The sequence below is a fragment of the Canis aureus genome, chromosome 38 (assembly GCF_053574225.1).
Source record: "Canis aureus isolate CA01 chromosome 38, VMU_Caureus_v.1.0, whole genome shotgun sequence".
In the NCBI taxonomy this organism is placed as follows: Eukaryota; Metazoa; Chordata; class Mammalia; order Carnivora; family Canidae; genus Canis; species Canis aureus.
The window spans coordinates 12,975,130-13,263,487 of NC_135648.1; the positions used below are offsets into that span (position 1 = coordinate 12,975,130).

At 36.9% G+C, this 288,358-nt stretch overlaps 1 protein-coding gene and 3 long non-coding RNA genes across 5 annotated transcripts in view; 2 read left to right on the forward strand and 2 right to left on the reverse strand.

Annotated features, from left to right (window-relative positions):
* Positions 1-1,103, reverse strand: part of KCTD3 (potassium channel tetramerization domain containing 3) — a 54,963-nt gene extending 53,860 nt beyond the window's left edge. The window contains exon 1 of one of the 2 annotated variants that reach the window (XM_077886632.1): positions 963-1,103. In XM_077886632.1, coding sequence (XP_077742758.1) covers positions 963-1,045 — 83 coding nt within the window. In that variant the 5' untranslated portion in view covers positions 1,046-1,103. The remainder of the gene's footprint in view (positions 1-962) is intronic. The other variant, XM_077886631.1, reaches the window with a different exon arrangement.
* Positions 1,104-121,495: 120,392 nt separating this feature from the next.
* LOC144307083 (uncharacterized) lies at positions 121,496-233,501 on the forward strand. Its single transcript, XR_013374058.1, has 7 exons — positions 121,496-121,647; positions 204,319-204,513; positions 211,537-211,757; positions 222,868-223,000; positions 223,306-223,459; positions 229,604-229,701; positions 233,433-233,501. It is a non-coding gene; the product is annotated as an uncharacterized LOC144307083 (long non-coding RNA).
* LOC144307128 (uncharacterized) lies at positions 214,814-219,337 on the reverse strand. Its single transcript, XR_013374074.1, has 3 exons — positions 219,256-219,337; positions 218,606-218,819; positions 214,814-214,955 (listed from the first exon to the last, which is right to left on the reverse strand). It is a non-coding gene; the product is annotated as an uncharacterized LOC144307128 (long non-coding RNA).
* Positions 233,502-236,544: 3,043 nt separating the features above from the next.
* On the forward strand, positions 236,545-238,002 carry LOC144307082 (uncharacterized). Its single transcript, XR_013374057.1, has 2 exons — positions 236,545-236,972; positions 237,838-238,002. It is a non-coding gene; the product is annotated as an uncharacterized LOC144307082 (long non-coding RNA).
* The last annotated feature ends 50,356 nt before the right edge of the window (positions 238,003-288,358 follow it).

Genomic DNA, 288,358 nt, shown 5'->3' on the forward strand with positions numbered 1-288,358 from the left:
CGCGCCCAAGTACGCTCGCTCCCGTGCCCGAGCCTGAGCGCCTGGAACGAGGCGGCGGGGGGCAGGGCTGGCGTCCGAGGAGGGCGGCCCCGGCGCCCCCGCCCCCTCGCCCCTCCCCTCCCGGGGCACCGACCTCCGCTCCGCCCGGCGCCCCCGCCTGCCCCACCCGCTCGCCTCCCACCTACGCTCGTCCCCGTCCCCCCGGACACCCAGTTCCCCCCGACACCCGGTCCCCCCCGACACCGGTTCCCCCCGACACCGGTTCCCCCCCGACACCGGTTCCCCCCAGACACCAGGACCCCCACGACACCCGGTTCCCCCCCCGACATCGGGTCCCCCCCGACACCCGGTCCCCCCGACACCGGTTCCCCCCCGACACCGGGACCCCCACGACACCCGGTTCCCCCCCGACACCCGGTTCCCCCCACGACACCCAGTTCCCCCCCCGACATCGGGTCCCCCCCCGACACCCGGTCCCCCCGACACCGGTTACCCCCGACACCGGGACCCCCACGACACCCGGTTCCCCCCCGACACCGGTTCCCCCCCGACACCGGTTCCCCCCAGACACCAGGACCCCCACGACACCCGGTTCCCCCCCCGACATCGGGTCCCCCCCGACACCCGGTCCCCCCGACACCGGTTCCCCCCAGACACCAGGACCCCCACGACACCCGGTTCCCCCCCCGACATCGGGTCCCCCCCGACACCCGGTCCCCCCGACACCGGTTCCCCCCCGACACCGGTTCCCCCCAGACACCAGGACCCCCACGACAACCGGTCCCCCCCCCGACATCGGGTCCCCCCCAACACCCGGTCCCCCCGACACCGGTTCCCCCCCGACACCGGTTCCCCCCCGACACCGGGACCCCCCCGACACCCGGTTCCCCCCCGACACCGGGTCCCCCCGACAGCCGTCCCCGCCCCCCGCAGCGGCCCCGCGGCCCTCCCCGCCGACTCACCTGGTCCCCCCCACGTTCAGCTGCACGATCTCGGCGCTGCCGGCCGCCGCCGCGGGGAAGCTGCCGCAGTGCCCTCCCGCCATCTCCGGCGGCTCCGGCCGCGCACGCCGCCCGCCCTCCCCGGCCGGGGCCGTGGGGCCCGAGGCGGCGGCGGCGGCGGCGGCGGCGGCGGCGGGAGCCCGAGGCGGCGGCGGGGGCGGCGGCGGCGGGGGCGGGGGCGGGGGCGGCAGGGCCAGCGGGGCGGCGGCGGCGGCCGGAGGGCGGGAGGGGCGCGGGGCCTCCCCCACCTTCGCGGCGGCGGGGCCGAGCTCCCGGGCGGCCGCCTGGTCCCCTCCGCTCCCGCGGCGCCGGGGGGCGGCCCGGCCTCCGCCTCTCCCGGCCTCCAGGCCGCAGGGCCGGCGCGGGCCTGTCCTAGCGCTCGGCAGCCGCCGCCGCCGCCACCGCCACGGCCACCGCCACGGCGGCCGCCGCAGCCGCAGCCTGCGCGGGACGAGGGGTCGCCGCTGGGGACAAAACACCGCCGCGCTCAGCGCTTCGCCCGCGGCGGCGGCAGGAAGGGCGGGGAGGAGCTTCGCGGCCGCGGCGCGCGGGGACGTGGGGAACGAGCTGCGGCCCCCCTGCCCCCTGCCCGCCGCCCCGCGGCCCCCCGGCCCCCCGGCCCCCCGACCCCCTGCCCGCCGCCCTCCTCCAGCGGCCCTCCTGGCCCCACGTGGCTCGGGACGTGGCGGCGCGGTGCCCGGGAGGTGGTGCTCGGTGCCTCCGCCTCCGCCTCCGCCTCCACCTCCACCTCCACCTCCAGAGCCCCGCCGGGCAAAGCCAATGCAACCTGGGGGTTTTGTAACTTTGTTTTTTTTTTTTTTTTTTTACAGCGTTTACCTGAGAGAATTCCTTACCGTGTTACTCCCTCAGCCTCAACCCGGGTCCCCCAAGCAGTTTTGTTCCTTGCTTTGCCAGGCAGGGAAGGGAAGGAAGCCGAGGGCAAGCGAGGAACCCCCCGTAGCCCGTGCAGGGCAGTGCGTTTCTGGGATATAGTAAGCGTTCAAAGTAGGTCACACACCTGAAATATATATATATATATATATAAAATAAATGTCTGCTTTCGGTAGTGTATGTATTGGAACCTGAAAACGTGGAGGCTGCTGAAGCGCGATTTAAAAAATCCTCACACAAGGAGGGGTGCCTGGCGCCATCTGCGGGGTTGGCAGGGTCAAGCCCCACCTTAGGCACAGAGGTTACTTAAAAATTGAACCTTCCCAAAAATAAAACCTTAGGGACGTGGGTGGCTCAGCGGTTAAGCACCTGCCTTCAGCTCAGGACGTGATCCTGGAGGCCCGGGATCGAGACCCACGTGGGGTTCCTTGCAGGGAGCCTGCTTCTCCCTCTGCCTGTGTCTCTGCCTCTCTCTCTCTGTGTCTCATGAATAAATGCATAAAAATCTTAAAAAAAAAAAAAGAATCAGCACTATAATACCTGATGTCAGCTAACAAAGGCGGTGCACCACGTTCCAGAGCTCATTCATCCATAGTACTGACCTGCCTTGAAAAGTAACAGGCCCAACAGGGAGTCGCTTTTGCTAAGCCCCATCAAGACCCAATGCCTACCTTGGGGCGCCGGCTGGCTCAGTGGGAAGAGCCCAGGACTCTTGATCTTGTGGTCCTGAGCTGGAGCCCCAGCTTCAGTGCAGACATTACTTAAAAATAAAATCTTTAAAAAAAAAAAAAAGACTTAATGCCTTACCTAATTGCAGCTCCAGCATCCCCTAGGAGTGGAAATTTAAACCAATTAGTTTGGAATTTCCAGATCAGGGTTAGTGAGGCAACCTGCCAGTCCAGCCCCCTGTCCTCCTCTAAGGGAAGATAACCTTGCCTGAAATAATGTAGTCTTTAAGCCTCCAAGTCCTACCCTCCTTTCGCCTCTAAAAACCTTTTATTTTGTACCACTCTTAGGAGCTGCCCGATTCATGAGCGGTTGAAAAAAGCAAATTAGATCTTCAATTTTGCTCACTTGGATTTTGTTTAGCAATTCTTAGCATGAATTGTTGGTTTTGTATAGTTTTACCAATAAGAATTCAAACTGAAGACGTACATGGTGTTATGACTTTATTTTCATTGTCATAATGTTTAAAAAAAAAAAACACTGCTGAAAAATATACCAGTAACATGACTTTATCCAAATTTGATTAAAAAGAGAATAGCACTACTTGCAAGATAAATGTCATTTACCTCCATTAACGATGATGATAAGAATAATAACTAATTTGTATTGTTTTAAAAAAATTCAACTGAGTAGATTTGAAGATGTAACTGGCTTTATTAAGCGATTCATGAATGGGGAGCATCCCATCTAGCAATAGAAGGGGGCCTCTGAGGATTTTTGCAAAATGGAAGGTTTTTATAGGAAGGAAGGTGGGGCACAGAAATTATTACCAAAAGAAAAGAAAAGATTGTTTCAGGCAAGATCATCTTCCCTTACTACAAGGGACAAGGTGTCTTATCCAACTTACCTCATCGTTTGGGGGCACGGAAAAGGCCCATGTAACAGATTATTTTATTGGTGCTGGTCAGAAAATTCCTGACTGACTGGCTAAAAACTTACATTTCTGGGGAGATTGACACTGCACTCAGATTAGGTATTAAGCCTACCCAGCTGGCATTCAGACTTGGCCTAAGTGATGCCATTTGGGGCCTGTGGTTTTCTTTTTAACAGTATTTATTATGGCTTTATCACATGCTAGAGGGCTTAGGTATTTTTTGTCATTTTTTTTTCCTTCACAACTGTTATTATCATTATTTTTAAAATTAAAAAAAAGAGACTTAAAATGATTAGGAAACTTGCTTAAAATAAAAAAGCTGGCAAGTGGCATAGCAGGAATTTCTAGATGTGCAGTTTATTAATTGCAGGGCCTCTCTGCAGTACCCTAAACTTACACTTTTTACTGAGATGAGTGACAGTTTAGATTAAATTAAGAATCCCTCATACTTTAAACACTGTTAGCTATCTTTGCTGTAACCCATAATGTCTGCTCCTACCAGAATCTAAAACTTTTCTTTCAAATTTGCAGGATAGAATTAGGTGGTAAAAAAAGGCCATTTAATTTTTCCTAGGCCCATACTTTGGAATAATGTAAAAGATGACTTACTAACAGATTGTTGCTTTTAATGAATTCAAGAGGCAACATGTTGTTAAACTAAGGCCTGTGATATGTGATTTATAATAAGATATATGTTTGGTTTTCATCCTTTGTTCTGGGACAGAATTCCTAAAACCATTGTAAATTCCTAAGTGATGAGAGCAATAAATGTTTCTTTTATCATGTTAATGAGGCGACTTTTGGAAAGCACTCAGGTAACCTAAGTTTTAGGTTGTTTGCTAAAGGACCCAAGCCTGTGATTAGTGGGTTGATTAGTGGTTCACCTACCCACCCACTCACCACCCCCAACTTCCACCTTTAGGAAGAATCAATTACCAATGGACAATGATTTAATCAATTCAGCCTTTGTAAAATCCCAAAGGCACAACAGGACTTAGAGAGCCTCCAGGTTGTTGAACATGGAAGATTTAGGGATGGTGGCAATCTTGAGAAGGCATAGAATCTGTACCCTTTTCCCATATCTTGCTCTTTAGATCTCTTCCACCGGATATTCCTGAGATATATCCTTTTGTAATACACCCATGTTCTAGTGAGTTCTGTGAGCTGCTCTAACAGATTAATCAAATCCAAGGAAAGAGTTTTGAGAACCTGTGATTTGTGGCCATTGGTTGAAGCACGGGTAACAATCTGAAGTTGCAACTGCTGTCTGAAGTACAAAGAGTGAGTTGAGGGAACCTCTGCTCTATAGCCGATCAGTCAGAAGCACAGGTAACAACCTATGCTTGTGACTGGCATCTGAAGTAGAGGACACTCTTGTAGGACTGAGCCCATAAGCTATGGAATTTAGGTACATAGTGTCAGAATTGAGTTGAATTGTAGAATCCCCAAATGGTGTCCAGAAAACTGGTTCATGGTGACAGGTAAACCCCTCCTTTTCCCCACAGTGGAATTTTGTGTAGGATCCCTTAGGAGGCATTCAAGTGAGATGTTGAGTAGACTGTTATAGGAGGATTCTTGGAAGAAAGGCAGGGCAAAGGGGCCCTGTCCTGAGAGGTAACTACCCTTAAAAGGAAGAAGACCCCATTCAGTTATTCTACACCACCTTGGAAGGAGCCCTCCACCCTGTCCCACATGAACAACTATCTGATAGGTAAATGAGCACATGAACAAAAACCTGATTGGGTGACAGGCACATGGGAAGTTAATCAGATTAAAGCAACCTGCCAACAAGCCCATAAAAACTCCTAGATTTATTTATTTATTTAAAAAGATTTTATTTATTTATTCATGAGAGACACACAGAGAGAGAAGCAGAGACATAGGCAGAGGGAGAAGCAGGCTACATGCAGGGAGCCCGACGTGGGACTCAATCCCAGGTCTCCAGGGTCACTCCCTGGGCTGAAGGCAGTGCTAAACCGTTGAGCCACCAGGGCTGCCCAAAACTCCTAGATTTAAACACCAAAATGACAACCCTCTCAGGCCCCTTCCCTCTTTGGGAGCTTTGTACAATTACCCAGGAAACTTTGCTTTGCTGCCCACTACTCTTTGGTCTATCTCTTCATTTTTCAAAGCAAGGTAACTAAGAACCACGGGCACTAAAGGAAAATAAATCCTGAAACACAGATGTATATAGATGTTGGGCATTTGGAAGGGAGATTCAAACTGAAAATACTCTTAATATTTGCCAAAATAAAACTTTGGGAATTAGAATTATTGAGATGGCTCTTAGAATCCATAGAACTGACTGAGATCACGGGGCAGAAGAGCATAAAATGAGATAAGAATAAGGATCAGGAAGGAGCTCTTGACTATCCAACATTGGGAGACTAGAAGAAGAAGAAGATCCAGCCAAGGAGAAAGAAATTCTGGCAAGGTGGAGGAAAACCAAGGGATTAGGGGATCCAGTGAGATAATAGGTCAAGTAAAATAACTAAGACTTGACCATCGGATTTAGTAACATGAAGGAAACTGGTGATTTTCTAAGAAAGGATAGTCGATAGTCCTAGTGCAGCTACAGAAGAAACAGTATGATTGGTGGGGTTCCAATGGAAAGAGGAATAAAGAAGTGGACTGTAAATAAGCAGGGGAGGTAAGGTCAAGAGAAGGCTTTGTGAAGATGGTAAAAGAAATAACTATGTACTGATAGAAACCAGTTAGTAGAGAGCAAAAACTGGTAATTCAAGAGAGGAAGAAGATAATTATTAGAGTTATGTCTTTATGTAGATTAAGGAAGACCATATCTACCCAATAAGCAAAGATAAAGAAACTGAGCCACAAGGAGGATAGATAATTTGCCCAGTGTTTGCTGTCGCCATTGTTATTACTGTTACCTTCTGAGCCACTCTAAGTAGAGATACACCCATTATTTGAGTATGTCTCTATTGATATACTCTATGTATCAGGTTTTAAAACCATAGGCTTGAGATTACAAACAATAATAGGGAAAACTTCATCCCACACAACTTTCAATATCGAAAGGCAAGCCACTGAAAAAGGAGAAGGACTCAGGTTCACCGGATCCCATCCCTCAAACCTGAACAAATAAAGCACACTCCTAATCTGATGGCAAACTCATCAACAAAGTTGTGGTTTAAGGGGAAGAGGTAAGGACAATAATCTGGAAAGATTGGTGTATGAACCAAATGACATGTATCCTACAGGCCTGTGGGATGAAGATTATGGGAAAGAAAGTAGCCTACAGTTGAGAAGGAAGCAAGGGAGTCAGTGTCTGCAGAGGAGAGCCTACTTTTAGTTTGTGCCAGGAACATTGAAAAAAAAAGGTGAGGGTAAAGGGAGTTTTCTTTATGAGAGACCATGAATTCCATGGAATTGTGTTTGGGGGGAGAAGAGTGGAGAATGAGAAATGATCTGTAAGTGCTGGATTTTCATACAGAACAATACAAAATGGGAAAATTGGCACAAACAGATTAGTCTTGAGGTTCCCTTAGGCAGATTGTGGTGGTGATTCAGAAAAGTTTTTGTTTAATTTTGGGGTGGGATGACAGCAAAGGCTTTTGCCTAAAGCAAAGAAATTTCAATGAATGCTCCCAGAAAACTATTAAGGCCTAATATGATCTCATACACCACTTATCAGCATTCAGTCTTCCTCTGCTATCTTCTTCCCATGTTCCTTCTTACCTCCCTATTCCATTCCAGGTTCACTGGCCACATTATTATTATTCCAAAATATCAAATATCCTCCAGCTTCAGGGTTTTACACTTTGTTTTTCCCTTTACTTGTTAAGTTTTTCCTTGAGATAGAAAGGGCTCACTTCTTCAGGACTCTGCTCAAATATCACCTTAACAGAGAGAGGTTTTTTTTCTCCTTAGACAACAAGAGAAACAAAATAGAGTCATAAAAAATATATTCGATTAATCCAAAAGAAGGTATAAAAGGAGTAAGGCAAGAATAGATGACACAACTAGAAAACAACTAGCAAGATGACAGATTTTAACCCAGCCATATCAATAATCACATTAAATGTAAATGGTCTAAACACTCCAGTTAAGACAAGGTTTGTCAGACTGGATAAAAAAAGCAAGACCTAACTATGGACCATCTAAAAGATAATGTTTTAAAATATAAAGTCACAAGTTAAAAATAAACCATATGCAATGGACTAAATGTTTGTGTCCCTTACCAAACTCATATGCTAAAGTCCTAACCCCCAATGATGGTATTTGGAGGAGGCCTTTAGGAAGAAACTAGGTCATAAAGATGGAGCCTTCATGAATAGGATTAATACCATTATAAAAGGGACAGCAAAGAGGTCTTTTCCTCTCTTTTGGCCATGTGAGGGTACAATAAGAAGATGGCACTCTGCATCCCAGAGGAGAGCCATCACCAGAACCCAACAATGCTAATACCCTCATCTCATACTTCCAACTTCTAGCACTATGAGAAATTTTTGTTGTTTATAAGCTTCCCAGTCTATGGCAGTCTGTTATAGCAGCCCAAACTAAGATATCATATCAAAACTAGTCAAGAGAAAGCTGGAATAGATATATTAATATCGGACAAAGTAGATTTTAGGACAAAGACCATAATTTACCCAAGATAAAGAAGATCATTTCATAATGATAAAGGAGCTATGTCATTAAGGCAAATAACAAATGAAAACATTTATGTGACTAATAACTGAATGTAAAAATACAGAAAGAAAAAACTGATAGAACTGCAAGGAGATATAGACAACTCCATAATTACAGACAGATGTTTCAGAATTATTATTGCAATAATTGGTTGAATAGTAGATGAAAAATCAGTAAAGACATAGAAGATTTGAACAACACTATCAACTAGCCTAACCATTGATATTAGTAGAACATTCCACTCAACAATAGCAAAATGCATATGCTTTTCAAGTGCTCTCAGAACATTTACCAAAATAGACCATATTCTGGACTATAACACAAGTCTCAGTAAATTTAAAAAGATACAAGTCATACAAATTGTGGTCTCCAGTGACAATGCAGTTATGTAAGAAATAAATAAGAAAGAGAGAAGAGAGATATCTGGAATATCCTCAAATATTTGGAAACTGCATAACACAGTTCTAAATAATATGTGGGTTATAAGGAAATTAAAAATTATTCAAAGTAAGGATGTTTTGGAGCAATATCTAGATGTATGGGATGATGCTGAAGCAATATTTTGAATTATTTGCCATTCAATTTACATATTAGAAAATAATCACTTCAGGGTCAACCTTAAAAACCTAGGAAAAGAATACCAGAGTAAACTCAAAATGGGCCAAAGGAAGGAAATAAAGATCAAAGTAGAAATCAATGAAATAGAAAAGAGGAAAATAAAATAACCAAAATCTGGTTCTTTGAGATCAATTAAACTGATGAACCTCCAGCCAGACTGATTTGGAAAAAAAACAGAGAAGATATAAATGATGAATTTCAGGAGTGAGAGGTGACATCATTACTGATGATACAGATATTAAAGGAAAATAAGGAGATGTTATGAACAACTATGCCAATAAATTTGACAGCTTAGATAAAATGGACAAATTCCTCAAAAAACACAAACTGCCAAGACTCACGAAGAAATAGGTAACCTGGATACCTCTGTTTCTGTTAAAGAATTTGAATTTGTAGTTTAAAATCTTCCCACAAAGAAAACTCAAGGCACAGATGGCTTCACTGGTGAATTCTGCTTATATTTAAAGAGGAAACAATATCAATTTTCTACAACCTTTCAACAAAACTTAAGAATTGAGAAGAATTTCCAACTCACTTTCTGAGGACAGAATTACCCTGATGCCAAAATCAGAAGGAGATTACAAGTAAACTACAGACCAATTTCTTTCATAAATCTAGATGTATCAATGTTTAACAAAATATTAGCAAACTGAATCCAACAAAATGCAAAAAGAGTAATATATCTCCAGTGAGGTGATGTTTTTCCCAGGAATGCAGGTTTTCTCTGTGTGTCAAATCTCCCTTTCATTTCTTTTATAAGGATTCAGTCATTGGATTTATGGCTCACTCTAAATCCAGGATGACCTCATCTCAAGATTCCCTAAATTAATTACATCTGCAAAATTTCTATTTCCAAATAAACTCACATTCACAGGTTCCAGGGATTAGGACTTGGACATATCTTTTGGGGACCATCATTCAATCCACTATTTACATGTTCTTATAAAAACTGTTACACAAAGATTTATGTCGACTTTATTTGTAACAGCCAAAAACTAGAAACAATTCAACTGTTCATCATCAGGGGAAAGGCTAAACAAATTCCATTCCTTATAATGAAACACTACTCAGCAAAAAAGGGAATGAAATACTACAGAGAAAAACCTAAATGAGTGTAAAAATAACTAAATGAATGTAAATATAACTGTAAGAAACCATACAAACAAACAAAAGTAGGTACTGTGTGATTCCATTTATGTAAAATTCTAGAAAATGTATACTAGTTTTTGGTTATCGAAAGTGGACAGATGGGTGTCTGGGCATGAGAGATGAAAAGGTATTTTGGTGGCGAGAATTACCAGAGTGTACAAAGAAACTTTTCAAGTGATGCTTATGGTCATCATTTTGATTGTGGTGATGATTTTCTGGATGTATATGTCTGTCCAAACTTAATAAACTATAACACTTTACTAAGGGTAGTTCATTGTATTTTAACTATACCTCAAATATATTGTCAGGAATAATGTTTCTGTGGATTCGGCAATACCTAATCATCTACGGTAACTCCTAGAAGTAATATTAAGCCACCCTAGCACTCCTATTTTATTTTATTTATTTATTTTATTTTATTTTATTTTATTTTATTTTATTTTATTTTATTTTATTTTATTTTATTATTTTTTGCCTTTTTCTTTATTCCTGTGTGCTTTGGTACACTTAAATTAGGGACTGCATTACCTGGGCTCCCTTGCCCTCTGACTTCCCATTGGTGTTAGCCAAAGGGGGTTCCTGGCAAGGGATTCAGGACACAGGGAGACAGTGGCCCGGGCATTTATTTCCCCCCATTTTTCCATAGTTCTGGAAGTGTCTGTGTTCTTATACGGTCATATTTCATGTAAGCTATCCCTCTTTCAGAGGTCTATCTCTGATTAGGACCTCTTGTAAAATATGTCTTCCCTTAAAAAAGGTAAAGTGGCTTCTGGTAGTTTCTGGTCCTTTACCATCCCTTCCTGGATTCCTGAAATCTGCCCACACTTCTCTAAAGAGTACATTTATTTAACACTCTTTAGTTAATATATTTCTATCTCCCTCCTCACCTCTCTTTCTCTCATACAGCACACACACAAACACACACACACCCCTCCTAAGGTAAAACAAGATGTCCTCAGTGATAATACTCCTAACAATGATAATATAATTTGCTAAAATTTCCCGCATCCACAATGGAAGAATCCACAATTACTAGGTAGAGCTGTTTCAATTCTCCTCTCTTTATCGTCTTATTTCTGGACCACTCATTGGTAAACTATGGCCCAAAGGTCAAATCTGACTCACTACTTTTCTTTGTAAATAAAGTTTTATGGAAACATGGTTTCATTGGGACAGAGTCGTGTCTATGGCAGTTTTTGCACTACAATGGCAGAGGTGAGTAGTCTTCTCAGAGATCATATGGCCTTTGAAACTTACGATACTTGCTATCCAGCCTTTTATAGAGAAAGTTTCTCAACGCAGGCCATGCCCAGTGCCTACCGATGCTTAGTAGATCAGACCCATTATTGTAACTTTCCAAAGACCATAACAATCATCACCTTTAGACAAATAACTAGCAAAAGACTTGAGATTAGCTTTTTTCCCCCCTGCAATCAAATTTTTGGGCGGGACTCTCTTCCCACATTGTCACCATAGGCAGAAGGAGAGCAATATAATAATTTTCTTTCATCTGATCCAGAGGAAATTCCCAGAGCTTTGGTTGTCCTTTCCATTTACCCCTGATGTTATGCAACTTTAAATCAGAAATGTGGGTTAGTTACTGAAATTGAAATATGGGACTTCTCATAAAGTTTGAAACCTAGATACAACCAGATATAAATATGTGATTCTTATTTATACAAAATTGTGTACCAACAGTTCTGTAATGTGTAGGAAGAACTAAAACAGACTACTTCGGCTACACTAACATTTCTATTTTGGAACAATTTCTCTGATGATGATATTGATTAATATGTCCAGTAAAGCACTTTTAAAAACCTTACATTATTAATGAGTAAAAGCTTCTCATAACCATTAGACAATATATATTGAATTTTCATTAAAAGTTAATAAATCATTATATGAAAGTGCTTTGAAAACTATAAATCCAAATCCCATCCCATCATCACAGGTTTGAAAAAAGGGGGAATTAAAAAGAAGAATTCATCATGTGTTCAAATTATAATATTATACCCCATGATTTAGTGTATTCTTACAAAAGCACAAAATACAGAAGCAGCTCCTCTATAATTGATACTACTCCTTGTTTATCATTTAATAGGGCATTAATTCTGCCTCACATTCTTGGAAAAATGTTAACAAGTTGCATTATTTTTAGAGGTACTACATTTTCTTCTTTTATCTCAAAAGTTTGAGAGTCTTAGAGTAGTGAATATCTTAATAAAAAGAAGGCAGAGTAACTTGAGGGACATCATTTCAGTAATATTTTTAACCAAAATTGGTTTCTGTGATGAGGACTATCTAAAAAAAAAAAAAAAAAAAAGTACCACCTTATTGTACTTAATTGTATAATACTGTAGAAAATATATGGACCAAGAATCTATACGATTATACATGAAACATTGAGACAGTGCTTTCTACATCTATGGCTTAAATAAGAAATAGTATCTCTGTAGTTTAAAACTGTCATCTTTTTTTATCAGAAATTTCTTTCATTGAGTTGCAGACTGAGTTTATATAATGAAAAAGAAAAAGTGAGTGACACAGATATCAAATAGAACATCAAAAGTTAACCATAGAATCTGAAAGGTTGGTCTAGGAAAAATTTCATCATATTTTATCATAACCATTATTTTGAGCACCATTGGGTACAGAGAAGGGTATTACTTCAAACCTTTCTCCACCCAGCAATCCTAATTATTCTTTTTTGGTTGATCAAATTGCTCAGGCTTAATATTACTTTACAACAATTTATTAAGGTATGAGAACTAAAGTTCCTCTTTTGAGGCTTCTAAAAGCCATACAAAGCCATTTTGCAAATAATATATAAAGAAACGTTGCCCAAAATTTTCTATGAGTTTTAGCAAGTGGTAGATTTTATTTTATTTATTTATTTTTAAGATTTTTATTTATTTATTCATGAGAGACACAGAGAGAGAGCGAGAGAGACAGAGACACAGGCAGAGAGAGAAGCAGGCTCCATGCAGGGAGCCCGATGTGGGACTTGATCCCAGGTCTCCAGGATCACATGCTGGGCTGAAGGCAGCGCTAAACCTCTGAGCCACCAGGGCTGCCCAAGTAGATTTTAATCTAACTAATAAGGTCTCATCCTGGTGACCATTGTTTACTTATGTAACAATTGTTTATGTAACATTGTTACTTATGTGACTATTAAATGAATTCATTTAATTCAATCAATGAAATAATAATTCTTTGTTTACCATATAGCTTTGGCAGAGATTAAGAACACATTGATCACAGTTTATTTATTTATTTTAGATTTTATTTATTTATTCAAGAGAGACACAGAGAGAGGCAGAGACATAGGCAGAGGGAGAAGTAGACTCCCCAAAGGGAGCCCAATGCGAGACTTGTTCCCAGCACTCTGGAATCATGCCCTGAGCCACCCAGGCATCCCATCAATCACAGTTTAAATTACGCTGTGATTCTCCATTCTTTTTCAACAGAAATGACCTTTCTCATATACTACAATCTCCATTGACCAAGGTAGCGACTAGAGGCCACTATTATCCTGAATTCTGGATCACATATGGTTTGTGGACAGAACCATATGCCAGCTATTGTAGTAAAGACTTTACAGATGCAGGTTCCAGGTGTCATTATGTAATGAGCTTACACCTCAGGGACGATAAATTCTCTTTTGATCTCTGGCAGTTGTTTCATTGGAGAACATCATTAAGGGCCTCACCATCCCGTCACATACCCTGTCATACTTAATGTTCATCGTAGCTTACATACACACTCATTTCTTTACCTTGATTTCTACCAAAACTGGCTACTGACCTTTAAGACAGAAGATTCAATAGTGATTAAAATATCCAACCATTTTCCCCAAGTGAGGGTTAACAAGCTCACTACTAGCATTATTATAGGAAATGGTGCTCCAGCAGAGTCATTATTCAGTTAACTATTCAGAGATTTGTTCTCTTCCCAAGCTGATTTCCAGACACAGCTAACTTCTGGGCAAGTGGTCATAACCTGCTTTCCATCATACCCAGACAGTTGTTTTAGCAACATATCATCCTGATTTATGGTCCCATTGACTGCAGATCTCTGATGTTCAGTATCATCTCCTTTATCTCATACATTGATGGCAATTCTCTCATGCTGCCTGAAAAATAACTAGGTGGGAATCATGGTCTACACACCGTGAATAGAGGAATAGCTATAATTGATTACCTGTAAATTGAGTCATTAGGGTGTTGTATCTTCTTTTCTCCAGGTTATGCCAGTGGTCTCCAGATAGAGTTTGCAGCATACCAGAAATATAATCTTCATTCCCTGGAGAAAATGAATCCCAAGTGTTTTTCAAAATACTGGATATCAGTGAGCCCCAAATCTTCATCGCAAGAAATAAATCTAGATGAGCCAAAGTGATAGCTAATTTACTGATACAAACCATTGTCTCACCATTTCTTGGAATATAATTCTTAGTACAAAATAGAAACAGTTCTCCAGTTCCATGACTCTTCATTTTTAGGAGGGTGAAGTATGAGAATATTGCAGTCACTTTGGTTGAATTACACATGTTCACATACATAGACATATGCATGTACATGTAATACACACAGATCTATACACAAAACCCATCTATTTTATATAATATGATGATATTGTTCCATTACCACCTTCAGCCAAAATAGGAAGATATTTGTAAGAAAACCCCTCTGATACCAGGATTGTATCATTACATTGATTCAACACCTTGAAAAGTAAATAAATTGGACATTTTGAAAAGCTTCAATGTTAAAAAAATAGAATATTGACTTTTATAAACTTAAGTTATTCTCCAATATATAAAATTGTATGGACTTCAGAACAAACTTCACATGGAGGCCAATGTAGCTCAGTGGTAGAAGGGGTAAGCGAGCCAGCCATGGTCCCTGTATGGTACCATCGCCTGGTTCAGGAGTGGCAGGTTTGTTCACTTGTTTTTAAACTTTTTCATTTCCTGCAAGATATGCTGTTTATTTTCTAATATCCGTATCATTTTATTTAAGTAGCAAGAACCTAACTCACAAACATACCTCACTTGACAGTGTGCATGCACGCACACACACACACACACATACACACACACATATCCAAGTTGTTGCCAGGACAGCTTCTAGATGCCAAACGTTGTCAGCTTTTATATCAATGGGTCGTTATCAGAAAAAGTGTCTATGCACTATGTGAGTTTTAAACACACACTTCTCTACAAAAGTTGATACAATCAGGGCCACATTGATCAAAATGAATTCTTGGAAACAATGAATGCTCTTGTGCAGATTATAGTAGCTTTTGTAAATTGCTAAAATCTGCAAACCTGTAGGAAACATTTTCAGTAAATTGATTTTTTGCAGACATTGTCTCAGTAATAAATAAGCTGTCCTGGTGACTAATAAGTGCTCCTTATTTTGATTTTGTTCCCTTGTAATTAAAAAACCTGAAGTCAATTAAAAGAAATCTCAAAACTGCATCTGAGTTTTGAGAAAATATCACAGTAAATCACAGACCGGGGCTGAGGCACCATAATCGTTCTCCATATAATTTCCACTGTTGATACATTTTCTGTTGGAAATGACAGGAGCAGGATTTAGAGAAAAGTAAGCAAATGAAGAAAATTTAGCGCTTGTTGATCTGAATGAACCTAAGTTTGATTGGATCAGAGATAAGTGAAGGAAACCAGAATATGCCACCCCCAAAATACACCTCTTTGACATAAAAATTATTTCAGGTGAAGGCAATTAAGAAGCAGTAAACCCAGGAAAAGCTTCCCCTTTTCTACCTCAAAACAGGAAATAAATTCTCCTTTTACTGGTGACACTTCAATCAGCCCAGAGATCCTCCAGAGGAATCTGCAAATAAAAATTATTCATTCTCTCTGATACGGTTGACAGTTGAACAATGCAGAGGCTTAGGGTACCAAGGTGAGAATTTAGCTTTTGCATCTAACTTTTGACTCCCCCAAAACTTAACTAATGGTCTATTGTTGATGCAAAGCATATTGATATCAAAAACAACACATATTTCATATGTTATACATATTTTATACTGTGTTTCTAACATGAGGTAAGCTAGAGAATAGAAAATGTTACTAAAAACATGAAAAAAGAAAATTGTAAAAAAAGAGAAAATCATAACAGAAATCTAGTACTGTATTTATACATAAAAAACAATCCCCACGTAAGTGGACTTGTACAGTTCAAACCAGTGTTGTTCAAGGGTCACCTGTCTATCTTTTCTGACTTTGCCATCCTTGGAAGACTAAGGCTCTGAACTTTGTTTTGTCATTTCTCTATAACGCATCGTTCTCTGTTGAAGATGCTACATAAACTGGAATCTAAGATGCCATTTTTAAATTTTTTAATTTATTTTTATTTTTTTATTTTTTTAAGATGCCATTTTGAATTAATTTTCCATTAGGTTTCTGTCACCTGGTGTGCACTGCACACATTAATAAATGCCTGTTTTTCTCTTGTCAATCTGTTAGTGTCAACTGAAAACCTAAAAGGCAGAGAGGTAAAGTTTTGTCTCCCTTACATGTGAAACATGCTATCAGTACCTTTCTCTCTATTCATCTTTTGGTTCTTAACTTTTCTTGGAATCTTTCTCACATTTTCCCCCCAGTTGGGGAGCAGCTGACCCCAGATAGCCCTCAGCCTACATGATTCCTGTAACCTGTGGATCCAGAGAAAGACTCTCTTCTAGATTCTACAAATCAACTGTCAGGCCTGTACACTGAAGTAAAGTTATATATCCCCACTTAGGTTATGGGCCAAGGTGGGGTTAGTGTTCTGAGCATCTAAAATATGCCAGGTATTGGGCAGCCCGAGTGGCGCTGCCTTCAGTCCAGGGTGTGATCCTGGAGACCCGGGATCGAGTCCCACATTGGGCTCCCTGCATGGAGCCTGCTTCTCCCTCTGCCTGTGTCTCTGCCTCTCTCTCTCTCTGTGTCTCTCATGAGTAAATAAATAGTTAAAAAAAAAAGAAATAATAAAATAAAATAGTCCAGGTATTTTCTGTCACTGAGGATGCCAAGTGAACAAGAGAAATAAAGCCCTTGCCTTCCTGAGGTTTACATGCTGGTGGGAACAATGGGAAATCAACCAGCCAATCAGCCAGCCAATTTCCAATAACAGTAACAACAACAACAATAACTTGTTTAATCAATGTGCTTTGAAGGGAAACTAAGCAGGTTAAAGGGGTGGAGGATAACGTGGTGCTGTAGTGGTTGGTGGTGTCAGTGATGAATTTTAGATAGGTCATGAAAGGACTTTTTAAAGAGCTAACATCTAAGTAGCAACAGAGTGTGGTTCCATGTATTGTGTTGCGACTTCTGTTTACTCTAGAAAATCCAGAAAAAGGACATTGCCTGGAATATACTTTATAAGGAATCTCCTAGACGTGTAGGGTTGGGTGTGTAAAAAGACAGTGCCATATGTAAGAACTATTTCCTCCTCTGAGAGATGTGGCACCTTGCCCAAGATACTTGGCTTCTCTGGATTGAAGTATATATGATGTCTAAGGTTCCTTTCAGCTCTAAATTCAGTGGTTTTGTATTCATTCTATAAGTAATTCATTTTCATACTTTTTAACATTCAATAATGCCAGAATGAATGAATCAAGAAGGACAAAATTAAATTGTAAGGATGTCATTTACATTAGCCAAATTATAGAAAGGCATTGTAAATAGCCTTACATAAAAAAGACAAAAGTTCTATTTTTTAATGATTCATGTGTCAATAATTGTAACTTCTATTAAATAACTTTAAAAAATGCTTAGTGACACAGAGTCATTATTTATTTTCTAGATTCAGATCAACCTGTGATTGAATTAACATATTTTTTGATCAGTAAGCAGCCTCTAAGTGTTATTGACATAGACTTGGCAGCCAGTAGAACCAATATTTAAAGAAAAAACAGTCCTATATTTCCTATTTTGTGCTTATTAGTACGAGTACTATTTGACTTAATGAAACAAAAAAAATACCTAGAGAAATGTTACCTACGAGAAGCTCTTGTTATTCATCAATCATGCTTACAAAATCAAGATAATAATAATCTCTAATTTCTGTTGTGTTAGGCCATGCCAATAGTGATAGCTATTACTAGTCAAGCAGCTACTATATTTCTGCAGTTTTCCAGATGCCTTACATATTTATTTATTTTAATCCTCTCAGCAACCCTCTGAAATGCTGCTATTATTAACCTACTTTTCTGATGAGGCAACTGAAACTGAGAGAGGAGCCTATCTCAGCTCACGATCCTGGATTGTAGTAGAGCGGGGTTTTAAATCCAGGTGTTTGGGATTGTATTTCAACTTTTTAACCACATATTATACTCCACATGCATTTTCCGTCTGATGAGTGGGAAATGGTATTAATCTGAATGCAAATCTGTTTTAGAAAAATTGGGCAGTAGGTGACATTTCCCTATTGCTATTTTCTCTGTTTTGCTCTATTCATCCCTACCATGTTCCCCACTTCCCATCTCACTCCTGTAGCCACAGGCTCTTTTGCTCTGTTCTATCACGCTCAAAATGTGCAAACTCCAAAAGAAGCCAATATCAGTTGTTCACACTTAGTATCACTTTAAGTCCATGATTTGCCTCTTTCAGTGGGACTTAAACTTAATACTATATATCTCAAGTAGAAATAAATGGCTTTTTTTCTGCTAAAGGGATTTCAAATTTCAAGTGAATGGAAGAGCTATTTGGAGGATCAGATAACTTTGCAAGTGTGGTTTCAGAGTTCAAAAGTCAGTCTTCTACTCTACCTACTTACATTGTTTCCCAGTGCTTGGCACCATAGGAAAGGACATTTGAGCTGATTATATTAAATATGCAAAATTATGAATGGGTGAGGGATGACACCAGGAATTTGAAATCATTCTCCAGGATGATCTTAGACTGTGATACGTATCAAAAAAAGCCTTTGAAAAGAATTGGAAGAAGAACATGAAGTAAAATTCTAAGAGTTCAACTGCCTTCTATTGTAATGAGACCTAAAATGTGTCTCACAAGAAAATAGAGGTATACACCTTGCCTTCTAAATAAGAGTTTCTGGTTGAAGAGATTGCTTGATTGTCAGTCAAATGGGACATATTCCTTTCCCTGAGGAATTGTGTAGGTGCTTTTGATCATCTTACTGCTTTTCACACAGGATGACCAGCCCTACAACAAAGTCAAGTACCCTTCAGTTGTTGAGTTTTTTTAACTCTGGTTTGTGGGGAATCTGCCTAGGTAATTCCTGTTTATTCTGCTTCCTTTATCTTCCAAATGCCATCTGCCCATCTAGGTGACTCTCAGTTTTCTAGCAAGGAAACATTGCCTTGGCTGCTGAACTTTGGGGGAAACAGAACTGGCAAAATTTCCACTCTCTCTCTTGTTACTGTCTCTTTTTCCCTCTTTTATTTTTTCTTTCATTCACGCTCTCCCTCCATTCTTTGTCTCTCTCTTTCCATCCTTTTGCCTTCCTTCCTTTCCAAGTAGAGCTAGAGTTCAAATGTTTCCTCTTGTATTCTGGTTTTTATACCTTCTGACTATGTACTTTGGTGGACAAGTTCTTTTTTTTTTAAATTTTTATTTATTTATGATAGTCAGAGAGAGAGAGAGAAAGAGAGGCAGAGACATAGGCAGAGGGAGTGGTGGACAAGTTCTTGAACTTTCCTCTACACTTCAATACTTACCTCGCTGGGAAGTTTGAAATATTAAAGGAATTCAAAAAGTGTAAAGCACTTCAAATAATATCTGAATAATAAGTATTCACATGTTAACCACTATCATCATCATTGCCATCATCATTCATTTTCATAAACATTTCTGAGGCTTACTTCCCTTTTAAATGCTGTGCTAAATAAGGTGATGAAGGGGATCCCTGGGTGGCTCGGCGGTTTAGTGCCTGCCTTCAGCCCAGGGTGTGATCCTGGGGTCCCAGGATCGAGTCCTACATAAGGCTCCCTGCCTGGAGCCTGCTTCTCCCTCTGCCTGTGTCTCTGCCTCTCTCTCTCTCTCTGTCTCTCATGAATAAATAAATAAAATCCCTAAAAAAGATATTAAGGTGATGAAATAAATATTTCAACTGAAAACTTTCAATTTTAGGAGCCAAACCTCAGAGACACTCAAGCCTAGGAGTATACTTTTCACACTGTCCATTTTTTTAGGGCATTCTTAACTCTTTTCTCTGTGAAATCGTATGTGTTTTATTTTCTCATTCCTTAAAGGATGTTCTTTGCCAAGTGGCAATAGGTGAATATATGCGTATAAAAATGTCACTTTGAATCCTGGAAATGTGCACATGTTTCCAGAAGGCTTTCAAAGAACTAACCATGTGGACTTAGTTTCATGTGTCATGGCTACTTTTAGGACTAAATTTTATTGGTTTTAGCTATTCAGTGATACTCAAATCATACCTCTGTCTATTCATTATTTTGCCTGCACCTTTGGATGGCTCTTTCAACTAATTTTCTCTTGTAATTGATATAAAGTAGACAATATTGAAGACGAAGGTGCTTTTTACTTTTCATGATCTTTTTAACCATAGGAGGCACTCACAATTTTTAAAATACTATCTTTGTTTAGAATTCATGAGGGTTCATTTTAGTTTAGGCTAAATAATAGTTCTTAAAACACCACCATGCTTCAAGACCCCTTTATCAGATTAGGGAAAAAGAAAATTGGTAATACCATGGCCATTTTCTGTGCCTTTTATTTATAATTCCCATGTTAAAAATTACCACATTACTGGCCTTCAGAGAACCATACTATTGATACTTTTCTAGTTCACTTTAGTTTAAGGACTTTCTAAAGAGAAAGAACGTATTCTCATTTTTAGCCTTTCTTTGATTTGTTCATTGATATGCAATGAAGGTCCATGTTATAAATATTAGCCACAGATTGAGTGCATCCCTATCGATGGCATTTAGGCTGGAGGTTTTTTCCCTAACTCTCTTCTACTCATTACACAACAGGTTATCCAATTCTGGTCTCTGTTTTATTCAGTTCACTAGAAGCAGCACTTAGGGAGAATGACTAATGTGGAAGCCATGAGGCTTCTATCTACCAAACAGATGCAACCTCTGAAAGTCAAGGTCAGGATAAGAGAGAGAGAGAGATTACCAAACCTGCTCTAAACATATCTCTTGGTTTGAAGGCTGAAATTTAGGTTATCCTTCTGCCTTTGGGGCTTCTGCCTGCAAACATTTTAAGCAGTTACAAAAAATAAAATATACTGGAAAGTGGGTTACACAGGCAAGTGGATTTACATAAGGGACCCTTTCTCAGCTTCTCATTTTGGGCAAAATGACTTCAGATGCCTCCTGAAGTTGTATGACATTCCATTTCACTCTTTTTTTTTTTTTCATTTTGATTAACAAAATCAGTTTTGAGTAACATGCCAATGAATTAGTAGTCTTAGGATGAGAAGGGTCCTGCCAAGACAAATTACCAATGATATGTTGATAGGGTCATTGTGAGAATTAAAAGATAAAATCTGTAAAACATTTAGAGCAGTGTCTGGCATAATTTTAAATACTCAGTGTTTGTTAGCTATTGATAGTCTTATTATTGCTATTTGGAATTTATCTTGTGGTACTGCCTTGCAATTAAAAGTACAAAAACTAATACAGATGCAAAGTAAGAACCTGATAAAAGTGATGATTTTAATATTGACTCACATTGCTTCTTGGAATATACAGCAAGTTTTATCAATAGCTTTGAGAAATCAACTTGAAATCACTTTGAATTCAGTTGTCACCAAACAGTTTGAGTGACCCTGTCAGGCATTAAGGTAGGCTTATGCTACACATATTATTTCTATATATATGATTATTAATCCCTTTTTACAAGTGAGAAAAACCAAAGCTCAAAGAGGCTTTAAATTTCCCGAGATCACACGGCTAGAAAGTGGTAGAACTGGTTCTACTTTACCACACTGGTTTACAGGAAGTTTCAAAATAAGTTCTTTATGGTGATATTTTGAGCTACAAATTATCTATTAATTTCCCTTTCTCTGTGTTTATATGTGATTTGGCTGTTTTCAACTATTGATGATTTCCATTAAGTACTTCATGGAAATCACGTTGATTTCGGTTTCTCGGAGTTTGGATGGCTTATTGCTTTTCCTGCTGCCTATGGAAATAGTTACCTCAGTGGAAGGTGGAATGATGGCCTCTCAGTGGTATCCAAGATACCTTTGTAGAAATGATTAAATCAAGGAAATTGGTCGGGGGGGCACACCTGTGGGGCTCAGTGGTTGAGTGTCTGCCTTTGGCTCAGGTCATGATCCCGGGGTCCCGGGATGGAGTCTTGCATCAAGCTCCTCACATGGAGCCTGCTTCTCCCTCTGCCTATGTCTCTACCTCTCTCTCTCTCTGTATCTGTCACGAATAAGTAAATAAAAATTTTAAAAATAGTTAAGGAAATTGGGATGAGGAGATTATCCTAGAATCTGGGTGGACCACATGTAACACAAGAATAATACAAGAAGATATGAGGAAAGAAGTAGAAGTACATCAGAGTGATGTAGTTGGTAGCTTTGAAGATGGAAGAAAGAGCCATAAACCAGGTAATGCAGGCCACTTCTAGAAGACGGAAAAGGCAAGTAAACCAGTTCTCTCCTAGAGCCTCTAGAAGAAACACAATTCTGCTGCCACTTTTTTTTTTTTTTTAGTATTTAATTTATTTATTTGAGAGCTAGGGAGTGAGAGGATGAGGGGGGATGGTGGCCAGGGAGGGGCACAGGGACATGGAGAAGCAGACTCCTCATTGAGCAGGGAGCCCACTGCAGGGGATCCAGGCTCAGGTCATGATCCCAGGACCATGGGCAGATGTTTGACTGACCGAGCCACCCAGGTGCCCCAATTCTACTGACATCTTGAGTTTAGCCCCGTGAGACCCATTTCAGACTTCTGATCTCCAGATCCCTAAGACAAGTTTGTGCCATCTTAACCCACTGAGTTTGTACTAATTGGCTATAGCAGCAATAGGAAACTTATACACCCTTTTTGAAGCATTTACATTGTCTCACTTTTTATTTTAATGCTCCCACAAGTTAGAAAAATTGGGTTTCTTTATCCTCTATATCCGAGTTCTGAGTAACTTGCTTTCAGTGATACACATGCATCAGCTTGTTTACTATCAGGAGAGAGGTTTAGGAGGATTGACTCAGTATGGGAATATCGGAGAAAGGATGGGAGATGGGCACATGGCCCACAGGGATTGTGGGAGACCTTAAGAGAGGACATAGCTTTAATTTGAAGATTCCTCAAGCAAATCAGATAAGGCCCAAAGAGGGCCTTGCCTCACCCTGTTGGAAATCGTTGGCCTGATGATAGGACCAGTGACATTGAAGCAATTCATTGCTAACTGGCATTTGAGGAGCTTTACTTATATTGGCTCATTTATTCCTCACAACAGTGCTATGAGGTCCATACCATTGATAATATCTCCATTTTATGACTAAGGAAACTGACAGGTTAGGACACAGATTTTATATTAACTTTTACATAGTAAAACTTTTGCTTATAACACAATTGTTAACACTGAACTGTTTGCCAAACTGTAAAATACATAACTATTTGTGATCACAGGATCATTTTAAATTCAAATTTTAAAAAGCCTTTAAGGTTTTTTTCCCTGCCACTTTGTCTTTAGCTATTCTTACTAGATTGTCATTTAGAATGTAACTGCTAAAATAGGTTAAAAACAACTGTTTTAAACATCTTGTCCATCAAGGTATTAGGCAAGAAGCTAGCTTTGCATAAAATGTCCACTGGGTGGCAGCTTTTCACAAAAAGTACCCTGCATTACATCTATCATTTTCAAAAATTTATAAAGACCAAAAGAATCTTTTGTTTTGGGTTGTTGAGTAGTTAATCTTTGAATTTCTTAAAAAAAAAAGTAAGGGGGAGCTTTACTATATTTAATATCCTTTCAAAATCCAAACAGCCTTAGCAGCTTAACACATTTGTGTTATAATATATATCCCCTTAAACAAGAACTTTGATAGGCGTTTTGCAAATAAACTAATCATAATATACACAGAAGACACTTGAGCACAGAGGTAAACTTGTACAACAGTTTTGAATCTCTAAAATGAAGCTATAGGGGAGCCTGGGTGATTCAGTTGGTTAAGCCTTTGGCTCAAGTTATGATCCCACGGTCCTGGGATAGAGCCCTCATCAGGCTCCCTGCTCAGTGGGAAGTCTGCTTCTCCCTCTGCCCTTTCCCCCTGCTTGTGATCTCTCTCACTCACTCTCTCTCTCAAATAAATAAATACAATCCTAAAAAAAAAAAAAAAAAACAAAACAAAACAGAATCAAGCTACAATTTTAAAAAAGCCTATGTAACTTTATACTAAAAACATTCTGAATCTTTTAGGAATGATCAACAAAATATTTCACACTATGAGTTTATTTACATTTAATCACATGACTTTTTTTCCCTGTGTGCTTAAAATGTTTACATTAATGATAAATTTCCCTCCACTAAATATTTTCAGGGTTACAATTTGTGGCCAGATCAAAGTTATTCACTTGCTTAGTGCTGTAATTTACCAAAAAAATTAAAAAAAAAAAAAAATACAAAAAAAAATAAGGGGGGGGGGTAGGGTGGGTGGGAGGTATTTTGAAAACTACTCAGTGATCATTTAAATCTTGTTTCTGTAAGAATGTGGTTGGCCCCTTTGTCAGCCACACCTAGCCTGTGTCCGGCCTGGAGGGAAGAGCATGGCCATCAGGGGGAGCGTGTAGAAGCCAGTTTTAGACAACAGCCTTGAGGAAGGGAAACTTGATCAAGGCAAAAGACCCATAGCAACCACCTGGCTAAACCCAGGCAGGCTCACCAGGTGACTCACCTCAAAATATCCATAGGCCCTAACTACCCAACGGGCTACTTACAAGTAGGCACAGTTACCCAAAAAAAGGAAAAATCGAATATTTCACCCTACCGCCTTATCTTCCCCCTTTAAAAACAGCCCCCACCCATGTCCTCCTTGCAGACAGCCTCTCCTGTGGTCATGCCTGCCACTCCCTTGCAGTGTATCAGGCCAATTTTTTTCACTACCCACACCATTGGCTTCCACTCTCTTGTGCCCCATGTTTGGGGGCCCCCATCCGATAGGGAGAGACACCACGTTTAGACACCACACACTGTTCCTGACACCAAGAAGTCCCCAAGACCTTTTTTCCACATTCAACTAAGTGCAGCTTATTGACCTACAACTCTCTTCCTTCTCCTTTTCTTCTGCTTTAGTCAGTGTTTCTTTGGGCTGTGCGTCAGATTGTTAGCACATGAGTCTAGGTGTTTCTAAGACATTATAGACTCTTAGAAACGCCCCATCCTTCTGTCTTTGGTAGTGGCTATTAGCTCTGGTTCTCTAACTTTTAACATGTAAATATGCCCATTTGTGAATTAATTTTTTTAAAGATTTTATTTATTCATTCATGAGAGACACAGAGAGAGGCAGAGACACAGACAGAGGGAGAAGCAGGCTCCCCAGTGAGCAGGGAGCCTGAGGTGGGACTTGATCCCAGGACCCCGGGATCACAACCTGAGCCCAAGGCAGACACTCAACCACTGAAACACCCAAGTGCCCCAATTTGTGAGTTTTAAAATGTACTTTAAAGTGATCCGCTCAGTAGTTTGCCCTAATCATGAAACAGTAAAGACTCTGCCACTCTTCCCCAAATTTAAATGTCAGTGACTGACTTCACATTTAATAGCTCTTATTTTATGAACTTTAGGAATTTATGAACTTTAGGAATTAAACTTTTGAGGTACAAATATTCAAGTATAGTTAAACTTTGACCCTATTATAGCACACATAGGAGAAAACAAGTAAGATGAAGCCTATCAGAATATTTTCTACATCATTTAGCTGTTTCACAGCTAAATGATTTACTCCCTAGTGGTTACATATTCAAACCAGTTTTGATGACAGTTTTTAAACATGAAAGTTAAACATCGGCACTTTCTCTTATCTTACACTTGTTGTAAATTTAAGCAGCATCCTAAGTTGAATTGTTATCATTTCTTATTAGAAAAAAAAAATTAAAGGAAAAGAAAACAATGATCAATTACTGAGGATAGTGGAGAAAAAACATCAATCAGTTAATCGGGGGATATTGCGTACCACTCAGTGCTGAAAACATAGTAGAAACTCAACTAATACACCCCTGCTGATTGATTGGCCGATAATGTTTGGTTTTGTCCACTAGCCTCCGTTATTTGTGTTTTTAAAAGAAAAATAGTTCAAGGGAAATATGAGCAAGTATCAATAACTGACTCTTTTGTTTGGTTTGATTTTAGCCAACTATATTGTCTCATTGCCTGGAGTTCTAGCAAATAGAGGTTAGCATTAATGTTAAATGTAACTGTAATGAAACATTTAGTAGAGTGCCGAATGAGTTTTAGCATTGTTGAGTTTCTGCTGAGTTAGTCTAAGAGATTTTTTGTTTTGTTTTTTGGATTTTTAAAAATTGCATGGCCTGTTGGTTACCATCAAATAACTCACAGTTTTTGGCAAAAACAAGACATACTCAAATTGAACATTTGGCTAATGAAAGAGAACATAATACAACCAAGTGTCAAAATGTGTAATGTGGTGCCACTCACAGTGACAAACAACACAATGCAAAGCAAACATCCAGGTAGACAACTTTTGCTCTACAAACTATCTGTCTCTAATTTTCTTTAAATAAAACACTTTTTTTTTCTTTTTTTTAATTCATGAAAGACACACAGAGAGAGGCAGAGACATAGGCAGAGGGAGATGCAGGCTCCATGTGGGAAGCCCAATGTGGGGCTCGATCTCAGGTCCCCACTCTGAGCTGAAAGCAGCTGAGCCAAAAAAAAAAAAAAAAAAAAAAAAAAAAAAAGAAAGCAGCTGAGCCACCCAGGCGTCCCTAAATGAAACACTTATAATGCATCATTATTTTTCCTTTGAATTTTAAACAAACACAAGTTATAAAGTCTTTTCTACTTATAATTTTGAATTACAGAATAATTAACATTTTTCTTTTTTTAATACCTCCAGGGAGAAGTTACCATATCATATAATATATGGACAATATATTTCAGAGAAATCCTCATCAAACTTACTAATATTTAGATTTAATTTTCCCCTGTAGGCTGGTTATAGTAATAATAAAAATCAGCACTGTGGGCCATATTTTATTTTAACAGTTATTCTAACTTTTTTTCTTGCATGATATAACTCTACACCCTAGTTTTATTCATTGTTTTGAACTTTTCTCAACCATTTTGTGGCCTTGGTGTAGGCTGAGGATTGAGAGATCTGGTGGGAGGTAGATATGGGTTGTGCTCTTACATCTCCTCTGGGAGTGCTGTCTCTTGCTCTCAGGATGAGTGGAGAGCTAGGTTCTTGTCTCATGGAGTTGAAGAATGAATCTTGTGGACAAAAGAGAGTGTGAAAAGCAATAGAAGTTTATTAAACAAGGATACAGAAAAAGCTCTCAGGAGTGAGAGGGGACCCGACAGGGTTGCCACTGGGGCTTGTAGGGTTGGTCTTTTATTGAAAGCCAACCAGGGAAACAAAATCCTTTTAACATCTCTATTGCTCTCACCATTGAGTAAGGACTAGTGATTGAACACCTTCAATGGCTTATTTCCTTTTTAGGGTCTGGTAATTCTTTATTGGTCACAAGTAACTGTTATAACAAGACCCCACCTCTGACACCTGGGACAGGATGGCCTGGTTTATTTATCTCCGGTTTCCTTTCATCTCCACATTTTGGGGATTTTTGTGAGCCAGGTTCCATTGCCCCCTACCTATCTCTCCCTACCTAGCCCTGCCTGTCCCTTACTCACAGAGATGGCAATAACATTATGCAGAAATGATTGTCAGAGGCAGGATATGTTTCTTTCCTCATGATTTGCTTTTTAAAAATTTATTTAATTTAGAAAGAGAGAGCAAGGAGAGGAGGGAGGAGCAGAGGGAGATGGACAAACAGACTCCCCACTGAGCACAGAGACCCACTCAGGGCTCCATCTCACAATCCGGAGATCATGACCTGAGCCAAAATCAAGAGTTGAACACTTAACTGACTGGACCACCCAAGCACCCTTCATTCCTCATGATTTAATGGAAAAGATCAGTAAATACTTTGTAATTCTATGGCTCCACAGCTTTGCAACTCCACAGCAAATGACAAAACCAATTTGTGGTCTGCTGACAAACTCTGATATTCCAATACAGAATCAAAAGCATTAAATCAGGGGCACCTGGGTGGCTCTTTGGTTGAACGGCTGCCTTTGGCACCGGTCGTGATCCTGGGGTCCTGGAATTGAGTCCCACATCGGGCTTCCCACAGGAAGCCTGCTTCTCCCTCTGCCTATGTCTCTGCCTCCCTCTCTTTGTCTCTTATGAATAAATAAATAAAATCTTTGAAAAAAAAAAGCATTAAATCAGATGTCCACATCCTTTATTAATCCCAACAATAATGAATGACACATTCTAAGATTGAATTATTTTAACTTCTGTCTAGAATTGCAATGCACTTTCACTGTTGCTCCAAACCCACAACATTTTATCTTCAAATAAGTGTATAAATGTCACGTAACACTGGAAAATAATTTATTATTCTATTTTTACAAGAGTTCAGGTTGAGGTCAAACACTACTGAGGCAAAATCAGTTATGCAAAGAAGAAACTACTGGTTCACGCATCTTATTTACATTGCCTTTCCTTATGTCATTCCCCTCATTCATGCATCTAGCTTTCCAGATACTACAAAGATGTAATTTCTTCAGATACTATACTGAAAACAAATGTTGGAGAAAGACTAATTGTGGTCAAATTCTGCCTCAATCACTTACCTCAGCTATATGATCTTGGGCAAGATGGTTGAATTTTTAACCTCTTTCCTAGTATAAATGGAGATCAATAAAACTTTGAGGGGATCCCTGGGTGGGTCAGTGGTTTAGCACCTGCCTTTGGCCAGGGCGTGATCCTGGAGTCCCAGGATCGAGACCCAGGTCAGGTTCCCAGCATGGAGCCTACTCCTCCCTCTGCCTCTCTCTCTCTCTTTCTCTCTCTCTTTCTGTGTGTCTTTCATGAATAAATAAATAAAAATCTAAAAAATAAAAGAAATTATTTTGAGAATTAAATAAGAGAGTAGATACTAAGTTCCTAATATATGGTTTATCCTCAACACGGCAGTTTTCTCATTTTTATTTTATAGTCAAATCCACTCATGAAGAATGATGATATACATGGAATTATAGGATAAGCAGAGAGTCTTGGAATTGAAATAAACCTTTAATATTATCTAATCCACTTCCATCTCAGTCTTTTTATAACATTATTGAAAGTCTTGTAGGACAGCTGAGTCTGCACAATGAGACCTTGAGACGACCCTGGATGGCATAATGACAATATTTTCAGCTGGAAGATTCAAACTGCCTTAAACAACATAAAACAAGAGATACCACATTATGAAAAGTTCATTGTTCAGGCAGCTTAATTGAAGGACCCATATTTTTCCCACCTCTTTGCTTGGGCATCCTCTGTGGGGATCTTACTTTCTGGCTCACGATCTCAAGATGTTTCAGCTGCGCTCAGCATCACACACAGATAAGACAACAGCCAAAAGGAAAAAGAGATCTTTTCTCAATATCTGTATGATGTGGGGAACAAAGGCAAAAAGAATGTAGATAAAATGAAATTTCCTTATAACCTACAGCCCACTGACAAATACTTGAGACAGGCAGAGTGTAACACTCCTAGGAAACTCCCAATTGCCTTAATGTTAATGTTTTGCTAGAGGGAAAAACCTTAGCTTGACAATAGGTAGGCCTCCAGGATCCTCTGACCCTTCTCCAGCATTGAGAAAGTCCTTCTGGAAACTTCCCTTTGTCTTCACCTCCCTCAACTCCAAAGTATTTAATCAATTGCCCCTCCCAGCCCTGGTGCAGCTCTTTCTACACATGGGTGTTGTCCTGGTGCTTTAATAAAACCATCTTTTTGCACCAGAAACGTCTCAAGAATTCTTTCCTGGCTACGGGCTCTGAACTCCACCACTTCAAACCACATCATATTTACTTATCCATTTACAAACAAGGAATTCATTCTTGGAAATCTCCCCTGCACATTCCCTCTTATTGGTTGAAATGTTCATTTCCAAACCAAATCCTGGCAAAAAGATCAAATGAGGTTGTTGTGACTACTTAGAATTATGTTTGGAGAGAAAGCTTGTTGATGAGTCAAACTTGTTTGTTATTATTATTTTGCTGCTTTTCAAAGCATCTCCCTTTCAATATAAGGTTTATTAGATCTGCTACCTCACTAGTTTACCCTTTGTTCCAGTTAAAAGAAATAAAAGGTTCTTTAGAAATATGGGCTCATGTTGGTGCTGAATGTACGACTAACTCTTTTTTTTTTTTTTTTTTTTAAGTTTCATCCTTGAGCTCTCTCAACTTCAATTTGGATAAAAATAAAGATGGTTGCTGTAGCAAATTTTGAGCTTTATCTTCCCGTTGAACCTTAAAACATTATCCTTAAAATTATCCACACTCATCTTTGGATATCATAATCCCTTTTCTAATGCTTAGGAGGAAAGGCAGTAGGACTTTAGATATTAAAGAGGCAGCTTTCTATTTCAGGTAGACAGTGACAGGCAGCAGTGTGCTCTTGCTGCTCCTTTAAAACCTTCCTCTGGTATAGCCAAATCCTGTTCTATTTCCTGCCAAAGACATCCCTTAATGGAAAAAGGAGAAGCACAGCTTACACTTTAATGAAAGAATTATTGCACTCTTGATGTGAATCTCTGCTCTAGGCTGAGAAACAGAGAGAGGTTCTTTAATCCCCTGAAGGAAGCAAGAAAGGGATTCTAATATTTTTAAACAGGAAAAAAAAAAGGCAGGAAGGAAAAGGAGAATTATCTGAAGAATTACGTGTGAACTATTTTTTATTTACATTTATTTAAAAATAGTATGTAATATTGGTTATTATTATATGCTCATGAAATGAAGGATTCCATTCATAATCGCATAAATGATGGAAAGAAGGACCTAGTTAAAATACTTTCCCTAATATTCATATAGTTTTCAAATGACAATTATTCTCCAGATTCTATTTTTTAAAAATTATTTATTTTATTTTTAGAAAAATATTTTATTTATTTATTTATTTATTTATTTATTTATTTGAGAGAGAGAGATTGAGAGAGAGAGAGAGAGAGAGAGAGAATGAGTTGGGGGGGAGGGCAAAGGAAGAGGGAAAAGCAGGCTCTGGAGCCTGACATGGGGTTCAATCCTAGGACCCTAAGATCATGACCTGAGCCAAAATCAAAGGCTTAATGGACTGAGCCACCCAGGTACCCTCAGAATCTCTTTAAAGATACAGCTACCAAAAACATTTTATTCCTTCCATCACAATGGCTAAAGGTAGATGTGCATGTTTTGCAGGCATCTTCCTCTGAACGTGTGGTGACTGGGTTTCAACCCCTAATTTTCTTACTTAACTCCAAGATGAAATGACCCAGACTCTGGTTAAGTAAAGTGCCTGGGTTTCCTCTCCAATTTTTCCTAGTCATTCTTCTGATTGAAGAGAAGGAAAGAAAGGAGGAAATAAGAGAATGGGCAGTTCTTAGTAAGCATGCCCGTGGCAGTAGCATTTAACAAATGCTTCCCTGACAATATACAGCCTACGCAAAAAGTGTGACTATTGATATCTTTACTATTTACATGCCAGTATTTTCATTTTAGATTTATTTATTTATTTGAGAGAGAACATGGTAGGGGGTGGAGGAAGGAGAGGGAGAAATAATCTCAAGCAGATGCTGAGCAGAGCCCAGAGCCCATCTGGGGGCTTGATCTTACAACCCTGAGATCACTACCTGAGCCAAAACGAAGACTAGGGTGCTTAATCAACTCCACCACCCAAGGGACCCATTATATGCCAATATTTTAAAAATTACATATTTCACAATGGCCAGAAATAGTGCTAAGTGCTTGGATTCACGTTAGGTGTCAAGAACTATGAAAGGCACAGTTCCCCTTCTTACAGTGTGACAAATTGGCCTATCACTATTAACTGGGTGAGAGACAATGGACTTTATTACTAATGTACAGGAGGAAACATGAGCGTAATATTCACTTGGGTTTCCCTTGCCCTCCCATTTCATGGAGGGAGGTGTTATTGAACGGACCCAAGTGGATACTGTGCACATAGTTTGTGTCACATTCAAGAACGCTAAGCTTAGGAAACTCTCAGTGTTTTAAGAGGGCTGCTAACAATTTTGTCCACCTTTTGACCCAAAGGGAGTCTATTTCTTTATTATCCTTATCAGAAGACAAATCTGTCTGTCCTCATTCAAGAGGGAAATGCTACTGCTAATTTTCAAGGCACTTTGCTCTATGTATATTCTTGAAAAAATAGTCTGTCGCAGATGTGTAAAAATTTGGGAGACCCATGGAGAACTGTCTCCTAACACCATATTTCACAGCCAGGTACACAGGATATATGTGTTTCTGTGTGTGTGTGCGCGTGCGTGCATGTGTGTGTGTGTGTATGGCTGCATATGTATACCATTCTCTCAACAATTCTGTGAAGACAGCTCAAAATTCTTATTTTAGTTGTAAAGAAGCAATATCAGCTAAGCATCTTTTTAAAAAAAAGATTTTATTTATTTATTTACTCATGAGAGGCATAGAGAGAGAGAGGCAGAGACAGCCTGTCTGCAGGCTCCCCAAGAGAAGCCCGATGTGGGACTTGATCCCAGGACCCCAGGATCACAATCTGAGCCAAAGGCAGATGCTCAACCATTGAGCCACTCAGGTGCCCCATCAGTCTAATGTCTCAGAGATTATAAGGGACAAATTCAGAAATTCAACCTTTATTCTACTCAAAAGCCCATCATCTTTGTGATCAACCAATACATGAATTGCCATGAAAAAATGGGAGAAATGTATGTACTCTGTGACACTGACCTTTAGAAAAAAGGCCCTTTGACTTTTTATGTTACTTCCACTAGAATCAAAGAAATATCTGTATTGCTGTTCTTCTCATAATTGAACTTGTTACAAATTATATCGTGTGCAATACCATTCAAACAAGTATGTAAAACGATGGTCAATGAAGCAGTATGATTTTTCCCCCTTCAATCAAACCAATTGCTTGGTGTAATTATAATCTTGGAAGATACAGTTAAAAAGATGTTGAATGAAATTGAGCTCTGAAAATTGCTCACCTCATGATTCCTTCTGATTACATCTTGGCATAATTCCACCAAGTTTCAATATGTAATTTAGGGATAATGTATAATTGGTATTGGAACCATCGTGGCTTCTCCACATTTAAATGGGAGTCCAATTTTATTAGTAATAACTATAATAACTCTGCTAAATAGGTTGTCGACTTAGTTGCTCATTAGGAAATTATTTTTCAGCAGGAACATATTACCTTTATATATTTAATTCAAGTTTTCAGTAAGAAATTTATTAGCAATGCAAGTGTTTACAAGGAGATCATTTTTACAGATACTATAGTAGGGTCCTAATCAGACAATTATTTCCCTTGATGCCAAACTCAAAAGCTTATTTTCCATTAAGTTTTATAGTTAGGAAAACTTTATATCCATGGGACACATTTTTAAAATATGCAGTGATTTAGACCCATGCTATCAAAATACCAGAGAAGTAACATGGCTCCCTCCAATTCCATCACACAGTGTTTTGTTGATATGTTTTATGTGGGGAAAAAAAACCATTTTGTATTAAAAATTACTAGACATTGCTATCCATCATATACTAATCTATATAATAACTACTCTCAAAGTAGGGTCCCTAAGGGAAGCAGATTTGGAGAAAGTCTGGATAAGGTAAGTTTTCATAAGAATTAAATTGTCTATTAAATAAAGGTGCTGAGACATCCTGCTTATAAATAAAGTTGTTTTGTCATCATCTTCGAAATTTGTTTGATCACAGACCCCTTTTATGTTGCAGGTCTTCCCATACTTGAGGAAGCCCTAAATACTTTTTAATGATCTTATCCCACTCGAATGACAGGGACCATAATCTTAGTTGTTTTGGGGTTCTCACATATTGACTAAAAAAATTTCTTCATTCAAAAATATGCAACGAGTTCCTCAATTCCCAGGCCTCATGTGGACTTGAAGAGAGACAAGTGAAGAGAGCATTACGGCAGATGGAAGTGATGACCTGAGCGCTGAGGGATTCAGAAAGTGCTAGATTGATAACAGGAATGAGCAGTAGGGATTATTGGTCATCAGCTCTAAGCTTTTATTCACCGTGTCTTGATTTCCTCATTTTTAAAATAAGAATAATACCTTCTTGGTCCGCTTACTGTAAACATGAGCAAACTTGTTTAGGTTGGGATGCTCCATAAACGGGAGTTACTATAATTTTTCAGTACTTCGGCTATCAAAAAGTGACTCTAAAAGTTACATAGCATGGAGTAATTTATTTTTTTTTCCTCTGAAAGTTACCTTCCTCTTAGGATTTCATAACACTTACATAAAGTAGTGTACACAAATCACCCCCCCCACTATATCTGGCATATAGCACAATACATGCTCAGACTTTCATTTCTTTGGAAATTAGCACTGAATTGCATTAAGTTTGCTCAGTTTATTCGAAAATATTTTTGAGTCACCATGTGGCAGACACTTCTCTAATTGCTACAGATACGTCAGCAAACAAAAAGCAAAAACATATTCCTGCTTTCATATAGCTTATATTTTAAATGGTAAGCAAGTTCTTATTCTTATAGGAAAAGCAAAGAGAAAATTACAGAGTATTGGAAAAGCAGATTAACAATAGCATGTGAAAAAGACTTAAACCTATTTGCACTAAAAACAAGCAAGACTTGATGTTTCTTAAAAGAAGCTTGGTTCATTTCTTAAGAGAGATAGTATGGGTTGGACAGATTATGTCTAAGAATGTTGCACAGCTCTGAGCTTCTGGTTTTAGGATGGAACTCTTTTTAGGTTTTCAAGTGGCTATTGCTTATTTTCCACCTAACTTTGCAGATACATTTTAATTTGATCTTTAAATCTCTTCTCAGAAGATAGACTATGGAAGACTAATATATTTTCATAGGTTTGAAAAGCTAGGCTCAGAGAGGAGCCACAGGAGTTAACGGAGATAAGCAGCTCAGTGTGGCAGAGGGAGAACAAGAATTAGATCTGCCTCCTGATTGAGGATGCATACCACTCCCGGTTATGAAAAGAAAGTGATAATAGTGCCCTTAACAGACAATTACAGCCAAGGATGCCTGATTTCCAGCAGGTATAACATCTAAGCTTTCCTCACAGAGCTCATTTTCCCCTGAAAACAGATTATTATATTTAAAGTGAGATCTTGATGGGGTGCCTGTGTGGGTGATGAAGAAAAGCCAGGTAATAGTTGAGATGGTGCTAAGGGTGCAAAGAAAGCAATGGCAAGGCATAGGGGGTGCCAGGAGAGGAGGAAGTGGCTGTTGGGAAAACAAGTTGCTGTTAGGGGTCAGTGTTACAGAAGCAGACATGCAGTTGGGCCTCTTGGCTCCACACAGACAATCCTGCCTGCACGACCCCATTCCTGACTCTTGATTTGGGCTCAGATCCTGATTTCGGTTTTGAGATGGAGCCCCCAGTCAGGCTCTGCACTCAGGGAGGAGTCTGCTTGTCTTTCTGCCCTTCCTCCCTACTCACACTTGCGTGTGTGCATGTGCGTGCTCCTTCCCCCCTTTTAAATAAATAAATAAAATTTTAAAAAATAAATGAGATTTGGGGAATGAGAAACAGGTTAAGGTCATATTGCTTTTGGTCCTATGTTACTAGTTATTCTCAACGTAATTTGGAACTTTACATATTCTGAATGAGCTCTAACAACTTGTTAATTTTTTCCTATGCTGTAAAGGAATGCTACTAGATCCATGGTAAATCATCCACAAATATAGGTAGCTCCGGAACTTAGATTAGTATTCATACAATATGGCAAAGAATTGCTCAGCTAGAATGATAGGAATATATGGCTTGATGACTTATCTAGCTTGGGAAATGCGGCCTCTCTTTGGGAAGCAGAGTGGTTTAAGTCCCTCTTGAGGGACTCAGGACTGGGACCAAATCCTGGCTTTACTACCGGACATTGCTTAACATCTCAAAACCTTGTTCTTCTCAATATGCAATGGAAAAAAGAGCAATGTCTACTTCATGTCCTAATTTTGAGATTTAAATGAGATAATTCATATACCTGACCCTTGGTGATCACTCACTCAAAGGTGAACTATTATTATTTCCCTTTGAAGTTAATTGATCAGACCAAATTACGTTCAACAAAATTATCAATCTATTAAATACCCTGTTAGACACCACAGGTTACTTTTCTCAAAAGTTTACCTTGAAAATGTTTAGTGTTTATGGAAATCTCAAATATTGATAATCTTAAAAAACTAAAAAAAAAAAAAATTGCATAGGAGAGATAAAGATATGCCACATAGCCAGTGAAGTGTAAGTACATTTTGTCCATGGCTTTGTCTAGTTGTCTCATGTTTATAAGTTTGATATCTACATATGCATATGGAATAAGTTCTTGAGTTTGTGTTTTTTGTATATTCTCTCAAAAATTCATACCATCTATTAAATGACAGTTAAACATAGCATTCCTTTGTAGATTCACCTTAACATGACTATCCTAATTTAGTGGATTCCTAGGGAATTAGGAATAGGAAAAAAATAGAGCTAAAATCTGTAGAATATAGCATGATAGGTATAGAGGGGATTATTTTCCAGTGAGATAATAGTGGAATTGCTTATCTAAAGCATGGTGCATCCTCAAGAGGATTTTTTTTTTTAAGATTTTATTTATTTGTTTGAAAGAGAGAGAGCACAGAGGGAGAGGGAGAAGCAGACTTCCTGCTGAGCAGAGCCCAACTCGGGGTTCTATCCCAGGACCCTAAGATCATGACCTGAGCAGAAGGCAGACACTTAACTGACTGAGCCACTTAAGCACCCCAGATTTTTTTTAACTTAACTATATGGAAAGTAATGTAACAGAACTCAACAGAGCATGATGACCTCAGAAGCCAGGTTGCCTGGGTTCATTGCCTGATTCTATCATTTAATAATGGTGTGATTTTTGAGTATATTGCTTAACTTCTATATATTTCAGACTCATTGCCTATAAAATAGAGATAATAGTAATCCTCACTTTATAGGATTTTCTAATTATTAAAAAAGACAGTAAATATGAAGGATTTAGTGTGTAACACATGTGTTCATAACATATATTAACTGTTATTACCTCTACATTGGAAAAGAATGCCTAAAAGAACATTGCCCTTAACAATTTTAAAACTTTTTTAACTCCCTCATTTAACCTTCACAGGTCCTAAGGTAAGAAGTTCAGGTGTGATCCTCCTCCCTCACAACTTAGCAAATTGAGATTCAAAGACATCCAGTGATGTGTTTAAGTCATATGGTCATTAAACAATGGGGCTGATTCCATAATGAAATGTCCACATGAATGAAATAATAGGCTCTCTCCCTATCATCCTCTTTACCAGGTTGTGTCTTTACCATCATTGCAAATGATGATTTTATCACAAGACAAAGGTGATAGATGAGTAATAAAAACAGAAAAAGCTATGAAGACTTCATGGAATAAGAACCACTAGAATTGGGTTCTGATAAAATCTTGGCAAGCACAATAACACCACAGCAACAAGGCTGGTGCATCAATCCAAGCTGAAAATGGATAATGAATCTATCAGTTAAAATGGTAAAATATTTTTTAAAAAAGAAATAATAAAGAATACCATATATTATCTAATGATTAGTTTCCACCTATCCAGAAACATTTAATTCTTGATTTTGTTCTTATCTTTGCAAGTTTAAAGGAAAAGAATCAGGCTTTATTCTAATATTTAAGTTACCCATCACTCAGTATAAATTGCCTGTCTTCAACAATTATGGGAGATATTAGGCACAGCAAGACAGGAAGAAAATTAAGTCAGTTTTGCAAAAGGAAATATTACCTTTCACTAGCTTTTACTAATGTCACTTTGAAAAATCTGGAATATCTGTTTTCCTGTTCAATTATTAAACACAATATGCTCGTGAGACTTAGTCCATTAGTTTTGAATTTTGTTTCATGGTGTTTTGTATAGTGAGATGCTACTGTAATTATCCTGGGCAATAACTTACCCCTTCCATATTTTTCTTTTGACTTGTTACATTCTGCCAATGACTTATAAATATTCAAATATAATTACTGGAATATTTTTTGTATGTTTTAAAATAATTGAAACTGGTAAAGCAATATCAAGAAAACCTGTGATTTAAACATAAAAGCTTTGCATTCCAATTAAAAGTTCTACAAAGATCTAAAACTACAAGCATGTGAATCTTCGGAAAAGGAGAGGCAGTTTATAAACAAAGAATAAAATAGTTGGCTGCTTGCATAATGGTATTTTGGAAGTCTGCATGAAAATGGACATAATGAAGGTTACTGACATTTTGGTTCAATTAAATTTTACTTGGTGATAATACTGATTATTATTATGTAAGAAATCTACCTCAAACCTATTTTTGAGCATAACAGTTATAAGAAAACATATAAAAGTCAAAGTCTCTTTTTTTTAATCTCTAAAATAAAATCAGCATCTTCTATAGAAGAGTTATGATAGTTTCATTACCCACCACCTTTTTGCCACCAGGTATCAGCTACCAGAATGTCAGACATAACATCTCAGGAAGATAAATGCAATGTTAAAGTGAAACATTTCTTTTCTCATTTGTTTATTTATTTAAGGGAGAGAGAGAGAAAGTGGAGGGGGGAGGAGAGACAGAAGGAGAGGAAGAAGAAGAGGGGAAAGAATCCCAAGCAGACCCTTCCTGAGCAGGGAGCCCGATGTGGGGCTGCATCTCATGATCCTGAGATCATAACCTGAGCAGAAACCAAGAGTCAGACACTTAATCCACTGAGCCACCCGGGTGCCTCAAAGAGAATTGCTTCTAACTATACTTAGATTATAAATTCTTTAAGATCTTGATGGGAGCTATGGGTTCTCTTTCTAGAAAAATGCATGTATGCACTGTGGGTCCTAGGTTTACAGGTGAAGTAACTTGTGCCAAAGGAAATTTGCCTCGTGAATTAAATGATTTACTTGAAATATATGTATAGTGGACTGGGTCTGGAAGTTATGGAAGAGATAAGATTTACTTTTTCTAAAAAAAAAAAAAAATTTACTTTTTCTTTTTTTTTTTAAGATTTTTTAAATTTATTCATGAAAAACACAGAGAGGCAGAGACATAGGCAGAGGGAGAAGCAGGCTTCAAGCAAGGAGCCTGATGTGGGACTCGATCCTGAGACCGCGGATCACGCCCTGAGTCAGGGGCAGGTGCTCAACCGCTGAGCCACCCAGGCGTCCCTACTTTTCTTCTTTAAAAAGATTTATTTATTTATTTATTTATTTATTTATTTATTTATTTATTTATTTATTTATTTTAGATTGAGAGAGAGAGAAGGAGGGAGAGAGTGTGCAGGGGAGGGGTGGCAGGAGAGAGAGTCTTAAGAAACTCCATGCTGAGCACTGAGCCAGACATGGGGCTTGATCTCACAATCCTGAGATCAGGACCTGAGTGGAAATCAAGAGTCAGGTGCTTAACCGAATAAGCCACCCAGACACCCCTAAGATTTACATTTTTGTTGGCTAATGTGGCAGGAGAGATAACACAGCCTTTGAGATAATTGAAAAGACTTCCAGAATGGACTATTTGCAAAGGAGAGGGTTACATGGAGAAGGTTAAAGAAACGAATGAAGGATTGGAGAACACTCAGTGACTGGCCATAGCTAAATTCTGTTGCTAAGACTGTGGTAGGCAAGGGAGGGATAGTATCGTGGGCACCAGATGAGAACATCATTTTCAGTGCCTCCCTCTTTTACACATGTATTTGGGGAAAGTCTTCAACTTCAGGGAGGGCTCAAATAAAATAATAGAAAAAAATTAAACACGCAATTCAGGAAAAACAGAGGAAAGCCTAAATAAAGTTCTATAATTTGTCTCATTATCCAGGTGTAAGAGAAGATACTGCATCCATTAAATAAGAGTTGGATGCTATCCACATAAGTAATCAAAGAATAGGAAACAGCCATCCAAAATTAAAACTGCTAATATTTTTTTTAAAAAGTGCAAAGAAAGATGAAGTTGAGTAAATATCCCCAATGAAGAAAGCACAAAAAAGAAAGAAAATTTAAAAAATATTTTACTTATTTATATGAGCTTGGCGGGGAGGGGCAGAGGGAGAGGGACCAGACTTCCACTGGCTGAGCAGGAAGCCTGATACCTCACTGGATCCCAGAACCCTGGGATCATAACCTGAGCCAAAGGTAGATGCTTAACTGATTGAACCACTGAGGCACTCTCAAAAGGAAGACGATTTGAGAAAAAAAAAAAAAAAAAGAAAATTAAAGGACCAATCCCAGAGGTACAGCACTGAAGTCTGAAGACATTGAGAAATACTGTCCTCTCCTGGAAACATAAACCTGTGGTCTCTTAAAGACCACACCAATCATCTTTCATTCTGGTTCCAGAAAAAAAAAAGTCCAAACTTGCTCTTAAGTGATATATTAAATAATATTGAGAACCTAGAAAAATTATAGCAGAGAGATTGATCCTTCACATCTCAGCTCCACTACCTATTTTCTGCTGGACCGGGGAAACTCAAGCAGTTATGAAATAGAAAACAGAATTGTTTGTCATGTGACCCATTGGAAATAATGCAGTTTACCTTTTAGTATACATATGCTCACCCTTGAACGATTTCTGCATTCCTGTACTTTGGAAACAATCTAATATTTCCATAACATAAATATCCAGGAAATGAGACTTTTGTGAGGCTCTTGTTTAGAGTTAATTCTTAAAAGAACAAGTATGCTTTAAGCATTTTTACAAACAATTGTCAAGCTGTCTTCGGAAAAGTTTATATCAATTTACATCCATCTAGCAGTTTCTATGAAGGTACAGTTTCTCACATCTTACCCACACTAGTATTATTATTGTTAAAAATATCTTTTTAATTTCACAGGTGAAAATAGTATACCATGGTAATTTTTTTAAAGATCTTATTTATTTGTTCATGAGAGACACACAGAGAGAGAGAGAGAGGCAGAGACACAGGCAGAGGGAGAAGCAGGCTCCATGCAGGGAGCCCGATGTGGGACTCGATCCTGGGACTCCAGAATCATGCCCTGGGCCGAAGGCAGGCGCTCAACCGCTGAGCCACCCAGGTATCCCCTATGGTGATAATTTTTAATTTGCATGTATTTACTTATTATTAAGGTTCAAAAGACTATTTTAAAGGAAGCCTTATAATTTGTTTTTACCACTCTCATCACTCTCACTTATATCTATTTTCATTTTGATAGCTGTCAATTGAGCATATACTTAACTAAGGTCTTTTGCAAGTATGCTTTTTTCTCTCCTACAAATGTAATATAGATATTTCTTTTTGCCAGGATAGTTTTCAAACATGTATACAAAGGCAGAAATATGTTAAATTTCTTTGGCTCCTTCACTTATAGATTAGGTAACACAAATCAGGGGACAATCAAAATCATCAGTCAACATCTGGCATTTCAAAACATTTCTGCTTTTCAGATGCCTTTTATTTTTCATATAACTGAGTCATCCCAAGTGCACAGAAAAGCTTATGAGCACCACCGGTGACTGCCTCAACGCCTCCAGTCAGGGCAGTATTCTTTCAGTAGATCCCCAGGGCTGATCTGATTGACTATAAATGACCTCCGATAATAAATTTCCTGGCATCATTCTAGCACTGAAGTTCAGGCTTCTTAATTTTTGCTACAAAAATATTAGGGTAATAAAGAGATCAGAACACAAAGTAAATTTTCTTATAGGTGTGTCACAGTACTACCTATTGTAATTTCCTACTCTTATAATCTGTTTAAATTTTCTTGCAAAGGTACATGCAGAGTCATGTATAACCTGCTTACAAAATAATAGTAACGGTATACATATTGATCCACATTTTTCCAGGAGATGTGTATTACTTGGTCAATTTCCTCAACTTTCCTAATCTTGTAAACAGCAATCCAGAACACAAATAAGGATAAATTTTTGTTGATGACATATTTTTTTTAAGTACATTGTTATAGATTGAATGATTTCCTCCCCAAATCCATATGTTGAAGTTTTAACCCCTAGTGTCTCAGAATATGACTTTATTTGGAAATAAGTATTGCAGATATAATTAGTTAAATTAAGATGGGCACCCCTACTCCAATAGGACTGGTGTCCTCATAAAATGGGGGAAATTTGGACACAGACACACATATGGGAAGAATGCAGAATGCCGGGTAAATGTGAAGGTGGAGATCCTGGTGATGCTTCTATAAGCCAAGGAAGGCTGAAGATGGCCACTAAATCACAGGAAGTTAGGGCAGGCACAGAAGTTTACTTCATTTTACTGACATTTACTTCAATGCGAACACTTTGTTTTTACTTATATTTTACAACAGTCTAATTTATTAAGCTCTTTCACTTTTCCAATCAAATATATTAATTTTATTGTTATCAAGTATAATTTTCTGGTCATTATTTCTACCAAGACCACAATCTTGGGATTAAAATGTGAAGATGTATGTTTTTGTTATTCCATGAAAGTTTGATTTGTCCACCACATTTAATCCTGTGCAGTTTTAGCCATATTGGTTCTATTTTCTTAGGGTTATTTCTACCAGTGAGACTCACTATGCCTTTTCATGAATGACTGAAGTCACCTCTGTCACAGGAAAATTGTAAGCGGTATTGTGAAACAGAATCTGGAAGAGAGAGAAGCAAAGACAGAGAGGAAGCCAAGAAAACAGTGAAGATGATCAAGAAATACGTACAGAGACACATGCATGGACGATGTCAGAGAGTCAGCAGCCAAAGTTTTCAAATACCAGCTACAACAAGAACATCCTCAGGATCGAAATGCACCCAGGGTCAAAGGGCTAGGGCCAACCTGAATGCTTCAGGAGTCCTAACTTATGTGTCATACACAGAGCAAAAGAGCTGTGAGTACACAAAAGGTAGAGTAGAAATAGCAAGTTTCTTTTGGAAGATGTGACACTCTTTGTATCTTAGACTAGCTTTAGCCAGGGGGACATTTTATGTGCTTTGAAATTATGAGATGTAGTTCACCATGGGAAGCCAAAGGTTAACTTTTCCCTCCCTCTCACCTCAATAAAAAGTCCTATGGAGGATAAAGGAGATACTTTTTACCAAGAAAATTCTGCCTACATAAGAGCAGATTGTGAGGCTCTTAGAACCGGAATTTCCAGTGATTGCTTACAAATGAGGAGCCTGAGCAAGTTAAGGACGGCTTGGGATGATTTTTGACATACATTTAATAACCACTCAGTTGCGAATGAAGCAAAACACTCAGCTTTTGCTCTATTGCTCTATAATCGATGCCCAGGCCTCTAAAACCTGGTCCCTTAGCTGTGCAACATCTGAGGGAGAAGCGACTTGGCTATTAGCTTGCCAAACCGTGGTTCATTCTAGTCTGACTAAAGGATTTTCTGCCTTCAAAACATTAGAAATTGTTGCTATTGATGTTTGGGTCTCCGATATATACAGTTCATATTGTTCCTTTTAAGCTTCAAAATGTCTTTTTACTAGCCCTTGAGGAAAGATATATTGGTTTTCAATATTGATAAATACACACTCTAAGGGGAAAGCTCTTCACAATCACTAAATTCTGAAACCAATTAACAGAATGGATAGGATATTGGGACAGTAGACACTTTTGGCCTCATGAATGCTTTACGGAGTCTATCTTCTGCTTATTACTTAAGTCTGAAAATCTTTACAATTAAAGAAAAATGAGATACGAAAGAAGCAATAATGAAAGAAACAAGGGCATCTTTCATCTCAGGTTCTAGATTGAAAGCTCCATTTGCCACTGGAGTCTTAAATAGCCAATTTCATGGACAATTCACTTGAACTTAAATTCCATAGCAGAGAAGAGATATTTTTTTACCTGCTTTTTCTGCTGTATATAATATGCTATAGGAGAAGTAAATAGAGTTAGTTATCCAAAGATCTACTGCAGCAGTTTTACAAATGGCTGGGAGGCATTTGGCAATTTTCCCAATTGTGACACCTGCAACTTTTCTTCTCCGTCTTATACAGTTTGGATCTACCAGAAATTCCTCCAATTGGAAGGAGCCAAAGTGATGGTAGCTCAACTAACCTCTCCGTCTACACTCATAAAATCTGCCAAACTCCCAAACCTGAGACACCTCTTTGGGAGACAGAGATATTCTTTCTTCTTCATAATAACTCATCTTCTCTTTTTGGTGAGTCTAGAAAGATATTTTGAAAATATTTTTTTCTGCATTTCTTTCTCTCCAACAAAACAAAACAAGACAAAAACAAAAACCCAACAATACAGAAGCTGTACAGTTCTCTGGTGCTGTAATGGGAAGGTTTTTCTTTTTCTTTATGGGTAGAGTGACTCTTTTATGTAACGAAATCAAGTATGGGTTTGGGGGAAAAACAAACTAGCCTTTTATCCTGGTCTCTGCATGAATTCCTGATGTAACCTCAGGAAATACCTTCTTAGTTTCAGTTTTCTTATTCCATAAAGTAAAAAGGTTGGATGAAATGATTTTTAAAGTACATTTTAGTCAATTAAATTAAATGGTACCAGTTACACTGTTGTTTCTAGCAAAGCAGTCATGAGCTTGGCAGCTATTAACTCAACTGACATGTATTCAATATGCCCTCTAAGGAGACAGGAGAGGAAAGCTGAAACAAACATTTGAGTGGCATGGGCATTCCTTTGCTACCTGCAGTGGTGTGGCCATTGCTACTGGCTACCACTAGTCACTGCCTTTCCCCCCTGGTCCAGTTCTAGTATAAATCTGGGAGGAACACTGGGGATATTCCTCACAATCTCCTTCACAAGCCTCATTATTCATACACAATTAAAATAGCCAATAGTTTCCGAGAGGTTGTCATTTTTTCTTTCAAATAGATTTAACCTGGGACTCTTCTTCTTCTTCTTCTTCTTCTTCTTCTTCTTCTTCTTCTTCTTCTTTTTTACAGATTTTTATTTATTTACTTGAGAGAAAGAGAGAAGGAAATGAGTTGGATGAATTGCGGGGGGTGGGGGCAGTCAGAGGGAGAAGCAGACTCCCTACTGAGCAGGGCTCCATCCCAAGACTCCAGGATTATGACCCAAACTGAAGGCAGATGTTTAACTGAGCCATTCAGGTGCCCTTAACCTAGGACTCTTACATTAGACTATCAGGTCTTTGTCATATTGACGACAGAAAATAAAAAAGAGAAAAGAATGACCTAAATCTTGTCTCAGGTTTCCAGTGCTGATATTTTCATTGTGCTAGAAAACTAGAGCAGAAGGACACACGGTAGCAGCAGGGAACTTCTACAACTGTCTTGACAACTTGCTACTTTGACAGTTTCGATGAGAGTCCCAGCTGTGACCAAGGTAAGTGGGATGGTGTCACTTAGACACTGCAGCTGCCCTGTTGGCAAGTAGAGTTTTGTGTGATCCTTGGGAAGACAAAATATATAACATATCAAAGAAGGGCCACTGTGCTACCAAATCAATATTTACGAGTCTTTAATGAATGGACTGATGAAAATAAAGTCTTAATTCTTCCTTTGGAAGAGCTAGGATCACCAGGTGGCTATGAATTCCTCCTCAGTTTTACCAGAAGCAAAGAGACTAAAACTCAAAGACAGATGTTTGACTAATTAGGTATGTCGGACTATCTCCTTCATTTTTATGCCTTTTCCAAATCCATTCAGAGTTAATGGACAAAGAAGGTGATTTACACTCAACTGCTGAAAGATGTTAGGTCAGAACTTAGCAGTTACTTTAGGCTACTTGGAGAGCATGATAATCTACAATTATCTGGAAGCTATAAATACTGAGGCAGGAGAGGAGGCATTTAATAGAGCATTTCAGAGTACAATAATAAGAATGACATAATGTTTAGAGCCTGGCTATTAGATCAGGGATAACTGCATGACGTTAAAAGCTCCTAAGAAATGGGATCTTTTCATGAGAAACCCCTCTCTTGCCAAGTTTGCCACTGAATTTAGGAAATGGAACAAATAATGGATTAAGTAATATAAGAAAAGCAGATTTGTAGTTGTATCATGGAAAGCACATTATTTATTTGACTATACACTTTGCAAGTAGTGCTTGCTCTTGGAAAATATTTATGTCCTTTTTTTTTTTTTTAGAAGATTTTATTTATTTAAGAGAGAGAGAAAAAACACAGAGAGACAGTGAGAGGGAGAAGCAGATTCTATGCTGAGCTGAGAGCTCGATGTGGGGCTCAACCCCAGGACCCTGAGATCATGACCTAAGCCGAAGGCAGATACTTAACCAACTGAACTATCCGGGCACCCCTTGATTTATGTCTTCTAACCTGTCTATTAAGTATCTTTCTCTCTTTGGGATCATAACAACACGCAGCCCTATTATTCCAAGAATAAACTGCCATGTTAAAGCGGTTGTAAAGAGTTACTTTCTTTTTTGGATTTAAAGATTCACCAAAGAAAAATATGCATATATTGTTACAGGGCAAATAGGAATAGAAGAGCGAACATTATGAACATTGATAAAAACATTAAATATAATAATAGCAGTGGCTAACGGACATAGAATTAAGAAAATACAAGAGGCTTTTAGGATTCATCTATACTTAATAAAACTTTTCAATTTGCTGCAATAGAGAAATTCTGTACAAAGCCAAGGTTTAATTATTTCCAGGGAGATTGACAATAAGTATTCCAGAATTTAAGTTTAACATTTTAGCATCTATTTTACATAATTAACTCTTGTTACCTGAAAAGCACTGGTCAATTTTGAAAATTTTTCCTAAGGGTTTATTAGGTTACTAGGGTAGGAAGTTGCATAAGAGTTGCTCAAGAATCTGTATTCTTGGGGGTGCCTGGATGGCTCAGCGATTTGGTGCCTGCCTTTGGCCCAGAGCATGGTCCTGGAGTCCCAGGATCAAGTCCCACATCAAACTCCCTGCATGGAGCCTGCTTCTCTCTCTGCCTATGTCTTTGCCTCTCTCTCTCTGTGTCTCTCATGAATAAATAAATAAAATCTTTAAAAAAAAAAAAAGAATCTGCACTCTTGGAGAAGGATCCTGCTGTGGGTATAGGTTTGGGGCATAAAGCACTTTAGGTAAGCTTTATCAAAGGAAGAGAATTTGTACTTAGACGTTCCTTCCAGGAGAGGAAAGAGAAGGAGAAGAACAACATTGCATTTATGACTCATTGCCAAGACCTTGCTGTAGTTTCCAGAGGAAGAAACTTTTCCTCTCAATGAGGACATTCGTCCCTCTCTTGGAACTGGTTGACTGGGACCAAAAATGTGAAACATTCTGTTGTATTCTTCTGTCTCTCTTTTTTTTTTTTTTTTTTTTAATATTAGATATTAAACTTTAGAAGGAGCATTTTCCCTTTCTTAAACCCTGTATTAATTTGCTTCACTGCCATGTCAAAAGACTATAGATGGGGTGTCTTAAGCAATATACGTTTATTTTCTCACAGCTCTGGGACTGGAAGTCCAAGATTAGCACGTTGGCAGGTTTCTCCTGAGGTTGGTTTCCCACTCTGTGGTTTGCAGATGAATATATTCTTGCTATGATTTCCCATGACCTTTTCTCTGTGAGTGTGCATTCTTGGTGTCTCGTGTGTCCTAATCTCCTCCTCTTATAAGGACACTAGTCAGACTGGATGGGAGTCAACTGTAATACTCACATTTTAACTTAATTACCTCTTAAAGACCCTATCTCTGAATAGATTGTTACAATCTGTGGTCCTAGGGGTTCAACATATGAATTTTGGGAGCAAGTTAGTCCATACTAGACCCTTTGTTTAGTGACAAAGGGCAAAATAAATATGATTTTAGGCAACGGTAAGTGGAGTTTGGACCTCTGATATATGTCACATTTCGAGGTTAAGACTTTCAGTCAACCTATTAGAAAAGATTAGCTGTTTTGCTCTTCTTTTTTTCTTTCCCATATTAGACTTATTCTGTCTCTCCTAAATTCCCTACAAAGAATAACACTATTTACCCTCAGAAAATATTTGAATAGTAAAGTCTCCCAGACCTAGAAAAACCTGGAGACTTTAATGATTTAATATGAGCCAAACTTTACTCCCCGCCCCCCCCCCCCCCCCGCTTGATAGTGGTTTATTGTAGCATTACAGTCAGTTATTGCTTTTTTTATTTAGTTGAAAGAGAGAGCGAGTGAGCACAAGCAGGGTGAATGGCAGAGGGAGAGGGAGAAGCAGAGTCCCCACGGAGCAGGGAGCCCGATGCAGGACCCTGGGATCCTAGGATCCTGGGATCATGACCTAAGCTGAAGGCAGATGCTCAACTGACTGAACCCCCCAGGTGCCCAGACAGTCAATTATGAAATAGAGATGAGAGAATCGTTTTTTGTCTGTTTGAGGAATAAAGACGTTGTGAGGTCAAAATCTAGAGAAAGAGTAGTGAGACAAGGAGAGGAAACACCAGAAACTCAGGCATTCATCCTGGGGAGAAGGTGGGAGGGTTACTGCATGCACAGACTCTTTCTGCCTCGAAACAGACTGTCTTGGGAAATCTGACAATATATGGTCTCACCAATGCCTAACAAATCTCTGCACAGGCTGACTGTGGTTTAAGCATTATTTACAGTGACAGGAATTAGCATGTAGATCTACTTTTCCTGTCTGCCCTATTTTCAAGTCAGTAAAATATGCCCCATGAGAGAGACTCGGATAGCTTGATACTCTAAATGTGTGGGCCTACTCTCCTTGGAGTTACTATCAATACTCTGAGGCTGCGCCCAGAGTGCTTGTGTGTTACCAGGTGAGTGATTATCTTAGATGGAGCAGAAAAAGAGACAGGAAATAGCCCAACTTGGAGCTATACTATGTGATTAAGGAATAGAATTCCCAGCAATGTGGTTAGGGTGACTCCACAGGCATGAACATATAGTGTGGAACTAGAGGAAATTAGGATGTATAAGATATTATTCTGCCTGCTGTAGTATCCTGGAAAAAATTGGTAAATACCACTCTTTGATCTTAAGGACACTTAATGTTCACTTCAGCTGTCTGAGGAAGGAGAGAAGAAAATTAGAACAAGCCCAGTGCGTGTATGTACAGGTGTGTGTGCATGTGTGTGATATCTTATCTTCCACCTACCTCACCATCTTGTCATATTCTTAGAAGTAGAGTTGAGAGTCAGATGACTTTGAGGCTCTTTCAGTGGTCAACTAGTTGCCATTACGGGGAGGTTCCCAGTCCTGAAACAGAAAGTAGTTGTTTCTGGCATTTCATTTTGGCATCATACAACTGAGAGGCAGGTTCATTATGAGCCAAACTTTCGCAGCGGCTAAATGGATTCCTCTAATTTATTATCTCAATAATAGTTAGGTTCCGTGATGACTTCTGTTTCTTGCTAATCCCAAATTTGAGATGAAGAAGCTACCATAAAATGCAGGTAAAGTCAATGATAACAGTTTTGGTGGCATTTGGTTGATGCTAACAACATGGGGAGTGTTGACTCCATCATTTGTTTTTTTTTTTTTTCTCCGGAAGAATGCCTCCACATGTTTAACCTTTGGTTAAATCTTTCTCATTGTGGGTAAGCTTCACAGAGAAAAAAAGGAAGTCATGAGTTGCTCAACTCCAACTGGCTAATGTAATTCCTAAAGCTAGCAGCTCTGGAATCCCCCCGACTCTCAGCCTGCACTGGGTAAATGGTAATAAAAATGCTTTATGCTGCAAAGTGCATTTCCCAAAATATTGACTCTACCAGTGCTTTCAATAAGAAAAATTACTTCAATCTACTCCCAAACAGTCAGGGCCTGCCAAAGCAGAGAATGAAAGTACATTTTCTGAGCACAAGCTGAGAACTATTAGCTTATCTCAGAAGCTAATGAGGAGTAGATGGAGGAGACTAGGAAGGAGTAAGACACATAGGGAGAAGGTAACTGGAGGAAGTACTTCGGGCTTGCACAATTCAAGGGGGCTCCATTTAATGTCTGCGTGAATGCCACTCTCTGGAACACAGCTCCATGAAATAATACATGTGAATGGTGTTCCTGGAGATATCTCTTAAAGTGTCCTGGGAAGATGGGGCTCCGAGGGGAAGGAAAATTTTCAACAATATATACATATGTACATTCCATGGAGAAATTCATATACTTTTCATTAGGGTTTATTAGGTGTGAAGAGATTCCTCCCATGGAACGTGCTCTGTCGTGGTTTTAACCTCTAGCTATTTTTCTTTCTGTTGTCAGTAATTAAAAAAAAATGCTGTGTTTGAAAAGTAACCTCTCGAGAATTCCTTTGTTGAAATTATCTAACGTTTCAGTCACAGGAAGTGGCCTCTGGTAGTAGAACAAGGCAGAGCTCTCTTGTTTTCATTTACCACAACTACCTTTACATACTGTTGCTCTACTCCTGAGACACAGACATAAGGAAATAAAAATGTACTGAAAGAGAGCTTTGCATTAAAGATTCAATCAGTATGCAAATATTTATTGTCCATATTGTATGAAACTCAATATATAGTAATTGTATAGTACTTTTTTCCAGTTTGCTTCTAAGTATGGAATTTTCACTTGATAACTACAAGGAACCTAGTTAGTATATAGGCCCAAAGCAACAAGAATTGGTCATAAAGAGATATAGAGAGATTGAAAGATTAAATATAGCTCTCTACTCAGTAGAAGCAAGTAGATTTTTCATAGAATTTGGTGTTGAAAAAAGTTATACACATAAACTATGTCAGATGTCAATAGGGGATTGATAGCTATCTCCATTCTCTCCCCCTCCCCACCCCATCCTTCCACCAGGATTGTCTATAGGAAGGAAAATTAGATGTTTCAATGTTGGATACTTGTGTTATTTGGAAATCACGAAAGGATTTGAAATTTCACTTGCAAGTTACGGAAGAGGAGAGCCTAAGTGGGATAGTAAGGTGCTCCAGCAACTACCTCTACAAAATCAACAACCACAAAATTTAATTGGGTTGAAACAACCATTTTATTGTATTCTATGTCTGTTTCAGGAGTTTAGGCATGTTCAGTTGGCTGATTCTTCTATTTTATGGGCATCAATTTATGGAGATTGCTCATTAGTATTCAAGTGGCAGATGGGCCACACTGGAGGGCCCAATATAGCTTAATTCACATGTCCTGAACCTTAATAGGGAGACTGGAAAGCAGGGCTCAGCCGGGATGGTTTTCCAGAACATGGCCTCTCCACCATGGTGGACTCATTTTGGTCTACATTCTTACAAGGTGGTATAGGGCTTTCAGAGATAATATTCCAAAAAAGACAGGAGGAAACTGAAAGGCTATTTCTATCTTAGCCTCAGAAATCTCATCTTTCACTTCCACTTCATTCTAATGGACAAGCTAGTCACTAAAGCCAAGCCAGATTAAAGGAGAGGATATTTGGAACCCATTTTTCCATGAAAGAAATGCCAAAAAAGTTACCTCTATCTTTAATCTGTCACAAAATGCTACCCATAAACAAGAGTACTTCAGTAGGGTTAAGAGATTGAAGGCCAAAATGTCTTTAAAAATATTAATCGTTTTCCCTGTCATCTTTTATTTTCAGAAATCTTTTTCCATAGCTTGTGAAAGAGGATTTTGATCAACCTGACTAGCAACTGTGATGACTACCCATTTTTCCCTGTACTCATTAAATGATAATGAGCAAGGGCATGACCCATAAACCACCAGCACCACTGACAGGTCTGCTTTAGAAATAGACTTAGCCCTCAACTTCAGCAATACATCTTTGAATAGCTTAGGGGCCAGAGCTGTGATCTGAAATTTAAAAAGCATACTTGTGCAAAGTTTAGTTATGATATATTTGAGACTCACTGGGAGTGCTACAGTGCCCCATAGTTACTAAAAGCGTAGTCAGATTTTTGGAAACATATGGTAGAACTGATGATAAGACTATATGGAAATTCATATATTGAAGAATGAGATAAACATTTTTAATAAAAATTATAAAAAAAGAACCAATGGTTAAATACAGAGCTATTTGTGTCCTGGAATGTGACAGGAAGAAGAGAGGGAAAGGCAAAAGCAGAGATACACAGATAAAGACATACATGACATACAGAAAGTTGTGCATGTAGTATAATGCACCTGCCTCAAATCTTCTTATATATAAAATCAATCAATATAATATTGATGCATACAAATAAATTGTTTTACTTAGAAAGACACAGATAAAACTAGAGAAATGTAGATCCAGAAGAACAGAAGTGGATTCATTAAAGAATGTTCATTAAAGAACATCACCTCCATACACACATCCATACAAACCATACATATGAATACAGGACTTACTACTTTAGGCACTTATTTGGGGGATGAAATGGACTTTTAATTAACTAATGAGGAGCTAAAAGTATTCCATGAAGAGAGACATGGCAAGGCTCACAAGGACTCAGAAATTTGGATAAAAATGCATTGAGATACACCTCACAGACAGACCCACCTGCATCATTCCTTCTTACAAAAATACACTGGCTCTGAAGATTTTTGAGGATTTTGCCATTACAGTCATTTAAAGCTATGCTTTGTTTTAGCATTATATGAAAATAATAAACTGTATTACTCATAATAAACTATCTTAAACTCATCAGAGGGTAGATTCAGGTTCAAGAACTAGATAGTCTTTACTTCTGCTTTACTTGTAATGATAATATAATGTCTATTACCATTAGCTTACAATTACTTGAGTAGGTTAATATGCCTTAAAATTGCAAGAGTGGTTATTAAGGTCCTATTTCAATAAGCTGTTAGTGATTATATTAGTAATAAGACATTCACATCATGTAATTACTTTCATTTATTTTTCAGGTACAGCAGATATTTTTAGTAATAAGAGAGAAATGAATCATTCTATCAATAAATTCATCTTTCAGTAAATTTCATCTTTCTTGAAATTATACATTGCTTAAGGACTAATTTTAAATATCACTGCTTTTTTCTTTAAAGTAAATTTTAACTAAAATCTTATTTTTCTACCCTTAATTTTTAAGATGTTAACATTCTTTTTAACATTAAAAGCCCCTGTTAATACACATCTTACTTCATTCCTGAAGTTCATGACAATCTCAAACATGAGAATTAATTTGATCTCTAGGGTATAGGTGATATACTGATATAGGTCACGTATCCTGATCAATGAGAAAAATAGGGGCAGCCCAGGTGGCTCAGCGGTTTAGCACCACCTTTGGCTCAGAGTGTGATTCTGAAGACTTGGGATCAAGTCCCACGTCAGGCTCCCTGCATGGAGCCTGCTTCTCCCTCTGCCTGTGTCTCTGTCTCTGTCTCTCATGAATAAATAAAATCTTAAAAAAAAAATATGAGAAAAATAATCATAGTTATTGTGGATAGAAAAGATTGCATGTTTCTTTTGAGGAGACAAGCCTTTAGAAATGCTTTTAAATTAGAAAAATAAAAAAAAATAAATTTAGAATACTCAGGTCACTGGAAAAAAAATGATCATTTTAAGGTAAATGCCAAAAATGTCAATTGAGATCAAGGCAGATTTTGTTAAAGCGTCACAAATTATTGAAATATATTTTTAAGCTCTATTTTCAACTTGTTACTAGATGACACATTGTCAAATAATGAAATATCTAATGTTAATAAGATATGAAATGTCATATTATGAGTGGTAAAAACTTAAATGAATTATAAAGTACTGCCAAAGACCTAAAATTAATGATTTACTTATTAGGTGAAATTGCATGGTGTGCTCAAGGTACCTGTGGTACAAAACTTCCAAGATGGATCTCAATGGAGTGTCACTTCTTGGCATTCATGCCCTTGTGTACTCCCCTCATATAGTGAATAAAAATGTCTTGTGTCACTAATAGGATATGCAAATAGAATGGAGTATGGCTTTCAAAGCCATTTCATCAATAGGTTGTAGCTTCTATTTTATTTTCTTAGATCATGAGCTCTGGTGCTAAGCCAACTGCCAAATTATGAGGATACTAAAACAGCCTTATGAAAGATCCTCATGACAAGGACCTGAAGCCTTCTGGCAGCAGCCATGTGAGTGAGCTTGGAAGCAGCTCCTCCAGCCCCAATCAAACCTTCAAATGACTATAGCCCTGAACAGCGTCTTGATTACAACTTCATGAAGTGCGGTGTGCCAGAAATAACTAGCTATACCACTCCTGAATTCATGACCCAAAGAAACTATATGACATGTATGAGATTGTACATGTATGTGAGTTTTGTTGTTGTTGCTAAGTTTTGGACTAATTTCTTATACTGTGTTTGAGAACTAATACAGTACAATATTGATTACTAAAGGCCGAAATCTAACACTTAATGGTCAGTTAGCACTATGGAAAATCATTTTATTTTTTATTTTTTTGTTTTTTTAATTTTTATTTATTTATGATAGTCACAGAGAGAGAGAGAGAGGCAGAGACACAGGCAGAGGGAGAAGCAGGCTCCATGCACCGGAAGCCCGACGTGGGATTCGATCCCGCGTCTCCAGGATCGCGCCCTGGGCCAAAGGCAGGCACCAAACCGCTGCACCACCCAGGGATCCCGGAAAATCATTTTATTTTATTTTATTTTATTTTATTTTATTTTATTTTATTTTATTAATTTTATTTATTTATGATAGTCACACAGAGAGAGAGAGAGAGGCAGAGACATAGGCAGAGGGAGAAGCAGGCTCTATGCACCGGGAGCCTGATGTGGGATTCGATCCTGGGTCTCCAGGATCATGCCCTGGGCCAAAGGCAGGTGCCAAACCGCTGTGCCACCCAGGGATCCCGGAAAATCATTTTATTAATTGAGTCTCAGATTCATTATAAGTAACATGGAATAGTATAATTAGATTATATCTAGGATCCCTTTTAGATATAGTATTTATGAATATTTCTGAGTATAAGACTGTGAATGTTGAGTTAATCAAGTCCAACCATATGAATAGTGAAGGAAAACTGCCTAATCATTATAAGCTATTTTCATTTTATATTTAAAGTTACTCAAAAGATAAGGTACTATTTTAAAAAGTAGATGTAGTTAGCAAGCTATCTCATGCTGGAATCATTGTACATTGGCGGGTATGTTGTGGAAGATAAACTGTATAATACATAAGGCATATTGATAAAAGGTAAGGGGAAAACGAGTTAACATAGGACATGAGTTTTAGTGCTGGGTGAACATTTGAGTCACCTGGAGAGATTTTTTAAAATGTACTGATGCTGGGGTCCCTTAGATCAATTAAATTAGTGTTTCTGCTACTGAATGAGGAGATCAGAAAAATTTTTGTACACTCCATAGATAATTCCAATTTTTAGCCAGTATTGAAAACTGCTGAGACACTTGTGGGAAGTTGGTAGTTGCCAGATTAAAGAGAATTTTGAGTGGGTCTATTGTGGATAGAGAATAAAGACACTTCAGCTCTGCTGGAGACCTCCCCATCAGAGGAGGAAACCACTTGCCCTGGTCACTCAGAGCTCATTTACAGAAGGCTGTTCAACTGTCTATACCTGGCTAAGTTAAGTAGCTAATTAGATCTTCTCAACAAGAGTGGAAAAGAAAGCCTCAAGGGTTAGTATTCACCTGGATTATGTAATTATAAATTAAGGATTAGAAATTAAAAGAAGAAAATGCCAGAATTTGAGTATATCAAACGATATATAGCCTGTGTGGGTATGGGATACAGCATTGACTAAGTATTGGGATATTTATTATTAAAATAAAAATAAAATATTTGGGGATCCCTGGGTGGCACAGCAGTTTAGCGCCTGCCTTTGGCCCAGGGCACGATCCTGGAGACCCGGGATCAAATCCCACATCAAGCTCCCGGTGCATGGAGCCTGCTTCTCCCTCTGCCTATGTCTCTGCCTCTCTCTCTCTCTGTGACTATCATAAAAAAAAAAAAAAAAAAAAATTTGTCTACCCCTTATGGAGTGATTTGGAAAATGCCCTTCCTCCTCCTCCTCCTCTTCTTCTTCTTCTTCTTCTTCTTCTTCTTCTTCTTCTTCTTCTTCTTCTTCTTCCTTTTTAAAAAGAGTTTATTTTCTAATCACAACAATATAAATAAAGGTCAGGGTTTTAAATCTGATGGTCCTCACTGTCTCTAAAGAAAATAGTGCCATCTGGCCATCACCCTTAATCCATAGGCCTAAAATCTTAGCAACTCTCCAAATACCATTAGAGTAAGCACTTTGCATTGTCAAAACAAAGCACAACACTGTTTAAAAATTAAAAGAGTAATGATAAATTGGAAAATTTTCACAACATGAAAAATAGCACATAAATCAAAAGGAAAATACATTATACCAATTAAAATATGGGCAACTACCATGAGCTGACCAGAACAATGAAGGCTTGGTCAACAACTGCCAGAGTTTCTATTCTTTTACACCAACCTCCAACTCTGAACCATCCAGAGAAAGTAAAACATGTTCTCCTGACCCATCACATAACATGCCCTGCCTCTAGTTAGCCCACAGCCCCTCTCCACCCTCCTCATGCCAGTCACCCCCATCAGATCACACCTCAAACTTTCTTCTTCCCCGAGTAAGGCATTTCACATCTCTGCCTTTGAATCTCTGCCAAATGCAAGTGATGGTGGTCGAATCCCTTGCTAAGGCAAGCTCTGAATAAATAACCTCTGCTTGGTCTCATTTGGGTAGTCTTCGATAATTTCCACAATAGCGAACTAGTATGTAAATTTTGTGAGTGTTTATGTGAGCAAGATTTGTTTCTGAGTATATGCCTGGGGAAATTCCTGAAAGCAGTTACTAAGATATTAAACTTGGTGATGTCTGGGAGGTAGGATGCAGGGCAATTTTTACTTTATAGTATTTCGCATTTGAGTTTTTTTTAATGAGTACACATAATTTAGGTAAATAGAAATAAGGCCATTGTAAGTCTATAAAGCAGTTTATCATTATGTTTAGTATTATGAAAATCAAGAATTCCATATACATAAAGCATAAATGTTTCTCTCTATATATGGTATATGTGATGATGCTCAGTTGATTGAACTTAGCCTTTTCCCCGTCATTTTTTTTAACTAAAAACATTAAATTTTGTTATTATTTCTTAATCGCCTCAAAAAAACCCCAATTTCCCATATTGACTATCTAAAAAGGTTCATTCTGATAGATATTCTTTAGCTATGAAAAGTAGACTGAGCTGAGAAATATATTTTTAATTATAAAAATGATTAATGAGTGTTAACCATAAGGGGACTCCCTGATTCAATAGTCTCCATTATCCAGCCATAATTCAAATAACTATTATGATTCCGAAGCTAGAAAGAAATCCCCCCTAGCTTAATAAATATAAATCTTTACGGTCATCAATTTTCCCTGATGTTCCTTTAACAAAGGCCAGAAAGATTAGATTGTTGAATGGAGCATTGCTCATTTCTGTCAACATTTGATTATTTATCCGTCTAAATTAAACAAAACCCTGGATCTGACAAAGACCAAACTTTGAATATATCTGCAAACCTAACATACAGCTGATGGGGAAAAGGAAGTGCAACTATAATGCCAACTTCTCTTCGTTGAGGACACTGCTGCTTTTAACTAAGGATAGGCGATAAGCGTCAGTCCCAGGAGGAGATATGCTGAATCCATTTCAAGGCAATGGAGTTTCTGCTCTTGCCTCTAGTCTACCCTCTTTAATTTCCTGGTGGTGTGGCTTCTGACCTTTCATCCATAGCAGGTGAGATAGCAATAAAGGACAGGGCTAGTCACCTGGGAGAGACAGTCATCAAGCACATCAGATCTTGCTCTTTCAAGCCCTGTTCTTTTTATGTTATAGTATTGTTGTGAGGAGTAAGTAAATATATAGGTAAATAAGGGGTAAGTTCAATCAACTGAGCATCATCACATATACCATATATAGAGAAAAATATTTATGCTTTATATATATGGAGTTCTTGATTTTTATAATACTAAACATAATGATGAGCTGTTTTATAGATTTACAATGGCCTTATTTCTATTTACCCAAATTGTGTGTACTCATTAAAAAAAAACAAAACTCAAATGTAAAATACTATGAAGTAAAAATCACCCTACATCCTACCTCCCAGACATCACCAAGTTTAATATCTCAGTGACTAGCTTTCAGAAATTTCCCCAGGCATACATTCAGAAACAGCTATAAAAAATTTAGAAGACAGGCTTGCTTTAGCCAAGCATCATACACACGATAGATACTATTTTATGTTCCAAATTGTTCTGCAATCAACGCTGATACATGTGAAATTATAACCAGTATGTTCTCTTTTCCTGACTTGGAGTATAGGACAAGACCTTATTTCCTTTATGATTATAAAGGAATTTTTAATACCAGAGGGGTTCCCATTGCCCAAATTTCCAAGATCCACAAAGTTTGCCTACTCTGGTCCAAGAATCAGTCTTCTCTGTGGCTTGTCTTCTTGCTTCCACTGGAGAAAGTGGAAGGACTCAGCTGTGCAAACCCACTACATACAAATGCTGATGGAGGGGAGTTCCCCCAGCACCAAGGCCAGGCCTGGTTTCAGAGGCATAGCCAGTCTCTGGGGAATTAGCGCAAGGCTCCATGTGCCTCAGGGATCCTAGCATAGTTGAGGGAGATATCAAGAAAAAATTGCCCATTCCCACACCACCACAAAGGACAAGGGCTTACTTTTGTCCCTATAATTACCCGAAGCCACCCTAATGGCCTTTCCCACATCGAAGGGATTGTGTCTCCAAAAGAAAATGAAAAATCTACTATTGAAGACCAAAAGCAGGGAGTAAATTTCAAATGGTAGTACTGAAGCTGAAAATAAATAAATTAATGATAGAATAATAAATAAATGAAGTGATCAACAGAACAACATCTGAGACCCCCGCCCCAAGAAAAAAACATCTGAGACCCAAATTCATAGGTATAATGGTTGATTAAAAAATATAGGATAAGACTCATCCTCTTCCAATGTGCTCTCTTAAAATATATGCTATAGATATCTGCAAGTCTGGTGAAAGGTGTTACATATATTTATGCTTTTTGACAGAAAAGGAAATGTTTCCAAATTGAAAGCATCCTGAAGATGTCTTGTTCACTGTTAGGAATGACTTGTTACTCTCTCTACCCTGGCATTTTCAAATGCATCCACTGCCCTCGATACTGTCCCTCTCAGCCCCACAGTAGTGTCATGGAATTATTCAACTGACCCATTTTGGAACATTTTGCTCATTTCCTCAAGGATTTTATTCATCTGAAGAGCAGATCTTCACTCATATTTCTCTGCATGTTTCTCAGCTCTTTGAACAGTGTTCATCATCTAATGAGGTTAATTGACTCACACTCTTCAGTATCTGATTCTAGTGTGTGCTCCACATTCACAGTTATGTACCTACAGAACACGCATAATGGTCGTGTCCATTGATAAAATGATGCCAAAAAAATGCACTGGACACACAGCTCTACTTCCAAGTTCACAAGCACATCTAGACAATTGCACCGAGTTCAGTGTGAGCCTCCTGAGAGGTCCGAAGTTCATCTTTGCTAATCTGATCTAGTCTCAGTGTTTGCTCTTCAGGATGAGGAGCCAATGCTTGAATGAACATCATAGAACCTGAGCTCAGTTCTCAATTCTGGAAGTGATTTCTTCCCTCATTTTCTCCTCCGGTAACCTTGTCATATATCCAACTCAGGACCTTCCTTCTCAATGTGGGATCAGTTGTTTTTTTTTTTTTTTGTGGGATCAGTTTTAAGGGGCATCTGGAGGAAAGCAAATGGCCAAAGTGGTACCCCATCTCCTCTGACCCTAATGAGTCCTCTCTACAAGAGGTGAAGGAGGGGACTTCCAATCCATCTTAGTCCTCCAGGCCTGCCGTAGGATGGGGGGGCGGGTGCGGGCGGCGGTAGAGATGGAAGATATGTTATAAGGACCAGAATAATGGGAAACATCTGAGAAGACAGGCATGAGACTGGCAATAGTTATTTATTTTAAAACAATTCTTTCTTTTTTCTTCTTCAATGGCTCAGCTAGTCATTGAAGAAATAGTCTGGGAGGCTGAGATCTCTCCATCCCCTTTCCAGCAAGAAGGCAGACCGCCCCTTTTGTGCTGGCCTGTGTGGGTCTCAGCTACCTAATGAGTTAGTTTACAATCAAAGCTTGTCTTTCTTCACTTTGTTATCTGTTCTCTAGATGAAAGTAACCCTTGGCTAATAATTTGAGTATTTAATAGAAGTGATCTTTTGTTGAACATTTATGTAGCTAAAACAGTTACCATTAATCAGTCCATCAAAGGGCCATGGAGACCTGGCTTTGGTAAGTTCTTTGACATCACTTAAGGACGATGGGGGAAAAAAACCCAACAAAAACAGAAACAGAGTATTCATATGCCTCATATTATCACTTCGAGGAAGAAAGATACAGAATCTAGCAGACATGATTGGAGCACAGACATCAGTGCCCAGATGCCTACCCACTCCTGTGGTATATGGTGTCTTCATGAATGCACCCTCTCTGTTCAAGTATAGAAAAACATGGGTTATATTTTGAGACCAGATGATTTGGTTATCACTTTTGCTGTGGGCATCAAGGAAAGACAATTTGCATTGTTGCAAGGAAGGTTCCACAAACCAGATTCCAGCACTGGGACTTGGAGAGACAACCCGAGGAGAACTGTTATGATCCTCAGCCGTGGACAGGCTGAGGTAAGGAAGGATCTGCTAGCTTCTGTGGCAGATCCAGTAATGGAATTGAAATGCTCTAGATCTCAAGGAAATTAAATAGCACAAACGTAACTAAAAAGAAGACTGAAATAGCTTTCCAAAAATGTAAAACAATAAAACCATTTACATTTTCAAAATATCCTGTCTTTTTCACTGTATATTTGGTTATTGGGTGCTTATTTCATATGGATGCCAAATCTAAAATTATTATTTTTTATAGACTTAGATAGAGGTAGATTATCTTCATTTTTACAAGCTAAGGTTTTTTTTTTTTTTTTTTTTGAACACTCCAAAGACTTCAGGATATCAGGATGGATGAGCTTAAGTATAAGGTATATGAAAATGCCTTAAAAATTCTACTGTTATTCAACCCCTGAGATCATATATTATCCTGTCACCTTTCTCAGTAGATGAAGAGAAAAATGTTTTCTAAAGTTTTCTCTGGTAAAATATTTCAAAAAGATCTCATCCAATACTTGTGAAGTGTTAAGTTGTATTACGGAGATCCCGGAAATCCTTTCCATCCTCCCTCAGTCCTGGTTGTGACTTTTGTCACAAGAGCTTGAGTATTGCTATTGACCTGTTTCTTTAGGTAACTCACTGCTCAGACGTTCCACAGGACAAATCTATTCACTCCGTTTATTCCCAGATAGATGTGGTAAACAAGTGCATTATATCAAAATGACAGTATACCTCTCATGGGCTACATCTTGCTGATATATTTTCTGTGTTAGAAGCTAATATAAGCTCTTCTCTGTTAGACACATGACCCACATGTAAATTAAGCATACATTTAGGGTAAACGTCTTTGAATTATCAGGGAATATTTTTAAAATAAATCAAAACCATTTTACTCTGGAAAAAAATTTCCCGAGTTGTGTCAGAAATTAATGAGGAAAAAACAGGTAACAAACAAATCAAAGTAAAGATAGCAAGGTGATTTTTATAAAATAAAATCTAAAAATAAAGCATAGACAAAGTAGAAATTGTTGGCAAAATATTATTTGTTCTTATATGAGTCAACAGCCATGTGGGAAAAATAAAGCAATTTCTCAAATGAGAGTTTTCACATCAAAGTAATAACTTGCTTATTTTCTCATTAAAAGAAAAACAGATCTCTGAAAACAAAAAGAAAAATAGACCTGCTGTATCTGATAACTATATGCTCTAAAAGGTTGTATTTTGAGATGAATTAAGATGTATTTAGTTACTTTGACGTGTTAAAGAGAATTTTTGGTTTGATTATTAGAAACTTAAGTATTAGCTTTGCATTATGTGTTTCCTTTAATGAGAGATGACATTTAAACAGTTTTTGCAAGCGATGCTGCTGCTGATTCTAAGTCAGGGCTGCAAAAGAAGAGCAAAACTTGACAGTTCCGCCCTGGATTGATGTATGAGAGCATAAAAGCACATTTCCTCTGTGACTCTCCTTTCTCACTGATACAACAGATAGGCACCTCAGTGAATAAACAGGTGTACGAAATTTTTTTTCTGTATAACAACTTAATCCTATTTAGATCTTCCATTCCACCAGGAGTAACAGGATCTTACTATCAATTAGTCTTTTCTCCTATCATATATGTATACTTTATCCTGAGTTGTGTCTAATCTCTGGGAGCCTCTGCAAGAGTCAGGGTTCTTCAAAGGAACAGAACCAATAAGACAATAAGGTGTGTGTGTGTGTATGTGTGTGTGTGTGTCTGTGTGTGTGTGTATGCATATATATATGTATGTATCTGTATATACAGAGATACTTATTTTTGGAAATTGGCTCATGTGATCATAGAGGTGCTAGTTCTAAACCTTGCAGAGTAGGCTGGCGGGATGGAGACCTAAGGCACAGTGCCTAGTCTGGGTCTGAAAGAAGTCTGTTGATAGAATTCCGTCTCTTCTGGGAACTTCAATCTTTCTTTTTTATTAAGGCTTTCAACTGATTGGGTGAGGCCCACCCACGTTATGGACAGTAGTCTGCTTTACCCAAACTAAGGCTACTGACTTAAATGTTAATTTCATCTAAAAAAATGATGAAATGTCCTTCACAGAAATGTCCAGAATAATGTTTAATTAAATATCCGGGTACTGTGACCTAGCCAAGTTGACACATAAAAGTCATCATCTCAGAGTATTTCGTACCACTGTGGTGGGGAGGTAGAAAGGAGGGACCACCTTACCATTGATGTCACCGGTCCATGTTCACATCCCCTGAAATAGCCAAGGTCATTGTTCTGCTTCCCTGTCCTTTCAGGTGCATGGTCTCAAGTGCTTCTGTGAGTACAGGAAAAATCTGCTTCCTTAACTGCTAGTGTGAAAGGATGTCTGCAAAACTCTCTGCAGCTTCATGTGCGGAGACATGTAGGGGGGTCACCCTCTGAGTCTGTTTCCCTGGAAGCTGTGGCAGCAAGGAACCAGTGAACCTGATGAACTTGTCACCCCCATCTCCTCCACTCTCTCTGCATCTCCCAACAACCCGCCCCCTCCAACATGCCCACCAGAGACATGATTCCCTGTCTGGATCTGGATCATATTTTCACATTTTTTTTCCTGGAATCCTCTTTATTTTTATTATAATTTTTAAAGATTTTACTTATTTATTTGAAAGAGCGAGAGAGCAGGGTTGGAGGGTGGGGTGCAGAGGGAGAAGAAGGAGCAGACTGCACGCTGAGCAGGGATCCTGGCAGGGGCTCCATCCCAGGACCCTGAGATGATGACCTGAGCAGATGCATAGCTGACTGAGCCACCCAGGCACCCCCATTCTTTCACATTTTTGTCTGATAACCTCTTTATTGTCATAAGTGTTTGGGCTTTTTGAAACTCAAAACTAGATATTTACAGGGATTTCCTTTTGTTACTATTACTGTTGCTGTTTTGTTCTGTTTTTGTGATTGCAAAGTTGCCCTTTTTTGGCTATCTGTGTCAGTAGTAACAAGAGTAAGGGGGAAGAAAAGGATAAAATACGCTTTTAGTGTATTTATTACATAAATTAGGCATACTAAAGCTTATTATTATCCTCTTCCTGTTTTCTTGAGCTCCCGCACCAAGGGAAGGACCGAGTTGTTTAAACTACTGTTTAACCTGCACTTGCTGCCTGATGCTCCTTGAAGACCCAAGTGATCCTGGAACTTTCCATTATAAACAAATGCAGATTTTTCTTTTTAGGGAACCACCAGATGGCACTGTTGACCAGAGAAATGTGACTAAGCTGCTTCAGCTCTGAAACAAACAAGTGTTAACACTGATTTAATTCCAAAAATAGAAGGGGGAAAATGTCAGGAAAAAGAAACAAGTAGATCTACCAGGTAACCCATTTTAGGTCAAAAGTAACAACTTTTCACTTAGGCGAGAAGGAACAACTCTGCCCTCAGAGGCAAGGAATACTGTCCTTGAGGTGCTTTTACATTTCACTTGTGTTGGACCTCACACAAAGCTCATAGGTAGACTGGGCAGGTGCTTCTGTCAAGTACCTTCGTGTGGCTGGACCACTGGACGCTTGGGCCCTGGGCTGCACCTGAGGCCTTGTGATCAGAACATCTGTGTCCTTGGTCAAGTTCTCTTTTTAAAAAATATTGTATTTAAATTCAATTTGCCGGTAACACCGAGTGCTCATCTCAGTAGGTGCCCTCCTCAGTGCCCATCACCCAGTTACCCCGTCCCCCCACCCACCTCCCCTTCTGCAACTTTTTGTTTCCCAGAGTTAGGAGTCTCTCATGGTTTGTCTCCCTCTCTAATTTTTCCCACTCAGTTCCCCTCCTTTCCCCTAAATCCCTTTCACTATTTCTTATATTCCCTGTATGAGTGAAACCATATGATGATTGTCCTTCTCCAATTGACTTACTTCATTCAGCATCATACCCTTCAGTTCCATCCACGTTGAAGCAAATGGTGGGTATTTGTCTCTTCTGATGGCTGAGGAATATTCCAGTGTATACATAAACCACATCTTCTTTATCCACTCATCTGTCAATGGACACCGAGGCTCCTTCCACAGTTTGGCTATTGTGGACATTGCTGCCATAAACATTGGGGTGCAGACGTCCCAGCATTTCACTACATCTGTATCTTTGGGGTAAATACCCATAGGGTAATTGCTGAGTTATAGGGTAGCTCTGTTTTTAACTTCTTGAGGAATCTCCACACTGTTTTCCAGAGTGGCTGCACCAGCTTGTATTCCCACCAACAGTGCAAGAGGGTTCACCTTTCTCCACATCCTCCCCAACATTTGTTGTTTCCTGTCTTGTTAATTTTCCCCATTCTCACTGGTGTGAGGTGGTATCTCATTGTAGTTTTGATTTGTATTTCCCTGATGGCAAGTGATGCAGAGTATTTTTTCATGTGCTTGTTGGCCATGCGTAGGTTGATCAAGTTGTTTAATCAATCTGGCCTTCAATTTCTTTATCTATAAAATAAGAATTTGAATTTGGAAAATCCTCCCAGTTTGAAAATGTGATCCCTGCTTCACGGATAAATTTCAGAGAAAGGACTTTCTCAAGGTCACAGTTCCTTATCTTCTGAGTATGTACTAGAACTCAAGTCCTCCTTCACTCCTGAATGCAGACCAGGGTCCACCAAGCTGTGAAGCACCCCCTAAGCTGTTCTTTCTGCATGAATGGAAAGACCCACTGGGCAAACTACCTTTTGCAGCCATTTTTCTTCTATACTTCTAACAACTTTTCTTTCTTTATTTTTTTAATAGAGAGAGACATAATGGGGGGTGAAGGTTAGGGGGAAGGGCAGATGGAGAGGAAGAAAGAATGTTCCAGCAGACCCCCTGCTGAGCAGTGAGTTCAGTTTGAGGCTTGATCTCACAACCCTGAGATTATGACATGAGGCCAAATCAAGAGTTGGATGCTCAACTGACTGGGCTCCTCCGGTGGCCCTTAACGACATATCTAGTTTAAAAAATGGAACTAAATAAGATTTATTGGAATATTTTTCTTTTAGCTTTCAGATTTTTGTTTGTTTGGGGAAAAACGGCTCAGGTTCTTTAAATGAATTCTTTTTATAAATCAAAATGTAATGCGTATACAGATATATTTATGAATAATAAAGTGAATACACTTTTACCTACCACTCAACTTCACAAAATAAGACACCCTTCCTATCTTATTCCACAAAGAAATCCAGTCCTTTCTTGTCTATATAAAATCATATCAAGACTGAATTTTACTCCTCCCCTGCCCCATTAAAAATGAGTTTTTCTGCTAACAAAAGGCATTTCCTCCAGGATTTTACCCTTTGTGGCTTTATACTCTTAGTTCATCCATAAGCTTCAGAAGGCAAAGGTTGTCATATGTTCCTTTAGGCTCTCTTCCCTTCATTACCTTCTTCTTAGAGAGAAAAATCAAGTTAATATGTAAACTGCACTTTCTTTCTGCCTGTAATCTTTATATTTAAGTTAGAGTAAATTGTAATTCTCATTAGTGTTAAAATATAAATTATTTACTTCATTTCTGGATGATACTTAGGTGAGAGAGAGAAGAATAGGAAGAAAAGAGGTAGAGCTCATAGTGGCCCCAGAAAGAGAAAGCGCCCATGAAAAATTTTCCAAAGAGGTAGATATTTTCAGGGAAATGTCTGAAGCTGGTGTGTCTACATATAACATGTAAGCTTATCTGCCATGAAGTAACTCCATATAAGTCTTCTGTTGCACAGAAGTTTTCAGTTGAGGCTCACATTCTGTGAAGGTAGTTTTTGACAGGTAAAAAGACTAGGGTGGTATTGGAGCAAGGCCTAGAAGAGAGAGACTGATTCAGACAAAGACGAGAATGAGAGTAGGAAAGGATAAAGAGAACTAAGCTCTCCAGATCTCAGTGTATTTAGGGTGAGTTTGTGAGCTTTGGATTCAGATTTTGCTAAAAAGTTGTCTTCATTATGTGACAAGATCTGGGGGATCCAGAGAGCTGACATCCAAGTTACATGTGGGCAGAAATATAACATGCATTTGTTGGAAATACCAAAGTGTCTTCAGGTTCGCACACCTAAATGGTAAGGTTCACTAATAAATTCCCTTAATTCTCTTGAAAATTCATATTCTTTGAACCTTTTAGCAATTCACTTGTGTTTCTCTCTGTTGAATTTCTTGGCAATCTTGGAAAGTCAGGGCTATTTCTCTGATCGGTTTAAACCTGCAAAGAAGTAAAAGGGCGCATTTTCCTGCTATTGGCCATTTTGGCAGCCTCTAAACCCACCATCTCTGCCACCTTCTCAAAGAGTTAAGAGAAATCATGTGCTGGAAAAGGAACAGGAATTACACACTTCCTGGGAAAATTGCCAGTCATCCCTGGTCTCTGACCTTCTTTCTCTACAAGGTGTCCAGCCTCTCTGCCTTTGAAATTTATATCTTAATCATACTTCACATTTGACAGTGTTTTGGATTTTTCTAAACAAATTTAAATGCTCCCTTTCCCTTGGCTATTATCCCCACTGCAGACCTAGATTGCTAGGGCGGATACTAACAACTGTATGTTGCACATGGAAATCTAGGATAAAAAAAGTGGTAAACCTTCTTGCTCAAGGTCACACAAAGCTCAGAGAAAACCACGTTTTCTTTCTTCAAGGTTAATGAGTGTTCAAATGCAGGAAGCAACTTTCCCGTCTCTAAGCATAACCTCCTCTTCTCTTCATTGTTGATTGTGTAACTCACCCAAACCAAAATGCCTCTACATCTTAAATTAGAGCTATCAGCTGTTTCCCTCTGTATCTATTCTTGCTCTGTCTTTTCTAACTTTCTGCCCTGGGAAATAAACTCCAGGAACTTTAGCATCAAATGATGAATTCGTTGTTGCTACAAAATGAGAAGTGAAATTCGTGATGAGACCTTGAACGCAACTTCCGAGTTTTCCCTTTACGCAGAAGCTCAGGATCAATATTCACAGAGTTGCACAAAGTATCACGAATCCAGGTCCACGTGAAATGGTTTAGTATTTTTCCAAGTGTGGATATTAATGAATGATTTATTTTAAAAATTTCCATGTTCAAATAGGCTGAAGTTCTTTATTAAAGGACCCATACTGACCTCTCATATTTGTGTACTTATGAACAGAGAGGTTGAGGAGTGCAACATTTCCCTATCGTGATGCCCACAGAACTTTTTATAGAACTGTTTCCCCCTCCAGCCCCAGATCATTCTCTGTGGAAAGCTCTATCAGAGAAAGAGTTTTGTGATGATGTCTCTAATACTATTTCTCAGCATTATTCTAAAGAGATTTATATATTTATAGATTTCAGAATAGTATTAAATCAAATGACAGTTGAGTGAAACCTTCAGGTAAGTTTGTATAAAGTGCTTTAAGTTGAAAAGAGATATTACTTTGTCTTGATTCATTTAAAAAATAAAGCTAGGGGACTTACTCTGTACTATATATGTGTGCAAGGTACAAATGACCAAAACTTATTATAAAAGCTGGCCATGTCAGGGCACTTGCACTCCCTGAGGATAAGGAATGTGGTAACAATGGAAAGGGGCAAGCTCATGACAAAAAAAAAAAAAAAAAAAAAAAAAGTAATTTCCTTAAGTGTCCTAAGTAGAGGGTCTGTACCCTGAACAATCAGTAATCGTGATGCACCTGTTTCTCCTCCAGCTTCTCTCTCTGCTGGAGACAACTTCACTATACATTCATGAAGCCAACTGGGAGCTTCTGTTTCCCTCTGCAGCCTGCTTTGCATGGATTCCCTGAACAAATTGAAGATGCCCATTCCCAGATAGAGCATGTCTCGTTGATCTTAAGCTCAGTTGTATCTTTGAAAGAGGATGCCTTACCTTCTACTTCTTCACAACTTTCACAACTGGTGCAGGATGGAAAGAAACAAAATCAAAATTGCTTCACTCACACCATGTTGTTGGGCGTTGTTGATCTTAATGATTAGAAACATTTTTCTGGGACTTTGAAATGGTCATAACACACTCATTTTGAGCTCTCACTTCCACTTCCAGGGGTAATAATCTCTGTTTTATAAGAGATCAAATAACGGTGCAAGAGAAAGTGGATGGTAACTGTTGAGAGGGATGGCATCTATGACTCCATCCCTCCAATTAGTGCTTCCCCCCCCCCCCCATTACATGTACAAACCCACTTCTTCGATGAGGCACCATTTTTAAGACAACATCACAATTAAATATTCTGGTTGTTAGTTTTTTCTGCCACTGAGCTAAGCTCTGACTTTATGTGCGTAGAGCTCTGTTAAGAACTTTATGTAATGCTCAATGAAATATGTACCATTTTTCTTTGTATATTATACATATATAATACTTTTTAAGTTCAGATATTTATATATAATCACCTAATGGATTTGGTTTGATGTATTTTGACAATTGCATATAATCGTGTAATCCTCACCTCAAGCAATATGTAGAATGTATCCATCATTCCAGAAAGTGGCCCTGTGTCCCTTTGTTGTCAGTTTGTACCCTTCACAATTCCAGGAGAGCCATTTTTTTTTTCACATATTTTATTTATTTATTTGAGAGAGAAAGTGAGAGAGCATGAGCATTTATTTTATCTTATTTTATTTTCCTTCCCTTCCCCTGTGTTCATCTGTTTTGTTTCTTAGATTCCACACATGAGTGAAATCATATGGTATTTATCTTTCTCTGACTGACTTATTTTGCTTAGCATAATACCCTTTAGCTCCACCCACGTCATTGCAAATGGCAAAATTGCATTCTTTTTCTTTTTTAAGATTTTATTTATTTATTCATGAGAGACACATAGGAGGAGCGGAGACATAGGCAGAGGGAGAAGCCCGATAGGGAACTCGATCCCAGGACCCCGGGATCACGACCTGAGAGGAAGGCAGATGCTCAACCACTGAGTCACCCAGGTGCCCTAAGATTGCATCCTTTTTGATGGCTGTGTCTGCTTTTCTTTTTTTTTTTTTAATTGATGAGGAATATTCCACTGTATCAATATAGCATACTTTATTACTTTATTTTTCCTGTCTTGAATTGATGAACATTTGGATTCTTTCCATTTTTGGTGACTATGAACAAAGCTCCTTTGAACATTCTAAAATAAAGATTTATTTAGATATATGTTTTCATGTCTCTTCAATAAATATCTGAGTTTGGGATTTCTGGGTCATATGTTTTACCTTCTAAAAAGATCACTTTTTTCCATTTTCCATTTCCACCGAGAGCAACACGTGAGAGTTCTGATTCCTCCATATTCTCACCAAATTTGGTATTGTGATTTGATTTTAGCCATTCTATAGGATGTGAAATGATACCTCGTGAAGTTTTACTTCCACTCCTTGATGACTAATGATGTTGACTAATGATGTTGACTAATGATGTTGACTAATGATGTTTTCAGGTTCAAGTTTCCATTGTTTATCTTGCTTTGAAAAGTGAATGTCTAAGGATTTTGCCTAGTTTTTTTTTTAATTATTGATTCACAATAGTTCTTTATGTGCTCTGTATTTTATCCTTTGTCAGATATGTGTTGTAAATATGTGTTTTTCTAAACTGTGGTTTTCCTGTTCATTTTTAAAATTATTTTTAATTGAAGTATAGCTAACATGCAATATTATATTAGTTTCAGAAGTATAACATAGTGAATTGACATTTATGTACATACAGAATGACCACCACAATACATCTAGTTACATAGGTTACCATACAAAGTAATCACAATAATATTGACTGTATTCCCTATGCTGTACTTTATATCCTTGTGGCATATTTATTTTATAGCTGGAAGTTTGTAATTCTTAATCCTCTTTACCTATTTTGCCCATCCCTCCTATCACCCCTTCTCTCTGGCAACCTCCAGTTTGTTTTCTGTATTTATGATTCTGCCTTTGTTTAGCTTTACTTGTTAATTTGTTTTATTTTTAAATTCCAGGTATAAATAAAATCATATGGTATTTGTTTTTCTCTGACCTACCTATTTCACTTGACATAATATACTCTACGTATGTGTGTATTGCCACAATGGCAAGATTTCATTCTTCTTATTTGCATGTTCATTTTCCTTACGGTGTCTTTTGATGAACAGAAATTTAAAATTTTGGCAAAGTCCAACTTGTCATTTTTTGTGTGTGTGTGTGCTTAGTATCTCTATAATCTTTTGAAACAATATTCTTTGTCTAACTCCAAGTTTATGAAGATATTCTCCTAAGTACTTTGTAGAAGCTTTTTGGTCCTTCTGTTTAATTTAGGTTCATGGTCTAAGTTGAATTGCCTTTTATATTGAATAAAGTAGTGTTGTTTTATTTTTTCATATTATGATATCAATTTATTTCAACTGTTTTTAAAAAATATTTTACTTTCCTTATGGAATTGTTTGCTGCCTTTCTCAAATATTGACTGATGTTATATGTGTGAATCTTTTTATGAACTTCCTGTTCTATTTCATTGATTTATATTAGTTCATATTTCAAAAATTCTAGGCCATTGTGATTACTATTGTATTACAGTAACTCTTAACATCAAGTGGTGGTGTTAGTTCTCCAACTCTGTTCTTTTTCTTCTATTGTAGATCCTTTAAATTTCCACATAAATTTCAAAATGAATTTATTTCTATAAAAAGCATGCTGATATTTTGATTGTTTTAAGTCTATAAACAACTTTGGAAAAGAATAGATATCTTAACAGTATGGTGTTCTCTAACACCTGAGCGTTGAACATCTGTTTATTTAGGTCTTGTCCCATTTGGTTTCCTAGCGTTTATTTTATTTTATTTTTCCTTTTTTTAATAATAATTTTTTTTTATTGGTGTTCAATTTACCAACATACAGAATAACACCCAGTGCTCATCCTGTCAAGTGCCCCCCTCATTGCCCGTCACTCAGTCACCCCCACCCCCCGCCCTCCTCCCCTTCCACCACCCCTAGTTCGTTTCCCAGAGTTAGGAGTCTTTATGTTCTGGTTTCCTAGCGTTTAGTGTAGACATTTTTTGAAATGTTATTGTAAATTGCATGTATTATTGTATTTTCTTTTCTAGTTGTTGCCAGCATATTGAAATATTATTTATATTTTATATAATAGTATTCTATATAGTTATTTATATTTATACAATATGGAATATCTATAATGACTGCTAAGTATAATGCTACCTGTAGGTTTTTCATAGATGCCCTGAAGACATTCCCTTCTATTTTTATTTATAAGAGGTTTTTAAAAATCTTGAGTAGATACTAGTATTAATTTTTAATGCATATCTTGAGATAGTCATATGATTTATATCCTTTATTCTGTTAACACATAACCTATTTTTTTTAAAGATTTTATTTGTTCATGAGAGACACATAGAGAGAGGCAGAGACATAGAGAGAGGGAGAAGCAGGCTCCTCGAGGGGAGCCTGATGCAGGACTTGGTCCCTGAACCCCAGGACAATGCTCTGAGTCGAAGGCAGATGTTCAGCCACTGAGCCACCCAGGTGTCTCAACATTATAACCTATTATTGTTATTTATTAACATGCCACATTAATATCATGAATACTTTAACATGAATGACATACAGTGGCTGATTTCACATGTTAAAGTAACTTTTGCATTTCTGAGATAAACTCCACTTGGGGTTAATTTTGTACATATTGTTGGATGTCATTTGCTAGTTTTCTTAGAGATTTTACTTCTGTGCTCATGAGGGCTAATTAGCTGGTTTTATTTCTTGGTATTATTGTCCTCAGTTTTTATTAACAGAGTTCTGCCCTGCATGGAGAAAGACTCCATGCTCCTGAGGAGGGGCTCTCTTTCAGCTCCCAGGCCTGTCTCACAGGCTCAGTCACTTTCTCTCCTACACTGGGTGAAGCCATAGGGAAGGGCTGGCAAACAGTAAGGACTTGTTCTGTGATTGGGATCCTTGGAATGTTAGTCTTGACCAAGTGGCTTGTATGAAGCTATTAAACATTGTTAGAAGTTTGACCATCTCTGGTAGTTTCCTTTTGCCACGCTGTATGGGATGAAAGCAGCTCAGGTATCTTCTGTCCTGCGTAAGGCTATCACTTTCTGGAATTTAGTTCATTCAGATTTCTTTGCATCCTTACCTCTTGAATGGTTTTTTATTTTTAAATTTTATTTTTCAAAGATTTTATTTAACTTTCTTAGAGAATGGGCATGCTTGTGAATGAGGGGGGGGCAGAGAGAGAGAGAGAGAGAGAGAGAGAGAGAAAGAGGGAATTTCAAGGCGCTGAGCGTAGAGCCTGATGCAGGGCTCGATCTCACTAACCTGAGATCATGATCTGAGCTGAAATCGAGAGTCGGTCACTTAACCTACTGAGTCACTCAGGCGCCCCTTGAATTTTTTTTTTAAAGCTGTGATGTTATAGTATATTTAGCTTGTACTTGTTATTCAAGTGGGAGTGATGATCTCATTGATTGCTTGCTTTCTGTCCAGAAGGCTAATTCAGAATGTATCACTACTATTCCTATTTTATGAATGATGAATCAGAGTTCCAAGGTGCCCCCCAACTTGGAATTGTTCAACTGGCATCTGGAGTTTAGTTCTTCTCTGATTCTATTATGCATGTTCTTAACAGATTACACAGAGTCTATATTCACCACTTTTCATTTACAGAAAAAAAAATAATTTTCTTTCTTTTTTTTTTACAAGCCAGATTTTCACCCTTTTCTGCAGCATAACTTCAATGCCAAGATTTTCTAAATTAGCTTTACTTTGATCTTCATTGAGCTACAAAGAATTTGAAGGAGAATTTACAGATGGATCACTCCTTACTTTCTATTGGATACAAGTGTGGAGAAAAGTCAGCAGGTATTCTATTTTGCACCTCTTAGAATAAATTAAGCTTTTGCTCAAAATGCAATGTGGGGGGGATCCCTGGGTGGCTCAGCGGTTTAGCCCCTGCCTTTGGCCCAGGACACCTGGGATCAAGTCCCGCGTAGGGCTCCTGGCATGGAGCCTGCTTCTCCCTCCTCCTGTGTCTCTGCCATTCTCTCTCTCTCTCTCTCTCTCTCTCTCATGAATAAATAAAAATTTTAAAAAATGCAATGTGGGCCTCTAACCTATTAATTTGGAAGGGAAGAAAATCAGTTTTTATATTCATATAATTAGAAATTTTGTGTCCAAATGTATTACAAATAAAAAGCAATTCTAGCATATTTTATTTTATTATTTTTTAAACTTTATCATATTTTGCATGAACAAAAGAATTAAAAGACCATGTGTTGTAAATAGAAAAAAGATTTATCTTTTTTGCTTTGCTCTGTTGTCTTTAGGCGGAGGTAGGCAAGAGCAAGTTGTTTTCTTCTCATTATAAAGACCCCCAAGTACTTTTGACCAGAATACTGGGACCACTTCCTCCCTTCCTACTGCCCAAGTCACTAATTGTCCTGTGTAGCTCCAGGAAACAGTCTTCCTGACACCTGGTCTCCTGTGTGTTAAGTCTAAGGTAACTATTTTAGTTTTCTGAATTTCAGGGAAAGTTGACTCTAGAAAATGAAACATTTTTCTGGGAGGCTTAGGTTGGAGCCCAGAAGAAATTAGAAAATTCTAGGCAGTTGGAGGAACACAAAGTTTACTTATATGGGAAAGACCTAGAGAGATTTTTAACTTAAAGACAATAAAATCTGGAAAAGTTTGCCTTCTTTACAATTTGTTTTATGGCCAGCCTTGAATTGTGAATAGAGCAAGTATTTAATGTATTTATATTAGCCATAATGTAGAACTTCCTTTAACTTTGAGTGACAAGTCAGATTTAAAAAGAGAAACTATTTCTCTGTTTATTTACACAACAGTTATTCATTACATACCATATGTCACAACTTTTCATCACGGGCCTCAAAACTCATATTGTCTAGTAAGTAAAAAACACACTTAAATATAAAGAAGACAAAATCATATAGATCACATAATTTAGGAGCATAGACGAGACAAGTAAATAGTGATCTTTTCAGAGGAGGGAATTGGAAAAGAATTCAAGGAAGTGAAAATTGAACGGATTTGAAACCATATGTACTTTATAAGGACATAAAAGACAGAGGGAACTTCCAAGTTTACTTGGAGTAGGACTGCCTCTCTGTGGTGCCCAAGTAAAGGGACAGTTGAGGAAAGGTCTTGGTGTTTATAGAGAAATAAATGTAGTTCAGTGTAGTGAAGCGTCGTGGACCTGAGACTAAAATGAGATGAAGAAGCTGGGTAGTGAAAGGATTTCTAAGGTTTAAATCTTGTTCTGAAAAAAAAAAAAAATAAATAAATCTTGTTCTGTAGGCAACAGGGGTAATTGAAAGAACATAAGCCAGGGCAGGAGAAACAGATTCCCCATGTATCATAAAATAGGAAGAAAGACACATATAATTAGAATATCTTGCTTAGGGTAATGAGGATGGCTACCTGGGATGCCAGCCTGATGAACTGGAGACAGATGATAGGATAAGGTTTGTGTGATTCCCTTTTCTTTTGTTTACTGAAATATATTTGACATATAACATTGTATAAATTTAAGGTCACAACATGTTGATTTGATATGTCGCATATTTTGATGTGATTGCCATTGTAGTGACTGTACCTGTATAATGTCATATAATTATCAACTTTTGTGATAGAAATAATTAAGACCTAGTCTCTTACCAAGCTTAATGATTATAATACAATATTGCTGCAAATATTCACTATACTCTGCGGTAGATCCCTTTTCTAAAATTGACACTATCAGCACTTGTATTGCCTTTATTTTCCCAATCTGTCTCTTCTTCCTCTCCCTCTTTCTGCCTCATCTCTCTCTCCCTCTCTGTCTCTCTCTCTTTCATCTTCCTGTTAAGAGAAGGGGCCTTTAAAGGAGGAGGGCCCAGCTTTGCAGGCATGGCCTCAGGTACCATACCTTTCTTGGCAAAGTCTTGCTTTAATGAAATTGTGGTAATTTTGATCATTCAAATTTGGATTCTTTCCTCATGACTTATACAAAAGACAACAGCCACAGATGTGAATAGAACAGAGGGTTTGGATGAAGGCTATTGAATCAATGAAGAAAGGGCATACCAATGAAGAAGATGGGCCTCCCCATCTCTGACTGGCAAACACATCAGAGATTTGGAGCAGTAAACTCAACCTGTTGGGATGGTAGTTTTGATTTACTAACACATAAAAAAAATTGCTTGTGGTTAATTCCAGGTGATTTACAAGGAAACCAAAGATGTTGAGGTTATGTTCTAGCTGGAAAAAGGAAAACAACTTCATTCTTTGACATTGAAAATAAACTAAAGAAAAGGAACACCTGTTCAGACTTTTCTATTACTGACTGGGAACGTCCCCAGGACCCTAAGGGAAAATGAGCAAATATATCCACCTCCTTCACAGAAATAATTCTTATTCATGACTCGTATTCATTGTAGGCTAAGGTCTGCTTCATTTTGGAAACTGATTAATAATTTCTCCACCTTAAAAATATTAAAACATTTTACTAAAATTCAAGGCTTTTAAAAAACATAAACAAAATACTAGCAAGGCTCTGATTTTAGTTGTCTGCTATAAAAGCAGCATGAACTAGACTGAGATTTTACATCACAAGTTGGTTGAACCAAAGTGTTATTTTCCTCTGGGCTTTTATTTGTTTTTATACCCTTCTATTCTTTTTTCTTTTTTTTACTTGTTGCTTTTTTGGAAACTGATTTAGGTTATATATTCTGATATGAACAAGGCCCTTCCAAACCCTTCAGGGACATAAGAGTTGAGCATGTTAGAGTAGGAAAGGCATACCAGCATTAGTCAGTGCTGGAAAAACCGATGCTTTGGTAACACACAAGCAAAACAGTGATAGCAAATAACTTTCTGAAACTGGTTGATAATCTTGGGAAAATAAGCCTAGGAAACCTCATATACCAAAATGCATATTAAAAAAAGCCTCCTCTTTTTTTTAATGTCTCCTTTTTTCTCTCTCCTCTTTCTTCTCCTTGGGCTGCAAAGAACTTACAATTATGTATCTGAAACATGTCAATTAATGTGAACATTATTTGTTTGGTGGGTAGAATATTTGACAAGACATCACTACATATGGATTTTTTATTTAAATGTCAGATTCATGGGACGCCTTAGTGGCTCAGCAGTTGAGCGTCTGCCTTTGGCTCTGGACATGATCCCGCTGCCGGGATCGAGTCCCACATCGGGCTCCCTGTGAAGATCCTGCTTCTCTCTCTGCCTCTATGTGTCTCTCATGGATAAATAAAATATTTTGAAAAGTGTCAGATTCAGTGTATAAATAAGGAATAAAAATATAATGTAGGAAATTCTTACAAACTAATTACTGTGATATTATTTAAAGTGGATCATTATCTGGTTGGTCTATTTTGTCTTTCCATGAGTATCACGTTATAATATTTAATGTTCTCTTTTTTACAATAAGGTTTGAAAAGAGTAGAATTATCAATTAGATCAATAGCACGATTGGTTTTAAAATGGGACAAAGTTGTAAAATAAAGTGAAACAGACATTGTAAAATACAATGAAGAACAAAACACTGTATGATAGTAGGAGATGTCTCAATCCCGATGCAGAAAACCCTAAGGGGGATCCCTGGGTGGCGCAGCAGTTTAGTGCCTGCCTTTGGCCCAGGGCGCGATCCTGGAGATCCGGGATCGAATCCCACATCAGGCTCCCGGTGCATGGAGCCTGCTTCTCCCTCTGCCTGTGTCTCTGCCTCTCTCTCTCACTGTGTGCCTATCATAAATAAAAAAAAAATTTAAAAAAAAATTAAAAAAAAAAAAAAAAAAGAAAACCCTAAGGGAGGAATACGATTAATTGTGTATCTCCAGAATAACAGACACAACAAGCCTGGCAACAGTATTTTGCAGTTGCATATAGTGAGTCTCCTTTCCTAGGGCTCCAAAGATATAGTGCATGGACCACTAAACCTAGTGCAGAGTTTTCAGTATCAGAAAAATGAAGATAAATTAGAAAGGGCTCATGAGCAGAAAGACAGATAAAGGTCTGTGGAGTTTACCCATTAGAAAACATAATTGAGTGAAAAATATGGTTTGACTCACCACTAATGTAAGATATAGCTTTTAAGAATGTGATAAATGTGAGTAACCCAGGCCTATGGAATTTAATGAGTATTAGAGACACTATAGGGTGTTTTTCCCGTCTAAGATGACACAGATGTTCTAACTACACAGCAGTGCTGGTTCTGTATATGTCTTTAGGCTTCTGTGCAGGTGAACAGAGATTTTACGGTTAGATTCTTAGCCTTAGAGGAGAGCCAGTCTCTTGAGGAACACAGGTGCCTCATTGAAGGAGACTCCTGGCAATGCTCAGAGTGCAAGAGACTCTGCATGAGCATATCCATACTGCCTCTGGGACAGCCAAAGGAATCTTTCCAAGGGTATTCTGTTTCCCAGTGTTGGAATTTGTGAATCTGAGGTTTTATTGTCGTGACCAGAGAGTGCAAGATGATATTGTCTGACCTCAGTGGGGGCTGTGTACAAAACCTTGGCATTGAGCCTCCTGTGTCAAATAGTGCTTGAACCAGGCCTTTGTCTTCAAGGAGACAATTTTGTACAACCTACAGGTTATACGTGGATAAGGACAAAAGACTCCTTTACCAGCTATAAGTGATCTCATGAGCAGAAGGTGGTTGCAGAAGCATGTGCTGGTCTGTTATGGGCTGCATTCAAGTACATTAGGATTATATCTTTGTTTCATATCTATGGATATATTTTTTTTTAATTTTTTATTTATTTATGATAGTCACAGAGAGAGAGGGAGAGAGGCAGAGACACAGGCAGAGGGAGAAGCAGGCTCCATGCACTGGGAGCCCGATGTGGGATTCGATCCTGGGTCTCCAGGATCACGCCCTGGGCCAAAGGCAGGCGCCAAACCGCTGCGCCACCCAGGGATCCCTATCTATGGATATATTTTTAACTGTTTAATCTCATTTCATTTTCTCAAACCCAGCAGCCATGTTCTTGTGTAAGAAACTAAATAAGAGGGGCGCCTAGGTGGCTCAGTCAATGAAGCATCTGCCTTCAGCTAAGGTCCTGATCCCAGGATTCTGGGATCGAGCCCTGTGTTGGACTCCCTGCTTAACAGAGAGCCTGCTTCTCCTTCTCCTTACGTGTGCTTTCTCTCTCTCTCTCCCTCTCTCTTTTACACACACATGCTTTCTCTCTCAAATAAATAAATCTTAAAAAAAAAACCAACTTAAATAGGAATATTGACTGCCTTTATATTTTCTCACCTACAATTCCACCTCTATATGTGTGTATGAGTATGTTTGCATATGTGATATAAATAGTAGTCTTTTATACATCTTACTACAGAGTGGTATTTATCACTGCCTTTATGTTCACCTGTAGCTCTAAATTATAGTGTTTGTATATGTGAATCTGTGATTATTGTGTTGTAAGTAGTGGTGATTTTTATAAGGCCGAACAAGGATGTAACTAATGGAAATATACCTTTTATATTAAAAATAAAGCAAATATTTATGCAGTATTTTACAATTTTACATGCTCTGATATTTGCCTATGCACAACCAGGCAGCCCGAAGATGTAGAAATCCTGCTGGGATTTAGTCTATACTACTTAAGTATGTGCCACTACTGTTCCATACTGAGCAGCAAAGAGAAAATATTCTGTTCTTGCAAGTGAAGAAGCTGTTAGACACTCATAGTTAGGAGAAGTTTTTGGAAACTAGTATCAGGTGAATATGGTGGTAATAAGATATTAGGGGCATTCTTTGGGAAACAAAAGATAAGGGAGGGGTTGGAAGCATGAAGGTGATATACTCAACAACTTTTCCCAAAAGCAGAATAGATAAAACGGAATGAAAAGATAAAGCTTGGCTCCTCTCAGATGTGTGGTTCAGCTGATAGAAGTAAAGGATTTTGTTGACGGGTATGAGGCTTAAAGAATACTTATTGGTTCTTGTACCTTCTGTGGAGAATTTCTCTGGAAACAATCTTGAGATCTAAAAACATTTTATGAGAAGAATAAGGGAAAATCTCAAGGTTTTGACAATGTGGCTTCAGAGATTCTGGTTTATAAATAATACTTCAGATGGAGTATTTGAGAGGTTGAAAATAGTGTATTATCAAATTATCCTAATGGATAATGGGAAAAATTGAAACCATTGTAAACTAATACATTTAAAGACAATTTGGCTATTTTAGCTGACCTTAGCAAGGCAATTGCAAGGATAGTTTTAGAGACACCACGCTTCTTTCTGTAAGTTACTTTAGGGAGGGGGGTGAGTTATGAGGGAAGATTCATCTTTGGCTGGAAAGAGATTCACTCTTGGCAATGAACCAGCATCTTCGATCAAAGAAAACTAGATCATGCCAAGGAAAAAGAATTGTGTCCCCTAAAGGGCACAGCAACTTTTTCTTCATAGTTTTATTTATATTACCAACAAAGAAAGATAAAGAAAATATGTTAACATCATTCTGGGGTGATGGAAACATGGAAAAATAATATTTCTTATATAGTTTTTTTTGTACTTTTCTATATTTTCAAATTTTTAAAAATAAAAATATATGGTTGATTAAGACAGAGTTGTGTAGTGAAACTATGAGACTATCATAGGAAACAAACTGAGGGTCACTGGAGGGGAGGTGGTGGGGGATAGTATAATTGGGTGATGGACATTAAGGGGGGCCCGTGATGTGATGAGCACTGGGCGTTATATAAGACTAATGAATCATTGACCTCTGCCTTTGAAACCAATAATACATTATATGCTAATTAATTGAATTTAAATGACATTTTAAAAAAAGGATCACTTATATCTTATATCTTTCAAGGTGCTCGTGTGAATGTAAAAAAAATGACAGAATGAGCAAGTAACAAAAAAAGTCATAGATAAGGACTTAATATAACATTTTAATCATGTTTTCTGCCACTTGAAATGATGCTACACACATTTGTAGTTCCCATGTTTCCTATGTGACCCTTTATACTTATCTTAGCACTTCATTATGAGATGGAAATGAAGCCAGTGAGTGCTCACAGACCATATCCTGCATGCTGGGCCGTATGTGAGCCACTGGGGGTGGGACAGGTTGGAGGCAGATGGCCTTGTGGGTACAGGTGGGGTGCTGGAGCCAGACTGCCTGCCTTTGAAACCTGGCTCAGCTCCCACCTAGCTGTGGTGAGCTGGGGAGGTTGCTTTGTGTTTTATTTTTCAATTTCCCATCTGTACAACATAGAAGGAAAAATGGTAGCTACCTCTTGAATTGTGGAGCTTAAACTGTGGTGAAGGGTTACTTCTTAAGAGTTAATTTAATTGTTGTAAATGTGTTATTACTCATTTCCTACCAAAGAAAGAGCCTGGCTCATAAGAAGCATTCAATAAATGTTCATATTATTATCATCATGGAACAGAAACTCTTGTTCTCAAAGAGATGCATCTAACCTCTCTTATGTTTCATAATCCTTTTTACATAGAAATTCTTTTACATAGAGAATAAATGTACAGTCTTTAAATAAACTATAGAACCTCTGGGGAATCTCTCCTAGATCAGCTCTTTTGAGAGATTCAGAGCATAGTGATTCAAAGTGAAAATCGGAGGTAGGGCGGGGGGAGAGCTTTAGATCATAAAGCAAAGACATTAAAGAACATTAGGAAACATAGTAATCTGATACATGTCAGAAAGTATTAGCATCAGGGGCTAAGGAAAGGACCAAGCTCAGGTAATGGATACTAATTAAACATTTAAAAGAGTTTTATACTCCTCAGGACAGGCATCCACGAGAAAGAACAGGCCATGCTTCTCTTTGGTGCTGTTTGGAAGAAGGAAAGGAAAAAATAATGGAGAAGAGAGAGAAGAAATAAAACATCTGAGTTGGTTTTGATTTAAGGGGGCAAATTGAAAAAAAAAACCCAAACAGACACTATTTAAATGGAATCAGCCACCACCTCCCTTCCTCTAGGTCATGAGACATGCAAGCCGTGGTGTTGATGCACCATTCCTTTGGGATGTGCTCTACCTCGGTATAAATTACTGAATGAATAAATCACATCATTTTTTTTTTTTTTTAATGTACAGAGACCATCTAGTCTTGAAATATATCCCGGTCCTTCCATTCATCAGGCTTCTAATGTTCTCCTGTGGACGGCAGACTCCTCTGGGAAAGGTCCACACGAGGGCGGGAGCTAGAGGTGGGTGCAGGGTGCACGTACCATGTGCTCATTCACTCTCAGAGGGGATGCAGCCCCTTCTGAGTGGTATTTGGGCTAGATAGTCCAGAAAGTAAGAGTTTTATTTAAAAATCTTGTGATTTTAAAGCTTTACTCAGAAAAATGAATGAAACACCATTTTGCTTGATTTTTTTTCTTTTTTCTTGTTTTTATGCTCCAGGGTGACATGACACAATGCATGTGATTTTCCAGATCTGACTCAGGACATCGCAAAGAATGTCTATTTGTATAGACAGTGTAGGCAGACTAAATGGCTTGCTGTTTTCTAAAGATGCCCAGTCCTGTCCTCTCTCCGATGCTTTCCCCCATTACTAAATGTTATGCCACATTCCTTCCCTGAGAGTCTAGATTCCAGCTTGCACATGTGCCATGATCACTTGAAACTTGACGAAATTACTCTCAGTTGGAAGCAACTTTTCTAACTTTAAACCTGCATAGCATTTGATCTATGTCTCTTATGATACCTATACATTTCTACCTTGGGCTGTAAATATTTTCATATAGGCTTTGAGATCGGATTTTGGACATTTTTTTCTGAGTGAAATAATGCTTACATTGCTGCATGCAACATAGATCAGTAACCACTATTTTCATTTGGCCTATTTTCTCCCATTCTTCTCCAAGAAAATATAGCAAAATAATTTATTGAGATCTAACGTGGTTGTACCAATTTAGCTATGCACCAGCAGAGGGAAAAACACAGTGTCGTGAAACTTTGAATTTCTTTTTTTTTTTTTTTAAGATTTTATTTATTTATTCATGAGAGACACACAGAGAGAGGCAGAGACATAGGCAGAGGGAGAAGTAGGCTCCCTGCGGGGAGCCCGATGAGGAACTTGATACCAGGACCCCAGGATCACGACTTGAGCCAAAGGCAGACAATCAACCAAACCACTGAGCCACGCAGAGGTCCCGAGACTTTGAATTTCTTAAAAGAATAAATGTTCAATTTGTTTAGGTTTGGGTAATAAAGTAATAAGCTGAATGGGATATTTATAAAAGGTCATACGGTAATAATAATAATATCAAATATGTATGTACCAAGTATTATCCTAAGCACTGTATAGATTTTAACTCATTCAATCTCTATGAAAATCCTTCGATGTGTGTGCTAGTATGATCCTGATGTTGCAGAAGATGAAACTGAGATATCGAAAGTTTAGGTAGCTCACTCACAACCTCAGAGCTACTAAGAGGCCCAAACAGGATTAACCCCCCCTTTTAATTGCTACCCAGTACCCCTCAACACATTGCCACGGTTGATGCTGTTGGGGGGATACTTTTCAAGCAATGGCCTCCTGTCCCATGTAGGGCACAGGTAGGACCTTCAAAAGCCCAGCTCAGTGATAGTTCCTCCCCAGTTTTCTAGAGAAGTTGTTTATATAAAACTTCCTTGGAAGCATTTTATCAGACGGACATCTTTTATTTCATGCATTAATAAAATAATGTTTGAAAATAGTTTGGGTTTGGAGTTTTGAAGGTTTTAGCCTTGGAACCACAATTAGTGTGGCATTTCACTGACTTCGTGTACCCTTCACAGTAGAACAGAGCCCAAATACCCCCTAAAGGGAGAGTTATAAAGATGAATTCACTTGCAGTGAATAGGATAGACATAACATGGGTGAAGAAGTAGACGGCTCAACAATGTCTTAAAGCCAAGATGGCAGGGATTCCATAGTGCCATTTATTGGAAAACGTCCCTTGTTTGTATATTCCTGAACTTGCCTGGAGACTTTCTGGCTTTGCTCACTGCTTCTTGGGATAAACATCACACTGCTATTCTTAACAGATTTGGAAACACATTTTGTTGAATTATTAAATGCATTCAGTAAAAGCAAGGGAGACACTGGTGAGATTGGAAGATCTCAGGAGGCTGCCTTATAATTCTTTCACCCCCCGCCCCAACATGAAAGGAACAAAAGAGCCATGGTAAGCTGACTCAGAAGAGCTATTCACAAACCAACATCTGTCTCTGTAATAGTGAAAACATTCTATATTTTACCTAGTAACTTCTCCGATAAGTCATCTTTTCCCTTACAGCAGCTCAAATGTGTCATCTTTTATGACATGTGGGTCAGTTATACTCCTCCTTTGTATTCAAGTATCTCATCTTTTATTACCATATGCTCCAGGAGTATACTCTTCTCTCTGCCCCGCCAGGACATCTTTTCTTGTCTATGTGTCTAGTATGTGACAGGCTTTTCCTTTAGTGTGTTTGGGGAGGGACATCTCTTTTCAGCATGCATTCCATTTGTGACATTTCTATGTCCTTGGGGCATCCCTATTTAATTTTTTAATTTTCAAGACTGTGTACGTTTATTGTGAATGTTGTTCTTAACTTCCGTTTGCTGAAACAAAAGTTTGCATGCTATTTTACTGGTGTTAAGTATCATCAATGGACTTTCATTTCACTTTGACACACTGAATGTTGTGTTGCGACAGTAGATACACGTTTAGCTTTGTATTTGGGGGGTATGGGGCTGATGGAGATTGGTGGTGGAAACGGGGTATCTCCTTTTCACATTAGGTAGAGATTTTATGTTCCTATTCATACCAAAAGAATTTTCCCTCGTTGCCTTTCAACACTGCTTCAATATCATTTTCTGGAAAACTATTGCTTAATCTCTCAACAGGAAGAAAAAGTGTGTGTGTGTGTGTGTGTGTGTATGTGTAAGAGTCTGTTCAGTGAAGATTAGAAGAGAGGGAAAAATGAAAGAATTATTTATGTCTAATACGTGATAAATATGCTAGTATGTGCTTCCATATATTAATTCTCATTTAATTTGTCCTCATTGTGATGTAATAGGTAAAAGCACAGACTCTGAAGCTGAAGTCTTTGGATTAGGATCCCAATTTACCGTTTACCAGTTGATAACCTTGAGGACCTCTCTTAACCTCTCTGTGATCTGATTTCCTTATCTGTAAAATGTGACCATTACCATTTGCACAAAGTGTTTGTTGTAGAATGTAAACAAGTTAAAATTAAGCAGTTTGTTTTAAGTTTTGGTCCACTCATGTCTGGCACTTACTCAACAATCTTTAGCTATTATTACTCCTTAAATCTGTGTGAAGTAATAATTGTGTCCATCTTTTTTTTTAGATTTTATTTGTTTATTTGAAGGGGAGGCTAAGGGAGAGCATAGAGGAAAGTGAGAGGGAGAAGGAGACTCCTTGCTGAGCAGAGAACCTAGTGTGAGATTCAATCCCAGGGCCCCGAGATCGTGAACTGAGCCAAAGGCAGACGCTTGGTCTGATATGAGGTCAACACATTGTTTTTTATCTTTGTTTTTGTTTGTTTTTAAGCAAATGATTTAATTGCTTCTTCTTCAGCCCATTGGTGAGAGAGGGATTTCTGTTCTAGGGTTGGGGGGATGACCAAACACACAGACCTGGCACCAGACTGATGAGACTGATGGCAGATTTTAAGTCACGTATACTCATAGTCTGTGGGGGGTGAGTACCACATGGCACATAGGGTCACATTGGGGTTGCACTTAGGAACAGAATGAACAACCAGGGGAAGTGGGAGTCAGGCTTCGCAGCATCAAGAGGACAGTGTACCTCCTGGTCCCAGTGAGAGGATATCATGGCCTTGTTGGGATAATTCTGCTGACTAGCAGGATATTTTTTTTTTTTTCTAAGATTTTATTTTTTAAGTCCTCTCTGTGCCCACTGTGGGGCTAGCAGGGTATTGAAACCCACTATTCAGGGAAGAGCAGGAACTGTGTCTGGTCCTTCAAGAAAGAGTATTGTTTGGCTAGGGCACCTTATCCATAGGAGCAGAGTGGGGAGGGGAACTTGCAGTTAGGCCATTGTAGGCCCTCCCAGTTTACCAAACATCAAAACCATACATAATGTTCAACTTAATTTTAGGTTTCACACCATGACAGTCCGTGATGGGTTTTCCAGGTTGGCTGGCAGTCCATAGAAGTACTTATTATTTATTTATTTTTCTTCTTAATATTACCCTGGGTATAACCTTTTGTCCACCTGTGCTTTATTTCCAGTATTTCTGTACCCAGAAGCCATAAGCCTTGCCTCTGTTTCTTTTTCTACATGATTAAATGCTACTTTCTCTCCAGGTTGAGCAAACAGGGTTTCCTTCCCTTACAAAATCTTTCCAGGCTTCTCCAGGAATTTTACTTTAAACTTCTCTATCCATATTTCTTTTGAATATTCGATAATAATCATCACAAGAAATTTTCTTTCCTTCTCTTTCCTTCTCTTTCTTTCTTTCTTTCTTTCTTTCTTTCTTTCTTTCTTTCTTTCTTCTTTCTCTCTTTCATTTTTTCTTTTTCTTTCTTTCTTTCTCTTTCTTTCTTTCTTTCTTTCTTTCTTTCTTTCTTTCTTTCTTCTTTCTTTCTTTCTTTTCTTTCTTCGTTCATTTGTTCATTTGTTCTTTTAAAGTAGGCTCCATTCCCAGTGTGGAGCCCAATGTGGGGCTTGAACTCACCACCCTGAGATCAAGGCCTGAGCTGAAATCTAGAGTCAGAGGCTTAACTGATCCACTCAAGTGCCTCCAAAACTGTGTTATTTCTTACAATATTTTATTATATAAGTTATTTAGTTCCTCTGTCAATATTCTAGTTTTTCATGTTTACTATACTTAATTTGATCGGAGGTATCTAAAAGATATGCACAGTGACTTGTGCTTAGTTCTGTTTTCCATGGCACTTAGCGATGGCCTTTTAACAGAGGAGGTGGGGATATACAGATTCATATCCACAAATACAGCAATAGCAAACATAGTTGGCTGGTATTTTTTTTAAAGATTTATTTTTTATTTGAGAGAGAGAGAGAGAGAGAGTGCACGAGCAGGGGAGGAGTGGGCAGAGGGAGTGAGAGAAGGAAAGCAGACCTCCTGCTGAACGGGGGAGCCCAATGCAGGCCTCCATCTCAGGACCCTAAGATCATGACCTAAGCCAAAATCAAGAACTGGAAACTTAACTGCCTGAGCCCCCAAGGCACCCCTTAACTGGTATATTTACTGTACACAACTTTGGGGATGTCGTTAAAATGCAATATTATTTTGGTCTCTCCCTCTCAATTTAAATTGTATTCAGCAGTAAATTTTTTCCTCTGTCTAAATAAAAACTGTGGTAGACCTCACAGCCTTTATGACCAATCCTAAGTAATAGAAAAATCTTAAATGTTATTTTTATGCACAAATTTGAAAAAAAAAAAAACCTAGAGTTTCCTGTTCAATGTATTAATCTTCTTCAATGCCCATTGAAGTATGATGTAACTTCTTTGTGTTCCAGTTAATAGTTACAACAGGCTGGCCATCAACCCGGGGAAAGATGAAGGACTAAGTGGCTTCTTCTTTCTTTTTCTCTGGCTACCAAGCCTTTGTCCGCCATCATTGTTTCTCATTTCCTATCTCTACTCAAGGCACCTGATTCTGAGAACTCTTGCATTCAGGTTGAGACTCTATAGGTCTCTTTCTATACACATTAATTGTTTCCTATCTTACTTGCCTAAATTTCATGGTAAATTTCCCTTTATACTTTTTTATTACTTAGTTAGATTTTCATCTCACCAACATGCTCTCAGAACTCTCTTTTGGAAGTTTTACTCCTTTTCTCAGGAAAGTCTTGAGTTTCTTAAGCCTAAAAAGTTTTTCTTTCTTCCTTCCCAGTGGAGGGTGTGTAAGAGTGATATTTTCTTTTTTCTTTTTATATGTCTGGTGTATCACATTTTCTCATACTTTTATCATTGGATTTCTCCCATAGTAGCTAACAATCAAAGTGTTTCCTTTCATATATCTAGTGTTTTCTTTGTTCTGTATACTATATACCTTGCCTTTCTCACATTTTTACCAAAATCATGTATTCCTATTCTTTGAATGAGAACCATAACTTCTTTACTCTTTGTTCCTCTATCTAGGGCCTCATGTAGGCTGTAGGAGGCCAGTTCTTTCTTCCGGGCCATCTTCCCTTTGGCTCCTCAGAAACAGCACCTTTCCCTCCATGAGACCATCTCATAATATCACTAGTATTAGTGTTATGGCCCCACAGGCAAACCCTTCCCTTTATTTTTTCAACATGGGATTCTCGATTAGGTCTATTTAAGTTCAAAAAGTTCTTTGCTATTCTCAGTGTATGAAACCATCACTTTTTCTTCTACCTGTCCCAAGTTATATGGTCTTTTCCCCTTGCTCAGCAGATAGATTGCCATTTCTCTTCTCACGCTAAATAAAATTTATTGTCACTTCTATTATTCATCAATTTCATATTTCATATTATGTCTATGGTTTGGGACTGTTCCTTGAACTTGAGGCTATTGTACTTTTATTCTTGTGTGGTTAAGAGTTTCTAAGCATTTCATTTCTTCTGCTGCCTTATAAAACTTCTCTTATTTGGTACATCAGGTGGAATGTATTATATTCTTCCAAACAGTCAGTAATCACTCTACTATTCTCTATTATCTTGGCAGTATATCACTGTGACTTTTTCCACAACATAGATGTAATATTCTAGCGAGGGTTAATCCATAGCGATATCATTTTCTTACACCCGGTCTTCATGACTTTTGTGTATAATTTTTAGATATCATAGACCTATTAAAACATAGATGGATGACCACTTTGATACAATATTCAAGTTTCATAGGTAATTACTGTATTTTGCTATTTTTTTCCTCAGGACACGTTAACTTCTATAATTTAATTTTCCTTTAATATCTTTTCTCTGTATTATTTTTTTTTCCCTTGGAGTTTTTAGTGCTTCTCCATTTCTCCCAGATTGTTTCTGACCCAATTAATCTGTATTCTGTAGATGCCAAAACAGAGATTTTAAGCTGTCTACACATAGCATTTTACAAAATGTTGAGATTAGAAAGATGCATCAGGAACAGTCTTTGCTCTTACGGAAATCACAATCCAGGAGAGAAGGCATATACTTGAACCAATAATTAAATTCCAGTGTGATATGCACAGTGACAAAATTGCATGAGTGGACAGAGGAGAGGGTTATTGACCCTGAAGATATGAGGGAATGCCTCACAGAGGCAGGTGACCCTAGGTGGCACCATTAAGGAAATAGTAGGTCATCGTATGCACAAGGAAAGAAGAGATTTCCCATAGCTGGAAAGGCATGTGAAAAGTCCTGAGGCGTGGGGCAGCAAGGTCTGTGCTGGCCTGCTAGTAACTCAGTGCCACTGAGTCATTAACTGGATAGGGGTGGGTGAGCTGTGAGCAATGGGGATAGATCGGATGTGTGGAGGTCATGAAATTCTCTTCCCCAAGCACACTCTAGTAGGAGTGTTGGCCTTATTTCTTTATGTCGGAAGAAATTATTAAAAGTGAATAGGCACGGGAATGGTGTAGTCAGATAATATTGATTTGGCCACAGCAGAGGATGGATTTGAGGGTAGCAACACAGAAGTCATCAAGGTAAGTTATGAAGCTATTGTCTGGTGGAGAAACGTGGCGGGAGGTGGTGGTGGTGGTGGTGGTGGCAATACCAAGGGCACTGGTGATAGAAAGGAAGAGGCTTGTTTCCACCTGGGATGTGGAACCAAGCAGGAGAAGAGAGTCTAGGCAGATTTCTGGCTCCAGGGATGAGCTACCAACCAGGCAGGTAATCCTGGAGAAAGAGTGGGACCAGTTCAGCCTTATTTTCTTTGTACTATAAATGCAGAGTTCTAGTATTCTCTCAGAGAGCCTGATCTCCTGAATTTCTTGCCATCACTTTCTGTTTTGTACCCTAACACGGTATTTTCTTTGTGAGAAACACAGCCTCGCATTCCAGAGAGGCAGCCAGGAATCCCAGGGCAGCTGCAAGGGGTGGATGCCAAAACTGCGGTGGCTGGATTCCCAGCGTGCTACAGCTCAGAAAGTGACTGCTGTATGTCGTCTCCTTGGGCCACGACGGACCCACAGAATCAAAATTTTGGTGACCTGGGGAGAGCCTGAGCTGTTACATTTATGCTTCCAAAGTTGAACCCATGCCATTATATGCTAAGCAATTTTATTCACATTCTAGGTACATAATCTGTGTTTCAGATATGCCTAAGCATGTCATGAGGGTAAGTGGCATGTCCCAGCAATATTCCAGAAAACTACTTCCCTGGTGAAGCCCATACCTGAATGCACATGAAAATTTTTCCCCATTCAAAAATCCTTAAGTATAATCTGAAAAAAATCTGGGTTATTGTATCCTAGAGAGCCAGGTAATATTTGTATTTAGTTGGGATGCACCCTCTGTTCACTCTCATAGCTCATGATTTTCTTCTTTTCGTAAGTCCCATGGGTGTCGTTTCTTCTGGACCCTGGAAGTACTTTTTGCGATCTGCCAAAGTTCTCAGGTGTTTTAAACGTTCTTCTAGTGCATTCCAGGGTTTTATTTTCAGATTTTCTTCTTTTCTCCCTAGTAGACTCCACTCCCCCTGCCACGTTCCCCATGGTTATGTTTCTCAAACCGCTCAGCTGGGATGGAGTCCCTATGACACACCTGGCACCAAGTCACAAAGTAGGTCCTCTTTCCTTTGCTTTACAAGGATTATTTCCCTTCTTGTTATAGGTCTTAAGGCTTCGCTTGTAGCAGTGCTTCCCCAACAAGTGTTTACAGCTGTCAGCTAGCATAAAGTATCTCCCTTTCCCCCAGTGAGACCCAAGAATATTTAATTTTCCTTCAGTGTTCCTAAGAGGACTGTTCTTGCTCAGACTACTGATTCCCGGCATCGGTTCCCCTACCTTGTCCTCCCCCGCACCCCCCTCAGCCACATACACCTCTGTGGACCCCAGATGCACCTGCCCCCGCCCCCCATATGTTTCATCTGTTCCCAATGCCATCCAGATGCCTTGTATTTCCTTCCAGGGAAATGCAGGATCTTTATAAGCCATCCCCCGTGAGTCATCTTTCTGCCTCTGTGCCCAGGTCTGTTGGAATTTTCGCCAATGTGCCACAGATGCATATGGCTCTTGCCCTTCCCAGCACAGACATACGATACCGTCACCTTCTGTTCTCTTATGACTGCTGCTCCGTGTGGCCCTGCTGCACCTTTTTGCCTCCCATGCTGCTCGGCTGTGTTATGTTTTCTCATTGCCAGAGTCTATCAATATTTCTTGCTTGAGGAGAGCAAGAGAGCTTTGTCTTCCTCCTAGCTTAGGTATCTCTGACTTTCTTCCATTGCCTAGTGTGTGGATTTTAGGCTCTGGCACTGCAAGCGTGCCTCCTCATCTTCACCATCCCAGTAGCAATAGGTAGTGTTGTGACTTTCTTTTGAAACAGACTCTGGGGTCATTATTTGTCTTTTCATTTATATTCATTACTATGTCAGGTAAACACTAGTTCAGAGCCTGTCAAGAGCAAGGCCTAGTGCCAAGTTCTAGGCTCATCAAAATGAAGAAGACATTGTTAACGTGCTATCTGTTGTGTAAAACAGACTCATTGCTAAGCTTTTGGAGAAATGAGAAAATTTCTTTTTTTTTATTTTTTATTTATTCATGAAAGACACACAGAGAGAGAGAGAGAGAGAGAGAGGCACAGGCAGAGGGAGAAGCAAGCCCCATGCAGGGAGCCCAATGTGGGACTCAATCCCGGGATTCCAGGATCACACCCTGGGTCAAAGGCAGCGCTAAACCGCTGAGCCACCCAGGCTACCCTCTGTTTTTTTTTTTTTTTTTTAGATTTTATATATTTAAGAGAGAGAGAGAGAGAGAGAGAGAGAGAGAGTGCTTCACAAGTGGGGGAGCAGGGGAGGGAGAGAGAAGCAGGCTCCCCACTGAGCAGGGAGCTTGATGCAGGGCTCAATCCCAGGACCCTTGAGACCATGACCTGAGCCTGACCCTTTGACCTACTGAGCCACCCAGGCACCCCCAAATAAGCAAATTTCTTACACAGTTGTTTTGTGTGTCTATCAGAACACACAAGCAGAGCTCTAGAAGTCTATAATTTACAGAAACTATATAGCTATTACTCCTCATATTCAGTTATTCTAGCTTTTTCTTAAAGTGCCTCTATTTAGTAGAGCCAAGTTGTCTTGACTCCCTATGTTCCACGATGACCTAGGTGTTTAATTTCATGAATTCAGTTTGCTTACTCATCAATGAGACACAGCAATGCTGCACTGATAGAGACTCTCCCTTATGTTCAGCATATTTACTTGGTCTTCTCAGAGTCTTGCTTAGCATTTTCTCTGAGGGAGACACAACGTGTGCTTTTCATCCTCTGTGATGTGCCTTATTCATCACTGTCTCCATAAGAGTGATGAAATATAAACTATGTTTGTTAACTTTGTGTCTCCCAGTCTAGTCTTCTAGCTATATGCTTCAGTTCATAAAAATTCCACCTGGGACCATTGCATCTTTTCTCTCCTGGTGCAGAAAATATCTCTAAAGAGTTGCCATCACCCCCTTTTGGGCTGGGAGGGTAATTGTCTTTCTTCTTAAACAGTCTTTATGGAACCTTGCTCCCACATCAGCTTCTAGCCATTTATATAGTTTTCAGTTAACTAAAACCATGAAACACCTAAATTATCTTCTTTCTGTCCATTGCTTAATTGCCCTCTGTTCTTTAGGGCATGGAACTTTCAGCCTTTTTCTATTTGAATACTAAGCCAATACACTGCTAATTTTTTTAAATATTCTTTCATTCTCCAAATATTTATAGAGCACATATAGAGGCCAGGCAATCTTGTAGGTCTAATAATACAGAAGTGAACACAAATTACTGCTTTCGTAATGCTTACATCTTCGATAGGGAGACAGAAGTTGACTGAACAAATAAGCAAAATGCAGTTTATCATATTTAGAGCCATAAATGCGTATGGGGGAAAAAACCCCACACCGGGGAACAATGATAAAAGATGTGTCTGTGTGCACTGGTGTGTGTATTGCAGCGGGGAGAGGACTTTGCAATTTTAATAGGTGTCCAGAGAAGGTCTCAGTTGAGGGATGAGGGAGTGAATCCTGTTGATATCTGGGTGAAAAATATTCCAGGTGACAGGAACAGGAATTCAAATGCTCTAACCCAGGAGCATGCACTGGTGTGCATGGGATACTGGGAGGAAGTCCATGGAGTTGGAGTGCACTTAGTGAGGAGGAGAGAGGAAATAAGGTTAGAGACGTGATGGGTCCAGGCTGGGCAGGGCCTTGTCACCTTGACATTTTACATTTCACTAAGTCCATATTTGAGGCCTCTCCATAAATGCAAACTTTACTCCTTGTGGGCCCCACGACCATTATTGGTTTTTCCCCTTTTTCTAGGGGCTGCTGACCTTTTCCCCCAGTGGGCAAAAGGGCTTTCCCCTGGGGCGTCCCCTCCCTTTCCCCTCTCTTCCTTCCTTCTTTCCCCAAGATATTGCTGTTTCTTCTCTCACAATTTATCTCAACAAACATGGTATCTTATTCTTATGTATAAACATTTTCCTCCCATGATAACCCCAGGATATCTATGTTTCTCAGGACATTGCATTTCTTATTCATTCTCGGGTCAAATGAGAACATGCACACTCAATAAATGTCTGCTGCAGGCATGACAGGAATGGAACTCCTCTCTTTATATATCTCTGAACTTCAGGACCATTCTCTGATTTCCAGCTATTTCTTCCCTTCCTTGGCTTCTTTCGTGCTTTCGGTGCCTGACATAAATCAGACACTCTCCCTGTGAATGTCTGCTTTCTTTATTCTTTCTTAAAGTTGACATCTCTGGAAAAACATAGCTTTCTGCTGACTCTTCCCCCAAAAGCCACCTCTGAGACTGCCGGAGGCAACGTATCTCTGCTTGCTCCCTACCTTGCCTTTGTCTCTTGCTGCTCTTTGGCACCCTTTTCACATCAGGGACACCACAGGGGGTGTACATCTAACTTATTACAACATCCTCACTTGTTTTTTTTTTTTTTTTTTTTTTTTTGTGGGTTTTTCTGTTAGGTCTCTAGGGGAGTGCAAGGTGGTAGTAGACCCGTTGGTTTGCAGAGCTAGAAATGATTCTGTGTAGCCCAACATTACTTGATACATGAAGAAGCAGTGCTTTCCTCCTTGCCTCCCACGCAGAAAGGCAGAGTGCGTGAGCTCAGAGATGTGCTTGCTGTAATGTTTCTTACCTGCACTTCCTTGAGATGCCATTTCTTCCTTTCTGGAAAAGGAATAGTGATGTGTCCAGCCCTATGTGCATTGTGACACCTCTCTTTCTCATTTTCTACTTCCCAAACAATATTCAGAATCCCTTTTTCTCTGTGAAAACTTTCTGGATAAGCCCACCCAGCCCTTTGCTCTTTGGCCTTGTTCTGAGCTATTTTACCCTTTGTGACTGATACTATTTACATTGATGTTAACCTGACATTGTCTATATATATATATATATACCACATATATATTTATTTATATACTTTTATTTCTTGTTCCTTCAATTAGATTGAACTCTGGGAAATGAACAAGGGGTAGTGGAAGAGGAGGTGGTCCGGGGGCTGGGGTGAGGGTGATGGGCACTGCAGGGGGCACTTGACGGGATGAGCACTGGGTGTTATGCTCTATGTTGGCAAATCGAACTCCAATAAAAAAAATAAACAAAAAAATTCATAAAAAAACAAGACAAAACAACAGCAACCAAAAAAATAGATCCTTGGGTCTTCAAGGCAGAGTATCCCTTCGCTCTCTTTCTCTCTCTCTCAAAATCTCTCTCATTTTTCATTGTACCCAACACACCATGTAGAGTGATGATTTTCTTCAAGTGCTCAACAATAAATTTTAAAAATATTTACACAACACGATCTTCTCATTCAACTTTACAATTCTTCTATTTATTCCACCCCCTCCCCGCAATGGAACTACTGATGTGTCGTCTTAATGCCTAGTTCCATGTGGACTCCTGTCCCCTACTTTTTTGGAGGAAGGGCATTCATCACCCTTGACCCAGGAAAATCAACTTTGATCTTTTGCTTCATTTTCTATGTATTTACTTTTCTTGAAATTGTCCGCATGCAGTTGTTTTTCTTCATAATCAAATTAAAACAACTCATTTCTTGACTGTTTCTCTTTTTTCTGAGTTACCTTTCTTCTTCCATACAATGATCACGTACAAGGACAGCTTTTGCATTTGTGTGCCTTGATTTTATGCAAATATCAATTTAATAATTATTCTACCTTAACAAGAAAGTGGTTTTTACCCCACAATATTTTTCAAATATAATGTAAAATGGTATACATTTCTTGTGAACAATTAAAAAATATTGCCCATTAAAATAGCCTGGATTCAATTTTTTGGAGTTAACTATGGTGTGTGTGTGTGTGTGTGTGTGTAAGTGTGTGTGTACAGTATTTCTTTTCATAAATATATAGTTACATCCTATCTTATGGCTTGTTTTCCTCATGGCATTAAAGTATCTTCTACTATAACATTGTTGTATTGTTTTTCATATTACTAAAATAATGCTTATTTATTGGATTTAATATTTAGAAAATATATAAATTAGAAAAAGGAAAATAAAAATTACTTATAACCAGGTACTCAGGATGAACACTGTTCATGTTTTCATCCAGGTAGCATATTGTGAACTGTATTCCATGTCATTATATATTTTCCACTACATCATTTTTTACATATTAAGACATCTTAGGGCAATATTTTACCCTATGCATATAGAGTGATTTGTTTGATCCAGTTAGATTATTAAATATTAGTTTTCCATTCACATTCCTGTTTTTTTTATCTTGATAAATTCCTATCTTAAATTGAACTAGTACGCTATGAAATATGTTGCTAAATTGTCTTCCAGAGAGCATACATCCATTGACATGCGACTTAGAGGTAGAGTATATGTGAGTGCCTGTTTACATGAGATCCTGATGTTACAGGGTTTTAGTCCATGATTTTGTTTTGGTTTTTCTTTTCCTTTTTTTTCTTTTACAAATTCATAGGTATAACGAGCTATCATATTATTTTGTAACTGTATATTTCCTGAAATAATAATGGAATAAAAAATTTTAAGAGTTCCAGGCTATTTGTATTTCTTTTATGAACTGCTTATTCTCATTGGTTAGGATTTTTTTTTCATACTTATGTTGGAGAGATCCCTTTAAAATGAAATTGGTAACTGTATTCTAGGTTGTAAATTATCTTCCTGGTTTGTTTTAAATTTACTTTTTATATTTCTCACAGTGATTTTTGACATATAAATACTTTAGTCAATTTATGAATTTATTTTGATATATGTATTCAGAAAGGCCATTCAATGCTTAAGACTAAACATTCACTATATAGTTTTAAATTGCATTTTATTTTTTATATTTAAATACTTAACATACTTCGTAGTAAATTGGGTCTATGATGTGAGCTATGCTAGGTTTTTTCGTCTTTCTTTCTTTCTTTCTTTCTTTCTTTCTTTCTTTCTTTCTTTCTTTCTTTCTCTTTCTTTATGAGAGAGAGAGAGAGAGAGAGACAGGCAAAGGGAGAAGCAGCCTCCCTGTGGGGAGCCCAAGGTGGGACTGGATCCCATAACCTCAGGATCAGGCCCTGGGCTGAAGGCAGCGCTAAACCGCTTAGCCACCCGGGCTGCCCAATGTTTTGTTTTTCTTGAAATGGTGCAAACTGCGTTTTTTTTTTTTGCTATTATTTCTATTATTCTATATAATCTCTTATTCTTCACGGATTTGAAATTTATTTTGTAAAATACAGGCAAAAATACTTCTTTCAGGTTTACACAGCTTCACACTTTTTTCCTCTTTATTTTGTTTGTAGAATTTAATTCAGCTTTCTTCATTTGATTCCTGGCTAACTTTATTTTCCCAGTTCAAGATGCAGGTGTGCTATGCTTTTGGGATCTCTAAAGGGGAAATCCTCTTTCCCTGCCCTCCTGCTCCACCCTTGGCATCCCATCCTTGTTACGGAAGGCCATTGTTCCGGCTCGATTTTGAAGATATTCTGGTTTTCTACTGCGGAAATCTAGTAAAGACTATTGAGTTCTGTGTGACTTTGTGGTTTCATCTTAAATCTCTTCCTTTCCCTAAGATGCCATAACCTTTTCCTTGAATTCATTTTGTGCCAACAGCATCACTTTCCCACTTCCCTGGTAACCCTGAAACATTACTTTGGTTTTTTGTGAATCTCAGATTTTGTTTTGGGTTGTGTTATCACCTCACCACCTTTTCTTTCCTCTGCCTGGGCCCGTGTGTCATCCTCACCAGCGTGGAGTCCAGCTCCCTCCCAGTGGCTCACGCAGGGTCAGGTTCCTGCCTTGTCCACTTTCCCTGTCCTGTGAAGTCTTCCAACTCCATGTACATTGTGTGTTCTTGGATGCACGCTTCCTAGTAACTAAGTGTTCCTGTTTGGGGCAGTACAAGTGCTGTATTTTTCTCTGCAGATGATTTATTCCCTTTGTGTCTTGCCTGTTTTTGTTTAAGTCTTTTAATATACTCCAAGGTTATCTTTCAAGCCCTTTCTGTACCTCAGCTGCTTCGTGTTATCTCAACCTCTGCCCTGCGTATGTCAATCGTATTCTCCTCCTTTTGTCCCACGGAGCTCACCAGATTTAAGGCAGTTGCTTTTTGTCTCTGGTCAGGTAAGTCTGCTTTTGTTCTTCACACTCTTGAGAGTATGGGTGTTTTTTTCTTTTTTACCCAGGTGTCCCGATTTTCTATCTCACCTTTTGATCAATGATTTGTTTTCACCTTTACTTTTTTTTTCTCTTTTTCATTTACTTTTTCTCTGTATTGTGGCCTCTCTTGTATTTCACATTTCAATTTTCTTTTTATCCCGTCTCTTGTCACCTCTGTGTCTGAGAGCATTATGTTTTCTTTAATCCTTCACACGTTATTGCAGCCGAGCTAAATCACCTTTGCTTTTGATAAATGATCCACTTTTCCTTTTAAAATCACAGTAAGTACTTTTATATATATTTACTTTTTAAAATGATGGTCCATCTGATCTTTTTTTTAATACCTGATATTCTTTTTTCTTTACTTCAATTAACGTTTTATGTATCTGTCACGCTCTGCATCCCTCAACTATTTATGAATTCTGTATTTTTCTCTTTTAAATCCTGAAAACATATTGGTTTTCTAATATATTCAGAGTATATTATTTTCTTACATCTTAAATACAAAATTGCCATAGTGACTAAAAACATTAATTTATTCAGTGAAGACTTATAGAAAACTTATTTACTTAACCACATGCCAGAACAAAGAGGGATACACAAGAATGTTGAAGAAATATTAATTTGGACTACCTCAGACTGGGAAGACTTTAGGAAGAGTAGGAATTTGAGCAAGACTTACAGGATTGATAGGTTTTGGATGCTTTAAGAAGAGAAGAGGTTGCCAGGTACCACAATTTTTCTTTTATGGTTTAGAGAACAATTCACAGTTTTGGAGATAGACCAAACTAAAGTGATTCAAAGACAGTCAGACACTAACAATCACCAGCACATCAAATGCCATTTATTTTCAGTGAGGAGATCAAGAATAAAAAAAAGAAGAAAAATGAACTGAAAAATGGCCTTTAAAACCATTAACATGGGGCTAATCCTTAGAAAGGATCGCAGCAATGTATCCCAGGTAATTAGGGAGCTATAATCTCCTTTCTACTGGCAACATTTTTTTTTTGTAATTTATAAATTGTTGTTGCCTTGTTTCAACTTTTAATCTATTATCTTAAATTTATCATCGACCAATCTGTAAATCAATGAATATTGTTCAATGAAATGCCATGTATTGAAGGAGATATAAAAAGGATTGCTTTCAAGGAGCTTCTAGTCTCATACAGAAACAAACTTTTACTTTTCAGAAGGTTTAGAACATTAGATGAAGTGATAAAACTGATGATGAAGCCTTAAGGCTGTATGAATTCAGAAAATACGAAGAATATCCCACCAAAATCTAGACAATAACTGAAGGTAGAATCAATCAACAAAGTCATTATGTAGGTATAAAAATACAGCTGGACCTTGAGAGGTACGTAAGTAGAATAAAGCAAAAGAACATTCTAAGGACATAAATATCTAAAGATAATTACATGTCTTAGCCCACGAAGTCTGATTAGTATGACATATACATCCATTTACTTGTTAATTTACCTGACCATCAAATATTGAGCATTGTGCCAGGTTTTCTTTTAGGCATTGAGATAATAGTGACGAACAAGACAGACAATAGCTTTACACAAATGAAGTTTAGATGCTCTGGAGAGGCTCTACTCAATAAAGGAAAAAAATCAAATAAGCAGAGAAGCTGATATTAAATAGTAGAAGTGCTATGAAGAAATTAACTAGTGTAATGTGACAGAGAGAGAGGGGAGAAGGAATATAATTAGTTTTGGGTAATCAGGAGCTGCCTCTAAATGGTGAGAAGTCAGTCACAGGAAGATCTAGGCAACATATTCCAGGAAATGGGAGAAACACATAGATGGAGCTTAAGGTATGAATAAGAATGGATTTGTTGAGGTAGAAAATCATAGGAAATAAGAACTGAGAGATAAATGTAGGCAGACCATACAGGGCCGTGATGGCCTTGATAAAGTGTCTATTGGCCATTGAATGCACTCGTTTGTAAATTATTTGTTCAAACTTTGCCTATAGTTTCTAGAGAAATGTGGTTCTCTTATTATTATTCTACCTGAGGTTCATAACTTCTTAAATCTGAGGGTGGATGTCTTTTATCAATTTAAAAAATTTTTAAGCAAAACATCTTTTAATATTGCTTCTAATTCTTTCTTCTTCTGGCTCTCCTGTTATATGTATGTTAGACTTATGAACTCGGTTTCATATGCCTTTTAAATCCTTTCCTGTATTTTCTGCCCTCTTATTTCTTTGTGTTTTGATCTATTTCTATCAATTTTTTCATCTTGTTGACTAGCCCGAATCCTTACTGCTGTTTAATTTATTATTTTTCTAAGGTGTGCGATTTATATTTGATTATTTTTCTAGAACATATTAAATAGCTGCTTTAAAGTCTGTTTGCTTGAATGTCTTTCATAGTTATTTTAAAGTCCTGTCTACCAACGTCAATGTCTGGACTATCTGTGGGCCTGCATATATAGTCTGCTTGCTTTTTTTTTATTTTATTTTATTTTATTTTATTTTATTTTATTTTATTTTATTTTATTTTATTTATTCATGAGAAACCCAGAGAGAGAGGCAGAGACACAGGCAGAGGGAGAAACAGGCTCTTGTGGGGAGCCTGATGCAGGACTCGATCCCAGGACCCCGGGATCATGCCCTGAGCCGAAGACAGACGCTCAAATGCTGAGCCACCCAGGCGTCCCTGTTTGTTTTTTTAACTGGTGATGATTATCCTACTCTTTTGGTATGCTTGGTAATTTTTTATTAAAGGATGGATATGGTATTTCGACAATATTAGAATCTTCAGGAAACACTCCCTTTGCCTGGAGAGGATTTGATTGTTTTCTGTCAGGGAAATAGAAGAGAGACACATCATCTTTACTGAAGTCAAATCCCTTTCGAGTTTGCCTTATTTTTAGGGTTAGCTCAGTATGGGTCTTAACTGAATGTTTGGGATGCCTGTCATGGCTCTTCTTCACTGATGGTTCTTGAATTCTATATCCAGCACTAGGAAACTGCTGATGTTTCTGTTTGGCTTTTTGACTTCTTAAAGTTGTTTTTGTTTGGTTTGGGAGAAAGATCTGGACTATGGATGTAGATTTAGAGTCATCACCATAGAAATGTTAACTGAAATCGTGGAAAGAGAAGAGGGTTTTGGACAAGTGTGAAAGGATTAAGTTGAAAAAGTAAAGAGAGATAGAGCTCTGAGGAATGCCAGCAATGCACACATGACTACTTTAGGACTAAGAAGCAAAAAGAGTAAAAAGAGGTCAGAAAAGCCAAGAGTGTAGCATAATGGAGGCCAAAGACAGAATTTCATGAAGATGTTCTCAAGTTTCCAAAGACATATATCAGTGGGTCTAAGAGCTGTGAAGAGTTCATTTGCTCTATTTTGCAAGCTAATAAGATACTGATAGAAGACACGAGACTCTCAAGTCAGCCAAAGGCCTGTATTGTCTGTAGCTGAGCAGACAACATGAACTTCATGTTCACATCTGTTCTCTTGTCTTCCAAGTTCCATGAGGACAGTGAAGAGTGGACCCAAGTGATTTTGCACACACAGTGAGTGTGAATGGCAGACATGGATCTAGATGCTGAGGAAACTCCAATCTTTTCACATGGGCTATCAGCAAATGCCCAACTTTGCCTGGGAGGGAGGCATTATCTCCATTATACAGGGCAGCAAATAATATGCTTATTCTCTGAGAGAAGTCTCTATCTTCTAAGAAGATATGGTATATAAAAATTCTTGAGAAGATATTCCACAACAAAAAGCTCTCAGTGTCTCTGCTCTCAAGATATGTAAAAATATGAGAAATTCCTGAAAAACTGTCTCTTACAAAGAGGACAAAATAATTACCAACAAAACTAATATTTATTCATATATCTTGTGCTATCATTTATCTCATTTCCTCATCATAACAACTCTTAGGTATGTTCCCTTATTGTCTTTATTTTACATATAAAAGTAGATACTGGGACACCTGGGTGGCTCAGTGGTTGAGCATCTGCCTTTGGCCCAGGGCGTGATCCTGGAGACCTGGGATCAAGTCCCACATTGGGCTCCCTGCATGGAGCCTGCTTCTCCCTCTGTCTTGCCTCTCTCTGTGTCTCTCATGAATAAATAAAAAATCTTAAAAAAAATAAAAGTAGATACTGATGAACTTACCCTAAGTCAAACAGCTAGCAAGTGGCAAAGCCAAAATATCAACTTGGACACTCTTTTAAGTCCTACCACGTCCTAATTCAGTCTATACAAAAAAGGTATAAAACATATTCATTGGCTAAAGGAACATCCTGGTCACTGGTGACTTCACTGAAATGACATTTCAGTGAACTGACAGGGACAGAATGCAGATTAAATTTCAAAATGATTGGGATGGGTATAAATGTAGGCAGTGAACATGAAGAACTTATTTGAGATACTTGATTGCAAAGAGAGAGTAGTAACAAAGGACTCAAGAAAGGATTTTTTGTTAATTCAGAGAGATTTTTGATTGGTTATGCATGGAAAGGAATTAAAAAAAAGGGAAAAAATAGCATGGAGTTTGGGGGCAAGCAATTGACAACATTCCAAGAAAAAAAGGCCAAAAAAGATAAAGTCCAGTGCACTCATGGAAAAATAGAGCCACCTCTTCCATTAAAACAGGAGGATTTTGCAGCTGTGCTGAGGTTGAAATAGTTCCTACTTGATGGCTTCTCTTTGATCTGTGAGGTTGAAGGTAAGGTCATTGGCTGAGTTTAAAATGCAGGTGACTGGAGAAAGTGGTTTGATTTTGAGAACAGAGTAGCTCTCTGTGAAGAACAGGTGAGAGCGTCTGCAAGGAACAGGGTATGAGTTTCTTTAGTGATACTCAGGTCCTGTTCTGCTGACATGGACAAACTGGGGAGCTGGATCATGGTTGAGATTTGCCAGGACAAAGAGAAGAGGGGAAATAAGGATATTGAAAGAAAGTGGGGTTGATGTGATTGGCCATGAAATCTAAGCTGGACAGGAAAAGAAGTGAAGGCAGTGGGAAACTGGCACATAAGGAGAAAGCAAAAAAGGTGGCCAATGAACTTAAAACCCTGGAAGTAAGCATTATGTGGTGAAATAATTGAGTGAACAAGCTGGAATAAATAGAGGGTTGGAATCCTATTTTTTAAGATGAAGTTATGTTTCATTAGCCATCAAAACCATAACCTCTGTTACTTTACATCATGTCAAGAATATTATGAGTCATAGACAGGAAAGCTTGAGAATTAAGCCCTTGAACCTTTCTTTTTCACTGAACAAATGTCGAGGTGGGCAGTGTCTATGGCAGGCACAGATAAAGGACTTTGTGATGTTGCCAGGAAGAAAGACACAGCCACGACAGAGCACCTGAATTATAGGAAACTCTCTGTCAGAGGAAATAAGGAGTCCAAGGCAAAGAAAATGTATGTTCTCTCAGAGTGTTAAAGCACTAGTGTTAGATAACTACAAAGCACACCTGGGCTCTTTCTGTCTTTGCTATTGTGAATAGAACCACAATGAACATGGTGGGCAGATATCTTTTCAGGATTCTGATTTTATTTCCTTTGCCTGTATACCCAGAAGTGAAATTATTGGTCCTATGGTAGTTGTATTTTTAATTTTTCAAGTCATTTAAATTCCCATAGTGTTTTCGGTAGTGTCTCTAACAATTTATATTCTCACCAACCATGCATACCATGCATTGAGCTTCTCTTTCTCCATATCCTCACCATTATTTGTTATCTTTTTTTTTTTAAATAAAATGTTTATCTAGGATGTCTGGGTGGCTCAGTGGTTGAGCGTCTGCCTTTGGCTCAGGTCATGATCCCGGGGTCCTGGGATCAAGTCCCACATTGGGCTCCCCACAGGGAGCCTGCTTTTCCTTCTGCCTGTGTCTCTGCCTCTCTTTCTGTGTCTCTCATGAAAAAATAAATAAAATATTTTTTTAAAAAAGAGTTTATTTATTTAGACAGAGGGGAGGGACCAAAGGGAAAGGGAGAAAGAATTTCAGATTCTGCAGTGAGCTTGGAGCCCAGTGTGGGACTCCATCTCAACAACCCTGAGATAATGACCTGAGCTGAAATCAAGAGTTAGACACTCAACTGAGTAGTCAGCAGCTGCCCCTGTTATCTCTTTTTAAAAATTTTATTTTTATTTTTTATAATAGGCATTCTAACAGATGTGAGGTGCTATCCCTTTAGGTGAAGGTGGTCAGAGGGTACAAACTTGAAAAAGGCTACAACATGAATAACTTCTGGGGACCTAATGGTGACTATAGTTAACAGTATTACACTGTAAATTTTAAAGTTGTTAAGAGAGTCAATCTTCAAATTTTCACCATGTGAGGAAATTGCAACTATGTGAGGTGGTGGATGGGTTAATCAACCTTACTGTGGTAAGCATTTTACACATACACATGATATCAAATCATTGCATTGTATACTTTGCACTTACACAATGTTATATATCAATTATATCTTAAAAACCTGAAAAAAATTAAGCTCATCTGCTCTCAGGATCAGCTTGAGATCTAATGTTGATATTGGTAAAGTTTTGATGTAAATGAGGTTTGTTTTTATTTGCCCTTCCCCTCCTTTTCTGTGCTTTCCCCCCAGTTTTTGATAACTTTCTCCTCTTAGGTATTGAGAGCATCTGAATCCCAACCCATGGCTGTATTGTTGCTTTTTAGTTACAATTCAACTGGGGGATACTTTTCAGATTTTATCTGCAGCATTTGATTATATGGTGAGAACTTCCTCTTGAAATTTATTCTTTTCTTGTAATTTCTTTTACTTGGTATGGTTTTTCTCCATTTTAAACAGCCCCTTTTCAATCTCCTGAGTGACTTTCTATTCCTCCATTCACCTCTTTATTGATGTGCTCAAAGTCTTGATGATTGGCCATTACAGAAGACATTGCTAATAGCTTACCCATGTCTATTATATTCCTGTATATTAGTTGCATGCCCATTTTTCCTTCCTCCGTAGAAAACTTGTTTTTAATTGAGTTCATTGTTCAACAGCTTAAAAACTAGTCGTTCTAGTCTCTCTGGATGTAAGATGTGATCACATGAGTAGAGTGACTAATCATCCCAGTTTGCCTGGAACTGAAGAATTTTCTAGGTGAGGAGACGGTCAGTAATAAGACGGGGAAAATCATAGGGAAACCTGGGTTAATTGGTCATCTCACATCTATCCAACTTACATCTAGTCAATGATATGTAAAGGAAATGTCATGTGGAGTGTAGCTTTTTCTTTAAAAGAGAGTGGGCCTGCTGTCTTCCTCTTTCTACCTGATGAAAGTATTACTGCTCCAAAAACCATATTGGAACTTGAACTGACCTCCAAGAAGTAGAGCAGAAAACTTAGGTGCTTGAGTCCCCAATGATGCTATGGAGTCATCCACTATTATACTGCTTCCATTATTCTGGATTTTTAACCTTGTTTTTTTAGCTGAATGTAAGTCCAAGGTTATGGCCCTCTTCCCTTCCTTGCCATTCCCTTCTCCTCTCCCTGTACTTCTAAGGTGGAAAGTAACATCTTTCACTTTAATGGCATAAAATATCACTTGTTTGGTCTTATATGGAGCTCTGGACTCCTGTATGTAACTTTCTTGGCCAGCTCTACCTAAATGATCCATGCGCCAAATCAAGACTTATTATTTTCGTGTGAAAGATTGCTCCTCTACATTTCTTATCTTGATGCATAGATAGATCTTCATGTTGTACAAGACAAAAGTTAGGCAGTCATTCTTGAATTTCTTTCACATTCAATGGATGGTCAGTCTTTCTTAATCATATATCTAAAATCTAACCTTTCTACTATAAATTTGCATTAGTTTTGGCCCTCATTTTGTCTTTCCTGGGCTATTTAATAATCTCAAATACTTATAACATACACATTCTTATTGATAGTACAGCTAGGATTACCTTTTCAGAATGCAATGCTATGTGCCTCTCTCGTGTTAAAACCCTTGCTATTGCCTTCAGGGAATAATATGAAATCAATAGTTCAGTCTATAATGTGCTTCAGAGCTGGTCTGCTCTACCCCTGCCACATCCTGTTTTGCCAATTTATCACATGCATACTAGTGTTTCTCTTGTACTAGACAGACACACTGCTCTAAGTATGCCAGATACTCCCTTCATGCAGGGCCATTGCACATGCAGCTTCCTTTACCTAGAACATTCTTCTCTCAACTCTGATCAAAAACTAAAAGAGAGGTTCCCAAATCCTCCTGGTTCATGACACTTTTAGTGGCTCAGTGATTTTATCACAGCACCCGCAGGTACTAATATGTATTTATATCCTAACAACTCCATAACCATCTTAAACAGTAATACACTTACATTGAAAGAAAAACTTTTTTTTTTTAAAAGGTTTTATTTATTTATTGGGAGAGACTGAGAAGGGAGAGAGAATGAGAGAGAGCATGAGCAGGGGGAGGGGCAGAAGGAGAACCAGACTCCCCATTGATTGAGGAGCTCCATGTGGGGCTGGGTCCTAGGATCCTGGAATCTTGATCGGAGCCAAAGACAGATGCTTAATTGACTAAGCCACCCAGGTGCCCTGAAGAATATACTTTTTCTTTCTTCTTTTTCTTACTTTTCTTTCTTTCTTTCTTTCTTTCTTTCTTTCTTTCTTTCTTTCTTCTTTCTTCTTTCTTCTTTCTCTTTTCAAGATTTTATTTATTTATTTGAAACAGAGAGAAAGAGCACAGTGGGGAGGAGGGTTAGAGGCAGAGGGAGAAGCAGGCTCTTGCTGAGCAGTGAGCTGGATGCAGAACTCGATCCCAGGACCCTGAGATCATGACCTGAGCCAAAGGCAGACACTTAACCAAATGAGCCACCCAGGCACTACTTATATTTCTTTCTTAACTACGATTATTTGTTAGAGGGATGTGTGCATCTGTTGGGTATTGCATAATTTCTCAAGCTTACAATTGGATTGGATCTTGCCACCTTAATTTCTTATTCACATTGATGTTAGCGTGCCAGGATTTTTTTTTTTTTTTTACCTAGAAGCTACAGCTCTACAAACATTCATCATCAAAAGGAATACAATTTGATCTCATGTTAAAATTGTGAACTATTTTGAGGTCGCATTTCTTATGCTGTCTGACATTCTACTGTTTCCTTAGAAATTTAAAAATATCCCATGGTTCTCCAGTGAGTGTGCTGTAGAATTCCAGAGTACCTTGGCAAATGGTTTGGGGACCACGATGCTAAAAGCTTGGCATTGAAAACAGTTCCACAAGAGTTTATTCCTTCATTTAAGAATCTATCAATTGTTCTGCTCAAAAAGTGGTAATTGGTACAGACTGTTACAGACTCTTGAGTCTGTAAGTCTAACGTTTTTATCTTAGACTTCACTTTAAGTCTACACTAAATGGCATTTGAATTTAAAGGATGGGCTGGATGTATCAAATGAGTGAGGGAGGCTAAAAATTAAAAGGTGAGCAATGGGAAATTTTCCTTATTGGACTATAGCCAGGCAGTAGACATTGAAGTGTACCACCCAGATTGCCCCTTCGAGTTGGAAGAATTCATCCGCCAGCTGTTGGAAGTACTGACTGCTAATGGAGCCTGAGAATTGCATTTGGTCAAAAATGAGCTGCCTTGCTTTGGCCAAGGGACTGGCTTAGACTTCTGTTGAACTGCATCATCGTCCAATCATTCCCTTGACCTGATCTTCCTTCTCTTGTTTGCCCAGAAGGGTATTGGTACCCAGAGTACTTTCTGATAAACTTGCTGCACAAAAATCTCCATTTTAGAATGAAACCAGATAACTTGACCTAAGACAAGTCGTTAAGATGAGCACATAAAATGTCTTTTAATCCAGGTATTATTTTTCCTTAGGAATAAACCCCTCTGAAATAGTATGAATTTTTTACTTCTTTGAATTTGTCTATTACTGTCATTAATTGTATTAAGTACAGAGTCTTAGGAACAATAGATTGAGATATATCTTTTTTCGTTAATAAATTTTTCAAAATCTTACTTCTTCATATTATGATAAAACAGACAAAAGAGACAAAGAGAGACTGAGGCAGAGAGAGAGAGATAGAGAGAGGGACAGAGAAACAGTTATATATAGCATGTGACATGCCTCCTTTTCCTATTAAAAATTAGTACATAAATTCTAAGACTTGGGAAAATTTCATACCACTGGAAATGATGATACATGTATTAGTATCTCTAGTCTTTTAGCATTTAAAAATAATAAAATTCTTAATCATTTCCAGTGAACAAATTGTCTTTAGTATTTTCATTAGATAAAAACAGGCATATAAGTAAGAGCATGTCAAGATTTTTTTTGCCTTATTGCTTATCCAAAAGACATGAAACAATGACCTTACTAAATCTGTTCAATTCAGTCCAGAGTCTTCTTAGAAGTTGAATAAATATAAATTCAGAATTTTTTAATACAGTGATTTAAAAAACATTAAATTGAAAGGGGAATAGTAAGAGCAAAGGCCTTCACTGGGTCACAGTAGAAAAACAGTGTCACACTAGTAAAATGGCTGATATAAAGCTTGGGAGTGGCACATGCTGTGGAGAAAGGCGAGGGCTGGGGTCCATCCAGCCTTAGGATTGAATAGGTCTGGCCCAAGCAGCCTCCCCAGTCAGTGGATAATCATCTGGGAACACTGGAGGGGTCTTAGGTAGTTCTTGCAGTGAGATATGGGCACACACAACACGGCACTCAGGGAATTGGTGCTCTTCTATGAATCTGACATTTTTGGATAGGTGCGTGTCAGGAGCAGAAAGGCTAAGAGGATTTCTGGATTCACAAAATTTGTTGTTAAACTACATCTTTGCTAAGCTATGTCTTTTATTTTTCGAGTTATTGTGGGATGGTTCATTTCTTCAAGGTTAAAATCACTTAAAAATTGACAACCTAACAAACATTGACAATGTAACTGTTTCAATTTTATTTTCATTTGGGTCAATTTTAGAGTGATGACTCACAAGATAGTAGTTGAGAGACAGCTGTTAGGAGAAAAAGTTCAATTCATGACTCCTTTAGGCCGACAGATGGTGCTCACGTATCTGCTAAGACAAGTTAGGCAGCTATGAAGAGGAAAAACATCTTTCAAACAATTTGATGGCATGAAACCTAAGGCTGTGGAATAATGACAATGTACTTGAATTTTACCATATTGCATTTGAAATGTAAACAACTTAATTTAAAAGATACCCTTTTAAAAAATGCTTTATTAAACAGCAGCCTTCCACAAGAGAGCTAATGTACCAAATTAAAACACTTGTGAAAGATGCAGGATCCTGCAACCATTTTACTATCTTCCATTCCAATAACAGACCTGGAAGGGAAGTGGGAGACTGGCAAAAAAAAAAAAAAAAAAAAAAAAAAAGGAAATAGTGAAATAATATGTTAAAGGTGTAAATGCTGGTTTGAAAATCAGAATTTCATTCTTTTGTATGTAAAAATGAACATTGGGCTTTCTATGTCTGCATAAGACATATGTAGTTCAGTGTCGCCATAACATTTATTGAGTATCTACTGTATACCTGGTATTGTGATAAGTATTTTACATTCAAGATTTCACTTCATCCTCAAAACAACTTTTTTTTTAATTTATTTTTTATTGGTGTTCAATTTACTAACATACAGAATAACCCCCAGTGCCCGTCACCTATTCACTCCCACCCCCCGCCCTTCTCCCCTTCCACTACCCCTAGTTCGTTTCCCAGAGTTAGCAGTCTTTACGTTCTGTCTCCCTTTCTGATATTTCCCACACATTTCTTCTCTCTTCCCTTATATTCCCTTTCACTATTATTTATATCCCCCAAATGAATGAGAACATATAATGTTTGTCCTTCACTGACTGACTTACTTCACTCAGCATCAAAACAACTTTAAGAAGTAGATCTAACTTGGGGCGCCTGGGTGGCTCAGTGGGTTTAGTGTCTGCATTCAGCTCAGGTCATGATTTCAGGGTTCTGGGATCAGCCCTGTGTGGTGTTCCCTGCTCAGCAGGGAGTCTGCTTCTCCCTGTCCCTCTGCTGCCCACCCAAGCCCAGCATATGCTCTCTCTCTCAAAAAAGTAAATAATTTTTTTAAAGAAGTAGGTATAATTTTTATCAAATGCATCTCACAGAGAGGGAGAATGAATGAAATTCATGAAGAGATGGCAAACATTTGGAGTCAACTTTAGAACCCAAGTCATCTAATTTTAAAGCTCATAGTCTTAACCACTCTCTGTAACAGCTCTGGGAGTCTGTTGCCTACAATTTGAATTCCAGATTTATAGAATCTATTATTTAAACCCTGCCAGATCATTATTACTCTTTTGTGCAATTATTTTCATAAACACATTTGGAGGTAGTAGGCATATATTCTAGAGTCCTTTGTCCAATTCCAAGGAATGCCAGCAATGCCACTCACTAAATTTTCTTCATCTAGACTATCACTGCACTACTGCTGACTTTAAGGGCTGTTGTGAGACATAGAAACACATCTAGTGCTTACATTCAGTACATACCTACCATGTGGAAATGATTATTCTCAGAAAATACCTAACAAAACCAGATTACTTTCTATAAGTGAACTCTAAACCAGCGGTGAGAAAAGAAAGTCCCATGAAGAAAATGACTAAAGGCAAACATTCATCCTTTGAGTAAAATTAGAACATACATTTCTAGTACAGGTCTGTTAACTCTAAAATAGTCATTAAATATATAGCATCAGAATTGTTCATGTGAAGATTATTTTTTAAGTTGCCAAATAATTTCTTACTAAGAGGTTCGTAAAATGATACATTTTGAAATTGTAATTTGTTTTAATGCATTCATAATGTGATGCAATTGACATATTTTGTAAAGTAAATTACATAAAGTGAGATGAAAGTTAGATGATTATTCCAGATCATCAAATCCTAGTATTTTTATTACTGAATCAAGATTATATAAAATTTTATGCTATTAATTATCATGCAAATTTCTTTTACCCATAAAGTTCTAGATTAGTTTATTTCCTGGGGAAAAAAAATCCTGTGATGAGTCATAGCTGAATCAAAATTTTCCTGAACTTAAATAATTACCTTGGAAATAATAAGTGTACAACAAATTCATGAAGCGAGGGCTACCCATACAATTAAGGTAGTCAGGTTTGTTTGTATATTTTGTGTTTTGATTAATTATAGCTATTTCCATTGCGATTTTTTTCGACTATAATTCTCTGGTATAATTTAAATTTGAGAGTTCCCCAAAGTCGTAACATAAATGTATGTTTAAAAAATCCTCAGTCCCTTGGTGAATTTATTTTAACACATCACCTCCTGCATTTCATTACATGGATTAGTCTTTAAAAATGGAGAACAGCTGGCCTTCGCCTGCTGTATAACATTCTCCCATGTTCTTCTCCAGGCTAAATAACCCCAATTCCCTCAGCCTCTCATCCTAAATCCTATTTTCTAACATTTAAATCACTCTGCTGATCAACTTGGCCCTCTTCAAATTTACTCACCTCTGTGTTATGCTGAGCAGTCATAATTCATTAACCTATTCTCAATCAGTAATAGAGCGGCTGCCACTCACTGTGTTCCCTGCTGTAGAAGAAAGGGCCTATCCAGGAGAACAGCCACTGACACAAAAAATGGAGTTGTTTCCAACCACTCTTTGGACCCACACATTTGTTTATACTCATGTCTATCAAAATAAAAATTTACATGGTAGGCACTCGTGCCAAGCCTGGTACTCCTGTTCATTAGACTTGTATTAGTACATGCAATGTTTCTGGCTGCTGATGTGGGTTGAGCAATACAGACCTGTCTGCTTGGTCCTTATACTCCAATGGGGGAGTCTGATAAAACCAGAAATAAACAGTAAGTATTATGAAAAAATCAAGTATTTGTGTTGGGAAGAAAAATAATTTAAAAAATTGAAGAATGTTTATGCATAGGGAATGATAAGGAAGAGGTCAAGTGTAGTTATTTCTTCTCTTTATTGATTAGTAGATAAAGGTTTGAATCTATAATAACATAATAATACTTGTGCTGCTGAAGGCTAATGTTTGTAGAGTGTGCATAGATTGGTAATCATGCATTATATCAACTCTTGTGTGTGCATTGTCTCATTGAATCAACAGATAAGCGTTTTATACAACAGCTACTATGACTAGTCTTACTTCCCATTGCTAAGACTGAGGTCAAAGAATTTGAGTGACTGTGAATTTATCCAACAACTAAGGAGGAAGGCCTGGATGCAAAATCAGGTCTGCTCTGTGTCTAGAGCTTAATTCCTTAACCCCCACATGGTGCTTTTGGGACAAGAATGGGGAGGGAAATCCTCTTTTTCTGTAGGTCTGAGAAACAATAATTATTAAAACAAAAGCTTTGTCCTTCTAAGACAAGACTCTCTTGCTCTTCCCAGCAGAATATATCACGAGGGTCTTTTATTACTCAAGCATTTCCTTGGGAGCTTCACCCCATTGGCTCCCTCCAAGCAGCTTTATAAAATATTCCCTCCAATTCTGGTAGTACTCTCCCTGAGACTATGGAAAAAGATTTTCTTAATAGGGAGTTATATCACCTCAATGCTTTTATTTGTTTAGTTTTTTGTATAGTATCAGCTGATATGGGCAGTTTGGGTGTTTTACCCCTTAATCTGGCTGGTTCAGAATAACCACACCAGGTGCAACACAGGATCAGGAGCAAAGGGCTTGAGATCTTGGGTCTAATAAGGTAGTCTGTCTATCAACTCAGCATATGAACCCAATGCTCTGGACGATATAGACAAAAGATGGAGAAAAATCCATGCTTTTGTGTCTGGATTGCCAAAACTCCTTGCTAGACCACACACATACCAACAATGAAATTCTTCACAGGTGGGAGTTTTTCGTAACTTATGATCTTAACAATATGACTTATTTAATTTCTTTACTGCCACAGTATGTCTAAATAAAGCTTGTGTAAAGAAAATGATTAAAAGTATCACTCTAAGGCAGTTTATCCCCATGGCCATTGGTATTCTGTATGTTAGTAAATTGAACACCAATAAAAAATAAATTAAAAAAAAGTAAATAAATCACGGACAATGGCAGGGTTAACTTCAAGGTCAGGATCTGCTATAAACCTCTAACCTCTGGTACCCCCTTCCCGCTGTCTTTCCTGGAGGAACTGCCCTTCCCATATCATTTCTTCTCCCATCCATTGCTATTTCTTCCCACTCATGGGACCTTCCCATTCCCACTCTTCTGCATAGACACTGCAAGAGATGAGCTTTAGGGACAAGAAAAACTGATGGTCCTCTTTTACATGGATGCCTTTCAGGGAAAACTTTCCCTTTTGGCTCTACTCAAGGGTGCTTTTGGCTGCTCAAGGCCCGAGGGTGATGCCCTCTCTTTGGGTACTTTGCATTTATAAATTGGGCCTGGCTTGTTGCAGATTAGTGACCCTTTTCTGGTTAAATTTATGATATTCTGCTTTCTTTCTGTAGGAGACAGAGTCAGGCTCATTATGTTGAAATAATATTTGCTGCTTCAAAGTTCTCAAAGAGAACCTTGGGCTCTTCAGGGGAAAGATACTATATAAATCCAATAAAGAATGAATACATAAATAATAAGAGGCTGGTCAATGCTGAGTACAGTGAGAATATTTTTTTTTTTTTGCTACTGTGTAAGAGACACAATAAATTACATTTTTTCAAAAGTGCAGCAGTCTTATTAAAAGAAAGATTATCAGATATTTCCTTTTTCTCTTGAGGATAAAAGAAAAAGAAATAGGTTTAAATTGGAGTAGAAGGATCTTGGGTTAGATGCAATTTTCTCAACTTGAGCTTGGGGATGATACCTCTTATCTATTAGGATTATCAAGCAATTTAAGAGAATATATGTAAAGTGTAATATATAATGATTTGCACATAGCAAACCTGCAATAACAGTGGGTCCAGTCAAATCTATAGTTTCATTGGTCAGATGTCTGTGTCTCTAGATGGCAAATAAATTCTCATATCACCTTTCCCTCTTCACTCTCTCCTTCTTTCCACTTCTTCCTTCTTCCTTTTCTCGGGAAAAATTAATTGGCCATCCATTCAGTATCATGTGCTATATTTGGCACTATAAGCAAACCTGAGAAATCCACAGTCTACTAAGAGGTTGGGGCAAACGTGAAGAAATATTTTCAGTAAAATATTCATAAAACAGTATATAATTGTCAAACTGGAAGAACTACTAGCCCAAGGCATGATAGAGGAAATACATGTGATGGTCTTTTTTTTTTTAAGATTTTATTTATTCATTTATTTATTCATGAGAGACACAGAGAAAAGACAGAGACATAGGCGAGAGACATAGGCGAGGGAGAAGCAGGTTTCTGGCAGGGAACCTGATGTGGGACTTGATCCCAGAAATCCGAGATCACACCCTGAGCCAAAGGCAGACCCTCAACCGCTGAGCCACCCAGGCATCCCACATGTGCTGGTCTTATTGGAACTACAGCACCTTAAAATCTTTTCTTGTGGCTCAAATGCAAGTGAAATATCAATAAAGTTTCTCAAGACTGCTTGCTCTCTTCTTCCATATTTTGATGTTATCTCGTGGCTTCGAGGTTCACCTTCTTCATCCATCAACCCTTGTTGGATTCAGAACCAGTAAGAGGGAGATTTATGATTAAGCATTTAGGTTTCATCTAAAACCTTTAAAAAATTGTAATAAAGAGGACAAAAGGCACAAATACGCTAAGACAAAAGAATGGCAAAGACAGATTAGCCGACAAAAGAAGTCAACCTTCTAGGAACTGAAAAGCAGATGATGCATGTTAACTGATTCAACAAAGAAGCCTAACTTTGTGTTGTAGGGGGTGGGGGCAATGTCAAAATGAGCAAATTTCCCTGGCTGAAGTACAAAATCCCAGGAAGATTCTAAAATGTTAGAGATCAGATACTCGAGCTGAAACTGGGATTCATGGTATGTTTTTTTTTTTCTTCTTTAAGATCTATTTATTTATTTCAAAGAGAGAGAGAGAGAGAGACAGTGGAGAGAGTGAGCAGGTGGAGGGACAGAGAAACAGGGAGAGAGAGAATCTTTAAGCAGAGGCCCCACTGAAGGCAGAGCCCAGTGAGGGGCTCCACCTCAGGACCCTGAGATCATGACCTGAGCCCAACCCAAGAGTCAGCTGCTCAATTGACTGAGCCACCCGGGAGCCCCCATGGTATGTTTTTAAACTTTCTAGATTTCCTCCTCACTTCCCACAGTCAAGCGACTCCATTTTTCCACTGGTAAAACACTGGAGTTTTACTTTCTGGAGAGGTGAAATTATAGGGTTTCTGTGTTTGCGACATGGGCCCTCGAGGGTGGAGGTGGGACTCGCTATTAAAAACATAAGATTTTGTAAGTTTACTCACAGAACAAAACTCCATCTCATTGCTTTCCCCAACTTTATTCCTTGTATGTGGACATCTTATTGTGATATTCTTGTCCTCTGTGTTACCTCAACTCCCAACCCAAGGAGATTGTAAAGCTTCCTCCCCCAAATAAAATAACTAGCCCCAAATGATACTAAGAATCCCTCCAGGATTTGTCATTTTCAACCTTGCCTGCATGTTAGAATCTTCTGCAGGAAATTTTAGGTATTTCGATGTCTGTGTCTCACCTCAAATCAATTGAATCAAAATTTCTGGGGAGAGGCTGAAATACCAGTATGTTGTAAAGCACTCAGCAGCCAAAGTTGGGAACTACCACCCTGGAGCTCTGAGGCCCATCGGTCAACAAATCTTGTCATTATACGCAGAGCTGCCAGTTTGTCTTTAGTGTTTTATTCACTATCACTAAGCAGTTGAAGAAAATTTTAATGTGGAAGAAAGAAACAAACAAAAAAAGAGAATATGAAATTCACAAAAACAATGTGTAAAGGAGTCAGACACTCCAAAATCTATAATTTTTTAAAAAGGCTTTAATTATTTATTTTGGAGAGAGAGAGAGAGAGAGAGAGAGAGAGAGAGAGAGAGGAACAGTGAGGGTTGGGGCAGAGGGAGAGGGGGAGAGAGAATCCCAAGCAAACTTCATGCTGAGCATGGAGCCTAATGTGGGGCTCGATCCCAGGACCTTGAGATCAGAGCCTGAGCTGAAATCAAGAATCAGATGCCTAATGAACTAAGCCACCCAGGTGTCCCAATTTATAATGAGTTTAAAAAAAAATAAAGATACTGCATATATGAAAAAAGAACAAGTCCTTACATGAAAGATAAAATGAAAGAACAAAACAGAACTTTGGAAATTAATACAATACTATAACAGAAAAAAAATTAACCAATATTTGTAAAGTGAGTTGAAGCAATTTCTTCTCAAAGAGGAAAGATGATTCAGACCTAGCTCTGTCACATGCTAGATGTATGCTTTTAGGCTAATTATCTACCCTCTCTTTTCCTCAGTTTCTCTATCTACACAGTAAGAAAATAGTAAGTAATTTTTAAAAAAATATTTTATTTATTTATATATTTATTTACTTATTTATTTATGGAGTGAGTGAGAGGAGAGGCAGTAGGAAAGGCAGAGAAAGACTCTCCAGCAGACTCTGCATTGAGTTTGAAGCCCAATGCAGAACTCAATCCCACCTCCTCAGATCACATGGCCTGAGTCCAAATCAAGAGTCCGTGACTTAATTGACTAAGCCACCCAAGTGCTCCTAGTAAATATTCTTTATAGTATTCTTGTGAGAATCAAATGAGCTAATAGGTGCAACATAGAATGGTGGGATCTTTTTAGTGATCAGAAAAAGAGAAAAGAAAGAATACTAAATTGTTCTTTGTTGTTTTATATGCAGCTGAAAGAATGTCCAGAGAATAAGCATGGAGATCACAGAGAGGAGAAATTATTAAGGAAATAACAAAAGCATTCTCCAGAACTAGAGCTTTCACATTGAAATGGCTCACTGAATATTGACATATGAAGTAGACTAAGATGAAATGAAAACAGCAGCACATTATTGTGAAATTTCTCCAGAAGATAAGGAAAAAAGAGAAGAGATTCTGAAACTTTTTAGAACAGAAAAACATATCTATAAGGTTTTGGACTTTTAAATTTTAACCTTAGAAACTGAAAGACAAGGGACAATTATTCACAACTTAGAATTCTATACCCAGCCAAATTAAGACAATTCCAAGAGTAGAATAAAGGCATTTAAAAACATTCTTCTATTTATAGGAGTATCCCAGAGGCTTACTACAAGATGAGAGAATAAAACAAGAAGAAACAGAGGGATCCAGAAAGCAAGGGATTGAACATATGGCAAAGGGAAAGTCATGACAAAATAGACATTCTTGAACAAGTGTCATTTCACATATATTTGAGTATATCTGCCCAATATATTCATAGAAGTATATTTGATAAAGGATAGATGTCAAAGGAGGGATGAATTTTAAATATTGATAGACCTAGTCATATTGGCCACTGGCAAGGCATGACTTTCCGATTTTTACCATCTAATAGGGTAAAAGAGTACCCTACTTCACTTATAGCTTGTATTTACATTTCTCTTACTGTGAAGCAAGAAGTTAAGCATTTTTTTCACATGCTCATGGCTATTTATGCCTCCTTTTCCAAAAAAAATTCTGTTCAAATATGTTGAACATTTAGTATTTTTATACAATCCAACCAACATATCCTGTAATGTACCAATTATTAGGACAGACATGGGAACGTTTACTTTGGAGGAGGATTGGTTTGGAATCAGGAAATAATGAAACCTCTCAGTGGTGAATTATATAATAACGGCTATCCAGAAGGTGCTGTTTAGAACCATATTCATCAGGATGCCTGGGTGGCACAGCGGTTGAGCATCTGTCTTTGGCTCAGGTCTTGATCCCGGATTCCCTGTGAGGAGCCTGCTTCTCCCTCTGCCTGTATCTCTGCCTCTCTTGAATAAATAAATAAAATCTTTTTTTTTTAAAGAACCATATTCATCCTCAGTATTATAGTCTAATTATTATGGTTCTGAAGTCCATATCACTTTATTTGAAGCAATTACTTTTTATCTGGTTTATTTCCTTGGGTAAAAGTCTTCATATCTCTTCTGAAATGTGTGAAGTTCGCAATAGTTAACACAAGACAGCTCTCCAGCCCTCTTGTCTCCAGCCTCCTCACTCCACCTCCCAGTTGCTCTCTACTCTACCCACCCTTCCCCATGTGGCAGGTTGTGCTCCACCTTGGAGCTTGTCTTCATGCTTAAAGCCCCAATTCCATTTGTTGGAACATCCCATCTTTGCCTCAGTAGCCTCTTTATCCTGAAGACTGAGCACAGGTTTCACCTCCTCTAGCATGTTTCTTCTCTCTCAAGTAAAAATTAGATAACTTTCTCTCAATTTAGAAATTCAGTTGCAGCAGTTCTCAGGTTCAGTATTGAATGTTCATGTTACAAAGTCCAATAATATGCACATGGAATTATGTGCTCTGGGATAGTGCTTCTTTTAATGCGCATAGAAGTCACCCGAGGGTCTTGTTAAAGAATAGATTCTGATCCAGTGGGCCTTAGATTCTATGTCCCTACAAAGCTGTCAGGTCATGCTAATCCTTCTAGTTCATAGACTGTACTTTGAAAAGTACTTTGAAGGCTCTAGATAAAACAAACAAACAAACAAACAAAAGCCATATGAAATATTGAAACAAGGCAAAATGATCACAGATTCTATTATATGATGTCAATATACCATCAAGGAATAAAAAAAACTCAGTAAAAATAGGAATCATAATGACAAGCAAATAACATCATAAAGTGTTTAATAACATTTACTAAAATTATACACAAATAAAAAATCACAACATAGGCAATCCATCTCCCTCTTAGTGACTAGTAGTTGCAGAGTAACTTTATTTTTTGGTGATTGTTGAAATATCTGCTGATTTTTAATTTCTTCAGATGTTACAGTAAAATTTAGGCAGCTAGCTTATTTGTTAATGTAAGTGTTGACAAATTTACATTTAGTTTTTATAGAACTTCTACTTTGTTACAAATGGCAATTGTAAAATTATAGTGATGAAATACTAAGTTCTGAACAATCTGCTATTCTCTTAAATTATGAATCACAGTTAAAGTGTCATATAGATTTATTCTTAATTGTACTAATAAGAAAAAGCAATGTCTGTAGTAGTTTGTAAAATGAGATTTAATTTTTAGTTCTAGAGAAAATCTCCACATAGACCAACTCCTATTAAGAAAATTCAATATATCTAAAATCAGGCACAAAAATGTATCAGTTAACGCTCAAAGTACTCTGTAAACAACAGAGATTTTTGTCTCATGCTGTGTCTTGATTTGTGTGTGTGCTATGCTTTGGTGAAAATTAGAATATGTTTGCTAGAAAATAAACTGGCATTTTGGTTTGTATTGGGAAATAGTTATGGACAAACATCTGAGCATTTTGCAGATTAAATTTTGAATTAATTTAATGGGAATTAAGAAAACTTAATAAGCTTAAATCTCTCATAGAAGTTGTTCAACAGATCATGAAACAAATGTCTTCTTTGATGTAAAAAGATAATTTACAATAATGTTTAATGAATTGAAGAAAAATTATACTGTTTTCTCCAGAAAGGATTCTGCTAAATTTGTGGGCATACATGCTTGCTACTTGCCCTCAGCATTTCCCACATCTGTTCCTTTTCACTGATTCCTATCTCAACAAAGCCACAGAAGGTTTGCTTGATTACACACATGTACTTGCCACTTGAGAGCACACACACACACACACACACACCACCACCACCACCACCACAACCATTACCACCATTGAAAGGTTACTATTTTAGATGCAAGTTGAATAAATTTGGGTCAAAGATGCAAGGCTTTAAACAGATTATATGTATTGCTTCAAGTTCCAATGACTAATATTTTTTTCTAAATAATTTTATCAGGAGGAAAGTTTTGGACTAGTTTTTATTATTTGTTTTTATATCTTTATTACTTTTTATTTTATCTTACTTGTTTACTATCACATTTCAGTGCATGCTATCCATTTGCAGACCTCACTTTTCTAAGGGACCTCATTCATCCAGGATAGACTTGGAGACTTGAGGGTGAAGAATAATTATTAATTCTTTCTTAAGTCTTAGAAGCGCAAAAACTCAAGTATTTTTTTTTATTATTTTATTTTTTTATACATGAGAGACACAGAGGCAGAGACGCAGGCAGAGGGAGAAGCAGGGTCCACGCAGGGAGCCTGACTCGGGACTCGATCCCAGGTCTCCAGGATCATGCCCTGGGCCCAAGCCCGTGCTAAACCGCTGAGCCACCCAGGCTGTCCCAAAACTCAAGTCTTAATGTCATGTAATTTACTTGTCAAAAAGTCCCTTTAGGAGTGACATCAGCGTCATGGAGCAGAAGTCATTCTCTTTGACTCTTTCCTTCAATTTACAATCACTAGGACATCCATGACCCAAAAAAGGTTTGTCTGCGTAGCACACCAGGATGCCAGAGAGAGCCACATGTCTGTCTGAGGGTAGGTGGATTGGACCTCATGGAGACGGTGCAATGGGAGGAGCAGGGACCAAACCCACAGAGTAATGGCAGCAATGGTGTTCTTGAATCCAGTGGTTCCAGGAGCAGTGGTGGCCTCAGGACCCTGGCAATTCTAGTGCCCTGTGCAGTAGCTGTGATGGCCATGACCCTGGCAACTCCAGTGCCCCTGACATTGGTAGCTATGCCTCAGACTCCAGTGACTGCATGGATCCTGGCAGCTGGTGCTGAAGATCCTTGCAGTTGCAGGAGCAGCACCTGGGAAGCTGTCCCGTGGTCCCAACAGTGATGGCAGGCCCCATGATCCTATTGTCTGATACTACAGAGAAAATGAAAATATTTATTAAAAAATGCAAGAGAGCATGGTTCCATACTTTCATAGACTTCAAAAATGTGTCTGCAGCAATAGTTCTAAAAAATAAATATGGGGGATCCCTGGGTGGCTCAGTGGTTTGGCTCTTGCCTTCAGCCCATGGCATGATCCTGGAGTCCTGGAATCGAGTCCCACATTGGGCTCCCTGCATGGAGCCTGTTTCTCCCTCTGCCTCTCTCTCTCTCTGTGTCTCCCATTAATAGATAAATAAAACCTTTGAAAAAAATAAAAAATAAATATGGATCCAAAAGACAGGTAAAATCAAGTTCAATATATTTTGATTAAGAAGATAGAGTGGTAAAAAAAGGATAGAGTTGAAATATTTTGAAAATAAAAACATGACCCTAATTATTGCAGATATCAAAGATTATTATCTGGAACAAAGTCTCCCCCAGCAAATCAGACTAACAAAATGACCCTATGCTATTATGACTATAGGATGAGAAAACCTGTAGTTACATAAGCTGCAGTCCTTAGTTGCCCTGAGTCTAGGGGGACTTGAGAAAAATAATAGTGTGGCAACTACAACTATAAGTGCATACCAAATATAGTTTTTCATAGAGGAGGGAATAATCAAATCAGCGGGGACTCAGGAGGACTTCATAGAAGAGAGATTATTAAACTGGGTCCTAAAGGAGTCTTGGACACTCATCAGGGAAGAAAGGAATATAAAACATGGAGGTTTTAATAATGGTTTATATACATTTCCCCTATTGATTTCCTTTCTGCATTTAGTCGATTATCCATTACCCCAGGAATAATAAGGACTAGTAAAGCAGAAGGAAGTTGAACAGAGATTATCCCATAAATGGTAGTTCAAGTATGCATATTACCTCTCCAAACATCCATCCATCCATCCATTCACTTGTCACTGTGTGCCCGCTTTTTTCTTTTTTTTTTTTAGGATTGTATTTATTTATTCATGAGAGGCACAGGGAGAGACAGAGACATAGGCAGAGGGAGAAGCGGGCTCCATGCAGGAAGCCCGATGTAGGACTCTATTCCGGGACCCCGAGATGACACCCTGAGCCAAAGGCAGGTGCTCAACCTCTGAGCCACCCAGGTGTCCCTGGGTGCCCACTTTGAAAGAATATTTACCACTCCCAGGTTGATTTTGTTGGAGTTGTTCAGGTGGGTAGTTAGGAGTAAAAGTTGATAAGGCACCATTGCTGGAGAAGGCTAAAATACAACCAAGATGAGTCAAGATCTGAAGGTAATAGGTAAAGGATCAGGTACTTCATACAAAGATACTTTGATTCCACCCCACGTGCTATGGTCTGCATGTTTGTATCCCCCGCAAACTTTTATGTTGTAACCTAATGCCCATTGTGATGGTCCTAGGAGTTGGGGTTTTGGGAAGTGCTGAGGTCATGGGAGTGGAGCCCAATGAATGAGGTTAGTGCTCTTATAAAAGAGACCCTGCAGAGATCCCTTCCCCTTTCCATAATGAGAGGACATGGCAAGAAGTCAGTAGTCTGAGATCCCAAAGAGGGCCTTCACCGGAACCTGACCATGCTGTCACCCTGACTTCAGATTTTCAGCCTCCAAAACTGTGAGACATACATTTCTGTTGTTTAAGCCACCAAGTCTGTAGTATACTGTTAGGGAAGCCTGGACAGACAACGACACCACACCAGTGCCCTTCACATGATGGCTCAATCAGTACCGGTAGCTTACCAGTAATGAGAGCTGAGAATCTGTGATGACTCTATTTTGCCATCATGAAAGGTTTTCCTGTGATACCCATTGGTCATTTCTTGCAAGATATTTTTTTTCCATTGTATTCTGAGGCTTTGCCAAATCCCAACTGAGAAAAACAAAAACAAAAACTTCTTTCGAGAGATCCAAACCATTCACTAATCCCCCTAGACTAGAAAATGAAGCTTCTATCAACCTAGAAGTGAGGGTGGCAGTCTAAATAGGAGAGCTCCCAGCAATCTTATGATGTAAAAATTCTGGGAAAATGTAACAAAAATATCAGGAACTCTTCAGTGCCCGCCTTCCTCCCATCATCCCTTTAGTAGATGTTCCTCTGGGCTCCCATAATAATTTTTATATGACCTTACTAAAAATGTATCACTTTCTATCATACCTGTTGATTTATTTGTTTGAATTTCTCACAAATACCAAATTCTTTGCAGAAAAGCATGTCTTAGCTGACTGTATCCTCAAAACCTAGCCACTAGGCATAAAGTCAGCTTTAAATGCATGATCATTGAATAACAAAGGCATGGAGCAAGGGCACCATGTGCAAAGGCAGGCATAGAGTGATGTAGCATGACCTAGCCACAGAACCGTAATATGGGCTTTTGCTGAAAAGGGGATGTTGAGCAGGACAGTAGTGTTAAATAATCAGGGAATTAATCAGAGGAAAAAATCAGGGGCTAGGGCGCAAAAGACCTTTTGTACCACTGTGAGAAGTTTGGACTTTTTTTGGCCAGGAACCATAAAGTGTTTGACCCTGAACTGCAGATGATGGGTTATAGTGAGGGTAGGCTGATGCTTAAGAGTGGGTTAGAGCCTGAACCAAAGCAGTGGTGGTAGAGAGGGATAGGAGACAATAATGCCAGAGCTCTTTGAAGTATAGTTGACAGCCTTGGTGTGATGGTGGCTCATGGACCCATCTGCAGAGATGACAGCTCAATAGACCTGACGGTGCATTAGGAAAAATACCACGGGATTATGTGACTGGGACACAGCAGCCACTTACTTATACTGTAGTATGGTGAACCCTCAATATTGTCACGGCCCCTACTCTAGCCAAATGCTACAAGATATATACAACCCTCAAATCTGGGCTGCTTCTATTGGTGAATTTTTTCTTTTTTTTTAAATTCCATGAGGCCTGTGCTGACTGTCACTCTCCTGGCACAACTTTGGGAGAAATTAAGGAGGCTATTGGGCAGTTGAGTCCACTTACTTGGGTTTACTTGTGTATAATCTTTGCACTATAGTGCACTGTTTGCTGCTTGTTTAGTAGATAAAGTGAAATGACAGTAAATTTAAACTCAGTCTCAGTGGACAGTCTAACTAGTCTTTGTGGATTGACTGATGGAGCTCACTGGTAAGTACTTGCGTGGAACTGGTGAGATTGGAGGACTCAGTAATAACTCCTAGGCCCGTGGTACAAATGGTTTGTAGCTCCATTGAAACAAAGTGGGGATGTAGAAAAAGGAAGAGCTTACTGAGGGATTGGTAATGGTGAGATTTGTTTTTGACACATAGAGCTTTAAGAACTTTGAGATATCCAGTTTAAAGCTCTGATCAGTGGAGTGATGATGAAAGTTTCACTCTGGACAGTTTTGTTTGTTGGAGACAGTTTGATGGAGCCTAAGTGTTACTTAAATTCCTTAATTTTCAAAATGCTTTCGATCTTGCTATCTCTCTGGCCCATTTTTGACTGGAGATTCAAATTAGGCTGTGTAACATACTGGCATCCCCATGGTGATTAGCCCTTAAATTTGCTGACTGAAGTATTCTCCAGGGAGGTATGAGAACAGTGATGGTCACAACTGGAAGCAGTATTTGAAGAAAGGACTGAGGGAAAACTTGAGATATAGCTACTAGTGCATTAGCTTTGAAGACTTATCATCGGGTTGTCTCTAATAATGCGTGGGATGGAGAATTTCTAACAGAAGACTGCATAAGCATGATTCTCTCTAGATCTAAAGAAAAGCTACAGTTCCTACTCGAAAACTGCTGCTGTAGATTTGCTGCTGAGGAAGATATTTTCAAGTCTTTAAGTGCTGGGATAAATAAAGATATGTGACGGTCTTTCTTTTTTATTTAGACCTTGGCTCTCATGCCTCTCTAAAAGATAATGGGGGACTAATGCTGCTGAACAAAGATGATTTTCATCAAAGGCCAGACAGGACCCATGGTAGTGATAGAACTTCTTAAATCACCTGCAGCAGAGACTAAAGAAACCTACACGCAGGCAAAGAACCAGAGTTTCTGATGTTTGGCCGGAACTGCAGCGTGTGAATTAGTTTCCACTGTGTAAGATTGTCTCTGTAGGGGCTTTAACTCTTTAATGCTTATAATAAAAGTAACTCTTGCTTTCTGAAACAAATGGATGCAGTCAATCAGAGTTCTGTGATTGCATCCAGAATTAGAGCGATTAGACCCTTTGGTTGGATACTAGAAAAAATAGATAATGGCTGATTCTCCTAGCTCCCATTTAAACTGGAGCTAAGAAGCCATTTAGAGATTGCTAAACCCTCCTCAAAAATTTATCATATATGTTCCCAGCACCCAAATCATGTCTGACAAATAATATATGCTCAATAAATCCTCACTATATCAAATTAGATTTACCATATCTTTTATTGTGCTGTTTCCCTATTAAGTCTAATTTTTTTTTTCATTTGGAAATAGATTATTAGTTCTAAAGTTCTTAGAGAGAATAGATATTGTATATAAATACTTGTTGGATTTAACTGATATGCTTGAGACAATGAAAATCAACTCCTTATTGGTAAATGGAAGAGATAAAGAGATTTCTCAGATATCCAAAGAAGGAACTATGTAATAACAACTTTATATATTTCTAGCATTATTATAGTGTCTGACATGTAGTACCTCGGGTGACCAGCTTGTCTTAGTCTGTCCAGGACTTTCTTAAGTTTAACAGAGAAAGTCCCCAACTCAAGAATCTCCTTAGTCCTGGACAAACTGGGGTGGCTGGTCATCCTACATTAGGATATTTACTGAATGGAGGAATAAATAAAAGAAGAATCAGATTTATTAATCTCTAAACCTTTTCATCAGATTCCACCTAAGTGCATTCTCTCTCTGTACTTATTCCATAGGTAGTCAACTCCATGTGATCATTTTGAATCTATGAGTGGACCTAAGGGGGAGACAGAGGTTGGTTGGTGAAAGTGAGAGCCAAAGAAGTTCATTAGGAGAATTTAGTGTTAATAGCATTAAGCTAAGATAACCTGACACATTGAGCTCAACAAATCACCAGTGAGACTGGAAATCCTTTGCAAAGGCTTTCATAAGGCAGAGAACACTGATAAATTTTGTGTCCATGATGCTTTATGCCTGCATGTTGCTGCTCCCTATTCCTCTTCTCTCTGATATATTCTCTCTTCACATATGTGAGTTTATTAAATTTGGGCTTGTCTTGATATGAAGCTATATTGTATCTTGAGAGAATTTGCATATCTGTTGCTTTATAAATCTTCTTTCTATGATTCACTCATTCCTTTATTTATTAATTCAGCAAATAATTCTAGAGTTTCTACCTTGTGCAAAGGGCTATCTCGGTGCTGGGATACTGTAGTGAATAAAATAGACAACTGTTATCTATTCTGATGGATCTTTCTAATGTGGAGAAACAGATAATAAACAAAATAAATAAAATATATAGTAGGGTAGATGGCAAGTGCAAATAAATCAAGAAGATGAGCGGGATGTTGGGGAGAAGAGATCAAGAGTAATCAGTGATGTCATTTTATTTTATTTATTTATTCATTTATGTCTTAAAATATTTTATTTATTTATTTATTTGAGAGCAAGGGGGGGCGTAGAGAGAGAGAGAGAACATGTGCCTGTGAGTTGGGTGGGAGTAGGGGTAGAGAGGAGGGAGAAACAGATTCCCCAGGACCCTGGGACCATGACCTGAGCAGAAGACAGCTGCTTAACTGATTGAGACACTCAGGTGCCCTGGTGATGTCATTTTATATAGGCTCATTAGGGGCGCCTATGCTGAGAAGAGGGCATGGAATCAAAATCTAAAGAAAGTGAGGAAGGCTGGCAAGAATCTCAATGGCGTCAAGTGCTCCAGGCAAAGTGAACAGCAAGTGTGGTATTCCCGAAACAGGACCTGGCCTTTTGAGTTTCATGAACATGTGTGTGAATACTCATGAATAATAGTTTGGCCAGAATAGAGTGAGCAAAGAGATGAGTAACAGAAAATGAGATGGGAATTGGTGATGGGGGCATAAATAGGAAGTGGAGAGTGTGAGATTCTATTGGGCCATTCAAGTCATTCTAAAGATGTTGACTTCTCTGAATACCTCGAGCCTTTGGGGGAGTTCAAGATGAAGAACACTTGATCTAATGCACATTTTAACAGTATTGCTCTGGTTGCTGTGTTGACAAAAGGCTGAAGAGACACTAGGCAGAGTCAGGAAGACCAGTCAAGGTTGCAACAGTCCCACCAAAAGAAATTCACTCCTTGGAAAGGAATGGAGACCACAAAGGTGATGATGGATTTCAATGGTGGGGCTGTCAGAGTTTGTTGAAGGATTGGAAGTAAAATATAAATAATAGGAAGAGGAAGTGATGACTGCAAGGTCTTCAGCCTGCACACCTGAAAAAAAAAATAAAAAGAAAAACAACGTGCTAGTCATTTGAACCCTAAGTACAGCCATGCAATTTCTATAGTCTGAGGCATTACCTTTTATTTCCATATTGTAATATTCGGTGGTGACATATTTTTTCTTATTATCAAATTCTTGGAGTGGAGGGTTCATATCAGGATAGACTCTAAGAACTTAGAGAAGTGGCCATATATGTTAAGGTTAGTTTCTGGAGATAAAAAATCCACAAAGTCACAGGGTTATCACTTCACATAATAAGACACTTTGCTGACTACTGACTTTAGTTACAGGTCCCCTGTAATATTAGACATATATTTCTCTTAAGACAGAATAAAACATTTTACCAAATTCAGCAATTAATCATTTCACACTGGCATTTTTATTTTATGTTTCCAAACACATCCTCAGAATTGTCTTTGTGATTTGTTGTTTTTGTGTGGAACTTCACTTGTAAAAAATAGTGTTTGTTGAGAAAATTGGCAAACAAAAACAAAAACAAAAATGCCTCGACAGTCCATGTTAGAATGTATTCAAAGCTTAGAAAACTTTCTCATTACCTGCAAATTTGACAAAATAATTACCTCTAAGGAGAGTTTAGATGTGTATTTTTATTTCCTCCTCATTATCATCCACATAAATTATCACGTTGGATAAATGTCACGACAAATGGTACACTGAAGAGATACTAACCATTAGAAAGATAATTAATTGACTAATGCACTATAGAGCTTTTTGTAATGAAATAGTTTACTTCTGATGATGATCATGCAACCCATTTAGATTTGTTTTAAACCTTAAAAGACTCCACCTCGCACTTTTATGTAGGATTGTTGACCTTGGCAAAGCTTTCTAGGGAGTCAAAACTTACACAATAAGGCTGAATCTTTCCTGTTCTGAAAAAATGAAAAAAGAATCTCCATTACACTTCTTGTAAATTGAAGTCATTGCCTGCGATGGAAGATAATCATAAATTCCAACTCTTCAGAAAATGAAGTAGAATGATGTATTTTTAAAGGTGTGAAAGCATGTATTGCAGCCTGAGAGAAATCAAACCATAAACAGATTCTATCTTTCTTAAAATAGTGGCCTAATATTTCTTAGGATGGAATTTAAAGTAGCAATAAAATAAAACATGAAAGACCTATAAACTATGAAACACAGAACACAGAATTGTGAACCCCATTCACATAACTTATGGAAGGAAACTTGAAATTCATCTCTCACACATAAATTCATTTGTTGGGTAAATATACATACTTAATTTCCCCTACTTAATGTTTGCTACAAGTATCTGAAAATTGTCAATTAATCTATTTTAGGGTATTGTCAGCAGACAGTTTGGATACTCAGTGAGATTATCTATGGCATAATCTTATTGTGACCCTGGACCTAGATGGCATTTTATTTGATTGCTTGTTTGCTTGTTTACTTTGTCTTTGGTGTGTTGCAGACTGAATTTAGTAACAGGTCCCAGATCTAAAAAGAAAGTACTCAGTCTGTGCTAGTTATTAACGATGTGTGTCTGTTGATGCAAGCACAACAGACTGAAAAATATAATCAATTGCCATCTCACTGCTTGTTTTACTTGATATCTTCAATGCCAAGTTTCTGGCATTCACCCATAGAGCTTGTTTAGTGTCTAGCCTTTAGAACTTGTCTTAACATTTTACACATCTTAGATCCCTTTGGCAATCCCATAAGGGCTATGGGTTCCTTCTCCAAATTCTGTAATACTCTAAATACTTTTATTTTTTTTATTTTTTTATTTTTATTTTTTTAATTAATTAATTAATTTATTTATGATAGTCACAGAGAGAGAGAGAGAGGCAGAGACACAGACAGAGGGAGAAGCAGGCTCCATGCACTGGGAGCCTGACGTGGGATTCAATCCCGGGTCTCCAGGATCGCGCCCTGGGCCAAAGGCAGGCGCCAAACCGCTGCGCCACTCAGGGATCCCTAAATACTTTTATATATACATATATATATATATTTTTTTCTCAGTGAAAAAAATTTAATGACAGGCTCTAATTTCTTCTGCATATTGCACTAAAGTAGATGTTATGGGCTGAATAACTGTGTCCTCCAAAAATTCATATGTTGAAATCCTAACCCCTAATATGTCAGTGCCTTTATCTCGGATGTCCAAGTCTCTAAATTGTGAGAAATAAATTTCTGTTGTGCAAGCCACTCAGTCTCTGGCATTATGTTATAGCATCCCAAATTGACTAAGACAGTAGTCAGTTACAATGTGGAGTCCCAAAGTGTCTGTAAATAAAATTATTTATCAATATGCTTTGTTTCTGTTGTAGTCTTATACATTTTATCATATATATATATATATATATATATATATATATATATATATATATATAGTGTTTCCGGTGACCTTCCAGAAAAATTCTGAGTCCTTGTTAATTTGTACCTCCTGGAAAATTTTTCTCACAGCTTAATGCTATATGAATTGGCCTTAAAAGTACTAAAATTGGGAAGAAGTTGTGGATGTTTCATCTTTCTACTGTATATATGCTCAGAAATTAGTTTATCATATAGATTGTTTCAAGCTGCTAGGATGAATGCTAAAAGGAGAAGAATTTATTCTAGATTATCCAGTTACTTATTCAGTGTCATTATCAGTTTCTGAAGCAGCAATGTTTCCAGAATTGTATAAGGTCTGAAGAGATTTGATTGATACCTACCTACTTCCAGGGAGTGCTAATGGCAGATTATTTAACATTGTGTCTTTAAAGCACCAAAATGGAAATATATTTTGGAACAATTCATCTAGGTTACTCCAAGCTTGCTATCCTGTTCTGAAATGAGGCACCCACATTTACCTTTCGGTCCCTAATTTGGTTCCATCTCTGGACCTTAGGTTTAGTACTCTCTCGACGATCTTCTCATTTTTATATGGATCTTTCTTTCATCATCTTTCTATGAACTCCTTGTGCTAAGAGATCTATTTCAGGATCTACTCATGCTCTCATTAAGCTGGATATTCCTAAATACTGACCTAAGCTGTCCCTGGTCGCAATTTCTAATAAATAACAAGTTGTAAAATTTACTGCATACCACAATCTAAGACTAGAAAATAGAAGTTGTAAATCTGGTTATGGTATATGAATCTCACCAAAGTGCAAATCCAGTCAAATTTTTATTGCTTACAATTTTTACTTTTGGAAGACAATCATTGGGAAAATCCTTTAAAAAGATCTCACCGATTTACTTTTTGTTAGAAACATTTAACAGGGGGAAAATAAGTTTGCTTTTGTGTCCCGAAGGCTAGATCCCTCATTCAGACCTTTGTTGGCTTCTGTTCCCAGTTCATCTTGGCACATCGCAATGTGAGCAGGCAAAGTAATGATGACAGATGGGCCGGCGAACAATCGCGCCAAGATTCCAACCTGCCCATTACATTTCAATAGCTCATAAGAAATTTTTTGCTTAAGAACATGAATGTGACAATGTTAGACAATAGCCTGTATGTTTAAGTTGACCTATCTCCGTGAACTTAAAAAAGATATTAAATTGTAAAATCTGGATGTGCATATCTGATAAATCTAAGTTTGTCAGACAAATTCTAGCCTCAGGAGAATCTCAAATAACTGAAGGGGAGACATTAAATGATGACATGAATGCAGACATTTATTAACTTCCCCTTGTTGGAGATTTGCAAGTTACACCTAAATGAGTCTAGAGTCCAGATTTGTTTTGTCAAGTAGATTGAAAAGAAGCAGACATAAAGCTGAATCCCACTGTGAAAAACAATGAAGGAGACCCTATTTTATTATTTTTTTCCCCTGGGATATCTGTCAAAAGTCAAAAGAATTTGTTGTAATACACATCCCCATGGATCATGGCTGGGGGTTTTCATATCATTCATATAAATATGCAATTATGGAAGCTGTAATTTCTCATATTTTAAGTGAACTTGGTGTTCTGATATAATTAGTTTAACAGACAAAATCTCAATAATTAAAAAAATAGAACATAAGTGAAGGTAGCTGAGAAAACATTGCTCTAGTAAAAAAAATCAATCAAAAGAAGCATAAAAAATTAACTTGTAAAAATGTATGCCATGACAATGGATAAGTTAGCTATAGGTAAAATGATCATTGTTTTGCTGAAGATCGAGTATTATAACATTTGCTGTTCTTTTAACCATAAATGAATTTTTCTGCCTGCCTGATTTTGTAATCAGAATCTGCCAGAGTGCTATTTACATGTACCATCATTTGCAAAAGCAGAAATGCATTCAGGGCATCAAAGTTGATAATACATAAAGTAAAGGCACTTGCTGCTTTCCGGAAACTTTGTTATTTAAGTGAAATACTGACTAAGATGAATTGTGCTCCTCAAAAGTTAGGTTAGTCCATGCACAATTGGGCAACTTTCAATTATAGAATTCTTGAAGCTTCCCTTGAATAGGACTAGTTATTAACATCGGCCTCACACTGAGATAAAACTACATTTTTAATCTTAAAGTACTCATGGTGTAAAAAGCACCACTGCTGTTTGAGCTTTTCTAGTTTCTATTGCTCAGCCTCACTTTGTCAGCACCATGAGAAATCTAGTCTTTGTGAATGCTCAGCTTATGGCGTTAGGAGACTAGAGTGGAAATGCTAGCTATTTACATGAGTAGCGTATATTTAATTTAGTCTTCATCATTACCATACCAATGCTTCTAAAATGCAAACTTCTCTTATTAGAATAAAGCATTATTTTGTGCAGAAAACCCTCATTTCTTCCTAGGAGAAGGGGGTGGGAGGAGAAATCTAAGTGATCCTAATGGAGATTTAGGAAAGCAATTGAAAGTAGAAGAACTAGTTTTGAACTGCTTCTCTCACTCAAAAATTGATCATCTATCACTTCAATAACAAGAATTCATTAGGGTTACTGTGAGTTAAAATGTGATCTAAAACTATTGCTCAAATGGGTAATGTCTGTTCTTTGTTTTCATTTGTTCAAAAATAAAGGGAAGTAGATAATTTGCCTGTCATGTAGAATAAAGCTCTAGCAAAATTAAACAAGATAAAAGTGCTTTTAGATTTTGCTGGTTTCTTGGTTCTAATCACAAGAAAATGTTCTGTTAAAGCTTTAGAAATGAAAGTATTTTTAAATCTAAAGGACTTGAAGAGTGGTCATTATAAGCCTGAATCTCTAAGGTGAACATCAGGTTGAACATAGAAGGATAACAGGATCCAGTGTTCTTCTTCTTCTTCTTATTATTATTAGAAGTGATTCAAAAAAAGATGAAATAAGGGAAAAACACTTCAGATGGAATGTACATACATGCGCCAAGGGGCTACACTGCCACAAATTGACCTGTCTTTGACATTGAAGAAGGATTGAAAAAGTAAGTTTTTCAGAAGTCAAACACAGTTTGAAAATCAGAAATCACTGATCAATGCTGAATCCAGAAGAGTAGGAATTGGAAAAAAGGAACTTTCCCATTAACACTCCCAACTTTGTGAGGAAAAATGTGCTGGTACCAGATTATTGATCCTAGTTCTTTTGCATTGAATTTTATATTCTTTTGAATTCCCATGTGCAAATTTCTTGAGAGTACAAAGAAATATGGAAGATTTTAGATAATTTTTAGATCAATACTCTAATGTAAACATGAAACAAATTGGAAAGATGATCATGATAAAGAAGCTAAGGCTTGTAAGTGACCATTTTATCCCAAGAAGTTACAGTTTTTGTTTGTTTTTTTAAGAAAGGAACATGATTAGGTTTCTTCCTTCATGAAAATCTTCCTTAAGGCCGTATTTTTGCTCTGATTCTAATACTCATAAAACTTCTGATTTTCACTTATTTTCTTCAGGTAGCTTCACACTAAAAATAAAACAGCGTAGGAAAAATGACCATTTCCCTGTGTCTAGTATATCTTTCTTTATAAATTTAAAAAGTTGTCATTTTTGATATATAAATAAGTTGTTATGGGATTTGATGAGAAACATAGCCTGAGTCACATGGGCTGCAAGTGTAATAGATTCTTGTCTGCTAATTCCTTCATCTGGATCATTTTTTAATTGGTTTCCATTTATTTATTGTGTTTTCCTATGAGAATGAGTAACGTTTCCCTGGATTGTATAACAACAGGATTACTCTGATGTCGTAGAGGCCCAGAATGTTGTTGTAGTTCTCTGAAAGGTCTTTTGTTGTTGTTGTTTTTAAGATTTTATTTATTTATTTGAGAGAGAGAGAGAGAGAGCAAGAGAAAGGGAACATGAATGAGTGGGAAGAGAGACAGAAGGAGAGGGAGAAGTAGACTCTCCGCTGAGCAGAGAGCCCAATGTGGGTCTTGATCTCAGGACCTTGAGATCATGACCTGAGCTGAAGGCAGATGCTTAACTGACCTAACTATCCAGGCAGCCTCCTTTGAAGAGTCTTGATTTTAGTTTTATTGAGCAATTAATGTAGTTGGCTTTAAACTGCAAACATTGCCTTTTGGAGGGCAGGTCATATCAAAATTCAGGTCTTTTACCCTTAACTGGATACTTTAATTTTAGATCATGCATAGTCTCATAGCCAAATATTTTGACAAATTGAATATACAGAATGTTGGAGTTTCCCATCTTACCTTCCGTTTTCTGGGATCTCCCCCACCACTCTTCAGTGATTGGTTGGCATGAATTTCATCCTCTGTTTCTTAAGGGCAGAAAGACTGGGGATTTACTATCAAAGTTTTAGATGCCCTGCATGGTACCACCTGAAACCCTGCCTCAGATCAAAATTCTAATTTTCAAAAACACGAAAATCTTCATTGACAAGTTTACATAGAGTCTGTCAACCAAAACTCATGAGTTAGCTTGAAATATTGAATTTGTAGGAAACGTGTTATTTTTAGAATGACAGTAGTTTATATAAAAATGCAACCACAACTCTTGTAGTTAGTTCTCTAAACTCATAAAAATCCTTTAAAAAGTTGGTTTGAGGTATACAGTGAATTTATAGGGAGTAGCCCATGGAACCAGTTGTTAAGAGTGAAATCCGTGCCAGTGATCTATCCTGAGCAGCTGTATTTTCAAAAGATGATTAAGGTCGAAGAAGACCAGGATAGAGAAACATCCTATATATTCCTAGATATTTCTTCTCTCAGTTCTGAAAGTAGGTTTGTTAAACCGAATTTAAATATGATATTTCTCCTTGAAGTATTGCTGTATGCCATCATGGTACTTGGAAAAGCTTAGCAACAACACTGATCTTGGTTTGAATCCTAGGTGTTGAGCAAGTAAGGGAGCCTCTCTGACCTGTCAGTCCTTTCACAGGCAAAGTGGAATCCTAACACTTACAAGGCAGCATTTTTAAATGATTGGAGATAGCATACAGTGACTATTGTAATATTTTGCACACATTAGCAGCTCTATTGTCTTATTTGTATACGTATCTCACTGCTTCCTGTGGATAGGGATTAATTATAATGAATAATTTAGGTACTCAATAATTATTTACTGAATAAATGAATAAAAGGAATTCAGATTGTATTTTATGCTCCATATCCCATGTTGTCAGAACTGAAAACAAATTTGCTAAAAGCAGCATTTCTCTGTCATAAATCATTTTAGATGTATGTCCAAAATTTACTTTCTTAGTAGTTTTCTTTTAGTATCATGTTGTAGCTCTACTTATTCTGCTTTCTCCTTTAAATTCCATGATCAATGTGGCTCATAAATTAGCATCTCAGACTCCTAGAAATTAACACTAAATTTAGTTATGATTATTTGTATTTCTAAGGACAAGAGAAATAAATAGTTTTTAAATACAGCAACAAATTTTCTCAAATGGGATAAATTCCCTCAACTAGGTATTGTTTCCTGATGCAACATTTTGCCTTTTTTCTGTATGTATGAGTGACTGTGTCTTTTCACCAATATACCAGCACCAGAAATTGATTTCATGATGGTATTTAACTTTATGGTTGGTTTTATAAAGGTGAATGTCGAGGCCATTTTATGGATAATTCTGATTAACTGACACATTCATTACCACTTTCCAAAGTGCTTTCTTAATGTACTCATTATTTTCCTTTATGTGAAGAGACAGCTTATAGAAACTAGTGGTATGTTTTCCCACTGCTAACCATAAATAGCGCTCTATAATTAGCTCAAAGGCAGACATTTTATAAATATGTTCAACTGAGCTTTTTCTACTTGAACTGTTTATTTTATAATCTGTTGTACTTACTGGAAAGTGTAGTTTTCAAAACACGAATCTGGGATTGATTGCAAGAATGTTTGACATTTTGCCTCCTTTTCCTGAGGTTTCAAGAAACTGGTCCGTTTGATTTTAAAGTACATAGTCATGTACTTTACATGTCATGAAATTTAAAATGTCTTTGGACTTTGGGCTTTTCTTTCCCCTGAAAATGTGTGGGATATGTGGGAAGACATGTCCTGTCCCATCAGTCAACATTATTTTAGACAGAGTACTTGCTTCTCCCCGTGTGACATATATGCCAATTATCCAGAGGAATCCAATTCCGTTCCAGCTGTTTCCAGTTCTTATTTATAGGCCTGATTATCTGACAGACCATTCCTAAATATGTAGCTAGTAGTCTAGAAATGTCATTCTTACCTCCACGAGACAAACAATTTTGATAAACACTGCATCTAAACTTCAGAAGTAATCCAAAGGAACACAAATGGCCTTGATATTTTAAAAAAAGATTATATTTTTTGATCCAAATACTTCTGAAATATAAACACTCACATGAGGATCGTAATAATTGAAACTAGTTTATGGCCCTAAAATTGTACATTGTGCTCATCTTTGAAAATGCTCACATCCCGTAGTAATAACTATTTGCACTCAGAATAGATCTTTCATCCTAGGTTGTCAAACTATAGTCATCAGTCTGAATGCTGAGGGAGATAAGTATTGTGTTCACTTCTTAAGTGTTTATACTAAAGCCACTACAAATGCCAAGACAACCAATTGAAAAGATAAGGGGATTCAGTTAAAATGTTCGCCACACAGCAAATTTAGACAATTTTACTTCCCTGTTCTAGTTTCATAGATTTGACTGAACTGACTTTAGATCTGAGGTTTAGATTTTAATCTGTGACCACATACCCATGACAAATGGATTCTGAGAACTGTGCTAACCTTTTTTAATGCCTACAGCCATGTAACAAAAGCCTATGTAGAGATGGAGCAACTGGCCATTTTGGACACCCTGCCCCATATCAGTAGAAATTTGGTAATTTGGCCCAATATGTGATTAGAAGATCCTTAGAATGTTTCTACTATTGTTTGTATAGATACAGCTTTGCTATTTAAAGGGTTATAGAATATTACAGTGTATCATTTTAATATGTTAATAGTGAGGGAGTATAGTCTTTCATTTTCTCTTTTGAAATTTTGCCGGATGTTGAAATTATGCCGGATACAGTGTTTATTTAAATCTGCGCCATGCACAATTTGAGACACTTTGCAAAAATTACCTTAATTCTCACAAACAACAGATTAAGTAGATGCTATGATTTTCTCCATTTTAAGGTTAAGGAAACTGAGCACAGAGTGTCCAAGGAGTTTGCACAGCATTATGCCTCTAACTGCTGAAATCACAATTCTAACCTAGGCAACTGGACACCATGTTTACTAAGGATGATTTTGATCATGAAGCATCAATAAACAAAAACATCTTATGTGAAATTAGCCAGTCATGGCTAATTCAGAGCAGATACTACATGATTGCATTTATATGGCAACTCATAGAAATAGTAGAATGATAGTTACCACAGTCAGAAGGAGGAGGAGATGGAGCTGCTGGTCAAAGGATATAAAGTTTCTAAGGCACAAGATAAATAAGTTCTCAAGATCTGCTGTGCAATGCTGTGCCTATTCTTTACAGTGCTGTATTTTGCACTTCATTTTTAAGAAGGTAGATCTCATGCTAAGTGGTCTTACCACAGGGGGAAAAAAGTCAAAGAAAGCCCATTATTATCCTGAAAGCAAAACACTCTCAATTTATTTTTAAATTCTTATATGTGTAGAAAAGTTACATTAAATGTGTTATTTGGCTATTAACTTTCTAAAAAAATTAAAAGCAATCCATTTGAACAAATGTGCATATTTTAATTTCATTTATTTAGAAATTATTCTATTTCTACCTCTAGAAGTTAGACCCCAAAAGTTCATTTTGGATTAAAAAATGTATAAAACTATGTAAATTATGTATTATGTTACCTTAAAAATATATATTATAATATATAATATTATATATATTATTTTATATATATTTATAAAACCATGTAGATTAGATGTTAGCCCTAAATTTTAAAATAATTAAGAAAAAAGAATAAATGGATTAGAAGAAAAGATTAAGTGCAAAACCAGAGGACTAGAATATTTTGTTATCTTGTATTCGCCAAGTTCTTTGTATATACATTTTGATTTAATCTTTAATAAAAATCCTTTCAGAAAATTATAACATCCCAGGTTTACAAAACAGTGGCATGAGCCTCAAGGAAATTAAGTGTATCATCCAAATTCACAGGGTTAGGAAGTGAGAAAGCCAGAATTTGAATCTGCTTGACAATGCCCACAGTTGTTCCAGCCCACATCACCTCCGATGTAAAGGCAACATATATGTAACTTCATTACTAGAGATAAACTCTTTTCAGGAATTAGATTTACCGTAGAGTTTATCTCATGAATCTTTGTGTAGGCCATGATGATTATAAAGTGAACAGTGCCTTAATCTTTTGTAAAACCTATTATATGGCAATTGAAATAGATTATTCTTGCGTCTAACTCCTATAAATGTAGTTCTATTGAATTATTGAATCCAGGTACATCTGCCAGAGGGGGAGTGTAGGAGAAAGGAATGTAGGGGAACCATAAAGAGTAAAATTCATACGAAATGATCAGAGGAACATTGAGGATAAGGTATGATTGATCTGGCTGTTGAAAGATGGGTGAAGTATCAATTACCAGAAAAGCACTCAAAGCATAAGAAAAGGAATACACAAAGCTGAAAGGATAAGACAATTTAGAAATGTCAATGTAAAGTTACCATATTTGAACAAATTTTATATATCTATTACTTATTTTTTTAAAGTTCTATTTATTTGAGAGAGAGAGAGAAAGAGATCATGAGTGAGAGGGGCAGATGGAGAGGAAGAAAGAATCCCAAGCAGACTCTGTGCTGAGTGCTGAGTGTGGAGCCTCACGTGGGACTCGATCTCACGACACCAAGACCAGGACCTGAGCTGAAACCAAGAGTGGGACACTCAACCCACTACACCACCCAGATGCCCCTACTTAGTCAATGCCTTCTTTAATATGGTCTTTAATTTTTACAAGTTCTCTGAATGATAAGTATCATTATCACCATTCTAGAGAAGAGGAAAATGAGACTCCGAAATATTAGTAAATAAATTCAGGAAACAATGAACTATTAGAACATGAAAGTAGAGCTGATTGGCAATCATAATGTGGATCAAGAACTGACTGTGGGGGATAGTTCTAATAACCACCATTTATACTTTGCTCACCCTATGCTAACAATTTCTTGTTTAAGCCATTTCCTTTGAGGGGACTATTATTATCACCAATGATGAACACATCATTATCAGAGAAATTAAATAAGTTTTTTTTAATATCATAAAGCAATTGGTATGAACCTCTTGATGTATATATTTTTGTGCAGATTTGCTTATATGCACTTTATTTTTTAAATATTTTTATTTATTGATTTGAGATAGAAAGACAGAGCATGAGCAGGAGAGGAGGGGCAGAGAGAGAAGCAGACTTCCTGTTGAGCAGGAAGCCCAATGTGGGGCTGGATCCCAGGACGCTGGGATCATGACCCAAGCAAAAGGCAGACACTCAACCAATTGAGTCACCCAGGTGCACAGCTTATATGCATTTTCTGGAGGAAAGGAAAGGTAGTTTGCATCAATTTCTCAGAGGAGTTCATGATATAAAAATAAGTTAAGAACCACTGTGTTGGTTCAAGGCAAAGGCATGATAGGCTGGCAGGTGTGTAGTCCACAAGAGGAAAGTTTCAGTGTGATATGGCCATCTGCTAGAGTTTGGAAATTGTCTATGCAGAGCACTGAATAAATACATAAATTATTAAAGGCAATGGGAGGGAGCCTTCTCACCACTGCAGAAGGGAAGTACAAATATGAAATAATGAAAGCTTGAATGAACCCTATGTTTTGGAGTGGAAGTCATGGTATTGGTGTAAACTCACGACTGTGAAGATGTAGAGATAGATATAGATATGTATAAACACATATATATTTTTAGCTCTGGCCACTCATATAATTATGAGTCTTCCTCAGGAAAACTAACAAACTTGTCTAAAGTCCCAGTCAGTGTAGGGCAAAGTCAGGATTTTAACTCAGGCAGTTGGATTACATGTATTGCACTCCTACCACAATGCTATAGAGGTTACGAGAATTATAGTAGGTGAGCAGAATGAGAGAAATCATTTGTGTCCAGAAAATTTTTTTTTCTGAAATTGTCAATAGTCATGTCAATAATAACATTCCTCCATTATAATATTAAATCTTTGGATTCTTCGCAGTTTTATCTCAGACCTATCACACATATTTTCCTAGGTTAGTCTCTAGTGTCATTACTCTTTGAAAACATAAAAATGCATAATTTTTGTAATTGGAACTAATTCAGATTCAGTATTTGCATACGTGAATCTAATGGCAAAAATTAAATAATTGCTGAATTTATAGAAAACTTAAAAAAATACAGTCTGATAACTGCTTTACATAAATTTTCTCAATAAATGGTACAACAACTGTCTGAAGTCAGGTCTGTTGCTAAAATTCAACATTTTATTGATAATGAATCTCAGACCTAGTGGTTAAATAAGTTTTCTCCAAAAATTTGTGTTAGGGAGCTTTATACTCTGCAACCGATTATTGTAGGCTCATAATGCATTCATTGAAGGATCACGGATGTGTGGAACTAGGACTCAAAAGTCCTGGATATCTATGAAGAAGAGAGTAAGCTGAAAGATATCACTGTTTCTCAAAAACAAAGCCTTTTGTGGAAAGTGACTGCATGACCCCATCTCTGTAGTCTACTTCACCCTGGATAGAGGGAATTTTGTGATATTTTAGAAAACTGTTTTAAGGAACTTAAGGATAGTTCAACATGAAAGCACATATCAACTTTTGTTATCAGACTTATTTTTTAGACATTGTGTTGCACAGTTCAAAAAAAAAAAAGAGGTATTTTCTCATGTAGAGATGGGCCTAGAGCTAATGTGCTCCACACATCTGTCATTGACATAGGAACTGATCAATTGACAGAAATGTTAGTGAACTAAAAACAAGGCTTAGAAAGGCTTTCAAGAGATCTAGCAGCACTGAACTCACCGAGGAAGGTGTAAAAGTATAAGCCCCAAAGGACTCAGTTGAAATCCCTGTAGAGATTTGAACCGACTGCAGTTACCAATACAGAGCAGAGTCAGTGGAGAACAGCACAGATGAAAGTCCAGTGGTAGCATAAAGCAAACAGAGTCAAATTTGAAATCAAAACTGTATCATTCAACTGGCAGTGAAGGTAAAAAGAGTTTCTCAAGCTTGATCAAACTGGGGGCTTTTAAGAAGATGCATATCCCTAAGTAGAAACAGTATGGGGCAACCAGGTGAGATTGTAGTTTTCTTCATAGTACTTTACCTTATTTAAATTAAGTCATTTTATTGGAATTTCATGAGGATGGATCAGCAGAAGAGTTGAGGGCCTATCTGTGGCCTATACAATGAGTCAAGTTTGTGTATCTATGTCATCAAAGTTGGGCTAGAAATTGGAAGACTCTGGGTTAAAAAGCATAATAGCTCAGAATTGATTAGTATTTAGAAATATATTAAAGCACTCAGCAATTTTCATAGCTAGGGATTATTATAAATAAAAACATGATTTTTAAGCCTACTCTCCCTATTTCTCAATGCTACTTGCCCCCCCCTCAATTTTTCCTGGAGCAGGACTCTAATGCTACCTGACCTCTCATTATGGCTCCCTATCCTGGGCCCTATCATGTTGGGGACTCCTTCAGCTTCCTCTGTTTCTCCTGGAAAAGACTTAATGCTTCAAACCCAACCAGATCTGCTTAGACACCCATGTTATGCTATTAACTTATTCTTATGATTTGAGCAGGTAACAATGTCTCTGGGCTTCATTTTATCTCAGAGATTAAAAAAAAATTCCTGTCTTTGAAGTTTATTTTGAGAATTAATCAGAATATAGATCAAAAGCTTAGCGCAATCTATGGAACATATTAGGGTGTCAGTTAATATTAAATAATAATGGTCTGCCTTTATGTTAGAAGGAACATAAACTGTAAAAATTTATATTGAACTGTTAATGATTCATTTTCATGGACATTTGCACTTAAAAAATGAAATGTTTCATCCAATGATGCAACTGATGTATTAAGTATTTTCAAGGACATTTAGAAGGAATGTTTTAATGTTCTGGACAACACTTAAATAACATTATGTAGTTCCAACTTCTTCTAATATAGATAAATTATAAGCATCCAGTATACATACATATAGTGGTAAATCTGGCTCGGGCTAGAGTTCTCTCTTTCTCTCTCTCAGAAACAAGTATAAAATACTCTGTTGGAGAGTATTTTAAAATTAAATGTATAGATACGTTAAATTCATATATATGGAAACCCGAGTTAATAAACCCTCTCCATATATCCATATCCTCAAAAACATAAAACTGTAAAGCAAAATTGTGTAGTATGTTCTTCACCAAAATCTTAAAAGATGCCTTTATTCTGCATTCAGTCAGCTTGATATAAATTTCAATAACAGAACTAAAATATAGCAGGGTAAAATTTCCAAGAGGCTGGAACGATGTCAAATCAGTGGAAAATTGGGATTTATATATAAAAAAAAACTACAGAGGTTGATCAAAAATCTATTTGTTAATAATCCATAGTGAATGAATATATTACTAAAATGGAAAAGATGATCATGTTCACACTGCCATCATTTTCTTCTTCTTTCCTTCCTTCCTCCCCTCTCTCCCTCTCTTTCTTCTCTGTCCCTCCCTTCTTTTCTTCCTTTTTTCCTTTTCCCACCTTGTTTCATTATTGTTGTTGTTTATTTTTTGATATGTATTACACTGTCTACCTGATTTTACAGATTAATTGTAGCAGAAAAGCAGTGATAATCTCAACATCTTCCCTACCTGGGTTAAGACATGGAGCATTGCAATATCTCAGGAACACTCATGTGCCCTTGTCCAAAATATTCCCAGCTTTCTCTTTCTTTCCTTGGTAGTGCTTCTACTTATGAATTATATATCATTAACTAATACAGTGTTTAAGTTTGTTTTTTTTTTTTTAAATATTTTTTTTAATTTTTTTTTTTTTATTTATTTATGATAGAGAGAGAGAGAGAGAGAGAGAGAGGCAGAGACACAGGCAGAGGGAGAAGCAGGCTCCATGCACCGGGAGCCTGATGTGGGATTCGATCCCGGGTCTCCAGGATCGCGCCCTGGGCCAAAGGCAGGCGCCAAACCGCTGCGCCACCCAGGGATCCCCAGTGTTTAAGTTTGAAAAATCTGTAGCAAAGACAAATCTGCTGGTGAAATGGAATAATACTATCACCACTGTTAGAAGAAGGATCTAAGAGAAGATAAACTGGGCAGAGCCTCTAGATCCTAGTTTGACTTTAGCTTCCTTGAGAGTTTAAGGAAACTCTTAACTCTTGGTCAGTGCTACAGTCAGTGGGTAAGGACATGAAATGGTCCTAAGAAACAAGACTTGACGAAATTAGGTCATCTAACAGCCTGAGACTATGGCTGGAAGTCCAGAAGAAGTATGGAGTCTCCTGTTTCTAAGCTCCATGGTGTACCTCCTACTCTTATATTCAGATCAAAAAGGCTACTTGCTTTAAGGGAGAAATGAGAGTCATTAGCTGATCCAGGAATTAGAACATTAAAAAAAAAGAAGGACATCAACACAAGGTCAAATTAATGCAGATATAGATATGAATCTGAGTGAAGTTCTCTGAGGCATTCTGTTCTGAGGTTAAAGAGACGGTACATACAGTGGCCAGTGGGGATCTTGGTGATAAGAACCCTCCTCAGATCTGTTTCTTGGGGCACAGAGTTCTGATCTGGACCCATTATCCTATGTATCATGGATGTGCATCTGCCAGTTTGAGGCTCTCCCTTCTCCATGCTCTTGAGAAATCCATTGCCACATCCTTTTTTAAAAAATATTTTATTTATTTATTCATGAGAGACACAGAGAGAGAGAGAGGCAGAGACACAGGCAGAGGGAGAAGCAGGCTCCATGCAGGGAGCCCGATGTGGGACTCGATCCTGGGTCTCCAGGATCACACCCTGAGCTGAAGGCTGATGCTCAACCACCGAGCCACCCAGGTGTCCCTGCCACATCCTTTTTGTTGACTTTTTTTCTGTAGCTCACATCTTCCTCTGTCTTGGTTTGTGTTCTAGTTTTGACGCGATACATCCTCAGTGGCTTTTTAAGAAAAGGTACATGGGAGATAAAGTTTTCAGACGATGCATGTTTCAAAATATTATCTGGGTGGGATCCCTGGACTCAGTGGTTTAGTGCCTGCCTTCGGCCCAGGGCATGATCCCGGGATCGAGTCTCACATCGGGCTCCCTGCATGGAGCCTACTTCTCCCTCTGCCTGTGTCTCTGCCTCTCTCTTTCTCTCTCTCTCTGTGTGTCTCTCATGAATAAATAAATAAAATCTTAAAAAAAAACACAAAATATTATCTGGGTATTGCCTTTTGGGTATAGAATTTTCTTCCTAATTTAAAGTTCCATTGTCTTCTTGATTCTGATAAAGCATTACAGTCATTCTGATTGTTGATACTGCATATATGATCTGTGTGGTTTCTCTCTACAACTTATAGACTCTCTTTTTACTCCCATTGTTTAGAAAACTCACAATATATAAGTCTGTTTCTATCCATTGTGCTAGGGGTTCTATCTGGCAACTGACGTTCCTTCAGTTCTGTACAAGTTTCTCTGACAAAGTCATCTCCTTGGTTTTCTCTTCCTGTCTTTCTGGACTTTTTTTTTTTGCAGTGTTCCACTTGTTCTTTCTTTTTCTTCTACTTCTTTGATTTTTTGCTTTTCTTTCTGGGAGTTTTCCTCATTGTAACTTCCTAATCTTCTGGTAGAGTTTTAAATTCTATTCTGATTTTTAAAAAAGATTTTATTTACTTATTCATGAGACACACACACACACACACACACACACACACACACACAGAGGCAGAGACATAGGCAGAGGGAGAAGCAGACTCCCCACGGGGAGCCGGATGTGAGACTTGATCCTGGGACTCCAGGATCAGGCCCTGAGCCCAAGGCAGACACTCAACAGCTGAGCCACTCAGGCATCCCTACTCTGAAATTTTTAAATAAAAAAGCCTTTTCTTATTGTCTTAATGTTTCTTTCTTTATACCACCCAGTCCTGTACCATGCATAAAGTATCATGTCTTATCTCACTGATAGTGTGCTAGTAATAATGTTCTTTCCTCTGAAGAGAATGCTTTTTCTCTCGAAGATGCCTTATGACTTTTGTTTACTTGTTTGGGATAATTTACATGTCACAGGTTTTCTTAAGGTATTTGATCACACTTTGTTTCTTTTCATGTTTGAGAGTGTGCAAGAAGCTGGCTGGATATGTGGCGTAAATGTGCATGCTTATGGGTGGTGGGGGCTGTTTGCAACTTGATCTTATAGAGTATTCTGGATAGTTTTTTTTTTTCTTTTGAGGTAATAATCAATGTCAAAACATTCAATTTAATCTTGGTCTGGTTATATTTCCCAAGAAAATATTTATCAGTTTATCAATGTCTGATGATTCTGCAGACAAGATTCTGACACCCTAGTAGGAGAGTAAAGTCTGGAGCTCTTGGCATTCAGTATTCAACAGGATCGCTAATTCCCCTTGTTGTTCCTCCAGTACTGATGCCCTGTGTGGGCATAAGAGTCTTTCGTTCAGGGCACTCTGCTTTACCCTCTATAGTAGCCTCGGGCTAATGTAATTTGTGGCCTATTCTCTTTCTTGGTAGGGTCAAGACCCAGCTAGTCATCTTTCTTGCTACCCTCCTTGGCTCTTGCTTATTCTGTGGACCCTCTGAAGTTGAGTGGTGATCTTGGATGGGAAATACTTTACCTTATGATAGTGATCCCACTGGAGTCAGCTGCCCAGCCAGAACTTCAGCTCATTCCATGTTCATCCTTTCAGCATATGTGACCTCCGCCACAATCAGGTGCCATCCATACCTGGGACTAAAATCACCTCAAGAAAATAAACTAAACTCAGTCCTCCCTGAGGCCACCATACTGTATTGTCAAGATTACTCTCGAGTGGCAGCCTGCAGATTCACGTTGGTGTGGGTGCAGCCTTCTGAAGCAATTCCCCAGAGTCTTAAGTGGAAAGCCACTTATTTAACACACCTTCCTTCTCCAGAAAGGAAGCCAGGCAGAGACAATGGAGACAAAGAGACACAAACGCATTTGACAAACACTAACAAGGCATTTACTGTGAACCAAGCATGGCTTTAAATGCTTTGTTTTAGATTGCCTTAGCATTTAATCTTGACAACTAGTTTATAAGAAAATGACTTTAAAAGGTAGTTATTATCATCAATCATCATCAGTCTTCATCATCACCATCATCAGGTAATAATAAGGCTGATTATGAGGAAAACAAGCATCAGAATAATTTGCCAAAGGTCATGGGCCTAAATATTGGGGCTTGGATTTGATGCTCATTTCAGTACTAGGTGACACCGCCTCCAGGAATACTCCTCTTTGTTTCCATCTCTCTCACAATCCCTCCCTCCTCTTTCTGCCGAGAGCCCCACCAACCTGCCATCCATATGTGATCTCATCATCCAGGCCACCTATTTATTATATGAAACAAGAGCTAATGCACTAAGAAATCCTTTCTCTTACAAAAGCCGGAGTCTTATGACTCCCCTTGTTCAACAAGTCCAGAGATAACAGCCTTCTTGCTACCCTAAAGCTCCCCCAAAGCTGAGAAAAGGCTTGTTTTTTAGTAAGACTTGCCCTCATCTTCCCTTAGAGAAAGCCTTAGGAAGGGAGGGCTTTAAAAAAAAAAAATAAAAGCACATCAGTTACATATGTGCAAGTCATTGTTTTTGTTATGTCAGAGAGATTGCAAAATGACCCGGGATGGTCTGTGATGAAGAGAGTGATTAAGTTTTAAACAGAGGTTAGGGGAAAAGCAGATTGATATGATTGATCCCCTATGTTGGGTAAGAGGTGACCTCTGAGAAGAAGCACATGGCCAAGGAGTGAGAACACTGGCTCCAGTGCACATGAGTGAGTAAGGGAGGGAGAAGGCAGGCATGCCTGGTGCATTTAAGATGTTTAACAATGAAAGGGAAGATAAACTCACACTTAGAAAATCAGGTGCTCAACACTGGCTCTATAAATTCAATGTATATTTCTGACAAGGAAAATTTTTTTTTTTAATCTGAGAAACACAATTGCTGAGAAAAAAAAAATAAAATCTGCTTGCAAATGCTCTGCAGCTGCAAACCCACTGGTTCCACTTCCATGGTTCTGTAATTATTTATCTCAAGTTTTCTCTACATTCTTTTCTCGTTAGACACTGGAGTGTTTAAAAGGGGCATGTTGACTTAACTGGCCATGTTGAGGATGGAAGGAGGGAAAGGTCAGAAATTTCTATTGGCTTTACAATGCAGTGCTAGTTTGCCCAGATTTTCCTTGCTGCTTAATGAAGTACCAATTTAGAAGGCTAACGAGAACATTTATAATTTTGGCTTGACATTACTATGTTCAACTTGACTATTTAATTACCAAATTAATTTTATGGTTATAACCATAGAATTGCACAATGTTTATGATGTAAACATTTGGGGACTTTTAAATATAAAAATCCTTAATATCTCTAAACTGTCCCAGTGCGTAAGTAGCTATCAAATTTAAAAGGTCTAAGAAACATGCGAACAGCTATAAAATAAATATATACCCTTGATACAGCACTACAATTCGTACAGCACAATTGCTTTTCTAATATCATTTGCCCTTGGATCTCAGTTGTGCTTCACATGTTTGATGTACTTGAAAAATCAGTATTGTCTCAACAACAGCTGGCCCAGCCATGAGGTGATAATAGTAGCATTTCATGACAATTATAGTGAGGACAGCTTTAATATAAGGTTGTTGCCTGAAGTTAGTAATCCCCCGAAGTCTTGTTAACAGTCAGAATTTACCCTGTTATTATTAAACAAACAAATTAAGACTCACAAAAAAACCCAAAAAAGATACCAAAACAAAAATCTACTTTGCTGAATATTCAGTGGACATATCCATATAATTGTGTCAAGACAATGACGAAACTGATGTTTTTCTCTTGATAAAAAAGCAGAAAAGAGCAGACTTTCTTTGAAAGGTCTGAGTATTGTGTATCAGCTTCCACTATTTGTTGGTGGAAAGGCAATAATACCAAGTACTGAATAGTTGTCCTGCCCACTGGAATACAAGTAGGTGTGGAAACAACTGTGGACTATATGTCATTTGATGTATGCTATATCCTCATAAACCATGTACATTTTCTGGTGGAGATCCCAAGGTCAATAAAGAAACCAGGTGAAAGGTTTAGGCTGCCACTGTTACCAAGATACTGAGAATAAAACGTTTATGAAGCCCCACTGTGGCCCAACCGTGTTCTTTGCGTCATGAAATCCTCATTCTAAGGCCACACAGCAAGTTGGCAGCAGAGCTGGACTTTTAGAACTGTTGCTATTTGAAGTCTTGCTCTTTTATGTTCTGTACTTGTTCTGTCCAATATGGTAGCCACTAGCCACATGGTTATTTCAATTAAGATGACATAAAATAAGAAGTGTAGTTCCTCAGTCGCGCTAGTTATATTTCAAGAACTCAATGGCCACATATAGTTGGTGGTTACTACATTGCACAGCACAGATACAGACCATTTTCAACATCTCAGAAACTTCTGTTGGGTGGTGCTGCTCCAAACACTAAAATAATATACACATTTCTGATTAATGCAGTATCCTCACTTACAGAATTCTTTAAAAATGAAATTTTAGTATTTCATGAAGCCTTTCTACCAAGGATCCATATGAATATGGTAAAAAAATAAAAAACACTAAGAAAGATAATTAGGAAAAGTAGATGAAATAACATTACTTGAATAAAAATTGGAATTATACGGAAGCGACTCTTTGGGGAATTGAACTTTCAGATGTTTGAAACCACAAAGGAGAAAGCAAATCTAGTTTTACTACCTCTGTGTAATTTTCATTCATTAAAAAAGAAAAATCCCTTCCAAAGTTCTCTAAGCTTGAGTACAAACGATGAATTATATTAGACAGTTTTGAACAAATCAAAATTAAAATTTCAAAAATCCAAAAAACAAATCTAAGCATTATCACATTTAGATTCTGTATTTGCCTGAGGTAATGGCAAAGAATCAAAGGTAAAACCATTTATAACAGATGAGTAGGAAAGAAAGCCTTTGTTGATTTTTTATTACCTGTTTAGCTTTAGGGACTAGGGAGTAATAAAAACAGCAAATAGTACCTAGGTGGCCTGAATAAGTTAGTGATCCTTCCAGAGGTACAAACTCCCAATGAGTGATTAGTTTAAGCCCTAGCAAAACCTAGCTCACCAAATGTGATTTATAGTAATTATCCCTGTCCTTCCCTCTAGGCTTTTCCAGATGATTTGTGATAAAGTCCGACTAAATACTGTTTAAACACATGCTGTCTGGAATAACAGTATTTTACATTATAATGCACTAAAATAAACAAGTTACTTCCCTTTAAATATTACATAGTAGAGTTTTTAAATAACACATATAGTGTCTGGAACAGTGTTATGCATAATTTTTAGTCAATGAAGAAATGGAAATTTTAAGAAGTGTGTTTTCCAATAACAGGGTTGACTTATGGGAGGAGTGCAAATCAGATGAGCACAAGTTGGGTGCAGAGCAAAGTGAATGTTTCAGAGAGGAAATGGCAGTATTATTCTGAATATGGTCAGGCACCTCTATAACAGATAATCCCATAATCCAGTCACTGTCATTTTATGTGTCCTACGAGAGACTTGGATGACTTGACAGGGTGTGTGTGTGTATGTGTGTGTGGTAGTTATCATAAAAGAATAAGTGAAACTCAAAGAAAGCCATTTGGCCAAAATGCCCTTTGGATATCTGTAGTACCAGTGGTATTAAAGCAACGGATTGTACAAGGATCTATGCAGGTGGTACCTTGAACCAGTCATTATCATCTCCAACACCAGGATGCCAGGGCACCAGGAATCAACAGCCTTAGCACGCGTGTCTCACTGTGTCATCAATGTCCATATCTAAGGCATGTGTCAGCGGCCCAACTGCCGCTTAAGAGCATGAGCTGGAATAGGAGGCAGCCCCATGGTGAATCAGCAGATACAGTAGCTGGGTTGCAGTAGAGTCTTTAAGAACTCCTTGAATTGTCTGTGGTCAACTCTGAAGTTTTTGCCATGGAAAATTCCCAACAACAAATGCAAACATGGAAAAAAGAGTAAAGTATAATGAACCCCTATAGCCCCATCTCCCCCTTCAACAATTATTATGTCATGGCCAGACATGTTTCACTTCTTCCTTCATCCATTCTCCTCCACCTGCTGGATTGTTTTTAAGTAAATTTTAGGGCATTTCAAGGAAACAGGCTTTTCTCTACCATGAATTGGGACATAAATAATGTTCTTTGACTACTCTCATGACCATATTTATACTTTAGGGAATTATGCAGGAAAATAGAGAAGTATATGAAGTGGTTTCATAGAAGTAAGGACAGGAACGATGGAGACAGGCAATGCCATGGCTGGCCGGAGGCTGAGGAAAAACCCTAAGGGCATGCTACCTCAGCTGAATTGGAGAAGACAAATAAAAGTCAGTCAATGGAAGAAGGGAAGGATAGATTTCCAGAGAGAGGAAACACTAAATAATGAATCAACGAGGCAAGCACATTTTTAGAAGTCTTATTTTGTACACTGTCTTATATACAAGGATTGCCAAAGCGGGGAAGCCCTCATTCCTCAAGGATCAGTAGAGTGAATGGGAGGATGGGTTTAAAAGAAGATGGTACATTCAAGATGCTGCCAGCGTCAGAAATATTAGAGAGAAGGTTTTTATGTGATGGTTCTGGCAGTGGAAGAAGTAGTAGTAATAGCATCGTAGACAGGGTTCTATAAGGAGCAGGAGCTGGAGGCGAATGGAGACACACGTGATGACAGTGCTGTGTGATGTTACAAAAGGAGGTATCTAGAATTTCATGTTCTCTGACCATGAAATATTTTTAAAACTACCTTCTAATATGAGCGTGACCTTTGAAACATCAGAGTGGGTACTTTTTACTATGATAACTAATGTTTATATGAATATAAACAATGATTCTTCCCTTAGAGGAAATACATTCATTATCATGAACTTGCAAGCCTGGGTCAGAAAAGGTTTTCAGATGTCCCAATTACGTTAATAGCTTCTGGATGTTTTAAAGTATTCTCCAAAGAATAATAAAAATAATTGTAAATTCTTCATATTGTTAGAGTTCAGGGTAAGAAAGCATAAAGCCCTCTAGATTTTTCAAGCGGAAAGGGATTTAATAAATGGAAGTGGTACTTAACTAAATATATTGGAAGGTTTGACATAAAGAAGTTGGCAGGAAGGGGGGTGGGCACAAGTAGGTTTTTGTGTCATATTGTAACTGCAGTCTGAAGCTCGGGACTTTGTTAGTGGCATCCAATATCGCAGCTACCCCATAATCCCAAATCCATTGGGGTCACAGAATGCAGAGCTAAGGTGTCTACTGAAATCTTCCCTCCACTGGAGCCTATGTTTTAACTGTTACAAGAGGAGGAATTGCCTTTCCTCTATTTGAAACTAATTCCAGTCGATCTCCCTGGACAAAACTCAATTATCTTCTGAATTCTTGTACCAAGATCCTTTGGAAACATATTTTCCAAGTTCCAGTCCTCACGACACAAAGAATAGAGGCAAATAGAAATGAATTCGGATCACCAGTAGACGATATCCAACATGCTATTCAAAATTAGCAAATTAATTAAAAAAAAAACAAATTAGCAAATTAAATGATCCCCATCAATTTGGATGTTATTATCCAATATTAGTGCCAAAATGTGCGGTACTGTCAGGTCTATTGGAGGATTCTTAGTATAATTTGAGACGCCAACCAGTTTTCCAATGAAAACTTTTTGTTCCTTTTAGAGTAGAATGGCACTCAGAAACCTGGTTCTGAATCCTATGTATGATCATTGGTGCTTAGGGAACATTGCAAACAGAGCTGGAAAAGTCATGGTTACTTTTATCATTATTGTTATTTATCATGATCTCATACTGGTATCTCCAATTCAAATTTGACAATATAGGTTTCTTTCACATCTAACCCATTCCACATTTGTGTCTCTTTTCTTTCATAAGGAGAAAGTTGCTTTTGAAATATATATATATATATATATATTTTTTCTCCTACTATACCTGTGCAGTAATTTTAGAATTGTTACACAAATACCACCTCACCACAAAACTACTAAGTCCAAGATGGTTTTTGGCAGTTCTGTTTATCCTTAGAATGCTTCAGAGTATTTGTTCGTGAGTCACTTGATTTAAAGGTTTTTTTTTTGTTGTTGTTGATGTTGTTCTTATAGTCTTATTGTGGCATACAATTAATTTCATTTCTTTCTCTCCGCATTCAATTTTATATATTTTTCTTTCCCCATTTATTTTTTATTTTTTTATTATTTATTCTTTATTTTTTAAAGATTTTATTTATTTATTCATGAGAGACACAGAGAGAGAGAGAGGCAGAGACACAGGCAGAGGGAGAAGCAGGTTCCACGCGGGAAGCCCAATGTGGGACTCGATCCTGGGACTCCAGGATCACGCCCTGGGCCGAAGGCAGGTGCTAAACCACTGAGCCACTCAGGGATCCCTCCATTTATTTTTTAAAACATAAAACATCTACATGGTTTAACATTTTTGAAGGGTATAAAAAAGATGCTCAGAGAAGTTTCCCTATTGTATTTGTCTTCATTCCCATCTTTGTTCCCAATTTCTGGCTTATCATTACTGTGCTTCCACTAGGACTGTTTTCTCAGTCTCTGATTGTTTTCCAGGTCCAGAGTTTGTTTTGTGGGAAGAGATGGACTGACTTTCTAGCAAAATATTCATATCATTTCCCTTATGCATAGAATGAGCAAGTATTATAATATGAATTGTTAAGCGGATGCTCCCAGAACTGTCTCTGCTCCTGACACAATAAATACTACATCCCGGGAGGGATTGATGAGATTGTTCGGGACTGGTGTTTCTAATCTCATATCCATTTATCTCACCATTTTGGCCTGTGCATAAACCATGAGTCATGGAGAATGACTGTATCTTAAAATGACTTAATTAGGTGGTAATGCCAGTGTTTGTGGTTACAGATGTGATATGTCTGCTGGAGCCAATCAGCATCAGTCCTGACATCTGATGTATTAATCCCTTGAATGCTTTGTCTTTCCCTCACATCTCTCATAAAAGGAAAGCAGACGCATTTTGTCTTCATATGGCAGAGACATGTCTTCTTTTGTTGACTTGCCTCAAGGCTATGTCAGTTCTCTGGCTTTTTTCTTAATATGGTTAAGTGCTATCTTGATCATCTTGAAATTCAGTGGGATGTCACACTGATTCATTGCATTTATGGTATTATGCCAACTGGAACTGATGAGCTGGAGAGCACAGACATCCTAAATACTTCAGTACGACCTGTGTTGCAAAAGACTGAAGATATAATCTCAGTGAAAATCCCGGGCCATGCCACAATCGTGAAGTTTCTCAAGGTCCCAGGGGTCTGTGGCATGTTGAGATGCCCTTCCAAAATGAAAGATACTTCGATGTTTTTGAATCACCTACCACAAAGAAAGAGATACGATAGAAATGGGCATCTCTGAATGTTATATGCAATATATATATCATTTGTTGTATGGCTCTACCCTATTATCTGGGCATTCCTAAAGGCTTTTAGTTTTTACTTGTCTCAGAGCAAGAAATGGGTCCACGTGAGACATACGGCACAATATAAGCTACTCTTACACTTGGGCATCATGAGTCAGAAGTCCCAAATGTCTATGGTAGATGCTGTGCAGCAAGCTTCCACATTGGCTGAAGAATCAGACTCTTAGGGGTTTTTAGGAAGGCTGTATCCTCTTCTAACAACACATTTTATCCATGGAAAATCAGCTCTTCCTTTGCTACTTGTACACAAAGTGACTATGAACCCCCAATTGCCCACTATAAACTGAGCACTATCTAGTCTAGTCAACCATAAAATTAGATGTGCGCAGCAGCATTCTCCTGTAAAATGGAAATGGTACCTAAAAGACTGGGACTGAGCAGGCTCAGAAGGAATGAGTAAATAGCACTGATAGGCAGCTTAGGCTTCCATCCTAGCTGCTCCCTGGAGTTGTGAATTCTTCCTTAACTCATGGTTTTGATCAGATGGGGAGTTACCTATGACTAATTAACAGAAGAAGGAAAAACTCAGGCTTGATTTGTGGATGCATCTGCAGGATACGCTGGCTTGAGCTGAAGGTGAAGCTCCTCCGTTAGAGCTCCACTGAGAAGTTCTGAAGAGCAGGGGTGAAGGGAAAACCTCCCAATGGGAAGAACTTCCCGCCACACAATAGTTTCATTGTCCTAAAATATCTGCTGTACTTCACCTATTCAACTCCTCCCTCCCCTCCACTGAATCTCCTGGCAACCATGGATCTTTTTTTTTTTTTTTAATCATCACAGATTTTTCTTTTCCTAGAATTCATATAATTAAAATAATAGGGTAGGTGGCTGGTTTCTTTCGCTTAGTGATAATGCATTTAAGATTCACCTATGTTGGGCAGCTTGGGTGGCTCAGCAGTTTAGCGCCACCTTCGGCCCAGGGTGTGATCCTGGAGTCTTAGGATCGAGTCTCATGTCGGGCTCCCTGCATGGAGCCTGCTTCTCCCTCTGCCTGTGTCTCTGCCTCTCTCTGTCTTTCATGAATAAATGAATAAAATCTTAATAAAAGATTCACCTATGTTTTCCCATGGCTTAATAACTCATTTTATTTTTTTAAATTGTAGTAAAATGCACATAACACAAAATTTACCAGCTTGACCACTTTTAATTGTACAGTTCAGTGACATCAAATGCTCTCATATTGTGCAACCATGACCAGAACTCTTTTTATCTTGCAAAAGTGAAACATTATCCATTAAACAATAACTTCCCACTTTCCCTTGCCCCAGCTGCTGGCAACTCCCATTCTATTTTCTGTCTCTATGAATTTGGCCATTTTAGGTATCTCACCTAAGTAGAATAATATATTTGCCCTTTTATGACTGGTTGACTTAGCATAACGTTTTCAAGGTTCATCTGTGTCGTGGCATGTGTCAAAATTTTCTTTTTTGAGTCTGAATAACAATCCATTGCATTTATGTATTTTTTTAAATCTATTAATTTGCCAGTGGATACTTTGATTGCTTCTAACTTTTGGCTGTTGAGAATAACACAGCTAAGAATATGAGCATGCAAACACCTGTTAGCCTGCCTAGCAGTTTTTGCTCATACATGGGCCATGCTTGGAGCTAAGATATTTATTTAATTATTGTGAGTTATCAGGGTATGTTTTTGTGGCAATTTTTAAATATATTTCTATAAAGGTTATAGTTTAGTGCGGGAGATTTGAATGTTTGCCATGTCTTATCTTGATCTCCTAAGTGTCTTGTACTTTTTTATTACTTGATCATTAAAAATATGTCTTTAGTTAAAAAACCTTTGGGTTGCACATTTCCATGGAGAATTAACAGCAGCAAGATCCCGAGTTTAGTATGTCTTTGAACATTTCTCTTTAAATTTCATTTTGTGTTCTGTTTTTCTTCTCAGGATCCTGGATTTTACTGATGTTTGCTCTTCATTTTTCTAACTTACTAAGATCTTCTCTATAATCATTTTTATATCTTTGCCCTTTTGCATCTCATTTTTGTGTGATTTCTCAAGTCTAGCTATCACTTCCTGTATTTTTGTAATATTTATTTTATACATAATACTCTAATGACTTTCATCTCTCTAATATTTTTTTTACTATTTTCCCCAACTTCATACTGAGCTATTCCTGCCCATTTTTAATTCCCTCCTTTCGCTTTACAGCCATTGTACCTCTATTTTGAGCTCTCTCTTCATACAAATGTAGTCTTTATTTTTTGTGACTATACTTGATCATTTTTATAGGGTCCTTGAGGAATTTCTCTCATGATATTCATTGTTAAATTTATTTTGCTGAGGTTTATTTCTTTCACTTAAAGCATTTCTTATGCTTTTTCCTTTCAGATTATTTCTTATATTTGAATGGGATTGGCTATTTGCTCAAGAAGTATGTGTGTGTGTGTTTGTGTGTCTGTTGTATGTCTGTGTGTGTGTATGACAGGGGTACAGAGCACAGGCCAGCAGTTCATTTCAAAGGTTATATTTGGCAACAAATCTGAGTGGGGCCAGAAGATCTTTTATACACATTTTTTCCCCCTGGGGTAGGCCTTACCTTTGTTTGGATGTTCATGAGGTCTCCATGGCTAATAACAGGGTCTGAAAATTGTGTTTTGTAAACTCACAATTGCCCTCCATTCTTTGACCTTCAGCCTGCTGGTCTGCTTTACCCAGAAGTTTCATGTCAGCATGATTTTTTTCTTTCAGCTTTTCTTTCTCTTTCTGTTGTATTGAATTTAATTTTTTTTTCAAGAACATTTTCTTTCTCCCACTGATCATCCTCCTCTTCCCATTTTTTTTTTCCCTCCCTAGTCAAGGATTAGTGGTTAGGACTTTTAAGACTATAATAAGTTTACATACATTTTTATCATGTTTTGGCACTTAACGTGTGTAATCATCTCTTAGAATACAAGTTTCCAAGATATATGTATTGAAGTTCTTGTCTGAGGTTCTGCTTTTTCTGCTTCACTGAAGATGCAGTTTTGTTCTGTTTTATGTTTTTAATTTTTGTGTTCATTTAAAAGTGTTTTAAGAAATGAAGGCAAAATTAAAATAGATGGCATCTTTAACTGAAAGTGTCTAAAAAATGTTCACCTCAGTTCTCATATAACACCTTTTCTGGTAAATAAAGTAAGAGATGCATTGTTTACAAATTAGGAGAGCCAAAGTTCAATTGTTAAAGCTGACTCCATTAAAATATAACATGGAGTTAAAATCTTAGATTCTATATTTTTGTGTTTTCCATGCTTTATACAAATTTTCTTTCAACATGTTGGTAAAAATCCTTTAATATGTGAATTAGATATAATAAAATGTTCGAAAATGTGTTAGGATATTTCTACTGCAGTTGGAGTCTCCTTTTGCTTGTCAGGTATTACTTGTGTCTCTAGGGCCTCTGATAAGAAACTTCCCTCATCAGGAAGTTAAAAGACACTCCTCAGAGCCTTGATAGGACTGATGAACTAGAATCTGTCCACATAGCAGGGGTTCCTTAGAACCTAAAGCTCTAGGTTTCCTTCTGACCACCAGTTTGATCAGAGTGGAGCCTGCGGGCTTCACTTAGGTTTTACATAGTTTACCCCAAATGTATTGGAAACTTCTATAAAATCAAATCCCAAACTCTTTAAGTTTGGCAATGGACAAAATGACTTCATTTAGGAGGTGTGGCTGGATTTTGCTTCACTCATAACTTCTACGTTTCTTCTCCATTTTTGAGATCTCTCACTGTTTACTTGGTTATTCATAGTATGGTCTAGCTCTGTTTTAGAATACTTATATGTTGTTTTATGTTGTTTTAACTAAGGCTAGGTAATAATGGAAAAAATAGCACAGAGAGCAATAGGAAGGTAAATAATGTGGTTTAAAATTAATGTATTCATTTCCAGTCTTCTTCCTGGTTCCCTTACTTCCTCCATATGGCAGAGGATTTGTTAAGCCACTGTTCCTTAGAAGCAGACTAAGGAGTCTTCAAAGACCAGATCCAAAGTGGAGAGATCCAGAAGCAGGTAGAGATTTCTTCTCCAACACAATGAAGAACCACATTGTTCTGTATTCCTCTCTAAACTCCCTTATTTTTTTTCTTATTATTGATGCAAGGATGTACCTCCTTTATGAGCAACAAAGGAACATTACCTAGCCTATTGACTCAAAAAGTTGACTATATCAGAGTATATTGCAATAAATGCAACATGTGTATAAAGGATATGTAATAAAGTAAAAGACAATATTATTTCAACATTCTAAGACTCGTTGGGGGAAAATAACATTAACATCAAACCCTGACATTTATTGAGTGCTTCCTCTGTATAAGATGCATTATCTCATTTGGTCCTCAGAACAATGACATATGAGGTGGCTATTACTATTTCCTCTATCTGGCAGGCAAGGAAACTAAAGCTTAAAGAGGATATATAGCTTGCCTAAGGTCACACAGCTTGTTAATGGTGGAGTCAAAATTGTACCAGTCAGTTTGTTGGATTAAGCTATCCAAATTCTTGAAGCCCATCCCCAAATGCCCCCTTAGGGCTGGGTAGGTCTCTAACTTTCTATATTTTCTTCAGCGTTTCTGCTGGAACTTGGGCAGAACATGGATGAGCAGAAATAAAGCAGTATCATGGATCACCAGGAAAATAGTCCCTATCCATGAGCAACTGCATCATGTGGGAGACTCTAGATAATTTAGTGCTTAGCTTAGTAGGCAAATGTCCCCAGACGTTTTACTGGTGTGGAACCTTGTAAAGAGTTAGGATGGTCTTCAGAAGTGAGGGGACACAAAACGAATTGTTTAGCAATGTCTTGTAGTAAATTAGTGTATCATTCTGAATGATTAATTTTTAAATCTTGTAGTAACATAACCTACATTCTTTAAAACAGATTTAAAAATTATATCAAATAATAATTACCACAGGGCAAATAGGTGTACCAAATACAAAATATAGGTTAATAATGGGAGCTTACACTGAGCTGTGCTTCTTTAATTAGTTTATTATTACTATTAAGTAAGTCCTATACCTAACATGGGGCTTGAACTCTACACCCTGAGGTCAAGAGTTGCATGCCATACCAACTGACTCAGCCAGGCCCCCATCTTTAATTAGTATTTAATGTTAAATTCTTTATGCTTGCCTCTTTTGATGTCTTAACAAGTTATTCTAAGAAGGGTAAGAGAGCTAGGCAAAATTGATTAGATAATGAAATTAAGATGTGTACAAAAAAGAGAATGTACAGCCTGTGTTCATAAATCATATTTATATTATTGACTGATTAGATAAGTAAACCCAGGAAACACCCAGTTTGTTTTTTGTATTGTTAATTTTCATCACTAAGGAAGTCGAAGCATTCTAAAGAAGAGATGCCAGTTTTTAACAAAGCCGTTCTGGAAAACATCTTTGAAATCATCACCAGGTCTGGGTTCAGATAGAGTCGGCTGTGATGAAAATAAATTGATATACTGTAAAAAGGACTAGCAGGATAATTTATATTCAGCAGAAGCTCAAATACTAATTCAGAGAGAAGATTTCAAGATGAAATGTATCCTGGAGTTAAAAAAAATCTAATTACCCTGACTACTGCATTTCTTAGCAAACCACATTTTACTTTTGTATCTGAGCTATGAAGGCAGTGTTCTAGTAGGGGTTTACAGAGTTCTTTTTTTATTAAAATCTACAGATTTTGCATATTCTTGAGGATAAAAATGATAAAATTTTCAGAAAGATTGAATCAGGTTGGTTATTTTTAATAAGTATTTCTGTCTCTAAAACCAGATTCTTCACTCATCTTTTATTCAGTAGTTGCATGTTTCAAGTCTTATTAGACAAAATGTTGAAATGATACAGTCTGAAATATCAAGAAATAAAAATATATATCATTTGTGTCTTCTTATTGCATTTATTTTTTTCTATATGCTAGGGGTATGCATTTTTTTATTTCCCATCTTCATGGAGGTTCACAATCTTATTGTTTGCACATTTTGCTAATCCTTCAATTTACAATGTGTTTTAGATGCCCTTGCCTGATAAAAGCACCTGAGCAAATTACAGCCAAGAGAAAAATAACACATGTCACCATTGCAGGCTTAAACTATCATAATCTCTAACTTTCCTGTCAAAGGAATTCTTGTCTTCCTTTTGTGCAAATATTTAATTGCTCAGGATAATCCGATTTATGTTGTCAGGAAGAAGGAAAATATAGCGCATTCTGAATATGACCTTCTTTATTAAATATTCTGCTAGCATCACTCATGGTTGCTGAATTGTACAAGCTATTGAAACAGATCTGGAAGCCAACAAGGGCCCTGATTACGAATAACAAGCTATGCTTTATTAATCTTCCCAACAGCTACACAAACGTTCTTTTTCTCCCAACTTCTTGGAAGAAGAGCAGCATAATGGGTAGATCAATGGAGCTAACAAAGAAAAGAACATCACCATTCGATTTTTAAAGTTTTAGTCCATTCTTATTATGTTAATCTTGTTGGTGACAAAGCAGTTTAATACTCTTTCTGCTTCCTTATAATATTGTACTTCTTGAAATTAAAAGGTGAATGCTAAGAGACTTACACCTGCAGGATGAATGGTTGTTGAAATATATTTGTTAAGGTGTTTTCATTAATTTTATGATATTTAAGAGAAATTTCAAAGGCTAATAAGTGATAATGATAACAAAGTAATGATTGTATAGATAGAGATAAATGTTTATGTGTTAAAATCCAAATTCAGGCAAATGCTTAAAATGCAAACAGGAAATCATTATATCAAGATCATGGAAGACACAATATCTAGAGAAAACTCAAAAGCAAATTTAGCATCTAATTTAAGAATCAGCAAAGTTTTCAGCCTTGAGCTTAATTACTAGAATGCCATAATGACTGCAGAAAGAGCCCTCCACAAACCCAGTAACAGAGGAGCGCAAGAAATAAAAATATTAGGAAAGAAATAAACTTAGAAGAATCAAATTAAAAAGAGAAATAATGAGAGAAGGAAGAAAAGTTACACCTGATAAATACATGCATCTTTCAGGTGTGTAAAATATGTGCATTGGATTTGCATTTTGAGCACCTGTGTCTTTAGGATAACCAAAAGAGATATGGTTAGCATCTGGTTTACATATTTTTATAAAGTACTTAAACTGTAATATCAAGTGTAATTAATTGTATACCCGTTGTGTTAGATATGGTTGTTCTGTATTATCCTTTTAATTGTTATTGTGTATGTATATCCAATAAGCTACCCCTTTTATTGGGTGTGTATATCTAATTAACATACATGTATATGTGAATTAGTTTCGTGTTCCTTTTAGTGATTATGTATATGATGACAGAGTAACATAGATTATGCCAGAAGTCAGGAGACTTAGATTCCAGTTCTGCCCATTATTACTATATTTGAAACACCAAACTCTACTGTCAAATGGAAATAGTAATACCAGCCATGCCTACTGGAGAACGTTAAGTATTTATAACCATTAGTGGACATCTCAGTCTTCCTTTACAAACCTGCCTCCCCCACAAAACTGGCCCCTGCCGATATTCCTGCCTGTCAGTGTCCATATATTCTTTAGTAGCCTATGGCAATATTCCTTGTTACGTTATTCATAGATTCCAACTTTAAGTTCTGTGAAATTAGGATGTATGTTATTACGTGTAGGGGCTTCTAATCATTGCTAGCTAGTCAACAGCCATGGTTTAGTGGTTATCATATGCGTGAACTTGGTTTCTGATTAGATGACGAATCTCTGAATTTTCAGTCCACAACCCTTTTTAGAACCACACTTCAAGAAGAATTATGTTTCACATTGATGCCTTCTGGTCTGGTTAAAAAAGTGACAGCATCAAAACTTGGAAAGCTTTGGAAGAAAATTCCATTGCCAATTCATTTAATGATACTGTGTGAAAAACACAGACATAAATGGCTCTGAGTTGCAAAGTTATTCAAAAGAGTTGAACTCAGAAAGTCAGGTTAGAGACATTTTAACCAGTTCGTTTTGCTTTCCATTTTCCTTTTTATACGTGCACAAGAGTGATGTGTAATAAAGTTGATGTCTAAAAAGGGCTACTATAGTTTTAAATGAGTAAAAATTACAAATTTCAAGTTACAAGAAATATTGTGTTTAATTGGCAGCATTTTAAAATCTGTGGTGGTACAAAGTAATAGTGCATCAAACAACCCATAGTTCTAAGACTTTATGTGATACATGTTATTTCCTAAGTCGATTTCCTAAATCAAGTCCCATGCCTCAGAAATTTCTTTCTTCCTGTATCCATTATTGAACTTTTTTTTTTAGACTCTACTTCTCCTGGGCTTTCCTGTATGTAGATTAGTCAAATTAGGCATTAATAGCAGCTTTGATAGCTTCATAGGAAGTAATGGCTTCATGTAATAATGGACAAAACATAATATGTTTGCATTTTATCAATAATTTTTGGAAGCCCGGAAGCTCAAGAGTGTGATTCTAATTATGGGACACCAGCAATGGCTTGTCAATAACAGCAATTCTCAATTTTTTCCATGTGCTCTCATCTGGGCTCAATGAAGGAGGCTCTTTTTATTACCATTGTTTTTAATACTCTATGTAATAACACATGTATATTGTGGAAAGTGTGGTAAAATCATAAATGTAGGAGAAATAGCAGAATAGTCATAATCTTACAAAGAAGACATTTATAGTTTACATCTGCTTGTATTTCTTTTTTGTCACCTTATTGTTTTTAATATATTTGAGGTCATGTGTGTGTATAATAGTGTTTCCTCCTTTTTCCACCAAACACTAACAGTTTATTGTGCTACTCAATTCACAGTACACATTATTTGAATGTCTTTACATTCAGTCAAGTACCTGGACTTCCTTTCCCTCTGGTGACTAATTAGGCTTGCTTTTAAATTTGTGCCTCCTTAGTAAATATCTTTAAACACATATCTTTTTTTCCTTGCATAATTTGAAGGATTCAGGGTCCATTGTTAAAAAGGATGACTTTCTTAAAGGTTTTATGCTTTTATCACCAAATTCCTTTCTGAGAGCCTTAAGATCCATTTGTATTCCTAAGAGCAATGAATAAGTGGACATAAGCATATTTTCCATCAAAGATGAAAAAAAATAATTTGCCTAACATATTTTCTTCAAGATTCGTAGCTTTTCTATCAATATTAATAAGACCCTGATGCAATCAGGGGATAGCCTGGCCCAGACACGCCTGTGGCAAAACAAAGCAAAGCAAATAAGCAAACAAAGCGAAGTAAGACTCACAGAACATGATGGATAATAGAATTTGGACAATGTAAGATTAAAAGAATCCAGAGGAAATCAGGTGGGGATTATAATAACCATTTTTGGCTAAGAATTCCAGGATCATTAAGTGAGAAGGGAATTGAAAATTAAGAGCTCTGTGGTGTGTGTATTTCTGTCTAAATTGTATGATATGGTGCTAATGTAAATATCCTTGTCTGGGCTGAGATCTCACTCTTTTCTATCATGGCTACTCATAGAAGAATCTGTCCACAGGTGTGTAATATCTCCAACTTCACTCTGAAAACTGAGTCTTTTGGGGACATTCACAATTTCAATGTGTTTGCCAGAAGTTTCCCCACTAATCAGCTATAACCCCAGGGAATCTTTTGCTGTCTGTTTACATGGCTGTTACTTCTTTTCTGAGCACTTTGTTTCCCACAAGCAGCAAAGAAGGGAGAGTCAAATGTTATTACTTTGGATTGGAGCAAGATCTGTGTGATTGAGGCATCACGTGGACATTATACCATTTTGCCTAAGCTGTTAAATACCGTGGCTACTTTCACAGTTTCATCACTTAGATGACCCTCCCACGTTGGTTCCATTTACTAAAATCCTGACCTAGCTTGTGATTCATAAGGAAAATTCATCAATTAATCTCTTTAAAAGAGGTTATTATTGTTTTAGGTATGTAGCCTGCAAATCTGATTGTTTCCCTAAGTCTTTCCATTGTCTCAATACCTTTGACATCCTAACATGTCTGTAGATAATTTCATATAGATATATATGTCTGTGTGTATATGTATATACATATCTATATCTTTATCTAATCCATATCAAAATTTTGGTTGCATAATTGCAAAATTCAAGTTTTGTAATGGTAGTATTTTTGAATCTATTATTTTCCGCCTACTATTTCCCTTCTGTCTACAAAACACCGCAACATCTTCTCTTGGTTCTGGTACATTTTTGATTACTGTATTCCCTACCAACAATTTATTGCATACATTTATAAGAAAACAAGAGGCTGACTTTTGTCATATCACTAGTATTACACATCATATGCAATCTAATTTGTGTACTCACTCTTCTTCTCAAATTGCTCATTCCAGCCTCACTACTGATTCTCTAACTGGAGAAAGGATTTTTCTCAGTCTTCATTAAATTGATCTAACTAATAAATACCTGCTTTTTCTTAAAATCTCTTTTTACTTTGATATTGGAGGTATTGCACTTTTTAATTATAAATCTACCACTTCCTAATCTCCTTTAAAATTATGCATAACCTTAAACATAAACATCAGTGCAAAACTGTCCTGCCCTTCAGATCTGGAGTACTCTTCCTATTGGAATAGCCTGGATGAAACCAGTTTCCTTACTTGTGTGTCTTCTGTCTTTGACAGTGTCTTAGAATAATCTCCCTCAATTTGTTTCCTTCCACTTTGTGCGGATTTTGTGTGATCTTACACTCTCCAGACCCTTCATCTACCTGACTCTTAAGGTTATTCTGTATGGTTTGGCTGAAACTGTATTCCTTTTTAAATCACAATGTTACCTGACTAACCAAACCCTTTGAAAATTCTCAACTTCCACCAAATGGTACCTCTCTTTAAAACTCCAGCTATATACTTTGAACTGCTTACTGAGTCTTCCCAGGTAAACATGAGATTATTCTTCAAATTCAGCATATACCAAACCAGACTCATCATTTCTCCTCTCCCCACTTTATCTCAGTCTTCCTCCTGTATTTTAATTATTGGTAACTGGCATTACTATCTATTCAAGGTCCCAGGGCAGGAAACAGAATATATCTTTGACTCCTCCCTTACATCCAATATGCAATTAATCACTCCCTCCTCTTTATTTCCTCTCTTTGCTGATTTCATTCAGATCTTCATCATCTCTCACTTAAAAAGCTGCATAAATTCATACTTGCTTCCTCTGCCTTAGATCATAATCTCGCTACAAATCATTCTCAGCAGTGTTACTAAAATCGTCTTCAAGAATGCAAATTTGATCATGTTCTCCAGTTATAAAAAGATGATTTCAAATTCCTTAACTTGGCGCTGAGGATTCTTTGGAATTTGGACCCAGCCAATATCTCCCAACTCCAATCCTCCAAATTTAATCTGTGTTCCAAAAAATAAATGTCAAAATGCCAAGCTACCTGCCATGTCTCCCAGATACTCCCTATATTCATGCTCGTGTTCTAACACTGCCTGGAATACTCATTCCCTTTTCATCATCCCGATTTCTTTAAAACTCCATCCAAACATTTCTTCCCAGAAAGACTTCACATAGATATTTCCTTTTAAATCGTGTTATGTATTCCTCCTATACTCTCTTATGCCATTCATATCAGACCAGATTATAATCATTCAATTGTTTCACCCATGTGAGCTCTCTATACAACTACAGAAATGAATAGGTCCACTCTAATTATGTCTCTATTCCTATAAACCGATACAGTGCCTTGCAATTTCCATTGATGGCTCCTGGAGGAAATTGTGTTCAGACCTCTTCTCCACCACTTGCAACCCTGCAAGAACTTCATTGCTGGACTTAATTTATCTCCTCCCCAGGCCCTGTTGGCTCATGATTGTCTTCATGAGGATGCTGGAAACAGAACTGCATCCTAATCATTTCTTACCTTAATGAGAGAAAACATCAGCTATGATCTGAATGCTTGTGTATTTATATCCACCCCAATTCATATGTTGAAATCCTAACCCTCATAGTTGTGGTGGTAGAAAGTGGGCCCTTTGGCAGGTAATTAGGTCATGAAAGCCAAGTTCTCATGAATGGGATTAATGCTGTTAAAAAGGGGGCCCGAAGAATCCTCCCCTGTCTCTTCAACCATGTGAAGTTTCAGTGGAAAAATAACAGTGTATGAGGAAGCGGGCTGTCACCAGGCGCCAAGTCACCAGTGCTTTGCTCTTGAGCTTTGCAGCCTCCAGAACTGTGAGAAATAAACTTTTGTTGCTTATAAGCTATCCAATCTATAAGATTTTGCTATAGCAGCCCAAATGTCCTAAGACAGTATTCCTTCTAACAAAACAAGTTATGTTAAGATTAAGACCCTACGTGTGAATGAAGAGATGCTTTCAGGTTGTGTACTCTGAGAAGAGCTACACAACACAAGTTCTGAGAATAAATTATCATCCAATGAGCAGTTTTATAGAAACATTGCCCTCTGCTATACATTGCCATGTGTTTCTCTAGGCCAAGAACCATGACTATTTAAAAAGCTCTATATAAAATGTGTTCCTAGGAAAGATCAGGAGGGATAGTCTCTACTGGATAAGTATTGAAATAATTTCAAACCATTTTCCAGAGATTTTCTCTTATTGCCTGGAATCTGGATACTAGATTTTTAGTGTATTCATCTCTAGTTGTTTTAAAATCACCTGTAGTTTCTGAGACTCTAATTCCATCAGTTTTATTACTCTGTCTCTCCAGTGGGAAAAAAATAACAAATGTCAGGTCTTCTTATTTTCCTCCAAATTTCAGGTTCAAAGTTCCATTCTTCATAAGGTAACATGCAGGATTAGGATATAATCTTTTTTAGTCAGATACCCTGTTGTTATCTTTAAAATTATCCTGGGGCGGCCTGGTGGCTCAGTAAGTTACGTGTCCACATCTTGGTTTTGGCTCAGGTCATGTTTTCAGTTTCACGGGATTAAGCCCTGCATTGAGCTCTGTGTTCAGTGTGCAGTTGGCTTGTCCTTCTCCTTCTGCTCCTCCCCCCAACTCATGCTCTTTCTCTCTCTCTCTAAAATAAATAAATAAAATCTTAAAAGAGATAGGGACACTTTGGTGGCTCAGTGGTTGAGCGTCTGTCTTTGGCTCAGGTTGTGATCCTGGGGTCCTGGGATTGAGTCCTGCATCAGGCTCCCTGGAGGGAACCTGCTTCTCCCTCTGCCTATGCTTCTGCCTCAGTCTGTGTCTCTCATGAATAAATAAATAAATAAAATATTTAAAAAATAAATAAATAAAAGCATCCTTTTCAGTGGCAATGAAGCTATTTGAGATTTTTCAGTCTGACAAAACTATTTTGAATTCTGACTCTTCATAAAGGACCCTGTGAAACTTTTGCCAATTTAATCCACCCACCCAACCCTGGCTTTCTTATTTATAAAATAGGAATAAACTTATTGGCTCAGGAGCATGCCCCGATGTTTTATTACTAATATCTTTTTCTAAAATTCTGACATTATTCAGATATCTATCTCTCATCCACATAGTCATGTATCTAAATAAAGCTGACCTGACCTCAGAGATACATATATTTGTAATCACATTCCCTCTACCAATGATTGTTTTTGGAATAGATCTATATAGGTATGTCTTAATTCCTAACACTCTCTGGACCCTGATAAAATTTTACTCAATGCTTTGTTGAAAAGTTATAATTGTCCCAAAGCTGTAAATCCTTTGGGCAGGTAGGTGAGTGCAAATCATTTGCTTAACAATTACCACCACCCAGACTGATTCTTCCTTCTCCCAATTTATTCTGAGATCTTACAAATGCTAAACCCTAAGGATCTTTTGATCTCAATGTTTTTCTCAACTGATTAGTTTAGAGCGATGTCATATATTGGGGGAGGCATATCTGATCTCAGTGTCTCTTGTCTCTGCCTACATGGAGTTGATCAGGGAGGCTATGAGTGGAATGGGTATTGATTAGAAAGGAAGGCATGACCAGGGACTATATAGGTGGTTTTCTATTTTTATAAATTTGATTAAAAATTTAAAAACAACCCCACAAGAATATTTTTTTTCTGGTAACTACATCAAATTATGTATGTGCACACACAAACACATAAACACACACACATTGCTTTCACCCTATATCCTGTAAAATAATAGCCAAATATTTTTCATAAGGGCACAGCCATCTCCACAGTATCCTCATTAGAGATACTCCTTCATGTGGACATACAATGATTGAAGCAATGGACAGATCAGCTCTCTAACCTGGAGGTCTCTCCTCTGACCAAACGCTATGGTAATAGTAGGTTCAGTTTATTCTATGATGTTTCAGAATCATCGCACTCTGGTATCTATATTATCCTTTGAAATTCTCTCTACATATATCCCTACACAAATGTTCCAGGCAAGCATATATTATCATTATCTTCCAAATATATTATTTAACCTTTCTTAATCTGGTCCCCTGGTCCCCACTCCCCAGACCACCTCTTACTATCCTTTTCCTTTGCCCCACATTTCTGAGTGCTCTTCTTTGCAGAGCTGGTCACAGAAGGGATACCAGCAAAATCTTAGAGGTAAAAATCTTTCCTTAAGTCCTGCTTCCTGAGATCTAAAGTTATATAGAGCTGTCAGAGTGGACCGGGATGAGCCCACTGAGGTTGGCTGGCAGAGTCAAGTAAGGAATTTACTGAAATAGAAAATTATCTTTTACCTAGGAGAAGGATTGTGTTGGCTAAAATCAGAGCTCAGAACATGAGCATCAGAGTTCACAGCGGTAGGGCCTTTTCTGGAAGAGAAAACAGTTAAGTCTGAAGAGAAAAAGGGAGACGAGAGAGAGAAATATACATATTATATAAATGAAATATTATATATAGTATATAAGAAAAAATCACACATGTCATATCATATATATTTTATAATATGTAGCATATATAATATAAAAGCAATAATATATATTATACATATATGTTCTATCTATGTATCTATTTCTGATCTATCCATCATCTATCTACCAAGAGAAATCCACCTTTAAGGAGGAGGGAACTTGTGTTAATGCTGTGCTTTGGGAAACAATGTCTGAGCACTGGTGTTGTGACTTTGAAAGCCAATTTTTGTGTTTCTCTGTAGCCTGTGCAGATACTTGAACCAGCAGGAGCATTCACTCCGAGAAACAAGACTATGAAGGTCAAGCTACATTCTTAAAACCTCAGGAATGACACGAAACAATGGAAGTAGAGGACTTTTCAAACTTTAATTTTATGTCAAACTGGCATGTAGAAAAGAACATATTTCATTTGTGTCTGACAAGAATCTAGGGGTAATTTAAGGTAGACTCAAGCTTTCCAGTCATGGAACGTGGGTGTTTGGATGATAACATCTAAAAACTAAACCAAAATTAAGCTAGTATAACCCAGTAGTGGTGCAAAAAAAATTTTTTTTAAAATATTTTTTTAATCTTTTTTTTTTTTAATTTTTATTTATTTATGATAGTCACAGAGAGAGAGAGAGAGAGGCAGAGACACAGGCAGAGGGAGAAGCAGGCTCCATGCACCGGGAGCCCCACGTGGGATTCGATCCCGGGTCTCCAGGATCGCGCCCTGGGCCAAAGGCAGGTGCTAAACTGCTGTGCCACCCAGGGATCCCTAGTGCAAAAATTAAGTAGGAGAATGTCAAAACTACCTGTGGCTAAAATATATTATAAGAACAATTTCATCTTCCATTTGAAGCACAAAGAAAAAGCAATGAACAAAGCCATTTCAATAGCTCCTTCAGCTGATGAAAGAAATAGCTTACCAAGCAAGAGATACAACTGAATGGTGGCTTCCCTGGTGTGAAGGTATGTCCAAGACATATGTCACTGCAAGGAAGTGTGATTTTGAGGGCAAGATACCTGCATAAATATTTCCATGAAGTAAGAAGCAGTGAAGACACCATTATGCCAACAGAACTGACCTTTACCATTACAATGCTAAGCCCAAGAATTTGAAATAGTCCTTTTTTTCTTCTTTTTTTTTTATATAATATGAACTTAACAGAAGAGTCTGCATCTGATAGCCTTGCTATTGCAGGAGCAATTTCTTTTGAGAATTTAGTACAAAAACTATAGAGGTGAAATATTATAGGTCAGGGCCAGTGTTCAACCCAGAGGAATCAGGTCTATACCGGAAGAAAGCACCTTGGAAGTGATGTATATTTAAGGAGAAGCAGAAGGCAGGGTTGAAAACAACCAAGATTTGTCTTTGTGGAAATGTAGCAGGCATTTTGATTACTTTTGGCTCTTCCAATCCCATTATATTAAAAATTAAGGAGAAAAATCTCTTCCGCATGTATATACAGCTTGATGGAAATAAATTTTATTGTGGTACAACTCTTTTTTCTTTATTTCATAATATTTTCATGGTGGAATGGGAAAAAGCATCTTGCTTCACGAATCTTCAAGTTAAGATTATGCACGTGACAGATTTTTTCCACATCTGTGGTGAGAAAGACGTATGTTTCAGTGGTTCTCAAAAATTTTGGGATTACCAAACTCTTCGAGATATATTTTCCATGACAATCAGTGATCAATTTTTCTGAAGAAAGGAAAAACTGATTACTGATGATGTAAATCTGCCTAAAGTTAAAATTAATAGGACCATTCAACAATAGCACCAAAGCTTTGGTAAGAGGCCAGATTTCTGAATGATGGTAAGGGGACCAGTGGCCACATGTGAGTGTGTTAGATTTGTTTTGCTCTAATATGGACATTTTCTGAGCAAAGCAACAACCTTATCACCTTCTGTGCTATAGAGGATGTTTGAGAAGAATCTCATATACAAGGAATGTTTCTCCCTAGTTAAGCCTTGGCCAGTTCATCTATAAATGTCAGTGAAGCTGTTTTATGTGAAGCAATCCCAGGCTCTACCAACTGCTTAAAGAGATGAGTTTAGAACTATGAACAAATTGCAGCCAGTGTCGAATCAAAGCTGAAATGATAAGTATGTTATTAGGCTCATTACATAAAATGAGCTTATTTCAATGTTAAATAATTTACTAATAAATGTGAGCTATAGACATTCATCAGAAGCCAAATGGCCAGAGCCCACTTGATAGTTACTTTTAGGTTGCTCAGAAAAACGAAAAGAAAAGAAAAAAGCAAAGAGAAAACATAGAAAAAGAAAAAAAAGAATAGAGAAAGAAGAAAAAAAGACATTATATAGCTCCACTAACTTAGAATTTCATTAATGAAATTATGTGATTAAAGTCTTCAAAGTCATTAAAAAATTAGTGTATAGGGGCAGCCCGGATGGCTCAATGGTTGAGCGTCTGCCTTCAGCCCAGGGTGTGATCCTGGGGACCCAGATCGAGTCCCACATCGGGCTCCCTGCATGGAGCCTGCTTCTCCCTCTGCCTGTGTCTCTGCCTCTCTCTCTCTCTGTGTCTTTCATGAATAAATAAATAAAATCTTTAAAGAAAAATTAGTGTATATACACCTAGGATTTTCCACTGCTTAAAAATTACCTGGTATTTATTACACATAATGCCCTGAATATCTTAAGTGTGTGTGTGTATATATATATATATATGTATATATATATACATATATATATTATATTTGCCATTAGACCATTTGTCTAACATTTGCCTAAATATACAAAGGTAAGCAGCATCCTTGCAGTTCTCAAATTATCTGTCCCTGCCTCAACCCCACCAAGGGACCAACACTTAAAAAAAAAAAGAATGCACAGGAAAGAAACGACATTCTTGGATGCGTGGCAATGCCATATTTCAATTAAAGTTCCTAAACACGTACTCACAAATAATGTATTGATCTTGTCATAGACTGTGTTAGTTTGCAGTCTTCCACTGACCTGCAGACCAGACTTTAAGAAGCATTGCTTTAAAGAATATATTTTTGGGAGTAAGGTTTTTCCTGTGTTGGAGATTTACTTGTATAATTACAGAGTTAATGCTAGAGAAAAATTTCTAACATCTTATAGCACATAATTATTCAGATTTTATATTAATGTGTGCGTTCCCGATCACTTTGTTGGCATATCCAAATAGTACAGAGCTGATATTTTGGGGCATGTAATGTTATTTAGGCAACGGTGTTATATGACAAAAAACAATTAAATACCTTCTTTTATAGCTTAAATTTATGAACTAATTTATATGATAGTACATTGTGGCTTACAGTTTAGAGAGACCAAATTTTAATTATAACCAGAAGGGAATCTGATTAAGAAAGGATGATCTTGATATACTCAGCAAGGATAATAAATAGCTTCTCATCCCATCAGCATTAATAGAGAGTGTCCATAACAACACAACACTTCATCTGACAGCTTATAATGAGTCTGTAAGGTTCTCACCCTGTCTAAAAGCTTGTAGCAGTTTTATATTATCTCAAATTTGCTGCATTTCTACACAAATAATTCTCTAATTGCTGCATAAATTTACATTTTAAGCTTAACAGCAACTTAAACAGCTTCTAAACACCATTGATATTCAGGATGGTATCTAATGCACATCAAGACAACAAAATAATTCTTGAGGCTCAGAAAATTATCCATCCAATTATATCTATAAATTTATCATCTCAAACAATTATTGAGGCAGAGCTATTTAATCTTTGCTTTTTTTTTTTTTTTCTTGAACATATTCATTCCTACAATAGATAGATGTTATTAGGAATTCTACTCTAAAAAAATAGTAGATTTGGGATAACAAATCCTATATTTGTATATTCATTCAAGATATTCAATACTTTAAAATTTAGTTGTCTAGGGGAAACTGTACTACTCTATTTAATTGGATAATAATTCACTTTATTTATGAAAAATATGCACATGGACCTACCTTTGGACAAATTCAAGTTGTAGGACAAAGCTAGATTTAAAAGAAATACTGAATAACTTTGAGCACACATTTTCTTCATCATAAATTAAGATACTAATGCATTCTAAAAATGTAGAGAAATTTGATTCATGGAATGAAATATATTTCAGCAAATCATTGTTATTCTTCTCAATATCAAAATAGTTATAATATGTATGTAGATGCATGCGCATACATGTTATATATAGGTAATTTAGTCCCATTCAATCAGCAAGTCTTTTTTTCCTAATATATTTGCTGTACTTGTGATGGAATTATATAAAATTATAGCAGAATCATTTATGTAAAATTTTTCTTTGTCCTAAAGTCTCTTATCCTGGTCCTCATTTTAATTATATATGTTTTTCTCCCAATTTGTTTAATGCCCTGAATATATGATCACCTTACATACAACATTTCTATCTATTGCTGTACTTACAGGGTGAAATTAAAAGAAATTCTTATGGTCAATTCAAACTATTTTTTATTACTTTAATTATTGTTCATTTTATGGAAAATACAACATCTTACCCTTTACAGCAAAGTTTCTTAAAGGTAGTTGTGGCCTCCTGGTTAGTCCTAAACTGACTGAACTGTACCTTTGGGCAATCCCAATAAAATGTCTCTCATTAAGGTTATCATTGATTCTAGCTCCTAACTCAAGCGTCACTTTTCAGTTCTTAATTTGTTTGAATAGTTCATGTTTAGCTCCATTTTCTATTTCTCCCTTGGAAGTCCCTTCTCCTTTTGCTTTTATATGCCACTGCTCTCTTTTACTGAAAAGAGACAGTGCTCCTATTTAGTGACATTTGAAGACATTTATTGATTGATCTGTTCTTCAAGTGATGCTGTTGCATAAAGTCAAGTTCTTAAAATACTTCTCTTATTATATACTCTTTAGAAATTGTATCTGCTCTCATGGCTTTAATAACGAACTTTAAGTGGATAACTTATCATTTCTTTAGTAATAAGGAGAGACTAGGCTTTTGTAGTAATAAGCTAGCTCCCCATTTCCCTACGTCTTATCCCAATAAAGTTTAGCTAAACAGAGGAGCTGGGGGCAGTACTCCATATAGTCATGGAAGGAAGTGGTGAGTTACATATTGTCTCTTAAAACTTCTTTGCAGATGTAGCATATATCAATGCTTATCATATTTTATTTCACGGCCTTGCCTTACAACGGGAAAAGAGCTGGAATATTTGTGAATAGCTCTAACACTGCCATATCATCTGACTTCTATTTTTTCCACTTAGACCTTAAGACCCTGTCTTTTGGAAACTTATCCTTACACTCCTAGATGAATTTGAAACATGTATCTGAAATGGAACTCTTATCTTTTCACTCACATTAGAACATCCTCTTTTTATTTCCTGTCTCAATGAACGGTGTTTATTGCCTATCTGATTGCTTAAGCTAGAAACCTAGGAAACCATCGTTGATCTGCCATCAGAGTGATCTATATAAAATTAACTTTCTCATTCAAAGCCAAAGTCCTTTACTTTGACATACCTTGTAAATAAAATACAATTTAAAAGTAATTACTCTAGCAAACAAGGGCTTTCATTATCTTGCTTAAGTTACCTTAGAAAACTAAAGACTCACCACTATACAATCTGAAGCTTACACTCTTGACAAATTGAACTATGGATTCTCTCTAGTTGCTGAAAATTTCTCATGTGAATTCTTTGCTTTTAACATAAAACTCTAGAAGATCTTTCTCAGTACTGTCTTGAACTAATTCCTGTTGGCCTTTCTAGACTCAACACATACTACCTTCTGTGATTAACCTTCTATGACTTTAGATTTCTCATCCAATCTGGAACACACACAACACACTCAATTCACCTCCTCTTTCAAATTTTGTTCATTTACGTAGTCATTTGTTAATCATAAATATTGTTTGAGTACCTGCTATAGAAATGACCCTTATCCTCATAGAAAAATAGGCAGGAAAAAAAAAAGAAAAATAGGCAGATTTCCTTAGGAGTGAGTGGGGAACACACAATAAACCCTTAAATAATTATGTGCCATAGTACCAGTTTTAAGGAAATAAAAGGTTATGTGATAGTATCTGGTATTGTGTGTATGGGGGACTACTTAGTGATCAAGAATCAGCTTCTCTGAAGATACAATAGTTAAACCTAAAATATCAGGAAGAGCCAACTTTATATTAAAAAAAAGAACAGCAACAACAACAAAACAAATCTAAAGGTTATGAGGCAGGAATGGCCTTGTTTAAGGAACAAAATGGAGACTTATGTGTTAGTAAGCAAGAAAGAGAGAGGTTTGAATACTTCTAAAGTTATAAACTGAGCAATATTATGTAGGACCTTGTAGATTATAAAGAGCTTTATCTTAAGAGTTAATGGAAGGCCCCTGGAGGGCATGAAATAGGAAGAAAGGTTGGTGAATGAAGGGTGTGGACAGAGACTGAAATGATCTGATTTATAATTTCAAAAAATGTACTCTATTTTATAGTCATTGAATCATAGAATGTAAAGGGTATTTGACGGTGATATTCCTGTGAAAATATGTCATGTTTTAGCATCTATCATCATAGGCGCTATCATTGTGCTATAGTGCATCATAGTGCTCCAAAATTTTCTGTTGTATTTATGTGTGGAACTTCATGTGGGCAGTTTGATGGCATCCCAAAGGCATAGCATAGTGATCCATGGATAAAAATCTCTTAATAATATTTGCTAAATGGGTTTGTACATTCAAGTGAAAGAAAAGGCCAAAAGGAGTGAAGAATTTGTTGGTGCACCATAAAAGTATTTTTATAGAATGACTCTTTTCAATATACAATTATCCATTAAAAATAATTTTGAAGAGCTGTTGGTTTACTGTTCATAGATAGACAAATTAGAGAAAGCCTTAAAATTTCCTATGAAGTGGTTACTGGATATCTGTAAAAAGTTTGTCTTTTTGTTCTGGGAGGAATTGCAAATAAGAGCAGAAGGGCAAGTGTAAAGCTTGAGTGTACAAAAAGCTTGCAACAGACTCCTATGCCCCAAATGAATAGTTTATTTTTGTACATAAAGAAGATTATAGGGGTGCTTGGGTGGCTCAGTCTGTTACACATATGACTCTTGATCTCAGCTCAGGTCATGATCTCAGAATTGAGAGATCAAGCCTTCTGTCAGGCTCCCTGCTGGGCTTGGAGTCTGCTTAAGATTTTCTCTCTCCCTCTGTCTCTGCTGCCTCTCCCTGTACAATGCATAAGCTCTCTTCAAAAAAAAAAAAAAGAGAGAGAGAGAAGACAAGCAAGCAAAGAAAAACTTCTGGATTTGTAGCAAGCTTGTTTTCCTGTCTTTTTTCTTTTCTTCTCCTTCTTCATCTCTTTTTTCCCTCTTCTCCTTTTTCTTTTTCTTTTTAATGTTTTTCAAAAAGTAGATTTACTATGAGGTATTTCTCCAGTTGGTCATTTACATGAGCTTTGAGCTGAATGGCTTGTGAATTTGAGGTAAGATCATAAGATCAGAAAAAAAAAATCATAAGATCAGGAGTAAAGGAAATTTATCCTTCAAGTGTAAGTGTGAACTTAAAAATGAAGGAATTCAGCAGAATAAATCAATTAACAAAGAGTGAATAATGGAATGTTTAGTGATGTGGATGCATTGAATGCAGAAAAATCTCCACTTACATACAAGAAATTTGATTGTATATGCTCCCTGAAGGAGTAGATTGTATCTATGGATTATTGCATCTTTTAAAGTTTCTGATTTAAACCCAAGCACAAAAAAAAAAAGCAGTTGAAATAAATTGGGAGATCATAAAGGTGAATAAGGATGCTTGGCTTCATTTGATCTTAATTTTAAAGAAAATGGAAATAACTTGACAAGTGAAAAGAGGCTATAGTTTGATAGTCTGATGTTAGGGAGGAAAAGTCATGCAAAGAATAAAGCAATCAGCGCAAAACAACTTAAAGAATTTTTGTACTGCTGTTAAAAATTAGAAAAGGGAATTAGAAAACAGTTTGCTGAGGATAAGATAAAAGATTAAATGAAGTGAAATAGATGGTAAAAGAAATAAAAAGTGGTAAAAGGATCTTCAAGTTGATGAGCATAGATCATGAACAATCAAAGGTGATCATAAGGATGTGAAGACGGAAAATAGTCTATTATTGAAAAGTTTAAAATTATTTTTAAAGTGTTAATTTCCCCCTTTCAATCTGATTAACATTATTACTTAAATATTCTGCATTGTTAGGAAAAAGGAAGGTACATGAATTTTTGATCTGCATGGCAACATTAGCCCGTACCAAAAATGAAGGTTTTTAACTAGTAAAATTGTCCTCATTTTAGCAGTCATGATGCTGATTTTTTAATCTTTTGCTTATTCAATTTATTTTTTAATCTTTCTACTTTCAGAAATTGACTATTAGCTTTTGCTATTGGTTTTCTAGGGAGCAGGTCTTTATTGGAAAAATCAGCAAAAATATATGAACTAAGCATTTAACAATCAAGATAATTTTCTTTCTCTCTCTCTCTCTCTTTCTCTCTTTTTTTTTTTTCAGAAAGCAATTGAAAGATAAAGGGTCCAATTCATTACACAATGCTTGCGCATATAATTGGAATCACATACCTTTTCAGCATAAGAATTATCTTATCCATTGTGGGCTTTATTTCTTAATTAAAGGAAAACAACACAATTCAAGTAATGATCATAGTTTCTTAATATTTGTTTAAAGGACAAGTCACTTAAGAATCTAATTTATTGGGAGAGACATCACTATGGTATGTTTATGTAGATGTACACAGAGAATAAACACTACTTAGAATAATAACATTCTCTTACATTTATTCTCTGGCTTTTTCTCTCTAAAATAAATACTTCAATAATTTGACTCTGTTAACTTAAAATTTCTAATAATATCCTTAGGGATTGAAGTGAAGATTACCTTATATTGCATATGAATTACTGTAATTTCAATGCTATTATTTTCAAATTTTTCTAAATATAGAAGTATACACTTATTTAGTAAGAAGAGTATGAGCCCACATCACTCACAAACAACCGCTCTTGACATTTGCATAGTTTTCCTTCTAAACATCCATCTACGTATTTACAAATAAATCTGATTAATATTTATTAAACAATCACATATCTGCTTTTTCACTTAACGGTTTCTCATGTAAATAATAGTTATTTCACAATCTTTGCAAACACAGTTTTAATGCCTGCAACATATTTCAGTTTTATAGTTTTGTAATGACCTCCCTAACTATGCTTCTATTGCCGAACATTTCATTTCTATTTTTTAATTTTATGAATAGTCCTAATATAGTAGCTTTACCTTCAAAGCCCTTGACCTTCTATATTAGACAAAACTCACTCTTTCATTTGCAAATGCCATAAACAAACTCAAAGTACTTTAAATTGAAACAAAAACCAAAAATATTTATTTGCAAATGCCATAAACAAACTGAAAGTACTTTAAATTAAAACAAAAACCAAAAATAATGTGTTGGAAGGACAACTTGACAATTTGATGAGTAACAGAATGTAAAAAGTTTTTCAGAATAGATGAGATTCTAAAACACTTGGAGCTCATGACTCAAAGAAACAATGTTAGTCCTCTCAGGGTTTTTTTTTTTTTTGTTCTGCATCAAGTTGTAAATTGACTTTCCTCTTCTCTCCTTCCTCTGCTTCTTTTAGGTATGTGGAATATAGATGTTGTAGCTGCTATTCCTCTTAATATCCTTAATCACTGGTCATAAGCTCACATAACTCTCTCTGTCTTGCTCCAGACACAAAAATCCAGGGAAGGTTTTCTCTAGCTCTACTTGGGTCTAAGACTCATTGCTGAACCCTTCAGACTTGCCAGGAGGGCAGCAGGGTGCTATGAATAACCCAGCTTGAGTCAGGTGTCCTCCCTTGGATAGATGCCACAATATAGCATCTTCGCTTTTGCTTGAGCTAAGTGTACAAAGGAAGTGTAGACAATTTTGGAGGACCCTGTGACACCATGAGAACAATCTACCATTCTGTTGATTGGAAACCAGATCTTTCCTATGGCAGGACATTGCTGTAAAAACTTGGACATTGTGATAAGTAAAGTTGGTTGGTGTAAATTGATAGCTTGAGGAAAGAGGAATGCAGGTGAGATCTTTCTACTATTAAAATAAATCATTAGTCAACAAAGTTAGCCTCTCTGATGAGCCTAGATCTGAAATCTAAGACTTCATATATTTCCAGTGAAGTAGAAAACAGTGTCTTGACTACAACAGAAAATCCAGCTATAATAAAACTCTGTTAAAATGAATGGCAGTGTAAGTGCCTGACCTAGTCCTGGAAAATGCAACATCAAGAATGATTTCTAGAGCTCTCGAGCTTCACACATCATTCCTTCACATTTCCTGGGATGTGGTTTTTGTGAAACCAAAGGAGTCTAAATGAGGAGTCTAAACCAGGGACTTCTTCTCCCTGATTGCTATGTTTAAATAACATAGAACCATGCAACAAATTTTCCTTTTTGCACCCACCCACTCAACTAAAATCTGTATGTTAGCAGCATGTCTGGGATAAGCGGATATGACCATCCTGTTTATAAAGTTAAGAATACATTCTTTTTTTTTAATTTATTTTTTATTGGTGTTCAATTTACTAACATACAGAATAACCCCCGGTGCCCGTCACCCATTCACTCCCATCCCCCGCCCTCCTCCCCTTCTACCACCCCTAGTTCGTTTCCCAGAGTTAGCAGTCTTTACGTTCTGTCTCCCTTTCTGATATTTCCCACACATTTCTTCTCCCTTCCCTTATATTCCCTTTCGCTATTATTTATATTCCCCAAATGAATGAGAACATATAATGTTTGTCCTTCTCCGACTGACTTACTTCACTCAGCATAATACCCTCACTCCTAGCATCCCTCCCCCTGCCCCACCATCATTAGATGTACTCTATGTACTCTGAACAGAGATACATCTTAATAAATATCCACCTTTTAAGAACAAACTTTATATAATAGTATAGGTGGCCACATTTGTCATTTTGCAGGAGCCCCAAGACATCAACGAAAGAATTTGAATTCTATGTTCACATTTACACTAAATATGCTGAGACATGTCTTACCAACTTTAGGGAGCAAAGGAAAAGACAGAATGTGGGAGAAGTGAAAGACTCCTAAAGAGAACACAGCCAGAGTAAAGGAAGAGACTGCCAAGGTAAAGTGGAATGAGTGTCAGATCATGGAGGCTTAAGGCTCTCCATTAACCTCTACCTCATTCATAATCACCAGGGCTCTGGGAATTTAGTGCCTTCTACTGACCTAACACTTGATTAGTAGAGACTCTTAAGTGCTGTGTGGTGATAGAAGAAAGCCCTCTGAAACTCTGGATAAAATATCAAATATTTTTGGTATAGACAGTGACTCATGCGGGAAGATAGAAAGCAGATACCACTGAAAGAGAATTTAGATGCTTGGGGTCTTGTTAGGTCTGAGTTCCACTGTTGCTCCATCAGATAAAGCAGGAATGTGAGCCTAAGGACCCACAGCACAGCACTGTGTAGGTCCTGGAATTCTTGGTAATGCCTGGGGAAGGAGAATGTCTGGATGAAGTAAGATTTAGGATATAATTGTAAAGGCAACACACTGTACACCTCTTAATGACACTTAAGGGATATAAGCTACTCTAAGAAAAATGAAATATTTATCAAATCCATAATTGACAAGAATTTTTTGAATTTTTTTTTTAATTTATTTTTATTTTATGATAGTCACAGAGAGAGAGAGAGGCAGAGACACAGGCAGAGGGAGAAGCAGGCTCCATGCACCGGGAGCCCGATGTGGGGATTCGATCCCGGGTCTCCAGGATCGCGCCCTGGGCCAAAGGCAGGCGCCAAACCGCTGCGCCACCCAGGGATCCCGAAATTTTTGAATTTAAAAGCAGTAGAATAGGGACTCCTGGATGGCTCAGCGGTTTAGTGCCTGCCTTCGGCCTAGGGCGTGATCCTGGAGTCCCGGGATTGAGTCCCACATCAGGTTCCCTGCGTGGACCTGCTTCTTCCTCTGCCTCTGTCTCTGCTTCTCTTTCTCTCTCTCTCTTTCTCTCTGGGTCTCATAAATAAATCATTAGTAAAAAAAATAAAAGCAGTAAAATATCATGAAAGCATGAAAGCATATGAAACATGCATTTGACTACCAAAGAAGAAAGCATTCTTGCATCATACAAATCTACCCCAAATGAAAAGATAATCAACAAACAGAAAACAAACTGAAATAAATATAACAAAATTATTCTTTTTAATGTTCTCAGAACTATTTCATATTGCTTAGAAAAAAAATAATAGTGTAGATGATAGGATGAATACCTACTAATTTTAGAGAAAAAACTGTTTTGTACCTACACACACATGCACACACATGTATGTATTATTGCTATGTAGCAAAGTATTTTCAATTAATAGGGTGATCATCATTTGTTAGATGTTCTCTCTGATTTTGGCAGTAAAAACTTTTATTCCTAAGAGATAAATATGGTTTTCTTTTCATGAACATTTTGAAATTATATCTTTTAAAACATATTATCAAATTGTTACTTTTTCTTAATTCACATGATCAACTTATATTTATACCTAGTTGAAAAAGAAGATCCTTATCACTTGGGTTAGGTCGCATGTGGGGACAGTAAATTACACTTCCTATTTCAGATTTTCAGGACATCATCTGGGAATGAACAATTTAGTAATAAAGGCTTTTAAAGCTCACTTATTTCAGGAATAAATTTCCATTATGCTGCCCTAAGAGGGGTGCATAATCCTGGGACTCAATTCTGTAAGAGCAACAAAGACTAATATTTGTAAATATGAGCACCCATGAGCTTTGTACAGATAGTGGGAATACATTCCCCATCAGCCTGCTTATGCAATAAGTAAGTATCTGGCTTTTCTTAGTTCCAGAACCTGCTCTTGGATGCACAAATGAGCAAGGGTGTTGTGTTCTCTAGTTGTGTACAATGGAGAAAGATCAAAGATATTATTTGAGTTTCTTTTGAGGTCGTCATTATTTTGTCATCATTTTAAAGATTATTATCCACTTGAGACTCTCATTTATTATGATTTCTATTTACCTTTTCTTCTTCATTGATTCCAGTTTCATTAGCACACACACACACACACACACATACACAGATATTTCTGGAAGTCCCAGATAGTTCAGAACATATGTCTTATATTTTTGCTTCTTCCTAAATTTCTTGATGTATAGATGTTATATGGGTGTTTTTTTTAAATGGACATAATTCTGAAGAATATGAAGAATATAATTTTAATAGTAATAATATCAGTATCTGGCAATTCACTGTGATTTCAATATTTGTGCTTTCACTGTGTGCCTAATACTGTTCTAGGCATTCTAACATGTATATCTCTTTGTATTTTTGCAAAAATCCTGAGCTATTGAGGTACAAAAAAAAATCATCTTATCTGTTATCACAGTTCTGTATATCCAAGAACGTTTGCTATGGACTGAGTGTTGGTGTCCTCTCAAAATTTGTATGTTGAAATGCTCCCACTCCCCACCCTTCACCCCAGGGTCAAAATGATAATATTAGGAAGGGGGAGCTTTGGGAGGTAACTAGGATTAGATGAGGTCATGATGGTAGAGTCCTCATGGATGGGGACCATTATAAGTATTGGTGACCTTATAAGGATCAGAGAGTGTTTGCTTCTCTTCTCTGTTCTCCATCAGTGAGCACACAAGTCAGCCCTCTGCAACCCAGTGGAGTACTCTCACAAGAACTCTACCATGGTGGTACCCTGATCTTGGACTTCCAGCCATCAGAACTGTGAGAAATAAGACAATCTATGGTACTTTGTTATAGAAATCCCTACTGATTTGTACAACCTCTGAAAACTGAAAGCTATTTTCATTTACTTTATGACAAAATGTATTTGGTGGTATACTTCTCAGCTGAATTGATTTGTGGTTAATAGTCTTTAACTAAACCTATTCGGTGTGAATGTTTATATGTTTAGCTAAAAAAATATTGTCATTTATTATGAATACCGCTATGGTTGTTGTATAATCTATGGAATATGAGTAATTACCTCACTATCATACAGTTTAAACTGAGAAGTACATGTGGACTCAAGGGTTTGGGAAAAGGTATTATGGAATTATTTCTAATCCCCATTTACTAATAAGGAAACTGAGGCCCAAAGTGCTCAAGAAACTTGACCAGGATCACACAGCCTGTAGAACTAGGATTGAAAGCCTAGATGGCTAAAAGGAATTTTCATAACTAGATTTCAGAAATGACTAATCTATTCATATATAAGTAAAGTATGAATAGATATTAATGAATAAATGCTATAGAAATATTATAATTAAGGTGGAAAAGCTCTTGCTTGGGTATCTTAAAAAGAGGAATTCTAACCCAAGTTCTATTACTAGCTATCTATGTGACCTTGAGCAAGTGTCTTAAATTATCTCTGACCTAAATTCTTGTTCATGTGATGAAGATCATTATACCTGCCTTACAAAAAATCTTGTAAAGCTAAAATGCTATAATTGTGGGTAAAGTACTGGGAAACCAATTAGTGCTATGCTTATATAAGATATTATTGTAACAGTTTCATAATATAAAGAGATATTTTTATTCTTTTAAATTGAAAAGAACATTAGAAACATTTCAAACTTATAATAAGAGAAGTATTTCCCCAAGTGCTTGGTTTTGCAGAACACTAATCTGTGAAATGCTCCAAGACAAAGAATGTGGTCCAATATGTTGGGATATGTGTCCCTCTTAAATATTCACAAGGCTAATGTAAATACTAAAGGTTCTTAGAGACTTGCTTAAAGAGAATTATTTTTTGGCTATATTTAACCCAGGCCATTCAAAATTTATTAAGGCACCTTCCAGAAACACCTTTGAAGAACTTGAAAACCATTTGGTTAAATACGTTCTAAGAAATTTCCACAAAAGAATTAGTATTTAAAAGCCCAAGATTCTCATTAATGCTAATGTGTATTTTATCTCCACATGGAAAACTATTTAGCTATTTTATGAGTACTACCAATTCTGTTTACATTTAGAAAAGTATACAGGTTTTTCTCCCACCAAAAATGTGTTCTACTTTCAAAAAAATATTATTTGGTTTTCTGGAAAGTTTTCTCCAATAATAATATATCCTAGTGGCATAGTAGTAACTCATTAGAGTTCATTAACAGTGTTGTAGGCTTACCACAAACAAATGAAATCAACTCAAAGAATTCTTATTTTTCCACATTTTCCTTATTTCATTTATGGTTAAAAAAATACTGCATCCATAGTTGTTTGGAATAATCCTCTTGAAATAACTCTGAGGATTATTTTTTTGTGCCAACTTGACTAGGAAATAGACTATGCAGATTTTTGGTCTAGATTATTATTATAATTACTATTATTCTAGATGTTTCTACAAGAGTGTTTTTGGATTTAACAGTTAAATCAATAGACTAAAGCAGATTGCCCTCCCTAATGTGGGTGAAACTTATTCAATCAGTTGAAAACATGAATAGATATAAAAAATGACTCTCACCTGATTAAGAAAAGTCTTCTGGCCTGACTGCCTTTGAGCTGTGACATAGGTTTTTATCCTACCTTCAGATATATTGCCAAACTGAAATTTTGACTGAGTGTTGAGCTCTGACACTCAGCTCTGAGTATTGAGCCTACCAGCCTTTGGAATGGAACTGCACTATAAATTTTCTTGGTTTCAGACCTTCAGACTTGGACTGAAAGTATCTACTGTTTGTCTGAGAACACTGACTAATACAGATTTTGGTACTGAGAGTGGTTTTAAAGGAACAAATTTTTTTTAATTTATTTTTTATTGGTGTACAATTTACTAACATACAGAATAACCCCCGGTGCCCGTCACCCATTCACTCCCATCCCCCGCCCTCCTCCCCTTCTACCACCCCTAGTTCGTTTCCCAGAGTTAGCATCTTTACGTTCTGTCTCCCTTTCTGATATTTCCCACACATTTCTTCTCCCTTCCCTTATATTCCCTTTCACTATTATTTATATTCCCCAAATGAATGAGAACATATAATGTTTGTCCTTCTCCGACTGGCTTACTTCACTCAGCATAATACCCTCCAGTTCCATCCACGTTGAAGCAAATGTTGGGTATTTGTCGTTTCTAATAGCTGAGTAATATCCCATTGTATACATAGACCACATCTTCTTTATCCATTCATCTTTCGATGGACACCGAGGCTCCTTCCACAGTTTGGCTATGGTGGCCATTGCTGCTATAAACATCGGGGTGCAGGTGTCCCGGCGTTTCATTGCATTTGTATCTTTGGGGTAAATCCCCAACAGTGCGATTGCTGGGTCATAGGGCAGGTCTATTTTTAACTCTTTGAGGAACCTCCACACAGTTTTCCAGAGTGGCTGCACCAGTTCACATTCCCACCAACAGTGTATGAGGGTTCCCTTTTCTCCGCATCCTCTCCAACATTTGTTGTTTCCTGCCTTGTTAATTTTCCCCATTCTCACTGGTGTGAGGTGGGATCTCATTGTGGTTTTGATTTGTATTTCCTGATGGCAAGTGATGCAGAGCATTTTCTCATATACATGTTGGCCATGTCTATGTCTTCCTCTGTGAAATTTCTGTTCATGTCTTTTGCCCATTTCATGATTGGATTGTTTGTTTCTTTGGTGTTGAGTTTAATAAGTTCTTTATAGATCTTGGAAACTAGCCCTTTATCTGATACGTCATTTGCAAATATCTTCTCCCATTCTGTAGGTTGTCTTTGAGTTTTGTTGACTGTATCCTTTGCTGTGCAAAAGCTTCTTATCTTGATGAAGTCCCAATAGTTCATTTTTGCTTTTGTTTCTTTTGCCTTCGTGGATGTATCTTGCAAGAAGTTACTATGGCCGAGTTCAAAAAGGGTGTTGCCTGTGTTCTTCTCTAGGATTTTGATGGAATCTTGTCTCACATTTAGATCTTTCATCCATTTTGAGTTTATCTTTGTGTCTGGTGCAAGAGAGTGGTCTAGTTTCATTCTTCTGCATGTGGATGTCCAATTTTCCCAGCACCATTTATTGAAGAGACTGTCTTTCTTCCAATGGATAGTCTTTCCTCCTTTATCGAATATTAGTTGCCCATAAAGTTCAGGGTCCACTTCTGGATTCTCTATTCTGTTCCACTGATCTATGTGTCTGTTTTTGTGCCAGTACCACACTGTCTTGATGACCACAGCTTTGTAGTACAACCTGAAATCTGGCATTGTGATGCCCCCAGATATGGTTTTCTTTTTTAAAATTCCCCTGGCTATTCGGGGTCTTTTCTGATTCCACACAAATCTTAAAATAATTTGTTCTAACTCTCTGAAGAAAGTCCATGGTATTTTGATAGGGATTGCATTAAACGTGTATATTGCCCTGGGTAACATTGACATTTTCACAATATTAATTCTGCCAATCCATGAGCATGGAATATTTTTCCATCTCTTTGTGTCTTCCTCAATTTCTTTCAGAAGTGTTCTATAGTTTTGAGGGTATAGATCCTTTACATCCTTGGTGAGGTTTATTCCTAGGTATCTTATGCTTTTGGGTGCAATTGTAAATGGGATTGACTCCTTAATTTCTCTTTCTTCAGTCTCATTGTTAGTGTACAGAAATGCCACTGATTTCTGGGCATTGATTTTGTATCCTGCCACGCTACCGAATTGCTGTATGAGTTCTAGCAATCTTAGGGTGGAGACTTTTGGGTTTTCTATGTAGAGTATCATGTCATCGGTGAAGAGGGAGAGTTTGACTTCTTCTTTGCCAATTTGAATGCCTTTAATGTCTTTTTGTTGTCTGATTGCTGAGGCTAGGACTTCCAGTACTATGTTGAACAGCAGTGGTGAGAGTGGACATCCCTGTCTTGTTCCTGATCTTAGGGGAAAGGCCCCCAGGGCTTCCCCATTGAGAATGATAGTTGCTGTGGGCTTTTCATAGATGGCTTTTAAGATGTTGAGGAATGTTCCCTCTATTCCTACACTCTGAAGAGTTTTGATCAGGAATGGATGCTGTATTTTGTCAAATGCTTTCTCTGCATCCAATGAGAGGATCATATGGTTCTTGGTTTTTCTCTTGCTGATATTATGAATCACATTGATTGTTTTACGGGTGTTGAACCAGACTTGTGTCCCAGGGATAAATCCTACTTGGTCATGGTGAATAATTTTCTTAATGTACTGTTGGATCCTATTGGCCAGTATCTTGTTGAGAATTTTTGCATCCATGTTCATCAGGGATATTGGCCTGTAATTCTCCTTTTTGGTGGGGTCTTTGTCTGGTTTTGGAATTAAGGTGATGCTGGCCTCATAGAATGAATTTGGAAGTACTCCATCTCTTTCTATCTTTCCAAACAGCTTTAGGAGAATAGGTATGGTTTCTTCTTTAAACGTTTGATAAAATTCCCCTGGGAAACCATCTGGCCCTGGACTCTTGTGTCTTGGGAGGTTTTTGATGACTGCTTCAATTTTAAAGGAACAAAATTTTAAGGTGAATGTTTATGAATGGGTTCTGGTGTTTTTGGATCCGGCTTTCTAATATAATTAGATCTAAAGATGCTAATGACTCAGTTTCCAGTAGTAAAGAGAGCATTGATAGTCCATGATGTGATTTGGCCATAGGAACACACAAAATATTTCCACTGGATACTCCTAATCAACCACTTATAAAAAGCAAGGATCTGGGTAGCCCGGATGGCTCAGTGGTTTAGCTCTGCCCTCAGCCCAGGGTGTGATCCTGGAGACCCAGGATCAAGTCCCATGTTGGGCTCCCTGCATGGAGCCTGCTTCTCCCTCTGCCTGTGTCTCTGCCTCTCTCTCTCTCTCTCTCTCTCTTTCTCTGTGTGTCCCTCATGAATAAATAAATAAAATCTTAAAAAAAGGCAAGGACCTGGATGCCTCTGTATATGATACTTATGAACATTTTCCTCAAGCTAACAAATATGATGAGAATGTCTGGTTCCTCCTTATGTTGCTGGACAAAGTTGGGGAAAAAGTGAATTAAGGGATTTGAATTTCCAACTCAAGCACTGCATAAATGACCTAAAAACTTCTATGAATGCCTTAAAGGAGACCCTTATTTCTTATAGCCTAAAGCTGAGATTGCTAAAAATCAAATGAAAACATCCCATCCTATGAGTGACTGAATTACAACACAATTTGTACACCTAGCTTTGTAGGGTGTCTGTTGCTGAATAAGGGCACTCAATGTGATGGGATAGGGTCCTGAGTGTTGGAAGGGAAACATGTGGGAAGATCCTGGTGAAGCTGAGAATATTGAGCCCTTAAATTCTGACAAGTCTCCTTTGCCAATGGGAGTGGCCTCTCCATTCCCAGTGGAAGCAATCTCTCCACTCCCATCTGAAAGAATAAGTCCTACATTGTCTGAAAAACAAAACAAAACAAAACAAAAACAAAAAGCAAAAAGCCAATTGTATTGGCCTCCTCGAGGCAGTTGCCATGAAAGACAATATTGATTCTTCTTGGGACCCATCCCATTACCCCTCTTTGCTTTGATGCCTATAACTAGATTCAAGTCCCAACAGGCCCTAAAAGTGAGGTACAAAATGTGACCCATTGGAGGTGTGCCACACTCCAAAAGAACTACTTGAATTTTCTAATTTATACAGACAGAAATCCAGGAAACCTGTGTGGGAATGAATATTAAAGGTATAGGATAATGGTGGAAGAAACATACAGTTGGATCATGCCAAATCTACTGATATGAGCTCAGTAAGTAAGGATTCTGTGTTTAATGGAGCAGCTCAGAGAGTTAAAAAGGACTATGGCAGTTCTTTGGTTGATTAACTGAAACACAGACCAAAATAAAGTCCTCAGTAAGTGAGTGAGACATGCCCAACCTGTGTTGGTTTAATGGAGAGAAAGGAATTCAAAGGCTTAGTGCGACTGCAATGGTAGAATGGATTTGTCATATAAGACCTACTCACGCACACTGGGAGGGTCCAGAAGACATGGATGGCTTCTACCACCACTGTGAGGAATAATTTGTGAGGAGAGCCCCAACAGCCTTAAGAGTTTTGTGGTTTTTCTTCTCTGTAACAGACCTCACAGAGGGAACTATGATCACTGAATTGGGAAACCTACATGCCACTAGAATAATTGGGTCCTGGATAGGAGGGGCCAAGCAGCAGCCTTCAGCCACCAAAGGCAAGGTGAGCATGGATACTGTCACCCTCAGCAGAGTCAAAGCAGCGATCAGAATAGTCTGACTTGTGCAGACTTATGGCATTGTCTAGTTCATCACGGTGTTCCTAGAAGTGAAATAGATAGGAAGCCTACCAAATTGTTATTTAATCTGTATAAGCAGAACAATTCTGGTCAAATGAGGAAAAGTTCAACATAAGTCATAAAAAAGAGAGTCATGGTCCTTCAATTAATTTCCAAATTTGAGCTAGTTTACAAACCCCAAATCCCTTGAATGAAGGGAAGGTCGGGTCCCCTTGAAGAGGCACACTGCCAAAAATGCATACTGTGAATCTTTCTCCCAGTCTTCCCCTCTGGCCTCTTACCAGGGTGCATTGGGGAAAAGGAAATCATGAGAACTTTGAGGGCAAACTGGACACTGATTCAAGGAGATCCGAGCCCTCCAGTCAGAGTAGGAGCTTATGGAGGTCAAACGATCGATAGAGTTTTACTGTTTTAAAAAAAAGATTTTATTTATCCATGAGAGAGAGAGACAGAAAGAGAGAGAGAGAGAGGCAGAGACACAGGCAGAGGGAGAAGCAGGCTCCCTGCAGGGAGGCAGGAGGGGAGCCCAATGCAGGACCTGATCCCAGGACTCTGGGATCATGACCTGAGCCAAAGGCAGATGCTCAACCACTGAGCCACCCGGGTGCCACTCAACAGTTTCAGATCAGTCTCATTGCACAGTGGGTCCAGGGTGCCCCTCAACCCACTCGGTAAACATTTTTCTGTTTTAGAATGTGCGGTTGGAATACACTAACTCAGCATTTGGCAGAACATCTACCTTGGTTCCCTAGCCAGTGGAGTGAGGTCTATTATGGTGGGAAAGGCCAAATGGAGACCACCAGAACTGCCTCCATCTGGGAAAGGAGTAAGCAAAATACTGGATCCCCAGAGGGACTGCAGAGATCAGTGCTGCCATTAAGGATTTCGAAGATGCAGGTGTGGCAACTCCAGCATCTCCACTCGACTTACCTGTTTGGCCCGTGCAGAGGACAGATGGATCTTGGAGAGTATGGATTATTGTAAGCTTAGTCAGGTGGAGAATCTGATTGCAGAGGCTACACCAGATGTGGCTTCATTGTTGGAGCAAAGTAACACATCCTCTGGTACCCGGTATGCAGCTATTGATCTGGCACCTTTTTTTTTTTTTTTTTTTTGTCTTCAGCTCTGTTAATAAAGGCCACTAGAAACAGGTTGTTTTCAGCTGACTGGGTCAGAAAGATACCTTAACTATCCCATGCTAGGTGTATATCAACTCTCTAAGTCATAGTTTAGGGACACAGAGATCTTTTTTTTTTTTTTTTTGAAGATTTTATTTATTTATTCATAAGAGACACACAGAGAGAGGCAGAGACACAGGGAGAGGGATAAGCAGGCTCCATGCAGGGAGCCCGATGTGGGACTTGATCTCAGGACCCAAGGATCTTGCCCTGAGCTGAAGGCAGATACTCAACCACAGAGCCATCTGGGTCACAGAAGTCTTGATAGTCTCTTCCTTCCACAGGGTATTACACTGGTCCGTTACACTGATGACATTATGCTTACTAGACTTAGAAAATAAGAAGTAGCAACTACTCTAAACTTATTGACAAAGCATTTGCATGTCAGAGGGTGTGAAATAAATATGACTAAAGTTCAGGGGTCTTCCGCCTTGCTAGAGTTTCAGCAATGTGGGGCATATTCAGATACCCCTTCAAAGGTGAAGAATAAGTTGTGGCCTGTGGCCCCTCTTATGAGAAAATAGAGGCACAGTGCTCAGTGAGCCTTTTTGGATTCTGGAGGCAACATATTCCTCGTTTGGGTGTGTTACTCTAGCCCATTTACTGAGCAACCCAAAAAGTTGTTAATTTTAAGGGAGGCTCAGCACAAGAAAAGGCTCTGCAACAGGTCCAGGTTGCAATGGAGCTTCTCTGCAATATGTTCCAAAAGGTTTATTGGTGCTTGAAGTGTCAGTGGCAGGTAGGGATGATTTTTGGAGCCTTTGGCAAGATCCTATTGGTGAATCACATTGCAAACCCTTATGATTTCAGAGTAAAAACCTACTATCCTCTGCCGAAAACTACTCTCCTCTTGAGAAACAGCTCTTGGCCTGCTATGGGGCCTTGGCAGAGACAACACCTACTCCTTGGGCCATGACTAAGCTTACAATAGTCCATATTCTCCAAGATCCATCTGTCCTCTGCACAGGCCACACAGGTAAGTTGAGTGGAGATGCTGGAGTTACTGTGTGACCTGAGCAGCTACTCAAGATGAAATGGGTACAAATGTCCATGATCTCCACTCTTTTTCACTGTATTTTCTTCCCCAGCCTGCACCTATGGTTTCATGGGGAGCTCCTTCTGACCAACTGACAGAGGCAGAGAAGACTAGAGCCCTGATTTATGAGTGTTCTGCATGATTTGTAAGGACTACATAAAAGTAGAAAGCCACAGAACTCCATCCCCTTTCTGGAGTTCCCCTGAAGGATAGTGGTAAAGGGAAATAATCCTGGTGGGCAGAACTTTGAACACTGTATCTGGTTGTTCACTTTTCTTGGAAGAATTAATGGCCAGATGTACAATTATATACCCATTCATGGCAATGGCTAGTGGTCTGGCTTGATGATTAAGGATTTGGTAGGAATATAATTGAAAAGTTGGTGATAAGGAAATTTGGAGAGGAAGTATGTGGATAGACCTCTCTCAATGTGCAAAAAAATATGAAAATACTTGTGTCCAGTGTGATTGCTTATCCAAAGCTGATCTCAGCAGAGAAGGGCTTTAGTAATCAAGAAGATAGGACGGCCTGTTCTGTGAATGTCAGTCTGCTTCCTTCCCCAGCCACCCTGTTAACTTTCCATGGGCTTATGGACAAAGTGGTCATATGTATGCCAAGTTGACAAGAGATAGACTGCTAATGGTTAATATTTTTTGTCAATTTGACTGGGCCATTAGATGCTCAGATATTTGGTCAAACATTATTTTAGATGGAGGGTGATTTTGGCATGAGCTTAACATTTAAATAGAATGGTGAAGGAGATTGCTGAAATGCTGACCCTTTCCAATAAGAATGTATTCTTCTTGCCTGATTCCCTTTGATCTGCAATATTGATTTTTTTTTTCTGCTTTCAGACTTGAACTAAAACATTGACTCCTCCTGGGCCTTGATCTTACCAACATTTGCACTGGAATTATACCATCAGCTTTCATGGGTCTTTAGCCTTGATAACCACCACTGATCTTGGGACTTGCAGCCTCCATAATTCCATGAACCACTTTCTTATAATAAATCTCCGTCTCTCATCTCTCTTTCTTTCTCTCCTCCACCCCCTGTGCACGCACGCGCGCACACACACACACACACACGCACACTTTATTGTTTCTTTCTCTGGAGAACCTGACTGATACAGACTCTTAAAAAATTAACATCTTCATTCCATAAAGAGAATCTCTAATTCCATAATTTAATCTCTAAATTGTAGAGAATTTGTAGAATCTCTACAAAAAATTCTTTTGTAGTTGATGTTTTGTGGCAATTTCTGAACTATGCTGATCATACTTCTGAAGATTATTCTATAGCTTAATCATTGTTCTCAACCCTTACATTCCCTACTAGTAGAGAGTTAGGTTTTCTCCTCATATTTTCTTCTTGCATATGGCATATGTGTACATATAAGGCTATATTAGATTATTTGTGCACTTACTTTTATTTTCCCATGACTCACAACTAATCTCTAGAACAGGGACCAATTTATTTATCTTTGTTGGAATATCCAGCATACAACTCAATGCGTGACAATTAATTGGTAGTAAATACCAGTTGAATTATTAAGAGGAATGCATAGTAAAAATCTCATTAGATCCTTAAAATCTGAGTCCTTAAAATCTTGCCTTTCTATCCCTTTAAAATAACATTTCCAAGGAAGCAAATGTCTTAGTGTGTCAGATATTTTGTAGTATAAATAATGTTTTCTGGCCAGCAACATTTTATGGTGCAGTTGAAATGAAGACTGCCAAAATGAGAACAGAGAGAGGCTATTTACTCAGAGTCAGCCACCATCACTAGCATTTGGCAAGAATTCAAAGGCAAGCAGTGGAGTGGGAAAGCTTTATAGTACAGAAGTGTGCTCTGATTGGAGGCTGTTGGTATGGCAAAGCTGGGGGCGGGTTAACTAGAAGTAGGGTATCTAATGTGATTGATTTGAGGAACATATTTTGCATTCTGTCTTTGGTCCTAAGACAGAAGCAAGGTCAAAAATTAAGGAAGCTGGAAGTCCTTGACAAAGGCCCAACCATTCTAGGCTGATTGCAGCCAAGATTGTTGTTTGGCTTTTTGGACTGGTTGCTGTAGAGCTTTTGGATCAGGGTTCTATTGCCCTATATTATCTGTCCATTAGTATAGTCAGTCTCTCGGTGTGAATTATTATAATATTACAGTGAAGTAATTAGAAAATAAAATAAAAATATAAAATTTCACATCATTTATACCAAGGAGGGAAGATACTGTGGCACATACATAGTGGTGATTAGCTGTTTGTCAAAAGTCCCCCGTTAATGATTGAGAATATAAATGCACAGGTTAAATATGTTGACAGTGGTAGAAAAGTGAGGTGGAATTTCTGAAAATACATACTGTGGATTTAAGTAATAAACTAAAGCCACACACAGCTTCTCTATTCTATGAAAAGATGCATCATCTCTTCTAGTGCACATTGTTAGAATATACGTTATTCTGATTTAACTTTAATTATGGCAGCATCAGCAAATTCCACACTGCCTCTCCAATTTAGAAGATTTTGCTGGCTGACTTTAGCCAGTTTATCCCAGCAGTTGGTCTACTAATTCACATTAGCCCCGTGGAAGAGAAAATTGCACTTAAGTAGAAGAGTGATGTGCTCAAATGATAAATGTTCACGAACTAAATCCTTCAATTCAGGAATATGAAAAGGTGAGAAGCAGAAACATTGGTTACTCATTTTTTTCTTTGAATTATCAGTTTCATCAATCATTTTCAAAACATAAATGGACTCTTTTTGTTCCCACTCAACTATGTCTCCCATATATTATCCAAGAAGAATGTATGCGTGTCACGACTCTAAGAAAATGATGTATATGCTATTGTGAAGTAGAGCATTTATTTTTTCAAAAATTGTAAAGAGAAAAAATTATTTTGCTCCCTTAGCAATATGATTGTTTTGCTAAAATACAAGTATTGTATTCTTTAGTTTTTCATAATCATTGTCTAATACATTTATATACAGAATATGTATGTTATGAATAAAGTACTTAAATGTTGTTTTATCTTTCATTTTCATACTTGCATTGAATTAAAGATGATCATTTATATCTTCAATTCCTCTGACAAGTCTTTCAAAGTTTCAGCACTAGAGACCACTAAGTTGCAAATAGTACAGCATCTTGCTTCACAAATTAAAGTGCCCTCAGTAGTAGAGAATGTATTCAAGTCCTTAGGTGCTAATTGGAGCCACATATGGGACTGATAGCATTTTCAAGGTTCTTTGGAGGTTCTGGAGGGTAAGTATTGTCAATTTCGTAAAGGGCAAGTTGTTTGTGTCTTTACATGGCTACCTTAGTAGTCTCTGATCATTAATCTCAGAGAAATGCTCATGAAAGTCTTTTTCACTGAAGAAAGAGGGCTGATAATACTTATTTTACCACTTAAACTATGTTCACGTGCAAAATGAACTACTAGTTGAAGCAACTCAAAGTTGTCTCCATTTCTCAAATTTAATTTTCACTATAACAATCTTATTCCCTTGTCTGACTCAAGGGTCTCTGATCCACTATTTGGGAAAAAGCTTTTACGGTAAGTAATAAAGCAAAAATATTTAGCTTTCCTTTGCATTGTTGGTTGAGACTGTTTCCTGTTTGTAAAAAATATCTATTAAATAGACTGACATCTGACCCTTTATCACCAAACTCATATCTGACAATTTGTTATTCAGATGTTATAGGTATTTGATTTTCCATATTTCATTTTATCCTTTAGCATGCAATCTTTTATTAACTTAGTGTTTAAAAGCTGACCAGGGCATTCCTCCTAAAAAGCATTTATTGAAGCAAAATCCCACAATTGTTTTCTAGGTTCTTTTTTTTTTTTAAGGTTTTATTTATTTATTCATGAGAGACACAGAGAGAGAGAAAGAGAGAGAGAGAGAGAGAGAAAGGCAGAGACACAGGCAGAGGGAGAAGCAGGCTCCATGCAAGGATCCCGACATGGGACTCAATTCCGGGTCTCCAGGATCACACCCTGGGCTGAAGGCAGCGCTAAACTGCTGAGCCACCTGGGCTGCCCTGTTTTCTAGTTATTATAAATTTATCTAAAAAGGTGAAATTTCAAATCAGTCTTTTTTTATTCAAGCCACCATTTTTAGAATCTTAGTTGATGAGGGCAAGAAAATGTGGAAATGAGATAACACACATCAATGGTGAAACAGATAATGATGCATGTGGTGTCTCTGCAGGCAACTATTCTCCCATTTTTGCCTCTTGGTTATATTGAAAAAAAATAGTGAAGAAATTACATTACATATTTTCTGAAATTTATTCACCAGCTATATTGATGTCAGTATTTTGTAAACTATTAATTTAATGGGGTGAAATCTGTCACAGAATGAAAATCTGTAACTTTACTCTTTGCTAAGATTATTGCAGCAACCTGGAATCCATACTCTCCCTCCAGGTCCTGTCTTCCTGAGACTGGCTGCATCAGGACCTCTGCCTTTGAAATTTTGAAGAAGTCTCAGCCTCTTCATTGGCTTGTGTTTATGATTACTATGAACACCATTGCCTGAACTAATCATATCTCTTTTCTCTTTTTCCTTTTGAAACTAAAGGAGGCTCATCAGATCAGTTGCTTTTCTAATAGCCTCCTCTGAAGAGTAAAAACCTCTGGGTTTTTTGTCATAGAAACCTAGGTGAAATTCTCTCATTATTTTTTACCTTTGTCCATATATGTTTCCCTATGTTATACCTAAATGCTGAATTGTATGGCGTAACCTAATAAATAACACAACATGAAGTTTTAGTTTACCCAAAGCCTAATTAAATGAAAGAAAAACAGAGCTTATTTTGTCAGAGTAGAGAAGACTAACGTGTATGACAGATAATTAAATAAAAATAAGACATTACTGTGTGTGCGCTTCTTCCAACCTTAAAGCGCTAAACTTTTGATTTATTTTTTAATTCTTAAATGGTGATATGTCAGGTTATTCTATGCAGAATATTATCTTTGTAAGATTGGCATTATTTTAGAGATAGAGTGTAACCGGGGATATAGATGAATGATTTAGAGATCATTTCGTTATCACAATTTCAAATTGCATCTTGATTGTAATCCCCATCATCATACGTTTTCTTTAAGCAAACATAAATGTTGGCCCCTTCAGTTATGAGATATGTTTTCCCACCTTGAGGAAGACAGAATGTTCATGAACATCTCATGATGAGGGGAACAGATGCCAGCCTGGAGTCCCAGAAAGAGCAATATCAAGCAGCCCACATACGATAGAAAATTTCATTTTCTGAAATTACCAATTGTTTTTGGGGTCCAGGTTAAGAATAATATTAACTTGTCTACAAGTGGCAATCTATATGGGTCAAGTCCAGTTGCTGCTGACTATAATAGTACCTGCCCTAATACTGGGATGTCTAAGGAATAGTGCCATTTAGAAAAGTAGAAAAGTGAAATTGAAGTATAAGATGACTATGTCTTCATTCTACGCTTTATTCACCCCGGCAATTTAAAAACCTCACATTTTGATCTGTTCGGGCATGATACCACTTCAATTCATCCACCCTCTATGTGTTCAGGGTGGGGATGATGAGTGGGGATGCATTATTTTAAGTATGTATTTCCATGGCCCTTGATGGCTTAAGATAGACCCCTTTGAAAAGGAACCAAGAGACAAAGCAGATTAGTTCTCCCTGTGAATGCCTAGATATGCAGTCTAAAGAGTGTGTTTGGCCCACTGCTGGCAAGCTATTTAGTTCCTGCCAACAATGAATTCTCCAGGATGACAGCAGGATTTGTCAGTGGCTGCTGCTTGACAGGTGGAAGGGAAAGAGGTGCAAGAAGACAGAATGAAATCACACTGCTGCACAGCCTCAAAGGGTTCAGCATCGTCCTGGGGTGCAGCACACCACGGCAGCTGAGCAGGCAACGAGACAAACGACACTTTTCTGAGCCAAGAGTGTCATCCATGAGAGGAAGAGGCTCCACAGCTAAAGCTAATTTTTGAAATGTCTTATCTTAGGACTCATAGCTGCTAAGGGCACACTGAGGTCCAGCACAGTGAATGTCACATAAAAATTTAAATTACAAAAACCCAAGGGTTCGTATCTGGAGGTCAGGGGAAGGAAAGAGAGGGAGCACGAGGACATGCTTTTTAGAAGCATGGATTATTTGATCAGTGTCCACCCCAGAGCAAAGGTGATGTGGGAGTCGTGATGCTGCTGCTCTAGGTCGTTCACAGGGAGGTCATTTCCATCCCCCTGCACCTACTGTGTTACTGAAGCTCAAAGTACACTTTTTTTTTTTTAACAGCATCTCTCCCCAAAACATGCAAACTACTTTAAATAATTTCACCCAAACCTGAGAGAATAAAGTGACTGACTTGGTGTACCGTTCTCTAATTTAACCACTTTACAAACTCTTTTCAAGGGGAATTTTATCCAGGTATAATTTTCATCTTACGCACCGACTTTAGAATGTCATCTCTAGGTAAGGTGAGCACCATGGTAAGCCTGTGCATTTCTCTGGAAAAGGGCAAGAGGACTCTAAAGGCATGTCACAACTTGTGGGTAACATTCAAGCCAACAGCGCCACCCTTCCTAAGAAGAGCATTGCATATGTTAGTATTTGCATTTTGACAGCAGGTGTCCTGTGAAATGCTTGCAAATCTTATGTGACTCCTGCATATGTACCCAAATTGTCACCAGAGGTTATTACTTCGCATAATAATATACGTTTAAAATAATGATTTTTATTTTCTCACATACTTAGAATAGTAGCTAGACCTATGGGTGAGAGCAAGATGGCTCATTGGGGTAGGGAAAGAAAATATTAGAATGTATGTATTTTTTAATATAAAAAGGAAAATTGATTTCATTAATTTTGATCATAAATGGACAATTTTGCCCTAAGTTTTTTTTTTTTTACATTTTTATTTATTTGAGAGAGAATGAGAGAGCTTGTGTGTTTGCATGCGTGCATATGGTGGGGAGGGGCAGAAGGAGAGAATCAAGCAGACTCCACACGGGGCTCAGAGCCCATCATGGGGCTGGATTCCAGGACCAGTGAGGTCATAATTTGAGCCAAGCCAAGAGTTGGTCACTTAACCAACTAAGCCACCCAGGCGCCCGACCCTGAGTCAGTTTTTATGTCAAACAAAATTTATAGTGTACAGCACATGAATGCACTGAGAAATATTGTAAGTTTCTTAGGAATCAAAATATACAAGTATGCGATATTATCATTATTTATTTTCAATTATAAACCTTAAGGTTGGGGCACAATGAGTATTTTTTATTGTTAAAATTCAGATCTGGATAACAAGTATTTCATGGCTGGTGTCTTAATAGCTTCATATTGATTTTAATAATGTGAATATTTGATTACTTATTTGACTAACTCAATTGTCAATTCAAAAGGTTGTTATAGGGATCCCTGGGTGGCGCAGCGGTTTGGCACCTGCCTTTGGCCCAGGGCGCGATCCTGGAGACCCGGGATCGAATCCCACGTCGGGCTCCCGGTGCATGGAGCCTGCTTCTCCCTCCGCCTATGTCTCTGCCTCTCTCTATCTCTCTCTCTCTCTCTGTGACTATCATAAATAAAAAAAAAAAAAAAAAAAAATGGTTGTTATACCGGCAGCCTGGGTGGCTCAGCAGTTTAGCGCTGCCTTCACCCCGGGGTGCGATCCTGGAGACCCGGGATCGAGTCCCACGTCAGGCTCCCTGCATGGAGCTTGCTTTTCCCTCTGCCTGTGTCTCTGCCTCTCTCTCTCTCGCTCTGTGTCTCTCATGAATAAATGAATAAAATCTTAAAAAGCAAAAAGGTTGCTTTACCTACTGCAATAACCTACCTTCCTCAAAATATTAAAAATAAGTATATTATTTTTAAAAAAAGCTTCATTCAGAGATAGCCATTTACACAGTTCAATGACTGTTTATTTTGGCCTTTCCAGAATGTGCCTTATTGTGTGGAATCATCCACATGTCTTAGGCAGAAATGTTTACCTTCACAGTAGAATTATTTGTGGCTTTAAATTTGCAAAAACTTCTTTTTTCTTTCTTTCTTTCTTTCTTTCTTTCTTTCTTTTGCAGGGGGTAGGGGTACAAATTTCACTGCTGTTGGCCACCAAAGAGGCTGAGGTTTTTTAAATTTATTTTTGGATTTTGGTTTTTGGTATTGGTTTTGGTGGGGTTTGTTTGTTTATTTCTTAGTACTCTCATTTATTTGCAAAGGGAAATGCAATGCTCTGTTCCTTCTTACACTGAAGTAGTATTCCTGTTATTAAAGCAAAAGTAGTGGTTCTAAAAAAAAAAAAAAAAAAAAAAAGTAAAGCAGATTTAAAAGAACCTTCCACTAATTAGTTCATGTTATTTAAATAGAAGAGCTAAATATACTCGTCTTTTGTTCTCAGTGGGAAACGATTTAACCTCCAGGAGACAAGCTGTTCTCAAACCTCATAGTATTAGGTTGCTAAATTAACAACCAAAAGAATATTAAACTTAACATTATAATAAATACTCATCTTTAATTTAAGAGTGGGGCTAACTCCAGACTTACTTTAAAAGTTGCCCAGGTTGTTCCTTTTTGGTAGCTTTTCCCTGTGGTATCTTCTCCCTACCCTTCCCACACATTCTGGTGGCTACTTCCAAGACATTGACTACATGGGCCCTTTCACTCCTGACCTAAGATCCTTACTTTTGTAGCCCCTAGAGTCTCAGAGAGATAAAGTTACATTTTATTATCCAAAGAATCACAGCTATAATTAGAATTTCATGCCAGTTATGGGGAGAGAAAGTATCAGGTAGGTCAGTGGGGGGACACGTTTGAATCTTGGGGAGCCTTCAAATCATAGCTGGTTTGAAATTGCCTATTTTCCTTTATAGGCCAAACTCAGAGAAAGAGACTTAATCTAAATATCAGGATAAAGTTTAGAAACATTTTTATAGCATACAGAATTTTTTAAGATGTAGAAGACTTTGTGAATTATCTAACCTAATCTCTTCTTCATATGACAATAACCTATAATTAAAAGAAGAAAGTTTTAAAAATTTCATTGTAATATTTATATAAATAAGACTATGAAATTGTAAACAGTTTTATGGAACACAGTTTTATATGCGAATTAAAGCATTACCCAAAGAATAGCTGTTAGGAACATTTCCAAGGTGCAAAAACAAAGGAAAACAAAAATTTCTCCAGAAATGGAAGATGCAAATAGATTTTAATCTCAGGTCATAAAAACCTTAAAAAACATCAGTGAGTACCCATGACAAGAAAATAAAAAGGGGTCCAGACATCCATTTTATGGGAATACGAATGAACAAAATCAAATTTTGGTACGAAGAAAGGACAGAACAGAAATAAAGTAATTGGAGTTGTGCACAGAAAAAGTTACCCAAGAGATAGAAACAGATCTAAGTGAAGATAAAAATCAACTACACAGATCTTAATAACTCTTATTGTCAATGAAAGTAGAATCCCAAAAGAGAGACTGGAAAGTTGAACAATTCATTGGCTGGCAATAGAAGAAAATAAAATGTGAAAACAGCTAGACAGGGACTTAGATGTTATTTTAAAGTTAATGCACTGTGAAAAGGAGCAGAGAAATGAACAGACCCAGCATCGCTGTAATAACCAAAGTTCAGAAAAGTTGGTAAGAAAATTCAATGCCTCTTTTTCATATTCTATACACAGAGGAAACAATCTGCCAAGAAATTTTTATAGTAGGTTTGACACCGAAGACTTTAAAAATCAGATGAACTGGAAAACCTCATTAGTTTAAAAAAGAGAAAAAGTATAATTATGTAGCAGAGTCATCTTTTAAAAAGAAGAAGAAAGAAAAATGACAACTCGGAAACCCAGTGGGACCATTTATAAAAGATGTTGGGGGCATGGGTAATGCCTTCTTCTGAAACCTAGCATGTTTCTTTTTCTAGAAATGTTTTTCTGTATTTTGAGGGGCAATGGTTCCATTACGTCCCTCCTCCATAACCCCAGTAAGTCTTCCTAACTTTGTGTCCCCAATTTCCCAATCATGAGCCCCACCCTGTTTCACACTCCAGGTTCAGCTGACAGGTGCACTTTCTGCTTTTAATTTCAACAGCTCCATCCTTAATTTTGATCGCATTCTTTTTCATGTTCAACAAGGACTTGGTCTGATGATTGCCCAACATGGCCTCACTGTTACCTGCATCTTGACTAAACCTTAGAAAGTCTCCTTCTTGGCTTTAGACTCCTGTTTTCTTAGAGCATTTAGAAAACTTAAAATGGTAAATCTTTCTCTGTCCCTTAAAGATGCAAATCCTTTTAAAGCTTCTTGCCTGTTTACAACCATGAATGTCTTTCTCCAGAACCTGAGAGCCATCCCTTTGGGATGTAATTGTCATGGAAGACAGGCCTAATCTCCAGTATCTGTGGGAGAGTAGAAGTCTTCTTCTTTGAAATCTCTTTGAAAGAGATTTGCCCAAGTTGTAAAACTGTCTCCTGCCATAAAGAATGGTTACTTTCCCTTTGAGTGAGGCATGTGGTATCAATGGCCTATGTTGCCCCCAACCCAGATCTTCAAAGGTTTCCTGTCCCCCCTTTTTTTTTTTTTTTAATCAGAGTGTAACTCAGACTCCATCCTGGTTTCTCTCCTCTTTCCCAGCAGCCTTAGAAAAAGTTATCCTTGCCTGTTTAACTTTGCGTGGTGCGATTTTTTTTGCTTTGACAACATTATTTCAACTTTTTCCGATAAAAAACTCTTTTTAAAAACTCTTCCTGTTTGCTGGGTTATCTTAAGCTTAATAACATGCTTAGCGGTCCCATGCTTCCCAAATATCCCTCTAGTTCTCTAGTTATTGACCTATTTTTTCCTCTGTTATCCAATTTCAACTATTAGTGCCCGCTCACATATTCCATCAATTTTCTCACCTACAATTTATTCCTGAAATTACTGAATTACTGAGCTACCACCATTCCGTGGTAATTTTTCTAGCTCATGTACGCATACACATCACACACTCAAATCTGATAAACACTTTGTCAGCACTTTGCCGTATTGTCATTGACTATTTCCATTCTTGAAATTCTTTTCTTGGCTTCTGTGACAACACATTTACTTCCTTTGGCTCTCTTCCTTCCTCCTTACCCACTGTTTCCTAACCCCCTTTGTTGGATTCTATTTTTCTGGATTCTAGTTTTCTGGATTTCTAATTTTCTATTAATATTCTTAATCCTTGCCTGCTTCACATATCATCTACATCCAATAATGCTTGTCTGCACAAGCAACCCTCCTGACTTCCAAACTCAGATACCCAATCACTTCTTAGATATTTCCACTTGATTCTTAAACAGGCTCCTCAGACATAATATGCTCATCATCTGAACTCACCTTTCTTTCATAAGATCCTTTTCTCCCTTTGTCTCCTATCTCTGAGCCTGGCACAAAGATTCATATGGTCTCCTAAGTCCAAATTCTATCAAATATTTTCCACATCCCCCTTCTCTTTATCCTACACATCCAGATAATCACCAAATCCTGCCTCTATAAACCTTCTTAAAAATCAATCCTTTCTTTCCAGTCCTTTAGTGAAGATGCTCATATTTTGCATGATTCATTGCTAGTAGCAAGTGTTATTTGTTCATATGGTTTTGTCCCCACCCCCTATCTATCCTCCATTCTTGTACAAAAGTGATCTCTCTAACATATGTATCTGACCTTCACTCCTACTTTGGTTCAATTGTCTCAATGGCTTCCTGTCTCCTACAGAGGAAAAGAGCAAGTTTTTTAAGAAGACCTATTGAGCACCTGTGACCTGGATCCAGTTTATTTCCTACATTATATCAACCCTGTTCTTTTCCTTGCAATTCAGCAGTATTGATGTCTTTGCTCCTTAAGCTATTATTAACAGCTCATTTTATTTCCTGACACATTGTCTCAAAATTCTTCCCTTTTATTTGTTAAGACTCAGCTCAGATTTTACCTTCACTGGGTAGGGTTTTGGCCAAGCTACACACCCCCCTTACTTGATGACCATTTACTTAGTATGTGACATAAATAGGGCATCACTGAGGTTCAATTATAATTAAATTACAAAATATTATATAAAATCTATATTTATAACTTTTTTAAGTGCTGAAATATTAATTGGGAAAAGCATGGCAAGAAAAAAATGAGAGTGAATTTTCAAAGGTGGTTTAAAAGAGAGGTGCTTTTTTCCTTTTTCTTTGTAAGTTGAGAAGATATATAATGTACCAGGGTTTGTTTGGTAAGAACCCTTTCGAAACACTTCCTATGCTGAAAAATATTTATGGAATAAGGACACATCAAAATTCTGTCAGAAAGCACACTATATCTTGTTATTTCCTCAATATTTCAAGATGATCACACAATTTCTTCAATTCCAACTAGAGCTAATTTAATGAGAAAATACAGAAGCTTTCTCTCTCTCTCTTGCTAAAGGGCAGATCAAGGAAGTTCTAATATGTTTTTTTTTTTTAAGGCATACATTTTAGTTTTTACAGTAAAACTTTTTCAGCTTACTATCCTCACTTGTACATTTTAGCTTACATTTTGGGATCAGTCAGGTTTTCCCTGGCAAGAGAAAAGGTAATGGCAAGATAGTGAGTTTATACTAATTACATCACGTTATGAGTTGACAGATGCTAATTAACTGAACTTAGAGCTGTGGGTACAGTGATTTTTATACAATTTTGTAACGGAGCATGAAAATATACCCTTTAATAACATTTACTAAATATTTACCATGCACCAGGTCTTCTCCTAAGTACTTTGCATGAATTAATGTACCTAATCCTCTGAACATTCCTTTGAGACAGGTGTTACTCTTTTTTTTTTTTTTTTTGCAACCAAGGAAACAGAAGAACAGTTTTAGTAACTTGGTCAAGGTCACACAGGTAGAAGCTGGCAAGTAGAAAGTGGCAAGTGGTTTGGCTCAAAACTCATGTCACTGAGTTTTAAAATTTTCACTAAATAAAATATAATGTTCTGATAACTTTTTAATTATGCTTCTCTTTATATCATTCAAATATTAATAATATACTTGATATAAAATTTCTTTTCAATTCTGGGGGCTATCATGTGTTTTCTTTGATAATGCATATTCACATCTGTTCTCATCATCGTTCCCTATTTTTTTAAATTTATTTATTCATGAAAGACACAGAGAGAGAAAGGCAGAGACTAGGCAGAGGGAGAAGCAGGCTCCATGCAAAGAGCCTGATGTGGGACTCAATTCTGAGATCGTGGATCACGCCCTGAGCCAGGGGCAGGTGCTCAACCGCTGAGCCACCCGGGTGTCCCACCCTATTATTTTTGCCATAACATTTCTCAAATGCTGACTTGAAGTCATGTTATCATTTATTCAACTACTTTTATAATATTTATTATCTGCACCCATTCTTCTAAGATCTTTGAAAATATCCTCTTATTTAATCTTTATAATACATCTATAGATACTTTTTTTTTAATGACAGGTGACAAAACAGAGGCAGAGAGAGGTTAAGGAATATTTCTAAGGTCATACAGCTGGAAAATGTTGAAGCTGGGATTTGAATTCAGGCATTTCACATACAATTGGAACCTATGTTCCTTATGAGGTTATGCTGCCTATGCTTATCAGTATTTAAAATCAGTTGTTTACATTGAACACAATCTCTTCGAGCAGAATGAAATCTCTTGTCTGTATATTTGATCTATTAGCACACAAAAAGTGTATAAAAAAGTTTCAGGATTATTAAATTATTCTCATTTTATACGTGGAAAATTAAGAGACACGCAAAAGAAAGGAAGCAGAGACTTAGAATTGATAGTTCAACAGTTGTAAACCTCTCAAAAATCAGGACATCCTGCAGCATTCCATGTGGTAACCTTTAGAAGCCCTTTGTAAAGGAATGGATAACTAGTAATGCTCTTTGGGGGCAATGCCAATGTAGAAGTTTAGAAGACCTGCCAAATTTCACACTATTAAGTCATCACTGAGCTGAGACTAGAATAGGGGTGCTGATAGAATTGCTAATCCAGTTGCCACAGTTTACATATGTTGTGGGTTTATCTTGCGGCATACACTGTGCAAATTCCTTTATGTTTGCCAAAGAATCATCCCAGCAAGTGTAGGATGGCCACTCATTTAATTTCCATTTGATAGGTCCAGGAAGCAAAGGCTTGGAGAAATTAAACAATGTTAGTTTCCCAAGCTAATGAATTTTGCTAGCTGATAGGTGGAGAAGCCCAGATTTTAATTCATTAGGTTTGTCTCTGGAGCCACCTTAGAGGTTGCCAAAAATCAATTTTTACTTTTCGAATTAAAATTTTATGTTGGCTCTCCAGAATGAAAGCAATGAATCCACAAAGGAGTGACTGTTGGAAGGGGATGTGAAAAGCAGGAAAAGAAAGAGCTTTGATATTCGCAGGGCCACATTTTGTAAAATTTGTCCATAGAAATGCAGGTTGTCTGTCTTGCTATTTCTCTACAGCAACTATGAAAATTGTTACTAGGGTAAAAGGAAGTTATAAAGAAGTTAGAATGCAATTTGTAGCTGTAGAAGAAACAGTATAGCCAGTGATTAGAAACTTTTTTTTTTTTTTTTTAATTTGAAGACATGCCTCAAGATAGAAGAAAATGAAGGAAAATAGAATAACAAGGTCGGGGTAGCAGATGTATCTTCGTGGCTGTCGTAGAGACAAAAGGACAAGCGAGTAGCTGGCAGGAAGCCCAGAAACCCAAGGCTGACACTTTGAACATTCTTTCATAGCAAGCCTAAAATCAGGACATGAATGAGAGGCCTCCACCAGGTAAGCAGAAGACACAGACAGCTCGGTGACAGTGGCCCATAGTGTGTCCGTGAGCACTTATCCTGCAGCAGGGTAACAAATATGAAAGGGTGACAAGAAAGGACAAAAGGAAAATCAAAAGCTTCTATTTGCTACACTGAGCTTTAGAGTTATGAAGATTTTATCTTTTTTTTTACTTTATTATTAAAATCTTTTTTCTCCCTAAACTTTCTTCATCTTTTCTAGGATAGTATTCCTCACTCTCTGTTCATGATTTCAAAACTTCTTTCTCTACAGCCATGATAAGATACTATCTGAAAATAAATGACATTGTCATGGCTTCCTTGTTCAACTTTTTCATATTTAGCTTTCATTGTGGTGCCCACCACTCCTCCTCTCTTTCCCCCAACCCCCTGGGGCAATAGTTTATGCTTGGGTAAACTGTATTATCTAAACTTAGCTATTTTGAGTTTCATTTCTTTACACTCAAGTTCTTTGTTATTTGAGAGTGGATGTTAATGAATTGATCTATTATGCCTCGTGGGCAACCCATCTGCATTTTAACTGGCACATTTTAAATGCCTGACTCCATAGAATAAAATTGTAATGTTAACATTACAAGGAAAGAGCCTTTAAGGGAACATGTTCTCCTCAAAGCATGTCATTCTGGTGGGATTTGTTTAATTCCTTTCCCCAAAAGCAGCCTCTGCCTCTATTACTCAATCCAGTACTTTAGGGGCTAATTTATTGACACTTCTGGGTGTTCATTTAGTAGCTAGGTATTCCTTACCTACTATGTATCAGGTACTAAGCTTGGCACCAGTGTAGAGAAGATGAAAAAGGCACTGCCTGTACTCAAGGAGGTCAAGGCTAATAGAGGAGACTAATACATAATGACAAAGGCTATATATTGCAATATAATGGCAAAAATAAGCATAGACTTCCGGGGCTTTTAAACAAAAGGTATCCAACACAGGTGACAGTAGTATAGGGAGCAGTAGAAAAATGAGAGGGAACTTCTGGGTGACCTGATGTTGCAGTTGTACAAGTATCAATTTGTATTTATGTTTTCAAGTACCAGTTGACACAAAAATATGTAAGAGAAAGAGGAAGGAGGCAGGAAAGGGAGGGAATCCTAGAGATAAGCAATGGCATTAACAAGAAAAATCAAGGTGTGTGTAGAGCAGTAGTAGTTCTATGTATATAGACCATCCAGTGTGAATATGAGAGGGATAAGAGACAAAGCTGGAGAGGTAATTATGGGCCAGTCAGATCAAACGTCTCAATGGGAAGTTTTCCTTTATTTTTTTCTATGTCCAAATATTCTTAAATTTGAAAGACATATTTTAACCTAGAATAATGGATCTTCAAGGTATAATGTTAAGCAATACTTCCTGTATTGATGGCCATGGCGTAATGGTTGGCATACATCAATTACCTTCTTATCTCTCTCTTTGAATTTCTCTACCATTTTTAATCTTCTCCCTGTATTTACTCTCAGGGACACTGACCTTTGGGGATGAATCTTGTCTTGGGAGTTCAGAATTTAAACATTGTGGTGAAGGTTCCCCCCACCCTCATCTGAATCAGGGCTACATTTAAGTATATAGATTTATAGACCCTGTTTTAAAAATTGCACATGCTTAAGAATCTGCATATACCATATTTAGAGAGTGTGAAAGATATTACTTTAATCCATTTCCCTTTTTTCCAAAGATGACAATGAATAGGTCACCAGAGAGACTTTTAAGTAAAAGGAATCAGACTCTCAGATGGGTTTCTCAAGTCACCAGCTTTCGTTCATTTAAATCAGGTGTCGAATGTGACATCTGTCTTTAAAGGATCTCTTACAGGCATATACCATGAAACTAGCAGCACTATGGTCTTAAACAAGACAGTTAAGCTCTAGAGACCTCAGGATTTTAATATAAATACAAATAAATAAGACAAATACAAATACACATGTATACTTGGACACTTCTGTGTCCAAAAAATCCAGGAGTCTATTCAAAGACCTGTGATGGGATTTTTTTCCAAATGGAAAATTTATTTGTGAGACTAATATTCTTAAATTTTCAATTTAATATTTTGAACATATTTCATATTGTAATTATAATTCACCTGCATACGCTTACACTACTGAAATTATGTTTTGTTTTCTTTTTAATTAACTGTACTTTAAAACTTGTTACAATATTAGTTTAATTGAATTTTAAAATATTTAGTTGTGGCACTTGGAGGAAAATGTACTCACAATATTTTTGCCCCATTTTTTAAAATGTCTTAGTCCTTTGAAGATGCTAAGTTAGCATTAAAGGGAAAAAAAAATCTAAGTCCTCCTTTGATTTGACCTAAGAAGACTCCCAAAGATTTGCCTTATCATATACCTGAAAAAACATCTCACAGTTTTCATGTAGAAACATGGCATCTTATATGAACTTGGAAAATGCTGAAAAATTGAATTTTACTTTTGAACACAAATGTTCCTGGAAAAAAATAATTTCCATTCTTTGTTTATCTTTTCACATAAAATGATAATTGTAGACATTTTCCTGGTCTTTCCTGTTCATCTTGGCAGAGAATGGAATTTAAGTTCATCCTCATAAATTTCCTCAGGGACCTAACATATAATCACTGTCAAGATATTTTGATAGATGACAGTTTGGAAAGATTAAGTGATTCATCTAACGTGACACGATGAAGTCCCGGTGCAGAGCTGAGAATGGAATTCAAATCACTGGGGTAATCATTAAGAAATCTCTATCTTTTATTTCAAAATGGAATTTAGTTTTCCTATTGAATTAAACATTTGTTATAAGCCATTTGTTGAATATAGATTATTATTCAATCTATATTAATATATAGATATAATATTCAATCAATTATATTCAATCTATATTAATACTTGGATCCACCTCCTAGACTTTTCCAATAGAATGTAAACACTCATTCTCTATCTTGAGTCATTCCAGACACACTAGTCTTCATTATAATGTTTTCTGAATATATACATGATAGACATTCATCACTGACTAAATAAATGCTATCTATGTAGTAAGAAAAACCTTTCCCCTAAAGACATGGTTTCAGGCTCTGCCTCCATGCACCCTCTGCTTCTGTCCACTTTATCAAATCCTGATAAAACATGCTGTAGTACATTTAAGTATTCCCAAGACTTTAGCCCTTGGAGCTTCTGAAAGGTATCCTCTTCACCATCATATCATCAGCTCTTACTTACTGCTGGACATACCCTAAATATCAAATAAAAATATGTTGAAAATCAGAAAATGTAGAAAACCAATGAAAACAATAGAGCATTTCACTAAGTATATTATTGAGATAACCAAATTGAACATTTTGTTTAAACATTTTTTTAAGATTTTTTATTCTAATACATGATAATATGTTGGTTTGTTATCTAGCCATAGTACCCATTTTGCTTTCTTTATATACATGGCTATGGAACTACAAAATAAAATAAAACCAGATTCCAACTCGAATCTGTTTCAACCCTCTCAATTAAAAATTAACCATTTATTTTAAACAATTATTTATCTGTGTAAATTTTAAATGGTAATGGTTGCCCAGATTTAATTGAATGGGGTTTATTTAAAGCAACTTAATATTGTTTGAAATTAGGTTTTTCTAAATATTTAATATTATAAACAAAATTGTAACTAACATGATTGTGAATGAACTGCCTTTTTCAGGACTGTTGGCATGGAATTGGTACCTAATACGTATGTTGAATGCATTAATGAATGATAAAAAGTGATAATTCTTACCTTTTTTCTTTTGGAAAACAATGAACTAAAATCATGCTGAAACTACTTAATAAACATGCTTGAAAAGTTCTTGACATTTTAAATTATATTTTTATGGTAAGGTATATGTCAAATATCATGGGAATCAGAAAAACAATACAAAAAGATTATTTGATTACAATTTCTTTGATCATATGTTTATATTTTATTAAAAAGCAAAAAACTATCTTTTTATAGATAGATTTCTAGGTAGTCTTTAGGTTAATTGTGATGCCATAGCAAATGAAGAGTTAAGGATATATGGTGACTTTTCTAAGTATAACTATGAAGATTTTTTTTTACTTTTTATTTTCTTTCTGCTGGGTCAGTTAGTAGGTAGTGGCAAAATTTTCTCCACATCCATAATATTGACCTCTACTTTGAGAATAGGGATCTTTCCAGATCAATTTAATGTCTTGGGTTAGTGTTTAAAGCACTTAATTGTTAAGTAAAATTTTATTTATGATGTATGAAATGAATAGCTTTTGTGACTGCCTAAAACTGTTCATTTACTCTTTTGAATAAATTTAAGAAATATCTCCAGTGTGTTGGGCCTTCAAATCTGTCTGATGATTTCATAACTATCTCCTGAAAAAATTTAGATGGTGTCCATGCTACATTTTAACTGGGGAAAAAAGACATAAAATTAGTATAGTTGGCAGTAATTTTACACTAAACAGAAATTAATATTATAGTACACATTAGTCCTTTCAGAATCGTATTCACCATAAATGTTGCCTCATATTTTTTTAAGATTTTATTTATTTATTCATGAGAGACACAGAGAAAGAGAGGCAGAGACATAGGCAGAGGGAGAAGCAGGCTCCAGGCAGGGAATCTCATGTGGGATTTGATCCCAGGACTCCAGGATCCAAAGGCAGATGGTTAACCGCTGAGCCACTCAGGCATCCCATCTCTTATTTTTTAAAAAACAAAATTTCATTTACGTGTTCACAAAATACTAGGAGAAATTGTCACCACTATCGGAGCAGCAGAAAGGTCAGCATCATGTGTAGACAGCATGATTCTTTGGGAAGAGACCATTCACAGGAACAAATGACCCGACTTTAACATGACTTACTCTACCCTAATTTTTTGTTAGCTGTCTATCCAGTATTTAAAAAGCAGAGCACAGCAGAAAACATGAAAAGTAAGTATTCTGGGTCTTTCTGGACATGATATTACCTGGGGTTTTTAAAGTGCTTTTGTCTCAAAAGGAATTTTCATAGATTTTAGTAGTTTTCCAGTAAATGATCACATTTTTAAAAGATATTGGACATTTCAATAGAGTTGCAGATGAAATGGGATTGACCACTTTCTGTATAATGATGTGCACACACAAAAAAGAGGACTCTAACCTCCAAAGATAAAAGCTGAGAGTTGAGATAATTGAAGTCTAAAACATTTTTGAAGGATGTGTATACCGTAACTTCAGATTTCTTTATTTGATCTCTAATTATCAGAGTAAGGGTCACCTTTCACACTTGAAAGGGATTATAAACATATAAAGTCTTTTCCCAGAAAGGTGGTGTTGTTGAAAGACAGAGATTCAAGAACAGTTGAGATAAATTAATTGATGGTGGATGCACGTCAGGCTGTCAAAGGAAGTTAGAGATCTTCAGTGTAACATTTTGAGAAACCACTTACTGGAATGCTTAAATGATTGATCTGCTCCAGGATGACATTTTTCTCATATTTTTACACTTTTACTGGTAATAGAGACATTTAATGTTTCTTGTCAATTTGTTCCAATAATTGTGTGGCTGCAAATTATTCGTTACATTGCCAGAAAGTCATAACCCTCGTTTTTAACTCCTAAATCCTAAGGCAGTCCTTAAAGGAGAACAAGGACCCTGCATCATGCAGCTGCAAGGGCCTCTTTCTTGGATTAATGTGTGTGTGTGGGGGAGGGTAACTGTTCTGTGCCCTTAACTTTTTGGGGGGAATTGAATCTCTTCTGCTTTTGCCAAAGAGCATGAGCAGATTTTTTCACAGAAGATGCTCCAAGAACACTGATCTATTCCTTATTCAGAATAATTTTCTGTTTTCTCTCCAATTTTAGTGTTTATCCAACTCTTTGACTTTTGTATTGCAAGATGCTCCTAGACACAAGATTTATATTTTATGCCACATCATTTTTTTTGGTATATCATTTCTACTCTTGGTCATAATGTTCTATATATGCATATATGTATGAATGTATCACTATGGTAACATTCTTTAATGGAGAACCTGTCTTGACTAACTAAATGTGTTTATCTGTGTGTATCTTTTCTTCCCCCCATCCATATTGCAAATTCCTCTCTGGAGTAAAATTTCTTATAGGTCTAGCACTATCTTATAGGAATAGTTCCTAAAGGGATATTGAATTCATTAAGAAAGTGAAATATAGATTTTGTTATGTCTCACTTCTGTGACTTTCACCAGACCATACATGAGTTCAGTGTTTGAGCTTTAACATCTTTATAATTACAATTTTAAATTATGAGATCTCCGAAGTCCTTTTCTCCCCTAAAATTTTATGGTTCTGTTATTCTAAGGAAATTCCAAAATATACATATTATACTGTGATCAGAAAGGATAACTCTGGGAGAAGGGAAGTTGGTGGGTAGAGAGGGAGGTGGATTAATGGAGAATGAAAATGTGTTATTGCATAACATAAAATCAATGTACCTTCAAAAGATTCTCATGCTCATACTATTGGCTAAGAAAGGGGAAATGGAAAACTTTTGGGAGGACAGGATTTTTAAGTCTTTAATAGTAAGAATATAAAATTTCTGGCACACAAGATTGATAAATTAAGGTGGAATTATAATTTTTGATATCATTTTGGTATTGGCCTTAGCTGCATTAATTAATTAATTAATTAGACACTGATGATGTATGAATCGGTTAATTTAATACGTAGATGGTTGTGGAGTCTAATTTTTTTTTCATTCCAAAACTCACAGATAACAACTAATATGGAAAGCCAAAGTGTAAGTGACATTTACAGAGTCATGCAGACTGAATCACATGAGAAACATAGTATAGTGCAAAGAAAGTAGACTTTTTGTGTTACATGATGATAAAAATATCTATTTTCTAGTTTTATCCTGAGAAGACAATGTTATGTCAAAGAAAGCTTAACCAAATGCTTATCGTGTGACAAATACACAGTAATTAGTGGTTTAAAAACAAATTAGGAAAAAAAATACGTTTTTTATATAGCTAATATTTAAATACTTTGTCTTAATTTCAGCTATGAATGGATTTTTGTGTTTACTTTTTCTTGTTTTTATGTCATCCGTATATTGATGGCATCTGTCTTTTGATAAAGTACTGCACTAATATAGAAAGAAGGAATTTTCAGTGATGCTGCTCACGTTTCTGTGAAATGGAAGAAGCTTTCGAACTCAGCTTCAGTCTGGAAGTTAGACTGTCAAAACTTGCTGAGGAAAATAACTCTTTTCCATCAATTTGGTAAGAAAATAAGATATATTAAGAGCTAACTAAAAGTTTTGAGAATTTATCACATGTCAAATACTATGGTCTTTATATGCATTATCTCATCAAATCCTCAGAATAATCTTATGAGTTAAGAAGGAGCACTCTGCCTTTTACAATGATGCAAGCACTGAAGTTCAGAGAAGTTCAATAATTACAACAGTTCACAAATCTAGCAAAAGAAGGCGAGCCAGGACTTGAATGCAGGCAATTTGACACTGGATTCTATGTACTTACTACTTTTCTATATCGGTGCTCCAGAAACTAGCCCCGTGGCATCCCTGATATATCAAATTTTATTTTGCCTTTGCTGGGTTTCTAATCTATCAAAACTTGAACAAGTTAAATGTCTGCGTAGAGCCTGAATTTCCTAATCTATAAAGAGCAAATAATTGCATTGTTAGGGTTTTATAATAATTAAAAATATATAAATACAAAATGCCTAATAATAAATCAGGTGTATAGACTGTATGATAACTGAGACCATCATCTGAGAACCTAGACAGTGACATATGCCCTTTAAAAGGGATAGATACAGGGAAATACAAATGGAGAGTAAAGGTAAGAACATAAGTGGCTGTCATCTGCATTTACTACAGCAATGGGGCAAACAGGTACTTATCAATGCAACTGATTGACATAATATGTCTATTTGAATATAATTCTCTTTAAAATATCATACAATGTCTCTATATAAATATAATCTCTTTTAAAAGCTGAAGTTTGAGGCACCTAGGTGGCTCACGTGATCTTGATTTACACTCAGGTCATGATCTCAGGGTGGTGGGATTGAGCTCTGAGTCGGGCTCCATGGGGTTTCTGCTGGAGATTCCCTTTCTCTCTCTCTCTTTCTCCCTCTGCTCTGCTTCTCTCTCTCTCTCTCTCTCAAATAAATAAATAAATATTAAAAAAATAGAAAAGCTGAAGTTTGAGAATAGGGGAATTCTGATACTACATAACAATGATTAAATTACTTGATACAAGAGAATTTCTGAACTACCCAGATCATGAAACATTTTGAGACCCATAGAGTGAAAGTAGTTAAACCTGGAAAATGGGAAAGAGAGAGTTGATTTGGGCTAAGACAAAAGCAGTTTCATAGCCACATTTGGCCAAGTGCTTTTACCGAACCACCAAATGACAAATAAAAATTTAGATCATAACTCCTCCGGCGGCTGTAGCTCTGAAATATAATGCTGTAAAAACTAACAGGTGGTATACTCTTTAATTTTCATTGTGCTGGTCAGAACCCATTCAGGTACTATTGTAATTTGATAGATAGGTATGAAGTAGCTATAAGACCATCAACACTAACTGTGAATATACCTCTTATCCGCAACAATCAATGAACTTTATTATTAAAGAAACCTAGGTGTAACAAGATTTCATGTCTTGAGATTGAATTAAGTGTTTCATAACCTGCCAAACTCAAAAACTTGGCTACAGCGAGACAGGAACAAGTATCTTTAAAGAACCTTGACCTCTTTCTTTGGCTGCAAAGGCAATAAATAACACAGTCCATCCTGAGTCACTACTGAAAATTAGTGTGCTATTCAACTTATATGTTTAGTTTGTAAGTCGCACAAATACAAATAGTTTGGGGCTTTTTCAGAAATAACGCATTAAAAATTAGTGATTATTTTCTCATTAAAGTGGGTAAAATGGATAAATGTTTGAAACATTGATAACTTAAGATCTTGAGATAATAGAGAAAAGTAAATTATGTTTTTATGAGTTATCATTAAGTTTCAGAAAAATGGGGAAAAAACCCAGAGTCCCCTTAGAAGGATGTGTTACATACAGAAAGACCAAAAGAACTGTGAATCTCTACATATTATGATACACAGCCAACTAAATCTATAGAGATGTAAGTGAAGAACAAAGTTGTTCACTTTTAGCAGTGAAATGAGTAATGGAATTAGGGGGATTTTGAAACCAAGAGAAAGGAATTTAACACTTAACAGGTTCTTCCCTGAGAGTAAGTAAAAATGTAGAAGAATCAAATACACATCTGTTACAGAGAACATCTTTCTTTATTAGCACGCACATCATTAATTAGGGAGATACTAACTTCAGGATAGTAGTTAATTAACTGTGAGATCAATACGTAATGGTGATTTCACTTTTTACATCTCTCTAACAGCACCAAACCAATAAAGAGCAGTTATGTTTTTGAGTAAAACTTATCTGACCAAAACCTCAAAGTGAATAGTTCCTGAGGCTTTCATCAAGAAGGGAAAAATGGTTGAGTTAGTAAGATTTGGGTGTTTAAGCAAAGCTAAGAAGATTATACAGTAAGACAAGGTATTTGAGTATATAAATATTATAGCTTTTAAAAATTTGTCACAAATAAGATTATTCAGTATTTCATAATACTGTTTATACATGGATAGACTTTCAATCAAATTTATTCTGTTTATATCATGGTCAGGATTCCTTTTCAGGAATATATAAATTTTATCATCCTCTCACTGAGGTGAAGAATTCTCACATTTAAAATGAGCACTTTGGGGGCACCTGGGTGGTTCAGTCAGTGAAGCATCTGACTCTTGATTTTGGCTCAGGTCCTAATCTCAGGGTCATGGAATTGAGCTATGGGCTCTGTGCTTAGAGCGTCGGGAGTCTGCTTGAGGATTCTTTCTCTCCCAGCCCTCTGCCCCTCACCTCCAGCTGTCTCTTTCTCCCTCTGAAACAAATAAACAAATCTTAAAAAACAAAACAAAACAAAACAAAAAACAAAAACAAAGTGAGCACTTTCAGGTCATTGAGGAGATTCTTACTTTCTAGTGAAGAAAGACTTTGATCCAATCTTAGACCCACATGAGATGGAGGGGGAATATCTTTTGTACAATACTTTTTAATCTACTTGGGAGAGATTTTAGTTATAGGAGCTTTGTTCCAAAGACAGTGGCATCAGGAAAGTGTCCCAAGTGTCTATTAAAGAATATAAATGTTTGAGGCCAAACATTAACCATCCTGAAACCTCACATGAAACCAAAGTGCAAAATATTAAAATCACTCACTTGCCTTACTTCTGTCTCTCTGAACCAAGGACTTGGCATTCTTCCCCCAAAGCACAGGATCTGTGTTTTCATAATGACTTTTCATTGTTCCAACCTAATTGCTTTAGAATGTTGTTACATTTTGCATTTTTATGGTCCTCTTGATATAGACCTGAGTTAATACATGAAAGGCACTTAGAAGACTATCATATGGTAAGTACTTAATATATGTACACTATTATCATCATTTTTAAGATTTTCACTGGTTAGTTTGTAATGCTCTATGTAAGATGGGATATGTAACAGGCTATATGGGGAGTTGGACACTGGAAGTGCCCCCCCAAATTTAAGCAGATATAAGGTATCTGAGAAGATGTTCGTGAGTACAGGAAAGTTTAAATGTTCCAGAATCCTTTCATAAAAATGGAGTATAAAGAGAGCTAAACCAAAGACTAACAGACACCATTTAAAACAAAACTAGTTGAAAAAGCATCTGGAGAGATATAAACATAATAATTGGGATGATTATTAAAAAATTAAATAAACGTTTACCTCTAGAACAAAGATACAATGGTGATTTAATGAAGAGACGGTGTGTGAGATATATTCACAACAATTCAACATGAATTGGGGGAAATAAGACGTGTTCATAAAAGGCAGAATAAGTTTGCTAATTGCCTTGTAAATGTATTATAGGTCCTAAACAAAGAAAACTGGTGATTTTAATCTATTTTCACACATGGTTTTGAATTAACGGATGTAGGAAATGAGTACCATTGGCTGATAACCTCGCAAAAAAGAGTCAAACCAACATGACAAACCTTTTGATGAACACAGTACAACCTCACTTTGAAGTAGGCATAGTGAAATAGGTGAGATTGTATGTGCTGTGTCATAAAAGGGTCGTGTAGCACCTTCAATCATGAGTTCAATAAATAATCATCAAGCCCCAATAACATAGGCACAATTATGGGGACTTGCACAACAAAACAAAATAAATAAATGATGAGAAACCAACCTGTCCCCATACACAGGGAATGTACAGTAAGATAGAAAATGTGATCATTAATCAAATAATCTTGCAAATAAATGTCATAGCACCTCTGTTAATGAATGCAGAGACATATGGTGCTATGGGAATAAATACTAGGAGGACTACACCTCCTCTAGGAGTAAAAGAATAGATGATGGAAAGAAAGTGATGTTTGAACTACAATATGAGTGCTGAATAGCTTTACGGAGGCATTAGTCTGGGGGAGGAGGGACGGGGAAAGGAGAGTGTTTTACAGCAGCAGGGAGAGCCTGGAAGAGGCTCTGAATTAGGAAGGAGAATGGGACACCAGTGTGTCAGATGGGGGCAGAGTAATGGGGGTGGAGCAAGAGGAAAGCCAGAACAGGGAGGGGTAACTGTGTAGTTTATTGTCACACTGGATGGCTTTTGAGATTAAAAAGGAGGTACTCTCAATGATTACACCAGAACAACAGGTGGCCACTGGGACTCTGAGTCACCCTAATTATAGGCTGTGTTAAGAAGAGGTCTATAGGCAGAGAGTGATGGAATTGTTGGAAGGATTTTAAGCAGAGGTTTACATTTTGGCCACTGCAGTGTGGAGAGTGGATTATAATGAGGCGGGCGTGCATGTGGAGAGACTACAAATTAGCATGCTTGTTTCCCAGAGATCAGCTGAAAGGCAGTTTTTGTTGCTGTTATTTTTTGTTTGTTAGATTGTTATATTCCCTCCTGTTGCATGTGGAGAACATGGCCTAAAATCATACTAGGAGTTTCCTTCTTTTTTTTTTTTTTAAATGATTGGAGTTAAGAAGTGCTTGCCACTTGGCATGACTCTAACTGAAGAATCTAGGGATAAGACTGACAAAACATGATTATGGCTAGAATTATTATGGCATAATCTCTTTTTTCTCTCTCTGCCTACATATACGCACATATATACACACGTACATATATGTATGTACATATCTTACATACACACATATATTCACTCATTGTATATTTAACACGCTACTAAAAATTATTAAAGATCGTATTCAATGAGTTAATCATCCTATGGAGACTTATCTGCTACTCTGCAACTATATCCTAACCTTTAAAAATACTGATGGGCCTATTTTTTTTTAAGTTTTCATTGTTTAAATAGTAAAACAAAGAAATAACTGAAAGTATAGAAACGTATTCTAAAAAGGCAAATGATATAAGAACACCAAATGCTGAATTTTTTTTTTAAATCTAGCTCAAATCCATTTGTATATAAATTTTTGTATCCTGCTTTCTTTCAACTCAACATTATATCATAATTAAGGCTACCCAGTTTAGCAAATAAAAGTACAGGGTGCTCTATTAAATTTGAATTTCAGATGAACAGTAATTTTTTTTTTGCATAACTATGTTTAAAATAGTGCAAGGGAAATAGTTTTACTTAAAAAAATTGTTGCTTATCTGGAATTCAAATTTAACCGGATGCTCCATATATTATCTGCCAATGTTAATTATAAACACTTTCCTTTTTTAGTGTAATCTTCATGGACTATTATAAATAAATTATGCTAAACATTTTAATGTAGGAAAAATGTCTTATTTTTAAAGAGCATGTCTTTGGACAGATTCACAGAAGTAAACTTCCCAGGTTAGATTAAATATATGTGTATCCCTGAATTTATTTCATAGAAGTATTATGGGCTGTTGTTTCTTTTCCTAACTGTAGTTAGGTGATTCGTTAATTCAGAAGTTGAGTTTGTACCATCATTGCTTAGATCCCCATCTTTTTTTCTTCAAAATATTAGTAGGTCAGTCTCTCCTTGGGGAATTTATCTTTGGATGGCAGTCTAGTTTTTTCTAAAGTCTTACTGGAAGTCTTAGATATTTCAGTGAAGGAGATTTCTGGACAGGTTAGATACACATTTCTCTAGGCTCCCTGTATTCTATTCCTGGGCTCAGCTGATCAGCAAACAATCTGTGATTTATTAACTTAGCCTCCCTCTCCCTCTTTCTCTTTGCCTTTATCGTCTCTTTACCTTTTGCCCTTATATTTGACCTTCTGCATTTACAGAGCACCTATACAATAAATGCCTATTCAATCGGTGTCTTTGGGACTATCAAACACTAATGTTCATACTTTGGCCTGAGTGACTTAGTCAAGCTACTTAAACTCTCTGAGCATTGGTTCTTATATCTAGGATAATTGTATGCAGGATTTTTGTCATGATAAAATGAGAACTTTTGGGGGGAAACACCTAATGTATCAGACACAGAAAGCACTCACTATATTCCTGAGAATGCTAATGAAAACGTAAGGACTAATTGACCTGGGCAAAGCTCGCTAAGAAGCAACAGATGTAAAAAAAACAAAAAAAAAAAAAAAAAAAGAAGCCACAGATGTTAACATGTAACGAGGTCCATGTTACTATTAACAGCTAAATCTTATTTTCTCCATTTCCTTGTATGTCTCCAGAGTATGCATTATCTTTAATGCCTGCCATGAGTTACAAACTACCTGGAAAGGGCTTCTTTGCTCTTCAATGTTACAGGTTCTCTATCTTGCTCACATTCACAAATATTCCAGCAGGACCATGGTGCTGAGAAGAGTTTTATGAGCCTCTGGCTTTGAGGCTGAAAGAATAGCTTCTCGATTATACCTGAGCAGAAAACAGCTCCCTCACTACAGAACAGTTAAACACTTCCCTGATCACAGCAGGAGCTCCGGATTTTAGTGTCTAATCACTTTTGCACCACTGTCCTATAGCCTCATTCCCATTGACCCACTCACACTTCTCTTCATTAATTATTAATCGATACATATTAAGTACCTTCCAGAGCTCAATGCCAAATAGCGTTAATGAATCTTTCGATCAGAAAACGAAATCTCCTGGTACTTAATGTGCTTCCTGCAGCCACAGAAATAAATGAGACATTGCCATGTGGCGGTACATGGAGACCTGGATCATCGATATGTCAGCTCTTTTAAATGTATTTTTGTTCATGGCGGAAGTCTTTATTTTCAAAGTATTTTTGATCAGTGGCCTAGGTATAAATTCCAAGTAAACAAATGAGATAAATCAAATATTCCTTGAAAATCTGCAACTCCCACCTACAGTTCAGTCTCTTAGCGACATCAGATGCTGTTCAACCCTGGGAGCTATGCTCTCTGGAGCCTTCTTTCCTAGCTTCTTAGTGTAATTTGCTTGCATCTCCCCTGACTTCTGGTTAATTCACTGCAATTCAAAGCTTTCTCACTGGGTGGCAGCCTCCACCTTGTTTCATACTTGGATTTCCTTGCATCTCCAGTGTAATTGCATGCTGGTTCAAAAGGCAGGATCTGGACCCAGATGTCCATGTTTGGAATCCAGCCTTTGAAATTTATTTGGCTCTTAGGTAATGTCTCATCATCAAAATGAGGATAACAGTAGGAACTACCTAATAGGATTCTCATAAGAATTTAGAAAGTTCAAGTACTTACAAGAGGGCCTGGCAAATAATATCCAGTAAGGTTTATCTGTTATTTTTTTGATCATATTCAGGATACGAATACAGTCACACCTGGAAATACAAACATGAACAAATCACAGAATTTAAGAAACAGACAAAAACCTGATAACACAAACAAAAAAGGCTAATGACCACAATGACAAGAGAAGAGGTGAGAACCAGCACTGTGGAAACAAATAAGCAGAGTGTTTGCAGCAGACTTGTGATTGTGGTCCAATGATAACTAATTTTTAATTATTTATTGAAAGCCTGGAGGTGTAAGCATCTGGGTTTGTTTCTTACCAATATTACCTCATGTGTCCTTTACAACAGCTGTGTAAAATAGATATTTATGCCCATTTTCCAGATAAGGAAACTGAGCCTAACAGAAGTTAGTTTGCTTAAGGTCATTCATCTTGTAAATGGAAGACCCCAGATTGAAATCCAGGTTACTTTTAGTCTGAAACTCCTTCTACTCTGTGGCTTCTGCTTTGCCAGCTCGCTTTATTTTCTATCTCAGCTGTTTCTGGTTAAAATTTTAATGCCCACTTCTCTGTATTGTTCCTATATTCTGGAAGAGATTGTGTCGCCTGTGACACCTAATAAGAAAATCATAAACATGTCTGCAGATTGAGTCTCTTATTTTCTGAGGTGAATGCTGAGCCAACAGAGCTGCCAGTTCCTCACTTAACTCCTTACATTTTCTGTGACATTCCCCTCCACTCTGACAGGTGTATCAGCATTTCCAAGGCTCCTTGTGCTGATAAAGCTTCCTGAAGACACACACCAAATAGAAATCACTTGGTGACATGTTCACTAGGGCACTTCGTGAAGAGGTCTAGATTGAAAGGACAGTGTCCTGTAGATGGCTCCACTACCCAGTAGGTCAAGTGGACCATGCAAGTATGGCTCCACTGCCCAGCGCATCAAGTGGATGATTTGAACATGGCAGTAGAGACGTAGGGGCAAATTTCTTTTTTTCTTGAAATGTGTGGAACGAGCTATGAATTCCAAGAATTTGTCATGGAAAGAAATACATTTAAATTACAATGAAAATATTAGGTGATAAAGCTATTTTCGCTTTTGTTCTGTTACACACAAGATATAGAGACCTGATGACATAGAACGACGGGACCAGCAGTACAAGAGATAAGAAAAGAAGCTGAAGGGTGATTTAAACACTGTACCCCTTAAGAATTACAAGCATTTACTCATCATCACCTTTCAATATCTTTTCTAATGTGGAATAATACTCAAATATTTTCTTTATAATTTTTCAAATGTATATGAAAACTAAAGGTGCTTTAAAATACAAAGGTAGTGGTTCTACATGGTGTGATTATAAATGTTCAGGAAACCCTCCCTTTGTGTTCACATTAACATTACACACAAACACATACACACCCCCTCATACCCCACACCTTGCAAAAGCAGACACACATAGACACACCGCACACAAGTCCCTCACGTGTCATACCTCTAAACACACAGACACACACACACACACACACACACACGGGTACACACACATGCATTTATAGACAAACCACACCCTTACACTTTCCAAACACAAATACTTGACTCTCCTGCCAATGAGAGGAGGAGCAGGCAGGGGCGAGATGCCTGGAAGGGCAAGGATAACATTTGCTGAAAACTGAAATTCTATTTAGGGATTTCAGTATGAACTTGATGGTTTTGGCTTTTGTGCATTTAAATTCAGAGTGACTTAAAATAGCTCACATTTGAACTATTTGTCAAATATTCTTTGGTGTGAATGTGCTTCTGATTATTTTCTTGTGAGCAGATTTTGACAGACAAACTGCATATCCTGAGGGCTGAAGGCTAAAGGGAGAATAAGAACAGGGCAAAGAGAGAGGTTGCAAGGGGTCTGAGACACTGTGTCTAACACAATGATTTGTCCTGGGGTCAGTGCTGAGTGAAAACCTGTAGACACCACCGAGAGCTTTCCATAGAAATAAACAAAAGGTTATTCAGACAATACTGTAGCCAAAGAGAGTATTTTTCTACTTACATCAATGTAATGCTTTAAAGGTCACTTTGGTCAATATAAAACTAGAACGTATTGGCTATCATTAAGTTAAATGAGACAGTCTCGACCCCAATTCTGGACAATCATAAATCCCAAATTCTAAATTCTTCAGTCCAATCCAAGGCCTAATACTTTACATCTTTAAAAGTCATGAATATGTATTAGTTGTATTTGAACTTGCATATTTTAGTAAGTGTCTTAATATTGGAATAGAGAGAATTGATGAAGACATGCTAAAAAGTTTGAGAAATTAAAAACAAAAGGTAATGATTAAAGTAGACAGATTGACCTGTTTCAAACTTAGTGTGGATTAGAAGGGTGCATTATCACAATGCCTTATGCGTAGATGGAAAAGTATGAAGATTTAAATTAATGAGATCATCATTAAGGAACAATATCTCCACTTACTCCCTTTCCCTGGTTACAGAGGTTACAATCTGAGCTTTCGGATGTCATTCTCCCTAACATTTTAAATATTGTTTCTGAAAAACAGTGGAAGCAAAAAAATATCTTTGAAGATCCATTAGATCTTTTCCCTATCCATCTGACATGACAAAGCCAACATCTGTTAATCTAGAGAGCATCCCTGGAAGGGCTATTTGTTCATTCATATTTTTGGCCATGGAAATGACTTACAGGACAAATGGAAACCAAGTTTGGTTTCAAAGTGCTTAACATTGGACTACTGTGCCTGCATTCACGGTGGATCAATATAAGGCAGTTTTTGAGTTTATGTTCAATAATTTTTATGATAGCAGAGGAGAAGAAAAAACTAATGTACCAAACATGAGATCTATAAAATTATGAGTTTTTTCTCTTTTGCAAGGTTGAGAATATTCTTATCTAATATTCTCTCAAAAATATTTGGAGGAAATCAATAAAGGAAAACATGGTGATGAATAACAGTACACTAAATTTGGTCAGTGTGTTTTTTTAAATGTTTCAGATAATATTCTGCCTTTATTTTTTGTGATTCTAAAATTACTCTCTTTTCACATCCCAATTTTCTAACTAATTCATATTACTTATCTAACTATGCTGACAGTATATGTGGATGAAAATTCAAGAGAAAAAAGTAACACGGAATTTAAAATGGCATCTAGCTAAATGATGGTCCATAAATTATTGGAGTGATTGACTGGCTCATTTATTCATTTAATCAGGAGGAAGATATTTATTGAAGACTTACTCTGGGCCAGGTTTTGGTCTATGATTTGGAGATGGTGCTAAAAACAAGATAGACAAAAATTTTCTCCTCAGTGGATCTTATACGGTAGTAGAAGAAATAGTACACAAATTAGTATATGATTCTCAAATTTTCATTAAAATATCATGGAACGAACCAGAGAAGAAGAGCAATGAAAACTTGAAACATAGAACACGATGACTTCAGGGAAACCAGTTTTGGAAGAAATTTTATTAATTTTAAGGTTGATAGAAAAAGAAAAAAAGAGTATTCATTTCTATGCTTCACCTCAAAAAACAGCAAGCTTGACTGCCTATATCAAGACAGTTAAGATATTTCCTGCCTCTCCCATGCCTTCTGTCTCTTAGCCCAAAGACCCCATGATCTACAACCAGTGATCTGTGCAAGACACCTTCTCATTACCTCAGTGATGTTTCTACAAAATCAACTTCCATTCAGTGACTGCCACTATTATGTACTAATGTTTCATGCAGAATAAAGGTACTAAATGTATTTTTTCAAAAACTTGGGGTCCTATAAGTAAGAAAAAAAACTAATTTCATTGTATATGTGACAAGAACAAAACCAAAAATCTCTAAATATTCCAATCCTCCCCCCCCTTTTAATGAGGAAGAACCCTTTTCCCCCTGTACAAGACTTTGTTTCTGTGTGTTGGTTTGGGAAATGGATGCTGATAAAAACCTAGAAAAGACCAGGGTATTTTTTTCCTCAGGGCATTTGATTATAAGTTAAAATGTTGCAAGCAAGAGAAGTAGCTTAAATGCTATTTCTTTTTCATGTCACAGGTCAGAGGCTACTGCCCTGCAGCTGATCAGGTGCCTTGCCATCCTCAGAGTGACTTCTAACTCAGATTCTCAAGCAGTCACTACTCTCCACACCCTCTCTCAGTTCACAATGGAAAAAGAGGACAGATGGATAAGCACAGAATTGTTTTCAGAGGTACTACCAGGAAGTGGCATCATTACTTCAGCTCATACCTTCTTGGTTAGAATGTTGTCACATGTCCACACAAAGCTGCAAGGGAGTCTAGCAGTGGGAACCATCTGTGTGGTTATTTACCCAGCTAAACCTGGAAGTTCCATTATTGAAGAAAGAATGGATACATATCAGCAAACAGCCAGGAGTCTATACCTTATTCCAGCTCCGTGACTCCCCTAATATTATTCTGCATTCCTCTTACCACACTCATAGAACCCACACAATCACCTCCACGAATAACAAGGAAAGCCATATCCAGTCACTACTTTTAAAATGTCAACCTCCTCTGTTGGTTCTTTCCAATAAGTCAGTATGTGGTTCCTGGTGTTTTGGTGACCTATAAACCAATAGATAAATTAGCTGCTCCTTCTCTATACACATTAAGCAATAATGGAGAAAGACCAAGATAACTTCAATTAAAAATCTCATTCAGAAAAGCGAATAAAGAGAACACAGAGCAGTCACTTGCCCATAGCAATAATCAAATCCTGCTGAGCAAGTATTGGCATGTAAAATGTGCTTGGTTGCTTCTTGTTCTGGTCTCCAGAGGAACTCCATTGTCCATTTGCTTCTCTGGACCCTTTGTCCATTTTCTTTTATGAACACATTTGAAGTGTGCATTGGAAAATGTGCTCTCCTTGAGGGCTACACAGTTTGTACAATTTGGGGGCACAGGAGTTGCTTTAGGAATCAAACAATTATAGGCATTTTAAATAAGGTTGTGCTTTCCCTGGCAATAAAAAGCCCTCATAATGTAGTAAGTGTATTTGATTTGCTTTCCAGTCAGTTCCATGTGAAAGGAGTCATCAATGCAAATTGTGTCTAGATATAGGTTCTTTTTTTTTTAGTGTCAATTTTTAATTACACTAAGTACAGTGTTAATGCTATAATTGTCATTAGGTAATTTATAGTTGAGTGTTGTTAGACTTGTGATGTTATTAAATTGTATTTTTATTCTGTTTTAAAATTGTACTTATTTGAGGGGCACCTAGGTGGCTTAATCAGCTAAACATCTTTTTTTAAAAGAGATTTATTTATTTGAGAGAGAGAAAGTGAGAGAGCCTGAGCAGGGGAAGGGGCAGAAGGAGCAAGTGAGAGAGAATCTCAAGCAGAGTCCACACTGGGCACAGAGTCCAATACGAGGCTTGATTTCATGACCCTGAGATCATGACCTGAGCCTGAAACTAAGAGTTGGATACTTAACTAATGAGCCACTCATGTGCTCCAAATGTCTGACTCTTGATTTCAGCACTGGTCATGATCTCACAGTCATGTGATCAAGCCCCACTGGGCTCCATGCTAGGCATGGAGCTTGCCTGAGATTCTTCCTCTGCCTTTGCCTACCAACCCCCCCCCCCCCAAAAAAATAATTTAAAAAATAAAAATAAATAAAAGTGGGTTTTTCTGAGTAATAGACTTGCAGAACAGGATCCTTTTCCAGGCTGTCCTTTTTCTTTTTCTTTTTCTTTTTTTCGTTTTTGCACCTTGCAGCTTTATTGCGATATAATTGACATGTAACACTGAGTAAACTATATTTGTGTTGATTTGACCCTTATGTGTTGTAAAATGATTCCACAGTGTTATGTACCATTCCCTCACTTCATATAATTCTCATTTCTTGCTTGTGGTGAGACCATTTATAATCTACTGTCTTAGAAGCTTTCAAGTATCCAATACTATATTGCTAATTATCATCAGCAAACTGCACATTAGATCCCCAGAACTTATTCATCTTATAACTGGAAGTCTATATCCTTTGGGCAATATTTCCCTAATTCTCCTTAGATACAGTTCTTAAACCTAAAGTCTCTCATTTATTGATCCTGTGCCCGGGTTTACCATCTCCCAGCAGCTTAATAAAATTTCCTTTTATCCATATAAAGAGCTAGGCTTGGGCTGTCATTATTTGTTTTGTTGGCATACGGTCTGCTTTCCAGCTTAACACAACCAACTCCTAATGCGCAACAGTCTGTGTCCTCACCCCACTGTTAAGCCAGTATCATCTATTCTAGGGTGTGTGAGAGCAGCAGACGACTTCCAGTACAAATGTCTGGTTTGGATTGAATATAGTCTAAAGTTTCACAATGTAAGACTTTACATATAACAACTTAAGATAGACTTTTCCTTTTTCAAATAGATAGTGTGGAAGACGGTAATTTAGAACCCTTAGAGCAACATTTCCTTCTTTTACATGAAGTTCCCATTTGGAGGATCAATGAACCAGTTTGCATTGACTTCTAGACAGAAGGAAGATGAAAAGGATAAGGGAGAATGTACTCTTTCCTTTTCAGGACGGTGACCAAGAAGAAGCACATCTGCTCCCATCTCCATGGCTATAATTGACCTACATGGCCCTAGGGAGCTACAAGGAGCATGCAAAATGAAGTCCTTAGGTGGGCAGTAATGTGGTTATTAGCTAAAGGATGGGAAGTCTGTTGCTGAAGAAAGTGGAGGTGAAATGTGGTGGAAATCTGGACCACAGTCAGACTTCATGAAGAACAATCCTGAGTTACCATGAATAGAAATTACGCCAAAATATTACTAGTTTTTATTTCTGGTGGGGGAGGCACGTATGATGTTCATTGTATTCTCTAAGATTTATTTAGACTTTATCCATTTATTTATTTTATCTCTCTACTTTTTAGGGATTTACAAGGATCGTTTAGCACTTAAATAATTCAAAATTATTTTAAAAATTCAATGAACTAAAATCCCACAACCAGGCATTGTAAGAGATGATATAATAAGAGTCATTTGTAGATTTGATGCATCAGATAAGCCTTCAAAGGCCTCTGAGAGAGAATCTCTGTCAGAGGCAGAATTGGAGATGTGTGATAATGAGAGAGAGAGAGAGAGAGAGAGAGAGAGAGATTGTTTGCCAATGATGAACTGCTTTCTTCCTCTTGAGAAATAGTGCCGATTTTAAAGAGTAGAGCTGGGAGAGAAAGAGAGGAAGAGAAAGAGAAAGAGTCAGCAACATAAAAAGTTTAAGCTCAGTGATCTGGAGAAAGGGGTTTTGCTTACTTTGCATATCAATAATTTAAATAATATTATTACATGTTAAGTAAATATATTGCTGCTATTATAGTAAGAAATATTTTGATTATTTCCAGAAATCATGATAAAAGAGGACAATTCTAGCTCAGTCATGCTCCATGAAAATAATTACAGCAGCAAATTGTGTAAAATAATAATGGCATAGGTCCTTGATTTGAAATTGTCAAAAAACATGTTGTTACATTAGTGACAAAAAGAGCTTAATGAGTGCACAGGAAAATATGTTTTGATTTTAAACACTTGAAAAATTCCACTTCTATTTATACTATGAGGGTATTATTAAAACAAACATTCAGATGATGCTAGAGGATCTTACAAAACAGTACTTGGGCATTCTCAGAGGTTTATCTCTTTTTATAGATACATTTTAGCAATATTATTCCTCTAAAGAAAACCAAGCGGTGGCTTAAAAAGGAATATTTTTATCCTTGAAAAATGTGACTAAACTTCCTTTTTGGTAACTAGCGATGAGAATGTATTCTTACTATCTTAAACAACTAGAGTAAAAAAAAATATTGACTGTCTGGTGGGGGTTACGGCATAAAATGTTGGGGAGAATTGAATGATCAAGTTGTAGGTGGTACAGGTGGTAGGTAATTCTGTTCGTATCAGAAACAGAGATGTGGAGACACAACTTCTATTATGCTAACTTTAATGAGCTGAGATCTTATTACCCTCAGTCTTTTTCTCTCTCTTTCTTTTTCCAAGATTTTAATATCTGAGAAAAAGAGCATAATTATCATACATTGGGCCAGGCATCTGTTCTTATATCACTATGGCCGGAGGGGCAGGGACACTGGCAGCAGCAGGCCTTGTGTATGAGTGCTTCCCCAAGAAGGGGAATCTACTCAGAGTGAAACACTCAATGGTGTGTTAATATACCATAAAATGGAAAGGATAATATATAATATTATAAATGGAAAGGATAATATATAATAATATAAAGGGAAAGGATAATATATAATATTATAAATTCTGTGAGTTAAATTTCCTTCCAGTAAGATTTGTGAGATAATTAGGAATGATTACTAAATACTACAAATGGAAGCATATCAGTTTCTTACAAATCATTACTAGAATCTTTTTGTCTGCTGTGTCTTTAATTATGCACAATATAAGAGAGAAGCGAGAGGGCCTCATCTGATTCATTTAATTTGTTTGTTGTATTGTTCTGATAGTTAAGAATGGTGGCTAATAAAGAAAGATGTAGGAGAATATTTATAAATTCAGATATTTTCATATTTGGTCAGGGGAAGATTATTTTAGTGAATAGACACAATCAGTAAAAATAGAGATTTTATGACAATTAGTTCCTTGCATATTTCTTGAGTTAGAATGAATAAAATTCTTGTCTGGTACCTGTATAAGCCAGTTATAGCATTTAGAATGTCACTTAGGAAATGGAAAATTTCCATTTATATAAAATCTTTATATCCTGCTGAAGAAACTTGAAAATGTCAATTTCATGCAGTACATCTGGGGAAAATCTGTCTAGGGCATAACACCTTAACTGTCACATAGCGATTATAACTTATCTGTGTAAATAGTAACGAAAACTTTGCAGAGATGCATTGTCTATTAAGACAATTGGTGCTTAGGCATATGGCTATACAGTCACTGGATTGTAGGTCCACTTGGATAGATGACATTCCCTTGACACTCACCCAAGGGTCAGTGGAATTACATTCCCAGTAGCAATATTTTTAAAAAGACATTCAGATGATGCAGGATGTTCAAACATCATTTTCATAAATTTTCCCTTCTTCTACCACATATTTCAGGCACAGGAGAACAGGTGCATTAAACATAGTAACCTCAATAACATTTGCAAAAGGAATTGTTAACAGAAGATACTAAGAAAGGAAAAATATAGAAGGAACTGTCATTAGATAATATCCTGTCTCTGAAGTGAAACTGTAGTACAACAATTAAATAGGAAGGCAGGGATGGTGAGGTGGGTCCCCGAAGAATAGGTCCTGTCTTTAGTTTCTCTGTGTAATATGTAAATGTATATTGTTATACAAAGTTCTGAAAAACCAACTTACGAGCCATGTCATTGTATCAAGTGGCAGGTAACTTGTACTTTGTCTGCACTTTGGTCCTGAAGGGAAGAATTGTGATCTAGAATTAAGATCTTACTTTCAAGGATAACAACCTTCCTCTTCCTTGGATTTCCCTGGGGGATGCTTCCAAATATGGTAGTTACCCAGGCAAATGAGAAGCAGGAGTGTTACATTCATATATTTTTTTCAAAGTATATATAGAGATGTGCAAATATGAAGTGGTTCTTGGATTGACATAAAAGGACTGTAGTTGGTATTATACGAATCTTGAAAAATCTGTCAAGCTCTAGCATATGTGTATTGATGTATTAAATATATATTAATTTTAATTTGATGATACATCTGTGTTTTCTTGCATAGAGAACTGAATGCTCTCTACTCTGTTATGTAGAAGATTTATTCATGATTTAAGGGAAAAGGGTATCTTCGTTGAAATACATCTCATATTTATTTGACTGAAAATGATATAGGTTTCAAGGTAATGAAATTGTTATTGGAATCCAAAGAGAGGATATATTAGGCTTTAAGAAAAGCAGCTGGTAGAGATTAAGTGGCTTCTTCAGTGTCCCAGAACTAGGAAACAGTACATAAAGCATTTGTTCCTAGGTCACTTTGGCTCTAAGACCCACTGAAATGGAAGATTCATAAATATAAGAGCAGTGCCTGCTGTGTTCAGCATTCCTCCCCCAGTACCCATCACAGTGTCAGGACTCAGAAAATAAGGAATGACTAAAGAAATAGTTTAAACACTGTTTTAGTTTAAATAATCCCATTGGGACAAATTGACAAAGTATCCAAAAAGAAATTTAGCAGTGACTAGGTTTTGAAGTTTGGTTGAATAATGCAGGAAAATCTTGGATCACAGGACAGAAAGAAATATGCTCATTTCTGGGATAGTTATAAAAATAGTGAGACCTGACCAAGGCATTCACTGTCTGGACTGATGAGGTGTCTTGTGATTATTAGTTGTGTATTTTCATTTCAGAAATGGCTTGATCTACCTATATCTGATTTACAAACAACCATCAACTACTGCTTTTCAGGAACACGTGACCTATTAGCAACGTTCAACATGTTGAGAAGGTGAGAGGTGTCATTCTGTTTTTTTTTTTTTATAAGATTTTATTAATTTATTCATAGAGACACACAGAGAGAGACGGAGAGGCAGAGACATAGGCAGAGGGAGAAGCAGGCTCCATGCAGGGAGTCCAACTTGGGACTCCATCCTGGGTCTCCAGGATCATACCCCAGGCTGCAGGCGGCGCTAAACCACTGTGCCACAGGGGCTGCCCTCATTCTGTTTTCCATACTTGAAAGTCCTCCTCATGAAAGTACAGGATATCTCCCAGGGAGGTGGTATAACTGTTTCTGTGGGCCCTATTTCTTTCACATTTGTCCCTTCCCCAAGTTTTTGATTGGATTATTTTCTTAACATGTTTCTCAACCACATATGCTTCAGACTAAAAAATATATATATTTATACTTATATAAATATATATATTTATGTATATAAATATAAATATATATATTTATACTTATATAAATATATATTTATACTTATATAAATATATATTTATGTATATAAATATAAATATATTTATGTATATAAATATAAATATAAATATAAATAAATATATATATTTTTTCCTGGATTTCTATTCAAGCCATCTAGTACCACAGTTCCTTACATACATTAATTTTTCTATTCCTTTCCTGAGGGCTGTACCCTTTTCCTTAAAATCCAATTCAATAATCAATACCTGGCTATCAGCACATATACCTGCCACATACTTACTGCATGCTTGTATTCATTTGGAACATCTTGAATATGTATTTTATTCACCAGTTGCAACAATTTTCTATTTTACCTAGTTCTATCAACTATTTGTTTGAATAAAATTGAAATTGGCCATGTTTTGGGGCGCTATGTGTAAACATTCATTATCAACATTTGCAGCTGGGGCATCTCATTCATTGCCTATCCCAATTACAATGATGGTGTCAAACAGCCTCTCTACTCATAATTTCTCTTTTAGTAAATTGGCTGTGTCCTATGAAATCTGAGATCCAAGAATAACTTTATATGGAAAACAAGTATTAACAGCTATTGAAAAACTCCTGCCCTAATGTTTAACCAAATAAGATGTTTTATTAGGATCTGTATCTTTATAGCTCCCTTTTAACAGCTGTAATAAACTCTTTCAAAGCAATATGCTACAAGAGATCAAAGAGCTATGCTCAATTAGAGTCGTTCCTTATTAGCCATAGTCAGAAAAGGAGTAGGAAATAAATCAAAGTGTGTCCGATATGTCCTTTAGTGGACTAAGAGAGTATTGTGTCACTCTGAAATGCAGCTTTAAACCAAATTAAAAGCCCTGTAAGCCCTAAAGCTCCCTCTGCTATGGTAGTAGACCTGCTATGGAGATCATGTCTCGGGTTCTGATATCAATGCCACCTATGGGCTCTACCTAAGAATTGAGAGATCAGAGATGAGAAGCACATCAACGAAGTCCTAGAATGCAACCAGTTTACTGTCACCAAAGAGATGTGCAGCATAAGTTGACTGTCGTGATTTCAGCTTGAACAAAATAACAGCAGGTTTTGAAGCAGCTGTTGTATATTAGAGGAAATGAGGTTATCAAATGCAGGAAGAGCAGAAAATGATTTAAACTCTGATTTACTGAGAACACCCTCACATCATGAGGCCTGGTGTGAAACCATAGCAGCAGAGCAGTGCAATACACGGCCTCGGTGGGTAGAGTTGATTTCTTTAGAAGGGCTCAAAAAACCATGTTAATTTGCCACCATTCTCCTTTCATCCCAGGCTTAACTGTCCAATCATCTCTGATCACTGGCACTCTTGCAGAATGTAGGTCCTGGTACTATATTTATTGATTTTTTTCCCCTTATATGTTACTATGTATCTACCCATCATTCTCTCCATGTACCTGTCATTCTATCTTTCTCACAACATATCTATGAATTCATATCACTATGATTTATAGTGAAGGAACTGAGTGTTAGATAAATTAGGGAACTTTCTCAAGGAGAACCTGTAATAAGCAGAGGTGATCAGGTTTCTATTCCCATGTGAAAAATTTCTCAACTGTTCTGCCCCATAAATAAAGATGATTACTATTTTGCACCAAATCTATGATTTCATCATTTTCAATTACCACTTCCCTCTCCAACGTTCTCAGAGGGATGACCACCCTATGGGTTTGACTTGATGAAGACAAAGTCAAATTTAACTTGTAGATTGCTAGGGAGGTTTCCTTTTTCATGAAATGTCAACTGCTTGTAGGAAAGGAAACGTGAAATGCCTCCATCTCACTTTAACAATAGAAGGATTTCCAAAAGCCTATGTGGCTTAGGTCCTTTTCCACATTGTTTCTGGTTTTCTCCTAGTTCAGCCCCCCTCTTCCATAAATATGCAAAGGGGACGTTTATCAAGAAAGACAGAATGAAAAAGCTTCCACTCTCTTTCAATGTTCTCATCTGCATCTTGTGAGCTCTTCTACTTTTTCACTATCCATCAATTTGCTTTTATAAAAGCTTCCCAGATTTATCTGGATACTTTTGATACTTTAACATCAAGGATACCACTTAAATTATTCTCCAGAATGCATCAGAATGACAAGGGCCTAACATTTACATAAATCTCACATAGCAGAGGTATGATGAAGGATTCAAGTTCTAGTATTTTACATTAATCAAGAATGAAAGTCATAAAATATTTTAATACTAAAAGGGTTACAGAATACCTTCATGTAATCCTTTTCATAGACATTACTCATGACATGAGAATAGCTCTAACACATCTAAAAAGGAGTGGTATGCAAACCAAACCAGAGAGGCGAGGTTAGTTTGTCAAAGTGTAAAGGAAATGAACAATGTCACAGTAAATGTACCTAAGATAAAAAGTAAAGTCAAGAAAAACATATGTCAAGGAAGGTGTCAGATTTATAGCTAGCCTCCAATTTATAAACAGGTATTCAGTGTAGGTGAATACAATTAATAACTATTTAATTGGTTGTGTGCATTATATCTTGCCTTCAAGATTACATTAGTTCTAGGAGGGCATAATTAAAAATTCCTATCCTTTCAGAACTTAGCATATTGGTTTAAACATTTGAAAAACAATTTTTTAAAGATTTATTTATTTACTTTTGAGACCTAGAGCAAGAGATTGCATGCCTAAGTTGGGGCAGGGACAGAGGCAGAGGGTGAGGGAGAGAGAGAATCCCAAGCAAGACTCCCTGCTAAATGCAGAGCTAGATGTGGGCACAATCCCAGAACCTAAGATCATGACCTGAGTCAAAATCAAGAGTTGGCCACTTAACTGACTGAGCCACCCAGGTGCCCCGACAAAGACCTGTTAAATAAATGTATCTCACTTTAGCTTCCGTGCTCCTTAAAACAGATCAGCTTCTTTCCCACATTGGTTCCCTCTTTCCCAATGTCTGTGCTTTGTTCTCACGACTTCACAAACCTCATCCTACCACTCTGTCCAACCTTTTCCTTCCTCCTCCCCCTCTTTTTAATTTGTAAAATTAAAATGGGAAGACTTTTTCTGGAAAGCACAGTGAGTCTTTTAGTCTTTCCAGGCCACGTGGTCTTCATCACCACCACTTAGCTCTCCTGTTGTAATGGGGAAGTGGCCTTGGTGAGAACCAAATGAGCCTGTCAGTGTTCCAATAAAATTCCATTTGTGGACACAATTTTAGATAAATTTCTTGTGTCTACAAATTGCCTTCTTTTCATTTTTTTTTTCTCTTCAGTCACCTTAACTTGTAGATATCTTTCTTTGGCAGGTCATCCCAAAACAGGCAACCTTCCAAATGGGATCCACTACCCAGAGTTGGCTTGTGACTGGTACAGAGTCAAGTTTTTATCTAGTCTATTTCTCTCTGCCTTGATAAAACATCTCTGCATTTTGTCAACCAACATCTAAATATACTGTTTTAAGACACTTATTTTCTCAATTACTCATAGAACCCATTTAATAGCCAATGTTCTTACTTCACAGTTTTATTAACTAGTATGTATCATTTTTACTCAGTCCATTATAAACTTTTGAAGATAGGGAGCTATCTATATATTTATTTTAATCTTCTAGGATGCATAACAGTATTCGGTAAAGAAGCCACTGAGGCCACGTGTAAAAGCTAGTTAGTGAGAGAGGAACAATTTTCAGCACTTCTTCCTCCCTTGGGCTAAACTGCAGAGGCAGACCGTTCTGGTAGCAGAAGGAGATTCGGGTGAAGACTGTGTTTCATGAAGACCTCTCTCCTCTCTAGGAGCTCTAGTGCACCATTGACCTTTTTACCAAAACAAAAATAAACGGAATCATCCTTAGTGGTGGCCTCTGTGGCCTGATCCAAAGGACACTAGGAGAGAAAATGGCTTTCAGCAGTTCTATCACTGGTAATGTACTGGTTCTGAAAAACACTGTCCTTTCCTTAGCGCTTTGATCCACGAAAAAGATATTTCATAAAGACCTGGGGGAGTGATATTTATATATTGATCAAAATGGGACATCATAACAATACAAGAAAAAACATGGAAATCATTGCTCTAGACTAGTGGTTCACAACTTTTATTGCACATTTGAATCAGTTCTGGAGTGCTAAAAAAACCCACAAGCCGGCATTCAGGCTACCTTGCGAGCAATTAAACCAGACTTTCTGGAAGTGGCACCCTCTTATTACCAAGTAAGTTTTCCCACTCTCCACAGATGATGCTACCATGTAGCCAAGTTGGAGAACCCCTGCTCTGCATCCTCTTGTAAAATGCACTCCTTTACGCAGGAAAGATAACAAATGAAACTACTTTTATTTTGATCTAATGAATTAATCACATTGGCATCCATGCGGGGGAGGATGAAAAAATAAATCACATGTTCTGAGGTAGCGGTCAGGAAAATAGGGATGAAATAGAAAAATGGCTGAGAGGGAAGTATGGATAAGTTGAATATGCCTCTTACAAATATTCTTCTGTATTAGTTATTCAAGACTTCTCTGAAAACCAAGAACAAATAACATTTATATAACCGAACAAGCCCTCTTGTGTTGTATTAATCATACTCGTAATTTCTGTAAATTGATGCTTTGACATCAACTGAATGGTCACTAGCTGTTCCCAGGAAGATGCTGGCTCACCCAAAAACACCTGGAGACTTTCCATAGCTCAAAACCATAGCTTTAACAGTCACAGTGGACATGAACTTCACAGGCACACTATTTTCAAACATAACTAATCAATCCTAAACCTGTTTAGTCTGCCTTGCTCATTGCTTCCCTTGAAAACAATAAAGGTGCTTACCCACATAGGTTTTCTCCCTCTGACTCATTTTAGATTTTAGTGCTCTACTTGAGTGACCCTGTGCGGCTGCAGTGTTCTCCCCCAGGGAGCTGTGGATATAGAAAAACTGTAAAATTCTGCTTTTTCTCTTGATCTGCTTCTGGCCTCACCAAACCTAAGTCAAGGTAAGAAGGTTAAAACAGGGAACTAGTGGTGTTTGAGAAAATTGTACCAACAGAAATAAATCCTTGTACTACAAAAAAATCATCCAGTCATGAAAGTCTCACTCCACAAAGGGTGCAGCTTCTGCATACATGTGTCCTTGTATTAATGCTACAAGCTTGTTCTTCTTAGAACCATTTAAAATTTTGTTTCACTTTTTTAAAAAAATTGCATTTCCAGACAGCTACCATCTGCTTGTTAAATTCGGATTTTAAGGTTTTACATTTCACTTCTTACAGGTGAAAACTTGATGTTAGAATGGAGAAGGCGTAACAGGTATAGTTTTTCTTAATGGGAACTGACACACCATTGATTAGAATTTATTGCTGTTTTACTTTGATAAATGCTTGAGAGGCTATTATTTTTTTGTTGTTACACTTTGAATACTTTTTTCTTTCTAGTGTATTGTGACCATTTTTTTTCTCCTGGTAGTTTGGATGTTATATATTAGGGCAAAGAGTAATCAGCTTGTCAGTTTTTGAGAAATGGATTATACAAACACAACAGTTGCCCCAAATTTTTAACATTTACCTCACATGAGGACCTGCATTTTATATAGAAAGTCTAGCAAATTGTAATGAAGATGAATTTGAATGTGAAATATCTTCCAATTTTTTGAAGGAAGTTTTTTTTTACGATATTATAAAAGACAATACATTGCCACAGTCATACCTTTTTGGCTACTGTGGGATTTTATTATAATAAAGTGTATGGGGGGTGCCTGGGTGACTCAGTCAGTTAAGTGTCTGACTCTCGGTTTCTGCTCAGGTCATGATCTCATGGGTGGTGGGATGGACATCAGGCTTCACACTCAGCAGGGAGTCTGCTTGAGATTCTTCCCTCTGCCCCTCCCCCTACTCACTCTCACACAAACATACTCTGTCTCTAAGATAAATGAAGAAATCTTAAGAAACAAGAAAGTGTTTGGTAAGTTGGCACAATAATAATGATAGCTAACATTTATTGAATACTTGTTATCTACTTGGAGTGATTTTAAGGTCCTTACATGGTTTAATTAATTGAATCCAAACGTTATTATTTTAAAGTGGATAAAACAGAAACCCAAGGGTTTAAGATAACTTCCCAACATCAACCACTACTTAGAACTTCAGGAATTGAAGCCATTTAGTTTGACTCCACACTTTCAAGCACGACAAAGTACTACCTTCTGGTGTAAGTCATTTAACAGTGATTATAATCCCAACATCTGATTTCATAAAACAGGCAAAAATCCTTTAATTAAGACGAAAAAGATATTTAAACATTTTTTCATTCATATTATCTATATTTCAGGATCAGGGCTGAGATTCCCACTTTGCTACTACAGACCCAATCAGCATTAAGCATATAAGACATTGCTTTTTGAACATTCAAGACTTGAATTATTTTGTATGCTAATGAGGCATAGAATTCACAGTAAAGTAAGGGGAGCCTGTAAATTACTTTAGGAATTCAAGAAAAATGAATGAGTTTATGGTTAGGGTACATTGACTTATATCCAGGAAACTGTTAATTCTCTATTTTTCGACTTCATTAGAAAAGTCTCAACAAATGCTTTTCCGGTTTAGGTAAGAGGCAGACTAAAGAAATTACCTTTGGAAATACAGAAGTTGGACTCTCATACAGGGAAATTTCACAGTGCCCGTGTAGAACACTGAATTATAAACTGAGAGCTCTAGACACTGTTCTTATTATGTCATAAAGTAACCTTGAAATACGTAAATATCAGAAAACTAAAGTCCATCAGAGTGAACAGTGGCATGGACAAGGAAAGAAGTTAATAATGGGGATGGGAATGCTCCTCAGGTCTCAATTGCTTGAATTACGATGTAAGTCTTCTCCTTTACATCAATTAGAGCAAACAAACAATCAAACATTAAGTTTAAACCAAAGAAATGAAGTGAAATATGTTAGAAGTCATGTTAGAAATAATCACATTTTATCATAAGGAACATCAAGAAGATCACAAGCTTCTGTGATAGCCAGTTTTTGTTAGGTACTTTGTTTTGAATGCAATGATTAATTTTAAAAGGCTCATCTGCATGAGGAAGGACCCTAGTAAATCCTCTGCTTTGATATAAAATTGCTCTTAATTTTATCTAACTACAATCGGGACATTTTCTGCGCAGTACTAATTATTATGTTCATCTAGTGAAATAGTTTGGGTTGTCAGCTTGACATTCTTTGTAAATTTTCTTTTCAATTTTTGATAAGGAGGATTCAATGTCAATATCTGCTTGAAACCATAACTCTATTTCTTTTCTTGCAATATTTGAGCAGACCCAATAACTGTGCCATAAACATTTTATTGAACTGAGGCATGACAAGATCTTTTTTTTTTTATTATCAGCTGTTAACATTCTTGTCATATTTAATGTTTCACCTGGGAGTTGGCTCTCAGTCAGGGTCCACTCTTCTGTGTGTCTACCTTTCAACCTTGATGCAAAACTAATGACTTCTTATTATCTCAGTCATAAATGAATCTTCAAAAGACATTAGGGACTCTTTGTAATCCTGTTAAAGATTTCTGGCGAGGTAGGTATTAACTGTGCAGTTTGTTCTGTTGAGTTTAATGGCTTCAAGCATTATTTTAATAACACATGCCATTTTGCTAAAAAATATCAGAATTCGTTTTTTCTTTCAGTAGTATTCAAAGTATGATCATTTATATAATTGAAGCATCTTTATTTGTAGGTTATGTTCCAGGCTTCCAGGCAACATTTTGAAAAGATTCTCCTTGTTCTTGGAGCTGCAAACATCCAGGAGGAAATCCCTGCTCAGTATGCAGTATTTTATGATATGCGTGTCTTTGTTCTTCATAACTTCAAAACTTTAAATAAACGTTACTGGTTTATCGTATGTTTAACTACAAGGGTTATATTTTTCCCAAGATCCATGACGTTATATAAACATGTAGATGAAGTACAAAACTTGCATGGGAATGACATACATCAGCTTTATTTATTTAAAAAATGTTCTGCAGCAAATATGCAAAATATTAGCATCTATTAAATATAACCATGGATACAGGGTGTTAAATTGTGTTCTGTTTATTGGGGAAATGGAGATAAAGTTAAATGAAAATATAGATTTCGACCTAAATTTCTTCCTTCACCTTTATCTTCTCTGTTTTCCTTAATATTTGTATATACCATACATCTTATCACTCTTTTCGAATTATTTCGTGTTGATCATTTGATTCACCTTCCTAAAAAAAACAGTGTCTTTATACTTCTCATATGTCTCATAATAATTCTTATAATTTGGGACAAACTCATGATGGTTTTTAAATTTTATTTTAATGTAGCTGAGAGCAAATCCAAATATCAAATATAATAGTTGAAAATTTTATTTCTTCATTTAAGATTTTACCTGGAGTCAAATTTTTATGTTGTCCATCTCATCATATGTTAAAATACCTATCATACTGGAGGCTACTATTTCTTCTTGTTCATACCTGTCATCACCTATAAGTTATTGTAGATCATAAATGTACACATAAGCAGGTCTGATTATTGGCGAGGTAGACATTGGTATGGAAAATTACCTTCATGTCCTTTCCGCATCTTTGGGGAATTTTCTCTTAATGGCAATTGTTCAATGCCTCATCCCATCGCCTTTCATTGACATTGGTTTGCCTTTCTTTGACAATCCTGACCTGCTTTTATTTGCTGAGATTTTGCATGGAATTTGTGAAATATCTATCAACAACAAATTATGTGTTTAAGTATGGGCTACGTGCCTGGCATTATTTGGTACTGGGATTATAACTGACTTGAAGATTTAACCTTGGCCCTCTTATAATTGCAACAAGGGTACTTGCTGCTCTTAACTCTCCAAGTCCACACCCCAGATTTTCCCAATAGGTAGCATAGTTTTTGCCTTGACCCAGTTACATGACTTGAAAAAGCCAGAGCTTATGAGAGTCATGGGTGATTTCATCTTTGGGAAAGGATCGGTTCCTGTGTTTTCATTCTTGGGAAAGGATCAGTCTTTGCACCGTTATGTTTATGATTCCAGTTACATACCACGGGAGGGAATTTAGTGGTTAAGATCTGAAAGGATCAGCCAGTTGTACGGAACACAAGCCAGGAGACTTCTAGCCTAACAACTATCCATGGGTACTTACAGTGAGATTGTTTCTCTGGTCCAGACATTGATCCTTGGTGTTCATTCATTGAAGGAAGCCCTTTTCCACATTCTGTTTCTTGATCACTGACTCAGATGCTTCTTTGGCTTCAGAGCCACTCTCCAACTAGCATCTAAAGGGATATAGGGCTTCCAATTTACAAGAATAAGAGGCTTCTGTGCCAGTCCCCCTCCTCCAAGTTCTTCTCTAAATCCACTTTCCATTACTCTATCTTGGCCAAATATATGTGTTTCAGTGAAGTTTTTGTATCAGGCATAAACTTTGAAGAAATAGGCTTTTTATATACCAATACTAACTTATATTTGTAAGAAGTTATATAAGGTTGCCATTGGTTAAAGAAAGCACTCCAATAAAAAGTCTTTCAATTTTAGGAGGGATTAGTTCCTTAAAGATATTCCCAGAGCAGTTTCTCAAGGCTGAGTGATAGGCCTGTGAGACAGTTTTGTTCACATAGACCTTAGATATTTCCTAAGATGTGGAACAAAGACATTATGTAACTTACAGGAAATGTAAGTTATGCCTCTGGATCTGGTTTTGAGCACCTACCATGTGAAAAGCACTTCGGGAGGCACCAGAGTGCAGAAGTAAGCAGAGTAGGTATGCTTCTCCCACTCAGTATACTTATGTTTGGATTAACTCTACTACCTACCAGTTGTGAGACTCTGGGAAAATTACTTAACCTATTTGATTTCTCACTTGTTAAAAAAGGAAAAAAAGAGTAATCCTAATACCTACTCTATCAAATTCATAGGTTGTTTTGTGAACCATAGGCTAACATGTCTGAAAATACTTTGTAACTATAATGTGCCAAACTGTAAGTATTCACATGTATGTATGTATGTGTATATAAAAGATTTTGTTCAAGTAAATTCTATACCAAATGAGAGGCTCAAACTCACAACCTTGAGGTTAAGAGTCACACGCTCCAGACTGAGCCAGCCAGTATTCATCTTTAAAAAAAAAATTATAGGGATCCCTAGGTGGCACAGTGGTTTGGCGCCTGCCTTTGGTCCAGGGCGCGATCCTGGAGACCCGGGATCGAATCCCACATTGGGCTCCCGGTGCATGGTGCCTGCTTCTCCCTCTGCCTGTGTCTCTGCCTCTCTCTCTCTCTCTCTCTGTGACTATCATAAAAAAAAAAAAAAAATTATAGTAAAACACTTTTTCTGAAAACAATAAGAAATTTACCAAGAAAGAAAATTGAAGATAGCCTAATGTTGAAACAGGGTAGGTAATGAGGAACCCCGCTTGCTTTTGCCTACCTATTTCTAATATACAGGTGGATATCACTAGTAAAAATATTTCTTACCATTGGGAAACCTTGGCTACCTTAGTCGTTAGAGCATGTGACATTTGATCTCAGGGTTGTGAGTTCAAGCCCCATGTTGGGTGTAGTGCTGACTTAAAAATAAATAAAAATATTTCTTACAATTATTGTATGTAAATTATATTCCTATCTTAAACTAATTAAGAATGTGCTCCCAGGATTGAATGGACTAAGCCCCAAGAACGAATTCACAACCGATGGAGACGAAGTCAGCAGAAATGCTCAAATCATTAACCAGTGTAAGAATTCTGATTTTGTTAAAAGAAACTTTATAAGATAGACTAAAGGAATTTAATAACATTTATGCAACAAGTTTCTCAAGATTTATGTATAATGCATGCTTATTCTGGTTTTTGTCACAGGAAATGATAAGCTTTTATGGCTCTCACCCCTTTGTCCAAGGGATGACTTAACTTTTATTGCACATTTGTCTCTGAGAGTTATCAATGACACAAGAAGGTGACTAGATAAACATCAAACACAGTTGATAAAGATAACTTTAATTACCTCACTAGGGGGTTTGAACTAGTTAATTATGGGATTCTTTTTCTAAGTAAACTTTATATATTAAGATACCTAGTTGATCTCAGAGGAATTTAAAAATAACTTGTATGAAAGGCACAAACAGTGGCAATTTGGGAATGTAAATCAAATTGCAAAACAGATATGTTTCCTAAATCTGAGAGTATTTTTGGACTCCTTTGTTTTCTTCTTTTTATAAATAACCTGCCATTTGTATCCAAGGGCATTTCTATTCATCCTTGTGTGGGTGGCATAATTACACAGAACACTTCAAGTAAAAATCTTTATATAAATGTTAGGTTACAATCAAAACTTGATGTCATCTACAGTCAGTCTGATGAATATACTTGTATTAAATGTCAGAAATAGGCTATAATGTTCTATTTCTAAAAATAGGATCTAATAAAGTAAAAAATTAAGCTTGTAATTAAGAGCACAGATATTCCTTATTCTTTGTCTTCTTACTGGGTAACTAATTCAGGTGACACTTAAGAGTCTTGACAAACAAGTTTTGAAGTTTCCCCCTCTCTCCCCTTGGGGTCATAAAATAAATGGGTGCTGTCTGCAAAGCATATTTAGAAAGAAATAATGTCTTTCACACCTATCAGATCTCACATGTTCAGTACTTATCTTCACTTCTATGTTATTGAAAATATGGTCCTCTTTCTGGAGAAATGACTTATTTTTCATCTCCCCAAACTAAAATGTTAAATTTCCTTTAAGTCTCTGATCAAGAAAGTCATCAATATTTACTACTTGAGTATTTTATTGCCTGATACTAGGTACCATAGAAGACCCAAAAATTATAGGACAGTTATTGCCCTGAAAGAGTTCTGTGAGAAGAGGAATCCCATCTTGCACTTGTCTGAACTCGTATTTAGCTAATATGTATTGATTTGACTTGACATGAAATTGAGATATAATAATGTATCAGTGCCAGATACAATGCTGAGTTTTATGATGAGATGTATTAGAAATTGTATTATGTATTAGAAATTGTGTTGATGAGATTATATCCATATTTACATATTTCTTATTTTTATTTTATTTTTTTATGCCTTATTTTTTTCATATTTCTTATATTTTTAATGCAGAAGCAATGCATATTCTTTTAAGAACATCTTATAACTATTCCTGTGTAGGATATTTGATATCCTGTGGACATGAAATTCCTATAGAACCTATCCTTGGTTCTTTGTCCTAAGATAGGATGATTTTGTAAATATATCAGTTATATCTACCTTTTCTTTTTAAAGATTTTATTTATTTATTCATGAGACACAGAGATAGAGGCAGAGACACAGGCAGAGGGAGAAGGAGAAGCAGGCTCCATGCAGGGAGCCCATCGGGAGACTTGATCCTGGGTCTCCAGGATCATAGTAAGGCTGAGGGCGGCACTAAACTGCTGAGCCATCTGGGCTGCCCTATATCTACCATTTTTCGAGTCCCCACCATGTGACAGTGTAAAAGATGTTTTTGTACATTTTTTCTCTCAATCTATATGAGAAAACTAATCTGTTAGGGATTTATCCTTCTATAAGTGAGGAAACTGAAAGTCCAAGAGCTTAAGTAACTTGCATAAGATCATAAAGCTACTCAGTAACTTTTCTGCCTGATTCTATGAATCTGTAAGTTGATATATTTCATAAATTCTAAAATTCTTACCAATTATCTCTTGAAATATTGCTTCTGACTCATTTCTTTTTCTTTTTTCTTTCTGAGCTTCAGTTAAACATATGCTGGCACTTCTCATCATGCAGTCAATGCTTCTTACCCTCTGTTTTATATAGTTCTTTTTTCCCTTAAAATATATTTTGGTTCATTTCTTCTAAGCTAGTTGCTAAATTCACTACTTCTCTGTAATTTTTTTTTTCTGTTTGTTGCCATCTCTGTCCAATATGTTTTTTTGTTTAAACATTGGTTGGTTTATCTATAGAAGTTGTTTCTGTTTCTTTTTCAGATCAGCTGTCATTTAATTTAGAATTTTCTGTTATCTATAGACAATTTCAAACTTTTTATTTATTTAAACAGAATAAGATGGTTGTTATCTAATATTTGATGATCCCAATACCTAACGTTTGTGTGAGTCTGTGTCTAATGCATATTTTTGTATTCATTCTTGCTCATGGTGCCTTGGGTGCATGGCTGTCTTTAAGTGTGCTAATATTTGCCTTGGGGAAAATGTTTGTGGGGATTCTTCAAAGCATAAGATGAAAGTATATCTCAGGGAAGATCTGAAAGTGCCCTTACCAGAAATCTGGGAGCAAATACAAGATAGAAACCCTTTAAACCAAGTTCAGAGCTTGTGCTTCCCTGGCTCACTGAGCTTTGCATATCTCAGCTGCATGTTCTTCTGTAGTGCACTGTGCTTGGCAGTTTATCAAGGCAATTTTGTGTTTGTTTCATTTCCTTTGGTTCTTCATGTTGTTTTCAGAGCTCATCAGATGTCTCTACCCTGCCATGCACCAGAATTGTGGGAGGTGTGGGGATACCAGTTCTGGTTAACATTCCTTTAGATGGTGTAGATTTGGGGGAGTTTCCATTTACTGTGAGACAGTATCACCTGTATGGCTTCTTACCTACAATGGCCCAATGAGGCCACAGATCACTCTACCAGATTGACAGATGGACACCCTAAGGACAAAAGCAATGTCAACACTCTGATATATCACTTACCCTTCTGGATTTAGGTGTTATTTCTCAGAACTTGCCTGGATAGTATTCCAATATCTTTTCAGCTCCTCTGTGCTTTAATATTCATGAAAAAAAAATATGTTCTTATGTAGTATATTAGTTGTTTTCACATAACTTAGCTCTTTGTACCAGAAAAGAAATTGTCCTACCAGTTTCCAAGCCTGGGATTCATAACTGATCTGCTTATAGGTTACTGTGAATATCCTATTATTTTCCTTTAATACTTCATGCCACCCACTATAATGGTTGAATATTTTTACTGATAAATCCACATGTTCTTCTTGTCAGTCAGTTAAAAACAAAAATCTACAAGAAATTAGTATGACTAATGTGTTCTCAAGCAAACCTAGTTAAAACTCTATACAATTTGTACAGAAAACAAGGTTTCACACTTGAAAATTTAAGACTGCAATGTGTTCTAACCTTTCAGGACCTTGCATTCCTTTTAAATCACAAGATGCAGGAATTTATTAGAGTTTGATGTGCAAGTGATGGCGTGCTTAATATGTTATATGAGTATGGTGTCCTCTAATGCTCCCTGGACCAACATAAAAACAAAGGGTTGCATCTCATTGGAGCTGTTGAAACACAAAAAATTTTAATAAATAAGAATTATGGTGCAATAAAATTCATCATTATGTGAGGAATTGGGATAGCACTAAATGTCTTTGGTAACTCATATTATTCTTTTGCTCTTCCTGTTTCCATTCTAGTCCACCATTGTAATGAATTCTTTAGATATTTCTTAGGGGGATTTTAAAATCTAAACTACCCTCAAATCCCCTTTTCTGGAAAACTATTCCAGGATTAAATTTTAAAATTATTTCCCTTTTTTACAATAGGACACTTACACACCCTACCTAGATTTCATATTATACAGAAATGTACAAGTGCTCTTCTGGTTCTGATCTTGCTTCTTTCGCTATACACTCTGTGGCAGATGCTATCAGTGCTCTGTCCACACACAGTCCCTTGACAATTCCCATTTCCATGCACTCTGATGCCTTTTCCAACTGCTAGAATCTGTGACTCTGTCTGAAGATGCTCTCTGGCCCTGGGAGTCTGAGCTTTCCTGAACTAGGCTGTGAGTGCCAAGGAATTTCTACCACCCAGAATCAGCACTTAACCAGTGACTGTTGTATATTGGTGGATAAATGCTCCTGCTCTCTTACTCCTTAGATAGGGTAACTGAAGTTTGTGTTCTACACTGACTCTCAGATTCACTGGGGACTGAGCTGCACTAGTCCATGGTAGTATGCTTGATAATGGACTCTATTTTTGGCTTTTTAAGCTTTCTTTTCTCACTTTTCTCTTCCTCTCCTGAGGTTCCCTGGGATCATCTCCAAATAAACTACCTGAACCTAAGTCCTTGAAATAGGGTCAGGTGTGGGGGAAAACCCAAATAAAGATCTATACCTTATGCTGCTCTCAAACCAGATTAGTATGGAAAAGACACTGATTAACAACAACAACAACAAAAGCAATCTAATGCTGAATTAACTTATCTTTAGCTTTCCTGAATCATTACAAAGTTCACAGATACTCAAACCCAAATATCTTGCATTTAGGGAAAACTAACAGAAAATAAGTTTTCCGAATGCTTGTCTCATTTATTAATTTTGTAGAATGGAGTGGGAGAAGCAACTATCAGTAAAAAGATAATAGATAATGCTATGGGACTCATATATATTTTATATATACTAGGACCTCACAATATCCCTGTTAGATTGAAACTATTATTATCACATTTTCATTGAAGAAATAACTTTTCTAAGTTATTTTTTGAGGTTAGAGTCTGTAAGTGTTAGAGAAAGGTTTATAACCAAGCAGACCCCCGACAGAGGCTGAAGTGCTAAACATCATAATCTGGATTATTAAGGTAGAATTTTATTTCCAGGCAGAGGCTGCAGGTAAACCATACATGCTTTGGAAGTTTCTATAAATATTCTTTAATTCTGATCAAATACAAGTGAATCTGAGAACACACCATTGTTTTCATAGACAAGCTGGGTGGGAAATAAATCATATTAACTGTAAATCAGACCCTTTTGTTGTCTGTTTACAAAGATATAAGTGCTGAGAAACTTAAGTTGCTATTTTTGGGCTCCGGCTCTACTACTCTCTTTCTTGAGACCAAGATCTTGCTTGGAAATATTCCTTCCAAGCCTTTGATTTGATTTCATCAATCAGTATATCCAAAGTTATTTGATCATCTAAAAGAATGTATACACAACTTTTCCCCAAATGGAAACAATCCTCAGACATTCAGGATTGCCATCATTTCAACAGCATCAGTGATATAACTTTGTATATTCATCTCGTGGAGATTGCTCTCTTATTTAGTCATGACATTTTTAACTTCAAGATCACCAATTTTTAAAGCAAGTGTGCCCATTCCTCTAAGCTTTATCTATTAAACACTTTATGGATATACAATTCAATGTGGTACAGTATCATTTATGGGAAAATTATCTTTATAAACATGGCTAATTCATTAGATTTAGTCTACTGGCTGTTACATATATAAACTCTAAAACAAAGAGAAGACCTGACAAAGTAGAATTGAAGTTACCACTTTAAGAGTCTCATGCTCTGCTGACTGAGCCAGCAGGATGCCCAAGGCTATCACTTTATATGTAGATGCATAAATGATATGTAAAACCACTTTAGATCATGTATAAAACCATAAAGAACAGAACAGCATTTAAATCAAAGTTAGAATCCATGAGATTTTGCCTCAAATATAGAACAAAACCGAAACCAAACAAACAAAACCTCCAAAGCCTCCAAAAGCTGCTAATAGAAGCTAGAATCTATGAGTTTTTGCTTAGAGATATTGCAAAGGAATGAATAAAAGGTTACATTTTGATATGGTCTTGAAGGTCATCATGAGAATTTTTCTGAGTGAGATGGGGAGCTTCTGGAGAAATATGAGTCTAACATAACTTCACTTACTTTTTAACAGAATGGCTCTGGATGCTAGGTTAAAACTGTATTATAGGGAGCATGACAGAGAAGATCATTTGGAAGACTGGACAATAATCCATATGAGAGACAAGATGGCTTGGACCAGAGTAGTAGCAGGAGAGGTGGTGAGAAGAAGTTCATTTCTGGTCATATTTTGTAGGTATATCAAACAGGACTTTCTGATAAAGTGGATGGAGGATGTGGAAGGAAGAAGTCAAGGATAATAACAGGGTTTGGGGCCTGAGCACAGTGGGAGGTGGAGTTGTGTTGAGCAGAGATCAAAGCTCCAGGAAGGAGTGGAATTGGGGGCACCATTAGAAGAGCTCAGTTTTTGACTCTGTTGAATTTGAGATACTTTCTATAGAATATTGAGAAATTCTAGAAAATTGTTCTCACATACGTCCACGAAGCGGTTCTTGCAGATTGTATGACCCTGGTGGCATGGTTTTTTTGTTTGTTTGTTTGTTTTGTTTTGTTTTAATGGGTCGTTTTTGCTTGTTATTTAAGCTAAACCCCTTTTTTATTCTCTTGTGTTAAAGATTTTTGAATAAAAAGTCCTAAGCTGTCCAATAGACTGCTCTCTGAGTTTTTCTGGGTTTTGTTTCTGGTGAAGACGAGTCAAATTAAATATGAAAATCTCTCCAGTCCCTCTATGAGATAATCTAATCCATTTTTTCCTTAGGCTTCTGTAGCATCACCAGTAACAACAACAAAGTTATTCTTATTTGAATTCCCTTGGCTGGTATTTACTCTACATCCATCACTTGATCTAAAATCAATGCTCATGTCTCTAGTCACCTGCTCAGAGAGGCTATTCATTAATTTTTAACAGGTGAAATCTAACTTGTTCTCATTACAAATGGATGAGTGTAGGCTTACATTGCTGTTCATTTTTTTTTCCCTTTCTCTCATAGAGAGCCGTTCTGGCATGTTTAAAAAGAAAATGTGCCAAATGAAACTTAAGCTCCTCATTTCTGGCATGCTTGAAGCCCAGCATGTAAATGCGGCCCCTGAGAGAAGCAAAGACAAGCTTACAAACAGATGTTTTCATAGGTAAACCATTGATTTTTAACCTTGAGGAGATAATAAAGCAATGTCAGCTTCTCTTTATCAGCAGGAGAGGGAAGTCATCTATCAGCCCCAGGGGCTGATAATGCTTATAAATGAACAGTGGTGACAGTGTCAGCATGACGTTTTTGATACTGTGAAGCCTTAGATCTCTTTGAGGTTGAGATCTTATACTGAGAGACCCGACTAGAAGCAGCATATTCATAGAGCTCTTCGATAGCGGTGGATACTGATACAGCTGTCTGCCTCTTCTCCAAACTATCTTCCAGACTGACATTGGCCAGGGTAACTTCTCTGGGTTTCAAATCATGGTGCCAATTTTAAACTTTTCCAAAAGTACTTAAATGGACAAATCTTAAAATTATTTTTTAAAGATTTCTGCAAATACATATATTTTTTCTGCGAATAAATAAATAAATAAATAAATACATTTAAATCACCAGGAAATACTCATAAGCAAACAAATCCGATAGCAAAGTGGAAGCACTTCTGAAGTCACACTCAGCAGAAAGTACTATCTGTTGTATAGATTAGTCTGAGACCTTGTATGGGTTTGTGTCTCTACAAAATACTCATTTGGCATATACTCTTTTAAATCTCCTTTGGTTAAGATTATATTATTTGTATCTTTCTACATAATAAATATTCTTTAACAAGCTTACTGTTTTTTAGTTTCACAAGTCTACTGTACGGTTAAATCATAATTGACTTAACCAAGTTGTGGTTGGACAGTTAGATTTATTCTAATTTTTATCAGTTTTAAATAATGCTATGGTGAATATTTTCACATGCTTATGTATGCATATATGTGTTAATTATTGTGATTTATTGTTATTTTTCCTGGATTTTATTAAAATATAAATCTTACTTAAACACTGAAAATTGTGCATTATCATAATTGTACAGCTCAAGAAATTTTTACCAAGTCAACCGGGCTGTGTAACCAGTGTATAGTAAAGAAAAAAGGCACTAGCTAATTACAGGAACTCTCTTGTACCCTTTTCCAGTGACGAATGAGTCCAGTGGTGATTCCAGTGAGGAATGAGTCCATTCTTCAAGGAAAATACTAGCCTAACTTCTGACATCATAGATGAGTTTTTCCTGAATCATAATTTATATTCTTTACTATATCTGGCACCTTCTTTTCAATACTATGTCTATGTTATTCATTCGTTGCTGTTGTGTATAGCTGTCCTGATAAAATTAATTAGATCTTCTTTTTACTCTCAAAAATGCTCCAGTTTAATTAGTTACATCTTACTGCAGCCATAGACAATATAGAGAGCTCTCCTAGCTATAGTGAAGGCTTTTTTTGTGAAAGCCACAAATGAAAACAAAGCCCCAGGAAGAGCTTCAGCCATAAAGAAAAACTGCTTGGTGGTTGCTGCTATAGGTTTTTTCCCCCTTCGCGTCTAGCAAAGTCTGAAGGATTTTTACAAGATAAAGGCAAAGGCTCATAAAAAAGGTCAAAACTAGGGATCACCAAGCTGTATACGATAGTTGGTGTTTAGGGAGATCACTTCTGGGTTGCTTCCTCAGCTCTGGTGGGAGCTTACCCACTGCCAGTGTTCTCTTAGCAGCTAACTCAACAGAGCCATGCATGGGGCAATGTATTTAAAACCTCCAGGAAAAAAAAAAAAAAGTCCATTTCCCTCTCTCTACCACATACCACACTTCTGAGAGTCTGAAATATCTTACCAAGTACTTTATTCAATCTGAATTTAAATAGAACTTTTCACCACTTCCCAAGGGAGAAACAACGATGAACTAGATGAGAACGAGAGGAAGTGGAAGAAGGTAATGCTCCATATCATTTGGTTAATCTATTCTTGTTTATTAATTTATTACATGGAACAGTAAGTTTAATGGCTTTAACTTTGAAGTGGAAAAGAAGAAGCCCCGACAGTATACTTTCAAAAAATGCTATAATGACTTTAGGAAGATCTAGGACAAGGAATGCATTTAATATTTTTTAAGTTATTTTTCAAGGCCTGCTTTAACCTTAGCCTTCAGATTTATCATTTTACATCAGCTAAAATAAACTACCACCATAAGAAACCATGTATTATTAAAAATCAGAACAGTTTCATATATTTATTAGTTTTAGTCATAAAATTGCTATTAGAAATAGCATACAGATGAGTTTGTTATCCATAAAATCATCGAAACATAACATGACATTTACTACCTGTGGTACATAATTATACTCACATGCTCTTAGATGCTTTTATTTCTGTCACTGAATAATTATTTTCAGCAAGTTGTGCTGCATTTTCAGAAGTAGAATTTTAATTTCCTTATTCCTTAAATACTTACAATATTGAAAGATGTTAATTTCAAGAAAGATTCTTCACAGGGAAATGTCTTATTAGAGTTCACATAATTTTTTGTTATTTTGATTTTTCAGTAGTCTCATTCCTTTTTTGTTGTTTATGCTATGATTTCTACCAAACTGTACAATGGTAATTGATAGCAGATGTATTTACCTATCGATATGTCTAGTACTACACCCAAACTTTTAATGTAATTGCCTCAAACCTCAAAGTCACGTGTATTGAAAGCAAATGTTTTTTTTTTTTGAAAGTAAATGTTTGAAGTATGACTTATAATTTGTATCTATCTTTTGCATCATTCCTTACTTTGTCTCCTCAGTTACCATCTAGGCCTGTGTTATACTTGTAACATGAAGAGTTTTGCATCTCTTAAATGCACAAGATATGTATTTTGATATAAGTTGCTGAGCTCTATGTTTTATAATATAATGGGGAAGGTATAAATGAGGGTGCCTGCAAGCTAATGAGTGGGCCTAGTCAGCTCCTCAATAACCAAATCCAATGTGGCTTTATAATTCTCCCCTTCTCATCATCTATATATTTTATAGGGAGAAGTATATAATCCAATTTGGAAATTCAAAAACATTCTTATTTCCCCTCTCCACTCCTCCATGAGAAGTCCATTGCATTTTATAACATTCAGATGTCTGTGTGTTTGTCTGAGGGAAAGTACACTTCTGAGGTTAGTAGAAGAATGTAGATTTAATAGAAAGAAATATTTATAAACACCCAAGTCAGAGTAGCCTTCTTTTGGATGATTTATGTTGTGGAATATTGCTTTTCTGGGCAAAAGCTTCTCCATCTATAAAAAGGGAGATAATTTTTTAAGATATAATAGGCATAGCTTACCCAATACTTCTTACTAAAGCCTATGCCTCAAAAATTGTCAGACACACATTTATTTAGAGGAAAATAACCTGCAGCTAGCAAATAGAAAAAGGACAGGTAGGAGTTAAAATCCCTGCAGAAATTCTAGTTTTTTAAGTGCCCTCATGCATACCACAGCAGTCATACTAGAAGAGAGTATTTTTGGTTAGACATTCCATTGTCTCAATTTCATGCCCTACAAAGCATTGTTTCAGGTCTCCAGTTTTGTTTGTTTGTTTTGGTGATATTTCTTATTTGCATTATGACAGGATATTTTGAAGTATCAATTGGTGTGTAGATCTAAGGCTTACTCTATAAAATGGATAGAAGATGGCTAGGGTTAGGGAAAGAAAAGGGAAGCATCACAGGGACAGGAGAATAAGTTAGAGACAGTGGAGTCTCAGAGGTCCTTTGTCAGTGACAGCTAGCAACCTATACATCAGGGCTGAGAGGTTCTCCTCCTGCCATCTGGTTAGGCAAACTGCCCAAACATTTCCTGGAGAAGTGATGCTTGATTTACCCAAGATTTTACTCACCCCTTGACATACCTTTGTGAGTGATTCAGGATATACTGTTGACTCTCCAGGGACAAAAAGCCCTAGATATTGTAAGGTGCTTGTAGAACGAAGGGAAAGGGACTGTGCCAAATCAATATGGAATGAAATGAAATCAACTCAAACTTCAATGAGATAGGACAGAGGGGAAGAGGCATCCCCCTCGTAACTGTCATTTTCATACCAAACACTCAAAATGATAACTATTACTCCAGGCCAAGCTATGTTATGTAGATAACTCCACTTTGTTTGTTATGTAGTAACATGGATTTTCTATCCCTTTTTGGCAATATTAATTTTCAAACATTGTACATTTTTCTTGTTTGACACTGAATGGTAACCTTTCAGAATGATTTGGAAGAAATACTTTAGTGATAACATCTTCAGAATCTCAGCTGCATAGATTATACAGTCTATTCTTTGAAATGGAAGATATAATTTAAGAATTTCTATATATCAAAACAGGAACCACACAGCAATAAAATTCAAGCATATTGTGGGTGAAAAGTAAAGGGCAAGGAAATATATTCAGGAAATATTGGCAAGATTTCATAGCTTTAATATTTAATGAACTCACATAAGCCAATAAGAAAAATACTAAAATTCTAATAGCTGATCACCAAACAGGTTCTCCACAGAACAGAACCAACTGGATATCTATCTGTCTATCTATCTATCTATCTATCTATCTATCTATCTATCTATCTATCTATCTATCATCTCTCTACCTATCTGAGATTGATCAAGAGAGATTATTCGGGATCCCTGGGTGGCGCAGTGGTTTAGTGCCTGCCTTTGGCCCAGGGCGCGATCCTGGAGACCTGGGATCGAATCCCACATCGGGCTTCCGGTGCATGGAGCCTGCTTCTCCCTCTGCCTATGTCTCTGCCTCTCTCTCTTTCTCTCTCTGTGACTATCATAAATAAATAAAAATTTAAAAAAAATTTAAAAAAAAGAGAGATTATTAGAGGACAGGTTCATGCAATTATGGAGGCTGAGAAGACCTCCATGTGCTGTCTGCAAGCTGGAAAACTAGGAAAACCAGTAGTGTAATTCAATCCAAATCCAAAGGCCTGACAACCAGGACTGCCAAGTTCTGAGACAGAGGAAGATGTATGTCCCAATTCAAGCAAAGACCAAATTCACTCTCCCATTGCCTTTTTGTTCTATTCAGAACCTCAACAGATTGGATGATGTCTACATGCATTGATGAGGGCAATCTTCTTTAGTCAGTCTATTAATTCAGATGGAAACACCCTCATAGGGTGTTCTTCTGGAAACACCCTCACAGACACACCCAGAAATAATGCTTCAGCAGCTATCTTGGCATCCCTTAGCCCAGTCAAGCTGATATATAAAATTAACCATGACAAATATTTAAAAGATCTTAAATTAATATCATTTAAATATAACAATATAATATAACTTGTAATGTAATATATATTATATATTATAAATAAAATATTGTTTCAAACTACAAACTATGTAGAAATCTATATATGTACTGTTTTAAACAATGAACTAAATATATAGTTTAAAACAATAATGTAGTTTGTAACAATTCTATTATTTTATCTGGCTAAATTGTAAAGATAAAAAAATACAACTAGTATTATAGCACAGATAGGGTTATATTAAACAGAACTAATTTACAAATCTTAATTTAGCATTGCATTCAAGTAAGTGAACTGTGGATGATTTTTTTCAGCTTAAAATTTTAAAATTTTTTGCATGAATTTTATTTTATTTTTATAATAAGTGTACTAATTTATTAATGACTATGAACCTACTTGTTCCAAAAATGATTAGTTGGGCTTCAAGAAATATTAAAAGTTGTTTTGAAAAAAAAAGTTATTTTGTCTCAGTACAAGAGAAAAATAAGTAAGCATAAAAAAAGAATAAAATTATATCAATATAGTATTTCACAGAGCTACTGTTTTAAATAATGAGGTACAAATGCATCATTTTAAAACTATGATGTAATCTTGTGTATGATGATTTTATTCTTGCTCTTCTGTCTCTGAGCACATTTTTTACTATTACACCATTTAACTTTGAACTTATTTTCTAGAATACAGGGATTGGCTGTGCTTCTTTATTTGTAGAAGGTGAATATTTCTCTAGCATTTCACTTCTGTTTCTCATACTTATTTATGAAGGAAGGAAAACTTTTTGTATTTGTGTTTTGTAAAATGAAGTGATGAAATCTGAGAAGCTGAATGCTAGCAATGCAGATACAACCACGCCATTAAGGATTAGGATGAAAGCTAGATGTCCTGAAAGAATAAGGGTGACATCGATAATAGAAGTAAATGAAAAGTGAAAAAAAAAAAGTAAATGTGAAGTAAAGACCTATTTGATCTGTCCCATTTCATTCATTTTAGTATGTGCTCTTTGAGTTATAGAAAAGGATGTTATAGCTATTTTTCTTAAATTAATGGGAATATTGTAGTAAGTATTTTGAAGGTTTTTCAGTGTGTGTGTGTGTGCACATTCACAAATTTATGCATGTGTTCCCTTGATACTTGACTTGTCTATTAAATGCATTATTTTCTCTTAAGAAAATACATTTTTCTAAAGCTCAGATTAAAGCAATTAGACTAATGACTAAAAAGATATCCTTGTGTTCTACCCAAGTTAAAGCTCAAAATATTCCTTATCACACTAGAACAGTGTTGGGATATATGTCCAAATGAAATACTGGATAAGACTTCTAAATTATGTGTCTTTATTGAAAGCACTTTTCATCCCATGCAAGTGTATGTGCTCCAATCTTAAGGATTTGTGGATGAGTTAAAGCTATACCAATTACCCTTTGTAACACTGGGGCTTTTAGCTTCTCTATGTATAATCCTTGATTAGAGGGGGAGCAAAACTTTGGCTTTAGACTCTCCCTGAGAGGAAGTTGAAATTTGATGGCTGATTAAGTGAAATGTACACCTCCACAGGGGTTCAAGAAGGATTTATTGAATGCTTACAATGCGATAAACACTGCAGTTCTATCATGAATAAAACTTAGTTTCCACCTAGAGACGTGTATCATTTCAGCAGTTATTCTCATTGAGGAGTATATTCAGCAAGTCTGGAGAAAGAGCCCCGCCTGCCAGGAGGGAACCACTTAGCTTAACCAGACGCTTTTACTTGAGGTCAGTAAGGAAGGACCTTCACCTAAAGGGTGAGCAAGATAGATATTTTCTCTGCCTACTTTGTGATGGACTAATTTCAAAACTGATTGAAATACTTTTCTGTTGTGCCACCTTCTTGATTAAAGGCTTTATTCTGGACACTATGATATGGCACAGCCCAGGTTTCTTATCTTCCTTAGAGACTCTTTATCTTTTCCTGGAATTAAGTGAGAACTGTCATGTAACTGTCACTGTAAGTGTCTGAAGGGTTTTCAAAATTCTTGTTATCTGTGAAAATGTAACTTGTAGTCTGGAGTATATATAGGAGGTGGAAGAAAAGATCTCTCTCTCTGTCTCTCTCTCATTTTGCAGAAATGATCTTGAGGTCTCTAATTGTCATTGACGCAATATGAAGATTGTTCTTGCTTCAGATTATATAGTTTCCTAGCCTTTTCAATGGTAGTAACCACCTTATTGCCCCTGGTAGCTCTGGATACTTCTAATCAAGTGTTATTACTGCCATTACAATTTAAAGTAAGTCCTGAAAATGATACCTACTACAATGATCTGTTGTCTCATGCCCTATAGAAATATGAACCACCTAGGCCTTCTATTTTGAATCAGCTGAAATTTTACTTTGAAGAAGGGAAAAGAATTTTCCATGCACAGAAAGCATGTGCAGCAAAACAAAATTGCTTTTAGATGAGATTCAAAGGGTTATTTCTCATTATTTTTGGCATCTCTCTTTCTATTGAAACAAGTCACAGGCGTATCTACAGTTGATCAGTTGACAGATCAGCAGTTCTATTAAGATGAAAACTAACCTTGGAAATGTTTAGAAGGAAAAGGGTGTCCTTTGATTTATTATGCCATTTTATGCTTGTGTCATTATTTCCCTTTTAGCTATTCAGGCTATGTTAAGTGGAAACATCTAGCATTTTTAATAAAGTGCTTCATTCAAACCAAATATTAACCAGAAGCATTTTAGAAGAGCCTTCTGATTAAAGTAAATGAAATAAAGATCATCCAGTTCCATTCAATAATAGAGAGTAAGGAATAACAAACAGAATACAGCAACTTCTTGTGATGACAAACTATGCTGTCATTTGTTCTTAGTGCCAGCTGAGGTCGGGTGTTTTCCTCAGAAATTATAGGGACATTTGTTTTTTAGTAGGTGGCAATGAATTCTAGCTACCTTGCATCATAACAAAAGTTCTTATGAGTGACATGTGCTTCATTTGTATACTTAGGTAAAATTATTTTGAAAATGATTAGTTGTTTTTGCTCAAAGTCAGGACCAATAGCTATTTTATGTAATTTAAACTTTGAGGTTGAGTCAAAGCTTAATATTTAGATTTCCTTGAATTTCAAAATATATATCTTCCTCGATTTTTCTATTTGCATTTCTCAGATCCCATAATCCATTTTCCTCACTACCTTCTTCTATAGTTTGTAAATGATGATTGTTAGATTCTTTTGGAATCTATAGTTTTATAAAGAAAGATACAAGATTTCTGGGAAGGGTTTCTCAGGAAGGAAGACATAGAAGTAAAAGGAAAAACTGATAATGTTAGATCCATTTTGGCACAGAATAAGCTTAAAGTTGCAATAGATCTCCATTAAAGTTTAATTTGGGATGTTCCATGGACTAATTCAAATATAATATTTAATGCTATTCTTGATTCAAAGAGATTTAACTTATATAAACAATAGTACTTTAGACATTTTAAAAAATCTGTAATATTAAAATTTATAGCTGGATTTCTTTTTTTAAGTGCTCTATTTTCTTACTAAGTTTTTATTTAAATTCCAACTCCATACAATGTAATATTAGTTTCAGGTGTATAATATTGTGATTCAACACTTCCATACACCTCGGGGGGAGTAGGTGGGAGAATGGGTAAAATAGATGATGGGGATTAATGAGTACACTTGTGATAAGTACTAGGTACTGTATGGAAATGTTAAGTAACTATTTAATTTGAGTATAATTGACACACAATGCTACCTTAGTTTCAGGTGTACAACAGTGGTTTGAAAACAGTAATTGGAAACAATATACACATCCTTATGTTTATTGCAGTATTATTTATAATAGCCATGACATGGGAGCAACCCAAGTATCCCTCAATACAAAAATTGATAAAGATGTGATATATATATATATATATATATATATATATATATATATATATATATATTAATGGACATTACATCACTCTAAAAGAGAATGAGATTTTGCCATTTGTGACAATACGAAAAGTCCTAGAAGATACTATGCTAAGTGAAATAAATCAGTCAAAAAGAGACAGCTGGATTCCTCTTATCATCTACCTTATAATTTACATAGTGAATGTAGTTTTTTTTTTGTTAATAAAGTAGTTATTTCAAAATTTGTTAACCTTTTTAGAAATTGAAGCTTCTCAATGCATTGAATTATTAATCTCAAGAACTATTAAGGAAAATTATTGGGTAAGCAGACAGAAAAAGTGCAAATTTTATGGCTCCATGATAAAGATAAAGAGAACTTTAAAAGAGATAATTTGCCAAGACTTAGTACAAGTGGTTGATCTCAGAAATCATCCCATTGCAATAATATGAGAAAATGTATGAAGATAAAATAAAGGATAATAAACCAGAAAAAATGTTGAGTTGTATTTTCATCAGTTATCAACTGACAATAAACTTAAAACTGCCACCCTCATTGATATAACCTATAATAATGTTGATATAACCTATAATAATGTCTAGACTTAGCCAAATAATTGGAAAGGAACAGAATTTTGTTGCCATTGAGATAACATAGGATAAAGCATATTATTTGAATTCATAATTTTTTGACTATTAATATATTTTGCTGTATTTGGTATTGTGATTTACATATTTTAGAGTATTATAAGTAACATTTTATAAATATTAATGAGTTCATAGTATCCTATTTCTGGGATTGGTGGGTTTTTCTCTACTGAATTACCAAACCCACAGCAGTGTCAATGTGACAAAAACCAGTCATTCTTTCACCTGAAGGTAACACAAAGAGGGAAGACTGAAACACAAAATGATTATATATATATATATATATATATATATATTTTCACATATTTCTTTATCCATTCATCTGTTGATGAACATCTGGGCTTTTTCCATATTTTGGCTACTGTGGACACTGCTGCTATAAACATTGGAGTCCATGTGCCCCTTTAAATCACTATGTTTTTGTCATTTGGATAAATACTAAATAGTGCTATGCTGAGTTGTAGGGTAGCTCTATTTTTTAACTTTCTGGGAAACCTCCATACTGTCTTTCATAGTGGCTACACTCCAGAAGAGTGCAGAGAATACACTGTTTGCATTTCCACCAACAGTGCAAGAAGATTCCCCTTTCTCCACATCCTCACCAATATCTGTTGTTCTGGATTTGTTAATTTTAGCCATTCTGAGTGGTGTGAGGTTGTATCTCATGGTGGCTTTGATTTGAATTTCTCTGATGCTGAGTGACATTGAGCATTTTTTCATGTGTCTTTTGGCCATTTGTATGTCTTCTCTGGAGAAATGTCTGTTCATGTCTTCTACCCATTTCTTGACTAGACTTTTTGTTTTCTAGGTGTTGAGTTTGATAAGTGCTTTCTAGATTTTGGATACTAGCCCTTTATCTGGTAAGACATTTGCAAATATCTTCTTCCATTCTATAGACTGCCATTTAGTTTTGTTAACTGTTTCCTTTGCTGTGAAAAAGATTTTATCTTGGTGAAATCCCAATAGTTCATTTTTGCTTTTGTTTCCCTTGCCTTTGAAGACATGTTTCGTGAGAAGTTGCTGTGGCCAAGGTTCAAAGAAGTTGCTGCCTGTGTTCTCCTCCAGGATTTTGATGGATTCCTTCTCACACTTAGGTCTTTCATCCATTTTGAGTTTATTTTAGTGTGGAGTAAGAAAGTGGACCAGTTTCATTCTTCTGCAGGTGGCTGTCCAGTGTTCCCAACATCATTTTCCACTTTTAGTTTTTTAGCACCTTAGAAACAAGAATAAGAAAAACAAATGCTTAAACATTCTGAATTTCAATAAATGAAATAGCAGTGCCACAAAAAATTTTAGGATATATTGATCCAGAGATATCCATTAATGTGATTGAAGGTGGTAAAAAATATATAAGTTTCAATACCAATGACTGTAAACTAAAATCAGAGCTTTTTTTTCACCCATAGATGAGCATTTTTATCTCTGTGTTTGGTAGAACATAAAGCTGGAGAAGTGAATTAATATTCTGTTAAATTAGAATGAACTTCTGTTAAAATAAAAGAGAATAGATGATTGATAAGGCAAAATAGCCATCTCCTTGATATTCCCACTACTGCATCTATCTCTCCATCTCTGTATCATCTAAATCTGTGTAGCTAGCTATTTATCAACCTATCTACATTTAAATTTACATCCATATATAGTATAAATAAAAGACTTTCCCAACAAGCTATCTATGTGTGTTTTGTGTATACACACATTATTTTGATATAACAAATGTAGCTTTTATAGCTACACCTTATTCACTTATTTTCACAGCAAAATAAAACACTATATGATCTAACTTCCAGATAACTATAATTAGCAATTAACTTTCTCACTTGCATTTAATCTTCTTTTCTCATCTCTCAAAATCAGTAAAATAATGCAGCTTAGTTTCAGAACACAACACCGGATTAAGAATGGAAAAATCTCGATACAAATGAAAGGAGCTAAGAAAACAAATTCATTACAACTTAAAATGTTGAAGACTATTAATAAATTTTACTAATGGTAGAGTAGTAGAATGCTGAATATAAAAACTCATTGTGTCATACATGGCACCGAATAAAACATTCAGAAACAATTTAAAAATTGCCTCCTATCAGACAAATCTTTAAATATAGCTGTGGATGGAATATCAAAGAATTTAAACACCAATTCTCTACCTGTATGATAATGATAGTCTCCTGAAATTTCTCATTTTTTGGTTTTTAAACTTGCCTTTCTTTCTTCTGTTTAATACAATTCTATAGTGATATTTTTCCTTTAAGAGAAAAATTGCTTGACCCAAGCAGAATTGTCAAGCAATGTCATATATTGAGAAATGCAGTGACAAATGAGGAAGGGCTGAGTCACTTAGAAAGTGCCATGCAGACTATTTGTTCAGAGTAACAAGCAATAAACTGAAGAGAGTGGTTGGTAGAAATAGGTCTAAAGAGCCTGGTGAAGCATAGTCATTATATGTCAGAATGACCAGCAGATATGTTTACACTCTTAATAGGCAATTTGCTTATTATCAGAGGTTTGATGATGATCCTCAAATTAGGCAGTCTAATTTTGTCAGATGCTTTAGTTTGGTTTTACTTCTGCTTAATTTCAATACAGTGTTTATCAATGAAGAGCTTTTTAATTTATTTTAAATTTGTAATACTGCACAAAATTGCTCTATAAATACAGTGCCAACTCCAAGAATATGTTACTTGCATTTCGTATAAAGCATAATTAGTAAAATTTTTAAAAAATCAATTGTGTATAAAATTTAAAAATGCAAGAAATTTCAATCAAATTAAGCACTAATTCAGAATGTTAAGCTAAGATAGCAATATAAAATATTATTTTTAAAAAGATTTCATTTATTAATGGGTCGCCTAGGTGGCTTAGCGGTTAAGCGTCTACCTTCCGCTCAGGTCATGATCCTGGAGTCCCAGGATGGAGTCCAACATCGGGCTCCCTGCATGGAACCTGCTTCTCCCTCTGTCTGTGTCTCTGCCTCTCTCTCTCTCTCTCTCTCTCTCTCTCTGTGTCTCTCATGAATAAATAAATAAAATCTTTTAAAAAAATATTTTATTTATTTATTTGAGAGAGAGAGAGAGAGAACACAAACAGGGGGAGCAGCAGAGGGAGAGGGAGAAGTTTGCTCCCCGCAGAGCAGCGAGCCAACCGCTGGGCTTGATCCCAGGACCCCGGGATCATGATCTGAGTGGAAGGCAGCCACTTAACCGACAGCCACCTAGGCACCTGCAATATGAGATATTATGTAGGATATTAGTACATATTAATCATAAGCTAAGTTCAATTGATGATTTTTACTTAAACATAGGGCATTATATTATTTGTCATCCCAGGCTATACAAAATGGTAAATTATGAGGCAAAATACAGCATATGTTTCATGGGGCCAAACAGACTTTTGGGAGGAGATATTTTGGAATATACATGTTTCATATATTTTTTAGAGATAATGATTTTTATGTCACCTAGCTAAAAGTGAAAACAACTGAAAGAAGTGCTATCTGAGGAAGCAGCAGCAAACTGTGCCTGCAAATAAAGATTTTTTTGTATCTTTGGTGGAATATAATATGAATTTTTATAAATCCTTTTCCTCTCTTCCTCATATTTCTCTTGTTTCTCAGTAATTTGGCTATTATATTTAATAAAATATTTGTTATTATGACTTTTTCATATATATATGGGAAAAGATGCACAAAGACTTATGATTTTTTTCAATTTATGATTGAATGAATGAAAAAAAAGACTAAATCCCACTGGAACCTAAAGATCATTGTCCACCTATCACCAAATTTCCGATTGATCTAACCTCTTATATATCCCTAATCCTGGGGAAAGTTTACTTTTTTCTAGGTATAGATATTTTGCTTCCATAGTGATTTACTCTAGCTACCTCTAATTTTCCAAAATGTTCTTCAGATAACTGGGTTTTAAAAATTCTCACACACATCCTTCCATTTTTATGCTACGTGCAGAGACCACTCTCATCCTTCCTGCTTACATGTGGTCAAAAATTTGACATTCACATTTCTGAAAACTTATCCATATTGCAAAATTCCCATTCAAATTCTATCAAATATTGTTCACAAACAGAAAGGAATTTGTGGATTTTTCTATGAATTATCACTTCTTCAAGCCCTGCAACCCTGAAGGATGTTAGTAGCATGTTAAGATCATATAATCAAAATTCCTTTCTCCCACCCCTGGTCCTGTTATATCCCTACACAAAACATCAGTGCTTCTTAAGGAATATTTTTCTTTACTTGATTGCTTTACCTCATGGCATTCGTTCCAGTTTTGGAGAATTTTCTTTTCAACAAGTGAGGTGAATTAAGGATCTTCAGTAAGTTCAGGTATATCTACAATTGTATTTTTCCTATCCTAAGGAAAATAGGAAAATTTTTCCTATTTCTTAGCTATAGTCACACCCAGTGAATTTATCTGATGCTTCCTAAGCCCGTACACATTTTCTCTGAAGCCTTCAAGTTCCAACAATTAACCTCTCTATGGTATGATTCAGATAACAGGGCAATTTCCATAGCTTTTAACTGAAAGGGAGAGGGTATTCTGATCATTCTCAAAGCTTAGACCAGGAGTGCCAGAAATAGTCTGGGCTTGGAGTTTTCTTTGTTGGAAGGTATTTAGCTATAAATTCAATTTCTTTAAAATATGTTGGACTATTCAGGTTATTTTCTTGTGTATAACTGGGTAGTTTGCATATTTTGGGGAAATTTGTCTCTTTCCTCTAAATTTTTAAATCATGGACATAGTACTGTATGTAATGTTCTTTTATTAATTTTCTAATGCCCATGTGTCTGTTAGTTATTGTCTCCTCCACTCATGGTGTAAGTAATTCATGTTATTCTCCCTCTTTTTCTTTCTCTTTCATTGACCAGTCTAGAGAGAGGTATATTAATTTATATTGCTCTTTTCGAAGACCGGCTTTAGAGTTCATTGATTTCTGTTTTGAATTTCATCAACGTCTGCTGTTATTTTTATTATTTCTTTCTTTCTGCTCGTTGGGTTTCTAATCTGCTTATTTTCCTAGGTTTCTAAAGGAAAAGCTTAGGCTTCTGATTTGACATCTTTATTTTTAATAGGAACATTTATTAATGTAATATCTTCTTTCAGTGTTGCCTTAACTCCATCCCTCCAATGATGATACCTTCGCTTCAAAGAGGCAAACCATCAGACTCTTAACCACAGAGTACTCTTAATTTCCATTGAGAGTTTCTTTTTGACTGACTTTGATTTGAACGTTTTCCACATATCTTTCTGTTACTGATTTCTGGTTTAATTTTGTTATAGCCATAACATGGGACATAAAATATATGAATATAATATTTTATGGCCATAAACAATGTTATGATCAAAACATATTTTTGAAATGCACAAAATATGGTACATCTTATTGATTGTTCCACATGGACTGTTATTGTTGGGGGAAGGATTCTTTAAATGTCAATTAGATCATAATGTCTGATGGTGTTGTTCAGGTCTTATATGTCCTTATTGATTATCTGTCTACTTGTGCTAGCAATTACTGACAGTGAAGTGGGAAACTCTCCACCTTTGAACATGAATTTGTCTATTTCTCTTCAGTCTCTTAAATTTTTGGTTCCGATATTTTGAGCTCTGTTGTTCAGTGAATACACATTTAGAATTGTTATGATTTTTTTAATTGACCCATTTGTCATTATCTAAATTCCCCTTTGTCTTTGGTCATATACCTCATTTTGAAGTTTATTTTGTTCAATGAAGTAACAACTACTACAGCTTACTTTTGAGTAGACTTGTATGGTATGCTTTATTACTCATTTTATTTTAACTATGCATTTGTATTTAAATGGATTTATTAGCAATATCATATAATTGGTTCTTGTGTGTGACGGTGTGTGTGTGTGTTTTTAATTAAATCTGACAATCTGTCTTTTAATTGATATCTCTATGTAACAAATCTTTTTCTAGCTGTCTTCAAGATTTTCTCTTTCTCTTTAGTTTTCGCCAGTTTGAATATGATATACCTATGCATTTTTGCTTGTTCATGTTTTATTATTATTGGTCCAGATCAGTATTTTTTGGACTTATTTGGTCTGTGATTTAAGTCAGTAATTTTGAAATATTCTCAGCCAATTGCCCCTTCAAATATTTATTCTGTCTTATTCTCCTTTTCTATAATTGAGATTCTAATTTTTCATAGTGTAGACCATTTGATATTGTTCTACAATCTCTTGGTTTATTTGTAATTTTTTCGTGTGTGTGTGTGTGTGTGTGTGTTTCAGTTTGGATAATGTGTATCAAACTACTTCTGCCTTTGGTGTGTTGAGTCAAAGTTTTTGTATGATTCTCCTTCTGGAATTTTTACTTGATTCTTCTTGTTCCTATCTCTCTGTTGAAATTTACTATCTGCTCTTACATGTTGTTTACTTCTTCCATGATAATCTTTAAACTATTAATCACGGTTAGTTTTATTTTTAATTTATTTTTAATTTTTTTTATTGGAGTTCAATTTGCCAACATATTGCATAACACCCAGTGCTCATCCCACCAAGTGCCCCCCTCAGTGCACAACACCCAGTCACCACAACCCCCCGCCCACTTCCTCTCCCTTGTTCATTTCCCAGAGTTAGGTGTCTCTCATGTTTTGTCACCCTCACTGGTTTTAAATCCTTGTTTTATACTTCAGACATTTGTGTGATATGTGAGTCTGGTTGTTTTTATTTTCTTTTTACACTCTATTGCTTTCTCTTTACTTTTTAAATATCTCTTAAGTTTGGTTGTTGAAAAATGTACATTTTTGTTGAAATTTTTCCTAGCATGGATTGAATTACATAGCTTTCAAGTCTGGAAATAAGTATGCCTTTGCTTCTGATAGGCCGTTAGTGTGAAGATATGGCTCAGTCGGAAACCTAGACACAAGTGGAGCTAGGCTTGAGATCTATTGTGGTTATCTTTTGTGAAGCATGGCTAAAAATGTCTCCAGTGTTACCTCGTGTTAAAGTTAAGGCTGGTTTGCCATATAGTATTTTTTTGAATATATATATATTTTTTTATAATAAATTTATTTTTTATTGGTGTTCAATTTACCAACATACAGAATAACACCCAGTGCTCATCCTGTCAAGTGCCCCCTTCAGTGCCCGTCACCCATTCACCCCCAACCCTGCCCTCCTCCCCTTCCACCACCCCTGGTTCGTTTCTCAGAGTTAGGAGTCTTTATGTTCTGTCTCCCTTTCTGATATTTTCCACACGTTTCTTCTCCCTTCCCTTATATTCCCTTTCACTATTATTTATATTCCCCAAATGAATGAGAACATATAATGTTTGTCCTTCTCCGATTGACTTACTTCACTCAACATAATACCCTCCAGTTCCATCCACGTTGAAGTAAATGGTGGGTATTTGTGGTTTCTAATGGCTGAGGAATATTCCATTGTATACATAAACCACAGTTTCTTTATCCATTCATCTTTCGATGGACACCGAGGCTCCTTCCACAGTTTGGCTATTGTGGCCATTGCTGCTATAAACATCGGGGTGCAGGTGTCCCAGCATTTCATTGCATCTGTATCTTTGGGGCAAATCCCCAGCAGTGCAATTGCTGGGTTGTAGGGCAGGTCTATTTTTAACTCTTTGAGGAACCTCCACACAGTTTTCCAGAGTGGCTGCACCAGTTCACATTCCCACCAACAGTGCAAGAGGGTTCCCTTTTCTCCGCATCCTCTCCAACATTTGTTGTTTCCTGCCTTGTTAATTTGCCCCATTCTCACCGGTGTGAGGTGGTATCTCATTGTGGTTTTGATTTGTATTTCCCTGATGGCAAGTGATGCAGAGCATTTTCTCATGTGCTTGAAACTCTCCCTCTGCAGATGACATGATACTATACACAGAAACCCAAAAGACTTCACCCCAAGATTGCTAGAACTCATACAGCAATTCAGCAGGGGCAGGATACAAAATCAATGCCCAGAAATCAGTGGCATTTCTATACACTAAAAATGAAAATGAAAAAAGAGAAATCAAGGAGTCAATCCTATTTAAAATTGCACCCAAAAGCATAAGATACCTAAGAATAAACCTAACAAAAGAGGTAAAGGATCTATACCCTAAAAACTATGGAACACTTCTGAAAGAAATTGAGAAAGACACAAAGAGATGGAAAAATATTCCATGCTCGTGGATTGGAAGAATTAATATTGTGAAAATGTCAATGCTGCCCAGGGCAATTTACATATTTAATGCAATCCCTATCAAAATACCAAGTACTGGGGATCCCTGGGTGGCTCAGTGGTTTAGTGCCTGCCTTCGGCCCAGGGAGTGATCCTGGAGTCCCGGATTGAGTCCCACATCAGACACCTACTTGGAGCCTGCTTCTCCCTCTGCCTGTGTCTCTGCCTCTCTCTCTCTCTCTCTCTGTGTGTATCTCTCATAAATAAATAAACAAAACACCCAGGACTTTCTCCAGAGAGTTGGAGCAAATCATATTATTATTATTATTATTATTATCATTATTATTATTGGAAAAAATCATCTTATGGTTTGTGTGGCATCAGAAAAGACCCCAAATAGCCAGGGGAATATTGAAAAAGAAAACCAGAGCCAGGGACATCACAATGCCAGATTTCAAGTTGTACTACAAAGATGTGATCATCAAGATAGTGTGATATTAGAACAAAAACAGACACATAGATCAATGGAACAGAATAGAAAATCCAGAAATGGGCATTTAACTCTATGGTCAACTAATATTTGACAAAGCAGGAAAGACTATCCACTGGAAAAAGGACAGTCTCTTCAATAAATGGTGCTGGGAAAATTGGACATCCACATGCAGAAGAATGAAACTATATCATTCTCTTACACCAGACACAAAGATAAACTCAAAATGGATGAAAGATCTAAATGTGAGACAAGAATCCATCAAAATCCTAGAGGAGAACACAGGCAACACCCTTTTCGAACTTGGCCACAACAACTTCTTGCAAGATACATCTATGAAGGCAAGGGAAACAAAAGCAAAAATGAATTATTGGGACTTAATCAAGATAAAAAGCTTCTGCACAGCAAAAGAGTCAACAAGACTAAAAGACAATCTACAGAATGGGAGAAGATATTTGCAAATGACATATCAGAGAAAGGACTAGTATCCAAGATCTATAAAGAACTTATTAAACTCAACAGCAAAGAAACAAGCAATCCAATCATGAAATGAGCAAAAGACATGAACAGAAATTTCACCAAGGAAGACATAGACATGGCCAACAAGCACATGAGAAAATGACATATCATTTTGATAAAACTCTCCTTCGCCCTCAGTTTTAAGTCTTCCATTTGCACTGCATCTTAGAAAGGTCTCTCTCCATATTCTTTTCCTTTTTCAAATGGTTTTCCAACATTAGTCAGCATTTGACACGATTTAGCCTGTTGGTGATATCTGGAGAGAGTAAACATTCCTTGTTTTTCTCGTTTTATCACAGCCTTAGTCTGTGTCTCTTGATCTTAAGGGTATGGCATTCATGGAATCCCTGCTCTTCCCCAGTTCCCAGTTCTGGGACCAGATATATTCCCACCCATGCTTTCTTCTTCCAGGTGAAATATGTTTTTACCCATGACCTAAAAGGGGCAGTATTTGTTGTCTTTCACCCAGGACTTTGAGTCTTTTGTTTCATAGGGGACAGAGGGCTAGAGGATCAATATGATGTTTTATGCCTTCTCCATAGCTGGCATTCATTTATTTATTCCATGGGGCTGTGCCCAGAGGTATAGTCCTCAGAACCTTCCTTAATCTTATTTACAATATTCTTTGAAGTCTTAGAGAAGGCCCTGCAAGTAGGAGCAATCTCTCCTTGTATCAGCAGCCCTCCACAGGTTCCATATTCTCTTGGTAGCCCATACTTAGACAATTTTTAATAATTTTAGCTGAATTCTTCCTTTGGATGTGTCCAGTAGAATTGGTCTCAGTTAAGAAGTTTAGTTGCTTACTGTCTCTTTTCACAGGTGCTTTTTTTCTTTTGATTCCAGGATTGGTTTGTTGATCTCTGATTTAAAAAAAAAAAAAAAAAAAAAAAAAAGTTGTGAATTTGCAGATTTTCTGGGGCTTCCCTGTAAGTATAAGAACAATGTTCTTTTCAATTGTCCACATCTTAAGTTGAAGCCCATCAGGTTCCTCTTGAAAATTTACCCACAAAAGGGTTTTAAAATTCTTCTGTAAGGATAAGATTTAATAAGTGTTTGCTCATTCAACAAATGCTTACTGAGAGTCTCTATGTGGGAGGTACTATGCAGGAGGCAGAAGTGAATGAAATACTATCATTAAGATCTTGGGACTCATATTCTCAATGGAAAGGGGCGGCAACAGAAAACAAACATTGAAAATGATATGTACATAAATTTTATGGTGTTTTAAAAGTTGTGAGATGCTATAGGAAAAAAATAAGGTGGAGGAGAATAGAGATTAGTGGTGCCATTAAGGTATGTTTTGATTTAAAATAAGATCAGGGAAAGTCTTTTGGAGAAGGTATACTTTGATCAAAAACTTGAAGAAAAAGCAGCTCACCCTGTAAAACTCTGGGATGGACAGAAAGTATTTCCAGGACATAAAAATAACCAACATAAAAAGCCCAAGGTAGGGACTAAGCCTGGCATGTGGCCCTGAGAGCAAGGTGACCAGTGTGGCTGCTTAGAGTGTGCAAGGGGAAGAGTAAGAGGACATGCTGTCAGGGAGGTGGGGGTTGGGGAACAGGTCATGAGTGTTCTGCTATGATTTGGGCTTCAATTCAGAGGGACATGTAGAGGCACGGTAGGGTGTTGGGTATGGGAGTGAGATGATCTGAATTTCATTTTCAAAAGCATTACTCCAGCCTCTGTGTTGGGAATAGACTGGTATTGAGCATGAATAGCATAATCAAATTGTCATGCTATTTAATAAGGGTGACCTTTAGAGAAGATTTCTCCTTTGAGTCCAATTCAGAGTTCTTTCTCCCTTCCAGTAAAATTGTATTTAATTGTCAAAAATGAAGCATGGCTTTATTCTACAATTAATGGGACTTAAAAATGCTAAACTGCAAATCACAGTGGCTTAAACTACACACTAGTAAAATTTAAAAAATATCCTGAGATATTTCATACCATTGACTTCTTTGTGATGCCCCTGATTTGCCATTAATCACATACATTTGGAGTGTCCTGAAAAAAATATATTCTAAATTAATAATATTTTTTATCCTTTTTAAATTTCTTTAATTTATACTTCCTGTATTTCTTACTCCACTAGACAGTTTTTAACTTTAAGCACTTAAGGTTAATATTCTATAGTGTGAAGAAAAAAAGAGGAACAGATAGGATTTTTTAAATTGAACATTCTGCAACTCATTTCCCCACTTTCGTCCTCAAAGTAGACTCATTGTGTGTAAAATTTACTGTAACTTGAACTTTACATTACACTTATTTGCCTAACCTGTCAGCATGGTGGTATAATTAGCAGAAAACTGCTCTAATTGAGCTCGTTGCAGGGCCACATCAAAAGTCAGAGCTACAAAAAATTTGAGAACAATACGGATAAATAGTAAGCACATGTTCTTATTAGCATATTTTAATGTATTCAGTGATGTTGTTTTAAAGAAAATCTCATCTCAATAATTAAACACAGATTTTTGTACTTTTTATCAATTTTTATTTTTTAAAGATTTTATTTATTTATTCATGAGAGACATAGAGAGAGAGGCAGAGACATGGGCAAAGGGAGAAGCAGGCTCCTTGAGGGAAGTCTGATATAGGACTTGATCGTAGGACCCTGGGACCATGACCTGAGCCAAAGGCAGACATTCAACCACTGAGCCACCCAGGTGCCCCAATCATAGATTTTTTAATAATCAAAACATCAATTCAGTTTTGGTTGAATCCTTATGGATGTATTTTAATATGTTAGTTTTTCGTTTTTGTTTTTGTTTGGACTGCTCATCACTCCCATCCCCAAATAAAATCCAAATATGCAGGATTATCCACCATCTTAATTCATTCCTAAATCCTGAATGCCAAGAGTGCCTGATCAACAGGCTGTCAATTCTGTTATTGTTGTTGAATGATGCACGAACAGTCATAACACAGTATTTGAGACGTTCTTTTTCTATCTTCTATAGGTACAACTCTTCCCTTGAACTCTCTACCTAGATCACTATGTCCATAACTGAACACTTTTTTTTTTCCCACTTTCAGAGTTGATCAGAAGTCTTTGGGTTCTTCAAGCCAGAAATCTAGGAGTTGTCTTTGGCTCTTTCTTCTCCTTTATTCCTTGCATGCAACCATTCACCAAAAGGAATAAACTTCTATATCTTGATTACCTTTCAAATCCTTTTTATTTTTCTCATTTCCATTATCGTCACCACAGTTGAAACCACCATCTCTTTCCCAGACTCCTGCAATAAATAGCTTTTGAAATGCCTCCCCTGGTTGCAAGCTAACTCAATCTCCATTTTCCGCAGTCTGAGAGATTACTCCTGAATTCAGATCTATCGCCTCTCTTCCTTGTTTAAATCATTTTGGTGGGTGTCAGTTGTCTTAAGATAAGGGCAAAATTTCCTATGATGGCCTATAAAGTCGTGTCTGATCTAGCCTCACAATTAATCATCTCAGGTCATACTTTGCTTCAGTTTTTATCTTCCAGCCAGGTTACTTCCTCGAGGTCCAAAGATGGAGGGTGGGTGTTCCACACTAGACTCCTTCTCAGTTTCTGTAGGGACCCCACCCTCCTCTTCTCCACCCACTTCACTCATGCCCCTCCCACAATCTCTTTTTGGGCTGAATCCTATTCACTTTTCGGATCTCAGTTTAAATCTGTTGTATTTGTGCAATTTTTTGTTTTTTAATTTATTTTTGTTTCACTTTGTTTTTTAAATTTATTATTATATTTTTATCCTCACATTCACAATACTATTTACTTTCCTTTGCCACACATTTTTTTAAGATTTTTATTTTTTAAAATAATCTCTAAAAAAAAAAGAAATAAAATAAAATAATCTCTACACCCAACATGGGGTTTGATCTTAAACCCCAGGATCAAGAGTAGTGAGCTCCCTTACTGAGCAGCCAGGCTTGTTCCTTTACTTCTAATTATTATATTTTAAATCTATACTTCCTATCTACTACATGGTAAGCACCAAGAGGCTATGTGCAAAGTCTATTCTGTTCAGTGATTTAACCCGGCTCTCAACACAGTGTTGGGTCACACTGTGCAATCAGTAAGTTGCATTCATTTGCTGAATGAATGACTTGATAAATTTCAAACGAACTTTGAATGCAACTGGATTTTTATCAAGTAAACTGTGAATAATATAAACCTGACTCATCCTATAATGGTGATGATTTACATTGATTCTAAATATCATACATTTCTATCATATGTTTTCATGGTAAATTTGACTACATTTTCAAATAATTTGTTTTATTATTTTATAGAAAATGTCTAATCAGAATAAATAATACAATAACATAGTGAACATTCTATCCAAAAGAGATTTAAACTTCTCTCTAGTTAGATACCATTTGTGTTTTGGGAAAAAAAAATGTGTTTTCTCCATGAAAATTTTAATTAGAAATAATGACTCTTTGTATATAAAAATATCTCTAAGGACAAGTTATCAATGCTTTTACAGGTTTTGACATTTTAAAAATTGCTTAAAAAGTGTCTTTTCTTCAACATTTGATATTTTATGGTAATTTTGGTTTAGATGCTGAAAATTCTGGTTCATGTATTTGGATTTTTATTTATAACTTAAGGCACTAAGACAAAAGTACATGGGTAGTGGCAGAGAAAAACTGAGTTACGTAATTTCAGAAAATAATGACAAATAAACATACATAATAAGTAATTAAAGATAAGTAAGTAAGATAAGTAATTAAAAAATAAATTAAAATTATAGCTATTATAATAGCTATACCTAAAGCAGAATATAATAGATTTAAACATTTGTATCATAAACAGGATTTATAGTGTGCCTTTATACTCTCTTCTTTTTGTTAAGATGTTACTGGTATTTGTAATGTGGAACAGGTACCTAAATTCCAATATCATTAATATATGCCGAGTACTACTCCTTTACCTGACACTACTCATCACATTCTAATTAATCATCAAGGAAGAAACCAACTATTCCTTTACAGATATGGACCAATAACTCTTGGGAAAATTAAATCATCTTTCAGAAACATTTCATTCCTTGGTGCTAATAATTCAGTGCAAATGAATTTTCAGAATAGCAGTCAGATCATATTATATAATTTTCTTTAAGATTCTTCATCTCATTTATTAAAATTTCATCCTGCATTTGAAATCTGCTTTCCCCCCCCCCAAAGTCATTTTCAGTATTATGAAAAGTAGCAAAAGGCCATTCACAAAGTATAATACGAGCTTCAATTGAAGCTGGAAAATGAAAAAGAACGTTTTTTGTTTGTAAAGGCAAGACCAAATAGTGGGTCACTGTGAACAAGAAGGTAAATATAGGATATTCTCATTCTTTTAGTAACATTTAACCTCATTTTAACCTTTGTCTCTTCACTTTTATACTTGACAACATTTCAGTGGCCCAATTTTCTAGGATAATTTGCAATTCACTTACATGTTTACCATAGTACATAAACAGAAAAGTGCAAAGGACAAAAAATCCTGCAAGGCCCACTTACATGTATTATTATTTTATTTATTTTTATTTTTTATTTTTTGTATTATTATTTTAGATCCATGATTTCACTTTTGATGAGAATGAGTTGCTATAAATAGGTGTGATATTAAAACCTGAGTCATCAAGGCACTTAAACCATGGATCCCACTGTGGTTCTCATCCCCTTTAGTAGCCAACAACCATTACCATGCCCCATTATCTCCCAGTTTATATCCTTTCCTTGGCATGCAAAAGATAAAGGGACCACTTTAATGACTCTATCTTTCACCACAGTAACTTGAGGGCACCAGCTCCATTTTATATTTTTAACAGAGACAATGATCTTTGTTGTTTTGTTGCTATTCTTTAAAGAAAATCATTGGTAACATTTCTGAGTGCTTAATTCTAATTATAGATAACTGGACCAGCACATAAGTACAAATATGGTAAGATTCACATACCAACTAATTCTTAATGCTTTAAAATTTTACCTGTTGCAAAGTAGGACCTCAGATTCCCTAACTCTATCCTCTTTGGAAGTTCTCTTCTGCCTTTGTTACTAGCATATTGTAAAAGAAAATAATCATTCTTCATATATGTATGTCCCTCTTCATATGATCTGTGTCATATAATGACAGTTTTGCTCTCTGGAATTTAAATGACCATCTACATGTTAGTATGTCTTAGGAAGTGTTAATGACACATTAACCAGTACTGTCATCTCAGTGATCTAGAATATTCTATATCAGGGCAGTATAAAAAAACAATTCTCTTACATAAAAAAAAAAACCGGAAGTATGATAAGTTTTATGCATAATGGATGTACAAGAAATGAGAAGAAATCAATTTATAAAATTTTATGCTAACCTAATTAAGTGCATTAAAGATGTTCTGTGTTGAAGCTCTTCTCTGGGAAAGAGTAAAGACATACTAGAGAGAATATTCATCAAGTGGATAATAATATAAGAATTGGCAAATGACTATTATTTTCGATCATGGCAATAAAGAATCAATACATTTCTTAAGTACATTTAGCTTTAGCTCCTTCTTTTTTTTTTTTTCTTATTTATTTATTCATGAGAGACACAGAGAGAGAGGCAGAGACATAGGCAGAGGGAGAAGCAGGCTCCCTCTGGGGACCCCAACGCGAGACTCGATCCTGGAAGTCCAGGATCACAACCTGTGCGGAAGGCAAGTGCTGAACCACTGAGCCACCCAGGCGTCCCTAGCTTTAGCTTCTTTCTGGAACAGTGTGGAAGCAGAAGTTAGATGCCCCAGGGGAAACAGAACCGTACCTCAAATACATGAGTATATTCTGATTAATCAGAAGCCCCAGATATTGTGATGAAATTTTAATAAATGAGATGAAGAATCTCAAAGAAAATTATATAATATGATCTGTTATTCTGAAAATTCATTTGCCCTGAATTCCACAACTCAGGGCTGTCACTGGGATCTAACCCTGGTCTGGATGTTCCCTTGACATAGATGTTGGGATTCGGCAATGACTAAGATGTGGAATCAATTTGAAAAGAATGCCCACCTCTACCTCTACTGGTTTTGTGTTAAAGGACTCAAAAACTCTATAAGAGATCACAAAACAATTATCCTGCTTTTGGACTAACATGTGGCAAAAGAAAAGCTACATAGTTTTGTCTCATTTACTAATATATCCTCAAATAAGCTGACTTTTATTTTAAGAGATTTAGGCTTACAAAGTCTTAATTTAAATAATCCACATGGTGAATCATGAAGAGTAGAATAAACTCGTGTCTATTAATCTCTACAATAGTAAGGATTAAGCCTAGAGTTTACCAGTCTAGGTGAAGCAGGTCCAAGGAACTCCTACTAAAAAGTTTGAGCACATTTTTCAAAGAAACCAAGATTAGTACACAAAACTCAGGCCATGGGTGGATGTTATACACAAAAACTTTGATATCATTTTAGAGAAGGGATCTCTAAAGCTATAGAACTTTACTGAACACAAAGTGCCAGTCTGAACAAGACCAATGGAGAAGGATTCCCCAGCTTACTGATAGTCACTGAATCATAGAATTTGTAATGTTTTAAGGATGATTAACAGTGGGTAATATTCATGTCCTTTAGGGAAGAATCAACACCAAAGTCTATGACTCCCCCCACTGATTTCAGTGTGCCACATCAGAAAACAATATCCCAACATCGGTGCATTTCCCATAGTCAGGATATTTGATGTTTGCAGAACAACATTGTGACAAATTGCACTGTTGTGTTCACTGTATGTCCAGTGTATATCCTCATCCTTAGACTTTATGTTTGGCTAGCTGACTTGGTAGGCCAATGATGTAGGGGCAGAAGTAACAATATGCCAGTCCAGAGCCTAAACCTGAGTTTATGTGTTCCACTTACACTTGGAATTGTAGGGGGAAAAAAATTACCACCCAGCTAATGCACATGTGCAAGAAGAGTGACAGACACATGGGTTAAAATTACCATAAGTGACCAGGAGACCTGCAGTGAGCAGTGCTGTTCTAGCTCCTTCTTCTTCTTCTTTTTTTTTTTTTAAAGATTTTATTTATTTATTCATGATAGACATAGAAAGAGAGAGAGAGAGGCAGAGACACAGGCGGAAGAAGAAGCAGGCTCCATGCCAGGAGCCCGACGTGGGACTTGATCACGGGGCTCCAGGATCACGCCCTGGGCCAAAGGCAGGCACCAAAACCGCTGAGCCACCCAGGGATTCCCTACCTCCTTCTTCTTAAAGCAGAGACATGTAGCAGAGCCCAGCCTAGATGAGCTAAACCCCAGCTCATCTGCAGACTTATAAACCGTAATAAACTATTATGTTTGAAGCCACTGAGTTTTAGGGTGATTTGCAACTCAACAATAGATTATGGATGCAGTCATTAATAACGATCCAGGCTGGACAGAGCTTTCCCTGGACCACTTTTTATGTCCTTCCCCTGCAGTGTCAGGTGAAGGTCAAGTCCATACATCCTTCTCAGGCTCTTCTGTCTCAGCTCTGCACCTTCTGCAAACAACTACTGACAAGAGAAGACAGCTCCACAAAAATGAGCAGAAGAGTGCAGCACAGAGCCATCAAACTCCATTCTTAGAACAAGAAGTATAAATCCTAAAAGCCACAATTTCTGCAGAGACAAACCTCTCATAAAAGACACAATAAATAAAATACATGCCACACAGAACATTTGGCTTCTCTAAAATATTTGCGTTCAAGTTAATGGTTTCTTTTCAGTTTTTTTTCCTTCAAAATGTGGAGAATATGGTCGTTTTATATAAGAGTAACTAAAGGACTGATTAAAGACATGTTCTCAGGTAAATTTATGCAAAGAATAATTCAAGTCCTTGCCACCGAAAAAGACAGAAATCTTTTTTATTTTAAAACGTCTTTTGGAACATTACTTCACACAATATAATACATTAAAAAATACTGAAATAAGAGGATCCTACTATAGATACAGTTATGTATTTCACTTTCCCTACATTTTGTTTTATGAGCATTTCTTCTTAATATTCAAGTTTTATCAAACATAATATTAATTACTGTATAATATATCATCAGTTCACTATACCATAATTTATTTAAAGTCTTCCCTCTACATTAAAGCTTTCCCCCAATTTTTCTCTATTAAAGTTAGACATGGACATTCTTATATGTGACTTTTAAAAATTGTTTATCTAGGTACTTCTGCGTGCTAAATCAGAATTTGAACTACTTGGTCAAAGATTTAAAATGGTTTTAAGGTTTCTGATTTAATGTTTTCAATGAAAAGCTTTTTTTATGCATTCTTCTATGCACATTATATAACTTTCTCAGAAATATATAAACTGACTCTAAGCATATAGTTATTAATTTTTCCATAGTTGTACTCTCCACCAAATGCTATATATTTGTAACATAGAATACACATAATATAAATACAGACAAAGAACTATTAATTATACATTTTATATATGCCTCTGTTCAAATATAACTTCCATGAGGTCAGGGACTAGTTCCTCACCATTGTGGCCAACCCCTAGAATAATATCTGGGGACAAAGGAATGTTCCACAAACATGTGTTCAATGAATGAATAAAATTGAAAGTTGGATTTTAATTTTCTTTAAAAATTATTCTTAAATTGTAGAATTTTTTGAGTAGTTCAATTTCTTGATATTGAATCTGTGATTACTATCTCTAAATAGCCCTTAGTTCCTGCAGGATCCAACCTTAAGAGTATCAGCCCTAACATAATTCTTTTATTAGAGACTCATTTTCATAGACTTTTTAAAGGGTGACTGCTATGAAAACACATAAAATATCATACTGCACAAGATTTTTTTTAACTTAGGGTAAGTGATAAAGTGGCTTTGTGTTTGTTTATACAATGACCTTTATGTCTTTTATTTTAGCTAAATCTGACTTTTTAATCCTCCATCTGCAGGTGTTTGAAACAATCTGAAGCTTGCTGACATTTTAAAAATTTTACAGGTAGAATAAGAAGAAAATCGAAATTATAAACATCTGCTGTTTTAGTATTGTCTATGTTCTAAATTTCTCTACCTGGATGTTAGCCATTAAATATTTCCTGATTATCCCTTTCTGTCTACATTACATAATTTCATTTATTCTTTGCATAACTTTTGAGAATTTTTTTCCCTTGAATGTTTATGCCAATTCATTTTGTATTTACAAAATGCCCTATTGACATGTCAATTTTTATGGTTATTTTCTAGCTAGAATTAGCTAATGCTAAAATACATGTATCCATGCTAGAATTAGAAAAATATTTACTGACATTGGGCAAGTAATAATAACTTAGAGAAATAAGTACAAATTTATGATGGATCTTGAAATAAATTTTGATTATTGGGATTTTTCTGAATGTCATAAAAATTATATTTAAAAGTTGTATTTAAAATTTATAAAAAATTTATATAGTATCATATTTAATGGTGATAAACTGGACATATTCTGCCTAAATCAGGAATGAGGCAAAGAAATATCTTACCACTGCTAGTCACCATTGTACTGGACCCCATAGCTAGTACAGTAAGACAAGAAAAGGAAACTAAAGGTATACTGATTGAAAAGGAAGCAATAAAGCTGTCTTCATTCATAGATGATATGATTTTCCATGTAGAATATCCCAAAGACTCAACTAAAAACCTCCTAGAACTCATAAACAAGTCTAGCAAGGTCACAGGATTAATGGGCAAAAATCAGTTGTTGTTTAATTTAACACCAAATAAAAATTGAGATTTGAAATTTAAAAAAAAATGCCATTTAAAATAGCACTAAAACAAGAAAAATACTTATATATAACATTAGCAAAACATGCACAGGAGCTATAAAACTTTGATGAAACGAATCAAAGAAGTTCTGAATAAATGGAGAAATATTCCATGTTTATAGTTACAAATATTCAGTACTGCTAAGATTTCAATTCTACTCAATGAGATCTAGAAATTCAATACAATTCCATTAAAAATCTCATGGATTGGCAGAATTAATATTGTGAAAATGTCAATGTTACCCAGGGCAATATACACGTTTAATGCAATCCCTATCAAAATACCATGGACTTTCTTCAGAGAGTTAGAACAAATTATTTTAAGATTTGTGTGGAATCAGAAAAGACCCCGAATAGCCAGGGGAATTTTAAAAAAGAAAACCATATCTGGGGGCATCACAATGCCAGATTTCAGGTTGTACTACAAAGCTGTGGTCATCAAGACAGTGTGGTACTGGCACAAAAACAGACACATAGATCAGTGGAACAGAAAAGAGAATCCAGAAGTGGACCCTGAACTTTATGGGCAACTAATATTCGATAAAGGAGGAAAGACTATCCATTGGAAGAAAGACAGTCTCTTCAATAAATGGTGCTGGGAAAATTGGACATCCACATGCAGAAGAATGAAACTAGACCACTCTCTTTCACCATACACAAAGATAAACTCAAAATGGATGAAAGATCTAAATGTGAGACAAGATTCCATCAAAATCCTAGAGAAGAACACAGGCAACACCCTTTTTGAACTCGGCCATAGTAACTTCTTGCAAGATACATCCACGAAGGCAAAAGAAACAAAAGCAAAAATGAACTATTGGGACTTCATCAAGATAAGAAGCTTTTGCACAGCAAAGGATACAGTCAACAAAACTAAAAGACAACCTACAGAATAGGAGAAGATATTTGCAAATGACATATCAGATAAAGGGCTAGTTTCCAAGATCCATAAAGAACTTATTAAACTCAACACCAAAGAAACAAACAATCCAATCATGAAATGGGCAAAAGACATGAACAGAAATCTCACAGAGGAAGACATAGACATGGCCAACATGCATATGAGAAAATGCTCTGCATCACTTGCCATCAGGGAAATACAAATCAAAACCACAATGAGATACCACCTCACACCAGTGAGAATGGGGAAAATTAACAAGGCAGGAAACAACAAATGTTGGAGAGGATGCGGAGAAAAGGGAACCCTCTTACACTGTTGGTGGGAATGTGAACTGGTGCAGCCACTCTGGAAAACTGTGTGGAGGTTCCTCAAACAGTTAAAAATAGACCTGCCCTACGACCCAGCAATTGCACTGTTGGGGATTTACCCCAAAGATACAAATGCAATGAAACGCCGGGACACCTGCACCCCGATGTTTCTAGCAGCAATGGCCACGATAGCCAAACTGTGGAAGGAGCCTCGGTGTCCAACGAAAGATGAATGGATAAAGAAGATGTGGTCTATGTATACAATGGAATATTACTCAGCTATTAGAAATGACAAATACCCACCATTTGCTTCAACGTGGATGGAACTGGAGGGTATTATGCTGAGTGAAGTAAGTCAGTCGGACAAGGACAAACATTATATGTTCTCATTCATTTGGGGAATATAAATAATAGTGAAAGGGAATATAAGGGAAGGGAGAAGAAACGTGTGGGAAATATCAGAAAGGGAGACAGAACGTAAAGACTGCTAACTCTGGGAAACGAACTAGGGGTGGTAGAAGGGGAGGAGGGCGGGGGGTGGGAGTGAATGGGTGACGGGCACTGGGTGTTATTCTGTATGTTAGTAAATTGAACACCAATAAAAAATAAAAAAAAATCTCAATGAGTTATTTTATAGATATTGACAAACAAATTCTAAAATTTATGGGTAAAACCAGAAGTCCTAGGATTGCCAATCCAATATTTAAGAGGAGGAAAATTAGAGGACTCACCCTACCCAATTTCAAAAGTTAACATAAAGCTACAATTTAAAATATAGAGATACAATTGCACACATATTAGAAATCCAAAAAGCTGACAATACCAAATGATGGCAAGGATAAAGAGCAACAGAAACCCTCATCCATTGCTGGTGAGAATGCAAAACAGTACAGTCATTGTAGAAGAGAGTTTGGTAGTTTTTTACAAGGCCAAAGGTAGTTTAATCATGAAATCCAGAAAACACACTCCTAGCTATTTACCCAATTGATTCGAAAACTTAAATACCTTCAAAACCTTGTATGCAAATGTTTATGACAGCTTTATTCATAATTGCCCAAAACTGGAAGCAACCAACATATTCTTCAGTAGGTGAATAGATACTGGAATTGAACAATTGAGTAAAGAGATGGTGGATATTGAGAGCCAAGTATCTTATTGTAGGAGTAGGAGTCAAAAGATAAGCAAGGGGAGGAAGTTAGAATGATCCATGTGTTAATGAATTAGAGTTGGAGACATCAGTATGAACTCCTGTTTAGCTTAATTAATAAGGGCACATATTGTTACATGTAGATATATCTACAGATATGTTGTTAGTATACACCTATTTATTTATTTATTTATTTATTTATTGCACCCATATATTTAACTACTCTCTCAGCTGAGAGAACCTGGAAGAAATGAGTCCAGTAGTAAAGAGCATACCTAGGATCTGGATCTTTGTTTCTAATCTCATTCTAAAATAAACAAAGGTTCCTGAAAGAAATGGATGATTCTAGAACTGTAATTAAAATATACAAAATGACCGAACCTTGAGAATAATGTAGTCTCATAAAGTAAGGAAGGTCACCAACACACACACACACACACAAGACAGTGGTATTTAAAGTTGACACAGAAGCCATTTGAAAGATCACCCAATAGCCAAAGCTAGAACAATATGAGCAATAAAATTAAGTAGTTCTGGATTATAACTCAAAGTATGAAATAAATATCGATGAGTCTGTACTGATAGAAATAAATGATTGAATAAATTTGAATACTGTAAATAAATGGGGAGAATAGACAAATCTCTCATATTAGAATTTCAAATAATTTACATAAATACTCCATTCATGAAGCACACTCTCCACTACTTAAGTGTTGACTGTACATAGTGACTTTCTTTCAAGGATTACATATAGTAAGGGGGGGCGGAGAGAAGAATTTTAGAGTAGAGAAATCTGACCAACTACCTCAGCTAGGTGATCAAAGTGAAATTCAGCAGTAATAAGTCATGTTAGTAGTATTGTACCCTTAATACAGTGTGATGAGGTCTCATTCATTTGGGGAATATAAAAAATAGTGAAAGGGAATAAAGGGGAAAGGAGAAAAAATGAGTGGGAAATATCAGAAAGGGAGACAGAACATGAGAGACTCCTAACTCTGGGATACGAACTAGGGGTGGCGGAAGGGGAGGTGGGCGGGGGGTGGGGGTGACTGGGTGACCGGCACTGATATGGGCACTTGACGGGATGAGCACTGGGTGCTCATTCTGTATGTTGGCAAATTGAACACCAATAAAAAATAAATTTATATATAAAAAAAGAAATGTACTCTACCTCTCCAAAATCCAGTCTAAGCATGCGAAAAACATCAGAAAAATAAAAAAATGAGAGGCCTTTTGCAAAATACCAATACTCCTCCAAACTATCAATGGCACCAAAGACAAGGAAGTTGGAGAATTGTCACAACCAAGAAAAGCCCAAGGAGACATGATAACTAAATGTAATGTGGTATCATAGCTGGAATCATGAAATTTAAAAAAGGATGTTAGATAAAAGCTAAAAAAATGAGAATAAAGAATGAACTTCAGTTAATCTATGTCTTTGATTTTTTTCTTTCAAGTATTTATTATGGGCCATCTGAAAAATTTTAGTTCTTATAGTCCATTAATTTTACATTTTGGTAGCTTCTGCGTTAAATTCATTTCAATCATTAAAAAATATGGCATAATACATTATAATTTTGGTCTGTTGAGAAGGGAAAGTGTAAGCCTTTTTAGCTTTCTGTTATAGAATCAATTTTGACATCATGTTTACACAGCAAACAATGGGGCAAAAATACTTATGACTCTTTTCTGAATGGTCTAAGCCAAGAAGTAATTTAATCCATATGTTTTTCACAAATGGTTCATCAATTATTGATTAGGCTTAATGAGTATGCTAATAAGCAGAACTCAAGTGGCTTCTTGAGCCCTTCTGTGCTTTCCAGGTCCTCATAAATTTTTGAAATGGTAGCTGCTGGAAATAGATTATGGATTGGTGCCAAGAAGCCATAATGCAGACCACATATGGTGTTCAAGGGCTGATGTTTGTCCTTTCGGGGTAGTATCAAAAATGCACTTTGTATGGCATTTGTTCTCAATGTAAATTAATTTATAAAGTTTCCCCTTGTGTACTTGCTACACATATTGTTTCCTCTTCACAGGAGATATTAAAATATGTTTTGCTTGTTTTAAAGGTTACTTTGCAAAGGATCAAATTCAAGCCATGTTGTCCTTAGAGATAGATGCAGTAATGGAGATCTAGATTTCAAATGGAAACATCTGTAGATTGGCCTTGCTCTAAGAAGCTTTACTCTCAAAGTCCTGAAAATAATTTCCTGACCCTGATTCATTTACTTTCACTCTCTAAATGACATTGCATGTAGTAATCTATCCTTTTTAACATGTTAATGCATTCTGACTATTATTTCATCAAAAAAAGAGAGTTAAAGTGCAATTGCTTTCTTGGATGGGTAAAAAGCAACACAAAATATGTTCAGAGCATAATTAAAGTATAATTTTTGCTTTAGACAATGAGCTACAAACTGTTATATTTACACGTTATCGTGTAACATATAACACGATAACATACACATTATCGTGTTATAACACGATCTGGAAATAATATGAATAAAAAGTCATTAAAACAGTTTATTAGAGACAATTACTTGACTTTGCCTCAGATATTTCAAATTAACACCCTAGTTAACCAAATTCTCTCTGAATGGATATTATAATGATGGTTTATTAAAATTATTGTAAATATATTGAAAAACTTTTATTTAACATTGTTAATGCTATTGTTGTATCACAAAAGATAGAACTCTTCCAATTGTAACTTCAGTTCTTTCTTAAAAGTGTTGCTTAAAAACCCAGAGAACTAAGAAAGATATATAATGACATCTAGCTACAATGATATTGTTCATCAGAGTATCAAATTCCTTATTTTGGGATTCAAAGAAGGCTGCCTGTACTTTCACTGCTGACTATACCTTTAACAACCTTCATAAAGAAAGCAACATGATAAAACGGATTCTGAAATGAAACAATTGGTTTTATTTTATTGGTGCTTTTTTCCCCTTGTGACTATGATTTTTACTATTTCTAGGTTCTAATGCATCAAAATACTAATTTCTTTTAGATAACTTTAATTTTGGTGACATCTTTTATGTTTTTATTTTGAACTTTAGTAAAATGATAAAATGTCTAATTATTTATTTAGCCTTGTTTTCTAAAGTTCAGACTGCTGTTGATGTGAGCATAATATCAAAGCTGTGATAAAAGCATAAAACCATAAGAGACAGATAAAAGAACAGATATACTGAAAAGAAATTAACTGTAATTATCTAAGGACAACAGTTTAAAATGGTGAGTAAAAAGTTGGTCAACTACTCAGGTATTTCATAATAAAGGGATAAATAATAATTTATACAAGCCACTGAAACAAAGTGTTTATTCAGGTATTTTGTCCTTTGTCAATGCACCTTAAACAAAATAGTCTTTATTAATTTATCCTGATGATTATTCTTTTTATTACCTTCTTTTGTTGAAAAAATTAAAAGGTAATCAATATTCTAGTTCTCTTCAAAAAATTACAACCACCAGAAAGATATCTTTTTTTTTTTTTCAAGTTGTGTGTGATGTATGTATTTAATATTGGTAGGTAGGTCTCCTGGAGAAAGAGTTGATGATTAAATTGTGACAGAATTGGGATGAGAGCTAGCATGCTTTTTAACTTAGATGCTGTTTATGATGTTATGGCCCTCTCTCCAGGTTGATTGATTTCTGGGAGTTATCAATTTCAGTTTAAAGATATTTTACTTTCAACCACATTAGATTTTTTACCCTCAGAAAAATCAAACTTTACCAGAAAACCATAAATAATCATAGAAATAAATAGCAGGATCCTAATTTACATTTAACCTTTGTTTTAAATGATTAATGGATGCTATTTATGTAAACTATTTCTACAATGCACCATGAAATGAAATTTAAATTGCAGATTTTACAGTGGTGTATTTTAACTAGTGACCCTATCCCCACGAAGAAAAATAAAAGAAAACCAATTACATTTGTAATAAAGATGCTAATGCATTTCTTGTTTTAAAGTTATTTAAGTTGTGATTGCGTAAGAAACTTTTATTTCTAATGAACTAGGAATAGATATCCTGTCTTGTGGAACTTTCTAAGAGAAAAATGACTTGGTTTCTGCTCCACTCTCAACTTTGACAGACTTCCCTCCTTGGACCAGTTACTGCTGGAATCAGCAAGTAGACTGGTATGAATCATGCACTGGGACATTCTGTGGCAGCTGTGTGAGATTTCTCTTTGGTGGGTTAATCACTGGAAAGGCCACACACACTGTCAGCCTGTGGGATCAGAGCACAAGGCACTCTGGGAAGACTCATTCACAGAGATCTCTAGACCTTTCAGTAGGGAGGTTGAGTGCAGTGTTGAGGCACCTGGTCCCTTTGGCCCCAAGCATCCAAAGAGGAGTTACCATGCTGAGTGAAATAACTCAACTGAAGCAAGACAATTATATGGTTTCACTCATATGTGGAATATAAGAAATAGTGAAAAGGATCATAGGGAAAGGAGGGAAACTGAGTGGGTAAAAATTAGAGATGAAGACAAACTATGAGAGATTCCTAACTCTTGGAAACAAAGGGTTGTAGAAGGGGAGGTGGGTGGGGGATGGGTAACTGGGTGACGGGCATAAAGGAGGGCATATGATGAAATAAGCACTGGGTATTATACTATAAGTTGGCAAATTGAATTTATTTTATTATTTTTTTAAAGATTTTATTTATTTATTCATGAAGGACACAGAGGAGAGAAACAGAGGCAGAGACATAGGCAGAGGAAGAAGCAGGATCTATGTAGGGAGCCTGATGTGGGACTCGATCCCGGGTCTCCAGGATCACGCCCTGGGCGGAAGGCAGGCGCTAAAGTGCTGAGCCACCCAGGGATTCCCATGCAAATTGAATTTAAATAAAATGTTTGTAAAATAAAAAGAATAAAATTAGTAGAAAAAATAAAATAAAATCAACATACTATAATGAAGAGTTACAGTCACATAACAGAGTCCTGGGTTCAAAATCATATCATCATAAAGTATTTTTAAATAAAGTTTAAAAAATTCCAAAATGTCTGTTGCAAACTAAGTTAAAGTTTAGTTTCAAATGCTTGGAGGAAAAGCAAGCAAACAAACAAAACTCAAAGAGGAGCTATTAAGCTGGGTTATTTCCATTACTTTCCAAGACTGTGGGAAACAGCCTACCTCCCAGCAGTGGTGTAAGGAGGGATGGAAAACTGGTCAGTTACTTCAAACCAAGAGTACAGCACAGAATACTTTTCATAACATCACTCACAGATCTACTAAAAGTTACAACTTACACCTTGACGCCCTTTCCAAATAATAGACAAAGAAATTACAGAACACCAATGAAGGGAGACAGGAAGAGATGCAGAATATTAAGAGAATTCGATCAAATAGAGTGAGGGGAAGAAACAGAGCAACTTAAACATAAAGATATCACAAGAGCAGTTTTTAAAAATCAGACAAAATAAAAGAACCATCAGTGCATAGTTGGTGATGTGGGAAAACACAAAGAGCAATTGTCTCAAATTATAGGGCAAAGATACAAAAGTATGAAAATCATGAGAGTCATGGATTCTGGTGATTGATATGAGAGTCAGAAAAGGAAATAGATGATAGTGAGAAAATTTGAAGAACATTTATTTGAATTGACAAAGACTAATTTGCTCTGTTTCATATCTACCCATCATTCACCTGTATAGATAAATGAAAAGTGTATATGAGTCTAGCAGGATTGAGAGACAATTAAAATTGAATCCATTGAAGTGTTGCTAAGATGCCCGGGGACAGTAACATCATCCTCTTCTGACCTCCAGTGTCCCGACTCTGTCCTGGGAGATGAGATTGCAGTTAGTCTTCAAGGTAGATCTTTCACAGGTTGGATGGGACAAGGGTGAAGTGCGGCAGGGGAGGGGACAGTCTCAGTAGTCTTCAGGGTCGCTGCTGTCTCAACCTTCTGGAGGACAAGGTTGCTGTCCTCATGATGGCTGCGATAAGTCAATAATTTCTAGATATTATAACTTCCCAGGAGGAAGAGATGCTACAAAAGGTGTTTTTTCATATGAGTAAACATAACAGTGAATTAGTGACCAGATACATGTCCTCCTTTTCTCCTTATGCCTGTGATTATGTATTGTCACTCTTGTCCTAGTTTATTTTCAACCCTTTTTATTTCTATGAATTTGTTTACTTTTTCTTTACTAAGTCTGATTCCTATGAATATTGGCCAATCATATATCAACTCCTATTAAGTTTCACAAACTACACTTGGTAAAAGTAGTCTTCACTATAAGAGCTGATATTTGCCTCTGTTATCCATGATAACTCACATTGATAAAGGGAATAATACATTTAAATGACAAGCACACCCAGTAATAGCATAAATTAGGCTTTAAGATTTTATTTATTTTTTTAGAGAGAGGATGTGCCCACAAACATATGAATGGGGGTGGGGGGCAGAGAGAGAAAAATTTCCAGCAGACTCCTTGCTTAGTCTGGAGTCCCATGTGGGGTTGGATCTCAGGACCCTGAGATCTTGACCTGAGTAGAAATCAAGAGAAATCAAGATTCAGATTAATCAACGAGGCCATCCAGGTGCCCCAATTTTAAGATATATATATATATATATATATATATATATATATATATATATATATAAAATATATAATTAAAATCTTATATAATTAAAATCTTATATAATTAAAATCTTATATATATTATGTATATTTAATATAAGATTATATATATACACATATATGTAATACTCATGTGTATAATTTATAGATAATCACTATATAATTCAGATTAAAGACATATAATTATATATATTACATACACATGTACATATGAATTATATATTATGTATATCGCCATCTGAATTATAACAACTGAGTGCTGCTGGGAGAATAATACAGCAATAAACTGTTGGCAGGTTTAGCAATTTGTGGGAATCTAAGAGTTATACATTAAAAGTAGTAAACCACCTATATAAACATAAATAATTTTATTTTAAAATTGTATTTACTGGAGCGCCTGGGTGGCTCAGTTGGTTCAGCATCTAACTCTTGATTTCAGCTCAGGTCATGATCTCAGGGTTGTGAGATACATCCCCTCCTCCTGCTTGGCACTCAACTTGGAGTAAGTTTGAGATTCTCTCTCTCCTCTCCCTCTGCCCCTCCCTTCACTTTCTCTCTTAATATGTAAACAAAATCTTTTAAAAAGTTATATTTACAACTTGAACTTAAAAATACAATCCTAATGTAAATATTTTGTTTGGAACACTCATAGACCACTAATACTTTACTGAGGCCTATATAAAAATACTGAATTAGTTTCAGCTTCTCTGGCAACTACCACATTTTATCAGTTCTTACCAACCTATCTGGTATAGAATAAACATTAAATAAATCCTCACTACAGCCACTTCCTGACTTCAGCTGATATCCATGTCCCTCTGGACCCCTCTTGCACCCTTCTAGTACTCCCTGCAAATACTTTTATTGTATCAATGAATCACAAGTAATTAAAACTGTCTTTTATCATATCCTTATATCTAGCAATTAAAAGAGTATATGAGACAAAAGTAAGGACTTTGAGTCAATGTGTGGCGAATAAAGGACTATGACCTGCAAGTGTCATTCTATTGAGTAAATTCAGTGAACAATTCATCTAACAATTTAACTTAAAAGAAAAACATTTAGTACCTGTCTTATTAGCTGATGACATTTTAAACTAACTTTTCCTAATACTGTTGTTCAAAAATCTCATTCAATCTTATAATCAGACTAATTGGAAGATTTTTGTACAATTCTCCTTCCATTATTTCAGGGACATTGGGCTTGGAGATTTTTCCATTTATTTAATTGACTATCTTTATATTCAAGTGAAACGTTAAATGACATGAATTTATTTTAAAAGAAATCAGAAAGCCTTGTTAGAAGTTCTGTTTATACATTATTTTCCCTCAGATTTGCAGAACATTTCAAATGTTTGAAAATGATATATTTTGATATCCTGTTTACACAGCCAAAAAAGATAACCTGATTAGTTGTGACCTGATAGTAGGAACAACTTGTACAGATTTGAGGAGAGATTGCATAAAAATCTCATTTTGATTTTAAGAAAGGGATTTTTCTCACCTCAAACATTAACTTTATGTGTTATAAATTTCACAAAACTCCAGTAACAAAAGACTTTCACAACTGAAACAGAATGGAAGGATAGAGTCATGATACTGTATTTGTGGCTTTGCCCAGCAAATCCAGGACCCTGATTTTATGGGAAAAAAAAAAAAAAAACAACAATGTTGGCATAAACTTTAATAAAGAATCAGACTAGAGATGGATCAGCATTATGACTTTTCTGAGCAGATGCAGAGTTCCAGAATCCAAACTGGAATTTTAATTTGTTTCTCAAGTTACAATTGAATTATACGTAACAGGAACCTTAGGTTGAGAAATTTACTGTGCCATAAAATGAGGCAATAATTCTTAGATGTTATAACTTCCTTGGAGGAAGAGATGTTGCAAAAGGTGTTCTTTTATATTAGTAAACATAATAATAA